The 288,358-nt window shown below is 40.5% G+C and overlaps 4 protein-coding genes across 5 annotated transcripts in view; 3 read left to right on the forward strand and 1 right to left on the reverse strand.

The window, feature by feature from the left end:
- TENM2 (teneurin transmembrane protein 2) overlaps positions 1-15,012 on the forward strand; it is a 1,399,253-nt gene extending 1,384,241 nt beyond the window's left edge. Inside the window, 4 exon segments of the mRNA XM_043982744.1 lie at positions 3,987-4,283; positions 6,305-7,919; positions 10,728-10,858; positions 13,021-15,012. Of these exon segments, the coding sequence (XP_043838679.1) occupies positions 3,987-4,283; positions 6,305-7,919; positions 10,728-10,858; positions 13,021-13,782 (2,805 nt within the window). The 3' untranslated portion in view covers positions 13,783-15,012.
- A 25,280-nt stretch (positions 15,013-40,292) lies between these two features.
- Positions 40,293-199,350, forward strand: WWC1 (WW and C2 domain containing 1). The gene is made up of 23 exons (XM_043988364.1): positions 40,293-40,565; positions 126,962-127,071; positions 134,219-134,422; positions 138,877-138,953; positions 139,430-139,509; positions 148,814-148,943; positions 150,467-150,613; positions 152,298-152,371; positions 156,508-156,750; positions 162,909-162,998; positions 163,166-163,701; positions 167,986-168,094; positions 169,591-169,671; positions 171,324-171,410; positions 174,785-174,977; positions 183,227-183,382; positions 187,205-187,305; positions 188,198-188,333; positions 190,214-190,378; positions 190,806-190,898; positions 193,646-193,879; positions 197,154-197,275; positions 197,918-199,350. Exons 1-23 carry the CDS (start codon positions 40,447-40,449, stop codon positions 197,982-197,984), a joined length of 3,354 nt encoding a protein of 1,117 aa, XP_043844299.1. The 5' UTR covers positions 40,293-40,446; the 3' UTR covers positions 197,985-199,350.
- Positions 199,351-206,148: 6,798 nt separating this feature from the next.
- On the forward strand, positions 206,149-237,807 carry RARS1 (arginyl-tRNA synthetase 1). Of its 2 annotated transcripts, none has more exons than XM_043989390.1 (15): positions 206,149-206,612; positions 208,121-208,255; positions 217,795-217,983; positions 219,297-219,408; positions 220,448-220,548; positions 221,525-221,646; positions 222,392-222,512; positions 224,287-224,416; positions 224,921-225,025; positions 229,020-229,198; positions 230,005-230,114; positions 230,993-231,098; positions 234,984-235,156; positions 236,604-236,851; positions 237,573-237,807. In XM_043989390.1, the coding sequence occupies exons 3-15, from the start codon at positions 217,831-217,833 to the stop codon at positions 237,680-237,682; spliced, it is 1,770 nt and encodes a 589-aa protein (XP_043845325.1). In that variant the 5' UTR covers positions 206,149-206,612; positions 208,121-208,255; positions 217,795-217,830; the 3' UTR covers positions 237,683-237,807. The 2 variants fall into 2 exon arrangements, with proteins under 2 accessions (XP_043845325.1, XP_043845324.1); XM_043989389.1 differs by lacking the exon at positions 206,149-206,612 and adding an exon at positions 206,750-206,844.
- A 44,485-nt stretch (positions 237,808-282,292) lies between these two features.
- LOC122738846 (myosin light polypeptide 6-like) lies at positions 282,293-285,823 on the reverse strand. The gene is made up of 3 exons (XM_043980739.1): positions 285,746-285,823; positions 283,129-283,276; positions 282,293-282,834 (listed from the first exon to the last, which is right to left on the reverse strand). The coding sequence occupies exons 1-3, from the start codon at positions 285,821-285,823 to the stop codon at positions 282,293-282,295; spliced, it is 768 nt and encodes a 255-aa protein (XP_043836674.1).
- Positions 285,824-288,358: the final 2,535 nt, after the last annotated feature.

The raw sequence follows: 288,358 nt of genomic DNA on the forward strand, positions 1-288,358 counted from the left end.
TCTGTGAATCATGAGGCTGATGTCCAAGCACTGTGGGCTTTCTAGTCAATGATGCTTGAGAAATACCAGTTGATTTGGTTTCAAAGACACATTGTCATGAAATATAATGTATAACCACTATGCTATGCACCTGTCCTGGGGGCCTGGGCAAGGATTTTTAGTCAGAGAGGCTTTTTTCAAATGTTTGGAAGTGGGAATTAATGCAGACCCTTTCTTCTGAGGTTTAAAACATCTGCCCTTTTTCTAAAAAAATAATAATAATGTGTTGTGAGAAGTCTGATTTTCTCTGAAAGAAAGCAGATAACCAGCCTCCTGGAGCTGTCTTCCTGATTGTAATTTACATAAAGACTGCAGAGGTAAGAAACAGATACATGTGTAGGTAGCAGAACAAAAGAAAAATTGCTTCCGAGATAATCTTCCATCATGATATTGGTATTAGTGTTATTAGTATTCCAAGGAGAAGTGGGAGTTAGTAATTTTGTTTTGGTTTCCATATAATTAATATGACACTGCAATTATACTCTGAAGTGTTACTTTTACTTACTTTGCAAATCACAGGAACATAGGAACCAGACAGGACATTCCCTAGTCTGAGTTTTGTATGTATATGCTACGTGTGCTCACATGTGTACAAACACATTTGATCTCCTGTGGAGTTGTCAGAGTAGACCAGCTTTTTGTCACACACAGAGAATGTGTAAAAATTCTATTTTCTCAGATGCTTAACTACCACATTGGCTCCAGGGTTTGCACAAGACAAAGTCCTTCTTGGATATAATAGTTTATAAATAGCAGGACAACTCAAAAAAATAGTATGGATACCCACCTGTCTGCTCCGGAATAGATGTCCTCTTGCCTAGTGACAAGGGGATAAACAAACTGACCTTTGGGGGGTCTATTCTAAGCTAGATATAGATTCTGTAGTGAGGTGTTTTGTTTGAACATATTGCTGGTCACAATGTAATTTTTAACCATGTTGGTTGGGTAGGCACTAGTGCGGTAGCTAGTTTTAAAAATAAAGGAATAAGGGAAGCTAGGTGGCGTAGTGGATAAAGCACTTGCCCTGGATTCAGGAGGACCTGAGTTCAAATCCGGCCTCAGACACTTGACACTTACTAGCTGTGTGACCTTGGGCAAGTCACTTAACCCCCATTGCCCCACAAAAAATAAAACAAAATGAAATGAAAAATTAAAAAATAAAGGAATCCCAGAGCCAGAAGGAAACAGAAAAGTCCATGTTGTCCATTTTATTTCTCATGAAAAGTCATCGTTTAGACTAAGAAGGAAACACAGATGATTTTCTTTCTTTGTGAGGATCATCGAGCCTAACCTCCACTGTTGTAAAATATTCCTGCTTTTAATCAGTGTGATAGCCAAGGATTTCTTTCTCAAATCTAACTGAATTCTCTCTTGCTGCTACTCCAATTCTTTTCTCTTACCCCATCCCTTATAAAAATCACATTGTTCGTTCCCAGTCATTAGCCCTCAGGACAGAATCAGAGCCACCAGTTATGAGCCCAAGAGGACCATTCCATGTACCCTGTTTCCTTTCCTTGAGTTCTTTATGAGCACTTCAGACACCAGCAGCAACCTCTACCAGAGCAAAACATTCTGGGGAAAATTCCACAGAGGGAACTGTTTCCCAAAGTTTGCCCACTACAGAAATAAAAGCAGTGCTAAACAGCTGAGTTTTATTAACTGGGGAAGCCAGGATGAGGAAAATACCCGATAATTAAAAATAATGACTTCCTTACAAACACAAAATTGTATTAATTTAAAAATTGGTTTCTCTACCACTGGATTCCTACCGAGCAAGATAGGGTGGAAATTGTGCTGATCATGGCAGTGAAAATAATTCAAAATAACTTTTATGTTCTCCAGGAAGCCTCAAGGTTAATTTAAATATTGTTTGATGGGCAATTTAAATTGGGATAAGAGAAAATGTTGCTAAATCAAAGCTCCTGCAAACTATAAGTTTGAAGAACACATTCCCAGGAACTGCTGAATGCTCCTTTTGGTCGTCACTGCCATCAAAGGCTATCTAAGTTAAAGACTTCCACTTTATTAATGGCACACTCACAATTAAATTACTTAAGAGGCTTTATTAGATTACAGCACTGGCCCAGACTCCTTGGCTCATCTACCACTGAATTTATCTTATTTCATTATTATCAGAAGCACTGGGCATTCTTCACTGAAAATTCACAATTAAAAACCAAACTAAAAAGTACCAGGGCTCAAAGGAAATGCCATTCCTGATGACCAGTTGGGGTTTTAGAAATAATAACTCAAAATTCATTAACTGTAACTGTTCATACTTGTTATTCTCTGGTGTGAGCACATGTGGGGTCAAGGGGTCTCTTCAGCCTTATGTGACCTCAGCAGGGTTATAAACACTTTCTGTAGATACCATTGGCAGGGCTAGGAGAGCATGAAAAGTAGAAGAGGGAGAAAGCAGAGGAGGAAGAAAAGAAGGAAGAGAATAGAATCATAGAATATTAACAGTGGAAGGGACTTTGTATATTATATAGCAATCCTCTAATTTTTCTGGAGAAGAAACAAGAGGGAGGGAGAATTGGGGAAAGAAACAAGAGGTGATAAGGCACTTTGGTGTTCAGTGGCTGCTAGGGGACAACACCAATTGTCATCTGCCTTTGGCAACATTCACAATGGTTTTTATGAAATCCTTGAGTGGTCATGCCCTGGAATGCAGAAACAAATGAGCCAACGTATTTAAGGGTCTTCCTTAGCTTTCCACACTCATTTAGAACAAAAGTAAAATAGTTTTCAGCAAGTTACACATTTAAGAAGAAATAGCCGGAAAAAAAAAAAAAAGAAGAAGAAATAGCCTTTCTAACCCTAACTTGTTATCAACTCTGGAAATCGTAGTCTCAATTTGGATACATGTATATAAGCAAATTACCTTATTAAGTTATTAGATTCTGGGGGCAGCTAGGTGGCACAGTGAAGAAAGCACCAGCCATTGATTCAGGAGGACCTGAATTCAAATCCAGCCTCAAACACTTGACACTTACTAGCTGTGTGACCCTGGGAAAGTCACTTAACCCTCGTTGCCACACACACACACACACACACACACACACAAAAAGTTATTGGATTCCAAAATCCTCAAGAAGTCCCAAAATTAACTATAGGACATGCCCCTAAAATTCCTTGGCTCACTCATTTTATGCCTGTTACTTTATCAGTTGGACAACTAGATGGTGCAGTGGTTAGAGTATCAGGTCTAGAGTTAGGAGTACCTGAGTTCGAATTTGTCCCCCAACACTTACTAGCCATGTGACCCTGAGCAAGTCACTTAACCCTGTTGGGGCCTCAGTTTCCTCATCCATAAAGTGAGCTGGAGAAGGAAATTACAAATCACTTCAGTACCTTTGCCAAGAAAATCCCAAAATGGGGGCAGCTAGGTGGCACATTGGATAAAGCACCAACCCTGAATTCAGGATGACCCGAGTTCAAATCCGGCCTCAGACATGTACTAGCTGTGTGACCCTGGGCAAGTCACTTAACCCTCATTGCCCCACAAAAAGAAAAAGGAAACCCCAAATGGACTCACAGAGTCAGACACCATTAAATGACTGACCAACAACTTCATCAGTCAGGACCTTCCTAATTGAATATTCTCTAATATGGATACTGAACTTCAGCCAAACTGAGAACATCCCAGGCTCATTCCTTTACACACACTTGGCCCAATATATCCTTGCCCTCCTGTCTATCCACAGTCTATTCATCGTTTAAGGCCTTGCCCAAGTCATACCTCCTCCAGGAAACCTTTCACCAATGCTTTATAAGCAACCTAGTATCACCTATGAATTGCAAAGTGCATTAGATTGAAAGTCAGCACACAGTTAGTCCATCTCCCATGGCCACAGTAGCCATATACTTGGAAGAACCACATGCTGACATAACTGGGTATCATTTTCTTTCCTGACATGCTAAATGGGCCCCTTGTGTTTTTATAGGTCCATGGGAGAAATCTCCTGTCCATTGACTATGACAGGAACATCCGAACAGAGAAAATCTATGATGATCATCGAAAGTTCACCCTGAGGATCATCTATGACCAAGTGGGACGCCCCTTCCTCTGGCTCCCCAGCAGTGGGCTAGCTGCAGTCAATGTCTCCTACTTCTTCAATGGCAGGCTAGCAGGCCTTCAACGCGGGGCCATGAGCGAAAGGACAGACATTGACAAACAGGGCCGGATCATCTCTCGAATGTTTTCTGATGGCAAAGTGTGGAGCTACTCTTACCTTGACAAAGTAAGTGAACTTTCTTTGCTTGTCTGTGAGGAGATGGGAGGCTTGGTGAAATGGTGTGGTTAGATATTCATTCAGGGCTTTCTGAAAAAAAAAAAAAAAAGGATCTAAAATCTTTTGCCCTCAGACACTCAAAATCTCTTTGCACCAAATGGATGAAGGTTCTCCGCCCTCCCCTTGGACAGCAAATTTGAAGGAATGTGTTATTCGTGGCTCAGACTATTTCCATAAAAAAGCATTAAGCTTCTCGGTAATGGCAGGAAGGACGGATTGTCTGATTTTATTCTACAAAATGTGCTGCAAAAATCGGGCCGAATCACCCCACTGGCAAGAGAGCTCTCATCTAATCATTACTTATGAATTGGAAATGCAGTGATTCATTTCTGCCTGATCCTAAATTAAGCTATCAGAATAGAAAAGTTTGTCTAAAACTCAAGCCCCAGCTGCTGCACATTTCCTCTTTGGTTGCTGTCTAGCTGCCTCTGGGCTCTCCCCATGCCAAGTTCCTTGGTTCTGGAAGCATCCAACTTTCCTGGGTTACATAGAGTCAGACACTTCTCTCACTAAGGAGAGGATTCCTCCTTAGGTCACATTTTGGGGCTGTCGAAGACTATCCTCATTGTTTCTGATTCCCATTGACCTATAGTTTGACATACATCATCACATTGATTCCCTCCCTTCATATCTTCAGCTCCTCTTCCCTTGATCCCTCTCTCCTACAAGTTGCAGAAGCTCCTACTCTACAGAGGAAGGAGCTGCCATCACTGACATAGTCCTAGAGCTATGGCCCTCCACGGATGGTGATGTAGAGAATGCTACAATGAAGGAAAGACTCAGGGAAGCTGGAGTCTTAGACCTTTCAAGGCCCCAGAAAATATCTTAAGGACAACAATATGGGCTTTATTGCCTGTTAAAGTCCTCTCCAGACCTGTGGGCCTGAAATACTCAGACTTAGTGCAGTGCTTGGCGCTAGACACTTAAGAAGACACTGTTTAGATAAGATAGGGTGTCTGCCCTCGTAGAGCTTACAGTCTAATAGAGGCATGGGATACATACACAAATAACCACATTACCGGTTAAGTGCTGAATAGCTCAATACTATTGAATATTGTTGAGTGCTGAATACTAAAGCAGCATCCTGTGAGGGATCAGAAGGGAAAGCTGAGGACCAAACAGGAAAATCCAGGAAGACAAGTTCCCAGAAACTACTGTTAATGCAGAGTAAAATGGAGACTATAGAGGCACCTAAGGCAGTAGTAGTGTGCTGGACTTGGAGACAGGTTGTTGTGAGGATTAAATAAGATCGCAGAAAATTCTTTGTAAACTTTGAAGTGCTATATAAATGCTAGCTAATAGTGTTACATTTATGCTTTGCTATTACTCAGTGGGGATTTGTTGGTGAAATATTTTTCAGAAGGGCTCCTTTCAACTAAAAATCTAACTGTGACATGGGGCTAATAGATTTAAAGCTGCAAGGGTCCTTAGAGGTCTAGTGGTGTCAAACTCAAATGGAAACACAGATCCCTATGAGCTGCATGTTGACTTAGAAAACTATAAATTAACATTATCTATGTTGCCTTTTTATTTATTTTGTTAAAACACTTCCCAATTACATTTCCATCCAATGTAGACTTCTCTCAGGAGTTTTGCAGCCCAGCTGGAGTTCAGCACCTCTGATCTAGTCCAATCCTTTCATTTTGTAAATGAGAAAATTGGAACCCAGGGAAATGAGTGACTTGTCTAAGGTTCCACACAAATAGTAACAGAGCTTGGATTTGAACCCAGGTCCTTTTACCCCAAATCTAGTGCTCTTTTCATTGTCCCAGTGATGTGAAATGTAAGTGGCTGAGGCTCTGACGGGGAAAAGGGAGAAGGAAATTGAAACACTCATTGGAGAGTGTCTGTATTTTCCATGAATTTTGCTAAAAATCCTCCATTGTTTGCTTTCACCTGTCAACAACACTTTCCTTGTTTGAATAAAGAAAATCTAACTCTACATATCCCCTTCTTTTCTTTTTATCCAGTCCATGGTCCTCCTGATGCAGAGCCAGAGGCAATACATTTTTGAATATGATGCCTCTGACCGTCTCCATGCTGTCACCATGCCCAGTGTTGCCCGGCACAGCATGTCCACTCACACCTCCATTGGCTACATCAGAAACATCTATAATCCTCCAGAAAGCAATGCTTCGGTCATCTTTGATTACAGTGACGATGGCCGCATTCTAAAGACATCCTTTTTGGGGACTGGGAGACAAGTGTTCTACAAATATGGGAAGCTCTCCAAGCTGTCCGAAATAGTCTATGACAGCACAGCAGTCACTTTTGGTTATGATGAGACAACTGGTGTTTTGAAGATGGTGAACCTCCAAAGTGGTGGGTTCTCCTGCACTATTCGATACCGGAAAATCGGCCCCTTGGTAGACAAACAGATATACAGATTCTCAGAGGAAGGCATGGTCAATGCAAGGTTTGACTACACCTACCATGACAACAGCTTTCGGATCGCAAGCATCAAGCCTGTCATAAGTGAGACCCCTCTTCCCGTGGATCTCTACCGCTATGATGAGATCTCTGGCAAAGTAGAGCACTTTGGCAAATTTGGAGTCATCTACTATGACATCAATCAAATCATCACTACCGCGGTCATGACTCTGAGCAAACATTTTGATACTCATGGGAGGATTAAGGAAGTCCAGTATGAAATGTTCAGGTCCCTCATGTACTGGATGACAGTCCAATATGACAGCATGGGAAGAGTTACCAAGAGGGAGCTGAAACTGGGTCCTTATGCCAATACTACCAAATATACCTATGACTATGATGGAGATGGGCAGCTCCAGAGTGTGGCAGTCAATGACAGACCGACCTGGCGCTACAGCTATGACCTTAATGGAAATCTTCACCTGTTGAATCCTGGGAACAGCGTCCGGATCATACCTTTACGCTTTGACCTCCGAGATAGGATCACACGTCTTGGGGATATACAGTACAAGATAGATGATGATGGCTTCCTCTGCCAGAGAGGTTCAGATATCTTTGAGTATAACTCTAAGGGTCTCCTGACAAGAGCCTACAACAAGGCCAGTGGGTGGAGTGTCCAGTACCGCTATGACGGAGTGGGGCGGCGAGCCTCCTGCAAGACCAACCTTGGGCACCATTTGCAATATTTCTATTCTGACCTCCACAACCCAACCCGCATGACTCATGTCTATAACCATTCCAATTCAGAGATCACTTCCCTCTACTATGACCTCCAGGGCCATCTCTTTGCCATGGAGAGCAGCAGTGGAGAGGAGTACTACGTAGCATCGGACAACACTGGAACCCCACTGGCAGTGTTCAGCATAAATGGCCTCATGATCAAACAGCTGCAGTACACAGCATATGGGGAGATTTACTACGACTCTAATCCTGACTTTCAGTTAGTTATTGGCTTCCATGGGGGACTCTACGATCCCCTCACCAAGTTGGTCCACTTCACTCAGAGAGACTATGATGTACTGGCAGGGCGTTGGACCTCCCCTGACTATACCATGTGGAGAAACATTGGCAAGGAGCCAGCGCCCTTCAACCTTTATATGTTCAAAAGCAACAACCCTCTCAGCAACGAGCTAGATTTGAAGAACTATGTGACAGGTGAGAACCCCTCTGCCTTCATCAGGGAAGCAGCCACCAGAGAGTTGTTGTCCTAGTAGAGTTTGAGGGAGGTTTCACATCATGAGGAGACCTTTCAAAATGATATACCTTTTCATAAATGCCAGCAAGAACACTGATAGCACTGTTGACATTAGTTTGGGTGTATTTCCCATTGACAAGTAAGACAATGGAGGAAAAGGCATTTCAGAGTGGAAGGGCTCCAAGTTTTCATAGAAAATGAAGTGGAAAACAGACAGTGCTTATCATTGACCACCAGTGGGTTCTCAAAGCCACAGAATCAGGTTTGGCTCTGGATACTTGGTAATGAATGAGCCAGAGCTAGACAAAGGGTATTTCCATAGTCTGTGCCGGATGAAAGTGAATAGACACCTGCTGATGCCAAGTCCCAAATAAATACATGCAGTCAGTGTACTCAAACTGACTGGGTCCTCTGTTTTCTTGTTGGCTCTTGAAAGATGTTATAAAAATGGACTTTTCTGAAAACAAAATGACAGCACCTCATTCCACTGCTCTTACAACAGCTCAGTTAAGGGGAAACAAGTCATACCGAAGTAAATTTAGCCACAATCCATAATCATCAGCTTCCTCAGAATATTATTCAGAAAGAAGCCTATCGTTTCTTGAGTTAGGGAAGAGGGACCCGATGCCTGAGCCAATAGCATAAAAAAAGTTCAGTGTCCAAAATCATATTAGAATTGGAAGAACACCTGCAGAAAAACATGGGAAAGAGCACTAAATCAATCTGTATGTATTGTGTTTTGGTAAAACTTTTACCCTCATATCAATTAGTGCTAATTTACCACTTAGGAGGATAGCAAAGTAGTTGAACTTGCTGCTAACAATTTACAAAGAAGAGGTAATTAAGATGCAGTCAGGAGAAACTCTAATAACAGAACCCACTATCTCCCATAATTAAAGAAACCCTTGCAATTTAAGAATAGAGCTATCTTCGTGAGTGGCAGCTCCTAACTGAGGAAAGGGCTTGTTTCTCCAAAGAAGGCACTGTCAGCTGGCTCTGCCCTCTCTTCTGGCCTTCAAGAGGCAGCTGCCAAGTGAGGGAACAGAAATGAAGGTGAATATGACTGGGGCTCCTGAGCCTTGGGGAAGCCACTGATTTTAGACCTGGTGGAAGAATTCAGGAGTGTCCCCAGACCCTGTTCCAAGGTTTCTCTTGCTTGCTGGGTAATAGCTCAGCCTAACAGATTTTATTATATCGGCTAAATGATGCTATTTTTGCAAACGCCAATTCACAAATGAAACCCTAGTTAAGGAAGCTCCTCGTGAGACCCACTTGAAAGCAGTTGAAAGCAGTAATGAGTCCCACTACCTGGGACTCATGGCATCTCCCTCTCAGTGGCCCCCTGGTGGTTCTTCAAGCTAACAAATCCCAAGAATGCTTTCACTTAAGGAAAAAAAAAAAGTTGGGTTTTGTAGAGTTTAATTTTCATAAGTGAGAAGAAAGGCATAACCTTCTTCTCACATTATCTCCTTCTCATATTTACACTTAACACCTGAGGATGCTTTGTTGACAGCATTTTCTGAGGGAAAGCTAACTTTTCTAGCTGTGTGATCACATGCTGTGAAGAACATTAGAAAAAGGGAATAATGAACTATTAGAATGAGCTGCATTCTCTTGCTTAGACCTAAATGACTCCCTCCTCAACAGATTGTTTAGGGAGACTGCTACAGTGTAACACCAATTACATTCAAAATGAGTAGAGGAAGCGTGTTGTCAGCACACCGCTGAAGAGGCACCTTCTGCAAAATGGAGGAGACTAGTGACTTCAATAAATATTTGTGATCTGGTCAGACTCCAAAACCAACCACATTGGCTGCTTTAGAAAAATAAGGTCAATGGCATGAGCTGTCACTGTCAACCTTAGGAGTCATTGAACATTCCTCTACTCAGAAGGAAGAGCACATTTAGCATTACTAGCAAGTGAATTTCAGGTGGGAGGAAGGAGAAGTGGAGGGAGATGGCTGTAACTAGGATGGAGTGATTAGGACTTTGCTCCAGGCATGAATTTAGAGGATATTGATGACACTTAAGGAGCAAAGGAACAACAGATTCTGGCACCTAGTTAGCATAATTAGTAAAAATGAGAAACTACTAGATAGCAAACAAGGTTCATTTACTGAACATTTACTGTCCACCATACTCTACCACCGTACTCTATCCTGGTGGCATAGTGCCAATATCTTGGATTCTGTAAACCCCTAAGGAGACAGTGTCACACTCTCCTCTGCATTCACTACCAATGACACTGCACTTTAGTCTCCACACCCAGTGATGGAATAGAAACCACTTGAGGGCAGGACTGTTTGAATTGGGGGGGGGGGGTGTCTTTGTATTGCCATTACCTAGCACAGTGCCCAGAACATGGTAGACACTTAATAAATGCTAGTTGATTGATTGATGATACTTTGCCCCAGATTCAAAACTTCCTAGTTATGGCTCTAAGTGAGGGAGAAATAGGAAGGAAGAGGACTCTTCAGATAGAAAGTTTTGAAGGCAACCTGATTTTTCTTAAGCTGTCAGGAAGATGAGCCCCTTCTAATAATCTATATACCTCCTGACATTTGTCAAAGATACAAATGTGTTACTTCTTAGCACCTGTGTAAAAATACATTGGGTTGATAGACTAAGAACTTGACATGTGCCTGCTTTGTTTCCCCTTTGGACATGTGGTATAGACTCCTGTTATATCATAAGTAGTGTCTCACCAACCTCCGCTGCTGTTGCCCAAGTGGCCTATTTTCTTAACTCTTCTTTATTTTTCATTGCAGATGTGAAAAGCTGGCTTGTGATGTTTGGGTTTCAACTCAGCAATATCATTCCTGGTTTCCCAAGAGCCAAAATGTACTTTGTGCCTCCACCTTATGAATTGTCAGAAAGTCAAGCTAGTGAAACTGGACAGGTAAGGTGACATCCCAGCTAAGCATCCAAATCATTATTGGCAGTCTGTATTGTAAACAGAATTACATGGGGATGAGTGCACATCCATGGAGAAGTATAACATCATAGTGGGATATAAATGGGCCGCTAAACAGCATTGGATTCCCAGGGAAACAAATGTCAACATCATCACCTGTTGGGTACAAACCATCTTTCTTCCCAACCTCAATTATTACCTTAATTGCAGTAACGTTACCTGTTCTGTCTGTACCCTTGAGTTGTTACTTGATTAACAGTGGCACAGGGAAATCTGGAGGTAACTTACCATCTGTTCCTCCTATAAGATCATAACCCTTTTGGCTTTTATGGGGAGTAATAAAACCACGGTTTGCAGTTTCTGTCCCATTAAAGGAACATTTTTATGCCCCACATAAAACCTCAGTGTTTTATGATTAAAATTTTATACATATTGAGTTTTTTAAGATCATTTGTGGTTGGTTCATGCAGTGAGGGCCAGAGAGTTGTCAGTTTTGATTTGGAAGTTGAGTGGCCCATAGTTCACTGAAGTGGGTGGGACTCTGTCACTATTCACAAGGTACACAGAGAATCTTAAAATTGGAAGGAACCTCAGAGACCAGCCGATTTAACTCGAATTAATTGTTTTAGGGGGAAATCTACTAACTGGAGTCAGATGACTTGAGTTCAAATCCTGGTTCTAATATTCACCTAAATGATCCTGGGAAGGTCACTACCTCTCTGAGCCTCAGTTTCCTCCTCTGTAAAATAAAAGGGTTGCACTAGATAGCTTCCAAGATCTCTTCCAGCCCTAGATCTGGGGTCCTATGACAAGTGGTCATCTACCTACTCTACCCAGAGACCCAATACCTCCGAAGGCAGCACATTTCACTTAAGGATAATTCTAATTGCTAGGAAACTTCTCCTTGCATCAAGTTCCCTCCTTTTTATTGATAGTCAGCACTCAGCATTATGGGGCAGCTAAGTAGCAAAATGGATAGAGTGCAGGGCCTAGAGTCAGGAACACTCATTTTCCTGAGTTCAAATCCAGCCTCAGACAGTTTACTAGATGTGTAACCCTGGGCAAGTCACCTAACCCTGTTTACCTCAGATTCCTCATCTGTAACATGAGCTAGAGAAGGAAATGGCAAACCACTCCAGTATCTTTGCCAAGAAAACCCCAAATGGGGTCAAAAAGAGTTGGAAAGAACTGAAACAATTCGACAACAACTCAGCATAATAAAAATATGAAATGTTACAGCTGTTTCAGTCTATCAACCAAATTAAGGTCACTGTAAAGAGTCAACCTAGAGTCTCCCAGTCATTGAGGACAGAACATCCCCATAATGATTCCCACCATGCGAGGAAGCATTCTTTGAACTAACAAGACTTTTTTGCATTTGTGTAAGAACTATATATTTCAAAATGCATTCATTTCCCATTATCCTAGTCCCTATTACAGCAACTTAGGTAGACTATATTTTGCAAATGGAGAAACTGAGATATGAAAGATAACATGCCATATAAAAGTCAGTGGTAAAGATGAGGATTAGAATTTATCTACTAACTTCTACCTAAGAGCTTTTTCTCCTTGGCCACATGGCCCAGGTGAACAAAGTAAGAACCAATTTCTTATTCATCACATCATAAGATATTAAAGAACGGGCAGTTTTGGACATTGTCCAGGGACCAGCCCTAGTTCACCTGCTTGGAAGTCAGCAAGACCCACAGCTGGAACCACTGAATCCAAACAAACCCATCCCTTCGGGTCAGGATGCCTTTTGTCTGAGCTGTACAAGACAACTGCCAAAGAAACCACTAATGAATAGCTATCCTTTCCCCAACCTCGAAGAAGAGTCTTAGGGTCATCTGTTGATGTGCAGATCTTTAGAAAGGTGGCACACCTTCCTTACTTTGCTTCTTAATTAGTTACATAGTAATCTGGACTATCTGCCCTGCCAGCATAGAGTCCATGACCTTGAATGCTCAGCAAGCCCCTCAGTGGCCCAGACTTACTTCTGGAGATGTTAGCCTTGCAGTGTTATGTTAGGTCTGTGTCAGCAGGGAAGGGGAGGGGGACCACTGAGCAGAGCAAATGCATACTTTTTGTTGTCTTTTAATGAGCTAAGGCCAACTTTCTCATCCTTCTGGGTTTTCTTTTGCCTACAGCTCATTACGGGAGTCCAGCAGACGACAGAAAGGCATAATCAGGCATTCATGGCCCTGGAGGGGCAGGTCATCTCCAAAAGGCTCCATGCCAGCATCCGAGAGAAAGCTGGACACTGGTTTGCTACCACCACACCCATCATTGGGAAAGGCATCATGTTTGCCATCAAGGAAGGGCGTGTGGTGACTGGAGTGTCTAGCATCGCCAGTGAAGACAGTCGGAAGGTGGCCTCTGTGCTGAACAATGCCTTTTACCTGGACAAGATGCACTACAGCATAGAGGGGAAGGACACACACTACTTTGTAAAAATCGGCTCCTCTGACAGCGACCTGGTTACCCTTGCCATGACAAGTGGGCGGAAGGTGCTGGACAGTGGGGTTAATGTGACCATGTCGCAGCCCACCTTGCTGGTCAATGGGAGGACTCGAAGGTTCACAAACATTGAATTCCAGTACCGAACACTGCTGCTCAACATCCGCTACGGCCTCACCCCAGACACACTTGATGAAGAGAAAGCCCGAGTCCTGGACCAGGCGAGGCAGAGGGCCCTGGGGGCCGCATGGGCCAAGGAACAGCAGAAAGCCCGGGAAGGGAGGGAGGGCAGCCGCTTGTGGACTGATGGAGAGAAGCAACAGCTCCTGAGCACAGGAAGGGTGCAAGGTTATGAGGGATACTATGTCCTTCCCGTGGAGCAATACCCAGAGCTTGCGGACAGTAGCAGCAACATCCAGTTTTTAAGACAGAATGAAATGGGAAAGAGGTAACAAAATGATCTGCTTGCTGCCATTCCTTGTCTGGATGGCTTAGTAGGCGTAACTGTTATCTCCTCTCCTAAGGAGATGAAGACCTAACCAGGGGCACTAGGCTGAGCTGCTTTGGGATAATAAGTGGCAAAAAGAAAAAGAAAAAAAAAAAGCTCATTTTTTGAGTTCAGATGCTACTGTCCAAGTGAGACGTTCCACATCCTCGAGTGGACTAAAAGCCTGACTGAAAACTCACCGGGAAAAAAAAAATGTTCCAAGTTCCCCTAAGATATTACCCACTTGTTCTGGGTCTAAAGAAAAGCAACACAAATTTCACAAGGAAAACAAAAACAAAAACAGACAAAAAAGAGAAGGCCTCATATTCTATTACCTCACTCCATTCACACGTGAGCAACTTTGAAACATCCATGAGGGCCAGCTTCACCAGACCAGCTGAGGAAAATAATTCAGACTGCTTGTTTGATAAAAAGCAAACAAACTCCAGAAGTTTTCGTTTAAGCAAAATACAGGTGCATTTAAAACATTGACTTTTGGGGTGATTTGTGTGTAGCAACTGGGGTGGGGGGGAAAGAGGTGAAAGAGTGAGCACTGAAATTACTCTTAAAGAAAAAAAACAAGAAAAAAAAAAGAAATTAACATCAAGAATCAAAGAGAGAAATAATAACGTCCTGCACTTGAACTCAGATCCTACCTAAGTCCGACCTGAGTCGATGTATTCGAGGAGGGCAGAGTGTAAAGTTCAGTTCAAAATGGTGGCTATAATCACTACAGATAAATTTCATACTCTGTTTGTCTTTGAAGATTCCATTGTGGACAGTAATACACAGTTACAGGGTGTAGTCTGTTTAGATTCTGTAGTTTGTTGGTATCAGTTCCAGTAGAGGTGTGGGCATTGTGTCACTCTTTTGCTAATGGGCACCACTTCAGATCACCCTGTACATACATGAGCCGAAAGGCACAATCACTGTTTCAGATTTAAAATTATTAGTGTGTTTGTTTGGTCCAGAAACTGAGACAATCACATGACAAGTCACCACGAGGAAAGAAAAAAAAATAAGTCTAATAAGAACTTTGGTACAAGAACTTTTTTTGTAATATACATGTATGAATTGTTCATTGAGTTTTTATATTAATTTTAATTTGCTGCTAAGCAAAGACTAGAGACAGGCAAAGATAATTTATGGCAAAGTGTTTAAATTGTTTATACATAAATAAAGTCTCTAAAACTCCTGTGGACACTGGTCTTCTGTGGAAGTATTTTGACAAGAGGACAGAACAGGAACAGAAGGACTCTCCCAAGAGAATGAACTGGTATTTCACAGAAATTCACAGTCAACCTACAGGCATTCATTAAGCACCTACTGTTTACTAGGCCCAATGCTGAGCACTAAGGATACATACAGAGAAAGGCAAAAATAGTCCCTGCTACCAAGGAGCCCACTGTCTAACAGGGGCTATTCCTGGGGTGCTTTTGGCAGAAGTGCTCTACTCTCTGCAGAGTTTCCTGGAAGATATAAGAAAGGAGAGAAGTAAAGGACAAGTTGTAGGGATGTGAGCTCCCTGGCCAATAGTGTAAATATCATTTGTACTCCTCCTTGGATGGGTCTTTTCATTTCCATCTGAAGTTCCATAAACACTGGTAGGTTTCAAGGGATGCGCTATCACGTGACAGTTACATGGGATCCTTTTTTATGCGTATATTTCTTCTGGAATGATTTAAGTCGCATAATAATAATCATTGACATTTCAATAGCTCTTTATAAACAAAGGATCATAGATTGAAAGCTGGAAGGGACCTTAGAGACCATCTATTTCAACCCCCTCTTTTCACAAATGAGGAAACAGAGGCTCAGGTAGGTGATGGGGACTTGCCCATGCTTACACAGTAAAATGGCGGAGCCAGGATATGAACACAGTTCCTCCTATTCGAAATCCAGCACACTTTCTACTGTAACACACTGCCTTTCATCTGAGTTTTGTAACAACTCTATGAGATAGGTACTACCATTAACCATCCCCATTTAACAGATGAGAAACCAGAGGCAAAGAGACAGGAACTGACTTGCCCATAGACATACATTTAGTAAAGGTCAGAGAAAGGTCTTCCTGACCCCAGGTCAATCACTCTATCCAAACTGCTAAACTGCCTCAAGATCACCAGGGTTAGTTATAAAGTAACAATTTTGGAGGAGAGGATTATGGTTTGCATAGGTTTTCAGGACCCCTCAGACTTTCCCATGCTCTGTACCAGAGTCAACCAATCCATCATCCGGCCCAACTGAGAGCTACCAGATCCAGAGGGCATGATTCTTCTCTGCCTTAACCTAACAGGTCCCCAGGTCCACCATGAAAGCTCCACCCAGGCCCTGGTCTTGCCTTGGTCTGTACAGCTAGGGTAACATGTATTAGTGAAATCAAACAGTAACAGTTAACTGTAGGACAATTAATTCTCTTTCAGTTCCTGTCTCTGTTTATACCAGGAGAGGAGAAGGAGATAAAAGAGAATGCGGGGTTAACACCACTTCTTTTACAATGAAGGTGGAGTTTTATTAGGGGGTGGGAAGAAGAAAGTGAAAGTTAACCATGATGAGGGGAAAGATAAGCACCAATAAAACTAGGTTATGTGGGTTGTTGTTGGGCTTTTTTGTTTTGTTTTTACTGTACAGGAAAAAGTAGTTGTTTCTACAATGGCCCAGTGACTCCCTCTAATTGGTCTATCTGCCCCAGATGACTAGAAGAACTAGATATTACTCAGCAATTGGAAAAAAAAGCCACCTGGACTGAGGGGGACCAAACTGGACGGTGAGTTGTTATAAAAAAGGAGGGACTTCACTCCACAAGTAACTCAAGTTGACTTTGGAACTATTTAGCCCTCATGTAGACTCAGCCTAACAGCTCAATGTTAGAGAAAGCCTCATCTTTTAGTTTCCTTCAAGACTCAGTTCATGTCTTACCTTCCATAGGAGGCTTTTCCTGGTCCCCTTCCCAGTCCCTCCCATTAGAGATTTCTTTCTGAAATTGTCTTCTGTCAAATGTGTCTATACCTTGTGTATACATATCTATCTACATGCTGTTGCCCCCATTTGAACATGAGTTCCTTGAGGAGAGGGACCGCATTCTGCCTTTTTCTATAACCCCAGAACTTAGCACAGTGCCTAGCACTGTGAACCACTTTGCACCAGGCACTGGGGATCCAAAGACAGAACTAAAACCAGGTAGCTCACATTCTCTTGGGAAACGAGCCCATGTTGCTTGACAGTGTACAATCTACCCCACAAGATGGATGGCTGCTCTTCTGGTCATGCCTCTCAAGGGATGGATGCAACATGCTCTCAGAAAGCCACAGATAAAGGCCACTGTAGGTAGAATGTCAGAAAGAAGGACTCACAGGAAGCCATCAACAGACTGTAATCTCTATAGAATCTGAAACCCATTTCCTTTTTTGTGTGCTGGGGTTGGGGAGGGAGGTAGAATGAAGGGAAGAGGGTCAGCCTGATATCTCTGTCATCAGCAAAGCAGAAGGATGATGCTGAAGGGAACTCTTCATTGCCTCCCCTTCTACATTCCAGAGATGCTTTTAGGGTCAATAGTTCCAAGAGTATCAAGGAAAGAGATAATCCTCACTTGGACTGGGAAGGTGAATTAAAGGTCTCCTCCTTCCTTTCAGGGTCAGCCCTAGACAAAGGTATGAAATCAAGCCACTGAGTTTGTCTAGAATGTAATCCATGGTTTTGAACCTGGACGTTTGCATAAGATTCCTCAGTGGCAGAGGGAATTATTACTCCACGCTTGGTGACTGCAGAAGGGGCAGAATTGAAGAGAACCTGCCTGTCTACAGCTCCCTTTACTTCCTGGCCTCCTCTACTTCCTTCCTCAGTTCATCTGCCTAGAAGAAAGCAATCCAGCAAAAAGTTATTCACATTAAGATGTTATTGGGGGCAGCTAGGTGGCACAGTGGAAGTACACCGGCCCTGGACTCAGGAGGACCCGAGTTCAAATCCGGCCTCAGACACTTGACACTTACTAGCTGTGTGACCCCGGGCAAGTCACTTAACCCCAAATGCCTCACCAAAAAAAAAAAAAAAAAAAAAAAAAGATGTTATTGGTAAGAGATCTGAAAGAGGAAAATCCTTATCTCCCCCCCCCAAAAAAAAAGTATGAAAGGGAGGGAGGAAATAAGTATTTATATTGCACCTGCCATATGCCAGGCACTATACTAAGTGCTTTTTACAAATAGCCCATTTGACAATCACAACAACCATTTGAAGTAGGTGCTATTATTATCCCATTTTTACAGTTGAGGAAACTGAGGTAAACAGGATAAGTGACTCATCCAGTATCACTCAGTATTGAGGCATATTTGAACTCAAGTCTTCCTGACTCCAGCCCAATGGTTCTATCCACCAGTTGCCCAAAGGAATATATATTTAGTGGTAAAATTCCTGCAATTAGGGACAAGCCACTGGGAAAGTCAGTGAAGACTTCTCATCATCCTTCAAATCTCAGATAACGGCAGCTGTGGATGGTAAGAGCATTTCTTTTAATTCTGCCAATTCTGCCTCTCTGTCCCCACCCCCACTCCCACCCCCACCCCCGGCCCACCCCCATGCCCTGGGAACAGTTAAGATTGTGGGTGGTCAAATCTCAGTTATGATTATAATGTTATGTTTAAAAGGGCTTCTCAGGTTGGGTATAATGCATAGGGAGGTGAGGGAGTGTCAGACATCATGGGGATGGCTAAAGGTGAGGAGAATTAAGGTCCCATTGAGTATACTCTATTGCTCTAGTTGCAAAGTACCCTTCTGGTAGGTATGACAAGTAATCTATCTGATTTGGGCTGGAAGACCCTAATGGTCAGATTCATGCCCAGTGTCTTATGGATGCCTCTACTCTGAGGAAGCCTGTGGATGGTAAGGCCTCCCTTTCCATCCTCTCTTCCCACTAACATCTCCTGTGCCACATACTTTCTTGAGAGGATCCAAAACCTCAAGAACTTCACTGATATAATCTAACCAACCTTTCCTACCAGAGACCTTCTACACCAGTGAATAGGGCTTCCACAGACATATGGAAAGACACCTGTCCCAAAACATCTTGAGGCCACTCCACCAGCTCTGAAACTTATCACCTGTCTGAGCTGCCATCTTCTCCTAGGGAAAACTTAGATTTGCTCTCCAGCCACACGGTGGCAGCCTTCACCATGAAATCTTCCCCGGCACTCAGTTCCCCAGCCCAGTTCATTGAGAAGGTATTTCCTATTTAGTCAATAAGCATTTATAAAACACCTCCTGAATTCATTCATTCAATACCACAAAAAGAAATGCCAACTAATGGGGTATTCTAGAACCTGGGACATTGCGAAAAGGAGACACCTAACACAAACAACTTTAAGCCACAGGGAAGGGGCTAGTCAACCTATGGATTTCCATGAAAAATAACAAGTTATTTCTGTGACACTTTAAGGTCACAAAGCACTTTCCTCACAAAAACCTTGTGAGGTCAGTAGTGAAAACATTATTAACTCCATTTTACATATAAGGGAACAAAAGTTTCTAAAAGTGACAATGATGAATCCAGGTCTTTTGATATGATGTTGATTTCCTGTTGACAGACTCTAATTTCTGCATTCTCTCCTCTTTCTCCTACACTACTGGGCATGGTTGGGCTCAGATGGAGCCACTCAAGAATTCTAACAGAACTGTCCTGCTCTGAATCATGGACTGAAATAGGAGAAAAGGGGGTTCTGAGAACTCGTTTTATTCTCTCTTCTGACAAAGAAGGGAGCAGGTACACTCCCAGAGGACACTGAGACCTATTTCCAAGGCCCTGGGAGATGGTGGGTGAGGGCACGAGCAGGGGAGTTGTAGATACAAACTCAATCTGATTATTGTTCAGTTTCTAAGGAGTCGGGAAGGGAAAATCAGTGGACCTGAAACACTATAACCAGAGGTCCGGTCTCCTAAGAAGGGGACAAACCTGCTATAGAACCTGCAGCTATATATTCATGGGGCAGAGGGAAGCAGATTCATGGGCTCCCCCAGAAAAAGGAGTCTTACAGCTTAGCAGCAAGCATCCTTACCTGCTTCAGAAGCCCAGATTAGAGAATAGAGATCATGGCTAAACTGGGGAGCTATGGGTCGTGGGTAGTATAAATGAGACTTTGTTATTAAGAAGTAGTGTGGGGGCGCCTAGGTGGTGCAGTGGATAAAGCACCAGCCCTGAATTCAGGAGTACCTGAGTTCAAATCCGGCCTCAGACACTTGATACTTACTAGCTGTGTGACCCTGGGCAAGTCACTTAACCCCCATTGCCCTGCAAAAAAAAAAAAAAAGAAGAAGAAGTAGTGTGATATAATAGTAAAGAGGGATGGGCCTGGAGGCAAGACCAGTATCCCAGTCTGTGACATTTATAAGCTGAGGACCATAGGTAAGGCATATCTTATCTGTGCTTCAATTTCCCTCGCTACAAAAGGAGAATAACATCTACCTTACAGGGTAGCTTTTTTTTTTTTTTTTGTGAGGCAATTGGGGTTAAGTGATTTGCTGAGGGTCACATTGCTAGAAAATGTCAAGTGTCTGAGGCTGGATTTGAACTCAGGTTCTCCTGAATCCAGGGCCAGTGCTCTATCCACTGTGCCACCTAGCTGCCCCCCACAGGGTAGCTTTGAGACCCAAATGAGAATGTCTGTGAAGCTCCATGTAAATCTTTTTTTTTTTTTTTTTTAGTGAGGCAATTGGTGTTAAGTGACTTGCCCAGGGTCACACAGCTAGTAAGTGTTAAGTGTCTGAGGCCGGATTTGAACTCAGGTACTCCTGAATCCAGGGCCAGTGCTTTATCCACTGCGCCACCTAGCTGCCCCACTCCATGTAAATCTTAAAGGGCTTTATAAATGGCAGCTATTGCTATTACTCTACCAGCATGAGAGGCAGGGTTCATGTATGTACATGAATGAGAAGACTATTATACCACCTCTGACTTTTGGAATTTTGAGGGGAGAGCGGAAGAGGGTGTGATTCCAGTAGCGTCAAGCTACCTTCCATAGAATTTCCACAAATCTACTGGCCTTCCTCATATTTCCCAGGGCTAGGTCTTCCAAGATTTATCCCACAATCCAATCCCATTCCTCTTTTTTTTTTTTTCTAGTGAGGCAATTGGGGTTAAGTGACTTGCCCAGGGTCACACAGCTAGTAAGTCTTAAGTGTCTGAGGCCAGACCCGAACTCAGGTACTCCTGACTCCAGGGCCGGTGCTCTATCCACTTCGCCACCTAGCTGCCCCATCCTGTTCCTCTTACTAAACAAAAACTCAGAAAAAAAGTAAATTCCTCCATGTTCTTTCTGGTCTAAATATAACCCATTTTCTCAAGCCTAAGCTTCCTTGTGCTACTTGAACCACCCAAATCCAGGAAATGAAGATGATTTGGGGAGTTAGTGTTGAGGGAGCATTTCTCATTTGCCCTGCTTCTTCCTCCAATTCAATATCATAACTTCTCCACCTGGGCCTTGGGTGTGCACACCTTTCCTCTTCTTCTTCTATCTTCCTTGTTGACAACATGCAGGTTTTATTTTAAGGCAACAACCATTATGGAAAACCAATGATCTAAATTATATTGAATTTGTTCTCTGGGACCAGCCATACCCTTTAGGGATCCAGAACAGAACCTGTCTCCCTGAAATCAGCCTTGTTATATGTAAAGAGTCCCTGCCCAGCTTATGGCAAACACATTTAAGGGGTTAAAATGGATTCCAGCCTACCTTGCAAAAGTCACAGACTTCTGTCAATAAAGATCCCAACACACTTCCCTCCCACCCCACACCCAGCCTCTATTTCCCTTTGCACACATTCCCCTTTATGCTATCTTGCACTTCTGGCTGATATTCTCAAGTCTGGGGCTACCTGTTGGGTGCTCCAATCAATCAACAAGCATTTGGGCAGCAACAAGCTTACTATATACCAAACAATGTTCTAGGCAATGGGGAAGAAAGTATAATGAATGAAATAATCCTTGCTTACAAACAGTATACCCTCTAATGGGGAGACAAGTACATAAAAGAACATGTACAACATAAATATGAAGATAATACAAATATGTACCAAGTAGTTAAACACAAGGTAGTGGGGCTTTGGGGGAGGGGGCGATAGAAGTTAGAGAGATAAGAAAAAGTATCATGAAGAAGATGGCACCTGAGCCCCATCTTTTTTTTTTTTTTTTAGTGAGGCAGTTGGGGTTAAGTGACTTCCCCAGGGTCACACAGCTAGTAAGTGTTAAGTGTCTGAGGTTGGATTTGAACTCAGGTACTCCTGACTCCAGGGCTGGTGTTCTATCCACTGTGCCACCTAGCTGCCCCCCCCTGAGCCACATCTTACAGGAAGAGAAATCCTTTGACACAGAGGTAAAGAGGGAGGGCATTCCAGCCATAGGAGATGGTCATTGGAAAAGCATGGGGGTGGGGGGAAGGAAGGAGCAGGGACACGAGGTGTAGAGAAAGAGAGAACATCAGTTTGGCTGGATCTCACTGGACAGGAAGGGGGAGATGTGTTCAATGATGCTAGAAAGATAGGTGCTAGGTTGGGAAGGATTCTAAAAGCTAAACAGAAGAGTTAGTATTTTATCCTTGAGACAATAGAAAACCACTGAGGTTGGTTGAATAGGGAAGTCACTTTTAAAAAATCCATCCGGGGCAGCTGGGTGGCACAGTGGATAAAGCACTGGCCTTGGATTCAGGAGGACCTGAGTTCAAATCTGACCTCAGACATTTGACACTTACTAGCTGTGTGACCCTGGGCAAGTCACTTAATCCCCATTGCCCTGCAAAAAAAAAAAAATCCATCCATCTTAGATCACCTTCTATTGCCTTCTGCTTTTCCCATTAGGGCCCTATCTAGGGCTGAGCCATTTAAAACTGGGAAGGAACCTCAGAGGTACTCTAGTCCAACCCCCACATTTTCCAAAAGAGGAAACTGAAACCCAAAGAGATGTTGTGGACATGGTGCCTTGTCTCCTGGTAGGGCAGGATGATGTAGGGCACCAGCTTGGCACAGTGGGTAAAGAACTGGACTAGAAGCCAGGAACACATAGATTCAAATCCTGCCTCTGCAGCATGTGTGATGAGGATGATGACCCTAAGCAAGTCACTTCACCTCTCGCTGACCCTGAGTCCCTTCTGTAACATGAACGGGTTGTAATAGATCTCTTTCAGATCTCAATCTATGGTTCCATTCATCCTTCTAAGTGGACAGAACCTCACCATCTCTCAGGCTAAGCCCTGATCCCTACTTCCCAGGACTCTCTCCTGCCTGTGGAAACTCTGGGGCCATAATTGATCAGCCTGATTTGCTAGGAAGACGCCTTTTCCCCCACCTGCCCACCACCATGCTCCTTTACCCCAGGCTGAGCCAGAGAAACTCCAAGAGAGGTGGTGCCACTGAGGAGTTCTCTGCAGAGAGGAACAGCTGTGGGCTCCATCTGAATCAGGGATCAGTCTCTTAAAGGAGCTAAGTGGATGAGTGTCAAAGCAATTTTCAAATCAAAAAGATGAGTGGTACAGTGGGATTCTCTCATATGCCATCCATAGGGTCAGTAGTCAGAGAGACTGGAAGGCTTAGGACAGAGCATACCCTATACTATCAATCAACCATTATTTCTAAAGTGCCAGTTATGTATGTGCCAGTCAATGGGATGCAAATACCATTGCACGTCCCTATCACGGGGCTCATTTTACTAGCTGCAAGAAAATATGCTGATTCCTTATGATATAAGATGTCTTCTAGGCCAGGTGGGCCCTGAGACCAAGACCTCTATCAGTGGAGTCCATGTCACCATACACTTTATAGAAGCGTAAACAGTTTCGTTAAGATGTACTGCCAGGTTGACCTTGGGAAAGTCACTTAACCCCAATTGCCTCACCAAAAAAAAAAAAAATTGTACTGCCAGGAGATTACATTTTTTTTTATGACAAGCATCTATTGAAAACTTTTTCCAAAAAGACAAACAAAAAAACCCCAAACAAATGGATACTTTTGAATCCTAAAGAAACTAAAGCTTAACTAATTTTTTAACCTCACTAAATTTTACTTTAAAATACAAACTTTGCTAAAGGCTCCTTGTAATCAAACTTTTCCCTTCAAACACAGAATAAACTTTTGAACCTTATCTTGACTAAAAAAGGCATCTTTCCAACTGGCCCCTGCCCCCCATTGTCGTGAAGGGTCAGAAGTGGAGTTCAAGGACTGACACATCTCTTTATTTTGGAAATTTGAAGCCATTTGCCTTTTCTGCCTGTCCTTCCTAGAGCCGCAGGGCCACATACAGCTGTTGGAGTCACAGAAAACAAAGTAGCCAGAGGAGTCAAGGGGGAGGAAATGCCCAGTTGATTTTTCCTTGACCCAGCTGCAATCAGCCAGTCCCCCGGCACAAGTGGGGAGGGGAAGAGGGGGAGACAGCCTGCCTGCCCCAAACAGGAGCTGCGCTCCTGCAAGCAGATGCACCACAAGACCGTGAGGCAGTGCTGTGGAGGAAGTGTAGAAGGTGATCATGAAGAGATTCCAGACTTGGCACTAGATGTGTCCCCTCCTTCTCAGAGCCTCAAAGAAATATTGGAGAAGTGAGTGATTGGGAGGCAGAAGAGAGAAGCCAGGTTAACGCAACAGCCGGGGGTCCTCAGGGCTCAAGAAAGTCACCTCTGCCCCAAAATGGGCTTCCTAACCCAAGGGAGGCAAACCACAGAGGCTGGGGGCACAATCACGTGTGGCTGGGCATACTTAGCAAGCCCAAAGGCATGCCTAGGTTGCACATTAATTAATTAATTAATTAATTAATTAATTAATTAATTAATTAATTAATTAATTAATTAATTTAGTGAGGCACTTGGGGTTAAGTGACTTGTCCAGGGTCCCACAGCTAGTGTCAAGTGTCTGAGGCCGAATTTGAACTCAGGTCCTCCTGACTCCAGAGACAGTGCTCTATCCACTGCGCCACCTAGCTGCCCCACACATTAATTTATTTAGACCTCCTGGTGAAGTTCCTGAGTCTTCTTGTGATGGAAAGGAGAGTCCTTCAATGGAATCCAATCTCATTATTTGCCCTTCACATTTCCCTATTCCCAAAGGAGCTATGACCTACTCATCATAGGAGTGCCTGGTCCCATCATTAGTTAGAACCCTAGGCATATGGCTGCCAATCAATTTCCATCTATCATGCAGACTACTCAACCCCAGAGGCCATTCTGGAGTACTTGCCAAGCTCTCCATGCCTCTCAGCGCAGCTGGTGCCACTCTCCCTTTGGCTGTGTCCTTTCCTGAGTAGTTTTGCCAATTCATCTATCACATCCATGCCAGGCCTCATCCAACTAGCATGTCCCTTCATCTCTTTCCAACACCCCCATTTTGTTAAGGTATTTAACGGATACATGTTACATTTATTAAGTACCCACTATGTGCCAGGCATAGTGCTAGGTGCTGGAGATACCAGGGCAAAAATTCAACACGTTTCTGCCCTCAAGGAGCTTATGTTGCATTGGGAAAGAGACCCATTTTAGGGGTAGGGATGGAGAAGTAAGGGATAAAATGAAATCAACATAAATGTACCTTTCCTGCACCCTTCCATTCAAACTCTGGGGGCAGGCAAACGTTCAACTGCCCATTGTTCAAAGTGCTGAGGCAGCAAAAAGGCTTGCTTGAGCTTCTCACTCAAGACAAAACCTGCGCCAGGACCTCAGGGTGGGGGCAAACTGCTTGGTTTTCACTGTCCACTAAAGCAACCCTGGGAAGAAGAGGTGCTGTCTCCCAAAAGCAGGTTACCATTTTTCTGACCTCACCTCCCCCACAAACTTCCAACCCACCTTTGGCTTCCTCGATCGGTCACACAGCTGTGTGTGCTTCTTGGCTCTACTCACCTTCCAAGCATTTGGTAAATAGGCCACAGGTGTTACACAGAATTTGGGACCAGGCACGGGAGACCTACTGGTCAAAGGGCTTCTTGTGTGTAAACGAGCAATTGAGAAGAGGAAAATGTGCTGGGTCCCCTCATGTAGTTGGCAAATCCACCATCAAATCAGGCTCTGGGGATGGATAACACTCTTTTGTGTATGTATGTGTGTGTGTGTTGGCAGGGAGGGTTATAATGGTAGAACTCAAAGAATATGGGAGGGTAGATATAACAATGTATAGAGGGGAAATGTACATATAGGGGAAGAGAATTCCCACAAGGTTTATGTGTATCAAATACACAAAGTGTGAGGAACACAGGGAGGGTTGGGAGAGAGTCAGGCATGATGCAGGCATTATGTATGACCACAGGGGGTTCGATACACAATGTGTCCCTGGAGACATAACATAGTGTATACTTGTGTACATGGAGGTGTACGCACTCTGAGTGCATTTGTGTCTATAAAATCGAAAGGGGAGAGGAGAATGAGAGGGAGGGGGAGAGAGAGAGAGAGAGAGAGAGAGAGAGAGATTATAAAATGCAGTGTGTTTGGGAGATTTAACACTTTGTGTGTGTCTGAGTGATAAATGTGGTTCATTGTGTGTGTTTATATGTGCATGTGTGACTATGTGGAAAGAGAGAAGCATAATGCATGGAATTTGTAGAGAGTTAATGCAGTATATTAGAGGAAAGTAAAAAAGTTAATGCAGTATATTAAAGGAAAGTAAAAAAGTTAATGCAGTATATTAGAGGAAAGTGTATCCAGGAGTCGGCGGAGACATGTGATGCAGTCTGTTGTGTGTGTATGTGTGTGTGTGTAGGGGAGAGAGTTATAACACACAGTGGATGTGTAGGGAAGTGTAATGAACAAACAGCTTGTGCATTTATTTTCCACATTGGTGCTCCCCTTGAAGGACATGGCAAGGAGAATGAGACAAAGGAACGTCACCTGCTTGTTGAATTTGGCAACACCAGGCACTCTGGGGCAGCAGCCACCTGCTCTGTTGATGTAGGCACACACACTCACACCCAACAGGCACAGAGCACTATCCCACATGTACACAGACCCAGAGTCCTAGCCTTTAGGCCTTGGTTCTTGCAGGGATGGATGACATCTGAGTCAGGCCTTCAAGGCTGACCTCATGGGAAGTAGTGATTTCTGATTCTTCCAGAAATATAAGGTTGGGATTGGAGAATAGGGAGGTCAAACTCAGGGAGCCTGAGTCCTCTTTTTGCCTTCATTCTGAGGAATAGAATTTGGTCCTTGGATCCTGTAGGATGCTAATGCCTTTTGACTTTTTAGTCTAGTCTCTCTAGTTCTGCTACTCTCCACATCCTACTTGAACATCATGATCAGGAGCCTTGGGAAGGAAATCAGATTGAAATCAATATAATCCAGAAGTAAGGAGTTCATTGCCTGGGCCCAGAGACAAATAGGCCAAGGCAAATAGAGTTTTGTCCCAGAACACCAACATGTAGAGAAAGAGAGAAGGTGGGATACTAACTCCCTACTGAGACTTCAGTCCCCCCACATTTCTTCTCAGTCCTCCATTAACTGAACAGCACAAACTGACTCCAAGCCACCATGGCACCCTACTCCTGGGGTCTGGTTTTCTCTGCAACTCTGGAGGGTCAGCATCTGTGGAATACTGGCCACTCATATAACTTCACCCATGGTTGGACTGTCCTTTGTGCTGCTGCTCTCCCCTCCAATAGGCAGAAGGAAATGACCTCAGGCATATTAATTCCTAGTAATGTTTGTGCCCTGCTGAACTCTGGGGGTTACAAAGACAAAACCAAAACAGTCCCTGCCTTCCAGGAGCTTACATTCTGTTAGGGGAAACACATGCGAATATGCAAATAGATATAAAATAGAGAGAGAGTGAAAATGTGGCCATTCACAGCGGGGCAAGGGTATAAGAAACTGCCTCGCTTAGGAGATGGTGTCTGAGCTAAGCCTTGAAGCAATCCAGGGACCCTAAGAGATGAAGATTCAGAGGCAGTGCATTCCAGGCATGCATGGAGACAAGGGGCAGCCTCCAGTCTGATCTCATTTTGTTTCTCTCCCAGAGAGCTCTGAAGCACAGATTGTTATCTTGGTCATGCTTCCCCTATTATTCACCAGAGGATGCAGCACAGATGGAGGAGCTTCCACACCACCTGGAGGGGGGACCGGTGGGAGTTCCCAGCTTGTGCTACCAGCAAGAGGGCTTTTTCAGTTCAAACTCCAGGGAATGGAATGAGTCCATGAAGGTTCATTCCAGGAGTAAGGAGAGTTTGCCCACCCCCATCTCACCCAAGGGTCCCTCAGCATTTATTGATAAGATTTTGTTGATATGAACCTTGGACCTCAGCGGCCGCCATGTTTACTTATTAGTTTGCTAATGACACTTCTAATGACAGTTCAGGTTCTCTTCTGTCTCCAGGGGGTGCTTGGATGGGGATACATGGGCCTGGAGTCCTTAGGGTGATGGAATCTTCTATGCTCACAGTCCTAGGGTCTCTTTGTCTTAGGAAATAGAATGACTCTGACCAAGTACTGAGGGACCCTGCTTTACCGTGAAAGTATTCAGAGCGACATGGGGAGACCCACTGGAGAAGTGACCTTTATGTAGGTGAGGATGGAGGGGGGAGAGAGATAAAGGAAAAAATAAAGAGTTACCTGATAACTTTATTATATATTCAAAAGTAATAGCAAGTTGTACATAAAAGATTTGCAGTTTTGTGTGCAATCATCTTTTTTCTATTCGACTGTTATAGAAATGCTTGTTTTATTTCTTAAGTTCAAAATAAAATAAATGAAATTAAAAAGAAAAAGAATGTAGTTTGTTTCTGTGGTGGCCCAAAGGAATGGATTTTGAAGTCACCCAGCCTTTGTATTCATGGGACATCACAGGAGGGAATAAAGAAAGGGGGAAAACCTCTGAAATGGGGTGTTGAGAGAAATAAAGTTTACTTTTCTGTCCAGGGTGACCAGTCAGACACAACCCTAGTTCTGCAAGGACTGTTGGCAAACCCCTTTGGCCATACTCGGTCAGGAATGTGCAAAGAGCAACCAAGCCAGAAGCCAGGAAGGTTCATATTGAGGAATTATAAGAGATAAGACTGGAATGGTTAAATGGGACCTGGGAAAGGTTAAAAGGCCTTATACGGCTGGCTAAAGGGTTCAGACTTGATTCTTTGATGGCACTGGAGAGCCATTCAAGACTTTTGAGCAGGCACCATAGGATCACAACTCTAGAACTGGAAGGGACCTCGGATACCCCCTACTCCAACCCCCTCATTTTACAGATAAGGAAACTGAAGCTCAGAGAAGTTAAGTGATTTGGCCAAGGTCATGGTAAGTGGCAGAGTCAGGATTTTGTGTTATTTCATTCTGGATTTTAGCTGAGCTACCTGACCCTGACAGAACTGAAAGATGGATCAGAGAATTAGGAAGAACCAAGAGAAGGGGGAAGGGAGTGAAAATAAAGGTAAGAGGTTCTTTACTAGTTCAGGGTGATGTTTAGTACTTACCATGCTGGAGAGTAGAGTCAATTCACTTAGTGCCTACTGCATGCCATGCACTGTACTTGGTGGTAGGGATACAAAGACCCAAATAAAACCACTCTTTACCCTCATGGAGCTTAATTAAAATTTCTTTGTATTGACCCAGGTTGGGATGATGGAAGGAAACAAGCATTTATTTATTTATCAATTATTCATTCATTCATTCATTTCCCCTGAGGGATGAGGGTTAAGTGACTTGGCCAAGGTCACACAGCTAGTGTCAAGTGTCTGAGACCAGATATGAACTCAGGTCCTCCTGAATCCAGGGCTGGTGCTTTATCCACTGTGACACCTAGCTGCCCCCTGAAACAAGCATTTATTAAGCACCTACAATGTGCCAGGTACTGTTCTAAGCACTTCACAACAACCTAGGGAAATAGGTGCTATCATGATCCCCATTTTACAAGAGAAGAAACTGTGGTAGACAGAGGTTAAGTGACTGCCCAGGGTCATACAGCTAATAAGCATCTAAGACCAGGTTTAAACTCAGGTCTTCCTGACTCTAAGCCCAGGGCTCTATCCATAATATAATGTGTAATATGTAATACTAGATAATACTGTAATACATTTCCTCTGCACTAACATGATGCCTCTAGGGTGGGCTCTGTTCAAGTGGCTGTGTATAGAAGAGTTCATGGTGAGTATACTTTAGACATGCTTCTGAGTCTCCCTCTTTGCTTAGCAATCTTTGCTAGGAACTACATTTGCCTAGTTTTTCAGCCTTATCTAGAGGGAAGAGGACAGGATTCAGGAAGCCTAAGTTCCCATCTCACCTTTGTATGGGGTAGCTGCATAGTCTTAAACCAATCACTTAATCTCTCAGTGCTTCCTCAGCTTCCCCAACTGTTAAATGAAGGGCCTTTAGCAGTGGTGAGGGACCAGGTGAGGAGTATGTATGCTGATGCATTTCTAAGCTGGAGTTTAATTTAAGCACTTGGGTACCATGGCAATGAGAACTCTATAAATACCAGAGAGATGGCTTCATTACAGCTGGTCTGCTGGTTACTTTGCTAACTACCCCCACCCCCTTCTTCCATCAAATCTTGGCTTATGCAGGATGGAGGAGATTAGAGCAGAGAGCTGTTTAGCAAAAGCTCCTTCCTTTTCTTTTTTCTTTCTCTTTCCAAATCTCCCTCCTTTCTTCCTCCCGCTCCCCCCCCCCCCCCACCCCCGACTACAAATTTAATTTCCACCTGCTAAATAAATATATTACCTAACCTCATAGTTGATGAAAAGTAAGGTTAAGTTACCAGTCCTGGTCATATGGGGCACCAAATATCCATAGGTCAGGACTAGAAAACAGCCTCAAATGCTACTCTATTTGATTGCAAAGCAGGATGAGTCTTACCCAGAAGAATATAGCATGACTTAATTACCCAGAAAATAGGACAGGCAAATGTGGGGAACCAAGCCTCTCAACCCTTCTCCCAGGGTTGCCCAGTCTACTACTTTAAGAAATGAGGCTGTCGAAGATCAAGGGCAACTAGGTGTTGCAGTGGATAAAGTATCAGGCCTGGAGTCAGGAAGACCTCTTCTTGAGTTGAAATCCAGCCTCAGAAACTAGCTGTGTGACCCTGAGCAAGCCACCTCATCTGTCAAATGAACTGGAGAAGGAAATAGCAAACAAGTATCTTTGCCAGGAAAACCCCAAATAGGGTTATGAAGAGTTGGACATGACTGAAAAACAACTGAACAACAGAGGGCAAAGGTCAAGTGTCTAACCCAGAATTCCACAACTAGTGAGTATCAGATGCAGAATTCAAACCCAGATCTCCTTGACTCTCAGTTCAGCACTCTAACCACTATATCATACTGCCCCGGGGGGGGGGGGGAGATAGCTTTCCTTCAGCTGGTCCAAAAAATGACTTTAGGGTAACGTTTTTTATCGTTTGGTGTTTTTTTCAGTTGGTTCTGACTTTGTGATCCTATTTGGAGTTTTTCTTGGCAAAGACACTGGAATGGTTTGCCATTTCCTTCCCCAGCTCATTTTACAAGTGAGGAAACAGGCCATCAGGGTTAAGTGACTTGCCCAGGGTCACACAGATAGTAAGTATCTGAGGTCAAATTCTAACTCAAGAAGATGTCTTCCTGATTCTAGGCTGGTTCTATCCACTGTACCACCTAGCTGCCCGAGGGTAACATAAATACAACTTGATTAGGAATTTAGGTGCCTATTATAGAAAAGCAAAGTGTGGAGGGCGGGGAGGTAAGTAGAGAGGAGAGGAGTAGGGGAGATTGGCTTCAGAGAGATGCAAGCATTGACTAGATGCTGTCACTTTGTTTACAGTCTAATAGGGAAAATAAGAAGACAAAGACTTTTTTACTTTCGACAAGACTGGATCTCCCATAAATAGCAAGCACCCCTAGTACATTTACAAGATCATTATATTTCCTCCCCAATTCTATTTACATGAAATTGCACAAAAACATATCTACTGCTTTATAAGCAAGAACACCTATAATCACATACAGAAGTTAATTATAGTTCTTTGGAGTGGTACAATGGAAAGAACACTGGATGTATAGTCAAAACATAGGATTCAAATGGCTCTGCCAATTAATGTCTGTGGGACCTTGGGAGAGTTATTTCACTTCTCTGGAGTATGGTTTTCTCCTCTGTAAAATGAAAGGATCAGAGTAGATTATCTGTGATCTTTTTTCAGAGGATCCTGATTCCTGGGGTTGGAATCGGAAAGGCCTGGTTTCAAATCCCACCTCAGACTTATTAACTGTGTGAACCTATGTAGGTCACTAACCAAACCAAGCCTCAGTTTTCTCACCTGCAAAATGCAGAGAAAAATAGCATTTACCTCAGAGGGCTGTTGGTCAAGTAGCCTCGGATCTCCTCCTAGCTCTGCCACGGACTAGTTACATCATCTTATAAAAGTAATTTATTGTCCCCCAAAGGGATTGGACTGGCTGGTCAGTAAGATTTCTCTTTATGACTTGCATATTTTCTCTTCGTGAAAGAATCAGGAAGCAACCCAGCCTCTAAGTTATGCATGATCAGTGGAAAGGAAAAAGTAACTTATTGGTTCAGACATGGGAAGCTAACTATATGGGTGTTATTGGAAATGCACGAGAGACATCATGAGCCAGGGAGGAACAGACACTGAGTAGGAGGGGAAAAGAGAAAACTCCCTAGCAGAGAGATTACTTCAGCTTCTGCTTTCTTGAGGAATGCAGATATTAACAGGAAATAGGCTACGGTTTGACAGAATATATTCCATTATTTAAGCTTTCTCTCTTCTCTCTTTCCACAAAATGTACTATCCTCTCCTGGGAACTTGATGAAATGTTTAAATGTGAAATGGCCTCTTCTCTACTAAAGCCGCAGAATATGGACCTGATCGGGAATTCCTTTTAAAGGAGACAGTAGAGAAAGAACCTTGGACCAGAGGGCAGCATAGTGGATGGAGTGCTGGACTGGGAGCCAGATTCAGATCTTACCTCTGATATTCCATATCTGTGTAACCCTGGGTAAATCTCTCTGAGTCTCTGTTTCCTCACCTGTAAAATGGGATTTCTGAGAGTACCCCCTTCACAAGGTTGTTGGTTATTTGAGCCTTTGCTCAAATGAGATAAATGCAAAGTGCTTTGCAAACCTTAAAGCACAATATGTCAGTTACTTTTTTTGGGGGGGGGTGGAGCAATGAGGGTTAAGTGACTTGCCCAGGGTCACACAGCTAGTAAGTGTCAAGTGTCTGAGGCCGGATTTGGACTCAGGTACTCCTGAATCCAGGGCCAGTGCTTTACCCACTGCGCCACCTAGCTGCCCCCATCAGTTACTTTTTTTTTTAATTTTTTTTTTTTTTTTAGTGAGGCAATTGGGATTAAGTGACTTGCCCAGGGTCACACAGCTAGTAAGTGTTCAGTGTCTGAGGCTGGATTTGAACTCAGGTACTCCTGACTCCAGGGCCGGTGCTCTATCCACTGCGCCACCTAGCTGCCCCCTGTCAGTTACTTTTAAGGATAGATCATAGTATTACAGATTTAGAGTTGCAAGGCACCTTAGAGTCTACTTAGTCCAACCTCCTTGTTTTACACATGAGGAAACTGAGGCCCAGAGAACTTATGTGAGTTGTCCATGGTCATATAGGTTTGTTTTGTTTTGTTTTTTAAGGCAGAGATGAGATTTGAGCTCAGAGCTTCTTGGTACAAATCCAATAATCTTTCCACTATACCTAGGCCTAAGTCCCATGTCAGTCTTATAATATTTGTGCAACAGGGGCAGCTAGGTGGCGCAGTGGATAGAGCACCGGCCCTGGAGTCAGGAGTACCTGAGTTCAAATCCGGCCTCAGACACTTAACACTTACTAGCTGTGTGACCTTGGGCAAGTCACTTAACCCCAATTGCCTCACTAAAAAACAAACAAACAAATAATATTTGTGCAACCCATGGATAAATGATTTCCCTTCTTGGATGCTTATTTTCCTCAATTGTGAAATGGACTCCTGAAAACTTATAGTACCTCAAGGGATTTTGCTGAAAGCAAATGAGCTAGTGTTATGTGAAATCCTTCATAATGATAAAATACTCCATCAGTGTCCATACCAGCCAATTGGTTCCACCTTTCTCTATTAAATACCCTGTGAACAACTGGAAAAAGGCAGGACTGTTGCTTATTTTAAATGCTGACTTGTTCAGTCTCTCCATCAGGAAGGCAGGTGGAACTACCAAGCAGAGGAGGAAGGAGAGGAGGGGCCACCAGCTCTCCCCTCCTGTCCAGATTCCTGCAGCTCAATCACCTGTGGAATGATGTCCAACACTGCATGTCATGTGGGCTGGCTAGTTTCACCTTTCACCTCTTTCACATATGCCTGCCACAACGGTGTGCAGGTTCACAGCATACCTAGCGATGATTCACATAACCATCTTGTGGGTTCACAGGGCAGCAGCCAGCCAGTCATCTGTTTCATTACCTCATGCTGTTCCTTGCTTTTGATAACACAGGACTGCTTTGTAGTGAGTGGGTGGGGAACTAAGGAATGGCACCAGGGGAAATAGGGAGAAGAGTGCTAATGAGTTAATTCTTGCCCCTCTGTCTCTCCCTCCCACCCCCATCCCATGATTTAGAAGGTAGACATCTTTGAAACAAATGGCATGGGCACCTAAAGGAAGGTTAAAATTTGGTGATGGCATTAGAAATACCGCCATATAACTGAACTTTCTGGGCACATTGTATATTACTCCATTTCATTCACTCTAATATCAAACCAAACTAAACTTCTTGCTGTCACTCATGGACAACAACACCCCATCTTCCATCTCTCTTTATATGAACAATCTATCCCCTCATGGCTAGAAAACACTATCCTCACCTCCACCTTGTAGCATCTCTGGTCAGATCAATTAGCATTTATTAAGCACCTAAGCTCCAGACACTGAGGATAACAGGCTCTCAAAGATTTCATGGTTTAATGGAAGAGAGACAACATACAATCAACTATGGTATTAGCATAATTTGTATATTTATAAATTTGTGTATAGGTATACACAAGTTGCCAAGGCAGCTGGCAGTAGGGCACTGGGCCTGGAAAACCTGAGTTCAAATATGGTCTCAAAGACCAGGCAAAGCTGTGTGACCTAGGGCAAGTCACTTAACCTCTGCCTGCCTCAGTTGTCTCCACTCTAAAATGGGGATAATAGGGTTCTTGTGAAGATCAGAGATAACGTGCTTAGTACAGTGTTTGGCATATAACAGATGCTTAATAACTGCTTGCTTCCTCCCCTCCTATGTACAAACAAAATATAGACAGGTTAAATTCTAGATAATCATAGAAGGAGGACACAATCATTAAGGGGGACTAGGAAATGCTACTTGCAGAAGGTAAGATCTTAGCTCATTCTGCAGTATATTTCCAATAATGGACTGGAAGGAAGCCTGAGGAGCCAGGAGATTGAAATAGAGGAGGGAGAGTTATCTTCAAAGTTCAAAATTCAGCTCCAACACTTCCTACAGGAGACCTTTCCTCATCTCTCCAGCTGCTGATGTCTCCTCCCCTAAATCACTTCGTATTTATCTCATACCAACCTCTCATATACATATTGTCTCTTCCTTCTCCCACCCCTCCTCCCAAAAGCTTTGAAGGCAGGAGGGCTCAATCAAAACTAACAAGAAAAACAATCTGTTGCCAAACAAAGCAAAGTAAAATCACTTGTGAATGAGATTATCCTATATAGCAATGCCAAGTGATGGGAATATCAAAATCTCTAAGGAATCCAAATGGCAATGGAATGACACATGGCAAGCACAAATAGATGCTAACATATTCCCAGTGGTGATCTACAGGCAAGAAACAGGATAAGGGATATCCCAGAGGAATCACATGTTGGGAAAAGGCAGTGGGCCAGTCATATACTAGATATGGCATCAGATGTAGAAAAGACCACAGATGGATTGACTGATGAAGAGCTGGACTGGTACCCATGTAATGGGAAAAGACCTAAAGGAAGACTTCTAGTATACTGAACTAATCCCCTGTGGAGAATTTATGGAAGGATTTAGTACATATTTGTTAAGCACCTCCCATGTGCCAGGAACTGTGATCTTATCTAGGGAGTATTCTCTCCAACATATTATCTAGGGAGTATTCTCTCCTGTATAACTTGCCTTTCTGGACCACAACCTGTACAAGTCTGCCCATCCTGTACTATTCTCATCCATGTCCTCCAATACATTCAATACACAGTATAATCCAACAATCTAGGAAAAAGAAAAACAACATAGTCCCTGCCCTCAGAAATCTTACTGGAAGAACATAAATGATAATCACATAGGATGAGACAAGATGTGCTGTAATGTCCTAGTCATAATCCTAAGGCATGGATGGATGGGTAGAGATATTGATGGGTAGAGAGAGTAGTCACATGGACAAGATCACAGTTCTATTGAAGTATATCTTACACAAGCATTCATAATTTTAACAAATGGGGTGGGGGGAAGGGTGGGTAGCACTCAGAAGAGAAAATTTGCTGTACTTAGTGGCACACAAAATCCTCTAGGTATGTAGGGGACCTGAAGCATAAGCTATGTCTATTAGAGTGGGACCTATCAATCATTATCTAGTGAATCCCTTAATTTTAGCCATTAACAAGCAAGTGGTGGTTGCAAAATGAACCCTCTCCCCCTTTGCAGAGATGAGGGACAAGGGATGTAGAATGTCAGACACGGGTGATGCATTAATTTGTTTTTCTGAAACACTTTTTTTTTTCTTTTTCTTGTTCAAACCTTATTAGCTGGGGTGAGGGGAGAAGGGGAGATATGTTCAGAAATGATGATGTAAAAGCAAAATAGCAATAATAATAAGGATAAAATATAAACAATTAATAAAACTGATCATGGTCGATTCAAATTAGTTACGATGATATTGCTCAATTATTTGAATAGATCTGTGATCTTATCCATATGGACAGTCCTTCCAATGATGCATATCACTCACCATTCATGCCTGACCATCTTATGCTACTCTCATCCACATTCATTCATGCATTCACCACTGGTTGTCCATTCAAAGTGCTGGGGAATTTTCTCTCTTTCTATTGACATATTAAGGAAACATAACAATGGAACACATGGGCTGTCCAACAAGATATTTTACTTTCTCTTTTTCCTGGTTTATTTTTTAAAATTTTATTTCACTTTGTTCACTTGTGGAATGAGGGTAACATCTGTAGTATCTATCTCAGAGGATGGTTGTGTGATTGTGAGTCTCAAATGAGATAGAGTGTTCCAAAACTCAACACAGTTTTAAGCTATTAAAGTGCATGTGACAGTATGTGTATATACTTTAATATTTTGCAAATCTTTAAAATACCATATTATTATTAATTCTTATTTTACCATGATTCTTCTTAATGTTCTTGTTCAATCTACCTAAGTAGTAATAATAATAATAACTAACATTTATTTGGCATTTAAAGTAAATCTCATTTTGTCATCATGGCAACCTTGGGAGGTAGTACTATTATTATTCCCATTTTGCAAATTCTGGAATAAGGCAGATAGAGGTTAAGTGACTTGCTCAGGATCACACAACTATTAACTATCTAAGACAGGATCTGATTGTTTTTGAAAAGAGAGATTTGGAAAGTGAATGGAGGACAACTGAGGAAGGATTGACAAGACAGGAATTCCTCCAGAGAAAAGTGATGCATGTCCATGGGGCCTTAGGAGAAATTTGATCTGTTTAGGATGTGAGGAGAAACATGTTTAAACCCTTGATATTCAGCCTTAGAGCCTGACATCCTTTGCCCTGCCACTTTTTTTTTTAAATAAACATTTTTATTTAAGGTTTTGAGTTCCAAATTCTACCCCTCCTTTCCTTCTTCCCCTCTGTCCTCTCTGAGTTGGTAAGCAATCAGATATAGGTTATATATGTGTAATTATGTAAAACATTTCTATATGACTCATTTTGTATAAGAAGACTCAAATAAAAGGAAAACAATGAAAGAAAGTGAAAGATAGCATGCTTCAGTCTGAGTTGAATCAATATCAATTCTTTCTTTGGAAGTAGACAGTATGTTTCATTGTGAGTCCTTTGGGATTGTCTTGGATCATTATAATCCTGAGAATAGTTAAGTCATTCACATTCTTTATCAAACAATATTGCTCTTACTGTGTACAATGGTTCTGCTCATTTCACTTTGCATCAGTTCATACAAGTCTAACCAGGTTTTTCTGAAATCATCCTGCTTGTCGTTTCTTTTCTTTTTCTTTTTCTTTTTTGTTGGGCAATGAGGGTTAAGTGACTTGCCCAGGGTCACACAGCTAGTAAGTGTCAAGTGTTGAAATCATCCTGCTTGTCATTTCTTATAGCACAATAATATTCCATTACAATCATATACTACAGCCTGTTTAGCCATTCCCCAATCAATCGGCATCCCTTTGATTTCCAGTTCTTAGACACCACAAAAAGAGCTGCTATAAATATTCTTGTGCAAATAGGTCCTTTTCTCTCTCTCTCTCTCTCTCTGATCTTTCCCTATCACCTATTTGGAAGGGCTTCAGACAAAACAATCAGGCTTTTGTGACATTAAAGTGACACTTTGAGAAGGGGAGAGAGAGAAAGAAAGAAAGAGAGGAGAAGAAAAACAACAACAACAACAAGGGAGAGAGTTAAGTGTCCCACAGTGGGAGAAGCTGAAGGACAAGGGTAGCTGTAGAGTTTATCAAACCTAGGTTAGAATCCCATCCCCACCATTTACTGTGGCTTCCTTTGGCAAGACGTTTTATGTCTCTGGGTTTCAGTTTCCTCCCTTCCATCTCTAAATGTATGATCCTGTTGCCTTGTGAGTCAAATATAGGGGATAGGTTTGGCATAGTAGGAACATGTAGACATGAGAGACATGGAAACCCTGAAAGGAATGTTAGATTCATTCCTTCCCTCAATTCACATTGACTGAGAGGCCACAGAGTTGGGTATTGTGTAACTGAAGAAATAAAGTAGAGAACAGGCCTCAGGCCCTTACAATCTAATATGTCCAGGATAAGCGATCTAGGAGTAAAATGGTTATTATGGTTAGCCAGCAATGAAAACACCATACATGATATGTGTGAGCACCAAGCCATTTATGAACTTTTTGTTTATTAAGGAAGGCTACCAGGAAGATGTGGAACATAAAGAGCTTTTTGAAAGGGGAAGAGAACATGGTGAGTTGGAAAAAAGTTGTTGGATTAGGGGAAATGAGTGAGAGGGCTGCAGAGTGATTAGAGGAACAGACTGATAAAGCAAGGGCAACAGCTGACAAACACTATAGGATTATAGATTGGAACTAGAAGAGAACTCATATAACTCCCCGTGCTTCACAGAAGAGAAAAGTAAGGCCCAGAAAGGTTAAGTGATTTGTCCTCTGTCCCATAGGGGAAGGATTTTAACCCAGGTTCTTGGAATCCGAAGCCAGTGTTCTTGCTCTTTCATTTTTCACGAATGTTATAATTTCTCCATTTGGAGACTGCTGACTACTTTTACATAATAAATATTAAAGATACGAGCGCGTTGGCCAAGTTTGCCACAAGGTAGGAGGAGTGAAACTGGTATGTGGGGGAAACTGGATTGCGCTGAAAGCAGATCACTAGTTGTCTCTACCTCTAGACCCCAGTCACCGGCTCAGACACCGAGCCAGGACAGCAGAACCCTCCCTTGCAGTTTCTCACTTGATCTATATGAAGAAAGTATAGAGCCAAGGATAATGAGGTCAGTTCCTAGTAGGAATCGATCCCCAAGGGTGGGCCCTCAGATTAGTCTCGGCTCTGGAGGTCTTGCCATGTGGCCGAAGTCCCAAAGAACTAGGCCAATGGCCCTGGGGCTAGAGCCCCACGAGTCCTGGCTCCCGGCTTTGCTTGGGAGCCTAGGGAACCCAGGCGTCCTGCGCCCCGCCTCCCGGGCTCGCCGTTTCCGGGGCAGCGCGGTTACCTGCATTACAGCGGCAGCACCTGGCGGAGGCGGGGGCAGCAGGAGATTCACTGCCGTGACCGCCGCAGAAACAAGAGGAGGGGACAGGGGCGGGAGAACCGCGCGGAGGACGGAGGCAGCCTCCAGCCGGGAGTGAGCCGGAGGAGCGCAGTGGCCAGGGGGAGGCCCGCGTTCGCGCTCCAGCTCCAGCGTTAGCGCCCGCTCGCGCTCAGTGCGGCCGGATCTGGGGAGCCCGCAGCTGGCGAGAGGCTCCCTCCTCCCCTCCGCACCCCCCTCCCCACTACACTTACACACGCGCGCACGCTCTGCACAGCTTCGCCTGCCGGGGAGCCGAGCGGCACATGGGAGAGGGAGGCAGAGGACTGCGGTGAGCTGAGACAGGAGGAGGCGGAGCGGAGCCCCGGTGCCCGGGCCGGGGCCGCAGGGCCGAATGGACAGCGCCGCAGTCCCGGCCGGCCCCCCCTGCTCCCGTTAGCGGTGGCCCCTTCTCCGTCGCCCTCCGCGCTAGCTTCCAGTGTGCCGGTGCCGGCTGCCCTCCAGCCATCCCGAACTCGGCCCCCACCCCACCCCCGCCGCCACCTCCGCCCCGGGCTGTGCCGCAGGAGCGGGCGCGCTGCCCTTGGGCCGGAGCCACCGCGGCCGCCGCTCCCCCCGCCGGGCCCGACCATGGTACCCCTGCTGCTGGATGGGCCCGAACAGCCTCGCCGGCGCCGCTGAGCCCCGGGCCCCCCCCAGCCGGGAGCTGCATGGGGGAGCGCGGACCGGCTCGGGAAGATGCCGAGGAAGGAGCTGCCCCTGCCCGAGGGCTGGGAGGAGGCCCGGGACTTCGATGGCAAGGTTTACTACATCGACCACACCAGTCGTACCACCAGCTGGATCGACCCGCGGGACAGGTAGGGCATGGGAGAGGAAAGGGAAGGAGGAGGGGGCGGGAGAATCGCCTTCACTCCGCCCTGGGTGCCCTACCCATGTCACCCCTCATACCCCACCTCCAGTCCTACTCTGCAGGGGAAGGGAGGGTGGGAGGGTGGCGGTTTGTTGGGTGAACAGATTGGAGTGTTAGAGGGAAAGGTGTCTGACTCCCTCTTCACAGAACATATTAGAGCTGGAGAAGACTTTAGGGATCGGCTACCCCAGCCCCTCCTTTTATTGATAAAATTGTGCCTTTAAAAACATTTGCTTTGATGTTTTGGTGTGTTGGGGGTGTGGGGGTAGGGCTTCCACCATCTTCATATTTAGCAAACCAGACCAACTCTTTAGCCAAGCACCTGCTCCCGAGAGCTTTCTCTGGGTTTCCCACGACTTAAGAGGATGCTCAGATGTCTGGGGTTGCCGGTGACAATTTACAGTGAAGAGTAAAACTCTGCTTCTCTCATACCGAGGACCTTTTCCACCTTAGGAATTGAAGGAGTTATTGTTAGGGGGCGCTTAAGTGTCCTAGACGTCTGGGAGGCCACTCACTTCACACCCGAGTACACGCACCCCTCCCATTCACCAGATTGTAGGACAGGAAGCCTTTCCCTCCAAGGAAACCTCAGTCTGTGCACCTGTTTGGACTACAGGGCCTTTTCTAGGAAAGTAGCTAGTTTGTTGTTCAAGAGTACCCCCACCTATCATGTCCCAGTGTTTTCCCCTGCCCCCAGAACCACCTGAGCAAATACAAAGGTATGGCTTGGAGGAAAGAAAGGAGGTACTGGGTAGACTAGATGTCCTTAGAAACACAACAGGGCCTTTTAGAGCTAGAGTTTCTAAAGAGTGTGGTTCCCCAACATCTGGGAAATATGAGTGGGTGGAGCAGGGGGGCCTAGGAAGAAGTCAGTATTCAGAAGAGGCAGATGGATAAAAAGTAGGTCTGGAAGGTGGGGAAGGACTAAGAGAACTGGAGGGAAGAACAGAATCAGTAAAGAAGCCTTAGGCCTTTGGGAGCTGAGGTCTGTGCAATTATCACACACTCAAGTGGTCATCAAAGGCTCCCATAAAGGAATTGATGGGGGTGGGGGGTAGGGGAAAGGGGAGGCAGCCAGTGAGCTGAAGGGAAGCAGAAATGACAGGAAGATGAGGGAGAGGGAAAGCAGTGAGGGAGGGTGGGGAAACCCAGATAGCCTGCAACCTGGGCTAAGCTGCTTGGCTCACCAAGAATGTCACAGCTACTTGGAAGCTGTTATAATGTTAATGGAGGTGAGAGGCCTCTCTTGTACCCATTGTGATCATTTCCTCCTCCTCCTCCTCTTTCTTCCCACTCTAGAACTTCTTACCCCAAGCTTCTGCACCAGAAGGAGCTGGGATATATATGTGTCCTGGCCCTGGTGGGCACAATTCCCTCCTTCTCTGGGCAGCACTCAGTGCTTATTTTTCAAAGGAGATAGTATTTTTAAAGTGCTTGGAACAATGTCTGACACATAATAAGCACTTAATAAAATGCCTATTCCCCTGCCTTACCCTTCTCTGCTAAAAGGCAGGGTCTGAGAAAGCCCAAGGGGCTTCCCCTTCAATGTTCTTCACTTCTGAGAAACCTGGCCGAATCGATGCTTTTTTTGTTCCAATTTCTCCAATCAGAGTGATCTTTGAAAATATTCAATCTGTAATCTCCCCCCAGCCCCCCTTTCCCACCCCGCCACCTTAGTCTACAAAGTACAAAGACCCATGGGGATGATATAAATTGGATCCCTCATAGCTGCTGTGAGTGCCCTTTGGCCTTCAGGTACCTATAAAATGAGGTCCCTAGAAAGCAGCTTGTAAGGGGGAAACACCAGGAATCCAGGATCAAAATGCAGAAAGATGTGAGTTGGAGACTTTTTCACTGATGGCAATCCTGATAGAACCTTGTTCCTTCCTTTTTCCTGGGCTTTCATGAGATAATAGGATCATAAATTTAGAGCTGGAAGGCCCAAAGAGGTTAGGTGACTTGTCCAGGGTCACACAGCTATTGTCTAAGAGAAGATCTGAACCCAGCTCTTCTGACTCCAGGCCCTATCCACTGTCCCATGCTATCTCTAGAAATTTGATACTATAAGATTCCAGCTATAGAGCTAGAAGGAACCTCAGAAACAATCCAGCTCAACCCCCTCATTTTACAGAAGAGACTGAGGCCTAAGGGAGGTTAGGTAACTTGTGCAAGGTCACACAGGCCTTTGGTTGCCAGAGTCAGTACCTAGTCCACTGTACCACACTGCATGGTCATGTATACCAGTGACCCTGTTCCGGAATCATCAGACAGAGCCACTGTGACCCCAAGCTTTTCTTTCCATGGCCTCTCAGAAAAAGCACAGGGTTCAACATCTTTTCCCCTGCCCACTTCCTCAAAAGATAGGGAGCCCTCCAAAGCCAACTAGGCATCTACAGGTATGTTCCTGTAGTTCCAGGGCATTAGGAATCCCTAAGGGATTCAAACCCTTGTTGCTTCCCCTCCTTCTATGAAAATACAAATATGCTCATTTGACCAGGGCTTGAACTAGATGATCTCAAGCTTTCTTCCAGTTATAACATCTTATTAGTTCTATAATCTTCACCCCTTGCAGGCCCTCATACAAAAACATTTCCTCAGGCAGACTAGGCTAAGAAGGGGATTCATGTGGGTTGCTCAGTATATGACATGGAGTTGGGTCTTTCTCATGGATTTTTGTGTAGGTCCTAAGGATGCTGGTTTTAAGGATTTGGGATTGTGTTGACTCTGAATGCTATCTGATTTAGGAATATGTGGGATTTAGGGAAGTGGTGTGGGGTGGGAGAGTCAGTTGTTGTTGAGCTACTTCAGTCCTGTTCGACTCTTCTTGACTTCATGTTGGAGTTTTCTTGGCAAAGATACTGGAGTGGTTTTCCATTTCCTTCTCCTGTTAGATTTATGGATGAGGAAACTGAGGCAAACAGGGTTAAGTGACTTGCCCAGGGTCACATAGCTGAAGCTAAATTTAAATTAAGGAAGATGAATCTTCCTGACTTCAGGTCTGGCACTCTATCTACTGTACCACCTAGTTGCCCCTGAAGTCAGAAGATCTGAGTTCTAATCCTACCTTTGGCATTTAGTGCCTGGGCTGACTTTGGGCAAGTCACCTAACCTCTTGAGTCTCAAATTTACATTTTTAAAATGATGGAAGTTGGACTACATGGCCATTGAGGACATGAAGGTGGTGGTGGTGGAGGGGAGAGTATGATATATGGGAAAGAGAGATGGCTCTAGGGTCAAGAGGATATGTATTTAAAACCTATCCTTAGCCCTGGCCCTGGAGTCAGGAGGACCTGAGTTCAAATGGGGCCTCAGACACTCATCACTTACTGGCTGTGTGACCCTGGGCAAGTCACTTAACCCCCCTTGCCTCACCCAAAACAAAACAAAACAAAACCTATCCCTGAGGCTTATTCTCTGTGTGACTGGGAAAATCAACTTATCCTCTTAGATTTCAGATTCCTTATATGTAAAATGGGGGGTTTGGAATAGATGAGATCTCTTCTACCTCCAGGGTCTATTATCCTTGGACCATTTCCTGCGGACCTGTTTGCCAGCAGCTGTGTTATAATCTATGATATAGGCAAGCTATTTCCCCTTTTTGATTCTCAGTTTTTTCACATGTAAAAAGAAAGGCTTGGAGAAGTGTGATGGATGGGAAAGAATGCTGGATTTGGAGTGAGAAGATCTAGATACAACCCTAGCACTGTCACTTAACGTCCTCATGAGCCAGGGCAAATCACCTCATCATTTCCTTGCCTCAATTTTCTCATCTGTAAAATGGGGTGGGGAGAAGCTGGACTAGATGCTTTCCAAGGTCCTTTTTCCAAAGATCATATCAGCTTTTAGTGAGGGGCAATTGCCCCTCTCCCATTTTTTTTTTTTTTTGTCTCTGCATTCTCTGTACCTAGCATACTGCCTTGCACACAGTAAGCATTTAATAAATGGTTGTCAAATTCCAGGTCCAGATCGAGGCTTCTGTGAAGTAATTCTGAGGGCTCTTCATGCTTTAAAATTCTATGCTCTTCTAAGAACTCTGCATCTCTCCAGACCTCCTGACATCAAGGCTGGATGGAGAGTGCAGGGCTGTGGGGAGGAGGAGGCGTGACTCCCAAGTTTAACAAAGCTAAATGCAGTACAGTTCCTTCTTAGAGGGGGTAAGATCCTGCCAAGGTAATTACATGTCTAAAACTAGTTAATGCTTTAAAACAAGATGATTTTCTTTTCTTCTCTGGCAATTGTGTGTGTGTGTGTTTTGTGTGTTGTGTTTTTTTGCCTTGGCTTTTTCCTTCCTCGATTAGAAGATGCCCACACATCCCTTCATCTAAGGAAGTTATGTCGAATGATCATTTATTTAGTCAGAAAAGTAATTTCTTAGCCATGGTGGGGAGAACAGACTCTCCAGTTACCAGCTCGAAAGAATGTCTTGGCACATTCCTCCCTCTGGGGGTAAAGCTGTTTTGTGTGCTGTCCTGCGGATGGAGGGAGGCTGCTGGGGGTAGGGAATCCGATTTAAGGCTTCCCTTTCACTAGGGGAGTTGAAGAGCAGCCAGGCAGCCGGGCCTGCCAGTTTTCCCCCTTCACTGAGAGGAAGACTGGGAGGTTGAAATTCCTGCAGATGGTTGTCCCAACAACCTCACAGAGCCAAATGTGCAGCTCGCATTCCCTGCCCACTGGGCTAAAGGCTCCGACACCACCACAAGTCACCATTGATGAAAGGGTCAGGCCCAGGAACCTGAGGGGTCATCTGGGACCAGGTTCTGCCAGCCTGGCATTCACAGGCCTAGGAGCAGTTCTCATCTTGCAGAATAACTCAGCCTTCTTCAAGGAGCAAATAGGGCCTGAGCCAAGGTTACCTGATACCATATTGTAATGGGGAAAAATGATGGCAAAGCATTTAGGAGATCTTGGTTCAAGGCTTGGGTACAAAATAGCAGTGTGACTTTGGGCAAGTCACTTAACCTTGATCTTCAGCTTTTTCATCTGTTAAAATAAAAGGGGTCAGGGAGAAGGTTGGGGGATGGGTGGGAGTCACGCTGAAATGAGGAACTTGGGAGCAAATGGCTTCTAAGGTCCTTTCTAGCTTGTATAGTTTGAGGTGGGAGTGGGGTTTCAGCAATAGATACAAGGTATCATTATCTAAGAAAAAGTGGATCATTGAAACATACTCTGCTAGGAAAGATTTCTTAAACTCCAGTCTTATTCTAACTAGATATTCCTATGCTTTTAATTTTTTTAAAGGGAAAAAAAAATGCCAGGCCCTCTATGCATCTTGTTTGCAGGAAAAGCAAATAGAGGTTCAGTTCTATAGTGTTGGATAATGTGCAGAATGAACATCTGTAAGTCCTCACAGTGGATGGAGCAGCAGGCCTGGAGTCAGGAAGACCTGAGTTCAAACCTGGCCTAAGACACTTACTAGCTGTGTGACCCTGGACGAAGCGCTTAACCTGTTTGCCTCGGTTTCCTCACTTGTAAAATGGGAATAATAATAGCACCTACCTCCCATGGTGGTTGTGAGGATCAAATGAGATAATTGTTGTAAACCTCTTAGCACAGTGCCTCATACCTATATAAATGTTAGCTATCATTATTATTGTTAGTATTACAAGGAAATAACTTCTGGCAATGCCTAGCCAATTCTGCCATGACATGGGCTAGACAATTCAAAAATCATTCCAACATCATCCACCAGGTACCAGCACTTCCATCCCAATGGACATTTCATGATAGGGCTCTAGACCTTCAATTCTTGATTATCCAATGCTGATTAAGCTGGAAGCTATATCGCCACACAGATCCTGTCCTGCCCAGTTGGATCCGAGCCTCAACTCAGCTCCACTATTTTTGCCATGGAAAACAGTGCTACTGACTCCTTCAACAGAATAAGCTTGATTTCAATTATTCTTCCCATTCTCACTGTCCCAGGCACTGGTATTCCAGAGTTGACCACAGAGTGGTGCTATTTCTAATTCAACTAAGTCAGCTATGGGGTACATATATACATATAGATGTATATATAATATGTATGTATATAATGTTCTACCTGCCTACCTTGTCCTGACAAACCGAGCGAGTATCTCTTGATTTCGTAGTCAGAGTTGGAGTGTTCTTTAACTCTTTCTGGTCATACAGACAAGAAGTCCGTCTAAGCAAACAATTTTAGGGCCTTTGGGGATTGGGTCTGCTTCGGATTAATAATTCAGTTGCATCAAAGCAACTTTGTCTTGAGCAGCAATCGTGTAGACTAGGAGAGTGGTTTGTTCAGACACCTCCTCTGTGGTCTAATGACTAGGGTTCTGCTAAAAAAAGAGAATACGTTGAATCTCACAGCCAGCAGTTTAGAGTTAGAAAAGCCCTCTTTGTAAAGTGCTGCATGGACATGGTGTGGGTGTTCAAACTCACTTCCAAGGCACTTGGATAAAAGCTGATGTCAGGCCCTGTTTAGACTAGCCTATCCTAGCTAAGTCTTGGAAGGAGCAGCATAGCTAACTGACACTGTCATTATCTTCATTCACCCCACCTCCCATTCCCCCCAAACACACCTAGCAAGAGGGCTGGTTTCCATTCCTCTGGGAGGCCAGGTAGCTGTGAGAGAAACACTGTCCTTCTGAAGAGGATCGAGTCAGGTTACTTCTCAGGAGTTCCTAGTTACAGGGAAGATTGGAATGCCCCTTGGGACTCTCCTCTCAGGTGCTTGTAAAAAGAGAAGGGGATATATTAAAGAGGGGTTAAGAGGTGACTGAATGTGTTGCAGGATCCCTTTGACTATGGGAAGTGTTTGTCTTATGTGAGTGGCTTTTTCAGGTATGACTTAGTGGTGCACCAGTGGCCAACCAGCTCTACTTGACAGCCTTTCATTTAGAACTTCCAGCGAAGCAGAGCACTCATTGGAAGTGCTTGCGAAATTAAATCCACTTCATTTGGAGAATTAGCTCAGAAAGTCTCATAGTTGCCGACCAAAAAGGGCCTGAAAGGAGAGACTTTAGCATGGACAGGCAGAGGTCTGAATCTTAATGTGAGCATCTTCATGTGAAAGAGAAGCTATTTTTTTTTTAGTGAGGCAATTGGGGTTAAGTGACTTGCCCAGGGTCACACAGCTAGCAAGTGTCAAGTATCTGAGGCCAGATTTGAACTCAGGTACTCCTGACTCCAGGGCCGGTGCTCTATCCACTGCGCCACCTAGCTGCCCCAAAAGAGAAGCTATTAATCAAGTGTCTGGTCTGGCTCCAGGCTTCATGTAGAAGGCCAGCTCACCAAACCCTGAGACTGACAAGTCATCCTATTTCCTAGGATGTATCTCGAATATAGCACGCAAAAAAGCTCCTGCTCCCACTGATAATTCTCAGTTCATAGGATAATTGGGTGACAGATTTGGAGCTGGAAAGAACTTTAGGAGTCCAACCTCCTGATTTTACAGATGAGGAAACTGAGAGCCCATGGGATTGACCAAGGGTCACATAACTATTAAGTGTCTGTGATGTGATTTGAACTCAGCTCTTTCTAACTCCAAGTCCAGAGCTCTATTCTCTACACCACACTGAATCCCTTTCTCTTTTAGAATAAGATAAAAGTATGGAAAACCAGGAAAATGGATACAGTGGCAATTTTGTTCTTTAACCTTTGACAGGGTTATTATGCCTCATACTATATGCAAGAAACATTCCTGAGGGAATAGCTCACTTCTGCAGTCTATAGGAGGAAGATACCAAACCTGAAAGTGGGGGCTGGGGAACCCTGGAGGGAATCACAAGGAGGAGGGGATGAAAAATGCAGGAGATTTCAGTTTTCCTCTGTTATCTCCTCAACCAGGGTTATCTCACTGTTTGGGAGAAAAGGAACATTCAAGTTTCAAATGTCTGCCAGAGAAAATGGACTCAAGCTTAAGTCAGCCTTCCATGGTCAGCCATAGAAAATGATAACAAAACTGCATCAAGATTAGGGACACCTTTTTGTGAGCCGCCCCCCCCCCCTCCACCTTTCCTATTCATCACTGGCAGAGGGAACAGCAGCCAAGCACAGCTGCAGACTTTCCCAAGTGGGTTGCCTTGCAGGTGCTCTGTCATGATTGGGCCTAAACAGCACATTGGGGGACATTGTGTTTCCCTGGTCCTGACTCACAGCCCAATGGGAGTTACTTGGTGGATTTGTCCTTGGGAACTACCCTGGAGATCCGTGTTCTGGCTTGGGAGGTGGAAGGAAATACATGGGCTAATGCAGAGACAAGATGAGCAGAAGCCGGAGAATAATTTACCTGATAATGACAATAATGTAAATGAAAACCACATTGAAAGATTTCAGAATTGAGCCATTGGTAAAATGTTAAAAACCCAGAGAGAAGAGAGCAGAAGAAGGGAATTTAGAAGGGAGCTAATGGGCAATTTTGTTACCATCATGTTAAGTTTAATACACACCTTTTAAAAAACTGTTGTATAACAAAAGCTCAGTTTCTTGTACAGTATTTTTTTTTGTTTATTAAGTTCATAATATATAATTATGCTATGAGTTCATAATAGATAACACGTTTGATATTTGATAATGGTTCATAATAGTTCATAATAGATTCATAAGCATTCATAATAGATACTATGTTTAATATTTCATAATAATATAAAAAAAAGGACTTTAGACCTCTGATCAAGGCAGTGACCAACTATGACTTCAAAGGACTGGTAGTGAAGCAGCCTGCCTCCTTTCAGCTGAATGGTGGTGGTCTGTGGATATAGAATGTTGTATACAGTGTCAGACATGGCCAATGTGTCTACTCGTTTCACTTAACTTTTTGGTTACAAGTGTTCTGTTGAGGGGAGAGAGGAAGAGACAGAGATGTTAAAAAAAATTAATTATCAACAAAACATTAGAAATGGTTTTTTAAAAATTCTTTTAAAGAAAGAAAAGCATAGGAATAGATATATATTTATATTTTGGCATTCTTTGGAGTGGATTGGCTTTTTAGCAATGAAGGGCAGTATTTTAACCTTGGAACTAAAGTAACATAGGAAATCCTAACATGATATGTTCTTTGTGCGTTATGAAGGAAAATATGTGTGGGTTAAGCCAAATTTGGGGTTGAAATTCAAGGAGGTAGGCCTCACTACAACATTCAAGGTCTTTGGTTGTTTTTACTTGCTTTGCCTTTGGATCATTGCTGGAATCCCAGGGCCTCCCCCAACCCCAGCAGACTGAAGTCATCTTCTAGGTGGACCAACTTTCACATGAGTTCATGTTTCAATTAGTGTTTGAAACCACCCTGGCGTCACTGGTTATATAAATAAATCAATAAACCTCTTTTTTCTGCTCTTATCTGGGTCTAAGAAGCCAAGCCCTTCTTTGGAATTTCTGAAGTGAGTGTTGCATGGAAGTTGACACCACGTCTGTCACAGTGAAATGGGGGTTATAAATTGTAGATGTCATTGTGGGGCATTGATTCATAGGGTTCTTTATAACAGGACAGTTCATTGCAGCTTCTCCCTTAGACTGGAGTTGTCATCATTCTGAGTTTCCTACAGTGGTAGTGAGTGCTGCCTTTTTCCTCTTGACTGGAAAGGGGCTCTTATTTTCAACATTTCTTATCACTTATCTTAAAATTGACATCCAGATGTGTTGGCCTGCATGGCAGGAGCTCTTTATGCCTGCCATATTTCTTACAAAGGTAGGAGGTGAGTTCTCCAATTCATTCCCATTTTCCTGTCCTGGAATCTTAGAAATGAAAACTGACTTAGCAGCATCGTGCTGGGTTTAGAGGCAAAGGACCTGGTTTGGAAGGAAGGAAAGATTTATTAGGCATCTACTATATATCAAATACTGTGTTAAATGCTTTACAAATATCTCATTTCATCCTCACAATAATCCTGGGAGGTAGGTGCTATTATTTTCCCCATTTTATAGATTGGAAAATGAAGGCAAATAGTAGTTAAATGATTTGCACAGTCACACAACTTTTAAGGACCTGAGACTGGATTTGAACCCAAGTCTTCCTGATTCCACATCCAGCACTCTGTCCACTACTCTACTATGTAGCCACCTCCTGGCTTAGTTTCTTGCTACCTTTGTGACTTTGGGAAAGTCTCTTAACATCTGTGGGCCTCAGTTACCTCATCTGTTAAAAGGAAGGATTGAACAAGATCAGGGCCATGTGTGACCCCTTTTCACCCAAAAAATTTTTTTGCAACCCTGGGTATATAGGTATATAAAATAGGTTTACAGAACCTTTTAATGTGGCCAAATTTTTCTCAACCCACAGTTTAAAAAGTTAGGAACTAGATGACCTCTGAGTTCCCTTTCAGCTCTAAATCCATTATGTAGGTTATCTAGTCCAACCTGTACCATGGCTGGATGCAGGGAGAATAGGATGTGAAGAAAGAATGTCTTTCTAGAGTTTCCTTGTTATCTGCACCCTGAGATGCTGACCCACAGACAAAATGAGTTCTGAGATTATTGCCTATGAGTCAGACAAAAAGCCAGTGACATAGGTGGTCAGGAGCTGGGGCCAAATACAGATAGGAGAGCGTATGGACAGCTGGTCCTCTTCCTTCACATCCTTGTAGTCCTGTCCCTTAAATTTATTACTTACCCATAAGCATTACACCCTGCGTATCCATTTCTACCAGGGGAGCAAAAAGAAACAATGTTGTTCTTATGCTTTTTTTGTTTGTTTTTGTTGGGGCAGTGGGGGTTAAGTGACTTGCCCAAGGTCACACAGCTAGTAAGTGTCAAGTGTCTGAGGCCGGATTTGAACTCAGGAACTCCTGAATCCAGGGCTGGTGCTTTATCCACTGCGCCACCTAGCCACCCCCTGTTCTTATGCTTTTAATAAAATTGTGTGATAAAGGGCAGCCCCCAAAGAAAGACTTGTTCTGTCCCCTCTTCCCATTTTTTCCTATTGGGTAACAAACATTCTGCTGTGGTCCTTTAAGACATTGAGGCTTTGTACTACTTCACCCCCATCTTCTTTATCCCTCCTTCACATAGGCTACTTCAATTTGGCATATTCCTAATCATCCAATCAGACATTGAGTGGAAAACTACTTTTCTGAGGTTTATGAAGATGTAGGGAGAGGTTAGCACAAATTGTGTACCCAAAGATTATCACAAACATGGTAGGCAGCATGGAGTTGTGGCTAGAAAGCTGGTCTCAGAGTCAGGAAGATCTCAGTTCAAGTCCATATTGTTAGTTCCCGTGGCAACTTCTTAAGACTATGTTGCAGAGCAGGTGCTCATCTATATTTGTTGTCCATTTGTATCAGTCATGTCTGACTGTGATCCCATTTGGAGTTTTCTTGGTAGAGATACTGGAGTGGTTTGCTGTTTTACAGCTGAGAGAACTGAGGCAAACAGGGTTAAGGGACTTGCCCAGGGTCACACAGCTAGCATCTGAGGCTGGATTTGAACTAAAGAGGAGTCTTCCTGACTTGGGCTGGCACTCTTATCTACTTTGCCACCTAGCTGCTCACTCATCTACATTATTAGAGGGAAATTCCTCACTGGAATGTCCCTATATTAATGAAACACAGGTCCAGTCACCCCCTCTCCCTCCCACACACTCAGAAAAAATAACAAGTATCTTTTGATTCCTTATTTATAAACTTGGCATAATTTATCACACAATAATCAGACTCTTAAAAGATTATTATTCTGTGCCTCCTTGCATTGTTAACTGACACAATCCTATAGCCTTGTTCACTGGGTCACTCTGGCCTTCTTGGCTAAGACATCATTTCTATTTCAAGTCCAGTGCCAGAGCTATTCCTTTGTTCGCTGAGGAAGTAAGGTGAGAGAATCATAGAATTTTAAATCCTAAAAGGAACCTTGAAAATAAGATTAAGAAATTAGGGCCATGGGGGCAGCTAGGTGGCACAGTGGATAGAGCACCGGCCCTGGAGTCAGGAGTACCTGAGTTCAAATCCGGCCTCAGACACTTAACACTTACTAGCTGTGTGACCCTGGGCAAGTCACTTAACCCCAATTGCCTCACTAAAAAAAAAAAAAAAAAGAAATTAGGGCCAGGCAGATGAGTCAACTTGCCCAACATCACACATTCAGTGGTAGTACTCAGGACTAAAACCCAGATCCAGTTACATCTCTTTTCTGTCCAATTCCAAGTCGGTTTCTTCATCCTAAAGCAGTCAGTCAGCAAACATTTATTAAGAGTCTACAGCATGTGGGGCAGTTAGGTGGTACAGTGGATAAAACACTGATCCTGGATTCAGGAGGACCTGAGTACAAATCTGGCCTCAGACACTTGACACTCACTAGCTGTGTGACCCTGGGCAAGTCATTTAACCCTCATTGCCCCGCAAAAAAAAAAATCCAAAAAACAAAAACAAAAAAACAATGAAAGAATCTACAGTGTGCCAAGCACTGTACTAAATACTGGGGAAACAAAGGCAAAGATAGCCCCTGTCTCAAGGCACTCAGTCAAATGGGAGACACAAATGGCTATGTACAAACAAGCTACAGACAGGATAAATCGAATATAATTAACAGAGGGAATACATTAGAATTAAGGGGAATCAGGAGAAAACTTCCTATAAGAAGGTGGGATTTTACATGGGACTTGAAGGAATCCAGGAGGCAGAGATGAGGAGGGAGAGAATTCCAGGGTGAGGCCCAGCCATTGAAAATGCCTTCAAGTCAAGATAGGGTTTCTTGTGTCCAAATGGTTCTTACAAACGGCTATCAACAAGACAATAAGATAAGTACTTAGGAGATACCTGTTTTTAGATGTATTTCTTTTTACCAAGACTTTACCTCTGGGTCTGTTTCCCCATACTGCAGGGAGTTGTTATGATGGTCAAATGAGATAACCTCTAGAAAGCACTCGAAAAATGTTTAGGCAGCTTTACTTTTATAACCATTCAAACCTTGCTGGATGTTTTCCCTGGACCTTCCATACATTTCTTTTTTTTTTTCTCTTTTTTTTTTTTAAGTGAGGCAATTGGGGTTAAGTGACTTGCCCAGGGTCACACAGCTAGTAAGTGTCAAGTGTCTGAGGCTGGATTTGAACTCAGGTCCACCTGAATCCAGTGCCAGTGCTCTATCCACTGCGCCACCTACCTGCCCCCCCCTCCATACATTTTTACATCTAGTTTCTCTTTTCCAAAGCCCTTCTCTTTGCCTAGACTGATTCAGCTAGCACCGCTCATCAGTTAATATGTTTTTTCCTGGCCATCCTGTATCATGGTGGTACTGGCCTCAATCACAATGCTCTAGTCTCCAATGTCTTACTGTGGCCCTTGTTTTCTCTTTGAATAGCCACGTGATTGTGTCAAGCCTCCTGGTTTCATCATCTAAGTCCCCTATTTTTAATAATAATAACTACTGACATTTATGCAGTTATTTTAAATTTCACAAAATACTTTACAAATGTCGTCTCACAGAGATGAAATTTGAATCCAGGTCTTCCACATCCCAGGGTCAGTAGTGCCTCCACTACTACATGCTGTCTCCTAATGTCTGGGGACTCTGCTTTGTTCAATCAAGACAACTCCAAATGGTGGCAGAATCTTCTCCCCTGACATCAATACTGTTCAATACTGACATCAGTGTGGTTTTTGAAAGAGCTGTTTTCATCTTAAACCTCCGTTCACATCAAAACTGATTACCGGGGCAGCTAGATGGCGCAGTGGATAGAGCACCAGCCCTGGATTCAGGAGTACCTGAGTTCAAATCCGGCCTCAGACACTTAATACTTACTAGCTGTGTGACCCTGGGCAAGTCACTTAACCCCAATTGCCTCACTAAAAAAAAACAAAAAACAAACTGATTACCAAAGAACAAATTCACCTCTATGAGAAGCAAGGAGTTAGAAGAGATTTCATCACAGGTAGCTAGCTTTTCCAATGACTCTCCAAACCCAAAGAAGTAGCTTTAAGCACATCACCTTCCCTTCGTGGTCCTGAATTTCCTCTTCTGGAAAATGGGACCGGCCTAGAAGGCCTGTAAGGTACCTTTCTGCTGTTTCTATGGTTCTAAGCATCTAACCCCTCATAGTGTCAAGTAAGGAGTGATTCTTAAATCTTGATCTTAAAAGAGAACAATATGGGGCAGCTAGGTGGCGCAGTGGATAGAGCACTGGCACTGGATTCAGGTGGACCTGAGTTCAAATCCAGCCTCAGACACTTGACACTTACTAGCTGTGTGACCCTGGGCAAGTCACTTAACCCCAATTGCCTCACCAGAAAAAAAAGAGAGAGAGAGAGAGAGAGAGAGAGAGAGAGAGAACAATATTATTTTCCTGGATGAATCTCAGTTTAACTGTAATGCTTTGCCTTAATATATGGGCCCTAGTTTCATCTTCTTTAACGAGAGGGTTAGACTACTAGACAATCTCCAGTGTCCTTCCAGTTGTGATATGCTTCCTCAGTAAATAAGGGAGCCAAGAGAGATAACTTTAGCATTAGACTTGGACTAGCACTCCATGGATTTAAGAAATCTTCTGGCCCTCAAGTGCCCTGGAATACAAATGAGAAACTTAAAGACCGTGCTAGGTCAGGGTGTATAATTCCCCCAATTCAGGACTCTAGGTCTGGAAAGCTGGACAGAGCTTTCCTTTGCTATCTGTCCCTTACAGTCTTACCAACCTCATCTGCTCCTCTAACTATAACTAGCTCAGTTTTCTTGTCTGTAAAATGAGCAAGTTGTACTAGATGATTTTAAAGTTCTCTTGATGGAAATTAAAAAATTAATTAATGAGTAGATTAATAAATGAATAAATATATTAACAAATAAATAAATGAATGGATGGATAAATAAATACATCAATGAATGAATGAATGAATGCCTCAGACTAGATGACTTTTAAGATTCCTTCTAACTCTAAAAGTCTGTATTATCTATTAAAGAATTTATGAAATGGTAGTTTTCATATTTGGGGGACTTAGTCATTGCTATGCTATGTGAGATCCAATATACCCAAGATAGGGACAACTGGGTGGCACAGTGGTTAGAGTGCTTGACTCGGAGTCAGGAAGACCTAAATTCAAATCTAGCCTCAGGCTAGTACTAGTCATGTGACCCTGGGCAAGTCACTTAACCCTGTTTACCTCAGTTTCCTCATCTGTAAAATGAGCTGGAGAAGGAAATGGCAAACGTCTCCAATACCTTTGCTGAGAAAACCAAAAATGGAGTCACAAAGAATGGGACATAACTGAAAAATAACTGAACAACAACAACAAAATACTCAAGGTATATTACCTTGTATTCAGCTTCTTTTAGATTTCTGCCATATTTTCAACCCAAAAAATTGACCCTTGGGATTGAGGTGTCAATACTTCCTATTGCTAACAGAAGCATAGATAGCTTTGGGGATTTGCCCAAACTGATCCATCTCTTCAGGAAATAGGAAAGAGGGAATCAGAGACTGACAGAGGGTTTGGATCTAGTGATATTTTATTTTAAAGAAACAAGAAACTAGTCAGGATTTTTCAGATGAAAAGGGTAAAGTGTGATGCATATTTGTGTGTGCAGAGCAAACCATTTTTTTAAAAAGCTGATTAATTCTTCTCAGATGCTAAGATTGTGCTGTCACCAGGTGAAAATTGGCTCCAGTTCATGGATATGCAGACTGAGTCATTATCAGATGTGGATAACTGAGGAAAGCAGGCACAGAAACACATAATCCACTTCTTAATGCATTTTATACAAATAAAAAAATACTTATTCAATACTTCAGGGGTCAATAAGTTCTCTCTTCACAAACACAGATTGTAACCTTTCTATGACATGAGAGTTTCTATGACAAAAAAATCACCACTCTGCTGCCATACTGGTGATGCATCTCTCAGACCACAGTCTCATCCTCAGGCAACAGTGCCTCACAGGGCCACTATCTGGAATCTTTCTAACTTATCAGGATCTTCTGGAGCTTGTGCTCTGCTGGAATCAACTTCTAGAACCCAGGATCTCCACTGCATGAATAGGAAGAGCACTTTAGTGAAGAATACAAAGCTATTATTATCTTTATTTTACAGATAAGGAAACTGAGGCAAACAGGTTAAGTGACTTACCCAGGGTCATACAACTAGTAAGTATTTGAAATAAAATTTGAACTCAGGTCTTTCTGACTCCAGCCCCAGCATTCTATCCACTGTGCCACCTAACTGCTTCTGATTGATTGAATATATTTATTAAACAAAATTTACAGTGGTTCCATTACAAGCTATTATAGACTTCTGGTTGAGGGGGGAAAAATGAACTACTTATTTTTCTCATCCTTGAACAGGGGGCAAAAAACCCCCAAAGGCCCTATCTAACTTTTCAATTTTCCCTAGTGTGCAGATCGCGATAAGGCATAGAATAAATTCCTAGGAACCTCATGATCCGGTATTATGACGCTCCAATCTAGCAGGCACCGATTTACCTGTGAACAGTTTTTTATTGTAGGTATGGACCTTACCCTAGACACATTCCTGAGATAACATAGTCTTACCATCATGCTCTGAGAAAGTCAACAACACTCCTGGAATGCTCAGAAGAGATATTGAGGGGTGGGGAAGATACTGGGAGGTGAAGGGCTCAAAATGATCTGTCTTCCTGATAAACTCCTAGCCTATCTGGTAAAACACACAATAACTCCAGTACCTAAATCATAAGCTTCTTGAGGGTAAAAACCACATTTTTAAAAATTCATATTCATCTTTATACCACCACACGTGCACCCTCTGACATGCAGCATAGTGCTATGTACATGGTAGGAATACCTTCTATGAATGAATATGCTGTTGTTTATAGAAAACTGAGCATACAAGTACTGAGAAGATACTCTACTTCTCCCATGATGCTTTTGCACATGCCTGGGATGATCCTCCCTTCTGCCTTTTGAAACACCTCACTCCTTTCAAGGCTCCAGATCCAGCATCAGCCAGCTTTGTCTGTTGACTTAATTCCCCCAGCTATTAGTGCTCCACTACCTGAAATAACATTTTATATATTTTATGTTTACTTATTTGTGCACATCTCTTCCCTCCCCTCCAAAGAATGTAAGATCCTTGAAGGCAGGGGCTATTTCCTTAGCACTATATTTGGCCTGTTTTTTAAATTGAACTGAGTTGAATATGATGCAGAGCAACCATCAGTCAGGTCAAGTGAATGAGGGAAGGTTTCCATTTCAGAAACTCCTCCTGGGCCTCTCTAAAGAGAGCAATCTGATTGCCCTCCTGGTCAGCATAAATGAAAGTACAGCATTGTTGAGTTTTGAGCCAGGCCTCAGGAAAACCAGCTGAGCCTGACAGAAACAATAGAAGCTAAGGTGTGTCCCAGCCAGTCTGATTGGAATGGGGCAGAAACCTCAAACATGCTGTCTGTGCAGAGCCAAGCCAGAAGTGAACTTTCTGGAGTGTGAGGAAAGGCTATAGATCCCAAGCATGAGGCCGGTGTGTTTTGATGGCATGGACCTACTGGTGTTTTCTTGGGGATTCAAGCCTTCCTTCCCTCCAGGTTCAGAGGCCCCAGATTCAGATTTCACCCCTGATGCTTCCTACCTGAGTGACCTTGGACAAGTCATTTAATTGACTTTGGCCTCAGTTTCCTCACCTGTAAAATGAAAGGGACTGGATTATAGTCTTAAGGTCCCTTTTTAGCTTTGGATCTATGATCCTAATGTGAAGAATTATGACTGGTAGCTCTATATTGCCCATCACTATCTAACAGACCTTTGCCGCCAAAATCAGAGCTTTCATATGTCAGGAAGGAAGCGGAACTCTGAAGTATCAATTTATCAGACCAAGAAACTCCCAGAAGTCTTTCTCTTCCCCCATCCCCCACCCCCACTGCCCACCGTCTTTCTAAAGATCAGCTTCAGCTTCCATGTTTCTCATGCTATTTGCTAAACTAGTAACTGTTGACCCAACAGAAGGCAAACAAAGATACCATTACTCCCATGACAGGTCTTTAGGATTGGGGAAGGAAGAAGACAGAGCCAGGTCCCTGTCTTCAGAGGAACACTGTCCATCACTTAGCTCTGAAAAACAAAACTTATTTCCTTATTCTTGTCAACTTAGTGCCATAAACCTGCTTTACCAGCTGAGTGATCTTATTTATTTATTCACTTGCCTATTTATCTTGAGGGGAGGGGAAGAGGTGTGCTAGAAGGGAGAGGCTTAACACAGCAGAAAGTGGGGACTTCTGGGTTTTCCATGTCTCTTAGTGTTTGAAACCATTAATAGCCTTTTTTGTGGATCCAATGCTTCTGAAGCATTGGGAGAATTTACAATTATTACTATAGCAGAGATGTAAGGCAAGTTTGGCTGTTGCCATGTGAGGTCAGGGTGAGGCCAGCCTGGGAGCACAGAAAGTGAGAGAGTTGGAGAAATTCCCTAGGTAATGGAGGAGAAACAAAGGATTGGCTTGAGCTATCTGAACAATTTGGGCCAAACCAAAATGCCATGGTAATTGTGGTTGAGTAGGCCAGGGTTTAGTTAAACTGGAAATTTGTGCTAGGGTGGATGAAGATTTTTCAGACTGTGTCCTGCAGAACCCTAGGGCAGTGTGGTATCTTGCTAGGGATGGGGGCAGGGGGCATTTCACAGATGTACGCTGTCAGTGTTCTTAGGAAATTACTGTCTTTTTTTTTTTTTTAATATTCTGAGCTTATGTGAGCACATTATTTCTGATTCAAGTTCCTGTCTTTTCTTTTATCTCCAATTTGTCATCCTCCTCATCCTATAACTCATTTATCCCCAAGTGGGATCAAGGACCACAGCAGAAAGTGAATAATCCAATGTTCTCACTTCATTAAAATTTCGATTTTTAAAAAAAATCAAGTTGCTCTGTCTCTGAGGTTTGAGAAAGATGTAAAATTCTCCATGGAGTCACAAGGTTAGATTTCAGGCACAGCAGATATTTCCTGCCTCCATTCTCTAGTCATCAGAGTCAAGCTCTTGGTGTAGGGAGTTTGCTTAATAGAGTACCTGTCACACAGGCTCACAGTTTTCTCAGCTGTAAAATAAAGTTGAACTAGTTGACCCCCAAAGTGCCTTTTGTTGTTGCTGTTCGGTCATGTCTCACTCTGTGACCCCATTTGGGGTTTTCTTGGCAGAGATACTGAAGTGGTTTGCTATGTCCTTCTCCAGCTCATTTTACAAACGAGGAAACTGAGGCAAACCGGGATAAGTGACTTGTCCAAGGTCACACAGCTAGTAAGTGTTTAAGGCCAAATTTCAACCCAGGAAGATGAATCTTCCTGACTTGGGACTGGCACTGTATCCACTGAGCCCCCTAGCCTTCCTCCCTGGACAAAAAAGTGCCTGCTAGCTCTAAATACATATGTGATCTGAATGAGAGGCAGCCTGGTATAGTGATGGAAGACTGGCCTTCTAGTGAGAAGAACTGGGTTCAGATTCTATTTCTGACTCATTCAAGGTATGGACTTATCATTTAACCTCCAAGTGCCTCAGGCAAGTCTGAAACTAAATTATGGCTGCTCTGTTTTTGTGGAGGGAGTTGAGATGCTATGAGTTCCCTAAACAAAAGAAATCAGGCCTGAACCCCGCCCTCCCCTCCTCCCCTACCCCACAATTCCTGTCATCAGTTAGCAGCAAGTGGCTGGTGGATTTTTAAATAAGGTCGTGGAGGTTTTGAATAAGATTTCATACTTGTTTGTGAAGTTGCCACCTAGGTCGAGCTCCTTCTGCCTAATAAAGACTCTTGGTCTCTTTCCCTTTTATTCTACTTTCCCATTATTATTCTGAGATCTTAGGAAATGTGAGCACCTTGGAGCTTTTCAAAGAGAGCACCAAATCCCCAAGGGGCTCTGCTCTGGTATCCCCAGGATCTAAGAGAGAAGGGCCATATGTGTCATACATGAGTGGGAAGTGGAGTGGGAAGGAGAGGAGAGGGAATGACTTGGATCTAATTGCTCTGTTTTATTCATGTATAAACAAAGAGGGAAATAAGCAGACGCTCCTGAAACATGTCTCTTGAAAGCTTTCTTCTTAATATAGAGAATCATTGTCAGGGACCAAACTGCATTGAATGATAGATTCTTGGTGCAATGTAATGTCTTCAGGATGTCATTAAAATGTTTAAATTCTGGACTTTGTACTTTAGGGTATCATTTCATAGCTATCCTGAAAGAGCAGCAAACTTTGGAGAGATTGAGGACATTGCACTAAACAGTAAATTGCCTAACTCCTGGGTTTGCTGGCCTTTTGTTCTTGCTCAGGTTGTCAAAAGATGATTTTTTTTTAAAGCATCTGATTAGAAAACAGCAGCTTAAACCCTTTGGCAGGCATGCAGACCCGAGAAAAGGCCACAGCACTCACTGTATTTACAAATGTTCAATCAGTTCCGGGGGGCAACTATCATGATCATTGAGACTAACTCTTTACTGTAACTATAAAAATAAAATCCCTGAAGGTTAATCTGATCTCCTTCATTATGATATTCCAAAGACCCAAGGAGTTGGAGCTAGTGCCTCTGGGTAGACTACAGAAAATGAAGACTTTACTTTCAGCATTGTTTAAATTGAATTTTTTATCAGGAGGCTGTAGAGACCCAAGACAGGAAAATTCTGTCCTAGACCTTGGTGAAACTAAGCCATGGGCATCCATGGGAGTCCAGTGGGGTTTCTTATAAACACTGAATGACATTTGAATGGGAGAAGAAAAGTGGTCACAATCTCCTGTATAGATTCTGAAAACTGGCAGCATCTTGTTTTTAGGGTGTTTTTAGCAAAGCTGGGATGTATCCCTAGAAGCTTTTAAATAGTTGCTAAAAGTCCGAGTCAAGGAGAAAGGCGCAGCTAATGGCTACTGGAAACTATAATCATTAGAGCACAGTAAGTAATTCACAGGGTGAGAAATACCTACTAATTTTCACAAGTTAAGGCAATTAACTAAGGGCTTACATTATTATAGAGCAATATATATGACATTCCAACCCAGGAACCTGTTGTCACTGATACTTAAGCATGCATCCCTTGGCTTACAGTAGCAACAGGGCAGAAGTAGAGAGGGCTTGATCTTTGGGATGTGCAATAGTCAACTGGGAATTAAGTGCTCCTTGTGGGGGAGAGGGGAGCAGGTCATTGACCTCTCCATAGGAGAGCTGTCTGGGCATGTTTCACAGGCCTTGGGGTCAAAACCTGTTTTCTTTTTGAGGAGGTTTTTGAGGTGTTGCCTTTGGGGTGTGTTTGACTCCTAGTTTCAAGGCTGTCTCCTAGTTTTTCTTTCTGGCCCTGGGAAGAGGATATGCATGAGAGAAAGTCAATGGCTCACCATCTGACCACTGTCTGAAAAAGCATTCACTGGAGAAAAAGAGGTTCCTGCTTTCCTCCCTTAGGCAGGCTGGAACCCAACAGCCCATCTGGTCTTGGATGAGACCACAGTGGCTTTCATTTTGCTCTTTTAAAAAAAGAAACCTGTTTCTGCCCATGGCCTTAGGCCTCTTTTTCCCCCTTCTGAGCTTACAGGTAACAAGCTTTGTTAGTCTCTAGGAACCCATGTATGGCAGCAACAGTGCCTAGGGTGGGGATTACAGGATCCTAGATCTCCACGAGGCCACCTAGTCTAGTCCCCTCATTTTCAAGATGACTAGAGGCCCAGGAAGCTTAAATGACCTGTGCAAAGTCACACAAGCAAAAAATATTAAAGATGGGATTTGAATCCAGGTCTCCTTCCTCTGGGCAGCTATGTGGTGCAGTGGATAGAGCCCCAGGCCTGAAGTCAGGAAGACCTGAGTTCAAATCTGGCCTCAGACACCAGCTGTGTGACCCTGGACAAGTCATTTCACCCTGTTTGCCTCAGTTTCCTCATCTGTTAAATGAATTGGAGAAGGAAATGGCAAACCACTCCAGTATCTTTGCCAAGAAAACCCCAAAAGGCGTCATGAAGAGTCGGACATGACTGAAACATGATTAAACTCCTTACTCCAGAGGTAGTACTCTTGCCATCCTACAACAGTGCCCATCTGTTCACTCACATTTATTGAATGCTCACCATGTCTCAGACTTTTATTGAACTAGTGACTGTAAATCATACAAGATACAGTCATCATGAAGTTTAGGGACAATGGAGGTGGTTCAATGGATAGAGTACTGGGCCTTATATCAGGAAGACTGGAGTTCAAACATTCAAAATTGAGACATTTACTGTGTGACCCTGGTAAAGTCACTTAACTGTTGTTTGTCTTAGTTTAATTGAAAAATGGCGATAAAAATAGCACCTACCTCTCAGTGTTGATGGAAGGATCAAATTAGATATTTATAAAGCACTTACCTCCATGCCTGCCACATAGGATAACACTGGTTATATAAATGCTAGTATTAGTAGTGGTAGTAGTTTATGAGCACAGCAGAGATGCTCTCCAAAGCTCATCTTCCCAAAAAGACTCTTCTTTCAGTGGGCAGATCTTTCTTCTGAGATGGAGAGAATGGGAGTCGTCGGGAAATGGATCCCATGGTTTAATTCTGTACTCACCATGGAAAATGAATAACAATTCTCAGTGGGGATTGTGAGTGGTCGAGGTGTGGAACATGGAGGGCATGCCAAGACAAAAACGGAATGTTTCTCTTTTCCCCAGTTCTTGTCATTTAAATACTATGACTGTTTAAGTGGGCACTCAATTTGGGGGGATTTCTAAAGCCCTGGTGAAAAATCCCCTTGTAGAAGAGGGCAATTTTAAAGACACCATGAAGGAGTATACCTTATGGGTAAAGTAATAATTTTTATTTTCTAATAAAGTAAATATTCTAAATGTCTCCTCTACATAAAAACCTATATTTTGGGGGCTGAGGATGGAAGGAGGGGGATGACTGTCATCTTGGTCCTCCGGAGATGATGCTCTGAAAAAGATGAGGTTCAATGTAGAGAATGTCACTCTTGATTTTCCGTACTTACAGAAAGGAACAGTTACATAAAGTCCTCAAAATCAGTGGGTAATCCTGAAATCATTTTTATTCTGCTTTGGATTTGGCCTGAAAATACTCAAATACAGGGGATTTCTTCTTTCCCTCTCTAATTCCACTCCCAATCCCCCAGCAGATTTTTAACTTCTCAACTGTTTTGTTAACATGAGAAGACATTTTCTGAATACCTCTCTCAAGATTAAAAGGCCTCCCCACCCCTAAACAATCCCTATTCAGATAAGTGAGTTAAATGTAGGCACATTCCAGTAGTCAATCAACAGGTTATTATTATTATAACTGTTTCTTAGACCTGGAATTCAGAAGGTCTGGGTTCCAGTCCCAACTCTACAACTTAATATCCATTGTCTTCCATCAAGTCAGAAGACTTTTCTGATCTTTCTAACTTCTAGTACCCTCCCTCTCTGACTTAAAAACTCTGCATTTATTATGTATTTACTGTACATAGGATAAATATTTACATAGATATATGCATATATGTATTGTGGCATTTATTTTTATACATTTATTCTGAATGTACATATGACTGTATATCCAGAATACATAGATGTGTGTATGTATATACACACACATACTAAACATATATACTTACATAACCTATGTATATGTGTATATAAAGTATACATGCGTGTATATACACATATATATGGGGAGACGTGTATATATATACATATATATATATATATGCACACATTCATACATACAGATTTCCCCCAGTTTAAGCTCTTTAAGAATAAGAATTGCTTCATTTTTTTATAACTATATCACCATCATGTAGTACAGTATCCAGCACCTAGTAGGCCCATAACAAATCAAGTACCTGTTAATTGATTAACTTCTCTAAGCTTTAGTTTTCGCATCTGCAAAACTGGACTAATAATATTTGCTCTACTTACCTCACAAATTGTTAAAGACTAAATAAAACAATAGATGAATTTCTATACAAGTGTAAATTATTCTGTACATCTATATTTGATAAAGAAAATGCTCAAGTTCATTACAGAAGAACATTGAAAAATGGCTTTGGCTGTACATTCATTTGGCTATACATTCATTCATTCAAGCATACCCAGGTGTTTAAAGGCCGACATACACATCTAAATGATTCCTAAGATGCTGTTTCTTTGCTTTAGCTGTTAACACTCTGTGGTACAGTGGAAAGAGTGCTGGATTTGGAGTTGGAGGACCTGAGTTCAAATGCTGACCCTGCCACTTGTTTTTGGATTTGGGAAAATCTCTTGGCCCATCTCTAGGCCTTTGCAGAAGTTTTCCCCCACTTACCTGGTATGCACTCTCCTCACTTTCACCTCTTAGAAATAAGTCCTTGTTTCTCTCAGCTCAACTCAGACGTCACCTCCTCCATGAGGCCTTTTTCTGCTCTCCCTAGCTTCTAGTGCCTGCACCTCCCTCGTATTTATTTTTATATACTTTGTATACACATATCTTGCGTGTACTTACATGCACATGCTGTCTCCCCCTACAGAACGTAAGAGACTATATACTTTTTTGTCGTTGTATCCTTGGTGCCTCTGATGGTGCCTGGCACTTTAGTAAGCACCTAATAAATACTTTTTTTTTTTTTTTGCAGGGTAATGAGGGTTAAATGACTTGCCCAGGGTCACACAGATAGTAAGTGTCAAGTGTCTGAGGTCATATTTAAACTCAGGTTCTCCTGAATCCAGGGCTGGTGCTTTATCCACTGTGCCACCTAGTTGCCCCCCTAATAAATACTTATTGATTGACTAGATGATTTTTCGTTCTCATCTGGCTTTTAACTCTGTTCTTTCAAAGAGCAGATGAGAGCCTATCTCTTCCATGAGTTAATTTTCAATCACCATATCCTATAGGGATCCATCCCTACTCTGATATGCCATAGTATTTAAGTTTATAGTATGCAATTTAAAGTTTATCTGTATAGGTATGTGTATACACACATACACAGAGGTAAACTCTTAAGGCAGCTAAGTGGCTCGGTGGATATAGCGCTGGACTTGGAGGTAGGAAGACCTATTTAAAACCTACCTTCAGACATAGACCAGCAGTGTGACTCTGTACAAATCACTTAACTGCTGTCTGCCTCAGCTTCTTCATCTATAAAATAGCATCCAACTCCCACAGTTGTGAGAATCAAATGAGATCTTATCTGAAAGTGCTACATGGGGTCAGCTAGGGGGCGCAGTGGATAGAGCACTAGCCCTGGAGTTCAAATCCAGCCTCAGACACTTAACTAGCTGTGTGACCCTGAGCAGGTCACTTAACCTCGATTGCTTCTGGGGGGGGGAAAAAAGAAAAGAAAATGCTTCATAAACCTTATATATAAATTCTAGCTATTAAAGCACTATATAAATGCTAGCTAATATTATCATCATTATGTGTATATATAAACACATATACACATATACATTCTGTGTCTTTGCGTATATGGTGATTTCATACATTCAGAGCATTTGGAACAGGAAGAAATCTTAGAGATCATTTAGCCTAATCTGCCCATTTTCAAGATTTTGAAGCAGTTGAGGTTTAGAGAGGTTTAATGACTTGCCTGTGGTCACTGCTGTAAATGGCAGAGCTGGGAAATGAAACCAAGGCTCTGACTCAAAACCTTGGGAATTTTCTGCTTGCCATGCTGCTGTCACATCTGTGCCTATAGGGAGAGCACATCCATCTTGGCTGATTGTATGAATCTGAGGGAGTCACAGCAGAGTGACCCACAAAGAAGGAAAGAGAGGAAGCAAGTACTGACTCTGTACCAGGCACTGTGCCAAGTGCTTTACAAGTATTATCTCATTTGATCCTCACAACAATGCTTTATGCCCATTTTAAAGTTAAGGAAACTGAGGCAGAGGTTGAGTGACTTGCCCAGGATTGCAGCGCTAGTGTCCAGGCTGGATTTGGATTCAGATCTTCCTGACTCCAGGCCCAGCATTCTATCCATTATGCCACTTAGAAACCCACAAGCAGGTAGTCCCCAAATAATTTTTATTTGGTTTTGGCATAAATGTCCTATTTTCTAATTGTTTCCTATGTGTTAGTCTTGTCTCCTTAACGTCACCGTCAGCCTCTAGAGTAGAGAGACTGTACCATGTTTGTTTAATGTACCCAGCAGCAAATAGCATATCTTTTTTTTTTTTTTTTTTCGGGGCAATGGGGGTTAAGTGACTTGCCCAGGGTCGCACAGCTAGTATGTGTCAAGTGTCTGAGGCCGGATTTGAACTCAGGTACTCCTGAATCCAGGGCCTGTGCTTTATCTACTGCGCCACCTAGCTGCCCCAATAGCATATCTTAATATCAATGGAAAGTACTTAATCAATTGATTATTAAAGATATTAAAGCCTGTCAGCAAGTGGAAACTTGTTCTTTCCTATGTTGGTCAAGTTATTGAACCTCCCTGGTCCTCAGTTTACTCATCTGTAAAACGAAGGGGTGAGATTAAATGGCAGAGGGAGTGAGGTGGCAGGGAGACCAAGTTCAAATCTGCCCTCAGGCCCTTACTGGTTGTGTCATCCTGGGCAAGTCCCTTAACCTCTGTTTTCCTTAATTCACTGGAGAAGGAAATGGCAAACCACTCCAGTGCCTTTGCCAAGAAAACCCCACGGACAGTATGGTATTTTGGCTCACAAAGTGGCAGACACAACTGAACAAGAAGATGACTATTAAATGGCATGTGAGGTCCCCTTCTAGTTCTAAATCTGTGATTCTGTGATCCTCTTCTGTTTGCAAGGAAGTGATCCTCTTTGAACTGTAGCAAGCACACATACTCTTTTTTTTTTTTTTTTGCAAGGCAATGAGGGTTAAGTGACTTGCCCAGGGTCACACAGCTAGAAAGTGTCAAGTGTCTGAGGCCGGATCTGAACCCAGGTACTCCTGAATCCAGGGCCAGTGCTTTAACCACTGCGCCATCTAGCTGCCCCCACACATACTCTTAGTAAATTTCTTTCTCTTCTACCCAGATGGGAACAATTCAGATGAGAGATGGACACTTCTCACTTCTCACAAGCCCCAAACAGTATTAAGATAATCAAAACAAAAATGATGCTTGTCTATAACCATACCATTGAGATACTCAAATAGATCTGGGATCTAATCAATCTGGGTGTCTCCTCCAAAGAAAGAGATTGCAACCTTCTTAGCTTGCCTATCCTGGGTTATTCTTGTCCATGTCTTCCCATAAGTTCACCCCTGGGTGTCTACCCAACATGTTGTATCCTTCCTTACTTTCTCCCAGCATTGTGAGGTTACCAGGAGAAAGCTATGAACCACATTATTTTGATTTTTTAATGAATTTCATGTGTACAACTAGAGGGGACAACACTAGATAAGTTTGTCTGAAAAAAGGCGAGGATTTTAATGGACAGCAAGCTCAACAGAAATCAGCAATATAGTATGTCAGTCAGTCAGTCAGTCAGAAATGCTAATATAATTATAGGCTGAATTTTAAAAGACAGTGCTTATAGCACAGACTAATGTATTCATTTTGATCTTCTTTGCCCCGATTGGACCACATCTCAAGTACTGCACTCAGTTCTGGACACTACATTTTACAAAGATCATTGACAGATTGGAGAATATCCCTAGGAAGGCCACCAGGCTGATGAGGGGACCTTGTGATCATGACGCATAAGGATAGACTGAAGGAACTGAAGATGTTTAGGATGAAATGTTTACAATAGCAGTCTCATTGAATTTTCAGGCTCAGAAAGGTCTTGAGATTAATCCATTTTAAGGTCTCCATTTTACCCAAGAGGAAACTGAGACATAGAGATAAAGTGACTTGCCCAAAGTCACACATCAAAAGTTGGGGCCTTAACCTCCACATGTTGGTCGCCAACTTTATGCTCTGTCTATTACACCATATCACTTCCCCCAAAGGAGCAGTGCCTGACCTCAACATCTGGTTAACATCCTTGGCACTTCCCTTGTCCCTTGTCCAATCCTTGGCACCAGGCTTTGTCCTTTTCAAGCTACCTCCATTTTCCCTTCCCGCTCATCCTCCTGCCTGGCCCAGCCCAACAAAATATCCATGCTTCCTTTCCAAAATAAGCACCATAGAAATCACCCAGGTGTCTCCTGGATCCACATCTGCCAATGGCTTTGGCCACAACCTAACCACTGTTCTGTTTTTTCCCTCCTTGGTGATATCACAGAAGGGAAGAAGTTGTGTTCATGGGTTGCCAGGCTGCCACGTGTGCTGCTGATAAACACCCAGCCCAGGGAGCTCCTAGCTCCCCCACCTCCAGGGACTGTGGCCTCATGAGTAACTTCATAAGGCAACAGTGACTGCCGCTATAGTGACACTGAGCAGTCTCATTCCAGAATGAGAGGCTGTACTCATCCTCCTCAGACTTGGGATTCGCTGTGTGTCTGCATCAGATCCACTGCAGGTGACCCAAGCAGGCCCTTGCTGAATAGTCCCTGGGTCTGCTTTGCTTTAGCAATCTCCAAACTCTCTTTAACTCCCTCCTAAATGGTTATTTTTAAAAAAAAAATATTGTTTTGCACAGTAAGTGGCCCATTCTAGGTTTGGAATTAGTGCTCTGAAGGAAGTACTCCTAGGCAGCTTTCCTCTTTGCTAAGTCTTAACTCAGTGAAATGTTTGCTGTTGTGTTATAAATCCTAGAAAACAGGGCTAGGGGGCTTTCAAGAGTAAGCTTTCCTTCCTTTTTTTAATGGGTGGCTGGCAGCTGAAGTTGCCATCCAATCCTCTCTTTTGTGGGTTAGTTTGTGCGGTTTGTTGTCTTTGGGGATTGTTGTTTGCCTCTGGAGCGGGAGGTTTGTAATTAACAAGGAGTGTTAATTAACCTGGAGTTAGTCAGTGTATTGGGCCTTTTTTCAGAGCTGCTAGTTTCCAAGACCTCACTGATAAAACTATGCTTACAAACACCAGCCTTCCTTTTTTAGTTGTTTTTTAAAAAAATTCCATTGTCAGGGAAACAAACGCAGAGAAAAATTTGAAGGAAAAAAAAAAACCCAGAGGGTTGAGACAAAAAATGGAGAAGAGAAAAAGGGAAACTGAATTAAATTTAACTATTTATGGTTCAGCAGAAAGGACTCTCAATTTAGAGTCTGAGGACATGGATTCAAATTCTACCTTTTCTACTACATCACCTGTGTGATGTGATCCTGGGCAAGTTATAGAATCTCTCTGGACCTCACTTTCCTCATTGATTAAATGAAAGGGTTTTACTAGGCTTCTCCAGTTCTTTCCAGCTCTTAGACCTAGGATCATAGTATCTAAGCACCAGAAGAGAACTTAGGAATCCTTTAGTTTAAAATTCATAATTCACAGTTTAGGAAATGGAGACCCTTGTTTTTTGGGGGTTTTTTTTGGGGGGGGTTGCGGGACAATGAGGGTTAAGTGACTTGCCCAGGGTCACAAGCTAGTAAGTGTCAAGTATCTGAGGCCGAATTTGAACTCAGATCCTCCTGAATCCAGGGCTGGCGCATTATCCACAGCGTCACCTAGCCACCCCCAAGACCCTTGTTTTAAACCAGTGACCTGATTCTACTGAGATGCACAAGGGCTACTTGAGAGGAGAGCAGTCTTTGATTCTCAGTTTAGAGATATAGTGGGTGGAAGTTTGAGAGCAAAGGATACACAGGAGCTGTGTTGCAATGGTGGTAAGGAATAGCCTCAGGAAACACTAGGTGACATTTACAAGGAACTGGTGTGACCACTCTAGAAGCACCAAAGACATCCAGGAGAGAGTTTGGCCTTCTCTCCAGGCTTGTTGCCAGAAGCAGGTGGCCCAACTAAAAGGGCAGATCCTGAAGCAACCTGCGCTTTGTTATCCAGATATGTATTTAAGAAGATGCCAGGTTACTGCCCCCTCTGTCTGTCTCCAGGGCTGTAAAGACAGATCTGTGCATATCTGGCCAAGTGGGGAGGAAGGAAGGGTCCCAGTCACTGAAACTCCCCTTTCTGAGATGAAGCAATTGCTATTGGCCCTCCCAGAAAACAGGTGACTGTCAGTTTTCCTCCACAGTAGAAGAAATGCATGTTGAGGGAGAAAGGGCTGACCATCTCAGAGTCTGAGGTCCATAAGCAGACAGAGGTTTATTGGTAGGATGGAATGTGACAGGTTACTCTGGTATCCAGGATACCGGGAGGGTGGGAATGTAAACAGGGCCCTAAGGCTGCATTCTTGGAATTTCACTTCAGTCCAGGAGGAGACAGGAGGAAAGTGAACATGACCTTGAAATACTTGCCTTTTTAAAAATCAAGATAAAAAGGTGCAATCATGCAACACATTCTTTCTGAAGAAGAAAAAGCATGCTTTTCCCTCATCCCCAAATAATGAAAAAAACAAAAACAAAATATAACCCAGTTTGGGGGTTTGGAGATCTTGTGTTCAAATGCTAACTCTGTCACGTGTGACCTTGGGCATATGACTATATGCTGGTTTTTGTTCTCATCAGGAAAATGGGAATGATGATGTTTGCCCTGACTGGTGTTTGTTCTGCTGAGAGAATGAAATAATGTGTAGAAAGTCCTTTGTCACCCCACAGTGCTACACAAATATACGTTGTTAATATTATTGCTGCTGCTGCTACTACTACTGCTAATAACCTATAAAGGAGCATACAAATGTGAGAAGTGCATTAGAACAAAGCCCCTCCTAAAGGTTGATGGATGTTCCTGATAGCTCCAAGGATCTGCTATTGTGGGGCTCCATCAGGAACCCCCAGGAACTTGAAAAGGAAATCCTTCTTTCCACAAAGAAGTGCCAGAAATGTTCCAAAGCAGTTATGGGAGAAAGATTCCTTTTTTTTTTTTTTTCAGGGCAATGAGGGTTAAGTGACTTGCCCAAGGTCACACAGCTAGTAAGTGTCAAGTGTCTGAGGTCAGATTTGAACTCAGGTCCTCCTGAATCCAGGGCTGGTGCTTTATCCACTATGCTATCTAGCTGCCCCAGAAAGATTCCATTTTTAAAGTCATGTCTTCACCTGAGGGCTTCAGACCCAGAGAACTAGCATCTAGAATGAACTCAAAACTGTTCTGTAGTGGATTATATCCCACTGAATTTTTCTGTGTCCTCAAGTTCAACAAACATTTGTTAAATGCCTAATGGCTTAATTATAATAGCTTATTAGACCTTTAGAACTTTGTGGCTTATTAACATTCACTTTATGCAAGGTACTCTGCTAGGAGCCAAGGATGCTGAAATGAAAAATGACACAGTACCTGCTCTTCAAGGGGATGAAAATTAAGTGGGGAAAAAATAACTCACATAGCATTTCACAACAACTCTGTGAGCTAGGTGATACAAGTGTGTTATTAATGAAAGTAATTATTATTCCCGTTTTACAGATAAGAAAACTGAGGCTTGGAAAAGTTAAGTGATTTGGTCATGGTATCAGAGCTAGTATAGCAAATCAAGTCACCAAGTATTTATTAAGTTCCTTCTATGTGCCAAGCACTGTGCTAAGCTAGGAACAGAGGTAAAAACATTCATTGCCTTTGAGGAGCTCACAATCTAATGGGGAAGATAACATGAAAACAATATACGAACAAGATATATGCTGAATGAATTGAAGATTATCTCAGGAGGAAGGCACTGGCATTGAGGGGGAATAGTAAAGTAAGGTCTTAAGATATTTAGAACTGGAGGTTTTGAAGGTCATCTAGTCCAGCTCCTCTTGTTTTACAGATGAGGAAACTGATTTGCCCAAGGTCATGCATACCAGATAGCAACCAGACCTGGGGTTCCAATCTAGGCTTTCTAACACTAAGTCAAATGGAATCCATTTATACCATGCTGCCCCTCAGTGTACTTAAATATTGATTAAAGGAAAGGAAAGAAGGGAACAAACATTTATTAAGTGACAACTATACACCAGGCATAGTTCTAAGCTCTTTACAGATTTCATTTCATTTGATCCTCATAAGAATCATGAGAGATAGATGCTATTATTATCCCTATTTTGCAATTGAGTAAACTGAGGTAAACAGAAAAAGTGACCTGCCCAAAGTCACACAGGTATTAGGTGTCTGAGGCAATATTTGAACTTGGGGTCTTCTTGACTCCAGATCCAGCTCTCTATCCATTGTACCCCCTAGCTTTCTGACAATTAAACACAATCTGGGGGGGAGGAGGGCAATGAGGGTTAAGTGACTTGCCCAGGGTCACACAGCTAGTAAGTGTCAAATGTCTGAGGCCGGATTTGAACTCAGGTCCTCCTGAATCCAGAGCCAGTGCTTTATCCACTGCACCTCCTAGTTGCCCCGCTAAACACATTTAAATTTGAAATGAATCACTGAGGTCCCTTCTAGCTCTAAATGTATGATCTTATGAATTGAGGCAGTGTTAAAAGTAGTTTTATTGGGTCGGCTAGGTGGCACAGTAGGTGAAGCACCGGCCCTGGATTCAGGAGTACCTGAGTTCAAATCGGGCCTCAGACACTTGATACTTACTAGCTGTGTGACCCTGTGTAAGTCACTTAACCGCCATTGCCCCGCCAAAAAAAAAAGTAGTTTTATTTCTGCCCATATGTATCATATATTTACAGTTGGGTATTGTGTTACACATAGATCTGTACTTTCTCCAGAATCTTGGTGGTATCCTGATTAGTCCTACTTTTCACTCTCTCTGCTCATACCACCCAATCATTTCCCTCGACTGGTATCTGGGCAATTATTCCAGAATGTGGTTCCCAGTTGGTCTAGTTAAAAAGTTCTGAGTTGCCCATGTATTTTAAGAATTTAATAGATATGTTATTCCATCAGCACCAGTATTAACTCCAATACTGCATCTTAGAACCCATCCTGACCTTCTCATGTTGTATAGTTCTTGTCTGTGTCCTTCCACAAGCCCTCCACAGAGGATGCATTCTATGTCCTGGGGGCCTTTCAGTTTCTTAATGTTTTTGAATTAACAGTACAGTACTCATGCGGTCCATGAGGATAGCACCATTCCCTGAGGCAAAGCTGAGACTTCCCTTCTCCTTCTACTTTCTTCCCCTTCACGTCTGCCCTTGATCATCATTATTATATTCTATTATTATAGCTGTATTATGTGATACTATATTATATATTATATTGGGGGTTTTATAATATACAACACATTTTGTTATATACTATATATGACATGTTACATATGTGTTATACGTGTGTATAGCATATCAAAAAGTTTACAGGGGCAGCTGGGTGGCGCAGTGGATGGAGCACCGGCCTTGGAGTCAGGAGTACCTGAGTTCAGATCCAGCCTCAGACACTTAACACTTGCTAGCTGTGTGACCCTGGGCAAGTCACTTCACCCCAATTGCCTCACTTAAAAAAAAAAAAGCTTACAGTGCTATATAAATGCTATTGTTATTTTTATTAGTATACAGGGTGTCCCAAAAACTTTAGACCTTAATAGCAGCTAGATGGACCTGAAGTAAGGAAGTTCTGAGTTGGAATCCTATCTTAAATACTTAACTAGCTGTGTAGCAAGTCTCTTAACCTGGGTAAGTCCCTTAAACGCTATATGATTCAGGTTCCTTATCTGTACAATGGGAATGATCATAGCACTTACTTTCCCAAGGTTGTTGGACAGTTAGATGGCAAGGTGGATAGAATGCCTGGCCTGGAGTCAGGAAGACATCTTCCTCATTTCAAATATGGCCTCAGATCCTTACTAGCTATGTGACCGGGGCAGCTAGATGGCACAGTGGATAGAGCACCAGCCCTGGAGTCAGGAGTACCTGATTTCAAATCCAGCCTCAGACACTTAACACTTACTAGCTGTGTGACCCTGGGCAAGTCACTTAACCCCAATTGCCTCACTCAAAAACAAACAAACAAACACCTTCTCATCAACTAGCTATGTGACCCTGGGCAAGTCACTTCCCCCTGTTTGCCTTGGTTTCCTCATCTGTTAAATGAGCTGGAGAAGGAAATGGCAAACCACTACAGTATCTTTACAATAAAACCCCAAATGGGGGTCACAAAGGATGGTACACAACTGAACAACAACAAAATTATCATTTCATGTTCATATAGAACCTTGCAATTTACAAAGTGATTTAATCAAAATTATCCTGTGAGGTAGGAAGTATAAGTATTACTATTACCTCCATTTTATAAATGAGAAACTGAGCCCCACAATGGTTAAGTAATTGCCCCAAATAAAACACCTAGTAACCTAAACAAAGTCAAACACCTAGGTTAGTACCTAAATGTCAGAGCCAAGATTGAAACCCAGTTCTCTTGACTGTAACCTATTACTCATTCCATTGTACTTCAGTTGATTCTTATGTGATATAGTCTTGGGACTCTTCAAATGTAGTGCCCAAAATGGAACACAGTCTTCCCAATGGGTTCTGACCAGAGCATCACCACCTGAGACTTGGACTTGGACTTAAACCTCTCTTTAGTTAGGCTAAGATTGTGCTTGATTTTCCCAGTGCCAATCCCATTAGTGCTATCATAAAATTTGCATATTGAGCTTAAAGTACATTAAGAACCTCTCACCTTTTTTTTTTTTTCCCAGTCCACTGAAATCCCCTGATAGAACACAGGTTCCTTGAGGGCAGGAACTACTTCATTGCTGTCATATCCCTGGCACCTAACAGTGCCTGGCACATGGTAGGAGCTGAGTGAATGCCCAGTTTTTTGAACGAAGAATTAAGAATGTACATTTATCCCTATTAAATTTCATCTTGTTAGTTTCAGCCTTTTCTGTCTATTTATATTTTGGATCCTCTCAAAGTGCAGGGTGAAAGATGAAATGACCGAGAAAAACAAAGGTTTGATCTTCTGAACATACTGATTTATTAAGTAACACATGCTAATTGCCTGACAAATTGGAACTACACCTCCTCAGCTTAGGTCTAGGCCCCAAATATAGGAGAGATAGACTTTTATGCATTCAAAACAATTCATCAAATAAGGCCAATTAATTAAAAAAACAAAACAAAACACTACAACATTAGGTAATCTGATTTCTAATTGGAGTAAACATTAGGGACTTCCCAGTTAGAGGGGAAGAGTAAATGGGTACGATTCCCTGAAATCAGAACAAGAGGTATGTATCTTGCCCGCTACCAAGTGTCTTTAAACAATCAAAGGAACATGGAAACAGTAACTGCTTGACCAGTATGAGGTCAGCTTTCAGATAAGACACAAGGGTCGCTTGAGATATACAATTGTGAGAAAACTCCTGGCATCAATTTTTGGATCCGACTGTTTCTGGTCAGCATAACCTAGGTCCTTGGGGAAGGGTCTCTAAGCAGCAGGTAGAGGAGGTCCAGCTTCCCAGCCACGCAGGGCTAGGTTCAAACAATACAATAAGGTTTTCTCCCAATTCCCACAACTGAACAAACTTTTCTCACAAGATAGAAGTTGGACTAGACCCATAATTGAATAGAAAGGGAACTCAGCTAGCTCCAGAATCGAGTTACAAGACGGAGTCAGTGTGTTTCACTTATTTCCCACAACTAACCACTTGCTGTCCTAATCCCTTCAATTCCCTCAGAGCCTTTGTCCAAGTCCTTGCTAAAAATGGGCTAAGTACAGATCCCTGGAACACTTCATTAGAAATCTCCTTTCTTGTGAACATTGAACTAACAACTACACGTTGTGCTCAGCCACTCACACAACTTCAAACACATCTTATTGCACCATCAGTTAGCATACTTTGCTCCATTTTGTCAACACGAATGGCATGAGAACTTTTGTCAAGTGTTTTGCTGAAATCGAGGTAAACTACATCAATGCATTTAACCAATTTGTCAGTCTAGTAATCCTGTAAAAAACGAAACGATGTTAGTCTGATGTGATCTATTCTTGATGAAAACATCTTGACACTTTGCTATCCTTGTTTCTTCCTCTCAAATGTTCACTAACCATTCCTTTAAAAATGTTTTCTAGAATTTTGCCAGAAATCAAAGACAAGCTCATAATTTATAGACTCTTACTTTTTTTTTTTTTTTTAGTTAGGCAATTGGGGTTAAATGTCTGAGGCTGGATTTAAACTCAGGTACTCCTGACTCCAGGGCCGGTGCTCTATCCACTGTGCTACCTAGCTGCCCCTAGACTCTTACTTTTAACCCCCTTTTTTTAATCAGGAAATTTGCCGCTCCTTAGTCTTTCCCATCCCTCTCTTATTCCCATGATCATTCAGACATCATTATCAATGGCTCAGCAATCACACCTGCCAGTTCATTCAGTAACTGGATATAATACTTCTGGGCCTGGTCATATGAACTCCTCAAGTATAACTGAGTATTCTCCTACTATCTCCATACTTTTCTGAGTCTTCATTTTCCCATCTGCCATTTTTGTTCTATTCTTTTGAATCTAAAAATTGTTTATGGAGACCTAGAAAACAGAAGCAAAATATGAGTCATCTTCATTTTTTACTATAACCGTCCCTCTACCTCAACCAGCTTTCCTATCTCTGATCCTCCTGTTTTCCACAGGGTAATTAAAAAATATTCTTCTTTATTGTCCTAGGTTTTCCTCCTCAATCATAGCTTATTTGAACTTTTGCATTCTTGACTGTATTCTTAGTGAAATATATTCACCTTCCATCACTTGTCCTTAGTTCCATCTTTTGTAGATGCTTTTAAAAATGTAAGTTGTTGGGGCGGCTAGGTGGCGCAGTGGATAAAGCACCAGCCCTGGATTCAGGAGTACCTGAGTTCAAATCCGGCCTCAGACACTTAACACTTACTAGCTGTGTGACCCTGGGCAAGTCACTTAACCCCAATTGCCTCACTAAAAAAAAAAAAAATTAAAAAAAAAATGTAAGTTGTTGGGGCAGCTAGGTGGCACAGTGGATGGAGCACTGGCCCTGGAGTCAGGAGTACCTGAGTTCAAATCTGGCCTCAGACACTTAACACTTACTAGCTGTGTGACCCTGGGCAAGTCACTTAACTCCAATTGCCTCACTAAAAAAAAAAAATGTAAGTTGTTCAATAAGTTCATATACAGACACGTCTTCTTTAGATAACCTCTCCTTTTTCACCCCTTTGTATCTTTAGATTTTAATTCTTGAAGGCTTCCCAACCTTATTGAAATCAACCTATTTCCCCTATAGAATTTTAGAATCTAATTGAGAATGACTGAACAAGTTATGACATATGAATGTAATAGAATACTATTGCACTGTCACGAATGATGAAAGAGATGGTTTCCAGAAACCTGGGAAGACTTGTATAAACTGATGTGGAGTAAAGGGAACAGAAACAGACAATCTATACAGCAACTATGACATTGGAAAGAAAAACAATATGGAAAGACTAGGATGCAGTGAGCAATCATGACTCCTGAGGATCTAACTCCTATAGAGGGTTGATAGACCCAAGGTCCACAAGGAGACATGTTTTTGGACATAGCAAATATATGGATGTACCTTTCTTGACTGTGCTAATTTGTTACAAAGATTGTGTTTTTCCCTTTTTGTTTGGGGTGGGGATTGGGATTAAGAGGTAGTATTACCGGAAAAAAAAAAGAAAAAAGAAAGAAAAGAGTGCCACTGAAGTTTCTTTAAAAACGCACAGAAGGGAACAAAAAATTTCAGGGGGTAATACAGACAAAAAAATACAGTTTTAAAAGTAAATATATCCTTCTTTAAAAAGCAAGTTATACATAATAGAGATGGATGGTTTCCCTTGTAATCTTCTTCTGGTGTTCTACTTTGTGTATGGAGATGTCTATCTCCTTCCTTTCTCTCTCTCTCTCTCTCTCTCTCTCTCTCTCTCTCTCTCTCTCTCTCTCTCTCTCTCTCTCTTTCTCTCTTTCTCTCTCTCCCCTCCCTCCCTCTCTCCCTCCCCCTCCCTATCTCTGTGTCTCTGTCTCATATATTCATTACATTCAGAATTTTTTTAAAAAATTCAATACGTTTTACACCTAGTGTGGAAAATATAAGATGATACATAGGAAAAATACTTTTGAAAAAGAAGGTTCATTTTATAGATAAAGAAACTGAGATCCAGAAAGCTAAGTTTGTCTTCTCCTAGGGAACACAGACAGTAAGTGGCAAAGGCTGAGCTTCTATCCGGTTTTTCTGATTCCAAATCTGTTGCTTTTCTTCACTGTGACACTGCTTTAAGGTTTATAGCCTCTTTTGTATCCCTGACAGGACTTTGATGTAATCACAATTCTGTAGGGCCATGGAAGAGATGAGAAATTGTACCCAGTGCTTATCGTGGTTACCCTGGCACATTGTTTTGTTTTGCAGGGCAATTGGGGTTGTGACTTGACCAGGGTCACACAGCTAGTAAGTGTTAAGTGTCTGAAGCCGGATTTGAACTCAGGTCCTCCTGAATCCAGGGCCGGTGCTCTATCCACTGCGCCACATAGCTGCCCCAAAATTGACTTTTTTTTTTTTTTGCGGGGCAGTGAGGGTTAAGTGACTTGTCCAGGGTCACACAGCTAGTAAGTGTCAAGTGTCTGAGGCCAGATTTGAACTCAGGTTCTCCTGAGTCCAGGGCCGGTGCTTTATCTACTGCACCACCTAGCAGCCCCTTAAATTCTTTTTTTTAAGTGAGGCAATTGGGGTTAAGTGACTTGTCCAGGGTCACACAGCTAGTAAGTGTTAAGTATCTGAGGCTGGATTTGAACTCAGGTACTCCTGACTCCAGGGCTGGTGCTCTATCTAGCTGGCACATTGTTGTTTAGTTTTGTTGTTGTTCAGTCGTTTTTAGTGATGTCTAACTCTTCATGATCCGTTTAGGATTTTCTTGGCAAGATACCAAAGTGGTTTCCCATTTCCTTTTCTGACTCATTTTACAGGTGAGGCAAATAGATTTAAGTGACTTGTCCAAGGTCACACAGTAAGTGTCTGAGGCTGGATTTAGATTCTCCTGACTCCAGGCCAGATAATCTATGCACTATGCCACCAAGCTGCCCCATGGCACATAGTAGTAGATGCTCAATAAATGCTTACTGATTGACTGATGGACTGACTTTTTCTGTAGGGAGGGGGTAGGGGTTAGTTGTGGGACAATGTAACATAAGCATGCCTGTCAGACTTAGTTGAATTGCTGGTTAGTTTTGCTGGATGTCCTCTACTCCCTTTTCTTTTTTAATATGAAGGATGGCTCTCTAAGGAGGAGGAGAGGGATCTAATTGAATGAAAAAAAGGTGAAATGAAAGCAAAATACAGAAATACAAGATTTAAAAAAATACTCTAGGGTCAGACATTCCCAGAGAGTCTTGGTTTTGTGCCTAATAAGTAAAGAAGAGTCTCTGCTTATTCTCCTCTTATTCCTGAACATGGGCAAGAAGAACTGGAAGCAGAGCCCCTGTTTCAGGCAGGGCTTCCAGGGCATGTGCCTGGTTGGCCCCTTTTTTTCTTGAACGATTTCATGGACATTTCAACCAGCTCCAGATCGGATCCTTCCACTGGATAAAGTTATAATATTATCCTGTCTTTGTTCAGTTCTTTTCCCAATTAGTCCAAAGGAAAGGAAGAAGCCTAATTAGAGTATAAGCTCAAGGATGGGGATTGGGCTTATTTAGAAAATAACCACATTCAAATGCTGCTTTTAATGAGGAATTATATCCGAAATTTTACTGGGAAGGGGAACTCCCAGTGAGTGTCTTCTTAATTTAGAGGACAATGAGATATCAATTACACCATTTTACCCAAAATAGAATATATATATATATATATATATGTATATATATATATATATATACCCACAGCTTTATGAGGTAAATTGTATAAATAGGATCTCTGTTTTATAAAGAAATTGTGGCTTGGGGAGTTTAAGCCCAAGGTTACACACGTAGTATCTGTCAGAGCCAAGAATTGAACCTATGTGGCTTTGAACTCCAAGGCTAGTATTCTTTCCACTTTATCTTCTCCGCTGCTTAATACAAGACTTTATATATAGAAGTCCCTATAATTGCTACTCGCTGACAACCTCACCATCCTGATTCCATGCTTGGATACTGGACAATTGTAATACCATCATTTTGGTTCTCTCCTCTTAAACTCAGACATCAAATGCCTTGTAGCTTTTTGATCTAAATTGGTGATGGCATCTTCACCTCTTCCCTACAGGTAACTGGCCTTTCAGATGGGGAAGAAAAATAGCTTTTCTTTGTGAAAGGGATGTATACATCATTTGCCAACAGGAAATGGCTTTGGGGAGAAGCAAGAACCCAGTCATCATCAGAGAGACTCCTGCCAGGTGTTGGAGCCGCCAAGTCCCCCCACTGCCTGCTTAACTGAGCTGTAAAGAGAATCTGGCCATTCATGCAATAGTCAAGGGGAGAGGAGCCTTTATTATCTCTTGCTTGCAGGCCTTGCATTTCCCATTTTCCCCTGTGTGTACGTAGTAGGCATTGTTAGCTAATTATACTTGCCCAGCTAATTTAGAGTCACTCGACTCCATGTTCAATGCCAGGATGCCTCAGTGCGTCTGAGGCTTGGGTGGCAGCCCCGTGTCATATCACAGAGACACGTGAAACAGATGAAGCAGCATCCTATTCCCTGGGAAGCATCTCCAAGTGTTTCATTAGACACCGCCTTTGGCTTCCAGAACACTGTGCTTGGGGAAGTCTCAGCTGAGGGGGTGGAGATCTGTACTGGGCTTGCCAGGGAAATGCCAGGGAGATGGGGGCTGCGGGTGGAATTAGACATAGTCTTAACATCAATGGTCTTGTTTTATTGTGTATGATAATGGGCAAGGAATGGAGCCCTTTAGCACATTAGGGGAACACGAGAAGTAATACTGCCCACCCTCCAAAGGACATTCAAAAAAGCAGCAGTGCAGACTAATCGTTTTGGAACAATAATCTACAAGTCATCCATTTATTAATTGCTCAACACATGCAAAGTACTGGGCCAGGTGCTCTGAGTAGTAAAAAATGAATGACTGGCCTCACAAAAATAGGAGAGAGAAGACATATATTATTGAAATAGAGGAGAGAGAAGGCTTGAGACCAAGAAACATTGTGAAAGTTTTTCATAGTGGATAACAAGTTAGCCTTTGGGTCAGGAAGACCCAAGTTCGAGTCCTGTCTCAGACACATTTTACTGACAGTGTGACTCTAAGTAAGATACTTCACCTCAGAAAACTCTCCAAGTCTAAGTTGCAGAATGGTTGCTGATCTCCTTTGGTAGGGGCTTCCTCACCAGGAGTTCCCAACACTCATAAAAACATAGGTCTGAACAAAATATGAATATATATGTACACATATATGCCATATATGTACATTTTATATGTTTATATACATATTAAATGTGTGTATGTACACATTAATACAATACTAGAAAAGCTCAGAGCAAGACTAAATAACTGGGGTAGTTCAGAAGTCTTAAAAGAGAAATTGGAACTTAATTAGGTCTTATAAGATTTATGAATTCAGATAATCAGGGTGAGAAAAACCTTTCACATACAGAAAATGCTCTGTGGCAGATGGCAATCAGCAAGGGCTAGTCTGGAGAGAGTGAGTAAAATATTCTGGCTTTAGTGGGAGATAGCATGGAAAGACAAGTTGTGGTCAGTTTGTGAAAGGCCTTGAATGCCAGGCTAAGGAGTTTAAACTTTATACTGTAAACAATAGCAAGCCACGGGAGGTTTTTGAGTAAGGGAATGACTGGATCAGAGCTATGCTTTTAGGGGGCTTAATCTATCAAAATGTGTGAGATTGTTTGGAGGGCTGGAAAGCAGGAGGCAGGAGACTACTGACATGATCTCCTAGACTATATGTGTTTCATTTCTTCTGAGCATCTTAAGCTTTCAAGGCAGATCTGTTCAGCCAGAAAATGTCCCCAAAGTATTTGTTCACACAGCAAGAAGCCAGAAAGCTTTCACATCAGACTCTGGATGATTTGTTCATGTTCAGAAAGGCACATGGAGGGTCCAGGTTTTTGAGAACCCTGCTCCATCCAAAAGGGAAGCCAGGATCCTTAGCAACTCAATGTACTCTACTGGTCAATGGCCTGCATGTCGACATTAGCGATGAATCATAGAGGGGAAGTTAGCTACATATGCATCCTCACTCCAAGCCTTCCAAATCTATTGCTTCTCCCTCTCCCTTTATGCTTTGTGGAATCTTGATGTTGAGGATGTTGAAATGCACTGAACTGAGATATTCTGCCATTGTGATTCCTTCTTCTGGGAGCAACAAATTAATGAGGTTTTGCTAAGGAACCTTACTTGTTGTGAGTTACAACCCCTTGACACTGAACTTATACGTCCTGTGACATTTCTGCCCAATCCTCAGTGATCTAGAGCCTCTCATCACCCCTCACCCTCCAATCTCCCACTGCTGACATTTCTTAATAATTCATGTGAGTTTCCATCTTGGCTCAATTAGGCATGAGGAGAAGGCTGCTGTGTTAGAAGCCATCCCAGCCCTGCAAAGAGGATGCCGAGCTGGAGAAGGGGGGTGGGGGGGGGGAGATGAATTGCAAGGCCCATAAATTTCTAGCAATAAAACCACAGCACCTCTGATTTTTATTTCCCCACTGCAGCACTCATGACAGCACAGCTGAAATGTATTAATTACCACGGGTTTTGCTTAAAGGGCATGAATTGTTTCAGCAAAGAGAAGCAGGGATTGCTTGCTATATTAAGGCAGTTTTGCAGACAGCTTAAGAAAATAAATCCACCTAAAAAATGTTTGCTATCCTGCACAGCTTCCATTAGTCAGTCCTCATCTGGGAGGGGAGGCAGCACACTCTTGGGGGAGAGCACGTCACCAAAAACTAGGAAGCCCAAATTATCCCTGGTCCCAGTTCCCACGAACTCATAATATGACTTTATTGTCCTCAGTTGTTTACTCTCCATAACCACTGGTGATCTCTGCCCCCCACCCCTCCCCATGTCCATTCAGCAGTCCAGTCATACCTCCCCAATATCTCCTGTATCTCATCAACATCTCTCCCCTCTTTCCTTCACTCCCAACTCCACCATCTGAATTCAGGCTCTCATCACCTCTTGCCTAGACTATTGCAGTAGCTGCCTAAGGTTCCAGTTTCTCTCCTCTCCAGTCCATAGTCCACCTAGCTGCCAGTGTCATCTCCCAAAATTACAAGGTCAGACCATGCCATTCACCTGCTCAACAGTCTGTGTTGGCTCACTATTGCCTCCAAGATAAAAACCAGACTCCCGAGCTCAACAATTGCCTTCACCATCTGGCTTCAGCCTCTGCTCAAACATATTATCCAGTCACTCTCCTCACACTCTTTTGTTCCAGTCTAACAGGTTTCCTTGTTCCCCAACCAAACCTGCTGCTCTCAGTCTCATCTCTGTCCCTTTGTACCTCCCCTTTGTCCCCTCACCCCCATCTCTTAGAATTTGAGCTTTCTTGAAGGCTCAGCTAAGGTGCCATCTTGGAACATGTTCCTTCTGCCCCTAGCCATTAGGGTTAACTCCCTCCTCATATTAGCTTATACTTATATGTTGTGTGTTCCAGTAAAATATAAACTTTTTTTGAGGGCAGAAACGGCTTCTTTTTTTTTTTTTAATCACTATCTCCATCCACTGTCTCCACTTCCTCCAATGGTTCACACATAGTAGGGGCTTTAAGAAAAGGTTATTTAAATGAGTTCTATCATTGTTCTATCTGCTCTTCAGTTTTCTCATGGGTTAAAAGAATACCTGAGCTGTCTCCTTCACAGGGTTTTGAGAATGATAAATGAGATAATGGATATAGAAGTACTCTGAGGAGCAACAACCCATGACACCAATGTCAGGCATTATTACTGTTTTTCTTTCAACAAAATTCTAAGTTTTGCAACCTCATCGGAGTAAAGGCATTGCTGAGGACCAGCTGAAGTACAGCCCCAAGAGCTGGAGCTGATAATAGGTTTTGTGTCTCCTCCATAACTGCACCTTGGTTTCTCTGCAGGCTTTGCCAACTGTAACTTCCATGAAGCTGGGGACAGCGTCTTAAGACGTAGAGCTAGAAGAAACGGTATAGGGTGTCTAGTCCAACCCCCTCATTTTTCCAGACAGGAAAACTGAAGCCAAAAGAGGTGAGGTGACTTGTTTAAGATCACACAGGTCCTAAGTGTTAGAGGCAGGATTTGAACCCAAATCATCTGGCTTTGAATCAATACTCTTTCCTCTGTCCCATGGCAGCTCTGGGTCTGTCATGCATGGCAAAAAGATCACTGGTCAGAGCCAGAGTTCTAGCCTTAGCTCTTGCACTTACTAGGTATATAAATGGAAATAAGTTATTTTATTTAACTGGACTACTGTTTTCTCACCTGTAAAATATGAAGGTTGGATTAAATTATGTCAGCTAGATGGCACAGTGGTTAGAACTCTGAACCTGTTATCAGAAAGATCTGGGTTCAAATCTGGCCTCAGATACTTTCTAGTGTGACGCTGGGCAAGTCATTTAACCTCTGTCTGTCTGTCTCAGTTTCGTGAACTATAAAATAAGGATAATAATAGCACCTACCTTCCAGGGTTGCTGTGAGGATCAAATGAAATAATATTCATATAGCATTTAGTGCAGTGCATAACACATAGTAGGTACTTAATAAATACTTATTTCCTTCCTTAACTCTAAGATCCCTTCATGTTCTAGTATTCTATGATTCTAAGCACAGAATTAAAATAAATGAGACTTCAGACCCTAGAAAAATATCAGAAATCCCTTCATTACACTACTGTGGGAAACAGAGTCAATAACAGTTGTACTGGTTTTCTTTGTCACGATGAAAAATCTACCATGCAAATCCATAAAGCCCCATATGATAACAGAATCTTTGTAAAGAGTGAGGTATGGTTCCAATGTGGTTTGACAGGACAGGCAATAGCTGTGCTGCTACCTACGTTGCTTCCAGGCCCAAGCTGCTGGTTGATGTGAGAAATAAGTAGGGTGACATTTGAAGTCAGTATGGAAGGTCAGGGAAAGTGAGAATTAGATGGCTTTTAGAGATAGCTGGGTATTCTCAGTCACCCTACAAAGTGTCATTACAAAGCAAAGAGGAGACAGTCTCTATCTTCAAGGAATGATAGTTGGCCATCAGAGTTGTATAAATGAAGAATATTATAATAGGATCCCCAAACCACTTAGCACGAGCATCACACATGTAGGTGCTCAATAAATATGGATGAATAGAGACCAAGAGCCCAGAAACTTTTATTTGAGAGGCAGGGGAATATAGTGTTGAGAACACTGGATGGGACTGGGAGCCAAGAGACCTGGGAAACAGAATCTTGACTCTCTCTACCATTTACAGTGTGAACTGGGGCAGCTAGGTGGCGCAGTGGATAGAGCACCGGCCCTGGAGTCAGGAATACCTGAGTTCAAGTCCGGCCTCAGACACTTAACACTTACTAGCTATGTGACCCTAGGCAAGTCACTTAACCCCACTTGCCTCACTAAAAAAAAAAAAAAATTAAAAAAAAATACAGTGTGAACTGAGTCATTTGCTTCCTCGATTTCCCTATTTGTCCAATTAGGAATTTGTCTATCTTTGTCATCTCCCGGGACTCTTCCAGTTCTTACATTCAATGATTTCATTTGCCAACTTTGGTGTCGGCCAAGTCCACTCAGCAAACAAAGGAACTTAGCCATATTAGCAGGGTGGAGAAACCTGTAGGTCAAGTTAATGCTAGTTAAATAGTAAAAGCGGGTGACCTCCTGGGGCCAATGGAGGAGCTCTGGTAGGAGAAGATGTCTTCCATAAAATGGCAAAAATGCTTTATTTGTGAATGGATGGCTGGGCTTTGGGTTTCCAAGTAAGCTTGCAGGTGTCCTTAGATAGTTCCAGTCGATTTAGTGGGTAAGTGTCAGGAAATGGGTTTGGTGGAGCAGTTGTTTATTTCAATTCAACAAGCATTTAATTAAGCACCTAATATGTGCAGGGATCTGTGCTAGGTAACAGAAGACAAAGATAAAGCAAAAACCAGCCCCTGCCAGCAGGGGTCAAGGAGCATATATTTTAAAATATTTGCCATTTTATGCAAATTAGTCCATTTGAACCTCACTACAACCCTGCCAGGCTGATGGGCCAGGTGTTGTTGTTATTGTTGTTGTTGTTATTATTATTATTACAGGTGAGGAAACCAGACATTGAGCAGTTGTATGATTTATCCATATCACATAGCTCAGTGTCAGAAGTGGGACTGGAACCCAATTCTTCCTGACTCTCCCAAATCTAAAAAGAGCCTTATTCTCTGACATCAAAGCACCAAAGAAGATATTCTCTGCTAATCTCTAGTGAACCTACCACAGGTTCTGGAATGGTACCTGCCTTCCTGGATTCACCTCCTTCTATTCAGGGCAGTGTGGAAATCATGGGGAAAAAAGAGAGCCCTGAACTTGGAGTCATGGCAGACATGGGTTTAAACTGAGCAGGTAAAACTTGCTAGCTACATGGCAATGGGCGAGATTCTTCATGTTTTTGTGCCTAAATTGCCTTCTCTGTTAACTTTCTAGGGGATCTGCAGTTTTCCTCTTTGTGGCTACTTCTTACCTTGACTATTTCAATAGATTCTTCACTGGCCTTCCTGTCATCATTCTCTCCCCTTTCTTATCCATCCCCCCATATCATTACCAAATCAACATTCCTGAAACATAGATCTAACCATGTCACTCTCTTACTCAAATCTCTTCAGTGGCTCCCTATTACCTCTAGGAAAAAATAGAAAACCCTCAACCTATCTTTTAAAGCCCTCTATAATAGGCCTCCTATTTATGTACTATTTCATCTATTACTCCTTTCCATACACTTTCTGTTCATTCAGGCTGGCCCACTAGATAATGTGGCATTCCACCTCCTATCTCTGGCTTTTGTACCTGTCTTCCCCCATGTTTGGAATCAACTGCCTCCTCACCTCTAGCTCACAGAATCCTTGGCTTCCTTCCTTGCACAGATGAAGTTGTCTCATTCTGCATGAGGCTTTTCCTTACCCTACCCCCAACCCTTCTGCTCAGTTATTAGTCTCACTCCCTTTTGAAATTACTTTATATTACTTTGTATGTTTATATTCCCCTAGTAGAGTATAAATTTCTTGAGAGTAAAGAGAGTTTTTTCCTTTTTTCTTTTTGTCATATATCTCTAGTCCCCATCAGAGTCTTACCTTGTATAGTGGATAGCATAATGGTTTGTAGAATTGAAATTGAATTGGATACTCAAAGAGGAAAGCACTGGTTGTGGAGTCAGAGAACCTGTGTTCAAATCCTTCCTCTGACAATTTCTTCCTGTGTGATGTTGGTCAAGTCACTTTATAATCTTGGCCCTCAGTTTCCTCAATTGTAAAATGAGGAAGCTGGATTAAATGTCCTCTAAGAGCCTTTCAGATCTAGAACTATGGTCTTATACGATCCACTGTGCTACATTTGTCAATGTCATTCCATAAATCTTCTAGGGACAGAGGTAAGAGGGGGTAGATAGCAAGTCCACTCTTCTAGGTGCAGCTGGATAATGCAGTCAATAGAAGTCTAGGCCTAGAGTCAGGAAGACCTAAGTTCAAATCCAGACTCAGACACTTAAAGGACTATGTGACTGGGGGCAGCTGGGTGGCACAGTAGAAAAAGCACCAGCCCTGGATTCAGAAGGACCTGAGTTCAAAGTTGGTCTCAGACACTTGACACTTACTAGCTGTGTGACCTTGGGCAATTCATTTAACCTTCATTGCCCTGCAAAACAAACAAACAAACAAACAAACAAAAAACCCCAAGAATTCATTCAAGCTGTAACCTGCTGGACAAATAACCTTTGTTTAAAAGACTTACAATGAGGGAAAACCTACTACTTCAAGGAACAAGTTATTGCACATTTGTATAGTCTTAATTGTTTAAAAAAAAAAAAGAACTATGTGACCCTGGGCAAGTCACTTAACCTCTGTCTGCCTGTAATATGGGGCTAGTGATAACACCTACCTCATAGGGTTGATATGAAGATCAAAAGAGAATATTTTTAAAGTACATAAATAAATACCTGGCACATGGTTGGTGCTTAATAAATGCTTGTTCCTCCTTCCTTCTGCCTTCACACCCAATGTGTTGAGGGCTTTCTTCTTGTGTGACTCAATAGAATGAGTAGACAGTTCCATATTTGCAAAGTAGAAATAATAACGTCTGTAGTATCTATCTCACAGGATGGTTGGGAAGGTATAAATTGGTGTATTGGCTGGAGCATTCCAACTTAAGTGAACATCCATGGTAACCCATATCAGTGGTACTGGTCGGGGGCAGGGTTTGACCCCAGATATTTTTCGCTCCAAGTCTAACCTTCTGTCCACTATGCGCTGCTGCTTTTGCTGCTGAATCATGGCCAGAGCAAAATTGGAATGTTCTTTGAATTGAGGAGTTCCCCCCCACCAGAGATGAGAATTTAGGTCTCTCATTTCAAGTTTTCTGACACTAATTGAAATGGGGGCTTTCAGTCACTAGTCATGGATAGTGTAAATGGCCAGGAAGTTATTGCTTGTTAAACCTCAGCCCCTCAAGGGCAGGATACTACATAGAGGCAACTCCCTTCTGGAGTCCTTTCCTAATCTTGAGTTAAATACATTCAAGATCTAACACCTTACTACCAGAACAAGCCCAGGCAGCCATTTCCATTAGGAGCAGGCTGAGCACACTTTCATTTCCCTCTAAAAGGTTGACTTACAGCCTCTCCTTCATCTTCCAGGATTCTCACATGCCTTCCCTGGAGAGAGTCTACAGAATTATACTAGGTGACACCATCCCAGGCCTGAGATTCCTTCTGGATTTCTTAGCACCTCTGCCTGTTGTTGTTTTTTTCTCCTTCTTTTGTGTTCTGAAATAATTGGTGTGAAATTCTCTGTTGATTCTAAAATCATGGAGTCTTAGAAAGATAGAAAGATATCAGAGTTATAGTTCAAGTCCTTCATTTTATAGATGAGGAAATTGGTCTCTGGGATCCAGTGAGTCTATGAAGCGACTGGTTTAAGGTCACACAGATAGATAGAGGCAGAGCTGGGAAGAAAGCATAGATCTCCTCAGCCTCCACTGGAGTCCTTCACACTATACCCTGCTGCTAGGAAGTTTGCTTTGGATGTATTTGTGGTCTCTACTGTGTGCCTGGGATTCAGTCTAGTATAAGAATGAATTGGACTTGGAGTTAGAAGACCCAAGAATCGTAGAGTTGATTTAGAGGTCATCAAATCCAACCCCATTTGGAGTCACTTACCTAGAGTTACCTAGGTAGAAAGTAGCAGAACCAAGATTTGAACTTTGGTTCTCTGGATCCAGATCCAGCATTCTTTCTATTATACCATGCTCTGGATTGGAGTTACAAGTCTGCTCCTTACATGTATGTGATCCCGAGCAAAGCACTTCATTTATTTGCAGCAAGGCTCTGCACTCCTTCTCCCAAAGTAAGACTAGCTACATATCCTTCTCAGAGTTTAGAATTATCTGAGGGGTCACGTATATCTCTCTAAAATGCTGTCAGCTCAAGCCCCCAGACTGGTATGTTCTCCCTAATGTTAATTCCCAGGAATTAGCACCTCAGTTTCATTGAACCAATTAACAACAATTTCTACTTAGAAATTGGTAAAGGTAAAGAAAGAACAGAATTAATAAAGCATTCCCCACTTCCCAGCACCTGGCAGCTCGTTCTCTCCTATACCACTTCAATCCCTGAGCAGAGTGGATTCAAACTTAGAGCAGTTTCTAGAAAGCATTTGGCCCCACTAAGTTCACTTCCAAATTTGAAATAGCCAATGGATGAATCACTGTAACTACCTCTTGGCCACCTGAAGGTGCTGAGTCAAATGGGTTGCAAAAGACTTCATTCTTCATTGTGTGGCTTCTGGCAAATCCCAACATGGATTCTCATGAACTTCTGGTGACTCCCTCTTGACCTTTTGAAGCTCACAAGGTCTTAGCTATCTGCAGTATGCCACTTAAGTGCAGGAAAGAATAGGCAGAAAAAAGCATAGAACAGAAGCCTATATTCATCAGATGCTTGTTGGCTCACTTTAAAGGGGATAGCCTGGGGCCTTTCCCCATTCAGAGGCTTATGGCTTCTCTTTCTTACTTGAACCTTGGCCAGGAAGGAAAGAGAAAGAACAAGAAACTCGATTTGTCCAGTTAGTGCCTTTTGAATGTACTTCAATTCTAGCTCAGCAGCCAATCCACAGTCCATCTCTTTGCCATATGGTTAGCAGAGTGGACCCAGGTTTAGAATGCCAGTATATACTCCAAACCAAGGAGCATCATCATTCTTTTTTTTGAAGCCTTCTCCCCTAACTTTCATATGGGCAGACAGTAGGCAGAGTATACTGCGTATGCTCTAGGAATGGAGCTCCCAGGGGGCCAGACACCCAGTACACATAAAAATAATGGCTGCTCCATCTACCTCACAGAATATCTAGGATCAAATGAGAAAGCCTGGGAAAGAGTTTTTGTAAGTGGTAAAGGGCTATACACATGCATTGTTATTATCAAAAGTTTTACTGATAATATTCTTCCTATCTCAACATCACTTATCTCATTAGAATGTCCCCTAGAGGCCTCACGCCCAGTACCTGGCACATAGTAGGTGCTCAAGGAGACACACAGTAAACACTTATTGAATTGAATCAAATTGAAGAGGCCTGAAGAAAGAGACTAGATGTAGAATGTGTTGGCATCTGTTGTAGGAGTGATGTGAATGACTCTATCTTGAATATGTAGTAACCATGTATATCTAAGTATTTTAAGAATATAAATAATATGTTTATGTAAGTTGTAATAACTAGTTGTTGGTCACATAATTCCTTTCAGTTCCTATACTCAGGAAGCCAATAAAAGAATCCTCAAAAGTATCCATTTCACTTTTTAGCACAAGTTAAGTTATTCCAATTTTTTTTAAAATGTCAGTGATGCTTTCTTAGCTCCTCCATATGTGAGGGAGAGATAGAGAGAGAGAAGAAAAGAGTGGAAGAAGTGAGGTGTGGGGATACCTAAGTCAATACCATCACTATTTGAGATTCTGTTTTTCTGCCAGTAAGGTGTACTTCCCCCAGGATGTTTGCATGATTTATCCCTCCTAATTGGGCAGCTGACTAAGGTTCCTCTAATCCACGGACCGGATGGAAAGAGTTGGCAGTGCTGACAGAGAAGGTCACACTGTCATTGTTCATGTCAATGAAACACGCCTTCTGAGAAGTTCTGGGGCACTGCACAGCCTTGAGCACAGAACTCCCTTTATCCCTTCTTTATGAAGACTTCATTCACTTCTCACCTGAGGGACTCCTGAGAAACAACTCCAGTAAATGCCATCACAAACATCTACTTTTCCAAGGAGGAAACACAGATGCGTAGTCCCGGAGTAAAAGGGGATCTGGGAACAGATATCTTGTCAGGGTCTGCTTGGGAAATAAAAATAAGGAATCTATGAACACAGGAAGGAGCCTTCAAAGAAGACTGCCCAAATCTGGCCAAAGATGCTCTTAGAAAAGATCTGGGGAAATTATTCACTCCATTCCCCTGTCTCTAGTCAGAATTATTCATAAAAACCACCCAAGACTTACAATGGAGTTTCCTTTGCCATAGAGGTAGTTTCAGATTGACAATTCTGTGACTTATTTTTCTGTTAATGGTAAAGGACTCAGCCTGGGAAGCAAAAAACGATCCTTATTTTTTAGACTTTAATTGCTCTATTTGTGGAGTATTGTTGTAAACTCAGTGGGAATTTAGCTTTCCTAAGATGTGGATATTCTTTCTCTGCCTAGATGAGGAGTTCTTAACCCGAGGTCCACAGACAGGGTCCATGGATAGATTCTATGGATAAATTTCAGAGGGCCAATGAACTCGGATGAGAAAAAAATGACATCTTTATTTTCACTAATCTTTAACTGAAATTTAGCATTCAGTTATAGATGTAAGTGCCAACCATTAAGCTGCAAAAAGAGGTCCCTGGGATTCACCAGACTGCCTGAGGGATCCATGACCAAGAGAATATTAAGAACCCCTGATTGAGACTAGAAGGTCTCCCAGGTATGGGGTGATGCCCTTGTTTTTGTTTGTATCTGCCATACTACTAGTGAAGGGCATTGCCCACAACGTTCAGGCAGCACGGTTGGTTGGCTGACAGACAAAATATCTTGACCAACTTTCTACAAGGAGAAAGATGAGGCCCCACTCCATTTGGAGATAACTGGGGTTGGATTCAGCCAAGCTTAGCTCAGCCTCTCTTTACCACCATGCAGTATTGCCGATATTTGAGGAGACTTTCAATTTTTAAAAAATCTTTTTATCCTCAGAGCTTAGCCTAGTGCCTTAGCACATGGTAGGCAATTGACAAATGCTTTGAATGAATGCTTGTGTTTTTCAGGAGGAGTTACATTAAGTGTCTCTGACCTAGGAATTCAGTCATGGGGATGCTGTTCCCAAACATCCAGGTTGAATGAATAATCAACAAGGGGAAGCTAGGTGGTACAGTGGATAAAGCACCAGCCCTGGAGTCAGCAGGACTTGAGTTCAAATCTATTCTCAGACACTTTACACTAGCTGTGTGACCCTGAGCAAGTCACTTAACCCTCATTGTCCTGCAAAACCAAATAAATAAATAAATGATCAACCAACAAGAATCTATTAACTACCTATTTTGTGCTAGGCACTGGAAAGGGTGGGTGGGTGGGAATAAAAGTACAAAGATTGAAATAATCCCTTTTTGTAAGGATCATACATTCTGTTTAGGCAGACAAGAAATACATGTAAAAACACATACAGCAAAGGTTAATAAAAACATACACAAAGTTAGATATAAGATACTATGGGAGGGAAGGAAGGCACTAACAGCTGGGGGGACAAGGAATGAAAGCCAAATAGGAAGAGAAATCTGCAGAAAATAAAATTATACCATTGCAACCAGTCCTATAAGGAATGCATCACAAAATGAGATTATTGGTAGATTACTTGAGGATTTTGAGGATTTAGATTATCTACACTGCTGATCTCTTCCATCAGAGTGGGCAATTTAGCAGTGATTATATTTGCTAAAGAATGTGATATCCCCCCCCCCACACACACACACACTGCCCAAGCTCTGGAATATTATTTTACAAAGTCCCAAGCAGGTGTTTCTCTCCATGTAGAAACCACCTTTCCACAGGGAGGTGGCTCAGTGGCTAGAATGCTAGGCCTGGAGTCAGGAAGACCTGAGTTCAAATCCAGCCTCAGACATTTACAAGCTGTGTGACCACAGAAAAATCACTTAACCTTGTTTGCCTTACTTTCCTCATCTGTAAAATGAGCTGTTAAAGGAAATCGCAAACCACTCCAGTATCTTTGCCAAGAAAACCCCAAATGGTGTCATAATGAGTCAGATTTGACTGAACAACAACAAAAAGAAACCACCTCTATGTAGATTTAAGGAGCTGACCTCTATCCTAAAACAGGCTCAGTGCATTTGGGCCCAGTGTGCAAAGACAACCTGCCATCCTAGCAAAGGAATCATAAGATCATAGACTCAGAAATGGAAAGGACCTGAAAAGTCATTTAATCTAGCCTAATCATTTTAGAGAAGGGGACACTGAGGTCATAACTGAGTGACACACCTGAGGTCATACAACTATTAAGTGGAAGAGCTAGAATTTGTGCTGGGGTCCCATGACTCCGAGGTCAAGGCTCTTTCCACTGTACCACTTGGAGATGAAGAACCCTTTCAGGTCACAAATCCCTTGTTTCCCAGTGACTTCATCCCTACTCCAAAACAATACTCCAGGATAATCAGAATGTGCATCATAACCTGGGTTCTGGGTGAGGGAAGAGGGGATTCAGATTACTATAGGGAATGTACAGTCAGCTGCATCCTTTAGGCGCTTAGCAGAAAACTGGGTAGTAAGTAGTTTAAGCTTTAGATCTGGCTATGTCACTACCGGCTCCTGCCAAGAGTGACTCCCTTCTCCCTATGGAGGATGGAGTTCTCCAGAGAGTGAAGCCTGAAGTCTATAGTCCCCGTTACCACGCTGGGGAGTTTTTCCTAGTCATTTCTAAGAATAGCAGTTCCACTGAGCCTATCCTGACAGGGGAAACCCAAAGGACTCATCAATCTGTAAGGGAGGTATTTAAGGACCCCAGGGATCTCGAGGAGTTCTGAAAGTGGGATCCTGTCGCCAAAATATCAGGGTGCTATCCTTCCACTGCAGAGAGAACTGGTCATCTTTGGGCAGATAGAATTGACCTAAAATGGAACAGGCTAGTCCAAGGAGGGGGTCACATCACAGGAGGGGTTCAGGCAGGTTCCACATGAGCATCTGCCAGGTGTCCTGGAAAAGGGATTCCTACCCTGGCTGGGACGTTGATTCTAAGGTCTCTTCCAACTCTGAATTTTATTTCAGGGGACGAGGAACAAGACAATAATCTATGGCAGAGTCAGAAGAATGTTCCAGAAACTCCCTCCATGATCTTGCTTTCCCATGGGAATAGTCTGCATGGGCTAATTAGACATGAATAATTCAGATGAAAGCCATGTGCCTCTTCTGAACTGTCTCACACTCTATTGGTACCGCTGCCCTTTAAGCTGAATCTTTATTTCTCTACCCAGTCACTCCAAAACAAAGGAAGGCTATCTGACCAGGGGACAGTCTTCTGCTATCTGCAGAGAAAATAGAGGAGAATTTAATGTTTTTAAGTTCATAGGATCAGTGATTTAGAAAACTATATGTCAGAAACTATCTTCTACATTCTACATTCAGTGATTTTATGCATAAAAGGTCCTGATGCTACATTTATCAAGGAGGATGGGCACCTCCTCTGAAATTTAGTCTTAGAAAGTTTGCCTGAGGGGCAGCTAGGTGGGGCAGTGGATAGAGCATCACCCTGAATTCAGGAGGACCTAAGTTCAAATCCGGCCTCAGACACTTAACAATTGCTAGCTGTGTGACCCTGGGCAAGTCACTTAACCCCAATTGCCTCACCAAAAAAAAAAAAAAAAAGTTTGCCTGAGTTCCTAAGTGGTTAAAGGGTTTGCTCAGGGCCACACAGGTAAAATTTGTCAGAGGCAGGCCTTGAACCCAGGTCCTCCTGACTCCTAGATCAGCTCTCTATATACTACCCCAGTCTGCCTCTCCATTTTACAAATCAAGAAGTTTTATTGGAGTCTTTTGTTTTAAAGCACAATAAAAAAAAGAGGGTGGGATTATAGAAAAAGCAAGAGATCTGCAGCCTGAGGACCTGAGTTCAAATATCAATTCTTTTGTTTACTGCCTATGTGACATCTGGCAAATTGCTTTCTCTCTCCAGGCTTCAGTTTCCCCATCTATAAAATGAAGGTGAGGGGAAGTGGGGAGGGGAGGGAGACTGATGGCTTCCTCAGTCCCTTTTAGCTCAAAATTTATGATGCTAAGAACAATTGATAATTGTCATTAGCACCAATTCATTTAAGACACCTTGTTCTACCTCTTCCCCACCTCCAGGTACATCCGTGCTATTTATTGTCTTTGTCCTAGGAATGAATCCGTGTCAAGCATTAGTGTCATTAAAGTGTCAGAGCATTAGTGAATGACAAGTTGCTGCACTTCATTCATATTAGGCAGCTATTAGGACTAAAAGTTGGTTTCAAGTGGAAATAATTCCTGGATCTAAAGCTTTTTCCCTTCTGCAAAGAAGAAGGGTCTGGACTAAATGCTTGTTCCCTGCTGTTTCAAGTTTCTACTGAGTGGTTATTTTTTTTAATGATTTTTTTTTAATTTTAGAAATTGTCAGTGGACAACACATTGTTATAAATGAAAGACACAGGAGTCTAGCTCCAGACCTGGAAGGGACCTTAGAGTCTTTCTAGTCTAATCCCCTCTTTTCATAAATGAGGAAAATGAGGCCCTACAGGTCCCCAAGTTCACCATCTTTCCTCTGAATAACGTTACCTTTCTTTGCCCTTGTGTTTGGTAGTTATAGTGACAAAGGATATAGGACTCATCAGGGTTCAAATTTATGTTATTCATTTTGTTTTTGAGTTGTTTCAGTGGTTTCCAACTCTCTGTGACCCCGTTTGGTGTTTTCTTGGCAAAGATACTGGAGTGGTTGGCCATTTCTTTCTCCAGCACGTTTTACAGATGAGGAACTAGGGCCAACGGGATTAAGTAAGTCACTTGCCCAGGGTCACACATAGCTAGTAAGTGTTGGAAGCCAGATTTGAATTGATGTCCTCCTGATTCCAGGGCCAGTGCTCTATCCACTGCACTGCCTACCTGCCTGAATTTATAATACATATTTATTTAATGAAGTAGATTTTTGTTGTTGTTCAGTCACATCTGACTCTTCATTATGCTATTTGGGGTTTTCTTGGCAGAGATACTGAAGTGATTTGCCATTTCCTTTTCAAGCTCATTTTACAGATGAGGAAACTGAGGCAAACAGGGGTGAGTGATTTGTCCAGGGTTATACAGCTACTAAACTGAGGAAGAGGAATCTTCTTGATTCCAAGCCCAGTGCTCTCTATTCACTGTACCATGTAGCTTCCCATCTGTCCTAGCTGTTATTCATTACACTTTAGTAAACGCTCTCCAACACTGCAGTTGTTCTATTCTTAGCAGTTAGTCCCAAATCAAAGCATTTTGTGTAAAACTCTGTGGACTTTAACATGATTTCAGAGAAGGATAGGGAAGGAAACTCTTCATGGAGGGAAATAATTCAGTGAATGTCTAGATCACCTGTACTGAGCCTGAGGAGCCAAGTCTGGGTGATACAGAAGGTCATGTGGTATGGTAAACGGAAAACCCATATTGTGTTCACTTCTGGGTGTTACTATTTAGGAGGAACATTGAAAAACGGGGTCACATGGATAAAAGTGACAAGCAGAGTGCTGGCAAGGCAATCCCAATTAGATCCATCCATAGGAGGATTTGTTGATAAAATTAAGGGTATTAGCCCCAAAGGAGAGAAGATCTGAGATAGAAAAGATAGTTATTTTCAAAAATTTCTTTCAGAGCATTAGACTTGTTCTACTTGGTCACTGAGTATAGAACTAGCAGAAATTAAGGAGTGGCAGATATTAGTAACATTCTAACAATAAGAATTATTTTAAAAATAATAATAATAAAGAGGGGGCAGCTAGGTGGCGCAGTGGACAAAGCACTGGCCCTGGATTCAGGAGGACCTGAGTTCAAATCTAGCCTCTGACACTTGACACTTACTAGCTGTGTGACCCTGGGCAAGTCACTTAACCCCCACTGCCCTGCAAAAAAAAAAAAAAAAGAAAGAAAAAGAAAGAAAGAAAAGAATAGACCGGCCTCCCTAATGTGGTAGGGAGTTCCCTCCTCTAGCAATATTCAGACAGAGGCTGAATTTTCACTTGTCCAAGATGATATACAAGGGAGTCATATCCAGTAAAGCACTAGAGTGGATGACGTCTAATTTTCCTCTATTCCAACTCAGAGAATCTAGGTTTGTTTGATGTTGTATTCCCCGCCGCCCCGGCCCCCCCCCCCCCCCCCCCGCCCCAGTCACTGAAGAGAATTTGAGTTGGAAAGAATTTCCTTTGGAAATCAAATGGATTAAAATACCTTCAAAAATGAATGCTAGGGGTGGGGGTGGGGGAAGCTAGGTAGAGCAGTGGATAAAGCACCGGCTCTGGATTCAGGAGGACCTGAGTTCAAATCTAGCCTCAGACACTTGATACTTACTAGCTGTGTGACCCTGGGCAAGTCATTTAACCCTCATTGCCCCACCAAAAAAAAAAAAATGAATGCCAGGAATGCTCAATTTATTGGTCTCCCCTGGCATTACAGGTAAAGGAAAGAGTCTCACTGAAAAGGCACTCTATCTAGAAATGGGTCTTTCCTATCTACCTTGAAATCTCCTCACAGGAAAATTTACTCATAGCTGACAAGGACTAAGAACATTCCTTTTTTGAATAGTAGTGGAAGACCATACTCATGAGAAGATCTGGGACTTAGAGACAAGGGGCCTGGGATGATTCCTAGACCAACCCCCAATTTTTGGATCTGAGACTGGTTGTGGGATTTTCTTTGGAAAATTCCCTCTCCTCTCCCCAAAGTCTTCTCTGATTATATGTGACAGTGGGAGCTAAGGATGGTACACAGATAAATGAAATCTATCAATATCTAAAAAGTTCCTTTTACTTGATACCTACACAGGTAAACATTTGTCCAAAGCTGTTCAGAAAAAAACAAAATGTACTGATGAACAGTCTTGCCACCTTCTCCTTAGCCTTTGTGCCCTCATTTGATAGAGGTGTTAATGAGCAAGGAAATGGAAATGAGGAAGTTTCATAGTATAGTGAAAAGAGCTCTGGAGGATGTTAATTGCGGGTTCAAGTCCTAGACATGGGCTCATTACATATGAGTTATGCAAGTTTACAGAAATTACTTTGACCTTCTAAGGTCTAGTTTCCTCCTTTTTAAAGTGGTGGAAAGGAGGTGAGACTAGATGATCTCTCAAATCTCTTCCAGATCTAATATTCTATAATTTTCTTGGAAGTTAGGGGAGAAATAAAGGGCTGGAAAAATCTGCCACATGGATGTTTAGCTCCAAATATATTTAATGTCTGTCTGTCTGTATCCATCCATCCATCCATCCATCCATCCATCCATCCATCCATCCATCCATCCATCCATCCATCCATCCATCTATCCATCTGTCCATCCATCCATCCATCCATCCATCCATCCATCCATCCATCCATCCATCCATCCATCTTTCCTTCCATCCATCCATCTATAGTGTGTATATCTGTATGAACTATCTGTTGTGATAGTTCTCTTAACACCAACTTCTTGGGGAGTATAGGAATGATGATGGGAGACCTAGTGCATCATGATAGCAGAATCAGGGACCAAGATTTGGAAGTTTGAGGGCATAGTAGGAGCACCTCTGTGGAGGGGTCTGAGTTACAATTGTATCTGAGGCTTCTAACTTGCACACTATCTGAGAGTTAGCCTCTTCTACTCATCTTTGAGACTCGCTGGCAGCACCCAAACAGGGCTTTATGTCTACTAGATTGGGCCTTGATACTTGCCCAATAGATGAACCTTTAGGACCTGGGGAGTCCTTCCATCTGCAGCTGAAGTCTCCTCTATGTGTTCTCTCCTCCCATTTAAATATGAGCTCCTTGAGATCTAGAACTGTCTTGATTTTCTATTTATGGTGTTCACTACAGTTCTTGGCAGATAGTAAGCAAATTAACAAAATGTTTTTCACTGAATTTCTAAAACAAAGTGATGGGGTGAGGAAGAGTGTTAGAGAGAGAGCCAGAGGGATGCCTGTAGGGAAAGGGATAAGGTGATGTGGTGGGTGAAGGGGAAAATGAAGGTTCAATCTTCCAAGCTTATCGATTTATGAAGCAATGAATGCCAATTGTCTAACAAACCAGGACCAGACCTCATCAGCTTAGGGTTAAACACTGAATACAGGGGGAGACACAACTTTTATATAATAACAATTAATCAAATAAAACCAATCCATTAAAAGGCAACAATGCAACATTAGGTAATCTGATTTCTAATTGGAAGAAAGATTAGGGACCTGCCAAGTTGAGAGGGGGTGAGTAAGCAGGTGCAATTCCCTGAATTCAGAAAAAGAGCTGTCCTACTCCCCCCCCCAAGTATCTTTGTAAAGAATTAAAGGAACATGGAAATAATAACTGATTAATCGGCATGGGGCCAGTTTTCATGTAAGACTTATGGGTTGCTTGAGATGTACAATTGTGAGAAAATTCTCTTTGCATCAGTCTTTGGATCTGAGTTTCTGGTCAGCATAACCTAGGTTATTGGTTGAGTCTCTAAGCAACAGGGAGAGATGGTCCAGTTTCCCAGCTATACAGGTCTAGGTTCAAACAATACACACAATAAGGTTTTCTCCCAATTCCTACAATTAAATAAAGTTTTCTCACAAGACAGAAGATAGACTAGACCCATAATTGAGTAGAAAGGGAACTGAGCTAGCTCCAGTCACAAGATGTGGATCACTCAATTCCCAGCACCACTTGCTATCTTAATCCCCTCAATTCCCTCAGTTTCCTCAGTGGAATGCCATCATACCTTCCTGATACTGACTGCACTTCTACATTTATTTTGTGGCCCAAGAGTTGGGAGAGAAGACTGATATGTATCAACTTTTTTTTGACATACAAAATATTCTACCCTGCCCCTTGCTTATCATCTACCCACATTCCTGAGTGAAACACAGTGTCCTTGGTTACAATTTGGAGTGATTGATGGTGGTTTGTTATTATTATTTTTAAAATGTTTTTTTGTGCCCAGGAGCCTGTGGGAAATTGTCAAGGAATAATTTAAAAGTATCCTCAGTGCCTCCCACATGAATCCTGAAGCAGCATCTTTTGAGGGCAGCCTTGCCCCTTCTCTTAGAGGCAAAGGAAGGGGGCGTTACTTGAGTGTGAGAATATAGTCTACTACCGAACAGCTGGATCATGTGCATACTGGGTGATGTCATGGGTTCTCTCTTTGCTCCATCTGTTCAAAGCCTAAGTGAATACTGGATATAAGAATTCATAGTCCAGCTAAGCTTCCCTAGATCTAGAACTAAAAGGAACCTCAGAGGCTGTTTAGTCTAACGCCTTCCTTTTATACATAAGGAAATTGAGGGCCAGGGAGATAAAGTGACAACATTCCTGTTTCCCATTACTGTTGTTCTAGAAGATTTGGACTTCAGTTGGAGCAGACGATCTAATGAATTCCTTTCTAGATCAATTATTTCACCATTTAGATTCTGTGAGATCTCAAGGACTTAAGCTAGATTTAAAGATGACAATCTTGGAGAATGAAATGGCAAACCACTCCAGTGCTTTTGCCAAGAGAACCCCAAATGGGGTCACGAAGAGTTAGATATGACTGAAATGACTTGAGAAGGAAAGGGGTAGCATTCTGAGATTAGGTGGAGGAATGTCCTCCACTTTGAGTTTTTAAAACCAAGACAGAGTCTTTCCTGCTTGGGCCCATAATAAAGTGCTCCTCAAAGGCAGTTGGGTGAGTAGAATGAACTTCTCAATGTCTCTTCCTTATGCAGGATTAGATAGTTCTGTGATCTTTGCTCTTTGTTATCTGTGGCTTCCCTCCTGTGGTAGTAGCATTAGACATCATTATCCATTCCATCTAATTTGAGATTCTTTCTTCCTCCCCACCTCCCACTTGTTGTCCCACATCTTTTCTGGAGGATATACTGAGAGAATTCTTTATTGTTTAAAAAAGCAAAATTATCAAGGAACCAGCCAAGATGGCAGAGTGAGAGGAAGCTGTACAGCCCAGTTCTCCCTACTATTCTAAAAATGATTTAAGAAGAATGGACAAAGTAATTAATGGGAAATTGAAGGAAAAAATAAAATGGGTCATTTTTCTATCCAAAGATCACAAATTAGATCTACAGGCCAGTGGCCAGGGCAGGAACTCTGAAATAGGGGTGGGCCAGGATTGAGGATTCAGTTCCCAGAGCTCTGAGATAAGGTAACAGCCCAGAGATGTCCAGAACTCATCACAGACTCAACACTAGGCCGAAGGCTATAGCAAGGGGTCACCCAGAGGGCTCTGGAGCTTGTATTCAATCCAAATTCAGATCCTGAAACTCTAAGCTAGGTCAGCAGGGCAAGGACACCCAAAGCTGGTCTTGGACTCAGCTTCAGCCTAGACCAAAAGCTCAGGTCTTAGAGCACAGTGGATAGTGCCCAGAGTCCCTGGCATGGGGTAACAAAGTAGAGATCTTGGACTCAGTCTTCAACCCAAGAAAGCAGCACAAGGTGTTTCCCAGATGAACTAGTATCACAGACTCAGCTAGGCCAAAATGTCAGGTCACCCAGAACAGATTGCTGGAAAAATGACTAAACAGTAACAACAAAAAAAGGAAAGATCTATTATAAGGCCAGAGATGCCCAAGATGGTGACCAAGAACCCAGAATAAGAGAATAACTCTAAAATACCTAGAAGTAGGGGCAGCTAGGTGGTGTAGTGGATAAAGCACTGGCCCTGGATTCAGGAGGACCTGAGTTCAAATCCAACCTCATATACTTGACACTTACTAGCTATGTGACCCTGGGCAAGTCACTTGACCCTCATTGCCCTGCCCCCAAACCCCCCCCCCCCCCCCGCAAAACAGCTAGAAGTAAAACCTCAAAGAAAAACACAGTTTTCCCATAAGATCATTGACAATTCCTAAAAGAAATTATGCAAGAGCTAAAAAAATGAGTTTTAAAATGATATTATAAATGAAATGAGAGTGATAGAAGAAAGAAATGAGAATTATGGAGGAGAGACTTAGTAGGTTGGTAAAAAACATACTTATCCAAGTAACAGACTCCATGAAAATCAGAATGGACCAAACAGAAGTTAATGGCTCCATAAAACAATAAGAAATATTAAAACAGACTCCTTTTTTTCAAAATAGAAGAAAATATAAAATGTCTCATATCAAAAACAGCCGACATGGAAAACAGCTCAAGGAGAGAAAATTTAAGAACTAGTAAGTCACCTAAAAGCCAGGACAAAAAAAAAAAGAGTATAAATATATTTCAAGAACTCATATAAGAAAACTGGTCATTTCTCTTAGAACCATAGATTAAAGGGAAAAGAAAAAGAATCCACTGGTTATTGCCTGAAAGAAACCACAAAATGAAAGCACCTAGGTACATAAAAATCCAGAGTTTCCAAGTCAAAATAAAAAAAACTACAAGCTGAGTCAGCTAGGTGGCACAGTGGATAGAGCACTGGCCCTGGATTCAGAAGGACCTGAGTTCAAATCTGCCCTCAGACACTTAACACTTATTAGCTGTGTGACCCTGGGCAAGTCACTTAACCCTCATTGCCCTGCAAAAAACAAAAACAAAACCAAAAAAAACAAACAAAAAAATGAAACATGTGACTACAGAACAGGAGTTTCCAAATTTTTGAGTTTACAAGGTTACCTCCCCCTTTCTCCCCCAAAAAACTCCCACTAACCTCAGGATCACTCTTCAATCACCTGTGCTCAGAAAAAGGGCAGAAGAGGCAGCTGGAGCTCCCCCCACACCCCCCAGGAGTAGGGGAATGACACAAACATCCCCTATGAACCATGATGTCAGCAAGGGGCAGTGAGGGAATCAATAAAATGAAGGGCTTGAGAGTGATTTTTATTATGTTTTGATAATCTTAAAAGAAGAAAAGAAAGGGAGAGGAAAAAAGAATACACCAGTAGAAAAAAAGAGTGGGATGGAAGAGGGACTTAGCTCAAATAATTGGGGTTTGCAAGTAGAAGTCTATAAAAATGAAGGAGGGAGAAAAAGAGGCAATGGGGAGTCATTAAAGTTTTAGGGGGCAGCTAGGTGGCACAGTGTATAAAGCACTGGTTCTGGATTCAGGAAGACCTGAGTTCAAATCCAGCCTCAGACACTTACTATCTGTGTGACCCTGGACAAGTCACTTAACCCTCATTGCCCTGCCCCCCCCTAAAATGAAGAAGGAGCATGGGAGTGGGCATCATTTTAACCTCACTTTGTACTGATTCAAAATAAAGTGAACAGAAACAAGAACAATTTAGATTACAATAACAATATTGTAAAAATGAATGATTTTGAAAGACTTAAGAATTCTGATTGACCATAAATCCAGAGAATGAATAATTTAGAATTCCGCCCACTTCCTGATGGAGAAGTGATGAACTTGATATTCAGTGTGAGATATACATTTCTAAAAATAGTTAATGTGGACATGTTTGGCTTGACTTTTATATTTGTTTGGGGAGGTTTCTTTTTTCCCCCTCCCCTGTCTCCTATAAAAGTGAAGGGAGGGAAAAAGAACAAATACTTGTTAATTGAAAAAAAAAATTCTAAAAAAGCAAAACTATTTCTCACCCCCCCAAAAAACCCCTACTTTTCCCAGTAGTATTCATTCCTTTTTCAGACTCCTCTAACGGGGTTCTTTCATCAGATAATCCCTGATATAATGATTTGAAATGAATATTAATATTTTAAAAGAATTTTAATACAATATTGACAGACACTAAGAAGTTTCAATTTTCTTCATTAGCTTTCTGACCAAGAGGTTTGTAGCCAAAGAACCAAAGAATACTGCTGTTTGTAGAGCCTAAGATCATGTAGTACAATCTTCTCTTTCCTCTTATTCCTCCTCTCCCTTTTGCAGATGAGAAAAGTAAGGCCCAGATGTTGACACTATTTCCCATTACTAAAGATTAGAACAGATGACTTTTCCTTCCTCAAGCGTCTGTCATTACTAAAAATCATAGAATTTTGATGTTAGAAGGGAACTTAGAGGTCATCTTGTCCAACCTATTCATTTTATAGAGGAGGAAACTGAAGTCCAGAGAAGTTGTGACTAGCCCCAACATAACAGAGTTTGTTATGTGATGTAATGTCACAGAGATGACCAAACCTAGCTCCATCAGAGAGGAGGAAGAGGGATTTGGGGGTAAACTGACCAAGATCCAGGATGATTCAGTCTCTCCCAAGCAGGCTAGACAATGGCACTGGGACCATAGATGTCCAGTTCAGGGTCTCAGGCCTCTCCTGTTTCTTCTACTCCTTATCCATCTCCTAGAATGTAAATTGATCTGGTGGCAACCCCCAAACTCTTCAACTCCACTGAACTGCAACAGCACATCAATCACGTGGCCAAGCTCTGAGCAAGTCATCCTGTAAAGCAACTGGGAAGCTTGTGATTTATGAAAAACGAATATTCTTTTTTCCCTCCCCCTCACCGTCTAGCTCCCACGCATGGGGACATATGCATGCACACATACATTCATTTTCTTACACACACATACATGCACACGCACACACACACACAAAAGACCTTGAATCCATTGGAAATTCAAACTTTCCCTTATTGGTATGGAAGCTAAAAACCTTTGCCAAATGTGTAAGTTTATTTATGTGCAGTGCCCATCTGGAGAAACAACCTGGCTCCTTGAGAAGGAGTGAGGGAGGGAGAAAAGCAGCTTTCCTCCCGATGAGCATGGCTAGGGGCTGGGTGTTGTGCACAGCTTCCAAGGCTGAATGAACAAAAGAAAGGGGGTAGAGACTGAGCAGAGGAAAAAAATACACAAAAGTAACCCTAGCAGTATGAATGAATAATTCATATTGTGACTGCCTCAATGCTGAGCTTCCCAAAATAGTCATTTTAATTGCCTATTTGTTTCCCGTTGACTTTAATTCAGCTGCCTTCAGCTTGAAGAACCTTAATGTTTAAAGTTGACTTGTCAGGTATTGCTTCCTTAGGGGAATTATATTCCATTTTCTTTATAAAAAAGAAAGAAAAGTAATGAAAGAAAGCCCACTATTTAAAGATACGGAAACTCTTTCCTTTTAAATCCCACTGCAGAACTCCTTGTTGACACTGTTGGTTATTATGGGCTTTTTAGACAGACATACCAGCAGACAGACAGAGCTAGCAAGCTTTGGTACTTACGGAGGCCTACTAGCTGTGATGCAATCTGGGATCTCTTACAAGTCTGAAGCTTTTCAGATATCCAGACATCAAGGTGCTGACTAACAGGGCCAGATGAAGTGTCTTGGAAAGAAGAGTTAGAGAGAGGCATCTGAGGGACAACCACACAAACCACAGCTAGAGGGAGAGTTTCCTCAGGGAAGTGGAGTTTAGTGTTCTAGACTTGACACCACCTGCCTTGCTGTTGTACAAGGGTGATGAAGCAGACAATTTTCATCTCCCTAGGAAAGACCAATGCTTCAGGGACTATTTAGTTGCCTCATTTCTGGACCTCCTGATGCATCATTTTCAATTCATATTTAACAGAAATGGAATCATGAGATGTCAGAGCAGGCCTTAGAGATCAGAGAGTCACAGAATATTGAAACTGGAAGGGATATTAGCGGTCATCAATTCCCAGAATGACAGAATCTTGGAATTTAAGAGATCAAAGATACCATTTAATCCAACCCATACAGGATCAAGAATCTTGTCTGGGTTCTCCAGCCTCTGCTTAATGACTTGTTTTGAGGGGGAAGCCGCCACCACCTTCCAAGGCAGCCTGTGCTACTTTTAGCTAGCTCTAATTTGGGACTCTCTCCTTCTATCAGTCCTAAATCTGCTTTTCTGCAACTTCCTCCCATTGCTCCTATTTCCAACCTTTGCATTTTATAGATGAGCAAATTGTGAATTATAGAGGTAACTTGCCCAAGATCACATAGCTAGTTAATGACAGGTCTAGGATAAGAACCCAGGTCTTCTGACTCAACAACTATTTGAGTACCTATCATGTGCAAAGCTGCTATGGTTACCACTGTGTGGGACACAAAAGATGAATAAGACACAGTCCTTGCCCTCTGGGAGCCCAATGAGACCAGAGTGTGGAGGAGTAAAACTGTGAATGAGAATGGGAAGTTGTTCCCAGGAAGCTAGATCCACCTTCTTCCAAGGTATGAACAGTACAGCTCTCAGCTGGGTCAAGTTGAGCTAAGCAAGGGAGCATTTTGTGAGCTTGTAAAGTGTTTTGCTTTCATAATGGCCCTTTTCCCAGAAATCTCTCTTTTCGATGCATGAATGCCCACAGTAACTGCCCTTCTTGGCAGGTGGGAGTTAGCAATCAGTCTATTCTGGTAAAGGCCCATCCATAGTCACAAGCAACTAGTGATGAGCAAAGCATTGCAGCAAGTCTAACCCAACTAAGTTTAGGCAGGAGCCTCATGAATGTGTGAAGAAATGAGAACCTTCCCATAATTCCACTGTGAAGAATAACTATTCATGTATGTCTCTTACCCTTTACTAGAATCTAAGTTCTTTGAAGGAGGTGATACCATATATCTTCATTTTTTTTTTTTAAATTTCTCTAGGACCAAATATAATGCCTTGTGCAAGTGATAGGAGTTAAGGAACCATATGAATGAATGAATGAATGAATGAATGAATGAATGAATGAATGAATGAATGAATGAATGAATTCCCTTTCCCACATTCCTATTAGAAACCATACACATATAGACAAAGCAAGCAATATACAGGATAAATAAGAAATAATTAACAGAGGAAAGGTACTAACATTAAGAATTTAATGCGGGGCAGCTAGATGGCGCAGTGGATAGAGCACCAGCCCTGGAGTCAGGAGGACCTGAGTTCAAATCCGGCCTCAGACACTTAACACTTACTAGCTGTGTGACCCTGGGCAAGTCACTTAACCCCCATTGCCTTAAAAAAAAAAAAGACTAGAGTAGGACTCTGCTCCTAAGAGCCATACTTGCCACCTTCTCAATGGGAGGAATCATGGGAATGTTAGTACTGTAGTGGATCTCAGAGACAGTCTCATCCAGGGTTTCTTAACCTACCTGTGTCATGGACCCTCATGGCAGTCTGGTGAAGTCTTTGGACACCTTCTCAGATAATTCTGCCATTAGGCAACTAGAGTTGATTATCCGCAATAAATCATATTAGTACTGAAAGCATTCTAGACAGAGATGGCACATCAGAGTAAGATGAAGCAAAGATTGTACTGTTATCTGGCCTGGGATCCTTAAGCTTAAAAGTGAAAAGGATGATGCAAATGGGCTTCACAAACTTAGGGAGGGAAGTTGGAGAAGTTCTGAGGAATGAATGATGTCTTAGGGAATTTGGAAGGAGAGAAGGGAAGGTAACATGACTGAGACTTGGGTATGAGCAGAAGGACAAAAGGAAGGTAAAATGAACATAATTGATTTGTAAGAGGGAGATGGGAAGCTTGGAATATTCCTTCCTGCAAAAGGAGTGGGAATTAGGTGGTTCAAACAATGAAAAAGCCCCGAATAAATTAGTGCTACCAAAGCTGGAAAGCAGGAGACCTAGGAGCTGGAATCTTTAAGTCATCAAAGTGGTAGAAAAGCTTGTTCACCTACTGTTTCATTTGAATATGGCCTGTCCCCCCACCCCAACAGTAATCTCCTTGAGGGCAGGGGACCCGTTAGCATACCTCTTCTACAAGGGCTCAACATGACACATGTTGTAGGAGCTCCACAAATTCTGTTGGCTTGTTGACTAAAATTAGGGTGTGAAGATGATTCCAGAATCACTGTTAGAAAGCGGGAAGGGACCTCAAAGCCCCTCTAATCCAACCTCCCTCATTTTACAGATAAGGAAACTGATTCCCAGGAAGTTTAAAATGACTTGCCCAGGGCAGCTAGGTGGCACAGTGGATAAAGCACCAGCCCTGGATTCAGGAGGACCTGAGTTCAAATCCAGCCTCAGACACTTGACACTTACTAGCTGTGTGACCCTGGGCAAGTCACTTAACCCTCATTGCCCCTCCAAAGAAAAAAGACTTGCCCAAGGTCACACAGGTAGTAATATTTGAAGAGGATTTGAACCCAGGACCTCTGGCTCCAGAGTTTGTCATCTTTTCCACGTACCATGAAGATAGGCAGCAGTGAGGGAGAATAGAATAACAAATAGGTTCCGAAGGCTGGCATTTCTGCCTGCCCACCCTAGCCTTCATTTTCAGAAAGTGAGCCATGTCTACTTAGTAACCATGTTTTATGGCTTCCAACAGCCTGGAGGTGAAGGAGTGTAACTGAGGAGTGTTGTGAAATCCAAGTTATGGGAAATATGTATGTGAATTACCCCTGGGCAGTGAGGGAAAGCTTGCTTGTTTATGCCTGAACTTATGAGGCATCATTAACCTAGAAGTTTGGAAGGGCTAAGAATGTGAGGCTAGGGTCAGGTTAGAAATTGATGATACTTTACCCTCCACCCCCACCCCCTTTCCCTGCCAGGTGCTCCCTCCCTCACTGTGAGTGCTTACAGTGACAGCAGAGACAGGCTGGGAGGAATGTGTCACTTTGCCTTGTATGTGCCCACGTGTGCACATAAAGGGGCAGGTGTGCTGGGCTTCCTCTTTCAGGGAGCTCATGGGAGGCATCTGGCTGCTCTGGGCTGAGCCGCAACACAGCATGGGAGGACAAGGGGGAGGGAAAGGAAGGTGAGCCTAGTGAATGGGGGAGCCTTTCAAACCTTGCGGGAAAGAGAGGCTTGGGAATCGGGGTTTTGTCTGGTGGGTTAGTTAGTTATTAAGTGCTTCTGAGTCTTTGGCCAGGCCATCTGTACCCCAAGTAGAATCTAGAATGGTTGATCTAATTAGGAAGTCCTACAGGGCTCATGAAAAGAACCCAAATGCTTTGAAGGAAACAATGAAATGCACATTGTAGCAGTTTTATTGTTACACTGTGGAAAAAACCTTGGGCTTTTAAAAAAAATCTCTGATTGTCAATTACAGATCATATTGTTTTCAACATTAATATTCCCAACATCCAGCTGGGAGAACCCTTCTCAGAGGGCGGTTACCCTCTACTCCCTTCCCCCCTTCCCCCGGCCCCATCTGTGGGGCTAAGGGCTTCTCCAAGGGTGGAGTGCAACTGCATTTCTATGTATGCAACATCCAATGATCTCCTCTATGTCCTCTAGGTTACATGTCCTGGGATGTTTTTCCAGGAGCACCCATTATGAAACATTCAGGAATGTTTGTGTTCAATATGAGATTTGTAATTAAGAGGCAGAACCGGATCTTGCTTGTCTTTCTTTCCCATTCTCGCCTCTCATAGTTTTGGCATTTGGTTAATTTCACATTGTGATTAGGTTTTTCCTGCAGGTCAGAACATGGGCTCTAGAGGCCCATGTTCAATTTTGGTGAATCACTGTACTCTGGCCATAGAAAGAAAGCCAGCATGTCTTCCTATCACAAAATTTTGGGGGGTTTTGTTTGTTTTGTTGGGTTGTTTTTTTTGCCAAAGAAGAAAGATCTTGGGCTGCAGAAGCACCAAGAATTTCCTAGGGGGAGAGGCAGGAGGGGTCAGACAGGTCTATAAGGGCATTTGCTCTCTCTCTCTCTCTCTTTCTCTCTCTATCTCTCTCTCTCTGGAATTTTTTTTCTAAAAATTCTTTGTTCAGCTTTAAATTTTGCTTTCCATCCTAGTTTTCTTAATGATATGTTTGCCACACTGAATAATTCATCCTCCTCTTGGCATTTGTGCCGTTTGAGATTCTTATTGTCTGGATTTCTTATAAGCAGTACAATTTACTTTTTTAATCTTTCCCCATAAAAGAGCTTTTCATCCTTCTCTGGGTTTATCTTCAACTTAACGGCAGAAAGTACCTCAAGTCCCTGGTGTCCTCATTCATGTCACATAGTAAAAGCCTCTTAGCTTGAAGACCTGGTACTTACTTTATTTTTCTTGTCCATTCCTTCCAAAAAGTGTTGTCATTCATTCATTCATTCATCCATTCATTCATTCATTCATTCAACAAACCATCAATGAGTGTCTGCTACTGAGCTAGACTTTTGGAAATGCAGACAAAAAATGGAAAAGCCATCCCTTCCCTGAAGGTGCTTTCATTCTCCTGGAAGGATGCAAAATGTACACAATAATTGGAGGAAGGAGAGAGCTCTAACAACTAAGAGGAGAAAACAATGACTTTCCATGGGAGATGATGCCAGAGTTGAGGGGGTCTTTTGGGGGATTTTTTTGGTGAGGCAGTTGGAGTTAAGTGACTTGCCCAGGGTCACACAGCGAGTAAGTATCAAGTGTCTGAGGCCATATTTGAACTCAGGTTCTCCTGAATCCAGGGCCAGTGCTTTATCCACTGTACCAACTAGCTGCCCCTAGAGTTGAGGTTTAAAGGAATTTCTGACCCTCAGTCCAAATTCTTCTCCCTTACAGTCTTAAATGCCATGTCCCAATTTATCCTACTTCTGTGTGGTTACATTGCATATAGATGATTAAGGAGAAAGTCACAGGACCATAGATTCAAGACCAGCAAGTCCAACCCCCTCATTTTTCAGATGAGGAAACTGAAATCCAGAGAGATTAAGTGACTTGCCTAGGGTCACACAGCTAATAACTTCTAAGGTGGGAATTAGGACCCCAGACTTCCAATTTCATCATCCTATCTGGAGGCAACTAGGTGGCCAGTGTATGAAGCACCAGGCCTGTAGTCAGGAAGACCTGAATTCAAATCCAGCCTCAGACACTTATTAGCTATGTGACCCTGGGCAAGTCACATAACCTCTGTTTGTCTCAGTTGCTTCAACTGTAAAATGGGGGTAATATACAGCACAATATTTGTAAAACACCTAGCACAGCACCTGGAATGTAATAGGCATTATATAAATGTTATTCTTTTCCCACTAAAGTATGACGTCTCTTATCCAGTGTGATAGTAAGTGTAATAATATTTATGCCTTCACACACCAGAATTTCATCTGGGATAAGAGCATGTTTGAATCAACTTCTCAGAATTGGTAGAGTGTCTGCTGTTATTTTTTTTTTAAAGCAACAAAGTTTTCCTGAATTTTGGATTATCAGAATCTTTCCTTCAGATGTTTAACTTCTTATCTAACCAGCAGTGGGAGTTTGGCACTGTATGGATCCCAGAATCCAATTTGTGTTGAAGAGTAGTTCTGTCTTCTTCTTCTTCTTCTTTTTTTAAAGTTTTGTCTTCTTTTATGGCTTCTATGGCTTTCCAAAAGGGAGGAAGAACAATCCATGTCCCAATGCTTCATTGCACAGATACCTTTCTTGCTTCCTGCATTCCGAGGAGAGGGGAATAACCACAGCCAAGAGACCAGTGTTGTTGCATCTGTATGTAGTCTACATGGCTCTGGGATCTTGAGTCTAACCTTTACTAACTATTAGGAAAGAAGCAATGAGGAATATATTTGCTTGTTTGTTTTAATAAGTTGTTTATTTTATCTTATTCTCATACCATATCAGTAGTTTGGTATCTTGCCTGTGTGACAGAGCAAAACCAGAAAAAAACAAACCCACCAATTTCTAGTTGGTGTACTGGAGTCATGGAATGTCCATCAGTTTGGCAGTTAGATTGCCTGATTCACTGTTGATTAGGACTGCCTACTGCTCTTGCCTCAAACACCCTGCCCTAATTTGTTTCATTACAAGGTTTGAGAGAAAGTGAAATTCTGACCAGGTGGTTTATAGACAGTGCTAACAGTTTTCTCCATCACCATATCATTATTATAATCTTTTTCACCCAGTTACACCCGGTACCCTCCAAGCAACCTTGTCATGTGTCTTCCAGGGAACAAATGAGCGTACCTAGAAGCTGATCATGTAAAATGAACAGAATAGCTTAGGAATGTCGGGGACAGTTATGGGTTAAAAAAGTATAAGGGAGGTCATGATCAAATTTACACACATATATTTATATACATATTGTGAGAATCAGAGCGCCACCACCCTGCTGAGAAAGGCATTGTGAGAACCAGGGCAGCTCTGCCCTGAGGAGAAAGCATGAGGTGACCTTTTTGAAATTTCTAAGGTCAGAATGGCATCCAGAAGTTATGTCTACTGCCTGTAAGTCATGTCAATCAATGGACCAGCCAATTAGCTTGGAGCTGTGTGTGTGTGTGTGTGTGTGTGTGTGTGTGTGTGTGTGTGTGTGTATGTGGACTGCCTTCTTCCGGTTCGACAGGGGGTTTCCAGTGGAACTGGGGGGGGGGGGGTTCACTCTCTTGTATAGCTAGGTGAAGGCGGCTTTTCCTCTCTCTCTTTGCTAACCCATAATATACTTTAATAAAAGCTTAATGCCCAAAGACTGGTGCTTAAAGCTTCTAATTTAAGGCAACCACACATTAGATTTTTAGACATCACAGTTAGATTTTTTAAGCTTCACAATAAACATATGTCTATGAAAACTCACCAGACTCAATGCTAAGAACATCAGTCTTTATCCCAGGAGGGTAGATGTGAAGTCAAATCCAGGTGATATAAGCTAAGAGTTAGAAGAAAGAAGTCTGATCATAGAATCTCAGAGTCAGAAGGAATCACAGAGGTCATCTAGCCCAACCTACAGCTGAATACTATATAATAATAATCTACAACATCCCTAGCAAGTAGTCATCCAGACTTCACTGGCAGTGGAACACACCACAGGCTCTTCCCCTCCAAGACAGCCCTAATTTTTTTTTTTAGTGAGGTAATTGGGGTTAAGTGACTTGCCCAAGGTCACACAGCTAGTAAGTGTTAAATGTCTGAGGCTGGATTTGAACTCAGGTACTCCTGATTCCAGGGCCAGTGCTCTATCCGACAGCCCTAATTTTTAATACATTTTTTCCAACCTAGATCTGGTTCTCTGCAGTTTCTACCCATCATTCCTAGTTCTGCTGTCTGGGGCAGAGCAAGATAAATTTAGTCCCATTGCCATGTGGTAACTCTTTATATACTTGAAGCCATTACTCCTCCCCAGTCTTCTCTTCTCCAGACAAAACATCCTTAGTTCCTTCCAACTGTTCTTCAGACATAGCATTGTCTCCAGTCCTTTTTCCATCCCAATGCCCTCTTCTTGTCAATATCCTTCTAGCAAGGTAGCACCCAGGGTTTAACACAGCCCTGTAGATGTGGTTTGATCACAGGTCAACAGGACTATCATTTCCCTCATACTGGATGCTATGCCTCCCTAAGATCGCATTATCTGCATTTGACCACTGAGTCACAATACTGACTCATTGGGCTTGCAGTCTACCAAAACCCCAGGAAATGTTGTATAGCCCAATGGGTTCTTCATTATGTACTTTTGCAGTTAATTTTTTGAACTTGAGTGCTTTATTTTGCTGTTAGTCCTATTAAATTTCATTTCCTTTGAGCATTTGAGATTTGGCACATTCTCCTATGCTCTCAAGATCTTTTTTGGTCTATAGGATTATCCAAGGGGTTGGTTATCTCTCCCACAAAATAAGCATGCCATCAATGTAACTGAGAAAAGTGTTAACCGGCATATACCCAAGGACATTGACCCATTAATGACTACTTTTGGGGTCTAAGTATTGCTAGAACAAAGCCATCTAACGATATAATCCTCTATCCCATGTCTCCCCATCTCTTCCATGAAAAATAACATAAAAGACTTTGTCAATTTTTTTAAAAATGAAATCCTGGAGTTTTATGCCTATTTCATTCCCTGATCTACCTATAAAAATAGAAATGAGATTGGTTTGGCAGAGGTTATGCTAGATCTTAGTGATCACTCTTTCCTCTTCTAAATGCTGACAAATTATCCCTTTTATAATATATTTGTTCTAAAATTTGGCTGGGAACCCAAGTCAAGCTTACTAGTCAATCGTTTGAAAATTTCACCCTTTACCCATTATTTTAAAATCAAAATAATATCATTCCCCATCTTCTGTCCTGAGGTACTTCAGTTTTTCCCAAAGATCACAGACATATCAGTTCTCTCAATGCCCCAGGATGTAGTTCATAGTATCATAAATCTAGAGCTAGGAAAATAAATCTATAGCTAGACCAAAGAGGCAGATGAGAAAATTGAGGCCAAGAGAGATTTACCGACTTAGAAGTATTGAGTTAGGGCAGCAAGGTAGTGCAAAAGATAGAGTATAGGGCCTAGAATCAGGAAGACTCATCTTTCTGAATTCAAATCTGGCCTCAGACACTTACTAGCTGTGTGACCCTGGGCAAGTCACTTAACCCTATTTGCCTCAATTTCCTCATTTGTAAAATGACCTGGAAAAGGAAAGGGCAAATCACTCTAATATCTTTGCCAAGAAAACCAACAACCCCAAACAGGATCATGAAGAGACTGAAACGACTGAACAACAACAAATAGAAGGGACCCAAAAAGCTATCAAGTTCAACCCACTCATTTTACAGGCAAGGAAACTGAGGCCCAGGGAGAATTAAGTGATTTGGCCAAAGTCACACAGGTAGTAAGTGTCAGGCATGAGATTTAAATCCAGGTCCTCTGACTCTAGAGTAAGTATTTTTTCCATTCTAATATGCTACCTCTCAGAGTTGGTGTCTTGAACTCAATGGGGAATAGCTTTCATTTCAGTTATCCCAGGGACTAGCTCCCTTGTGATCATCTTTTGTTCTGTCCTTTTCATCCTGAAGATCATTTTCTTCGGCTGAAAAAACCAAAACAAAAATTAAGTAGTTCTCCCTTCTCTGTCATTAACATCATTCCATTAACCCAGAACAGTGGTCTTAGCCCTTCTTTGTTTGATCTTCACCCTGTCCCTAAAAAAAATTTTTTTTAATTTGGAGAGGGGAAGGGGAGGCTTCTTAGTATTCTTTGCTAACCTCAGTTGATTCTGAATTCTTCTGACCATATTCTTTCATAACCATGCCCCTTTTGTTTATTCCTCCTCCATTAACTACCCTTTATTCCATCATATATCCATATCTATATCTTCATATAATTCAATTTCTTAAATAAGCATATTCTCATAAAACTCTTTAGACAACTCCACCTTTTCTTCCTCATCAGAACTGTTCATATTTATGTTATCAGAATTTCATTCTTCATTGGAATTCATCCTTTTCCAACCCTATAGAATTTTAAGCCATGTCATCCTTCTCATCCACTCTGAATCCTTTGAAACTTGTTGTCCCATTATATAGAGGGCATTTCAGACTATGTCTGGTTTTCTGCCCCTTTTCTGAAATAGACTGGTCAAATCATCTTCAAGATTCCCATCATATCTGTTTATCAGCAAGTTTCTTTTTATCACTAGAATCAGGCCAGATTAGCAGTTCCTTTCTTAACCTTTTCTACCTTTTGAAAACTGAAGTTTTAATTAAGGGAGATTAAATCGCCCACCCCATATATCACTGTGCTATAAGAGATATTGCATACTATGAATATAGAGAAGCAAAGGAAGGTTTATATGAACTGATGCAAAATTAAATAACCAGAACCAGGAAAACAAATATACACTTTGACTACAACACACAAAAAAGAACAACAACAAAGTTAAAAGGGAGGCTGTGAAAGCTTAATGACCAAACTTGACCCCAAAGAAATGATATGAAAAGGTAACTTTCTTCCTTCTTTGCAGAGGTAGGTGACGAGGGCTGTGGAACACTACATATAATGATGGACTTGGTTGGTGTGCTGGGAAGTTTTGCATAACTTTTTAAAAAAATTCTGATTATAAGAAATGATTTTCTGGGAGAGCAAGGGAGGAGGGATAACTTAGGAGATACAGGTTATGTAAAAATAAAGGATATTAATTATAAAAATTTTAATTTCCAGAAGAGAGAATAAAGATGCTCTGAACAGGACACAGAAAAGCAGAACAATTTTATTACTATTCTGTTAAATTTAATATGCATTTAAAAAATCTCAAACCAAATTCATAATTTCACATATAATTCTCTTTTCTGCTCTTTGTACATTGTAATGTTTGTGTTTTTAAAATTTTCTTCTAATTATAAATTTAAAATTTATATAGTCACGTATGTGTGGGTTTATATATCTTCTATCTTATATATTTGGCATTTAAAATCTTTCACAACATGGACCCTTTCTATCTTTCTAGTCTTCTTACATTTTGTTGTTTCTGCTGTTTAGTTGCTTTTCTGTCATGTCTGATTCTTCGTGACTGGAGTCGTTTGCCATTTCCTTCTCCAGCTCATTTTATAGATGAGGAAACTGAGGCCACCAGGGTTAAGTGACTTGCCCAGGGTCATACAGCTAGCAAGCATCTTGAGGACTGATTTGAACTTCCTGACTCCCGGCCTGGCGCTCTATGCACTATAGTGCCACCTAGCTGCCCTCTTAACACTTTCCTTCCCTCCATGTACTTTACAATCAATCCAACTACACTGGCCTATTTGCTATTCCTTGTACACCATACTCCATCTTCTAGCTCCTTTCCTTTGCACTGGCTGTCCTCCCCTGCCTGGGATGCTTCCACTCCCAACCTTCGCCCCTTAGACTCCCCATCTTATTTTAGGACTAAGTTCCAGCCCCATTTTCTGCAGAAAGCCTTTCCTGGTCCCTGCTTCTCCCCCCAATTTCCAAGGTTACCTTTCTTCTACTCTGTATATGTTTTATGTGTGACTAGTTATTTTCATATTGTTTTCCCTCACTAGAATATGAACTCCTTGAAGGCAAGGACTGTTTTTATCTTCCTTTCTACCCCCAGTGCTTAGAATAATACCCAGAACATATTTAAGCACTTGATAAATATTTTTGATTAATGTTTATTAAATTCACAATAAGCATCAAATGTATATAAAAATAAATTTCACCCTCTGAATAAGAAAAGATGAAAGGCAAATCACCTTTACAACTCAAGTTGCTGAGCATTCGGGTCCTGGGAGAAATTAGTCCCTAGGGTGCTTCCTTGGCAGCTGGGTGACGCAGTAGATAGAGTGCTAGGCTTGGAGTCAGGAAGAACAGAGTTCAAATCCAGCCTCAAACACTTTCTAGTTGTGTGACCTTGGGTTGGTCACTGAATCTTTGTTTGCCTCAGTTTCCTCAACTATAAAATGGGGGTTATAATAGTGCCAACCTCCCAGGATTGTCGTGAGGATCAAATGAGGTAACATTTGTAAATTGCTTAGCACAGTGCTTGGCACATAATAGGCACTCAGTATATGGTCCTTTCCTTCCTTTCCCTCATTCCATGAGTGTTGCCCATATAATAAAAGCAAGAACATAGGTCAGATTCCATGAGCCTTGTCAGTCGCTGCATTGGAGGAATTAAAGGTACTGCCTTTGGTAATATGTTTACTGTACTAAGTGGGGTATTTGTTAAAAGAAAGCGATAGCAATATTCCCTGACTTCAGGGGAATACATGCAAAGCAACAGACTATCTTGGCTTTTCTGACTTAGCCTTTGTCCTAGATGCACCCACAGAGATGGCAAGTTTATCCTCTATTCCTTATTCTTCCTTTGGTTGGCAGAGTCCCCCTGGAGAAGTCTTACTCTTACCATTGGCATTGCTGTTGATGTCACTTTCAGGGAAATTTCAATCTCTTCTTCACTCATAGACACAGGTAGGGGAGAGAACAGGTCTCATCATCTACCAGCACCCCAAAGTCTACTGAGCAAGTACCCAAATAGGCCAGACCTTTACAATAAATGTTGGGGGACTAAGCTTCCATCTCCCTGTGGAAAAGTGTGGACTTTAAATCCTTTCCATCCTCCACTCCTCATTTCCCATGCCCTCTCCACATGCCCCATGCCCTCTAGAATACTTCCACCCTAGGGCAGTTTGGTGGCACAGTGGATAGAGCACTGGCCCTGGAGTCAGGAGGACCTGAGTTTAAATCTCTCCTCATATACTTACTAGCTATGTGACCCTGGGTAAGTCACTTAACCCCAATTGCCTTAAACATCCAGGGACTTCTCCAGTCATCTTGATGTATATCTTGCCACTGGGCCCAGGTGGCTCTGGAGGAGAGAATGAGGCTGGTTACCTGGCACAGCCCTCCCTCACTTCAATCCAGCGCAAGTTCATGACATCACCTCCCCATGTCAGGGTCCTCTTTGAGAAAGGACAAACAGCAACCACTACAGTCCCACCCTAGCTTCAAGACTGTCTCCTTGCCACCTATTTTCCTATCATTTGTTTTTCTCATCTCGCCCCTGCTCTATCATCTTTAGGACTTAGACATCCATTGATGAGTAATTTTTGTATTTGGAAACTGTGAAACATTCACTTCTCAGAGCATCAGTGCCACACACCCTGTAGGGACTCAATGACTGATTCTCCATGATTGTATGTAAATGAAAGTCAAGACTTCAGGAATTGCGATCTCATCATGGTTTTCTGTGTTGCACACTGTGTATAATAAGATTTCTAGTCTAGCTGACAAGCTGAAAGGCCCAGCTTTTGAGAGCACAGTGTAATGAAAGCTGGATAGGGAGAAAAAGAAGGAGCCTCAGTCTGATGGCCAGGGCTTATACTTTCCCACACCGCGTTATGAATTGTCAGTAGATACAGTAACCCAGTGTGGTATGTGTGGCTTTTTCTTTAAAAGCCATTTTACGGGATCATTGAACAAAAAGGTGGAGCCACAGCCTTGGCTCAGAATCCTGGTCCTCACTCCCTGCGGTGGGAGAGCGGGAGCGAGAGTCACTCTTAGACAAGTCTAAGGAAGGGAAGGAATTGATGTAAAGTAGCCGTTTGTTTCTGGAGGGCGGGGGGTCGAGCGGGGAAGGCAGGCCATCAGAGAAGCTCTGAAACCTCCTTGGAGGAGCGACCTTGGAACCTTGCCCAGCCTGCATAACAGCCCCTTGGTTACAACTGTTCCAGGCGGCTTTGCGAGAATTGCCCGATCTTTTTCTCCCTCATTTTCTTCCTGTTCTCCAGGGTGATACTTAATTCCACAAAGGTGGTCAGATCGTGTACTGGGTTAAACCAATCCAAATAGTATGAGTTTCTAGCCCTGAGGGAATACTTCTCTGGAGGGGGCGTCAAGGAATATGGAATGAGTTGTGTTTTGCTCATTGGGGGCTTCCTCAGTGATGAGCGTACTAGGTGCCATACACCAACATACCTATCCCTTGCCCACTGTGCTTAGGGAACCCTTGAATTCTCTTAATAGAACACATAAAGAACACAAATTCTGTGGTTACACAGGCGGATGGCATTTTTCAGTATAGATTTTTAATTTGACTTTTTAGATTCCTCCCCCCCTCCTTTTTAATGTTGCTTTGAATGGATTCTAGTAAGCCATCTCTAGCATGTGGAGAAGGGGGGGAGGGAAAGGGGGAAAAAGAAATTTACATGATAATTTTATTATATATTTAAAAGGAATAGCAAGTTGTACATAATAGATTTTCAGTTTCATGGGCAATCATCTTTATTATACCACATTATGGAAATGCTTATTTTATTCCATAAATTAAAAACAAAATAAAGAAAAAGAAAAGGCAAGCCTTTATTAAGTACCTACTATATATCAAATACATAGCATAGCAAGGTGTGACACTCAGCTCATGGGCCATGTGTTTGATATCTCAGATATAGTAGACAGACTTGATAGCAGGAAAAACTGGTTTGAATCCCACCTCAATCACTTAGCACTCATATAACCCTAGGAAGATCACCTAACCTTTCTTGATCTCAGTTGCCACTTCTGTGATAGAGGATAATAATAACTATAGAATTTATCAAATGGGGTGATGGTGAAGAATAAATGAAATTATGTATGTAAAGTGCCTGAAAACATTGGAGTGCTGTATATAGCTCTATATATAGTTATTATTATCCACTCCCATCATGGTCTAGAGCAGGGAGTTTTAACCTGGGGTTCATGGACCCTCAAGGGGTCCCTGAATAAATCGCAGGAGGTCTGTGAACTTGGTTCAGAAAAACATTACATCTTGATTTTCATTAACATCTAATTAACGTTTAGCATTTCTTTCAGTTATTTTAGAACATTATTCTGAGAAGAGGGTCCATGGGTCTCACCAGACCTCAAAAAGGGTATATCAGTTTGGTAAAGCTTATGGAGAAGCCTCTTCTGAGAATAATGTTTTAAATGCATAAGACAAAATACACAGAATTGCAAAGGGAATGAATTGAAATGCTATTAGGAAAATTTTTTTTCAAAAAAAGTTCACAGACTCCATGTTAAGACCCCCTGGTTTAGAGGGAAGCTTTTGAGACTGGAACCAGGAAATCTGGGTCCTATTTCAAGTATTTTCTCCTCCTTCTTGCCCATTTTTGTGCTTCAGTTTGTCCCTCTGCAAAAGTGTAATAAATGCCCTTCAGACTCCCAGAGAAGAATAGCAAAATACTGTTGCATAGTGGGAGGCATTAAGAGGCTCAAGGTGCCTCCTCAAACGGAATTTCACAAATACCTCCTATCCCTGTACTCCTGGCTTCTCCCTCCAGTCTTCAATGCCTTGGTGCATCATTTTTTGTTGTATTGTTTTGTTCCTTGTCAACAATTCAGAGGGGCAGCATAGTTTAGTGGATAAAGAGCTTGCCTCAGAATTCTGATAAAGCCTGGCTGTGTGACCCTAGGCAAGTCACATAAGCTCTTAGAGCCTTAGACAATCTCAGAATAAAATTTAAAAAAATTTTTCCCCCAGACTTTTATTTTTACCCAAGTACATGTAAAGATAGTTTTCAACATTCACTTTTGTAAGATTTTTAGTTCCAAATATTTCTCCCACTCCTCCTGAAGCCAGCAAGCATTCCGATATAGGTTATACATTACAATCATTTTAAACATATGTCCACATTACTCATGTTGTGAGAGAAGAATCAGAACAAAGAAAAAATACAAGAAAAAAGAAACAACCAAAAAAAAAGGACCCCAACAACAAAAAAGTGAAAATAGTATGCTTCAAACTACATTCAGAATCCATAGTTCTTTTTCTGGATGTGGAGAACATTTTCCATCATGAGTCTTTTGGCATTGTCTTGGATCATTGTAATGCTGAGAAGAGCTAAGTCTATCACAGTTGATCATCACACAATGTTGTTGATACTGTGTACAATGTTTTCTTGGCTCTGCTCATTTTACTCAGCATCAATTCATGTAAGTCTTTCCAAGTTTTTCCGAAATCCACCTGCTCATCATTTCTTATAGCACAATAGTATTCCATTACATTCATATACCACAACTTGTTTAGCCATTCCCCAATTGTTGGGCATCCCCACAATTTCCAGTTCTTTGCCTGCACAAAAATAGCAGCTATGCTTTTGTACATGTGAGTTCTTTTTCCCTTTTTTTATGATCTTTGGGATATAGACCTAGTAGTGGTATTGCTGGGTCAAAGGGTATGCACAGTTTTATTGCCTTTTGGGCATGGTTCCAAATTGCTCTCCAGAATGGTTGGATCAGTTCACAATTCCACCAACAGTACATTAGTGTTCCAATTTCCCCATATCTCCTCCAACATTTATCATTTTCCTTTTTTGTCATATTAGCCAATTGGATAGATGCGAGATGGTACCTCAAAGCAGTTTTAATTCGCATTTCTCTAATCAGTAGCAATTGAGAACATTTTTTTTTCATATAGCTATAGATAGCTTTAATCTCTTCATCTGAAAACTGCCTGTTCATATCCTTTGAACATTTCTCAATTGGGGAATGACTTGTATATTTGATTCAGTTTTCTATATATTTTAGATACGTGGCCTGTTTCCCAGCTTTCTGCTTTCCTTCTAATCTTGTTTGTATTGATTTTGTTTTTGCAAAACCTTTTTAATTTAATGTAATCAAATGATCCATTTTGCATTTCATAATGTTCTCTATCTCACCTTTGGTCATAAATTCTTCCCCTCTTCATAGATCTGAGAGGCAAACTATTCCTTCTTTTCCTAATTTGTCTATGGTATTACCCTTTATGTCTAGATCATGTACCTATTTTGACTTTCCTTTACAAGATGTTGGTCAGAATATAAATTGCAGATTAGTTGTAGCACTACATTGACAGGAGTTTCCTCATCTGGGAGTTCTCCACTGTGAAATCTCAGGGTTAGTCCCTATTCCTCTTAACCAGTTATGCTGTTCTTGCCCCCATTTTGGCCACCTGAGTCTGCCTAAATAACAATAGTATGGGGTGGTGGAAAGAGTGCTGGATTTGGCATCAGAAGACCTGAGATCAAATATTGTCTCTGCTACTTTTTACCTCCATGACCTTGGGAAAATCACTTACCCTCTCTGGGACTGTTTCCTCACCTGGAAAATGAAAGGGTTAAACTAGATAGATTCAGAGGGCCTTCTAGCTCTGAATCTGCAATCCTGTGGTCCTATGAGATCCCTGCCAAAATGTCAAACTGAAGGATGGGGATTGTTCCATTAGTCTAATTTGTCTTCCTGGCTCTGCTCTCTCCCTTCTTCGATCCATCATTTGTATCTCAGCTAAAATCATCTTTCTGGTCATATCATTCCCCTATTTACAACTCTGCTTTGGCTCCCTATTGCCTCCTGAGTAAAATTCAGACTTCTTTGTCTGGCATTCAAGGCCCTCCACAATAATTTCCACCCTTACCATATATTGTTACCCCTCTACACAATTCCCTGACACACTAATCTATTCTCTGTCTCCTAAACCTGTCGTGTTTCCTCCTAGCTCTGTGCTTTCCACATGCTATTCCCTATGCCTTAAATGTTTTCCTTCCTCCTCTGTGCTTATTAAATTTCTACGCACCCAGCTTGTGAGGGGCTCCTTCTGTGGAGGGTGGGACACACATTTATTAAGCACCTACTATGTGCCAGGCCCTGTGCTAAGCACTTTACAGGTAATATCTAATTTGATCCTCACAACAACCTTGTAGGTGCTTTTATTATCCCCATTTTACAATTGAGGAAACTGAAGCAGACAGATTTACTGATTTGTCTAGGATCACACAGCTAGGAAGTGTCCAAGGCCAGACCTGAATCCAGGCCCAGCACTCTCACCTAGCTGCCTCTGTGAACTGTACAAGGTACTAAAGACCTTAGATTAAAAGGCCAAGGTCTCCCACTGCATTCGGGGCCATCTCCAGTCATCCTGATATCTATATCTTGCCACTGGACCCAGATGGTTCTGGAGGAGAGAATGAGGTTGGTGACCTTGCACAGCCCTCCCTCGCTTAAATCTAATTCACTGCAAGTCAGGACATTACCCCGATGTCATGGTCCTTTTTGAGAATGAAGGACAAACAACAACAAAAAGGTATTAGATGCTAAAGCAGCACAAAGATGAAAAACTCTCACTACAATCAAAGAATTTACATTTAACTGGGGGATGTAATTGTTAATGGAAAGTAAGCAAATCATTTAAGGGAGAAAAAATAACCAAAAACTAGAAGGAATCATTAAAACTTCTTGCAGGAGGTAACACCTGAGTTGACCCCAGAACACTCAAGGGCAGAGAACTGATAAATAGAAGTATGTATAGAATAAATTTATACACACACACACACACACACACACACACACACACCCTTATTTATGTCTAATGGTAGCTATCTGTCAGGGGAGGGAAGAAAAAAAAGAAATTGACATAATAATTTTGTTATGTATTTTAAAGTAATAGCAAGTCAAATATAATAGATTTGCAGTTTCATGTGCAATCATCTTTTTTATTATACTATGTTATGGAAATTCTTGCTTTATACCATAAGTTAAAATGAAATTTAGTAATGAAAAAAGGTAAAAAGGGAATGTATTCCGGACAAAGAGACAGACTGTGCACAGGTACAAAGATGAGAGACAGAATATCAGCTTCCAGAAGCAAGGGGGGGGGGGGGCTCATTTGTCTGACAGATAGAACATGTGAAGGAGAATAATAGGGGGAAAAAGGAGGCTGGAACCAGATCTCTAGAAGTTGTTTTGTTTTGTTTCTTTTTTGGGTTTGTTTGGTTTTTTTTGGTGAGGCAATGAGGGTTAAGTGACTTTCCCAGGGTCACACAGCTAGTAAGTCTCAAGTGTCTGAAGCTGGATTTGAACTCAGGTCCTCCTGAATCCAAGGCCAGTGCTTTATCCACTGCGCCACCTAGCTGCCCCCTCCCTAGAGGTTTTAAATGCCACACTGAGGGGTTTGTATATTTTGTTTTCATACCCACTGAAGTTTTTGTTTTGGGTTGGGTTTTTTTGGTAAAAATTTTTTAATTGTTTTAAACAAATGCAAATTGAGAAAAGAAAAAAATTAGAACATTGCCATGTACACAGCAGAACATGAGAGGATTCAATATAAAACAATAAATTTCCAATTCAAGAAAACCATAAAGAGTCTTGAGTAGGAGAGATGACATGAAGGTTGCTTTGGTAGCTCTATGAAGGATGTGTTAGAGAGGGGAGTGGCTAGGATCAGGGAAACCATTTAGGAAATAGTCTGATAAGAAGCAAGGAGGGTCTGAAAGAGGGTGGCAGCTGTGTAATTGGGGAAAGAGGTGGATGCCAGAGATATTGTAGACACAGAACTCATGGGACCTGGTCACTGACTGAGTATGCAGGGCAAGATTCCAGGTTTGCAAACCTGGAAACCTGGGGAACTTGGAGCATAGTGGTTTCCTTAAGAGAAATATGGCAGTTTTGAGAAATAATGGATTAAATATATACAAAGTACATTGTAACCTTAAAGTGATATGTAAATCTCAATTGTTATTATCATCATTATCATACATACTTTAAAGTGAACTCAAATCCCACTTTCTCCATAAAGTCTTCCTTATCCCCTTTGGTCAGTAAAGAGTTTCCCTGGGAACCTCAAAGCATTTTGCTCCCTTTTCAATTCACTTTTTCATGTAATATTCTACATTGTACTTATCTGTATCTGTGTCTTATTCTCCTACTAGACTGGAATCTATGGGGGTAGGGATTGCAACTAATCGTGTCTAGAGCTATACAGATAAAAATGAAAAATAGTCCCTTCCCTCAAAGAGTTTACTTTCTACTGGGGAATGCACTATGTAAATGGAAAGTAAGTAAAAGATAATTTAAGAAGGGAGAGATGACTATTAACTGACTAGGCATCATCAGGAAAAAGGATCAGTACTATGCCTTATCAGACACTTCCTAGTTGTGTGACCCTAGGCTGGTCATTTAACTTCTGCCTTAGTTTCATCAACTGTAAAATGGGGATAGTAGCAACACCTACTTCCCCAGGGGTTGTTTTGAGGATCTAATGAGATAATATTTGCAAAAAACAAACAAAGAAAGAAACACTTAGCACAGTGCCTGGAACAAAGTAGGCACAATATAAATGCTAGTTCCTGTTCTTTATCCAAACTTTATAACTTCCCCAGCACCTAGTACAGTATTCTATACAGGGTCAGTGCTTAATTACATTTTTGTTAAATCAATAATAAAGTACACATGGCAGGAGGCTTTAGGATAGGAATTAGAAGGGACAAGGGAGAACTAGGAAGATGTAATCATAGAATTTTATGTCTAGAAGGGGCCTTTTATCATGAGGCAATGTAGTACAGTAGAAAAAGCACTGGTATCAGAGGACCTGGGTTCAAATCCTGCCTCCAATGCTTACTGTCTTTATGACCTTGAACAAGTTAGCCTTTCTTGGCCTCAGTCTCCTCATCTGTAAAAGGAGGACCCGATGGGGCAGCTAGGTGGCACAGTGGATAGAGCACCGGCCCTGGAGTCAGGAGGACCTGAGTTCAAATCTGGCCTCAGACACTTAACACTTACTAGCTGTGTGACCCTGGGCAAGTCACTTATCCCCAATGGCCTCACTAAAAAAAAAAAAAAAAAAGGAGGACCCGATGACCTCTGAGGTCCCTTCTAGCTCTATATCTATGATCTAGTCCCAGTTTTCCATTTTTCAAATGAGAAATTAAATGATTTGCCCCTAAGTTGCACTGCTTGGCAGACCCCCATGCTTGAACCCAGATCACCTGATTTCCAGGTCTGTATTCTTCCCACAGCCTGCCTCCCTGAGAGAGCTAGTCTTGCTGCTGTGATTTGTGGTGTAGAACAAAAGCCCTTTCTCCCTAAAACCATAGCTCTGTCCTTTGAATGATGACCATGGCATCTCTGGGTCATTGGGTATCTTTTCTGACTAGAAGACATAGAACTGTGGTGAGGAGTGTGAGAGTCTCAGATGGCCCCCCCCAAAAAAGTAATGATGGTAGAATTTTAGGGCTGAAAAAGACCATAGAGATCATCCAGTCCTGACCTCGCATTTTACAGATGAGGAAACTGAGGTCACAAGAGTTGAAGTGACCTGCTCAAGTTCAGATGGATAGTAAGCATCAAAGACAGGTTGTCAGAAAGTGGAGTCAGTGACCTTTCCACTGTGCCTCACTACCTCTAGTTCATCTCCTAAAGGCCTCCACCACATGGCCTTTCTTATATCATTCAAGAGTCATTCCATAAGCACCTATTATGTGCAGAAGTAAATAGGCAGGAACAAGATGGGAATGCAGGTCTTCTGAGTGCCAATTTAGAGCACTTTTTATTGCAATGTTCTGTGTCCAGAAGGTCATGGGCTGATGGAATCTGTCTGTCTTCTCCCCTCCCAGGTACACTAAACCCCTCACCTTTGCCGACTGCATCAGTGATGAGCTGCCACTGGGTTGGGAAGAAGCCTACGACCCTCAGGTTGGCGGCTACTACATAGATCACAACACCAGTAAGTGCCTGCAGGAGAAATAAGAGCAAAGCATCCAGAAGATTGATTTTAGGTCCCTGGTATTAATTCATTAAGAAACAAAGTCCTCTGAATCTCTAATTATATATCTGTTTCCCATAGGCAGCAGCCCACCCTTACCATTTAGCTGGTTGAGAGTTCCCATTCACTAAATGCAGCATCCAGACTTGGGACAAATAGTTTGTGGGTCTTTGTCCATCAGTAGAATCACCTTCGGCACTGGGAAGAAAGGAGTCAGTTGAGACAAGTGGAAATCCTACACCAAGGATTCTTGCAGATTGAACCTCATCAATATCTCTCCCATCTGTTCCTTTCTCTCTACTCACCTGGACCTAGTTCAGGCCCTTGTTGTCTCTTGCCTAGACTATTACAATTGCCTTCTAATTGGACTCCATGCCTTCAATCTATCCCCCCACACAGCTGCCCGATTGGCATCCCTAAAGCACATGTTTAGTCTTGTCATTATCCTGCTCAAGAAACCTCAGTGGCTCACTATTTCCTATATAGTGAAATATAAACTCCATTGTTAGGCATTTAAAGCCCTTGACTATCTGACTCCACCTGATCTATCCAGGCTGATTTCACATTACCCCACTTTACACACTATGCAGCTAAACTAATCAACTCATTGTTCCCCATATGTGACATTCTTTGCCTTTCCATGCCTAGAGTCTTCTCCCTCCTCCCCTATGGCTCTTATAAACTGCTGCTCCCTTCAAGGTTAAGCCCAAGTGTCACCTCCTTCAAAAACCCTGTCCTAATTCACCTAGTTTTAGTGTCCCCTTTATATTTTTCTTCCACTGAAATGTCGTTGTCTTTATTTTGACATGTATTTTATATTTAAGCTACATACATGTTGTTTTTCCTAGTAGAATGTAAACTCTTTGAGGGCTTGGACTATTTAATTTTTTTTTTGTCCTCGTATCCTTAGTGTTTTATACATAGTAAGTATTTAATTAAAAAAAAACCAAAACAACAAAACTTGTTGCAGTGAGCTGAAGTGACTAGATCCAGGTTCAGGGCTATGCTCTGTCTATACAGAAGACTGCTGATAGGCCCCCAGTTTGGTATGTGGGAGGAAATAATCTGCATACTGTTTTCCAAGATTCCCGTCTCCCCTGGACCCCACAAGGACAGGCTTCTCTCCTCCTCCCCCCCCCCCCCCCCCCGCCCCAAATTGGCTGGGTTTGTCCATCCTACCTAGAACTGTCTGCCCTACAACCTACTTGTTCTTCCTGCAAGTTCTCTGCATTTATTTCTACTGGTCTAGGAAAGAAGCAGCATAGTCTAGTACACGGCTTCTTAAACTTTTCCCATTCATGACCCTTTTCACCTGAGAAATTTTTACATGACCCTAGGTATATGGGTATATAAAATAGTTGTACAAATCACACATTTACTGTCAAATTTTTCATGACCCCACATAGGGTCAAGGCCCACAGTTTAAGATCCATTGGTCTAGTATATGGAGTGCCCAAATTAGAGTCTGGAAGATCTGGGTTCAGACCTTAATTAGCTGTGTGACCCTATGCAAATTACTTAATTTCTCTAGGCCTCAGATTTCTGTAAAAGGAGGGTATTAGACTTGATGCTCTCCAAGTTTTCTTTAAGATCCAGGATCTATGATCCTGTGATGGGGTATAAGAGCAGAGAAGCTGAAAGCTAGAGGGTTGGAGGCCTAGAGATAAGGAATGGTTTGATGGGTAGCAGAAACATAGGTGGCCTCAGAGTTCAGATAGAGGCTGCTAATGGTATTAATTGCATTGTAGTGGTGGTTGTGATTGTTTATATTGGATAATGAGAAGTAAATATTCCCTTAATTGAGTATATTTGGGGAATGAGATTAATGCTTTGGTGACTAGATGTGATGCTGAGTTAAATAGGGATATAGAGGAATCTTAATCATCCCTTTCCTGTCTCTAATTGCTGAGGGTATATCACTGTCATTAAAATCAGAGCACAAGAGGGGGATCCTGAGGTGCAGTAGGGAATATCAGGATATGGTAGGACTAGCAAAGAGTGGCCTAAGCTTGTTGCTAGGGCTCCCAAGGTGGGAAGAATGTTGAACCCAGAAATGTGTTATATGGGCAGAGAGGAGGGGTGGGATACAGAAAGTCTTTGCAAACTGTCAGCAGATAGAAATATGACAGTGGCTATTCTGTCCCAAAGTGACTAGCACTTCTACTCAGGGGTGAGCAATTGGCTGAAGGGATGCTAGATTTAGAACTAGAAGGGACCTTAGAGGCCAAGAAGTTCCTACACACACACACACACACACACACACACACACACACACACACACACACACACACACCCTATTTTATGGATGAGGGAACTGAGGCAAGGAGAGGTGATATGAGTTGCCTGGGGTCACAGAGCAAGCAAGTGTCTGAACCAGGTTATCAACCAAGGTTTTCCTGACACCCCTAAGTCCAGTGCCCTATCTGCTATGCCACACTGCCTCAAGGAAGGGCTCTATCCTACAGAAGATGACAGTGAAATTAGGAAAATCATAGTCCCAAGCTGTGTGGAGACATCATGCTTGACATGGACAAGGCCACTTGACTTTAGGATTTCATGATTATAGACACAGTCAGTTCTACACGTGAGGGCTTCTTTTTAAAAAAAAAAAAAACAGTTTGAAAAATGAAGGCTGATTGTTTGATGGCACACTATTGTTAACTCATAGTGATCTGTACCATTGTCAGGGGAGCAATGACAGGGCTGATGGAAAAACATGGAGTTATATCTCACTGGAGTTAGGGACCAAGTTCTTTTTCACAAATTAATTGTGCCTGCGATGGGTTTGAAGGACCCAGACTTGGCCTATCAAAGGTTGCCAAGAATCCCCTCATGGAGATCAAAGGCAGCTCCCAAACCAGTCCCAAACCACCACATAGATAAGCCACATGTGTATAATCCAAGCTGGACCCCTACTGATGAGTGGAGCAATGTTGAGCTTTTCCCTTGAGGTCAGGATTGGAATTTGCACTTGAACCCTCTCCCCCACCCCACAAGTTATCTTGCCCATTGAATTCATTGACTTCTCTGTGTTGTGATTTCAGTGTAATTTTTTTTTTTTTGCCAAGCCAAGATCTTTAAAATTGGTAGCAGGGCTCAACACAAGGAAAGTCTGTCACTGAGACTTTAACTCTCTGATGGCTTTATTCTTTTAAAATATATTTTATTTATTTCATTAAATATTTCCCTATTACATGTAAAAAAACCTTAACATTCGTTCAAAAAAATTTGTAGTTTCAAATTCTCTCTCTCCTTTCCACCCTTCTCCACCCCTTGAGAAAGCAAGCAACATATTAATTATACATGTGAAGCCATTCAAAGCATATTTTCATATTAGCCATGTTACAAAAGAAAACACTCCCACAAACAAGAAAAATAAAGAAAGGGGTTTTTTTGTTTGTTTTTTGTTTGTTTGTTTGTTTTTGATGGGGCAACGAGGGTTAAGTGACTTTCCCAGGGTCACACAGCTAATAAGTGTCAAGTATCTGAAGCCGGGTTTGAATTCAGGTCCTCCTGAATCCAGGGCTGGTGCTTTATCTACTGTGCCACCTAGCTGCCCCCCAAAACAAAAAAGATTTTTTTAAAAAGTATGCTCCAAATCCTCTACCCCTAATCCTCCACACCCCAAAACAATAAGAAAGGAAATGCATATAATAGAAGCAATGGAACAGAAGGAAGAACAGCTTTGGAAGTGTTATTTTGAATTCATTATTACTCAAAAAGAAAGTCAATCCATGCACATTTGCTTCATATACAGTCCTCTTTTCCTGCTTTGTGGTGCATATAAAATGTTCATTTTATGAATTTCAAAAATAAAAATATCAATTTTAAAAAAGTATGCTACACTCTACACTCAGAGTTTATCAGTTCTCTCACTGGAGGTGGATGGCATTTTTCACCATGGGTCCTTTGGAATTTCTTGATCAGAGTAGCTCTCCTTCACAGTTGATTATCATTACAATATTGCTGTTACTGTGTATGATGATCTCCTGGTTCTGCTCACTGCATTTTGCATAAGTTCATACAAATCTTCCCAGGTTTTTCTGAAACCATCCTGCTTGTCATTTCTTTTAGCACAATAGTATTCTGTCACAATCACATACCATAGCTTATTTAGCCATTCCCCAACTGATGAGCCAAATGGATCATTCTTTATTCTTTATTTCATATTGACTTATAGAATAACTCTGGTCTGTGGAAGACTAGATGTATGACAGATGTTTGCTGACAAAGCTTAAAGTCCTTGGGCTAGGACAGAGGTGAACATTCCTGACCTTGTGCATTTACCAAGTCTAAGGCCTAGAGTCTGAAACCACTGTCTTGGCCATGGCACAATTGCCCTGACACATTCAACTTTCAGCTTTACCATTCTATAAGCTCCTTCTTTATTTTTTTTAACACACCCAACATTACTACTTGTTTGTTTTTGTTTTGTTTGTTTTTCATTTTTGAACAGACACAGGTTTGAGGACACTGAAGCTGTAGCTCACATGTATATATCCCACAACTATTTTCAAACAAGACCCTGGGTTTAAGAAAATTAAAGACTTCTCTGCCATACCCAAAGCAATTGTCTTGCTCCTACCAACATCTTTCATTCTTTTCATTTTCTTCTCTTTCCCCAAATTTCTCTAGGATGGTGATGCAATGGAAACTTTGGTGCCAGGGGACCTCAGTTGAAATCCTAGTTCTTACCCTTATTACATATTTGTGGGACACTGAGACAGTCACTTAAGGCCCTTAGGCCTCAGGGGCTTTTTTTTTCTTAATGTGTAAAGTAACAGAATTAGACTGCATTGGTCCCTTGTAGCTCTAAATCTATGATTCTGTGTTTTCCCATGCTTCAGAGAGACAAAGAGAAATCTGCATAATTAAAATAACTCCAATTTACTTGTGATCTCATCAACATGCACCTGCTTCCACAGGTATAAGTTACAACCAACCCATCCATACCATGGAATAGTAAATCTACAGCTGAAAAGGACCTCAAAAGTCATCTAGTCCATCCCCCCTCCCTTATTTTGCAGATGAGGGAACTAAAAACAAGAGAGGTTAAGTGATTGCCCAAGGTAACATAGGTAATAAGTGGCAGAACTAATATTTGAACTCAGGTCCCATGACTCCAAGTTCATCACTTCTTCCTTGGCACAATGCTGCATCTTTATCATCCTGAGCAATTCCTATTCATGCCTTTCCATAAGTTCTCCCTAGAGGATTTGACACTCTTTTGTAGGGAACAGTCGAGTACAGATCATCTAGTTTCCTTCACTTATGCATGACCAACCCACCTATTCTCCCAATCATAAGTTACCTAGATGACTTATTTCTTGCCATTTTTTTGTTTGTGAATCATGGTTGGTAATCATCTGCACAATAATACAACCACAGAGATAATTAAAACCCACAGATATTTTAAAATCTTAACTATCACCAATTGTTTTCAATCTCCCCACCAAGTCTTTTGGGCAGATCTGCTCACACAAAGCAAAATGGACTCAAGTACATTTCTAAATGTGAGTAATAGAAAGAAAGTAGTGAAAGACTTAGATAAAAACAGACTTGTTTATCACTCTCCCATCCCATCTAGTAGAGTGTAGAAATGAAATTTTCTCTATTTTTGTCCACCTCTTTGGCTAGCTCATTTTTTGCTTTGCACTGCCCTTTGCAGTGCCTGCTTGGGCCATTGTCATTGTAAATTGCATACCGTTCTAGGCCCTCACAGCATCCAGGATGTCCTTGGGCCTGTGCCCAGATTCCAAGCCCAGGCTTGGAGCTTTCTCCTGACAGTCTTTCCTTGGTCAAACTTTGGCTGTGGCTCAGGAGGCATTGCCCAGGGACTTTGTTGGGAAGCTGGTATGGTATTTTCCCTCCAGGATCCATCTATCAGTCAGTCCACAAATATTTACTGAGTGGGATGGATGCTGTAGAGGCTACAAAGAGGTGTAAAACATAGCTCCATATGGCAGCTAGGTGGTGCAGTGGATAAAGCACCAATCCTGGATTCAGGAGGACCTGAGTTCAAATCCAGCCTCAGACACTTGACACTTACTAGCTGTGTGACCCTGGGCAAGTCACTTAACCCTCATTGCCCCACAAAAAAAAAACACAAATAAACAAACAAACAAACAAACAAACCCATAGCACTATGCATAAGGATTTTGCAGCAAGTCATTCTTAGAAACAGAGAATTAAAAAAAAAAACATATCAAGTCAGTCTGATAGTTTATGCAATCAGCCACATCCATAGGTCACCACCTCTGCACCTCTGCAAAGAAGGGAATTAGGTGCATTTTCTTAAGTCTTCTCAAGGGCTAAGTTGGTGGGAGGGTTGTCATTATTGTTTCTCAATTTACCCTGTTGTGGTCATTATGTATATTGTTTTCCTGGTTCTTCACTCTGTACTAGTTCATAAAAGTCTTTCCATGGTTTTCTTTATTCATGTTCATTGTTTCTAACAGCACATTCTTTTACATTCATCATGTTCCACAATTTTTTTTAGCATTTCCTGAATTGATGGGCATTGACTTTGTTTCCAGTTCTTGGCTACCACAAAAAGTGCTGCTATGAATATTTTGGTGTATATGGGGAAACTTTCTCTCTGTCTCTAACCCTCTTGGGTTCCTCATAGTGGGATCTTTGAGTCAGGGGTATGAACATTTTTATTGCATCCTTAACATAACTCCAAACTCTTTTCCAGAATGGTTGGACCAATTCACAGCTCAACCAACAGTGCATTATTGTCCTTGGCAAAGTATAAACAGAGAACATTCTCTTCCAGTCTCCTAGACTCGAGTCCTGCTGCCCTTTGAGGGGCTATGAATTTCCTCTCAGCATCTTTGCTGCTTTGATCTGACGGAAAAAATGTTTTTCCTTTTTGCCCAGGAACCCCTGCCTAGTCCTCTCCATCAAGAAAGGGCTTTCTGGGATAGATGGACTAGTTTCTTTGATTGAGAAACTGTGTCCAGTGGCTTGAAATCCCTTTATCACACCAATCCCATACCCGACACCCAAACCAGCTCCTGTGGTAGATGGGACAGTGGGGAGGGGTAACCTTCCCTTCTGTGGCCAGCAGGAGATCCCCAAACAGGGTCTCTTGGGTCTGTTTCAGAAACCACCCAGATCGAAGATCCCCGGGTGCAATGGCGACGGGAGCAGGAGCACATGCTGAAGGATTACCTGGTGGTGGCTCAGGAGGCTCTGAGTGCGCAGAAGGAAATCTACCAGGTGAAGCAGCAGAGGCTGGTGCTGGCCCAGCAGGAATACCGCCAGCTCCATGATGTCTGGGAACACAAGCTGGGCTCCCAGATCAGTTGTAAGTATCCCTCTCAGTGCTCCCAGGCTCTGTGCAGTTGTTCCATTTAGGGCTGGGAACCAGATAGGAATTTACTAAGGATGCCTTCCTTAGTAAATACTAAAGCTATCAGGTGAATAGGGGGAATGGATAGGAGGGAGCTCAGTGTGAAAGGGAAACAGTTTATGATGTCAGAAGGGACTGGGTTAGAAGACTTGGATAATTCCAACTTTGGCACCTCTCACCTGTGTGGCCTTGAACCAGTCATTTCCTACTTTTGGACCTTAACTATAAAATAAAGATAAGCGGTGGAGTAAAAAAGAGGTAGGAGAAAGTGCCAGCCTTGGAGTAAGAAAAACCTAGGTTCGGGACTTGCCTTTGATATATATTGGGCTGTGTGATCATGGGCAATTCAACTAACTTCTCTATGCCAGAGGCAGTTGATCCTCTAAACCTATGTTATGGGCAAGATGCTGATGAGCCTCAGAAAGTGTGCCTTACATACACACCAAGAGTTCCCTACTTAGTTGGAATTACAGGTACAAACAAACAAAAAAATGGAGGTGGATGGGAGGGGAAAACTAATACTTTACAAGGTTATGAGGATTCAGGGAGATGATAGATATGAAAATGTTTTGATAAGTATAAAAACATATATAAATATAAGGGATTACTTTCATCATTATTCAGGATAACAGGGGTTTTTTTCTATTTCTGACTGGGAATTGGAATCTAAAGAGGACCCTAATCACTATATCAAATGAGCACCCACCATGTGCAAGGACTGTAGGGAGAATACAAACACTGGCCCCTTGCAGATAAAATATTGATAAAGGAAAGAATTGAAGGATCTGTTTATGAATTTAAAAGTTTGATTTGATATCGCCTAAATCAATATTGCCCAGAGGCTACCTGTTTAGACCACAGAGCAGAAGAACAACCAAAGTGGAGTGTAGTTAATCAAGAAAGATTTCCTAGAAGTGATAACTTTTTTAAAAAAAATAAACATTTTTATTTAAAGTTTGAGCTCCAAACTGTATCCCTCCTTCCTTCTCTCTCCCCACTCCCCCCTGCCATAGGAATTAAGCAATCAGATATAGGTTATACATGCACAATCATGTACAGCATTACCATATTAGTCATTTGGTATAAGAAGACTTGAAGAAAAGAAAAAAAATGAAAGCAAGTGAAAAATAGCCTGCTTCAGTCTGTGTTCCATCAATATCAGTTCTTTGCTTGGAGGTGGATAGTATGCTTCATCATTACTCCTTTGGGATTGTCTTGGATCACTGTATTGCTGAGAATAGTTAAGTCATGAAGTGATAATTTTTAAACCAAGGTTTGAAGAAGAGGAGACCCAGGTACCTAATGGAAAAGGGGAGATCCAAGTCCAGGAGACTTTTAGGGCATTATTCAGGGCAGATACTTCTCACTTAGAAAATAAGTAAAAGATCAGGAGGGGAAATAATAAAACAAAGTGCTAAGGTTTTTCATTGATCCAGAAGAAAATTTAGTTGATGTTTGGTAAAGCAGCTTGGCCCAAGACAGACTAAATTCAGGCTGGGAATAAGGGCCTCAGAGTTCTGTCACTTGCACTGACCCTCATTCCTAGTGAGATGTGTGGCTTTAAAAAGAAAAAAAAGTTATGTTCCCACTCAGCCCATTTCCCTTCCTTGCCTTCATTTCATTTTAAACCTTAGGAAAGTCTCCATTTTCAGAATGCATCATGAGAAGCACACTGGACCCAAGTCCTTGGTTGCCTGAATTGAGTGTCACATGCAGGCCATTGGAATGTTCAGAAAGCAACTGATCTCCTCCAGAGCTAAACATGTTACTTTGAAGTCGGGTCTTTGTTTAGGTTTCCTTATCCCCTTCCTAACAACTCCCTGGTCTTTGTCTTATATAGCAGGTGCTCAGGCTACTGCAAGAAGGAAATTGAAACATACCTCCTTGTGTACTTCACACCTCGGCTCCTCCCCCTGTGCCCCAAGTTAGGAGTGGCAGGGAGGCCTTTTTGGTGAAAGAAGGATAACCCTTTAATTCCCAGCCATCTCAGAGATTAAAGAATGTGCACCACAACAAAACTAACAAGCCCATAAATACAAAATGTTTCTATTGGCAAATAATGTACACACAAACTTTAAAAAGCAATAAATAGCAACAAACTACATACAGTGGTCTCCAATTTATAACTAGGTTTTCCATGAGACCATTAACACAGAAAACAGTAGTTGTCCTTTACATGGCTGCATCTCAGAGGAGATTGGTTCAAATTATGCCTCTGTCATTTATTAACTGTGCAATAACCTTAGTCATCATCTCACCTTGCTGGGCCTCAGTTTCCTTATCTGTAAAATGAGGTTATAAGATTAGATGGCCTCTGTGGCCCCTTATAGATCTAAATCTATGATTCTATAATCATTCTGTAGAACCTTCAGCAACTCTGTTCAGCCTTTCTTGTAGATTGTAGGAGCTTGAAGGTGAGAAACTCTGTGTATCTGAGTGCCAGGTTCATATTAGAAGCGTAGTTAGGCTTAGCCCTCTCCAAGGAGCCACAGTATGAACTTCCAGCTCTCTTGGGCTTAGAGAATATAGAGGGAATGAAGGAAAAGACGAAATTCTACCCAAGCACACTCAAGTACTATTCAGTCAGCCCAGTTAAAAGGACGCACCAGAATGACCTTTCAGGAGGTTGAGGTCTCCTTTCCTAATGTTTTACAAGCATTGTTTGCCATCCAAGTAAACCGCTCTGGTCCAACCGGTAAGGCCACATACCTCTTCTCTAACTCAGATGACCCGTTGTGGCTTGCAAGGCCTTAACAGACTGTTCTCGGTCTGCCTGAGGCCTGGACCACACCTGTGGCTCAGCCCAGGGGAGAAAGACGGTGTTGTCAGCATTGCCTATATACCATACAGTAAGACTGCCTGCCCAATACCCTCCCTCCCTTCTATGACCAAGGATGGTGTTTTGAAAGTAGCCATTTTTTTTTATGGCAAAATATTGCCTGGCGTAATCCAGTGATAAATCACATGAAAGATCTTAGACATTGTCCCATGCTTCTCATTTTACAGAGAAGGAAACTAATACCCAGAAAGGGGAAGTAACTTACCCAAGGTTACACAGTTAGAGGAGGACCCATATCTTTAGTCAAATCAAGATGTTGCAGGTAAGATATCCTTTTCAAAGGCCACCAAGCAATTATTAAGAGGCTTGATATTGTAAAGGCTATATCCCAAGTTACTCCCTCTTAGAAAGGATTTATTTAGTTAGGCTTAGAGTTAGGAAGACCTGGGTTCAAATTCTGCCTCAGAGACTTCCCTGGGCAGGTCACTTTACATCTCTATGCCCCAGTTTCCTCATCTGTAAAATGAGGAGCTTGCACTTAATAGCCTATAAGGTCCTTCCAGCCTTAAATTTGTGATCCATGATCTACAGTCAGAGAGCAGTGGCAAGATGTAGGCTGTGGCTGTCTGGGCCAATCTGAAATGACTGACCTGAACCCAGAACTACCAGAAATAGTATAACTTAAACCAATTACACAAGTGCATACATACACACACATATACTCTTTCTCACACACATACACATGCACGCATGCACATACACATATACACACTCACAACCCAGATCTGTCACTTCATTCATTTGTTCACCACATAGTAAATGTTCACCTGTCATGTGCCTAGTCACAGTGAGGAATGCAGAAGATGTTGGAGAAGTAGTGTTTGCCCCCAAGAAAATGATAGCCCGTTTGGGAAGGCAAACATTTAAATAACCCCTATATTACCTCAACATTTGTTATTAGAGACGCTAGACAATCAAGATTGAGCCATTGAGCTTGACTGGTCACCAGGAAACTGACTCATGACTAAAGAATGATAGAGGCTTTGGTTCTGTGTTTCACTCTGAAGTGTTGAGGGTCTCTTAATATGTCATTGGATTATGAATCCAACAGATGGTTAGAAAAACACACTTCAAAGGACTACCAAAGAAGCATGCCACCCACCCCTTAGCAAGGAGGTGGTAGACTATAGAAACAAAATAAGGCATACGTTGTCAGATGTGATCAATATATTCATCTGTTTGGCTTAATTATACTTCTTTGTTACAAAGGAGAATTCACTGGGATCAGTGGGAGAAAGGGAGTCATGAGGTATTGGCTGCTATGTTTAAGAAAAAGAGCATCAACAATCCATTTTTTTAGATATAATTTGAGGGGGTTGTTTTGGGATTTTGGGGTGGGGCAATTAGGGTTAAGTGACTTGCCCAGGGTCACACAGCTAGTAAGTATCAAGTGTCTGAGGTCAGATTTGAAATCAGGTCCTTCTGAATCCAGGGCCAGTGCTTTATCCACTGCACCACCTAGCTGCCCCCAACAATACATTTTTTTAAAAAATAAGTAAAATGTTTTTAAAGACAACTCTGCCTAAACTTTATTCTTGAACTAAAAGGCCTTTCTTTTTCCTCATTCTAGTGGTCTCTGGCTCATCATCCAGTTCTAAGTATGACCCAGAGATTCTGAAAGCTGAGATTGCTACTGCTAAGTCCCGGGTAAGATGTCTTCTGTCAGTTGTTCTTTTGAACAATTCTTTTGAAGTCACTGAAAGGGCCCCAGTAACCTAGGAACTCTAAGGCCACAGTCTACCTAAAAATATATGTCAAAGTAGAAGGGTTTGCTTTAGATGGAAAGATACATTCCATATACCTTTGGATTGACTTAGACTTATATAGGTGTGACCTTATAAAAACCAGGAGGCAGAATGCTTAGCAGCATCCCACTGAATCCAAAAAGTCAGAAGAGGTAAGAAGACTCAAGTGTGGACTCCAGAAAGAGAATTGTTTTGGGGATCTGGACTGGCCTGAAGTGAGATACATTCAGTCTCTTCCTTGGGTATAGGGAGTGATGGGGGCTCCAATGTGGACCTGACACCTGGGATGCATTCCTAGAAATCGAGGGAGCATGGGAGTGGAAATCGCCATCTCACTGACATTTATAACCCGTAACGGGTCTTTGTTCTTCACTGTAGGTCAATAAGCTGAAGAGGGAGATGGTTCACCTCCAGCAAGAGCTACAGTTCAAGGAACATGGCTTCCAAACCCTGAAGAAGTAAGTGTATCTGTCCCACCCCTTGTATTCTCTTCTTTCTGTCCAGTCTCCTTTGCCTCTTTTACTCCCTATTCCTCATTCTTCTCCCTTCTTGTCCTAATGCTTCTTTTGCCAATAAGATTCCCCTTTATGATTAGAGCCAGTGTGGATCATAAAACCCAAATTGGGTTCTAGCTTAGCTCTTTCTTTAGAGTCTAGATTTAGAGCTAGAAAAAACTTTAAATCTAGAGGAAGGTTCAGCAAACTACAGTACCTGTTTTTGTATGGCCAATGAGTTAAGAATGCCTTTTTCATTTTAAAATAAGATGCTATTTACAATCTTAGCTCACTGGCCATACAAAAAATAGATGAGCAGCCAAATTTGGCCCACAGGCCATGGGTTTGCCAACCCCTGATCTAGAGCTTAGATTTTTCTAAGGAGCCATGGGACAATTTCTCCTAGTAGTCTCAGTTTTTTCATTTGTCCAGTAATAACTCTATAATCTATTTATTTGTTAGAAAAAATGATTTTATATGATAAACTTAAAACTATCCACAAAAATCAGCACTCAAACAAATATGATAAATAATGAAAACATACCTGTAACACAGTTCTGGGATTAGAGAAAGGATCCTGAGTTCAGATCCTACCTCAGAGACTTATTAGTTGGGTGACCCTGGGTATGTCAGTTAACCTCTCTGGGCCTCGGTTTCCTTATCTATAGTTTGGACTCAGTGACCTCTAAGGTGTCTTCCAGTTCTAAATCTATAATCCTATGATCCACCAACTTCAAGCTATTTACAGTTTGTTGGGAAAGAACAGTAGTGTTCTTTAAGTTGTAGCCACGTAGTTAGGTTCTTGCTTTGATCTGCTTCCTTCAGGCCTCATCACTTTGTTCAGGTCCATATATTTTTTTTTTTTGCTGCTAATCAATTTGGGGGGAAAATAATTAGCAGAAAAGGGGCATGGGGGTAGGAGATGTAAAAACTGAGCTGGGCTGCATTCCAGGTCAACGGTGGGCCCACATTCCAGGTACCTTACCTTCAAGAAAATGAATGCAATAGGTCAGTCAAGCTAAGCCATGGTCAAGAGGAAATTTAGACCATGTCTTGCAAAAGAGGGCCCCCCCCCAAAAAAAAACCAAGGGATTTACAGCAGAAAGGTGAATGATGGCCACCCTTCTTCTCAACTCAAGCCAGACCTTATGCAGATTTCATTCCTCTCTCATTGATGATTCTGCACATTAAAGATCGCTATATGATGGTATTTACATTTTTAAGAGGCAACAACCTTGGTATTCAAAGTAGATTGTAAACAGTAGCACATACAAAACTGTGAATGTTCCAAAGAACCTTTAAAAAATCATTTACAGACTCCATCTGGTAAATTATAGTTTGTTTTTAACTTCAAACCCTTTAATCAAATAAAATAGTGTACTTAAAGCACTCTAGATAAATATGAACTTTTTTTGTATGTTTGTTTCAGTCTTGTGATTTCCTAAGTGAGGGGAAACACCCAGTGTAGAAACTCCTTCTGCCAATGCATATATGTAACTCATATGTAACTTTTAGTCTTAGAAAGTTGTCCAGAGTACCGAGAGATTACTTCACTTGCCTACAGTCACATAGATATTTAGAGGCAGGACTTGAACCTAGGTCTTCCTGACTCCAAAGTAAACCCTTAATCCCCATGCCATGCTTCTTTTTCATCATCTTCTCCTCTTTCTCCTTCATAGAAGTAGTAGCAGTGGTGGTAGTAATAGTATTAGTAGTACTAGTACTAGGAGGAAGAGGAAGAGTATGAGTAACAACAGCCATAGCAATAATAATGGTCGTGGTGGTGGTGGTGATGATGATTATGGTAGAGTGCTGGTGGTGGTATCTCTTTGGGAAATGTAAAAGCTCTATTTTCTTAGGGGTATTGTGTGAGGAGTACATTGTTATAAATATGTGACAAACTTCTTTCAACCTTCACCCCACCAAACGTGGTCTGGCCTTAGGTTGGGAAGGTCCTTACCATGCAAAGATGGTAAGATTCAGGTTGCCGTTTCCTATTGTAAAGACAGTAGTTGATTTGAAAGAAAGAGGCAAAAAGTCAAAAACATAGAGACATTTTATGAGGTAAATAGTATGACTTACGTAGGTTTTGAAAGCTCCTTGCAGGTCAAAAGGAAGCCCAAAATAGGCCACAGTCGTCTCTTGGACAAGGTCAGTCATACATATGGATATCCACTTATTTGGTATGACTTGAGAAGACTGAAATGCTCATTACTTCCAAAGTTTCCATCTAAAGACCTAACCCCTCTTTCTTCTTCAGATGTCCTTTTCTGATGCTTAATCTTTGTGTGGAGTTTAACAATAGATTTTTTTTTACATTCTTTTTTTTTTTTTGCAGGGCAATTGGGGTCAAGTGACTTGCCCAGGGTCACACAGCTAATAAGTGTTAAGTGTCTGAGGCCAGATTTGAACTCAGGTCCTCCTGAATCCAGGGCCAGTATTCTATCCACTATGCCACGTAGCGTCCCCAACAATAGATTTTCAAAGGCTATACCAAGAGATTGGAAGCTCTTTCTGGTCCAGCTGGAAAGGCTTTGAGTAAAAGCTTAGTGTCTGTCAGATGGGGACTAGATTAGCTAAGTGAGGGGGCATTGTAGAGAAAGTCCAGAAGGAGAGTCAGGAGGACAGAAGAGAAATGAAAACATGGGTGTCTTGGGTAGCCTCCTTAAAATGGAGGTTCTGGGAGAAATAAGCCAATCAGGAGAAGCTCATGGGGGCAGAGAATATTTCTATTGTGTGAAGTCCAGGGCTAGAGTAAATTTCCCGGGTGAAGGGGTTGCTGGGGCATTGTAAAGAAAGTTCAAGAGGATAATCAGAGCTACAGCCTGAAGAAGAATCCAATATTTCAATTTTGTGTAAAGCCAGCCTTGAGTTATACTTCTTTAGGCTAGGTATTATTTTGGTTTCTATTCCTGACTAGAATCACAGAATGTTAGACTCAGTAGATACACGAGAATTGTCTAACCCAATTCCATTCCAATTCTTGAATCCCCTATGCTGATATTTCATCCTATACTGATCCATCAGAAGTCAATAGCTTCAGCTATGATTCCAAGAAGTCTTGAAGAGATTCTTAGAAATCTGGAAATTTCTTGGTAATCTCAAAGTTTTAAGTGTGTTTTCTCTTTTCTCTGTAAACTTTCCCCTAAGTTCCTTCGCTGCCATCCAGTATTTTTTCTTTTCTGTGCCTCCCCAGAGAGCATGCCTTTGAGCTCAGATACTTTGGCTCACGATTCTCTTTTCATTATGCTTCTATTAAAGTCTTTAAGAGTCTTAGTTATCATTGTCTGAGACCAGAACGGTGTTTCCAGGTGAGTCAGGTATTAATTATAGAGAGTAGAGTGGCCATTATCATCAGTGTCACCCTTAGTCATGTGCAGTGATTTCTCCATGCCCTGAACTCCAATAGCATTATTGTGTGTACAACTCACTTGACACTTAGCCATATGTTTTGTTAGCTATCTCTTTTATATCCATTCATTCATTCACTCACCAAATATTTATTCAATGCTAATGTTGTGCAAGAGACTGCCTTAGGTACTGTATGTACCTGTCTTATCTCAACTGTATTTCACATTGCATCTAGTACAGTGCCTGGCACAAAGTGGGTACTTAATGAATTTGGCTAATTGATTGAAAATTGTGGGTTAATTATAAATGTCCTTCTCTTAAACCACTTTAAAGAACTGGGGGCTCCTAGTTTTAGAGAAATTTCAAGTTATTTCTGCATCTTCAGAGATATCTGCTTCCAGAGCTACTTTTTTTTCCTTTCTCTTTGGTACCACTTCCTTTTTCCTTGTACCCCTAACAAAAAAACAAAACAAAACAAAAAACCCTCCAGAACCACTTGAAGGATGGGTCACGAACTGCATCTTTGAGATGGCCATTAGGGAGTTCTTTACAACTGAAGGAGGTCATAACTATCTTTTTTTTTTTAATTATAAAAATGGGACAGCTAGGTGGCACAGTGCATAAAGCACCAGCCCTGGATTCAGGAGGACCTGAGTTCAAATCTGGCCTCAGACACTTGACACTAGCTGTGTGACCCTGGGCAAGTCACTTAACCCTCATTTCCCTGCAAATATATATATATGTGTGTGTGTGTGTGTGTGTGTGTGTGTGTGTGTGTGTGTGTGTGTGTGTGTATATGTGTGTGTTTTTTATTTTCCAGTTATATGTAAAGATAGTTTTCAACATTTGTTTTTATAAGGTTTTTAGTTCCAGATTTTTGTCACTCCTTCCCTTCTCTCTCCCTTCTCCAAGACAGAAAGCAATCTGATATAGGTTATATATGCACAATCACATTAAACATATTTCTGCATTATTCATGTTGTGAGAGAAGGGTCAGAACAAAAGAGAAAAACCTAAAAAAAAAAAAAAAAGCAAAAACCAAAGAAAAGTAGAAACAGTATGGTTCATTCTACATCCAGATTCCACAGTTCTTTTTTCTGAATGTGGAGAGCATTTTCCATCATGAGTGCTTTGGAATTGTTTTGGATCATTGTGTTGCTGAAAAGAGTTAAGTCTATCACAGTTGATCATTGCACAATGTTACTGTTACTGTGTACAAAGTTCTCCTGGTTCTGCTCACTTCACTCAGCATCAGTCCACTTAAGTCTTTCCAGGTTTTTCTGAAATCTGCCTGCTCATCATTTCTAGGTCATAACTATCTTAACCAACTTAGCTTTCTCCACTTAGATTTGAGTAGCCATGGCGCATAGCTCATGGTACTTGATATAGACAATCCTGTGTCTACTGCTCATGGTAAGGTATCATTGGTTAAAACAGGAGTGTACCAGTGTAGTCATAATCAGCAGTCTCAAGAGGCAGTAGAGTATAGTACTCAGGGGCCTAGCCTCAAAGTTAGGATGCACCAATAGCTTAAGGCTGCTATCTGGGTTCACTTCCCACCTCCCACATATACTATCTCTGTGGCCCTGGGAAAGTCACTTAACTTCCCAGGGCCTGAGGCAACTACGGAATACTGTAAGTCATGTAACAATAGCAGGTTTGCCTCAGTGTAGGGAGCTTCCTTACCAGGAGCTCTACTCAGTGATCAAACCACAGGTCTGAACCAATGCACTCTAATAAGAAGAAGAAGGAGGAGGAGGAGGAAGTCACATTTATACAGTCCATTAAAGTCAAAGTTGCATTTTTACACATTACCTCCTCTGAGCTTCATAACAACCTTGTAAGGAAGGTGCTATTATTATCACCATCTTATACATGAGGAAACTGAGGCTTAGTGACTTGCCCAGGGCCACACAACTAGTAAATATCTGAGGCAGAACTGGAACCTAGGCCTTCCTGATACCAAGTACAGCACTCTCTCTACTATGACATGATGCCTCTCTAATGCTGTGTCATCTTGTATTGTTTTCTCATTATCCCCTAAGGGTTTGTCTTGTCCATCCACTTAGACTGGAAACTTCTTAAGGACAGAGTCTTAGACCTATGATCATAGATGTAGAGCCAGAAGCAACTTCAGAGGCCGCCTAGCTCAACTCTTCATCTTATAGATGAGGAAATTGAGGCACTGGGAGGTTGAATGTCTTGCCCAAGGTCCCATAGGTAATAATCAGCAGAAGTGGGATTTCAACCCAAGTCCTTTGAACCCACAGCCAGTGTTGATTCCACTGTACCACACTGCCTTCCTAGCACCAGTGTGGAGTCACACGATGCGTACTAATTGATTGATTCTTCTGAGCCTCAAATCTTCTACTCTTCATTGAAGTAGCTCCTATGTAAATAGGTTGAGGGTTACTCATTCACAACTTAAATGTTGCCCTCCCCCAGCTCATCTTTCCAAGAGCTCCTGGTTAGATTAGAAGGTTCCCTATTCTTTTCCCAGCTACCCAAAAACCTGTTTTACCACTCTTCCACTGTAGCAGCCCTGAAAAAAAGGCCTAGTTTTTTCACAAGCTGACACCCAAACCCCAAAGACAGCTCCCTCTCCTCCCCCTCAGGCACAGAGATAAGTCTTGATTGGCAGCTCTGATCAACACCAACCAATAAAGCTGCTAGAAGTTAGACTTCATGGACGGCTGGGCAGGAATGTGAATGGCAAATGTTGCACCATGAGCCTTCACTCCTATAGCACTATTATCACATGGCTTCTTAAGACAAATAAGTAAGAGTGACAGTTTCAGCCACTATATCAAGCTGGTTATTAAGCACCTACTGTGTGTAAGACACTGTTAGGTTCTGGAGGGATAGAGGTAAGATGAAAACCAGCTCCTCCTTTCTAGCACCTTGCATTCTACTGTAGATACAAGATTTACCCAGATAAGGAAATCCAGTGTAATTTGAGGAGAGAGAGTACTCTCTCTTAATTCTTTAGGGCTTGTTGTACAGACCCTGGGATATCCAGGCCCCTCTTCTTCTCCTCAAGCTGAGAGGGAAGGGAGAATGCAGATCCACTCATTCTGTTCTTTCTCAATAGTTCCAGCATGAATGTTTCTTCTATAAGTCTATAAAGGTTGAAAGATGGACCTAGAAGGAAATGGAAACTAATGATTAGAAATAAGTTTGGGGGGATTATCTGGAAACTTCCATAAATTAAAATCTCCCTGTCCCCTGTGACTAGGAACAGTAGAAACTTCATCAGTTGGGGGTGGAGGGTGGCGTGTTCCCTCTCATTTTTCCCCTTTTCTTATTAGTAATCAGGTAAGAGCTGTCTGGACAGGAAAAGAAGGAGGACCCTTGTCCTTTTGGTCCATTTTTATCCTTGACCCTTTATGGTTCCTTGGACCTGTGAAGGTTCATGAGAAAGGACAGCTGTGCCACTTGGAAATCTTCAAAAAAAAAAAAAACACAACAAAAACAAACCACCACCACTTTCCTTAAAAAAAAAAAAAAGATTCATTCACCGACACTTATAATGGTGATCCTTTGTTCTTTTTTTTCCCCTTGCATTCCCAGAGTGTTCCCTTTCGGAGTCTGTTCTTTGGAGCCAAATTCCACAGACTGGGTTGCTAAGGCCTCAGAGAGAAGTCAGGTAGAGGCTGCTTAAGGAGCAGGCAGCATAGAAGACAAGCCTCTTTTGTCCCATCCCGACTGGGGATTCAAAGCTATTCAGGCTGCCTTGGCAGAAGGTTGCTGGGCACAGTCCCCACCCTAAAGCCTCCAGCCCCCTGGACGTGCTCTGTCGGCTGGTGTCTCCCCCTCTGCCATTGGGCGCCTGGTTCCAATCAGAGAGGGTGTCCCCTCCTGCAAGTGCACTTACCCTGGGGGAGCCTGGCTTCCGCTGAGCATCTTAGGCAGGATTCCGATGGGAAAGGCCCTGATTAGACTAATTTTTCTGATTAAACCAGAGAGCAAGAGGAGACATTCTGGCAGGCCTGCCAGGACCCAAGTGCTTGGAGGGAATAGACATTCTATTTTTAGTGGGAACTGATAAATGGAAGCTTTGTTTTCCAGGGGCTGGGCTCTCCCTGTGGAGCCTGAAATAACCGAAGGGGGCTGTGTTTAGGCCGAACTCCCTTTTTCTTGGTCTTCTGTTCAAAGGCTTATAGATGATGAAACCATGTTGAAAATCATGTTCCTTCAAGTGATTCCCTTTTCAGGTTATTTTTAGACAAGGACAGCTTGGCCTGCACATGGAATCAGAAAAGATTGTGTTAGCATTTTATCATCCTGAAATAATGGGCTTGTGGTGTTCGCTCAGAATATGTGGCTTCCTTTGACTTTACAGAGTGAGGACCTCAGGGCCAGCCCTGGGCAGGGTTGTGAAGTGGACCAAAATTGTTCTGTCTGTCTTTCTGTCCTCCTTCTTCTACAGTGCCCCCTCCCTGACTGGCTTTACCCTACCTGGTTCTACCCTCCAGAGCCCTAATTCATCCGGGCCCTCACACTTTCCTAGATTCCTTCCCCCACGAGAGCATAGCTCACAGGCCAAACGATCAAAAGATTTATAAATGACTGTAGAGGTCATTTAGTCTAGTCCCTTCATTTTACAGATAAGGAAACTGAGGCCCGGAGAAACAAAAGTATTTACCCTGTGTCACACAGATAGTCAGTGGAAGAGCCAGGATTTTGACCTCGATTCTCTGATCCTAAACCTAATGTTTTTGTTCTTCCTATTGTACCACGTTATCCTTCATCAACATGTCCTTTCCCTGTAGTCTAGGCACTTGGATCCTGGTTAAGCAACCTGACAAACTAATTGGGACAAGTGTTAATAGTTATCTCGGTTTATTATGTATTGACTCCCTAATGCTCAAGTAATCTATTAGGGGCAGCTGGCTAGGTGTGCCAGTGGATAGAGAGAGCTGAGTCTGAATTCAAGAAGACCTGAGTTCAAACTGGGCCTCAGACACTTACCAGTTGTGCAACCCTGGGCAAGTTACTTAACCTCTATCTACTTCATCTGTAAAATAAGGATAATAATTACACCTGCTTCCCGCTGTTTTTGTGAGGATAAAATGAAATGACATAATATCTGAAAAGCACTTTGCAAATCTTAAAGCCCTATAAAATTATATATATATATATATACATATATATATATACACACACACATACATATATGTGTATATGTATATATCTCTATCTCAGTTTTGGTCTTAGGACATATAACATACAATCTGAAATATATAGTCTGGGGGCAGCTAGGTGGCGCAGTGGATAAAGCACTGGCCCTGGATTCAGGAGGACCTGAGTTCAAATCCAGCCTCAGACACTTGACACTAGCAATGTGACGCTGGGCAAGTCACTTAACCCCCATTGCTACCCCCCCCAAAAAAAACCCAACTAACTAAAGTAATCAGCATTCTTTGATTCGTTATAAAGAAATATATAGTCTACCTGGGATTTTTAGGCACTGTCCCCTCCAAAATAAATGATCCAGTTGCTTAGCTAACACCTGAACTATTGGATCGATGGAGCCTAACCACCTGCCTATCCAGTTGTGTGACTGTCTGGTGCAAGGTGCCTTGGTAGAAGGCTTGAATCAATTAGTAATTGTATTTGAAGCTGAATGCAGTTAATTATATAACTAAATTCAAGCAGCTTGAATGCATATGGTTTTCTAATTTTGTAACCCAGTATTGAAAAAAAAAGACCCAACAACTTTGATATCCATGTCTAAACCCAAAGGTGTCACCACTGGCAAACAAGCAGGGAAGTTACTGTTAGGGGTATGGATCACTTTACCAGCCCTCAAAATCCACCATAAAGGTGGCTGTCTAGCCTACCTATGGGTAAGCCTGCTCAGAGCCCCCATAATTTATAATCACATCTTTATTGCTTTGTTTTAACTCTCTCCTAGAATTGACATGAAAATGTCTGATGCTCAGGGTGGCTACAAACTGGATGAAGCGCAGGCTGTTTTGAGAGAAATGAAAGCCATCAAAAAGGCCATCACCTGCGGGGAGAAGGAAAAGCAGGACCTCATTAAGGTATGGGGGAGAGGGGGAAGCAGGGAAGGAACAATAGACAAGGAACCTTGCCCTACTTTCTTTAGGAAGTCTGGTACATAAGATCAGCTATTTGGGACTGCCTGACCACATCAGAATGCAAATAGTTAAAATATTAATATATCCACTGGCATGATGAAAAAGCATTTTTGAAGCATTTGTTTCTGTACAAAACAGTCCCATTCCTTGGAGGAAAACCTTCAGTCTATGACAAATAGACTTACCGATCCAGACAAGAAACATACAGACACACGAGGTATTGAATAAAAGCAACAGTAATAATAGTGCCCATAACATGGACCTCTGTGTTTATAAAAGTCTCACATAGAATGTAAGCTTCTTGATAAGAAGGGCTATTTCATCATTGTCTTTATATTCCTAATGGCAAGCATGGTGCCTAGAACATAGTAGGTATTTAATAAAATCATATGGAATTCAGTTCAGTCAAAGAGGCAAGCATTTTTTCCTTTTTAAAAAAATGGTGAACTCAGTAAACATTAGTATTTCCATATACAGAGAACAGAAAAAAGGGTTATAGCTGAAGCTACAAGTCTTTATTATGTACCACTTAGTTTAAAAATATATATATAAAGCTTACTATGATTATAAACATTGCTTTGCTTGTCTTTGTCTGCTAAACTTCATTCTGCCCTCTTCTCCATATTTTGAAAAAATGTTTTGGGGCACTCTTTTCATTGTTTTCTTCTGTTTTTGTGTCCCTATCAATATCCTCCTATTCTCCTCTATAATTCCCCCCTCCCCCTGTCTCATCCCCTTCCTCCTGACAAATAAGTATGATCAAACAAAAGAAATTTACACATTGTTCATGTCTGAAAATGTATGTCTCATCATTCACCTGTGGGAGTCCAACATCTCACTGCCAAAAGGTGAGAATCATGCTTTATAAGCAGTCTTCTGGGTCATGATTAGGCACTGTGTTTGATCAGAGTTCTGAAGTTTTACTTGACATTATTGTAGTCATTGTATAAATTATTTTCCTGATTGTGCTTTCTTCACTCTGCATCAGTTCATAATAAGTATTCCTGGGTTTCTTTGTATCCACCTCTTTCTTCATTTCCTTTCAATCAAACATGTTTTAAGGGCCCACTATGCTCTAGGCCCTAATAAGATATTAGTAAAAATAGTTCCTGCCTTCAAGAAGTTTACATTCTTTGGGGGAAATATGTTAATGTAAATATCTAATATAAGGTAATATCGTAGGTATATAGATATACAAGGTAAATTCAAGTATAAGGGGATGTATTAGCATCTGGGGGAATTAGGAAAGGTCTCTTGTAGGAATTCTAAGAATAAAAAGTAAAGAGGGAGTACATTCCAGCCGTGGTGGCCATGACCATTTGTAGACTGTCATGGAGCTAAGGGAGAGATTGTTGTGTGTGAGAAACACCAGGAGGACTGGTTTAGTTAGACTGAAGGAAATCTTTGTGTTTTTTACCTGGGAAGGAAAAGGAGCAGTTACTAATTCTGATTTTTTATCTGACTAGAGCCTGGCTATGCTGAAGGATGGCTTCCTCACTGACCGAGGGTCCCATTCGGATCTGTGGGCCAGCAACACTTCATTAGAAAGCTCCAACTTCTCCCTGCCCAAGCAGTATATGGATGGGAGCTCGCAGACTGAAGTCTCTGGAAATGTAAGTAGGATACAAAAAATTGTGTTTTCCTCTGTCTTCTAGGGCCAGAAACTCACAATAAGAAGCTCAGGTTGTGGAATACTATCCTAATTCCCTTAAGCCACATTTGACAAGAAGCCCTCACAATGCATTGACCCCTTGAAGATATTTTGCTAGGGAGAAGGAGCACAAGTGATTTGGCATTCTGATTTTCTCTCTGGCATGAGTAACACTGGGTGAGCGGCTGTTTAAACTATTAGTCCATTAAGTGCAAGACTAAGTACAATTTCTCTAAGAGCTTATGGTCCCGGCCATTTGAGTTGGTGGTTAAAAAATAAAATAAAAGCCCTTATCATTTACTCTGGGTATTGGAATATTGCCTGGTTCAACTGCTGGACCTCTCTAGACACTTTAGGGATAGTATTCATGAAGGTTCTTTATTTGATGGATCTTCATTTTTATCCATCATGTTTAGTACAATTCATTGGAATTGTATTGAAATTGAGTTCTGCTTTTTCTTTTACCTGATGGAAGATGCAACATGGTGAGGGAGAAAAAATGCTGCATTTGGAGTCAGAGAGCTTGACCAACTTACTGTGTGTTCTTGAGAAAGTCATTAACTTCTCTGAACCTTACTTTCCATACCTGTAAATCAAAGGATAAAACTAGAGGGTCTCTTAAGATCCCTCCCTGCCCTAAATCCCATGATGCAATGTGTGTTCTCTAGTTCTATTAGAACCAAAATAATGCAATTCTACTTTAATACTGGTGTCATTCTAATGAGCTTAAAGCTCAACACTGGTTCCAATGATGAATATGGAAGAATGAATTGTTAAGCTTGATAATGTCCTCTTCTAGCTCTAAAATTTAGTGATTCTGAAATCCCTGTTTCTTTCCAAAAGGAGTAGCCTTTCTGGAATAAGACTGACCAGTGGAGATCAGAAACTCTCAGAAGACTTTTTTGTTGGTTAGCCAGAGAAGCCCGACATTAGCCAGTTGTCCCCCTCTCATCCCCCAAGTCCCTGTGGTTAAACTATATTCCTATCTGATTTCTGTAGCTGCGTTCACACTTGTGAAGAGAAGTCATGTCCGTACGTGACCTGGTGAGCTGTGTAGCTTCTTGCCACACTTTACAATTAGCACCGCGAATGGGGCTGCCTCTCCTGCCACCACCCCCATTTCCCTGAGTCTGGCCATGAGCTGTGTGCCGGAGGTGTAGCTGAAGATGCCTCTTGCCTCCTTCCAGTTTCCCATCCCCTTTCCCATCCCTGCTCCCCTAGTGTTTCACTACTGACTCCAGCCCTATCAAGTTTTCTTTTGATTCTTCTCCCCAGAATGGCTTTCGTGTTTCTTGGCTGTCCCTGCTTCCTTCTCACCAACTATCCCCCACGCTTCTGCAGCTAGGATTTGGGGGAACATCTGATGTCCAGAGCTGATTTTTCAGGCAGTGGGCAGGGAGGGGAAATTGTATGTCTCTTATACTATACATATCTGTCTTGAGTCTGTGGCTGAACCCCACAATCTGGGGCAGGCAACCGTTGTGCTTTCAGATCTTTTCTGGGATCCCTAAAATCAGGTTATGAATTGAAGGGAGTCATTAGCTGTGCCCCAGTCTGACTGTCCAGCCTCACATGGGATCTCCAAGCTGAAATCTGCACAGGCAACAGCAACCATATAACGTATTGACTTTATACTTTCCTCCCAGTTCAGTACAAGTGGCAACAATCAATTGGCTGAGAAGGTCAGATTACGCCTTCGATATGAAGAAGCTAAAAGAAGGTAATTGGTGGCTTGGGGGTGTCTGATATTATAATGTGTATGGTAATGGCTGTTCAGCTTACAGAGTAAAGGGATATGTTTGAAGAGAGATCCATTAACAGGTACAGCCAGGGTTTTAGGAGTGGGGTTGTAGAAAACCTCAGCCCTGGTGTCTGGTGCCGTAATCCATAGCAAAGTGTGCTTTTAAAGGGCACAGCTTTAGTGACTGAAGGAATTTCACATATTTACTGGACCCTAACAACGAGTCTCCATTGTCACTGATAACATGCAACCTAGATAGACGTACATGCCTTGGAAGCCCACTGAGTTCTTCACCAGTGTGGACTGCATTCACACTTGGAATGAGACTCAATTAGATAAGGTTGCAGGGTTGCTGTTGTAGAGGTTTTTTTCCCCTCGTGAATGAGAGGGTTTGTAATATCCTAACAAAACTTTAAATGCACAAATTGGAATGGGCTGAATGGGAGTGTTGGCACGCTGCTAATTCAGGAAGCAGCCATTTTATCTTCCTGGGAGTAAGCATCACATGCCTACTCAGTTCTGTCCTCTGTCCCTCGTTCCCTGCAGCAGTTGATTCAAATCAAGTCCAGACTCAGTTCAGACTTCCTCTTGTCCTGGGGGGCTTGTTTAGAATAGTGACTCTGAGCTGAGTGCAGTCCAGATCATCTCTGCCACCTGGCTTCCTTCAAATCCCAACTAAAAATCTCATCTTCTACAGGAAGCCTTTCCCAATCCCTCTTAACTCTAGTACTTCCTCTGTTGATTGTTTACTCTTTATCCTTTATATTGATTGTTAGATTTTAAGCTCCTCTAGAGAAAGGATAGTCTGTTACCTTTCTTTATACTCCAATGCTTAGCACAGTGCCTGGCATATAGTAGGTACTTAATAAATGCTTATTGGTCAACTGACTAACCCAGGGGCCAATTCTATTTCATGAGAAATGCCTGCATGCTTCTGAGATTCCATCTGTATGGTTAGTTCTGGGGATGGAGGCTGAAGGACTGAAATCATGGCATGGGTACTGAGTCCTTCTCACACTATCATTCCCATCAAGGATGCTGATTGTTTTGCTCTCTCCATTTACCCTGATACCATTTTAGTTGAAAAAGGCAAGAAAGTCTACCTAGGTAAAGAGGGGGAGAGGGGAGCCAAAGAAGCATTTAGAATGGCTTGTCTTGATGCCTTAGGGAAACAGAGTTCCATTCTGAAACCTAATCCATATATATGATGCCTGGAGGGAGCAAGCCACTATCAAAACCCACAATCCTCTTAGGAAGTGAATGTCTTTAAGGGCAAACAGGAATTCAACAGATTGTGCCTCCCCTTTCTTTCCTTCCTATGGCACTTTTTCTTCATTGGGGTACAAAGCTGAGCTTCATCAGACTGCCGGAACACAAACCAGCTTCCCTAAAAATAACTAGTATGAATTTCTAACAGTTGTGGAATTTACATTAATTAACAGTAAGCATCCCTGCTATGGTGAACTCATGAAAGAACATGAACAAGAATAAATGAGCCTAGGGGGGAAAATATGTGTTTTTCTCAGTAGGAAACTTTGAAGGCAAGTCATGTAGAACTTCACACCAAAATCATTAGAATAAATCAGGATCTGTATAAAGGCATTTGTCCATGTGACTTAATAGGAAGAGCTTAAGCCTGGCAGTCAGAAGACCTGAGAGTCAGGGTTTTAGCCTCAGGTCTGGTCTGCCATGTGACCTAAGTCAAGTCATGTAAGTTCTACTAACTTCAGTCTTATCATCTACCTATAGGTGTAACCATGCTAGCCCTACCCAGCCCAAGAGAAGGAATAAAGATAAAAAGAGTTAATACACAAAAGTGCCTGGAAAAGTAAAAACTACACTCCATAGTTAAGTAGTGAGGGACTAGTGTAACTCAGCTCTAGATTCAGCAGAAGACTGGCAACCAGAGAATGAAGTCTTTTGATCAGAGCAATTCATGAAACTACCTGCTAAGACATGGAGGGGGTGTGATCCATGTCAGCATTTCAGTAGTGGAGGGAAGGGGTGGGACACAGGACAGGAAGAAGGGAGCCAACTTAGGGAATCATGGATTTTGTTGTTGGTGGTGGTGTAATATGCATTGTAGTCATCCCCATAGGGAAGAGGGGACTGAAGAAAGCTTTGTGTTGGGAAAGGACATGCTTCTGGTTTGCCGTTATCTAGTACCTCATAAAATGATACCTGAAAAGTTACATGTGAATCAATTTAATGGGAAATTACATCATATCTTCACATTTTTAGAGATGTTTCCTCTTAATATCTGATTCATCTTCAGCTAGCAGTAGATATCCCTGTGAAAACATTTACAAAAATTCACTTTCCACAGGATGTTTCAAGAATGCCTTTCTAGGGGCAGCTAGGTGGTGCTGTGGATAAAGTACTGACCCTGGATTCAGGAGGACCTGAGTTCAAATTTGGCCTCAGACACTTGACACTTACTAGCTGTGTGACCCTGGGCAAGTCACTTAACCCCCATTGCCCTACCAAAAGAAAAATAAATATAAATGTCTAATAATCAGTGGAGAACCCTGTTATATTTAGTATAGACTGCTTTATTATTCATTTGCTTTGTTCTTTGTTTCTTCCTTGTTTACATACTTGGTCTCTCCAAATAGAGCATGAGCTGCTTGACAGCTCAGCTTGTCTTTTATATTCTCTGTGATCTCTGTGGCATCTAGTATAGTACCACGTGCCATAATATTCACAGTCCCTGCTCTAGTAATATGAGTATGTATCCTCAGTGAACCTAGAAACTCTTATAATAATAGTAATAACTATTGTCTATATAACATCTTAAGATTTACAATGAGCTTCATCAACTTTAGAGAAGTAGGTACAACAAAGTTTACACAGGAAGTTAGATTACATGCCTGAATACCTGTCCTGGGGAAGTGATGGCTTCCTGTTCAATGCTGCAAGTGAAAGATGAAATGACTGGGGCAACAAAGGTTTACTCTTCCAATCATACTGATTTATTAAACAATGAATAGCAATTGTCTAACAAACCAGGACTGGGCCCCTTCTTCAGCTTAGGGATCAACCCCAAATACTGGGGGAGACAGACTGTTATATGTTAAAAACGATTCATCAAATAAGGCCAATTAGTTAAAAGGAAACAATATAATATTAAGCAATTTGATTTCTAATTGTATGAAAGATTAGGGACTTTCCAAGTTGAGAGGCAGAGAGTGAATTCCCTGAATTCAGAAAAGAAGGTATCCCACTACCCCCTAAGTGTCTGTGACCAATCAAAGGAACATGTAAACAATAACGAATTGATCAGTATGGGGCTAGTTTTCAGATAAGACATAGGTTGCTTGAGATGTACAGTTGTGAGAAAACTCCTTGCATCAATCTTTGGATCTGAGTTTCTGGTCAGCATAACCTCAGTTATTGGTTAAGCAGCAGGGAGATGTGGTCCAGCTTCCCAGCCATGCAGAGCTAGATTCAAACAATACAATAAGGTCTTCTCCCAATACCTGTAATTGAAAAAACTTCTCACAAGACAGAATTTGGACTAGACCCATAATTGAATAGAAACTAAGCTGGCTAGCTCCAGAATTGAATCACAGGATGGAGTTACTGTGGTTCACTCAATTCCCACAATTGATCACTTGCTTTCCTAATTCCTCAACAATGTACCTCAGAAGGAAAATGAAGTTCAGGAAAATGTAACCTCAAAGCTCTGTTGGATATAAAATTTGTTCCTCTCCTTTCTCCACCAGAGAGGCATGTGTTCATATATAAGGGGAAGACATTCATGTAGAAGTCAGGAAACTTGAATTCTAATACCAGACTTGCGGTTAACTAATTCTTTAACCTTAGGCAAGTCTCTTCCCCTCTCTGTGTCTTAGTTTCCCCACATGTATAATGAGGGAATTGGACGAGATCAGTCTTTCCCAGTGGTTTTTGTCCCATGAACACCTTTTAACAACAACAGCAGCGAAGTGTTGTAAACCCCCAAGGTAATTTAACATAAAACTCTTAATATTCTTTGTATTTACCACTTAAAGTAACATTAAAGAATTTTTTTTCATAACCCATTAAATGGGAACCACTGGACTAGATGGTCCCCAAAGTCTCCTCCAGTTCTAATGTTCTGTAATTCTCCTTAGGATCGCCAACCTGAAAATCCAGCTGGCCAAGCTGGACAGTGAGGCCTGGCCCGGAGTACTAGACTCTGAGAGGGATCGATTGATTCTCATCAATGAGAAGGAGGAGCTGCTGAAGGAGATGCGGTTCATCAGCCCTCGGAAGTGGACTCAGAGTGAGGTCGAGCAGCTGGAGATGGCAAGGAAGCGGCTGGAGGAAGACCTTCAGGCAGCCAGAGATACTCAGAGCAAAGCTCTAACTGAGAGGTAGTCCTAGAGCTGGGGCCAGAAGGGCTGGACAGGGAAGAAGCTGGAGTCCTTTTCCTATGATCTATGCTCCAACCCTCAGTTTCTTTTGCCAATAGGTACACCCTCACTTTAAGAAAAACCATTATGGAAAAATCTGAATTTGTGGGCTGGTTCTTTACTTAAAAAGAATTCATGTTAGCCACCAACCCCAATGATTTAAATAGGATTCAGTTGACAAAAACTCAAGTTTCTGGGAGATGTTTCAAGAATGCCTCTCTGTTGTAAAGTAGGGAACCCTATTGTATTTCTATGGACTGCATTATTATGCATTTGCTTTTTTTCTTTGCTTCTTCCTTTAGATGCTGGGTCTCTCCAATTAGAGCATAAACTCTTTGAGGGCTCAGATTGTCTTTTATATTTGCTCTGTTCTCTGTGGCATCTAGTATGGTGCTCTGCCCACAATACTCTGCACACAGTACTCTCAGTAAGAACTTTGAATGGATGAATGGCTGGCTGGCTGGATAGATGGATGGTTGGATGGATGGATGAATACAATCCACAGCTCAACAACCACAGATGATATATCTTGCTTGACACAGTGATAAATACTTATGTAGGGAACAATACAGACATCTTACCTAACTAGATAGGGAACAGATAGATGTTCACAGTGCTTTCCTCACAACAGTTCTTTGAGTTAGATATATAACACTTCATAGTCACAAAGCATTTTCCCGTTCAGTATTTTCTGTGGTCATTACAAAAGCTGTAGAAACTAGGTTTGGGGAATATTATTTTCCTTATTTTACATGTGCAACAACTGGAGGTTAAGTAACCTTTCCAGGGTCACATGCAATCTCAAACTCAGACCATTTAACCAAATCTAGAGCTCCTTGCATGATATTATGCAACCTTTCGTAGATCTTGACTGGTAGGAGTTCACATTCTTTTAATCCAAAATTCCTTTCCACCACTGATTTCAGCCTATCCAACTAAGCTTTTTATCAAAACTCTTCACAGGAAGTCAAGTTGGTTATGGTGGCTTGGATTTCCTCAGTCCATTGCCAAATGGAGAGCGAGCTGATAAGTAGTGAAAAATGATCTAAAGACAAAATGAGAAGGAAAAGAAGCAAAGAGCCTGAGTAATTAAGAGTTGAGGGTACTTCAAAGAATCTACTGGGAATCTCATTTAGCGCTAACGATTCCTTATGCCCCATTTTGAGCTCTTTGTCTTGGACTTAGGAAAACCTTTGCTTTCCGTTGGCCCCTTTCCCAGGGTCCTCAGTTCCACACCTGCAACCAAACCCTGAAACTGCTTTTGGGAGAAAGCCAAGTGACTTCATGGGGGATGGAGTCCATCACTATTCCTGGCCTGCATGCCTAGAGGGCTCATAAAGACCTACCCTGCTGAAATGTACCTTGGTCATTTTGCAGGCAGCTTGGAGACAATGTGATGTAGCGGAAGGATCACCAGAATAGTAAACAGGAGACCAAGATTCTCATCCTCCCACCTCTTAGCATCTGTGTGATTTGGAACAATCTTTTAATTTCTCTTGGCCTTGGTTTGCTCATTTCTAAAATGAGGGAAATTGAGCTAGATGACCCTCTGATATCCTTTTCAGCTTCAGAACTATGGTTAAGGGTGTGCTGGAGCCAGCTCAAACCAGCTCAAGACCAATTGTTAAATTTTTAGTATGAGCATTTACACCCCAGAAATCTGCAAACATTACAAATCAGGGCTTGATTTATTATCTTGTTGATTGCCTAGACTTAAGAAAGTGATAGAAAAAATACTAATGATTCAAATTAAACTTAAAAGTATGTCTCAACACATTTGTTTCCTTTCAGAGGGCTGGTTACTAAACATTCACCAGCACACCCCCTGCCTATGGTCTTATTATTTTGGACAAATCATTTAACTTCTATGGGCTTCAATTGCTTCTACTATAAAAATGAAGGCAATAACATAAAAAAATTAACTTCATAAGTTAAGATGGAAGAGGTATGGTTAGAAGGTACTTGTTCTGAAAAAATTTTGAATTTTAATGGACTGTAAGCTGCATATTAGTCAGACGTGTGATCTGGTAGCAAAAAACACTGAGATCTCTGGCTGCATTAAGAGAGGCATGGCTTCCAGGAGTAGGTAGCTTGACAGTCCCACCATACAGGTCCCTCATCAGACTTCATCTGCAATACTGTGTTGAGTTTGGGGTGCCAGTGATTAAGAAAGACATTGTACAGAAAGAGAGTGTCCAGAGGAGAATGATTAGGGAAGTGAAAGGTCTCAAGGCCATAGTCAAGTGAAAGAGCTGTTTAACCTGGAGAAGAGAAGACTCAGGGAAACATGACAGATAAAGTTCGAGTATTTGAAGGACTGTCATATGGATTATCTTGTTCTGCTTGGCTCCAGAGGACAGAACCAGGAGCAAAGAGGCAAATTTAGGTTTGATGTCAGGAAAAATTCTTAACAATTAGAAATGTCCAAAGTAGAGTGAGCTAAGCTGCCTCAAAAAGAGGTGGGTTCTCCCTCCTGAGGTCTTAAACAGAGGCTCAATGGCCATTTGTCAGGTATGTTTTTGAGGGAATTCCTTTTGTGGAAGGGTTGGACTAGATGGACAACTGTCAAATTCCCGTGAAGCCATAATATTTACTATTTGGAAGTATAATAGGTAGTCTCCTCTAGATGTGAAGACTATGCTTCTAAGAGATTTTGTATTTGGGAAGTTTCTTTGGTTCCCCTATGCTGATGATGTCTAGGCTATAGAGGGCCTGGTCTCAGAGTCTCTTGCTGACTCTTTGCCATTTCCCAATCCCATCTGGTGCAGTGTGCCCTGGGCCAGAGAAGTAAGAGTTTTGCCTTCTGAAGCAGCTGCTGAGAATGCAATTTAGTGCTTTGGAGAGATTGGATCCTTAGGAGGAATTAACAACAGAGAAGCCAGACAGCTTGTGGGCAGGGAGCTGGATGCTGCTATGAGAAACCTCAAGACAGTTCCCTGAAGGCGGTTTGCTCTCTGGGCAGCATAGTTGCTTACAGAAGCAATCATCCTCCTGGATGGAACAATTAATATAATAACCCTCCCCTGCCTTCATCATTCCCTGTCCTTTCCTTCCTTCTTCTCTCCCAATCTTCCTTCCCCTCCCAATTCTTTTTCTCTCCTCCTCCCCCCTTTCCTCTCTCCTTCCTTTGCTCTTTCTGTTCTTTCCCTCTGTTCTTCTCTACTCCATTTCTTCCCTCCCCCCTTCCTCCTCCTCCTCCTCCTCCATCTTCTTCTTCTTCTTCTTCTTCTTCTTCTTCTTCTTCTTCTTCTTCTTCTATATCCATCTCCCCCTCCCTCTCCCTCTCCCTCTCCCTCTCCCTCTCCCTCTCCCTTTCCCTCTCCCTTTTCCTCTCCCTCTCCCTCTCCTTCTCTTATCTAATGGCTATCCTCCCACTTAAGGAAGGATATGAATCAAAATGAGCCCTGAGGATTCTAATAGCACTTATATAGTACTTAAAGGTTTGCAAAATGCTTTGCAAATGTTATTATCTCATTGTATCCTTACAACAACCCTAGGAGGTAGGTGCTATCATTATCCTCATTTTATAGATGAGGAAACTGAGTCAGGGTTTAAGTGAAAAATCAGAAAGACACAGAAACAGGCAGAGACACAAAGATGGGGTGGGGTGTGGGGGTGGGGCAAGATCCCAAGCCATTTCTGGCAGATTGGTAGACTTTACCCAGTCTCCACTTCACAGGTCAAGGCTCTCCAGCCAGAATAATGAAAGATAATCCCTCCATCTTCAGTTCCATAAGAACCACTAAGTTACAGAATAGCAATGATTGATTCTGACTTCTATTCCCACACTCTGACCGTGCTCCTTATCTTGCCTTCAATGCCCCAAATAGATGGATGTTTGGGGATTTTGTGTGTTCCTGGCCCACCTGTGATGCATGAGGCATTGAAGAGAAAAACTATATGGCTTAGATAAGAACCCCTGAGGGGTGATAGTCCACCTACATATTTTTGTGGGTACAAAGGGGCATGTACCATGAATGTAAATTCTAGGGGTTCTCTAAAAGCTTCATTGACTATAGAGTTCTAATTCTGTAAGGAGCCCACTGAGGCCTCTAATTTGGACTATATTTCTCATTTGGAATCCGATGCAATTAACCCTGCCTTGTCTCTCATGGATGAGAGGATGCTCAGGAGTGTCTCAAAGAGGAGACATTGAGAATACAGTTCCTTGTTGACCTCAGCAATCACCCCCTTTCTAAACATCTCTCTAGTGGATCGTTGAGGGATCTCTCAAGGTCTTCTGTTCTGTTGATATTAAAGAATTTCATTCATAAGAGTTTCCACTGCCTCAAATGCTGCTAGTTCACTTAAAGCCCCAGGCATGCATTTTACTGGGCTCCAGCCAGCCTCCTTTAGCAGAAAATAGTCAGAGAGGTCATTGAATATAGCAATCCTTGGAGATCCTCATTTGCTAGGAGGAAACCTGCCACTGGCCCTGCTCACTGGCTCTGGTTGGCCCTTGTTTTAATTGCCCTGGATTAGAATGTTCCACTGTATTGTTTTTCCAACAACCTCCACCTCTCTATGGGGTTTTCTATATAGCAAGCCTTGTTCTTTTTTTTGGTTTGGTTTGGTTTTGTGGGCTGCTCTTTGAGGCTTGGTTTTGCTGGGATTTGTTGGTTTTGTTTTCCCTGACACTGAGAAGCTGAACAGGTTCATCAATGTTAGTCCCCTCTCAGTGGCTGAGCCCCAGTCCAGGTTCCCCAGCTTATCTCCAGTCCCTGACAGGGGCCTGGTGATCAGGCCACCAGGGGCATCAAGGGGAGGGAGGCCCTCACTAGCACAGATGGCAACAGATGACAGCAGTACTTCCAGACCCAGTGGCAGGCTGTACTCTTGACAAGAAGCAGTGGAACACGTTCCCTCAGTATTTTTTTTAATTACCGGGGTTTTCCTCAGAGCAGATGCAGCTTTGCATGCACTAGAGAACAATAGACTGTCACAGACTAAGAAGAGTCCCAGGCCCATTCAAGACAATGAGACTGTTCTTGCTTGATTTTGTAGTGGCCCGTCCTAACCAAACCTCTAGGATCTGGTAGTTGGCATAATTGGAGAAGGGCTGAAGAACTCCAAACCCTGGAGAGAGACTGGAAAGCCTGTCTGAGTTGGCTTTAAGAGAGGGGTGGGTGGAAATTGGGGGGGGGGGTTCCACAGAATTGGAGAGAGTGCCTCTTTATTGGAATTTAGGTAGGAAGCTAGAAAATACTTCTGTTTTAGAAATGATTTTTCAAGAAAAGTGAGATTTAGCCTATTGTTTACTTGCTATTCTATGGATTCAGAATCCTTACTCTGTGTGTGTGCGTGTGTGTGTATGAGAGAGACATAGACAGAGAGATGGAGATGAGAGGGGTAGATCAAGGGAGGGGGAAGAGCCCTACTCTTGGAGTGAAGAGAGTTGGGTTAGACTCCTAGCTCTGATACTTTCTAACTGTGTGACTGGATTCTGGTGCCTAGGTAAAGCCAATTTACCTATCTGTACCTCAGCTTCCTCATCTGTAAAATGGAGAGTAGTTCTCACTATTGAGAGGCAGTGTGGTATAGTGGGTAAAAGGCTGGCCTTCATAGTGAGGAAAGTTGAAGTCTTGCCCCTAACATATATTATGCCTCTTGGTGTAATCAGGAAACTAACTGCATATGTTGCAACCCAATCACTTATCTGTCTGAGCAGAGGAAATTGCCATACAGGGAGTTTTCCCCTCATCAGTAAATTATCAGGTCTACTTTTGTCATTGTTCAGTCATTTCAGTTGTGTCTGATTCATCATGACCCCATTGGGGTTTTCTTGGTAAAGAGACTGGAATGGTTTTGGCATTTCCTTCTCCAACGCATTTTACAGATGAGGAAACTGAGGCCAACAGGGTTAAGTGACTTGTCTAGGGTCACACAGCTAGTAAGTGCCTGAGGCTGGATTTGAACTCGGGTCTTTCTGACTACAGGGCCCCAAAATTCCATACACTGTGCCACCTCAGGTCCAGACAGTGTTTTGTAAGAAAGCTCTCTGTAAATCTCTAAACTCTCTGGAAACAGAAATTTTTCATGTGAGTTATTTTGTGAGGAGGGTGGAAAGATAGGTTAGCACCTCACTTTACTTCCTTCTCATCTGTGCCCTCCAATAATAGGCTGAAGTTAAACAGTAAGAGAAATCAACTGGTGCGAGAACTAGAAGAGATGACAAGGCTAGTCGCAAGTCTCCATGTGCAGCTGAAAAGGTGAGTATTTGGTGATGGCCTGGTTGGCCTTCCACAATTTTAACCCAGGCATCAGAAAACTCTCACGCCCTAAGCCTGCTCCCAGACCCTGTAGCTTTGCAGGAAGGGCCTAGAGCTGCAGAGTCTCTCAATGCGATTCATAGACTTTTCTGATATCTTTTTTGCAGCCTCTCCAGCAGCATGCAGTCCCTGTCCTCTGGCAGTAGCCCTGGCTCACTCACCTCCAGCCGGGGTTCCCTGGCAGCTTCTAGCGTGGACTCTTCCACTTCGGCCAGCTTGACTGATCTTTACTATGATCCGCTGGACCAGCTGGATTCTGAGCTCCAGAGCAAAGTGGAATTCCTGCTAATGGAGGGGGCTACTGGCTTCCGGCCCTCGGGCTACATCACCACCATCCATGAGAATGAAGTGGTCAAGACTCAGAAAGCTGAGGCAGCCAGCCGCCTTCAGGCACTCCGTTCTCTGTCTGGCACTCCCAAGTCCATGACTTCACTCTCCCCTCGATCCTCTCTTTCCTCCCCATCCCCACCCTGTTCCCCTCTGGTCATCGATCCGCTCTTAGCGGGAGATGCTTTCCTGAGCCCCTTGGACTTTGAAGATCCAGAGCTGAATGTAAACTTTTCTGAGCTCACCCTTGGTAGCAGCACTGGAAATGGTTACCGGCTAGAGGAAACTGGAGTGGAAGACAAGCAGCTTTGTCAAGGTAGAGCTTTCCTTATAGGCTTCCGCATCTAGACCCTGGTCATTCTGAAGAGGGACAGGAAAGGGAACCTCACTGCTCCAGGACTTGGCTGAAGTGCATATGTTCCAAAATGTCCTTGGTCCCCTGGTCTTCTCAGACCTCCTTATGATCTTTTCTGCAAACTCAGCTAGAGTCACTGGGAAACTGGGCAAAGTACTGCCTCTCAAAGATGGAAGATGTTCTTCCTCCTCCTTCTCTTCTGCCATGAGCTAAAGTAGAGTTGCATCTAAGCATGCCATCCTAATGAGGCCTATCTGGGCTGTGGGAACCTGGGGATGTGGAGAAACTCTTAGCCTGATAGGCTTTACACCACTTTGTCCCTAGTTACTTAGACACCTGTAGCGTCCATAAGTGGCCCATATACACTGCCACACATAGAGCCTCTAAGATAGGAGCCGAGAGTCTGGCTGCCCCAAGCCTTCCTTTTGGCTGAGCATGGCAGTCTGTAGTCACTGCATAGGCACTGAAATAAGTGGGCTGATCTCAGCCTCTTTTGTGTCATGGACTCCTTGGGCAGTCTGATGGAATCTATGGTTTCCTTCTCAGAACCTGTTTTTAAATGCATAAAATAGAATATAGAGGCTTACAAAAGAAACAAGTAATATAAAAATAAAGATGTGGATTTTTTTCCTATCCAAGTTCCTAAACACCCTAAAATCTATCCAAAAACCCTATGAGCATCTGTGACCCCCGGGTTAAGAATTCCTGATTGGCATATTCTCAAGGAATGTGTTTCTCAGGCCTTTGGAACCTGTCCAGCTAACCCCAGCCACTGAGCTTAGACATCAGAAACGAAGAAAGGATGTCTGTCAGTCCATAAACACTTACTGAACTCCTTCAAGGTGCCTCTAGTCCTGTGCGAGGGGCTTAGGATCTAGGTAAAGAGTAGACAGTGGTCTCTGCCCTGAGGGAATTTATCTCCCCAGAAATTATCTACAGAAGAATCTGGCTGCTCATAGGATAGGACCTGAAGCAACCAGAGCTTATCCAAAAAGCAAATACAACCCCAGGGACATCTGGCAAATGTAAATCCAATTAGCACTGGGCCCAAATGAATCTACTTCACATGGCAGCATTATATGGTGTGAGGAGAAGCAGGAGAGGGAGGAAAGGCTACACCAGTAATAGGGAGCCCTGGTGGGTGAATTCCTGGCATTTAATCAGAGCAATAGGCAGGAACATCATGGCTACCCACCAGCCCTGTGTCTGAAGCAGCTAGATGGATGTGAGCAGAATATACCCCTTACTGCTTAAAGCAAAGAATCTTAAGATAAATAAAAAGCAAGTACTTCTTTAATACAGCGGGTGGTAAACTGAAGGAAATGTTTTTACCCTGTGAGGTGGTCCAGACTGCAGATACAAAGAGGTTAAAGCAGGATCTAAACAAATCTCTGGATATAAATTCTGTAATGCAAAGATTCTTAACTTGGGGTTTGTGAACTCGGTTGTCTTTTTTTTTTTTTTTAATATACATATTTTGAAAGCTGTGCTCCAATAGAATTGCTTTGTAATCTTGTGCATTTTATTTCATGCATTTAAGAACATTATTCTGAGGAGTACATGGGCTTCTATAAAAGGGACTCCTGCTATGATGGAATTACTCAGTTAAGTTAGAAATGTCCAGGACACGTTCGATGAAGTCAGCATCGTGAGAGGCAGCTCTGTTGTTGATCCACAAACTTCTTTGGCGTCACTGTCAGTCAGAATGCAGGGCTTAACGAACCATTGGTCTGAGTGCAGCTTTTCTTGTGTTCTTGTGAATGTTCTTATGGGAGGTCCCCTGTCAGTGGCATTGGGGCTGGTGGCAGGATCTAGGCACTCAACTGCTAAGCAGGTTAAATGATTAGTACCGCTGTTCAGTCAGCAGACAGAGTAATCTCCCTAAGTGGTTTAGAGGAGAAGGGGAAGATCTGTCTGGCTTTATAATGCCTGCTCTGATCCCTCTAGTATGACTGGTTGTGGGAGACTTAGGCCTCAGAATTATACTCACCATACATAGGGTGAGAGGGAGTAAAAATAAGCGAAACCTATACAATGTCCTCAGGGCAGCTAGAGGGTACAGTGAATGGAGCACGGGCCTGGAGTCAGGAAGACCTCTTCCCGAGTTCAAATCTTGTCTCAGTCACTTACTAGCTGCGTGACCCTGGGCAAAGCACTTGACCCTGTTTGCCTTACTTTCCTTATCTTTAAAATGAGCTGGAGAAGGAAATGGCGAACCATTCCAGTATCTTTGCCAAGAAAACCTCAAATGGGGTCACAGAGTCAGACACTATTGAAATAACTGAACAACAAAAATACACTGTCTTCATGGACAATAGCTTTGGAAAGATGTCTCTTAGTACCATCCAACAGGCCTTCCCCTTCTCCCACTTGCCTTCCTAGCAGGCATAGTGATTGATGACAATATTGTTCTTCCTCCCCTCTCTGCCAGACACACGTTGTCATCCTGGACTAGTGGTAAGACTGCTAGATAGATGCAGCTGGTGTTCAGCATTCATTCTAATTACTAGGCCTAGGTCAAGAAGTCTAGAGACTGTGTCCCAAGTGACCTGGTGGGTGGGAACCTTAAAGAATCAGGGAAGAGGGGCAGCTAGGTGGCACAGTGGATAGAGCACTGGCCCTGGAGTCAGGAGTACCTGAGTTCAAATCCGGCCTCAGACACTTAACACTTACTAGCTGTGTGACCCTGGGCAAGTCACTTAACCCCGACTGCCTCACTATTTAAAAAAAAAAAAGAATCAGGGAAGAAAAGGGGCTAGATTAGTCAATAGAATAGGCCCAATGGATCAGTTAGGGAGATTAAACCCATGCCTTTCCACTTTTTGCTATCCCCAAGAATCTGATTGCTGCTGCTCTACTGTAAGGTGTTAGGACATGTATAAAGAAGTAATTCTTTAACCTTAATTCTTTATATTCTTTAACCAATAGGATCTTAGGGATGGGTGAGCTAGGGAAATTCAATTAAGGTTCTATTCTGTGCAAAGCATTATTCTAGTTACCAGCATACAAAGACAAAAATGAGAAATAGGCCATGCCTTTTTTGTTTTTAAGGGAAAGGAAAATGGGAAAGGGTGGTAGGGGTGGGGTGGGGGGAGAATAGGAATCCCCTCCCATACCACCTCTACCTCGGCACTGCTGTAATAAGTACCAAAGTTTTTGCCTCAATGTTTCACATTTATTTAGTACTTTAAAATACAGAAAGCACTTTATTCACATCGATCATGTGAGGTAGGCAGTACAAATGTTACCTCCATTTTACAGATAAAGAAGCATGAGGAAGAATGGGGTGGTGGATAGTTTCCCTCAAAATGTGGAACACCTAGGTTCAAATCTTCAGTCATATAATAAAGATGTGACGTTTGGCAAATCAGTTAACCTTTCAGTACCCATGGCAACTTTCTCTGACCTTTAAATTGCCCAGGAGGTATTGGCTTACATTGATAGAGGGAGCTGCCTCTTTGGAGAATTCCTGCCAGGACCAGCCCCTAACTGTATAGGTAAGGAAATGCAGGCTCAGCCCTGTGCAGGATCTTGAAGCTAGACTTGGTCAAAGCCGGGATTCAAATACAAATCTCTGTTAACCCTAAACCCAAATCTCTTGCTCTTATATCACTTCTGTCTCTCAGAGGTCACATAGGGATTATTTTTAATTTATTTGACTCTCTTGAGGAAAAGTGGGGGAAGGGCAGGTCACTTGGGGATACATGTTGCCTATATATGATATTTCCTTAACCTAAGCTGCTTGAGGGCAGGGACTATAACTTTTTTTGTTTTGTTTTGTTTTTTTTTTAATGAGGCAATTGGGGTTAAGTGACTTGCCCAGGGTCACACAGCTAGTAAGTGTTAAGTGTCTGAGGCCAGATTTGAACTCAGGTACTCCTGACTCCAGGGCCGGTGCTCTATCCACTGCGCCACCTAGCTGCCCCAAATAGTAATTTATTTTTTAATTTTTAAAAAAATTTTTTTGTGGGACAATGAGGGTTAAGTGACTTGCCCAAGGTCACACAGCTAATAACTGTCAAGTGTCTGAGGCTGGATTTGAACTCAGGTCCTCCTGAATTCAGGGCCAGTGCTTTATCCACTGCACCACCTAGCTGCCCCCAGGGACTATAACTTTTTTGTCTTTTTACATTCAGTGCCCAGCACAGTGTCTGACATATACTAGCCATTTAATGACTGCTGATTGATTGATTGATTGATTGATTGATTGACTGACTGACTCCTTTCCTCTTCCTCCTTAATCAGGTTCGAATGTGGCCAGAGGACCAGTCCTGAAAGTAGCCTGTGTATCAGCAGCTGTGTCAGATGAGTCGGTGGCAGGAGACAGTGGTGTGTACGAGGCTTCTGGACAGAGGTAACATTCTGTGTCCTTGCTGTCCTTCTGCCTCAGGTTGTTAAGCAGGAGGGTAGGGACCATGAGCTTGCAATCATCAGGGGATGATGACATGCATTGTTAGGGTTTTTAACAATGGCGATGATGATGGTGCAGAGATTCAGCCCTTCTCCTGGTCTACAGCTCAGAAGCTCTAGGTCAAGAGCTATGTTTGGAAGTGGGCTAAAGGCTTTGAAAATGAGGGGAAATGTTAGCTCTTTGAGGCAACTCAAACATCTGGGAGCAGTTTTTTGTTTTGTTTTGTTTTGTTTTGTTTTGGTGAGGCAATTGGGGTTAAGTGACTTGCCCAGGGTCACACAGCTAGTAAGTGTGTAAAGGTCTGAGGCCAGATTTGAACTCAGGTCCTCCTGAATCCAGGGCCGGTACTCTATCCACTGCACCACCTAGCTGCCCCTGGGAGCAGTTTTAAATGTCCCAGGGCAAAAAATTCAAGGGAAGAAGAAGCCTCTGTTCTGTGAATTTCTTTCACAGATGAGCACTTCATTAAAGCCTAATGTTTGGCTTCCCTAGGAATAGGGGCTCCAGGTGATATTATGGGCAAACCTTAAAGAAGAAGGCACAGGGAAAGTGGATTCCCTTTGATAGGTGAACACAAAATTTCCTTGTTACATTAATTTATTAACTATTTAATTGAGATCTTTTGGCTCTACATAATCTTTATTTCCACATATATTCAGGGAGAGAGAGAGAGAGAGAGAGAGAGAGAGAGAGAAGGCCATCCCTGCAATAAATAATAAGAGAGAGGGTAGAAAGAAAGGGAAAGCAAGGTAATTCAGCAAAACATAACAACTCATCAAATGTAACTGATAGTATGAGCAATATTCCACACCAATGGTTCGCCACCTCTAGAATGAAGGGAGGAAGGTTGATTTTCTCATCTCTTCTTCAGGACTAAGCTTGGTCATTATAATTACAGTGTTCATTTTTTAAAAAAATTTACAAGTTACATTTGATTTTATATACATATTTTTGATGCTTTTTATTGTTATATCACAGCCATTTCTAGAATGACCTTCCCATCCCTCTCAAACTTGAGCCCTTTCTTGTAACAAAGACATCACCTTTTGTTAAGCAAAGAACATGGAATGTTGTAAGCAGGTCTGACAGTGAGGTCAATATTCTGCCTTAGTATGTTCCCACCTCTCTGAAGAGGAGGGGTGTTGTGTTTCATTCCACATCCTCTCAGATCATGGTTGGTTTCAGCCATTGTGCCAGATGCTCTACTTCTACTTATGTCACTCCCCATCAGTTCATGCATTGCTTTCCCTGTTTCTCTGAATTCCTTATATTCATCATTTCTTGCTGTACCATAGTATTCCATTATATTCAAATACCACAAATGTTTTTCAACCATTCCCTATTTTGGGTTCATTTAGAAATGCATGGAGCTGTTCTCATATTTCCTGATGGGAGCTGCTTTAAACCTCAATTTTTTTTTCTACTTTGTTGCTTTTCAGACTGGGCACTTCAGAAGCTACTGTGTTTGACAGCGATGAGTTGGAAGCCATAGGAGCTGCCAGAGTTCAGATTGCTCTGAAGTAAGGACTGGGAAATGGTGTAAAAGAATAGGGAAACTGGGTTTTGAGACACCTATTAATTGCCCATACCCTCCATACCTTACATTTGTACTTTTCACATTCATTTCATGGGATTCTCACAACCCCCTTATGAGGGAGGTAGGACAGATATGATTATCTCCTTTTGACAGAGGAAGCAGACACAGAGAGACTGAGTGACTTGCCCAAGGTTGCATAGGAAGTAAAGGCCAGAGCCAAAACTCAAACTCAGATCTCAAACTTCCAATCTTGTATTCTTTCCATCGTGCTAGCTGTATTCCCTTTATGTTACCCATGTAAAAGTTTGACATATCCTCAAATCTTTGGAGCTTTTATCATAGCCTTACTGATGGTTTTAGGAACCCAGTTGACACCTATATTATTGGAGAACTTTTCTTTATAGTTGATTCCAGAATGCTCTTACCCTCATGGGGCCCAAATCTCTCTGCTTTCAAAGGCATGTAAGCTCAGCTTTGCAGAATTGCCTTGTCAAAGCTACTGAAGACACACGTAGGTAACTCCCTGAGTATGCTTTCTGAAATCTTCCACCTTATTCTTCAACTTGCATACCTCTCAACCATAAGAGAATTAGTTTGTAATGAACACCTTGACCTGGGAACATACCCATAGTTCAAGGATGGGCTTATCTACTAAGCTGTTGCTGCAGATGGAATCTTGCCAGCAGAGGGAGCTCTCAGATTATTCTCACTGCCTTTCCCTGAGGATTCCCATGGTAGAGAAGAAGCAGATTAACCCAACTCAATCTAGCAGCATCTCCCACCAAGTAGAAGTGTGTACATTTATACTTATATATATACATGTAGGTGTGCATACCTACCTACTTTGTGCCTACCTCCAAAAACAATTTGTGGTAACGAAATGAAAGAGCTACAATGGTTTAATTTAAATTGATTTTTCTGGCAGCTAAGGCAAAAAGGATATATTTCATTTTATTGTTCTTATTGTTTGATAAGAGGAAGCAAACTAATTCTTCTCAGGGTAAAAAGCTTCTTTCTTACCTTGAAGTTACAGAATCATTGAACTTTAAAAGGTCTGAAAGGTAGTGCCTTTGAGCAAGATTCTTCCCTGCTCTTCCGCCCCAAGGAAACCCTGCGCTCCCACTTTGGAGACCTGGTCTAACCCCTTAAGACTAAGTCTCACAGAGTTTAAATGACATTTTCCAAAGCAAGTCAATTGCAGAGGCAGCAGGAGAACTGAGTTTCCTGATTCTGGACTATTGCTCCGTCTGCTACACTAGGTTGAATGGATTCATTGATTGGGGACCATATAATGGACTTTGGGTACCATAATGGAAAATGTCCTTCAGCTACAGGTTTGGCAAAAAGATACAGAAACATTCTTCAAAGAAGACATTTCTTATAGAAGGATATATCAACTACTCTATAAAAACCGAAGCATGACATAAATCTTAGCTTAGCAAAGACATGTCTGCAAGGAGCTAAGATAATGTGGTCCAGGTCTGTTGCTTTCTGATAATCTAACAATACAGCAAAGTGCAAGTTCAGTGAAAATTCTCCAAAATCAGTTCCTAAGCCATTAGCAACTGCATCTTCTTGCTACTAAAGAAGCATTTTGTTATTAACAGGTGCTACATGTTCCCCATTTCATTTCAGGTATGATGAGAAGAATAAGCAATTTGCGATATTAATCATCCAGCTGAGTAACTTTGCTGCTCTATTGTTGCAACAAGACCAGAAGGTGTAAGTATATTAGCTGAGGAGCCCAAGTGTCATCTTCCACCAGTATTGAAATGCTTGGTTCCCAAACACACATTTCCTTCAGTGTCAAAAGCTCCATTTGTGTCACAAGCACTTCTTACATATTTATGGCATTATACATTATTGTGCTTCAGGATTGCCATCTGATTTGATTCCCTAATATTAACTGTACATTTGCGAAAGGTCTGCCTTTGCTTTCCCCCAATAGATGTGATCCTGAAAAAATGTGTAATATTTAATCATTTAAAAATATTGTAAGTTTTGGCAAATGGAATAATTTGGGGGGGGGGGTGAGGCAATTGGGGTTAAGTGACTTGCCCAGGGTCACACAGCTAGTAAGTGTTAAGTGTCTGAGGCTGGATTTGAACTCAGGTACTCCTGACTCCAGGGCCAGTGCTCTATCCACTGCGCCATCTAGCTGCCCCCCACAGTTATAATTTTTAAAAGCACAGTTAGAATAGGGACAAGTAAAGAGAAAAGGTGCTGGCTATCTCATTCAGCCAGAGGCTAAAATTCTTTCTGTAATCACCCCCTAATTTATTTTTTGTGTAAGTTCAATTTTTTTGTATAAGAGGCTTTCTTTGAAAAATAGGACAGCCCCAATCATTCTATGTAGGCACTGTTAATTGCTGTACTTTTCTGGGAGATCTTTAGGGCTTGGGTGGGACAATTGTTTTTATTTTTAATGTAGGACTGGTTCTTCACCACCACCCCTCCACACATATTATGTCAAGTGTTTATATGGCTTAGGTTTCTAAGGAAGGAGTCTGTATTTCCTCTTTTTAAGATCTCATGGCTTAATAGTGACAATAAGATTCGTCTAAAGGACACCTGAATTCTCTTAGCCTACTCATCTTCTCCACAGTCTGATAGGCTTCAAAGAACGAGACCCATTGAATTGGGCTCTCTGTAGACCTGGACATCAGGTGCTGTCTCTTACTAGTCAAGGGCAGGAGTCCTAGGCCTTTCTGTAGAAGGGCACTTCCCTTATATTCATTTGTTCTTCCACTTTCCTCTCTCTAAACCATGTAGCAATCAGCCATTTTGGAGAGGCTGCTGTGTGCAGACACATGTATACACCCTTCCCTTAGTATGTATATATATATATTTTTTTTTAGTGAGGCAATTGGGGTTAAGTGACTTGCCCAGGGTCACACAGCTAATAAGTGTCAAGCGTCTGAGGCCGGATTTGAGCTCAGGTACGCCTGATTCCAGGGCCGGTGCTCTATCCACTGCACCACCTAGCTGCCCAATTTATTTTATATATATATATTTGCAGGGCAATGAGGGTTGAGTGACTTGCCCAAGGTCACACAGCTAGTGTCAAGTGTCTGGGGCTGGATTTGAACTCGGGTCCTCCTGAATTCAGGGCTGGTACTTTATCTACTATGCCACCTAGCTGCCCCTTTTTAAAATTTAACTTAATTTAATTTAATTTTTTGGGTATATATTGCCTCTCCTATTGGAATGTAAGCTCCTTGAAGGCAGAAAAAGTTAAACCCTTTCTTTATATTGCCAGCACTTAGCACAGTGCCTGGCACAAAACAGACAATTAATAAATGTGTATTGATTGATCAATTATAATGACATCCCATGAGTGGATCATGTGGGAGTTCCTTGATAAATAGGCCCATTTCCCAACCTTTTTACCACCTTCCTTTTTGGAAGGATTGTTTTTAAGCCCAGAGAGACTTTGCCAAGAGCCCATTCTGTTTTACACTATACACCAGATGTCCATAACTTTTCCTCCCTACTTCCTGTGAAGCAGAATAGAGAGGACCAAATGTTCTAAGTATCACTGAGAAACAGACAATTCTGTCCTTAGAATCTGATATGGGCAGCTAGGTGGCACAGTGGATAAAGCACCGGCCTTGGATTCAGGAGGACCTGAGTTCAAATCTGGCCTCAGACACTTGACACTTACTAGCTGTGTGACCCTGGGAAAGTCACTTAACCCTCATTGCCCTGCCAAAAAAAAAAAAAAAGAATCTGATGATGGGATTTCCTGGAGACTTTATGTATCCTTTTCAGTTGTTGTTCTTGTTGTTTAGTTGTGCCCAACTCTTCATGGCCCCATTTGGGGTTTTCTTGGCAAAGTTATTGGAATGATTTGCCATTTCCTTCTCCAGCTCATTTTACAGATGAGGAAACTGAGGCAAACGGGGTTAAGTGACTTACCCAGAGTCACACAGCTAGTAAGTGTCTGAGGCTGGATTTGAACTCAGGAATATGAATCTTCCTGACTCCAGGCCTGGGTGTTCTATTCACTGCACCACCTAGCTGCCTCCAACCAATACAAAAATAGAGTAAGGGGTCATATCTTCTTCCTTCTCCATTCTGTCCTTGTTAACTAGTTTTTGGGTTTTGTTTTTTTTTTTAGTGAGGCAATTGGGGTTAAGTGACTTGCCCACGGTCACACAGCTAGTAAGTGTTAAGTGTCTGAGGCCGGATTTGAACTCAGGTATTCCTGACTCCAGGGCAGGTGCTCTATCCACTGCGCCACCTAGCTGCCCTGTTAACTAGTTTTAAAAGTCTACTGACTTTTTTTTCTTCTTTTACGCTTATTTTTTTGTTTGTTTTATTGATATATTTTGTTTTCACATTCCAAACATTTACAGATTTCCCTGATTCCTGTAAGTTCTCCTGTAACAAAGTAAAGCTAATAGTACTGTCACAGCAACTATTTAGTAAAGCCTTTATGTAAAAGTCAGCCTGCCCCGGGTGCAGCCGGCACCTGATCGCTGGCAGGTGGGCGGAGCTCTGTGTCCTTGCATTTCAGCAGAGCAGTGGAGCTCAGTGATCATGGCTACCCGCCTGTGGCCCCTGTTAGGGTTCTGCATTAAGGCCGGCTTGGCTGATGGGTCCCTATACTTCCTTTATGATCAGGGGCTGCTGGGGTCGAGTTCCCAGGGTCAGGCTGCACTATGAAGGGCACAGGAGACTATCCCAGTCGCCTTCAACCATTACTCAGACTTACTTTTGAAGCACATGGGCGTCTGGCTGGAGCTCCTATCCACTCCACATTTCAACATTAACCTCCAAGAGAGCTGGAACTCAGGCATCAACAGCTTGATGTCTTCATTGTCTATTGCTCCCTCAACCATCCAGGTGTACAGTTGGTGAAGGCTGGAACTACCTGAAGGGCCAGAAGAGAAGCTCCAACTCCTCAGGCACATTGGCGGGGATGGTGGGGGTGAAAAGGGCTTGGGTTTCAGGACCTCAAAGCTGTGGGATGACACTTGTCCCCTGAGGGCAGCTTGTGACCAGGCCCTGCTCAAATAAAGGACTTTAGAACAAAAAAAACAAACAAACAAAAAAATAATATAAAATTTAACTTGTCTGTTGTTTCCCTTTAGAAATGTCCGTGTTGCTATCCTTCCTTGCTCTGAGAGCGCACCTTGCTTGTTCAGGACGAGGCGCCTGGAAGCTTCTGACAATCTTGTGTTCAATGAAATGTTCTGGGTATCCATCTCCTATCCTTCTCTACACCAGAAGACCTTAAGAGTGGATGTCTGCACTACAGATCAGAACCACATGGAAGAGTGCCTGGTGAGGCTCATTTCTCTGTCTCCAGAACTTTATCTACAAACTATTCCTTACTTGAGTTCTTAGCTATCATTTGAGAATCTCAATCTGAGAAAATAACACCTATGTATCTGGGGTAGAATGTGCTCGTTTTTTTGAGTTATTTTTATTGGCAATAATAATAATAAACATAATGCTTTAAGGTTTTCAACATATTATAGATACATAATCTTACTATCCATATCATTATAATTATATATTTATTATCTTATTCCATGCTAGGACTGTAGCCATGTGTGGCAAATAGGCTGATAGTGATTAAGTGACTTGACAAGGATGACCTTGTTAGTGAATATCTGAGCAAGGATTCAAACCAGGGTTTTCTGACCTCACCATCTATTCATCTATTAAGGCACACTGCCTCCCTCCCAGATGTATTGCATTTTATGAAAGGAACAGATAGTGGTTATCTTAAAACACTCACCCATGGTATAATTGAAGGCATGACGGTGAAAGGAGATATTTTTGCTCAGGGGTAGAGGGATGTCTTTCTAGAGTCCCTCAAATTACACAGTAAAATAAACTTGATTGTGCTGTTTTTCAATAAAGATAGCCATGGGAAGCAAGACTAATTCTCAGGATTCCAGGTCCCAGGACATAATTTCTATCTAACAGGTCACTGCTATTAGTCTTTCATACTCTAAGAAAAAGAGTACAGCCTACATTTTACTCCACAGGTAGATGGCCAGTGCAGTACCATTGTATACAGAAACAGAGGCTGATCCAGTTTTCCTTCCATGTATCCCCAGTTTTCCCATTTGACCAATCACCATCATTGAAAGACATCTGGGTCCTACTTTGATGAAAAGAGATGCAGAGTTGTACAGGACTAGCCTTGATAGAACCTGAGACCTAAACAAGCAATGACAAAGAACTCTAGAACTGAGAATCTGTGATAGGCGCATAGCCAGGCTACAAAGGTGTAAACTCACTCTTCTAACTTTTTCTAATAAAGCCCACAGACATATACCTACTATGCTCCAGAAGTGTCAGTTCATTATCTTTTTAATCAACATGTATTTGTTTAATTCCTACTGTGCTTCTGGCATTTGTGCTAAGTACCAGAGAACAGGCAAAGTCAACAATAAAATAATTTCTCTCTTCAGTATCAAATTATTGAATGAGATAATATTTGTACAGATTAGCACAGTGTCTGGCACTCGGTAGATACTGAAAAAATGTCCATTCCCTTATCTTCACCTCAAGTTTCTTCCATTTGATTAGAGGGAAACAGCTTGTACACAGAAAAAAAAAATACAAATAAGATATACACAAATAGAAAGTAATCTAGGCCATCATGAGGAAGGGAGCCCCTGGAAACTGGGCGGCCAGGATAGACCTGGTAGAAAGTTGTACCTGAGCTGAACCTTGATCTTTTACTTGAGGCTGACATGATTTGGGGATGCATTAAGTGATAGAGTCCAGAAGTAGCAAGATTAACTGCCACTGTTCAGATGCAGAGTATTGTTTTCAGCTAGGGATTCTAAGACTTACAGTTGAGTGTCCTTCCCACTTGACATTCTCTTGTTCTTGGATTCCCTCAACTCATTGTTTTTTATCTAGGAAACTGAGAGAAATGGGTGCTTTCTCTCTTCCAGGATGTCTTGGGGCTCACAGTGTACCCTTTTTCTTCTGATCAGTATAGAAATTACAATTGCTACTCTTTCTCTCCTTCTTTAGTTTGTTTCTTCTTTACCTCTGAAACAGTAACAGACATTTCCAAAGGGAAAAGAATGTATCCAGAGGAAGTAAAAGTTAGATAATTCTCCCCTGGCCCCCATTTCCCAAGATCTAAAATTCAAAGGAGGATAAAGGGAAATGTTTAAGGGAGACAAATAGAAGTAATTTTCTGTCTGCTCTCCAGAACAGCTGTGGTTTTGTTCTGAGCGGAACTCTCCAACTTTAGTGAGCAAATGAAGCTCCAAAGTCATGTGGGTAATCTTTTGCTTTCTAGATGTCCATAAATGTCCAAGATAACCATTGTATCCTGCTTTTAGATGTCCAAAGGAAGCTGATTTTCAGAGACTCCTTTGGTGTTTTCTTCCAGTGTCATAATCTTCAGGAAGCTAGTTCTTTTATCTACCTTAAATCTCTTCTTGTTTAAGCCCATTTCTTGCGATTCTGTGCTAAAGAGCCTTTTGTAAGAAAGTTTCGCTGGGCTCACTTTAGGAACCCATTGGTTGTGCCTAGTGAGGAAGGAGGTTGGCACTTTCTATTGTGGAATTGGAGTAAGGAGGAGAGACATTTAAGGGAAAGGAACAGGATTATACTCTTAACTGCCATGACTGGGTCCAAGTCCTAGGGTTGACTGACATCACTATTCCAAAACTTCCCTTACCTCCCCCAATCATAACTTCCAGGGAACAAGGGTGTATCCTGACTCAAAGGAAATGTGCATGTTACAAAGAGATTCATTCATCAGCATGGTAGAATGGGGAATGTGCTGTCCTTGAACAAAGGAAAGACCTAGGTGTTGACACTTAATAACTGTATTGCTGTGGCTAAGTGACTTAACCTCTTTTTGCCTTATTCTCTTCATCCACAAAATGGGAATATATATATGCTCTATACTCACTGCCTCTACAGGGTCATTGCCAGGAAAGCACTCATCAAACCTAAAGCACTATAAATACGCAGGCTTCTCTTATCATTCATAAGATCACAAGTCTAGAGTTGAAAGTGATTTCAGAGGCCTTTTTCTAACCTTTTCATTTTACAGATCAGGAAACTGAGGCTCTGGGGAGGTTAAATGACCAGTCCAAGATCTGTCACAAGCACAAGCACTGTCCAGAGGTGCTCTTTCCACTATACCACACTGCCTCATTTTCCATGCATACAAACCTATACATGTATGATATATACTACATAACATATGTATATAAGTGTGCATATGTGACTGCATCCATGTGTGTACTTAGTGTGTTCCTCAGCAAAGTGACAAGTCTGGGCCTTTATTGGCTTATTTCTCCTTAGCAAGAGACACAACAGAGGCAAAGCTGAGGTTTAGCTCTGACATTCTGCATCTTGTGTTCTCAGGGCCTCTTCAACCGTGGCATTCTTTAGTTCTGAGATTCTCCAGCATTCCTTCCCCATCTCAGGAAACTGAAAGAAATTGCCCCTGCTCCCTGCATCATGTTCCTCAGGGACTCTGTAACAAATAGAAATGGATGATGATGAGGCAATAAATTGATCTGGCTTTAGTAGATTCATGAATAACAACCCAGAAAGGTTTTCTGGCTTCCTAGTGAAGTGTTTCCCCAGCCCTGGGGTATTTCTCAATTAGAAGAGAATCGGTCCTGTTTCCTCTTCCTAATTGGTTGCCTTTTATTCCTCCTTCTTAATTGAAATCTGGCCATTGTAGGTTGCCATGGAGGCAGCCAAATCTCTCCATCTCACTTTGGCACTTATCTATATTCAGCTGCTTGATGAGAAGCTCACCTCACTGAGTTACTTGAAAATGTTGAGTTGCTTATTCAAATAATGGAGTGTCAAATTTTGAGGGGAAAGGAGTAAAAATGTGAGGAATCAGGGAGGTTGTTAGATAAGTGATTCTGGGGGTGGAGATGAACATTAGTGGCCACCTTAGGGATGTGGTTCCTTTACTTTGGATGGGCCTGGGAAATGTGCTATCTTCGTCTAATTTAATTTCATTCAGTAATTAATTATTAACGTCCTACTTAGTACTATGCACTAAGAAAAATTTATTGAGAAATAAGTCTTCATCCCTGATTAAGGAGTTTATATCAGTAGCTGAGTAATAATAATAATAATAATAACTAGCATTTATGGTATACAAAGTGCTTTATATATGTATCTGTTTTGATCCTCACAGCAACCCCATAAGGTTGCAGATGAGGAAACAAACAGTGGCTAAGAGTTTAAGTGTCTTGGCTGGGGCACACAGCTAGTAATTATCTGAGGCTGGGCTTGCCTCAGACAATTAGGTCTTATAGAGCCCCTCCTATAAAATGGGTCAAGCACTAGACAAATGCTAGTTATTATATATTTATTCACTAGTATTATTGTTTTCCTCTCCAAGACTTCTGTATACCAATGAAATTAGATTCCAGTTCAAAATCTAAGAACTGTAGAGTTTGAAGAAGATGGAGATTAGTAAAGATAGCAGTCTTGAGGGAAGACTTCCTGGTAGATATTTAAACTGGGACTTGGAAGAATGAGTAGTATTTGGGGCACCTAGGTGGAGCATTAGATAAAACACTGGACCTGAATTCAAATCCAGCCTCAGACACTTGACATTTACTAGCTGTGTGACCCTGGGTAAGTCACTTTACCCTCATTGCCCCGCCCCCCCCAAAAGAATGAGTAGGATTGCATAGACTGAAAAGAAAGGGCTAGGTATTCTTTCCAGTCCCATTATAGGACCCTTGTGGTACCTGAACTTGACTAACAACTTGTGGCTCCCATTCCCTCTGACTTCTATCTTCATCTCTTGCCTTTCCTTCCCACCCTACTCCCTACCTCTTGATTTATTTCCTAGACATGTTTTTCTTTAGCTCCACCCTCCCCACCCCCACCAATTTTTTTTTTTACCACTGTGCCATGCTATTCATACTCTGCCAATTAAAATAGAATGAAGACATAGAAAGTATAAGAAACATGGGGTTGTTGTGAGGTTAAAATGAGATAATGCATGTAAAGTACTTTGCAAAACTTAAAGCAATATATAAATGCCAATCATCATCAATATTAGCCTACAGTCGTAAGGCTTCCAGTCTGGTGATAACTTCATTTCCTGGCCTTCTACTGCACTTGTGCTGAGTTCAAGTAATACCAGTAGAGCAAAACAAAAGTGTCCTAGTAAATGCTTAATGCATCTGGGAGTAGAAATAAATACATACATACTTTGAAGTTTAATCTACATTAACATTTTCTTAAGTTGAGACAAGCAACTAAACAATAAATCAAGTCCTGATTTATAGATTGCCAACTTCTGAGGTGTAAGTGTTCACACTGAAATTTTAACAATCAGCTAGCTTTTAGAACAGGAGGCTGGAGTCTGACTACACTCACTGTTAAGTCACCCAACCTCTGTCTTTCACTTGATTGAATCATTGCTATATATTTACTCTACTAATCTCTCTAACAATCTAGGGGTATTTTGGAAATTTTATTTCTCATTAATGAATTTACAATCTCTTCTCATTGATTAAATTATTAGCTCAAGCTCCCATTCAAATTCATTAAATATTATATAATGAATGAGAAACCTTTACTACTAGTAATTATTTTTATTATCTATATGTCAATATTAAAATGACTAACATATAGCTTTTAAACAAATGAACAGATATATACATACATCTTTGTATGTGTATATATACATATATGATATGTGTGTTATATATAAATAAATAACTACTTTCAACATTTAGCAATAACCAGTGTCACAACAAAATCAACTCAAACTATCAATAGTTAACTTCTTTTCATTTGTCTGGAAAGTCTCAACCCATTCAACTTACTCCAGTTCATTATTTGTCTCCTTAACATCTTCTTGATGTTTCTCCTCAAGATGATTCCCTTTAAAAAAATTATTCCCATTACTCTTCATGCTCTCTTCAGCAATGACAGGAAACCATCTTTCAGCTTCTCTGAAGCACCTTATAGACTTGTCTTTATAAATATTTCTTCATAGGATTTCCTCCTACTATAACACCTAATATAGTTTTCATAAGAAAGTTCATCCTCACCTTCTCTCTCACACACACAAAGATTAATCATATATCCTCATGAACCCCAGAAGCACTTCAGGTCAAGGCATTTCTCAACTGTTACTTCCAACTATGAGTCTATCTTTCCCTTCACCCAGTCATTCCATGTAAGGTTGTGAAGCTACATTAACAATATCTGCACTCATCAAAATAAGGAGCAGTCTCTAAGAGATATGCATCTAGAAAGAGGGATTATAGAAGTTTTCCTCATTGACTTGAGAATCTGCCTCATAGAAATTGATGATGATCATGAAACCATGGATTGACCAGGTTTTGACAGATATAGGATCATCAATGGCAATTCAGAAAGTTTTTCTTGTTTCCTACTAAAATCCTTGGGTATTTCTCTGTTAGAACAGAATCAGTCCTATTTCTCCACAGTCAATCTTGACTGTGATAGAGTAGTTCTAACATCTAGTTATCCAGGGGCAAACTTGACTGGCAAGTGAATTGTCCACAACAACCTTGCTTCTTCTGCTTCCCTGTTTTTTTGGCATTTCTATCACATTTGGGAACTACTATTGCTGGGTGGATATGCAAAAATAAACTAGGTTTACCTAGTTTACCAAACTGATCCAGTGTTCTCCTTGGGGAAAAGAATTTGAAGTTTGAAGATTCCAAGAAGTCTAATAAATCTTAGACTATACATTAAGAAAGGCATAGTGGGGGGCAGCTAAGTGGTGCAGCGAATAGAGCACTGGCCCTGGATTCAGGAGGACCTGAGTTCAAATCTGGCCTCAGACACTTAACACTAGCTGTGTGACCCTGGGCAAGTCACTTAACTCTCATTCCCCTGCCAAAACAAACAAAAAAAAGAAGAAAAGAAAGAAAGAAAGAAAGAAAGGCATAGTGTCCAGATGCAGCGAGCTTCCCTGGTACTGGTCAGAAGTAAAGTATATTAGGAAAGACTTTCACAAACTGGAGCTTGTCCAGGAGAGGATAATTAGGATGTTAAGTGACCTGGAAGCTGATATAGGAGCTTGGAGTTGGAAGAACTAAGGGGTGGGTTTAGCCCAGCACTTCTTAAACTTTTTCTACTCATTAGCCCTTTTCACCCAAGATATTTTTATGTGACCCCAGATATATAGGTATATAAAATAGGTATATATAACCTTTTACTGTTGCCAAATTTCTCTTTTTGTCTTTTTTTTCTCAGTAAACAGTCCTTTATTTGAAGTTTTGAGTTCCAAATTTTATTCCTCCTTCCCTCCCTCCCCCTCTCTGAGGCAATAAGCAATAAGATATAGGTTATACATGTGAAATTATGTAAAACATTTCCACAGTAGTCATTTTGTATAAGAAAACTTGAATAAAAGAAAAAAAATGAAAGAAAGTGAAAAATAGCCTGCTTCAGTCTATGTTCCATCAATATCAGTTCTTTCTTTGGAGGTGGATAGATAGTATGCTTCATCATTAGTCCTTTGAGATTGTCTTGGATCATTGTATTGCTGAGAATAGTTAAGTCATGAGTAGTTCTTCATCAACAATATTTCCATCACTGTACACAATATTCTCTTGGTTCTGTTCACTTCACTATATATCAGTTCATACAAGTCTTTCTAGGCCTTTCTGAAATCATCCTACCTGTCATTTCTTGTAGCACAATAATATTTCATCACCATCATATACCACAGCTTGTTTGGCCATTCCCCAATTGATGGGCATTCCTTTGATTTCCAATTCTTAGCCACCACAAAAAGAGCTGCTACAAATATTTTTTGTACAAATAGGTCTTTTACTCTTTTTTGGGATGTCTTCAATGGCCAAATTTCTCGCAACCCCCACGTTCAGTTACGTGACCTCCAGTTTAAGAAGCATTGGTTTAGCCAAGAGAGTACTTGGAAACAAAAAAATATCTGCAAATATTTTCTTAAACTGTCATAGACAAGCTAGTATAAATTTACTCTGTTTGACCCCATTAGGAAGAGCTAGGAGAAGTAGCTAGAATTTGTAGAGAGGCAAACTTAGACTCAATGTAAGGAAAGACTTCTAAACAATTACAGCTATTTGAAAGTAGGATGAAGACTTCACCATGATTATAAATCTTAAAACAAAGTCCAAGGTCTAGAGAAGAATTTTGTTCCAGTATTCATGGATTTTGACCTTTCCAGCAGAGATTCTTTTGATTCCAAGGACAGGGACTGTGTCTTAATTATATGCGACTCCCCTAGTACTTAGCCCAGTGCTGTGTATACACTAAATGCTTAATAAATGTTAGTTAACTGGAAGTGGAATGAATAAAAGGAGAATGCCTTGCTTTGTATAATTATCCAGGCTCTGATTCCATCATGGATAACCAGGAATGGACTATGCTTTCAGAACTAAAAGCATCTAATTTTTAACTTTCCTTTATTTACCCTCTGTGAATTCTTCCCTTAGATTGTAAACTCTGTCCCTGGTGCTTTCCAAATAACTCTTGAGAGCTGAGAATATCCTAGTATAGTACCACTGGTTCAGATGTCTCTTCTCATCCTCCCATAGGGTGGAGCCCAGATCAGCCTTGCTGAGGTCTGCCGGTCAGGGGAGAAGACAGTACGCTGGTACAATCTCTTGAGCTACAAATACTTGAAGAAGCAAAGCCGACAAAACAAGCAAGAAGCACATAGCTGCTCTGTGATGGTGGGCACTGAGAACTCGGTGAGGGGGCATGAATGGTTACCTAACTCAGAAGCAAAGGGGCATCCAGAAATGGAAATAGGAAGGAGGATGAGAACAGTGGAGATGTGAAATATACCATAAATTAAACAGAACATTGATAAACCAGAAAATATTCAAAAGGAGGTAAACCAAGATGATAAAGGGTCTTGAGTCCATGTTATATAAGGAGTAGTTGAAGGAATTGGAGGTATTTAGCCTAGAAGAGGCTCCAAATGGGACATGATAGCCATATTTAAGTGTTTGCCCCCAGAGGATAGAACCAGGAACAGTAGGTGAAAGTTCCCAAAAGGCAACTTTAGACTGGAGGTTAGAGAACAATTAGAGCTACCCAAAGATGGAATGAGCTGCCTCAGAATTAGGGCTGGCTCCCACTGGACATCTTCAAGCAGTAGTATATTAGAATGGGCCTTCCTTTTTTTTTTTTTTCTCCCCAGGGCAGTGAGGGTTAAGTGACTTGCCCAGGGTCACACAGCTAGTAAGTGTCAAGTGTCTGAGGCCTGGATTTGAATCTAGAGCCGGTGCTTTATCCACTGCGCCACCTAGCTGCCCCCCCCCCCCCCCCCCGCCGCCAACCAGGGCCTTCCTTTTTTGAGGATGAACTGAACTTGGTGACTGCTGGGCTCCCTTCCAGTTCTATGATTCTGTGAGTTGTGGAGGGAAAAGGAATAAGAAAAGGGTGAGCTGTACATGTGAATAACATGGACATATGCCTCTATCCAAATATATGGACATGCGTACACATATAGGTATCAATATATCCTTTAGTACTTTAAAGAATTGTGATTTTGTCAGTGTGAATACTTCCCCACACAGAGATTGAAGCCCCTGTATCACTTAGGATATGGCTTTTGGAGAACTGCTATGTATGAAAAGTTCATCGCACTAACTACTATCCTGGTGGTGCACCTTCCCCATACTTAACTAGGCTGATAGACCCTTGGACAATAGACGCATAGTCCATCACCAGGCCTTTACCACAAGCCTCTTCAACTTGCAAATGTCCTGCCAAAGCTTGTGCTTTGTTAGTATAGCTTATGAGAACCCAGGGTCAGCTGCTCCACTGACGAGATAGATAGTAGAGATAAAGACAGACAAAGATGGGGCAGGTAGGGAGGGAGAGAGAGATAAGGAGAGAGAGAGACAGAGAGAGAGACAGAGAGAGAAAGAGGTAAGTAGATGATAGACAAATGTCTATACATTTATACGTTTGTATATATGTGTATGCATGAATGTATGAATGTCTGAATACAGCTATTTGCCACAGTACAACTTGGCTAACCTCTCTGTATTTTCCAGCTGGAAATCTGCTTTTTTTTTAGCATTTAAAAAAATAATACTAAAACTTACCTAAAGGGGAAAAAATTGAGTTAATAATTTTTAAAGTGACCACTGATATTTTTTAAAATAAAATTATGCATTGTATTCATTTTTAATACAGTAAAACATTTAAAAATTAATATATGTTTTAAACCCCCTTCAAATGTTCCTGAGTGGCAGAGCAGTATAGCTATGAATTCAAGTCCTGTCTATGCCATGGACTGCCTTTTGTGATGACTATTCAGTCATTTAACTTCTCAGTGGTCCTGGGCAACTCTATAAGGCCATAGGTTACAAAGGAGTTATTGATCTATATTGATAGAGATAGTTTTCACACTGAAAGGTCCCTATACTGATTCTGCCCACCCTGGGCAGTATTTCCTGCACTAAAATAGAACAATCATTTTTTAAGTAATCATTAAAACTGAGAGAGGCCTATAGATGCACACATGCTATACATGTGTGTTGTGTATAAGACCACAAAATATATAGTATATAGATACATATACAATATACATAGAAAATCCATATAGCTTAATGATAGACATGTAAATAGCCCTTACTTTTTCATTTGGCCAAGAGATTTAATTTTATTTATTTATTTATTTGTGCAATCCAAAATAAAAAATGATTTATTTTTTAAATCCATAATCAAATGGAGGTAGAATTTCAGTCATCAGAAGAGGGAGGGGAAAGTATGTTTCTCTGAGTTGGGAAAGAGGATCCTTAATTAAAAATCAAATATTGGACATATGGTAGGATTGTTATTTTCTGAACAGGCGTAAGAAACAGTGTAGCACAATGAATAGAAAGCTGGAAGACCTAGATTCAAGTGCCACCTGATGCATATTGGCTGTGTGACCCTGGGCAAGTCACTGAATCTTTCACTGTTCTAGCCAGTTCTCTAAGACCCCTAACTACAGTGATATATAGATAGATACAGATATATAGATATATCACTGTATAATTCTGACTGTATTGCAAAACCAACAGAAATCGTTTGGGAGGAATATATTGTTGAATTCCACAGATCTTTTCCCTACCCGCCATTAGGACATCAGTGAAGGAATAGCTGTCTCTGTAGCTCTAGTTGTTTTGAATTGTTTTTCTCCTAAATTGTGTTAAAGTAGCCAAATAATCAGGATTTCATAGGACTGATGAGTTGTTTTTAGGTTCTGTCGCAACATTCTGTGTATTTTTTGGTATTTTATCCCAAACTCTTTTAATTAGACCAATCCATTTACAATACCTTGAGATAACATAAATCATAAAGACTACAGAAGGATCCTATTTCTTTTTTTTTTAACAAAATTTTAAATTTTATTATTTTTTTAATGATCAAAATCTTTCTAAGCAGATGTGTGACTTGGAAAAGTCATTCAAACGGGTTTCAATTTTTTCATTTTGCTCTAAAATGCAAGAGAAGAACTTTTTGGATTAAAGAAAAAAATATTGGACATATATTGAGATTGTTAAGTGTCTGAAGGTGAGAGAGATAACATGACATAGTGACACAAGATGCAGCCTGAAAGAACTGGGTTCAAGTCCAACTTCTGCTATGCTGTGACATATCAGAAGTGACCCGGGGGCAGCTAGGTGGCGCAGTGGATAGAGCACTGGCCCTGGAGTCAGGAGTACCTGAGCTCAAATCTGGCCTCAGACACTTAACACTTACTAGCTGTGTGACCCTGGGCAAGTCACTTAACCCCAATTGCCTCACTTAAAAAAAAAAAAAGAAGAAGTGACCCGGCCACGGTTTGGGGCAGGGGGGTCACTGGTCCCTATTCCTAATATAAATAATTCACAGTTCTTTGTCACTTCACGATTCACAAGGTACTTTCCCCTCCCAATTGTCCTGTACTGCAGGTAATATAATTCTTATTCTTTACCATTAACAAAACTAAGGCCCAGAAAGGTAAAGTAATTTACCTGTAGCCGTAAGCAAAAGGTAATATGGGTTTAGAGCCAAAGGACTGAGCCTGACCTTTAGCAAATCACTTAAACTCTCTAAGCCTCAGGGTCCTCCTTTCTAATGGGATAGGATTGACTTACATGATCTCTGTTTTTTCCATGTCCAAGGCCTGTGGACCATGAGTGATGGAACTGCCATAAGTCATTGTTAATAAAATAGAGAAGTTGGACTAGACAAAGAGTTCTTAAACCAGAAGTCCATCAACTTGTTGTTGTTTTTTTTAATATGGTGGTAACTTTATTTTGAGAAAATTAATTTTCTTTGTAATTAATTCTATGTGTTTTATTTCATGCATTTAAAAACATTCTTCTGAGGAGGGGTCCATTGGTTTGTTTGACCAGACTACCAAAGAAGCCCATGAACATTTAAGTACCCATGGACTAGATTTCTTAAATGGGGTTCTAGACAATCTCCAAGGTCTCTTCTAGCTTTAATTTGGGATTCTATGATCAATCATGAGCAGTGGAGCTGGAAGGCATGGTGAGTGAGCCTCATGGGCCTTGTCTCTACAGGACAGTGTTTCTGCACTTCTGGAACAGACAGCTGTGGAACTGAAGGCAGTGGAGAAGAGGCTAGAGGGGGAAAGTAATTCTCTGACTATGGAAGAGAGCTGGTGAGTGAGGATGGGCTTTTACCCCACCCAGCCCCCCACCCCTTACCACCCCCCTGCCCCAAACTTAGTAGGCCCAGCTGCAAGAGGATATGAGCTCAGATCCTTATCCCAGTGTACCCTCAATATTTGAGTTAAGAGTTCCCTGGGGAAATCTGAGAACGATTCTGTTTTTCTGTCTCCCCAGCTCCAAATTCTAAATGTTTTGACACTAAGAAATGTCCTTCGGCCCAGCTTCTCCTTTCATTGAGCTTTTTCCTTCAGCTTTTCCTCCTGTTGTGATTGAGAGTAAAAGAATTGCAGGGTTGGGGTTGCCTTTTTTTTCCCCAAGTTTGCTTTGTCTCTGGCAAACTGCTGTGCTGGTTCAAACAGGAGAAGGTCTGAAGCCGGAAATAGACCATAGGACATGTCTTCCAAAGCTCTGGCAGAGGATCAGTGGTTTAGGCCAAATTCTCAAGCTCGTATGAGGACTTTTCACATTGTTACTTAGCAACCATGCTTCTGTTCTTTCTCTCATCCTATTCCCTTCATCCCCACACACATACTCCTCTCCCCACCTCTCCTGGCCATTCAGACTCTCTAAGACACTGACTTATAAATATGGCTTGGGCATATTGGAGTCAGAGTCATGTTGAGACAAATCCCACAGAAATCTGTGTTTTGTTTTATTTGGGGAAAAATCAGCCCCATTAGTTGCTAGGATCTGTGCATAAATTGAGGTCCTCCACTTTGGTTTTCACCTTTCTCTTCCCAATGATCATGTCCCCTTGGCTCTTCATCTTAATGGTTAGAGATTCCAGACGAGAGGAATACTGGGGCAAAGATCAGCAGTTAGGGGTCATTGGGGGTTAGTCTGTCTCTGGGTTGGTGACTAAAGCCCTCTATACTATAACAGGCCATATGATGAGGACCCTAATGGTGGCAGTGAGAACGAAGTAGCAGCTGAGGAGGAAGAAGAGGATGAGGAAGGAGAGGAGGATGTTTTCGCTGAGAAAGATTCACTAGGTGTTGAAGATAGCCCAGCAGTCAAGGTAAGGAGGGTAAGAGTGAATGACATCTAGCGGTCTGAACCAGCCTGCCTAAGATATGCAGCATCACTGCCCCTCAGTGTTCCTTTCAGAGAACAGACATATTAGGTGGCTTTTGACATCCCCCTGAGAAGTAGCTGCTGAGACAATGGGTTCCAAATTGTTGCCGCTCCTAACAGTTAAAGCAGAGGAAGGTGGGAGTGGAGAGAGTTGACATTTCAAGGCTCCCTGTCCCCAATTCTGGTCATAGCACCAGTAATCAAAGAGGTTTAAGTGTTGTCCAAGCAAAAGTATGGAATGAGAAGGGGATTTTATCCATTGGGCAAGAAGTTGGGTTATATAATCTTGGTTATATATGTTGGTTCTGGGAGTCTATGAATCTCTTTCCCTGATATCATATTCAAGGGCCTCTCTGTTCTCTATTGAGGAACTGGTTCTATAAGGCTTAAAATTCTTCCTCATCCTCTGGTTCATCCTGGTCTGTGAGATATAGAAGGCACTACAGTCCTTTGGTATCCCTGTGCCCAAGGTTTTCTCAGAACTAGTTAATCATTCCTCTATTTCCCCCTAGCTGCTTCCCCAGTCCTACCCCTTTTTTGTCCTTTTACCACATGTAGTTCTGCCCAAAACTTTATAGGAAAGAAAGAATGTAGCTCCTTTATCCCCTCCACTGTCTCTAGTTGCCTTTAATATTTGTGTGTCCCCACTGTTAAAAATATTTAACTAGGGAATTATTAGTCACATTATAAGTCTTTACTTTAGAAGCTTAGTCTTTCTGTCCATATTTATGGCAAATTTCTATAAATGCCAAGTTTCCCTAGTTCATTTGAGTCAGGAAGACCCGAGTTCAAATCCAGATTCAGACACTTACTAGTTGGGTGACCCTAGGCAAGTCACTTAACTTCTGTTTGCCTCAGTTTTGCCATGTGTAAAATGCAGATAATAATGGTTTCTACCTCCCAGGGTTGTTGTAAGGAGCAAATAAGACAAGAATTGCAAAGCACTTAGCACAATACCTGGTACATAGTAAGCATGCTATAAATGTTATTACAGTTATCCCTTCCATGCTATAGAGGTTAGGGGTACAGTGCCCTGTGATCTGGAAAATGCATATAAAAAATGTTGGCCCTTCATACCAAAGAAGTCTGAATTTTTTCTTTTTCTTTTATGGGGTGTTTACCTTATTTTAAGATTTGGGTTCATATTATACAACACTATACATATATTTTATGCATTTTTGAGTTTCTAAACTTTTTCATTGTTACCTGCTTACCTTCACGTGTCATCTGCAGCTTCCACAAAACTCCCCCAAATTTGCCATTTAATTTCTTATGCTTACTCATGTTATATCAAAACCTCGATGGGAAAAGTTTCAATGTGAAAGGGATGACTGTATCATCATCACCACCATCATCATTGTTGTCATTATTTGACAGAGAATGTTGGACAGACCTTTAAAATATTTTTAAGCCCTGCTATGTTCTTCAGAAATTAACATAAAACACAAGAAATTGAATGTAAGTAAGTAAGTATAAGGGAAATCAAACTGCAATTTACAAAACTGTTCAGAATCATTCTTTTATGTAAAAACAAGGTACACCTCTGCTGGCTACTTGGATTTTTTCTGCTAGAGGTTGAAACTACCCTACTGCTGTTTAGGAGGGGTCCCAGGGGGATGTAGAAGGTGGTTGCTCTAAAGATGTTAGAGTACAGCAGAGCCAGTGGTGAGCTTCAGGGGGGAAGAGGGAAATTTCAGGCTATGCTGACAGCAAAGAAAACCTGAGCCTAGAAGAATCAATCAATCAGATGCCTGTTTCCTAAAAGTGAGTAGTCAGATCCTCATGAGTGATGGATGGCTTTAGGATGAGTGACTCTTTCTTCAGGTGGACAAAGAAACCAACACAGAGAGTCTGGCACCATCACCTACAGTTGTGCGGCCCAAAGATCGAAGGATGGGCAACCCGCCCCCTACACCATTTGTCCGTGGGAGCACCATCATTCGCTCTAAGACCTTCTCTCCTGGGCCTCAGAGTCAGTATGTGTGTCGGGTAAGTAACAATAAGGGAGAATTATTCTTTGATTTCTAATATCTTTTATATCAGTATTCTCATTGCCATCACTGCCTATACCATTCCATACTATTATACCATACCATACCATACCATACCATACCATACTATACTATACTATACTATGAGGTACCTCATGCCTACCTATACTATTGTAATAGTGTCCCAACTTATGTCCCTGCCTGAACCTCTCTCCCCTCTATAGATGATTATTCTTCTTGAAACATTGCTTTCGTCATGTCAAAAAAAAAAATTAGAGGTTCCTTGTTGTCTGTTGGTTGAAATCCAAACTTCATAGCCTGGCCTTCGAGGCTCTTCTCAATCTCCAGCCCTTGTCTTGAAGAATAGATTTTAGGACTAATGAAAACAGCTCCACATTTACTTTGTGTTGACATTTCTCTTTCAGTTGAATCGAAGTGATAGTGATAGCTCAACCCTATCCAAAAAGCCACCTTTTGTTCGAAATTCCCTGGAGAGAAGAAGCGTCCGGATGAAGAGGGTAAGAAATCACTTTGAAGCTATTCCTTGGTCCATGGCTTTCTTGCCCTCACTCCCATCCTTGGGCACAGATGAAAATGCCCTTCACAAGCAGCCAATAAAGACCCAGTGGACTTAATCTTCACAAGTTTTGATATAAAGGATCTAGCTCTTTGAAACAGTAAGCCTGAACAGGGGAAAGGATGCTAGGTATGCATTATGAGTTGGCATACTTAGCTTTGCTTGACAAAAGCATCAACCTCTAATTAGATAGGAAATTCCTCAAGGGCTTATTTATTGGGTAAACTCTCCCCCCAGCCCTCACCTATTTAGCCCCTTTCATCAGTTCTGTACTGAGTAAATGCTATCCAACTGGCTGACCAATTAAGGCTTCTGACTGCCTTCTGCTGCAGTAAGGAACTTGAGCTTCCAAGAGCCTCTCAAAAGCAGTGACGTGCAAAAAGGTTTTTTGCAAACTGGCTAGAAATTGACATTGAAAGCTGATAAGCTGTCCCTGAAAGACATGGAGATTGTTTCTGGAAAAATGCCTATTTGGAACTAAGAAGCATTCCAGTTCCTTACAAGTCTAGTTTGGACTAGATTAGAGAATGGTTTGCAAATGCAAATTCAAGAAACCCCAGGTGAATGTCCCATAGTGAAGAAAGAGAAGATCTGCAGCACCCAGGGCCAGGTTTGAACAAAGAAGGGGCTGCTAAGCTTTAGATTTACAACTAGAGCTGAGGAATCCATCAGTCAACAAGTATTTATTAAACATCCACTATTGGTCCAGGTAGGCCAGGCCCTGTGCAAGCTATGGCGATGTGCATATATAATTACAGGTATTGGCACATGTACAGAGTACCTCTAACCATGGGCACATGCATGGAATACCTCTGACAACATCTCATTGCTTCTGGGAGAGTTGTGAGGATGTGTAAGCAAAATGTTTTTGAGAAACTATGGAGCATGTATTGACTGTAACTGATTCTGGTTTGCTAATGGGCTCTCCAGGCACTCTGTGTATATATATAAATACACCCACACACAAATTTATAGGTGTATAGATCTATAGATGTAGATAAAAATAAAGATATAGAGAGAGAGAGCTAAAAATATAGACTTAAATATAAATATATGGAGTGACATAGATTTAGATAAAGATAAATAAAAGAAAGGTATGTACAGATATAGATACAAAGATAGAGGTGATATAGATAGAGATATAGTTAAAAGATCTGGCTATAAAGAGATACAGATATAGATACACACAAATACAAAGTAACTTCAAGGTAACGGAATCCATAAATGAGTTCAAGTGGCCAACAATATCATAAGTCTAAGGAAGTTCTTGCCTGGTCTCAAACAAGATATTACATCCCCAGAGCAGCTACCGATTCTTCATTCCTTCCTCCCCTAAATTATTTCTTTTGCTCATGGAGCATGAAGAGGTAACATGTTGAAGGGGATCAGGGGGGAGGAGGGCATGAATTCATTGTACTTATCCAGAAAAGTTCAAGAGCCCATGACATTTATGCAGCCCTTGGGGGTAGGTGTCCAACCAAGATTTTCCAAGGACAATAACTAAGTTACTGAGAAAAAGATCTTGCAGAAGCACAGCATGAGCTCCCCAATCCCTGAGCTGGCAGAAGAAATGCAGGTGCTTGGGCTTTAGCACCTGCGACATCAGCACTGTCCTTAACTATAACTTAGCCAAAGCCAGTTTCTAATATTTAACTCTGTTCTAAAGACTAAGGCACTGGGTTTTCTTCCTCTGAGAACTTTACTCATAACATAGAGTGTTTGACCCTGGACAAGTCACATTAGCTCTTGAGTCTCAGATTCCTCATCTATAAAAAGAAAATGTTGGACTAGATGGCCTCTGAGGTTTCTTCCAGCTCTAAATTTTGGATTCTATGATCTCTATCATCAAGGAGTTTAAAATCTAGTTGGAAGCACCAGCCCTGGATTCAGGAGTACCTGAGTTCAAATCCGGACTCAGACACTTAACACTTGCTAGCTGTGTGACCCTGGGCAAGTCACTTAACCCCAATTGCCTCAGCAAAAAAAAAAAAATCTAGTTGGCAAGAAAAGAAACATAAAACTCCTTAAGAGATCATAAAGCTGTTTATTCATAAATTAATCTTATGGGAAACAAGCATGCAGATTCGGAGGGGGTTTAAGATACAGAAGCAATCAGCGGGGGCGCCTAGGTGGTGCAGTGGATAGAGCACCGGCCCTGGATTCAGGACAACCTGAGTTCAAATCTGGCCTCAGACACTTGACACTTACTAGCTGTGTGACCCTGGGCAAGTCACTTAACCCCCATTGCCCCACCAAAAAAACCAAAACAAACAAACAAACAAAAAAAAACAGAAGCAGTCAGCACTGGTTGAAATTAATCAGGGAAGACTTCCTGGAGAATGTGGATTTTATCCTGGTTTTGAAGGCGAGGCATGTAGATTAATGAATGGAAAAGAAGCAGCTTTTGTAATGGGTTTTGTGTGTGTGTGTGTGTGTGTGTGTGTGTGTGTGTGTGTGGCAATTGGGGTTAAGTGACTTGCCCAGAGTCACACAGCTAGTAAGTATTAAGTATCTGAGGCCAGATTTGAACTCAGATCCTCCTGAATCAAGAGCCAGTGCTCTATCCATTGCGCCACCTAGCTGCCCCAAGAAGAAGCTTTTGAAATCAAGGGAATGGTATAAGCAAAGTGAATTGTTCAAATAACTTGTTCATATGATAAGTGGTAGTAACCATCTTCTCTATTTCAGCCATCATCTGTCAAATCCCTCAGAGCTGAGCGACTAATCCGCACCTCATTAGACCTAGAGTTAGACTTGCAGGCTTCAAGGACCTGGCATAATCAGCTGACACAAGAAATCTCGGTGCTGAAGGAACTGAAGGAACAGCTAGAGCGAGCCAAGAGCCATGGGGAAAAGGAGCTGCCTCAGTGGGTCCGAGATGATGAACGCTACCGGCTCTTGCTGAGGATGGTAGAAAAGAGGGTAAGTGACAAGGAACGGAGAAGTTGTGGTCTAAATGTTCTCAGATTAAATACTTGAGTAGGATTAAGTCTACAATGGGGGTGCTCACCATGAAACAACTGTATTCTGTAAAAGAAACTTTTGGTGGAAGGTAACAGGATAGGAGGGATTCTCTCTGTGGTCAGTTAGAATATCACTTACAAAAAAGGTAAGCAAACTTGGTGCTTTTTGCCTAGTCAAGGGAAATCATTTGCAAACGAATGTGGAGAGGCTGAAATTTTTATTGGTAATGCACCTGGCTGGTCAGGAAGTCCTATAGTCAACAATGATTATTCCAAATGTACCTAATTTTGAGCAGATATAAACATGCTGTGGGAATCTAAGCAGCTATGATAGCAATAGTCCACATATAACTGTCTCCATAGCATTTCCCGTAACTGGCCCATCCAGCATCATATTTACAAGTAATGTTCATAAACAATATTTGAAGGAGAGAATGATTGATGTAGCCACCTCAGGAAATCAGGTCTTTCTAAGGCTGGCCCAGAGATGAGACATTATTAATGTTTCTGGCAATCAAGATTGGAGCACATGTAACCAATTCCCCTACTTCTGACCAGAAATTTTAGATCCAGTGTCTAGTTATCTTAAGGGACAAGAAATCAGTGTGGAACTTTTTATATTGATAAAGCTATTATTTTCATGGAAGGTTCCTCTTGCTTTGTAATTCAACCTATTTATTGGTCAAGGAAAGGGCTTAAGGTTCACAATGACAAGTTGGAGGTTTTTAGAAATAAAAGTATAAGTGTGCTCTGCCTTAAGATAACGTAACATATAAAAATTTAGCCTTATAAAATAGAAAAACAACACAGTTTTTATATCACTTTAGATGACTAGATATATAACAATCTTGTTTCCATAGTATTCTATGAATATATCAGCTGGGTAAATTATGGTTCATTTGTAAGTAAGGGGCAGTTGGTTGGCATAGTGCATAGAACACTGGGCCCAAAGTCAGGAAGAGCTGATTTCAAATTTGGCCTTTAGACACTTACTAGCAGTGTGACCTTGGACAAGTCAATTAACCTCTATTTATCTTAGTTTCCTCAAAAGTAAAATGAAGGTAGTGATAGCACCTACCTCACAGGGTTGTTTTAAAGATCAAATGAGTTAATATTTATAAAATTGTTTAGCATAGTGCCTGGCACATTGCTGTTCAGTTGTTTTTCAGTTGTGTCTGACTCTTTGTAATCCCATTTAGGATTTTCTTGTCAAAGATACTAGAGTGGTTTGTCTTTTCCTTCTCCAGCTTATTTTACAGATGAGGAAATTGAGGCAAACACGGTTAAGTGATTTGCCCATGGTTACATACTTAGTAAGTGTCTGAGGACAGATTTGAACTCAGGAAGATGAGTCTTCCTGACTCCAGGTCTGGCATTCCATTCACCCTGCCACCTAGTAGCCCTGCCTGGTATATAGTAAATACTATATAAATGGTAGCTATTGTTAATGTTGTTGTTAAGATACGGAGTATAATAAAAGAAGTGTGTTGTTGTTCCGTTGTTTCTGACACATCGTGACCCTATTTAGTGTTTTCTTGGCAAAGACCCTGCAGTGGTTTGCCATGTCCTTCTCCAGTTTATTTTACCTATGAGGAAACTGAGGCCAATAGGGTTGAGTGGCTTGCCCAGGGTCACAGCAAGCTACCTAAAAGAAGTTTGCTATGGTGGAAAGAAAACAATTCCCATCTAAAAATTTGGGCTTTTTAATACTAGTTTATATCTATATAGTACCTTCCTTCAAAATGGCTCCTATGGAAAGTTAATGGGGCTGTTAATACTTGGCAGCTTGTTACCCCATAGTAGATAAAGAAATAGACCTAGAGTCAGGAAGACCTGAATTCAAATTTAGCCTCATACCCTTACTAGCTGGGTGATCTTGGGCAAGTCACTTAACCTTTGCCTGCCTTCATTTCCTCATCTGTAAAATGGGGATAATAATAGCATCGATGTCACTAGGCTGTTGTGAGGATTAAATGAGATAATATTTATGAAATACTTTGAAAAACTTAAAACCTTATATAGCTATGATAATAGCTATAGATGCTAGCTATTATTATCATTGTACTAACAGGAGCTGACACTCCCAGTCTCACCGAGTCTCCATAGCAACAGTTGAAGGAATTATGTTCACATGGGGCTTTTTGATTTATAAAGTATTTTATATATATATATCCTCTTATTTTATCCTCTCAACAACCCCCTAGCACAAGAATTGCTCTCTCCATTTTATAGATAAACTGGATGTCTCAGAAAGGTTCCTTGCCTGAAATCAGTCACATTGCTAGTAAGGAGAAAAGTGAGGACCAGAACCCAGATCTAACTAACTTAGTTAGATTAGATTAACTAACTTAGATTCCTAACTCCATTGCTCTTTCCACTTATACCACAGCTACAGGCTTAAGTCCCATACTAAAATACCACTCCTTCCCCAAATCTCAACTTCTTTATCTATAAAATGGGGATTCAATTTAATTTAGCAAGCATTTATTAAGTGCTTATGGGTAAGCACTGTATTAAGCACTATGAATTCAAAGATGAAATGAAAAGTACAATATTAATAATGCTCACACTGTCTATACCACAGGGTGGTTGTATGGAACCTGTTTTGTTAACAGTAAAGTGTGATATAAACATGAGGTGATGGTGGTGGTGGTGGTAGTGGGAATAGTAGTAGTTGGGACAAAGAAAATGTGCCTTTGTTTCATGGACATGCACGTGACCATTTCTATGAATCTCCTCCCCACCTTCCCAAATGTTTGGCTCAATCTCTCTTAGTTATTTCTGTGACAGCACAGGTCAGTTCATTGACCTAGATAAATCTTGCTAATCTAACATGTACTGTGTACAATGTTATGATAACTTACTCATTTTTATTTTGAATAAAATTCATCACAAAATGGATTTTTGTGGAGTGTGAGAAGTTCTCAAAATAACTTGTTCCATCACACTTGGCCCCTCTGACCACAGAAGTCTCTTCACTTTGTATTAAAATGAACTCTTGGGGGCAGCTAGGTGGCACAGTGGATAAAGCACTGGCCCTGGATTCAGGAGTACCTGAGTTCAAATCCGGCCTCAGACACTTGACACTTAACAGCTGTGTGACCCTGGGAAAGTCACTTAACCCCCATTGCCCCGCAAAAAAAAAAAATGAACTCTTCTTTCACTGACCAATCTCTAGAGACATTCTGGATGCCCTGAGTTAACTGAACTATTGGAATTGTTTTGCCCTGCAGGCGGAGAGGGCTGAGCACAAGGGTGAGTTACAGGCTGACAAGATGATGAGAGCTGCAGCTAAGGATGTTCACCGGCTCAGGGGGCAGAGTTGTAAAGAGCCCCCAGAAGTACAGTCGTTCAGGTACGAACAAAGATACCCTACTTCAGCACTCAGTTTCTCCATTTCCCTATGCTTTTCTCTCCTTTTGTTCCTATCCTCCTTTCTCTGTGTTTCTCTGATTTTCCCTCTCCTCCATTCCCCTCTTTCTCCTTTAATCTCACTCTGCCTTCTTGTCCCACTTTCCCCATCTCCCTCTTTTCTCATTGGCCTCCTGTATAGGGCTGGCTCTCAGTAACAGATGATTATCCATTGCCAAGTCTTCCCTGGTGATGTATGAGCCCTTGCATGCTCTTCCCCTGGCTGGCTTTATCAGGTCTCAGCACAATGCTGCTAATTTGTCAGATGCTCTTGTTTAATGAATGAACCACCTGCTCCAGCTTTTATTATTACATTTCTATCACTGGTAATTGTGGGGGATTGGCTGAAGAGGCTGAGAGTGATAAATACAGTTTGGGGTGATTTATTCTCACTGATCCCTTCTGGCTTCACAAACTCACAGCGCTTGTCTCAGGGTAGCCAGAGCACTACTTTGAGAACACAGAGACATTGCCTTGGTAACTTTTTCCTGAGCTGTCTGACCTTCACTATGTACTCTGGAGCTGAAATGGGTACTTAGTCTAGTGGTACCTCTTTACTGACCAACAATGATGACTTCCTCTATAGGGAGAAGATGGCGTTTTTCACCAGACCCAGGATTAACATCCCGACCCTTTCTGCGGATGATGTGTGATCGCCAGAAAAGTATTTCCTTTGTCCCATTGGCCACATACCCATAATGTGAACAGTTGGGTGTGGCTAGAGTTATTTATGTGGTGTTATATGAAGGTACCCAGTCCCATGCACAGTAGAGCTCTTGTCAGTTCGAAGATGTTTGTTTTTGTTTTTAGTTTTTGGTTCTATTGTTATTATAAAAACCAGCATTAAAATGACAAGATTGTATAGTTTGTATATTTAGGAATGTATTTTTGGGAAAGAAAATTTAAATGAACTAAAGCAGTATTGACTTGCTGCTCTTAAAATCGTGTAGGTTGTGTTTTTGTTTGTTTTTTGTACAGCTCTACCTTTTAGAGATCTTACTGCAATAAATACATTTGGAGGATATGGAATCCTGAAAGGATCTCCTGCAGATATCAGCACAGCTGACTTTTCCTAGTCATGTATTTTGTACAATGTGTAAAAAAAAAATGGGGGTGGGGGAGAGAAATAATAATGCACGGGAGCCATTTTGGGGATTCAGAGTGCCGTCAATGAATCTTCGTGAGCTGTGACGTGTTTGCATTTGGCTGCATGATGAGGAGAAAATAGAAGGATGGGCCAGACCTGACCTGGGCACCTTGGCCCAAACTTGAGATCAGCAGGCCTGCCCATGCCAGTCTCATGCCCAGTGAAGCCACTAAGGTGAGGGGAGGGCTGTGGGGGACTACATTAATTTTTATCTTCATCAATAAAGTGGCCTTTCTGAATGAATCTTTTTTTTTTTTGGCTCTCTCCCTTTCTCTCCCTCAGCCCCACTTCATTCAGGTTATTATTTCTTGACCCCAGTTCCCATCCATTTCTTTCTCCCATACTGGTGGGACTTTTTATTTCCTCCTCTTTATTCTCATCCTCTCCATAAATATACTCATATAGAGGTAAGGATGTTGCTGTCATACATACTTGAAATACTCGGTCCCTACCCCAGTGAGAAAAAAAAAATCTTTCCCCCTCAAAGGACCATGCACTTTGGTTATGACTTTGTTTTTCCAACGAAAGAAAAGAGAAACCAAACCCAAATTCAGGAAATGAGATGACTGCCATCCCTGGTAATTTCAGCGAGCCACTGAGCATTTATTGTTCACTGCACATATTACCTTGTGGTAAGTACCATGTAGTACTAAAGGGAAGAAAGCTACATTCCCTAGACTTAGTCTTAGTTTAACTTCTGAAGCTTTAGTCCCATCATCTCCACTCTACTCCCATCCAACCTTCATTCCACTTTCAGATTGGATCTTCCTGATCCAAAGTCATAAAACTGGTTCGTAATAGGGTTATGGGGAGTGCTAGCTAAGCGGCTTGCCGCAATATTGGGGCAAGGAAGGAGAGCAGCAGCCTCCCTCAAAACAGAACAGGATTTATTTTAACAAGAACAAACTTAAAAAAAAAAAACCAAACACAAACAGGATCAATAGGATCAAGGGAAAGGAAATAAAATGGGGAAAGGGAAATTATACAACCTGAAAAGATACCACCGCCCAGGAATCAGCTGAGAATACGAAGCAGACCTCCTGTCATGCCAGCATCCAGCTAGAATGCCCAATTCTCCTCCCCCAATCCCAGAAAAACCTCACACAGCCCCAGCCAATGGGATGGCTGCTCTAACAGTCACATGACTGCCCTCATTAGGCTTCCAATCATTATAATCTTGCCAGGCCCATGTAGGCGTTGGCAAGGGGTGATGATGTGAGGTGCCAGCACCATGGCAACAACTACAACCAGTGGGTGTTGCACAGTGCAGTTTGCGGAGCCCCAGGCCAGTGCAAGCTGAGGCATAAAAACCTCAAATAACAATTCTTTACATTTAGAAGGAGAGCCTCAGCTCTCAACCTTATATTCCTTCCTTTATAACATGCTGTCCTCAACTAAGACTTCATGGAGTCCTTGCCTGGATTCCTACATCAATTATATACAGCGACCCAGTTTAGCAATGAATTATTTCATTTGTGTCTGTTGAAACTAGATTGTGAACTCCTTGAGGAAAGGGACAATGACATATTTCTTTCCTGTCCTCCAAAATATTCAACTACATATCTGGGAACATAGTAGGCATTCAATAAAAACTTAATAGATTGGTTGATTGTCACCATTTGTCACAGTCCTGCTAAATACCTCATCTCATGTTCAGTTTTTCAGCATGAATCAACCTTCTTGGAATATATCACCATTCCAATTTTAATCTGTATAAATTAGTTTTAAATGCCCCTATGCTGGCATTTTAGAAATCAGAACTGGAGCATGCTTTCAGCCCCAGCTAACACGGCATCTTTAGGGATAAGAAGGCCAGAGCTACAGGGGGTGAAAGGGGAAAGCTGTTGGTCAGTCTTCTGGTGAACTTCAATTATGTTGTGTTGCTTGCATGATGACACTTTTTAAAGCAAAAGAGATTCTCTTCTCTTGTATGTTTACCCCTCTAGAATCCTCTGTGCCAAGAATGAAATTGCTCTCCTAAGAGGGGTAGCAGTTTCTGCCTCAGATCCTTAGATACTAGGCAAAGCAGGGCTTTTGAACTTTTGGTACTCAAGAACATTGCTGTATTAGTACCAACTCATCTCAGAAACCTCATATTTTGACACTCAAGCCTGATTAGAAACATCAACTTGATTTTTAAATTTCAGCAGAGATTTTTAGATTTCAGTTTGAAGAAGAAATAAAATCTGTTTGAATTTGCCTCATTCCCCTAAGCTGACAGTTGCCTTTTCAATTACACATCTTCTGGGGGATGTGTTCGTTTACTTTACTATGCTTCAAAAAGAGACATGGGTTACTTGGCAAGTATCATGTTGTCCAAATCTAGATGTAAATGACATTTGGAAAAAAACTATTTAAATTATGAATTATTATTAAAAGCCTAGCTCAGAAATGTTTGTTTTATTTAAATTGTTCTCTTTTGTAAGTTATTAAAACAGCAAGCAAGGTCTTTACCTAGGCTTCATATGAATGAAATGGATCTTCACACCAGCTCTTCTGACAGCCTACCTCAGTCTGGTTCCAGATTAATATCCTCCACAATGTCCCCCCTCCACTGTGAAGTCTTACCAATGGCTCCTTTGGCATGGAGATGACACAATTCTTTTTTTTTTTTCAATCTTAATAGTATTTTTTTTTCTAGTTCCATGTAAAGATAGTTTTCAACATTAGGGTGTTTTTTGTTTGTTTTTTGCAAGGCAATTGGAGTTAAGTGATTAGCCCAGGGTCACACAGCTAGTAAGTCTCAAGTGTCTGACGCTGGATTTTAACTCAGGTGCTCCTGAATTCAGGGCCAGTGCTCTATCCACTGCACCACCTAGCTGCCCCCTCAACATTAGTTTTTAATGAGATTTTGAGTTCCAAATTTTTTCACTCCTTTCCTTTCCTCCCCCACCCCCTCCACAAGACAGCAACCCATCTGATATAGGTTATATATGTACAATCATGTTAAACATATTTGCACATTAAGATGACACAATTTTCAAAGGCTATATCAGTAGAGAGCAGGTACAGATGAAAAAGGCCTAAGAATATAGTCAGTCATTTTTCAGTCTTGTCTGACTTTTCATGACCCCATTTGGAGTTTACTTGGCACAGATACTTGAGTGGTTTGCTATTTCCTTCTCCAGCTCATTTTACAGATGAGGAAACTGAGACAAACAGGGTTAAGTGACTTGACCAGGATCCCACAGGTAGTAAGTGTCTGAGGCCGGATTTGAACCCAGGAAGATAGTCTTCTGGCTCCAGGCACTCTATCCACTGTATTACCTAGCTGCCTAAGAATGAAGACCCAATGAGAATAATAATAATATAATAATAATACTACAAATAATATTTATATAGTACTTACTATGTACCAAACACTGTGCTAAGCACTTTATAATTATCTCATTTGATGTATTTTGTTGTCAAAGAACCAACCTAGCTAAATTTGAAGATATTTATCATGAGTTTGGCTACAAGACATTGAATATTTCTGCTGCATCAAGTCCTGAAGACCATTTACTAAGTTCTAGAAAAGATGTGATCTGTTGCTGGAAGAAGTATGCACATGAAGAGTAATCACAAATCTTTGTAGATTTGAATGAGTATAAGGAGTAGTTACAATCCCATGGTTTTCTGACCAATAAATGCTTGTTATTTCTCTTCAGACCCCCCAAAAAAAATGGGGGTAATTTTTTACTTTCACCACCACTTAAAACAATTCAACAGCAAAGATGCTGCTAAGGTATTTCCTCTCAGTGTGTTTTGCTGGCTTTCACTGAGTTATCATAAAAAAGGCATTGGGAAAGAAGGGAGTTAATTTCAATCCTCTAGTTTTATGACTCATCGAAGCACAAATATGTTTTCCTTCCTTTATAGGTACACTTGTATATAAACACAAATAGATATAAGAATAATACTACTAATCACTCACATTAAAAAATTTTTTTACATCATGGTTATTTCCAATTATACCCACCTGCCATTCTCTCTCTCTCTCTCTCTCTCTCTCTCTCTCTCTCTCACTCTCTCTCTCACTCTCACTCTCTCTCATACACACACACACACACACACAGAATACCTTCTTTTATATGGCAGTATCTGACAGCACATGTGACATTTCACAACCATTGTCCCACTTCTCCAAGAAAAGGAAGGAGACGCATCATTTTTTTTTTTCATTTCTTCTCTAGAGCCAAGAATGGTCATCACATTCACAGATTTCATTTTAGTATTCTTTACTCTAATCACTGTATATTATTTTCTTGGTTCTCCTTATTTAGCTCTGCATCACTTCATGCAAGTCTTTCCATGTTTCTCTGAATCTTTCATTTTTAATAATAGTCTATTATGTTAATATGCCCTCATTTGTTTAACTTCTTACCAATTGATTAACTCTTTGTTTCTAGTTTCTAGCTACCACAAAATGCTTCTGTGAATATTTTGGCATATACATGTGTGGACACACACATATACACATATACACACACACATACATACATACACACATACATCAAGTGTGCTCTGGCATACTTGTACCAGTACTAATCAGTCTGACTACATCAACCCCTCAAGGTTCTAGGGGTAATTGAAGGGTATTAGGGAGTTTCTTCTCTTATTCCTTCATCTTGGGCCTATACCAGTTCTCTCACTTATAGGCACCAGTGACTAGCACTCTGGTTCTGTTTACCAATTTTACATCAAATCATTTTTACAAAGGGATATTTATTCAAAGTTAAGGCACAAACAAAAATACAAGTATTTCCCCACAAAACCTTGGGGACACACTCTCCCCTACCCCACCTCAATCTCTGGGGAGTGAGTTTAGATTTAGCAGTTTTTATATAGCATTGGATCTGTCAAGTTCAAGTCCAAATGCAACATCTGTCAGATGAGTACTTGTCTCAGCTACCCTTGCACTGGTCATTCCTAATAGTAATAGCTAGTGTTGACATAGAGCCTTAAGATTTGCATAGCATTTTACAAATATTATTTTATCCTCACAACAACCCTGTGAGGTAGGTGCTATTATTCCATTTTATAGATGAGGAAACTTAAGGCAAGGCAGAGGTTAAAAGACTTGCCTAGGGTCACACAGCTAGTAAGAGTCTGAGGCCAGATTTGAGCTCAGGTTTTTCTGACTCCAGGTCCAGGATTCTACTCACTGTGTCATCTACCTGTGTGATACAGTGAGCAGAGTACTGGACCTGGACTCCAACTTCAGAAGTGATTCCTGAAGGTCACTCCTTGCTTCTCAGGGCATCAATGCTGGGATGGTGATACAATCCAGACCCTGGGATGCTGTTCTCCTGATTTTTCAAAATTCACAAGATCAGAGTCCCAAATCCCTTCATCTAAAATAGAAAACAACACAATGCAGTGGCAAATGGACTGACCATCAATTAACCTCATCAGGGAGAAGGTCCAAGGCCACTCTCACAATGGTCAAACTTGAATAGAAAAGAGGCCACTAAATCATACATAAGGATCCCAAAATGCTGCATATTGAATTAGAAAACTGCATATTAATATTATTTGTTTCTTAAATATTCTGGTACACTCAGCCAACTGTCAGCATGTTTGACACCTCTGCCTTTCGGCATTGTCTCACCAAATTCCCTTAGTCAAAAGTCAAACCAAGATCAGCAAGGAATAAATAGTGGAGGCTCTGGTCACTAGAACCATTTGTAAGGCATCCCCATTTCTGACTGCACAACCAATCAGAAAGGCTTCATCTAAATATATTGTTAGCAACTGGAACTAGTTACAGAATGCCTAATCAAGTCTCTGCTAGAGGTTTTCATTACATATCATTGCAACTCTTCTGGAATCAAGTTCTCCAAGTCCTACATATGAGGAGACAATGCAAGTTTTCTGCATATATGCCACTTCCTGTTGCATATGACATAGCACTTTAAGGTTTACAAAGCACTTTATCCATAAGAAGTGTCCAGTAGTAAATACTGGACTTAGAGTTAGGACCTGGGCTTAGATTTGCCTCTGAAATAGCCAAGTAGCACTGGAGAATCGCTTCTCTCTGAGCCTCTTTTGTGTAAAAGAAAAGCAGTACCTAAGCTGCTTACCTGACAGGGTTGGGAAGATCACAACATAATATTCCATAAAGCAGATGTTACCCATCTCTGATTCCCAGTATTCAAGGTTAAAATAGGTACATGTGAAAACCTGGGAACTACAGAGAAAATAAGTCTGCCTTTAGCCTCTGGCTTTCATTGATTGGCCAACAATAGGTCCCAGCCCTGGGCCTCATTTGGCCATTGTTTGGCCTCTTGCTGGCTCAGAATGGGCATGAATAGCAGTTGTTTCTATTTTGACCAGAAACCCTGAGGTTCCCCGCCTTTATCTTTTTTTTTTTTGACTAGGTAAAAGAGGCCATTGCCTCATTTCTTACCTAGCCTTAATCACTGAATGGATGTTGCATCAGGCAAACCTGTGAAAGTCCTTAGCTTAAAAGGTCATGGTCTCCTATTGCATTGGGCTATCTCTAGTTGTCCTGATGTAGATCTTGCCACTGGATCCAGATGGCTCCAGAGGAGAGAGTGATGTTGGTGACTTTGCACAACCCTGCCTCACCTATATCCAATTCACTTAAAGTCATTACATTACCCATTACCCCCTCCTATCCCCCCCCCCACACACACACCATGTCATGGTCCTTTTTGAGAACAAAGGACAAACAACTTAAGAGGTCAATCATTCGGTCCCTCCTCAACCCAACAAGGAGGCTGTGGGGCCAGGAAAATGAATTCAGTTAAAGTCTCCCGCCCTAGAATCCTCCCCAGTACTTTTCAAGTTCCTAGACTATACTAATATAGTACTCAAATCCCTCACTAATTATTAATATGCTGTACTTAGACTTCAGGGCAAAGATTAGCTCCTCCCAAGGTGAAACAAAAAGTTGCCACTCCCTAAAATCCATAGATATATTTCCATCTCTCTTGAACCTTTCTTACTCCTTGTGGAGAGAAGATTCAAGTTGGCTTAATCCCACAGCCCCTCGGGTAGGTATCAGGGGGCAGTGGGATAAAGGGAGGCACTGGAAGTGGATTACTCCAGCCAGTGACTTAATGAGTTGAGGGAGAGGGGGACTTGAAGGAAGTTATCTTCACCACCAAAAGAAAAGAAGGGGAAAGGAAAGGAAAGAGAAGTGGGAGCAGGGAAGTAGATTGCCCATCAAAGACCCGGACTCAGTCCCAACTCTTGCTGGTCTGGGAGTTTCCCTGGGAGGCTGTGTGGTGGAGTAGAAAGAGTCCACAGATGTCATGCAAGAAAAAACTTCCCAATCAGAAGAGGGATCCAAAAGTTGAATGGGTTGGCGGGGGGGGGGGGGGGGGGGGGGGGGACGGGGGGGTGTGTGTGTGCTGGGAAAGAAGGTAGGCAATACCAGGGATGGGGAGTGAGGCGAAGGACAGCCGAGTAGGGAGTGATTCGGGGGAGGGGATTGAAGCAAGGGAAGGGACAGGGAGTGATGCAGGGGGCCGGGACTGAAGCTGGGGGCCGGGGAGTGAGGCAGGGAGAAGGGGTGATGCAGGAAGACAGGGATTGATTCGGAGGAGCTGAAGTGTGGCAGGGGTGGGGGGCTGAGGGACCAGGGGCGATGGGTAGAGGTGAGGAAAGGGGCGGGGATCTCCCTGGGCAATCCTCCGTCCTGAACTCAACCCGAAGCCGCTCGTAGGGGATGTTGGCGAGGGGCGTCGGTTTGACTAGCGGGCCCGGGGCTTCCTCTCCCTCGGTGCCGGACGCCTTGGCGGTCGGTCCGCGCTGGTTTTGTTCCCTACTCTACACTCGAGAGGGTTGGGCTGGTCAGGTTACTGAAAGGAAGGAGAGTGCGGGGGCGGGAGAGGTCAGGTCCGGGGTCCGAAGTTCGGGGACAAACCACCGCCACCGCTCGGGCCTCGGTTTCCATGTCTAGGAAGCCCCAAGAGCCCTCCACCGAGTGATCTGGGACTCCTTTCCGCTCAATCTCGGTTTAAAGCGCTTTGAAATGAGATGAGAGGGAACTTTGCGGGCACTTTATAGATAGGCAAACAAACGGATACGCGGGGAAGAGCCTTAGGCCTGAGATAAGCCACACTACGGAGCTCTTGAACTCCTTCAGCCCAAACCCTAACCCGACGCGGTCCCGCGACCCCAGGTAAGTGGCCCCTCAGACCTGCAGCACTCCGCCAGGGCTCCGCTAGGGGGCAGCAAAGTCCCGGGACACCCGGCCTGGACCCATTCCCGAGGCCGATTCCGGGAGAAGGCGGGATTTCCGGTTCCTGACAGAGCCGGCGACCCACTTCCGTTTCCGGCTATAAGGCGAGTGTGGTGCTGACGAGAGGATGGAGGTTCTGATAGCTCAGTGCTCGGCGCGGCTCTTGCAGCAGGTCAGGCCCGGGCTTAGGCGGGGCGAAGGTGGGGGAAGACGACATGGCCAAGGAAATTAGTCCGGCCCCGGAGTTGAATGCGACCGGCCCAAGGCTGCCCCGCAGGAGTCGGACCGAGACTGGGCCGCGGGACGGGCGGAGGGGGAGGGTCTCCGACTGCCCGGGCTACTAACATGGAGGAAACGGGACCCTTCCTCCGCCGGGGGTAGGGTGGTCGTCCAGGAAAGCCCCTGGCCTTGGGTACTTTACTTTCTTTCCGAAATGCCCCATTCACGGTCAGGTTCAGGCGGCCTGGGCTTGTGTCCGGCCCAGGAGAGAGGACGCCGTTTTGGGGGTGAGGGGGTCTCCCTCGACATCTGAAGAAAGGTTCCCGGGAATTTCTCACATCCTCCCGGAATCATGTCCTCGTGTCTTGGAGAATCGGCCCGTCTCCAGTTTTAGGTGTTAGAGTTTGGGAGAAAAAAAAAAGGAAATTGGTGCTGGGGGCTGGAGAGCAGGGGTGTGGAAATGGAGGTGATCCTGGGGGTGGGAACGGTGCTCTCAGGTCTCTAGGGTAAAGCCTTCGGTGTAGGGTAGTGTACCTTGAACCTCAGTCAGAGCCCAGTCCATATGATAAGGAAACTGGAGGGGACAACCTTAGGACCAGTCCCAACGTTGTGGAAAACCTTGAAATTGAACTTAATGGATAACACTGATCTGAAAAATGGAACAACTGTAGTGTGAGCTCTGCCACACCTGTATTTTATTGATGCTTTAATAGATATGGAGCTGTTGGTATGGACACTCCTTTGTGCAAATGAAAACAAATCTTTGTAATAAATGACAGCAAAAGTACCTTTGTTATCTCTTTATCTGAGTCAGTCTAGTAGCTTGGACTGGGTATGGCCATATGTAATGCAAATGGAGCCAAACACTCATCAAAGCTCACAGTTCATTTTAACTATAGTTAATTGTAGTTCAGAGGAATAATCCAAAGAAGAAAAATTACCAGAAGGCATTGGGGGAGACAGGATGGTCCTATCCTTTTATCTTGGCTAGGTAATTTGAGGGGCTGACATTATGCATGTAAATCTAAATTATTAGCTTTCACCAGCAGCTTTCTCCCATTTGTCTAATTTATTGCCCAGCCACTTTGAAGTAGTGTGTCCCCCCCCCAAAAAAAAGTACTTTGACCCAGCATATCATCTGAATATAATAAAGAATACAATTATTAGACCAAGGTAAAGTAGCTGGTAAAGTACAGTGGAAGATCTTACTCTTTTTTTTTCCTTCATAGGAGAAAGAGATTAAGTTTCTGACTGCTGAAATTGATAGATTGAAAAACTTTGGATGTATAGGAGTTTCTCCTGGTTTGGAGCAGTTGCGAGAAGAAAATTCAAAACTTAAGTATCGTCTGAACGTGCTTCAAAAGGTGGGTAAGCCTCAGCTGTGTCAATAGATTCAGAGGCTTATTCTCAGTTCTAGACTTCAAGATTCATAAAAGATTTTGTAAGCACAACATGGCATTTGGAAAAGAGAAGAGTAAAATATCTCCTTTCTTCTAGGGATCAAACAGGTTACTCCTGGTCTCCTAGTTTTGTGCAAACTGAGCAAAAGCTGACTAGTCTTATGCTTAGTGTCTTTTTGTGGTTCTTTGAAGTGTGTCATTAAAATGTTTTGTCAGCTCAGCATGCCCTTAGTATAGTAATGGTATAATTACTGAAATTAATACATTTTAAATGCACATTTTAGATTAAATTAAGATAAAACAGTAGGCTTCAGCCTTCAAGTCAAGTACAGGGTAGTTTATTGGACCTGAATTAGAGATACCAGTGAGAGAGCATACTTCCTCCAAACTCAGTACAGACCCTGATTCCATTTCCAGTGCGCTAGCCAGTTCTGAAATGAAGTTATAAACTTACATGTAGTCATAAGTTATATACAGTTCTAAAAATGAAGTTATTAAATATTACTGGGAATCAGGAAATCTGCTCTTTGGTCCCAGGTCTGCCACTTAACTATACCTGTGTGGCATTAGGCAGCTCATTTGAACCTCTTATATTTCTTCATCTGGAGGAGAGGCAGCTTTATACACTGCCAGGTTGCTTCTCATACACTAGGTGCTGTGAAGGTTACAAAAGACAGTCCTGTATCCTTAATAAATATTTGGTTGCTTGGCATTGGGGGGGGGGGGGGCCGGAACGGGGCAGTGAGGGTTAAGTGACTTGCCCAGAGTCACACAGCTAGTAAGTGTCAGGTGTCTGAGGCTGGATTTGACCTCAGGGCCTTCTGAATCCAGGGCCAGTGCTTTATCCATTCTGCCACCTAGCTGCCCCCAACTATGCAATTTTGTTGGAAAAAAAGTTTTAAATATATGAAACAATTAGAAACATTATCAATGTTTTATAATATGTGTAACGATAGCTTACATTTTAATAGTATTTTAAAGTTTACCAAATGCTTTAGGATGTAATACAGGGCAAAGTTCTATGGCATATTTACCCAATTTATAGTAGTTTCAATATCCTATGTCATGTCTTAATCAGCTTTATTTCCTATTGAATTCTCCATTAAACTGTAAACAGGAATTATAACTTATTTAGTAGACCACTAACTATTGTTCAATAAATGTTGTTTAAATATAAAACTATGCCCAAGGGGTTATAAAACTGCATAATCTTTGACCCAGCAATACCACCACTAGGTTTATACCCCAAGGAAATCAGAGAAAAAGGGAAAGTAACTATATGTACAAAAATATTTCTAGAAGCTCTTTTTATGGTAGTAAAGAATTGTAAACTGGAGGGATACCCATCAACTAGAAATGGCAGAACAAGTTGTGGTATATGAATGTGATGGGATGCTATTATATTGTAAGAAATCATGAAGAGGATGGTTTCAGAAAAACCTAGGAAGACTTATATGAACTGATGCAAAGTGAAGTAAGCAAAATTAGAACAGTCTGCACAGTTAACAGCAATATTGTAAGAATAATCAACTGTGAAAGACTTGGTAATTATGATGAATACAGTGAACCACCACAACATTGAAGAACTCATGATATAAAATGCTCTCCACTTTTTGGATTAACAACTAATGGTCTCAGTACAGATTGAAGCATTTTTTCCCTTTTCATTATTTTTCTTGTGTGTCTCCCCCACCCCCAACATGGCTAATGCAGAAATGTTTGGCATTTCTATATTTGTATAATGGGTATCGTATTTCTTGCCTTCTCAGGGGTTGGGGAAGAGGGAGGTAGAGCATATAAATAAAAATAATATTTAAATTTTTAAAATACTGTTTATTAAAGAACAAAAAGTCCTCTAAGACATCCTATTCTGCCTTCTCATCCCATTCACAGACAAGTTTTAAGAATATAATTCCCTATATCAATATTTTCTCACAGGCTTTAAGTGGTCAACAAAGTAAAGTGGCTAAAAAAAGTTAAACAAGAATCTAATTCAGATGGCTTTGTATTCTGTTTATGTTCATCTGACAGTCTAGCTCAAATAGGGAAATTGGGAGTTAAAGTAGTAGTATTAATTAATGGGAATGAGTCCAAACTATATGCAATATGGAGATCGTGAAGTTTCCTACCCCAATTTGTTATTTTGGCAAAGAGTTCATCCTTCCTCTGTCTTAACAATTCAGTAATATTTTTGCATGCTAATTTTTCTCTATTCTAACATTTGATAAGTTATTTATGAGTGATTGTACAGTACAATTTTCCCTCTAGGAATTAGGGGAAATTAAAATTTGAGAAATTATTTTATTTCATTAAGGCTTAATCAAGCTCACTCTAGTTGCTATTCTCCTTTTCATTATGTGAGTTTAAATTCCTTAAGCCTGCAACTTAGTTCCCTATTTCTCTGTTTGTAAGTCACCCATCACCCACTTTTAGGAGAAATTTATGTTAAGATAAAAGTCAAGGGTATTTCATAAAGCACTAATGTTAAATATTGAAGGAAATCTAAGTTGTTGCTATGCAAATTCCCCATACCCTGATTCCCATTCTCTGATTCCAGCCAGTCCTGATTGGATAACACCTACATTGCTAATGATAGATTGTGTCACTTTACTATTAAAAAAAAATGCCTTGACTGTCAAGTGGGGTCCTTGGGCACCTCAGACCCCATTTATTGGCAGTTGCTAGCTTTACTAATAAATTGTGCTAAGAAGTTTGTTGCCTCCATTTCTCTTATTCATAGATTTCAATCATGACAGTTGGTGAGCCAGCCAGGAGGCTGAGTGGTAGCATCCTTTCCCTAGGACCTCATCACTGAGGAACTCCCTAGAGGGCTCCAGTACATACTTTTAACCAAGGGTGCCCAGGAGCTCTGACTCTCAGCCTCAATCCTAATTCATTCGAGCTAAAATAAGCCCTAAATGGGAGAATCCTAACAGCAGTACTTGAGGTATTTGTCATGGGTAAAATTAATGTTCCCTGCCCCAACACTCAATCCAATCTTTAGGAATAAACTATCTGTGTCAACACTATAACTTGTAGCAAATTCCCCACCCCCAGCTGTCTTGATCATGTCCCCACACTCCCTCCATCAGCTCCCTACCCCCAACTGTCTTGCTCTTGTCGCTGTGATAGCAATCTCAATAGCAAAGGCTACCCTTTAGGACTGCCAGGAGGGACTCCCTGTTAGGGGCCCCCAGGGCTTCATTTAGACAATTTAGTCTCCCTGATCTGGTCCAAAGAAGAGACTTTGAGTTATTAAAGGCTTGGAGATTACAGGCAATAAATTTGTGCACACTGACTTTTTTAGCTTAAATTAAAGGAAGGAAAAACATTTGTAATTCTGCCTTACCATATTTTCTGTGTTTTGTGGTAAATACTGCAAGCTTCTTCCTGTGACCTCTTCAGCCAAAGGTGAGATAGAGATATTTTTTGAGGGAATTTTCAAAGCCTTCAAAATAGGAAGTCTCTCTCTCTCTCTCTCTCTCTCTCTCACACACACACACACACACACACACACACACACACCTCCTTCCCCCTCCCTAAATGGCCAAGCTGGAAGGGCAAAGAAGGAAGGAAATTTTTGTTCCCAGCTTGTAGAAATATATTAACATTATAAACTAGAAATTAAAATTAGTTGACTAAACTGTAATGTCTTTGCTGCAAATTTCCAAATTATGGTAACTGCTAGAACATCTTAGTAGATTCTGGAAGTTTGAAGAATCAGGTTAAACACCTATAATCTCTACTTCCTTTACTGGAGGGCAATAGAGGAGCTAGATTATCAGTAGATCTGAAGGTAGTTTGAAATGATTCAACAAGATTTAATTGTCTAGGCAAAGTAGTATGGTATTGTAATCTTATTAGAAACTAAAATTGTAACAAATCTAATTTTTCTACTATGAACTTCCAAATCATGGTTTGAATGTGTTTCTAAATATTGAAATATTTTGGTGAGTTTTTTTTTTAAAGGAAAAAGAATAAATCATTTATAAAAAATGCATTTATACCTCTTATCACTCTTTCCCTGGACAGGAACAGATGTATTGTTTCTCTACTCTTTTTTTTTTTTTAAGTGAGGCAATTGGGGTTAAGTGACTTGCCCAGGGTCACACAGCTAGTAAGTGTTAAGTGTCTGAGGCTGGATTTGAACTCAGGTACTCCTGAATCCAGGTGCTCTATCCACTGCGCCACCTAGCCGCCCCAGGAACAGATGTATTGTTAAAATGCAGGGAAAGAAGGTGATTTCACCGATTAGAGTCCACAGCTCAAAGTTTAAATTTCTCTGATACTTAAGAATTGCCTACTATTAACTTTATTGACCATGAAAAAAAAGAAACTTATCTAAATCAGGAAGCAATTTAAAAGTAAAATATAATTTAGAAAGGTGTTTGTTTTATCATGGTATTTGCTTCTGGTCAGCCTAAGCTGTTAAGTACTGTGAATGATATAACTTTAAAGAAATTGGAATAAACTATACATTTCTAAGCTTTCAAAAACCCAGAAGGGTGACAGTCTTTCAGTTAATTGTGGAGTTTTTTGTAATAAAACTTGCAAAAGTCCAGTGGAACAAATATTAATTCCATAAATAGTCTGGGATATGATTGGGACAAAAATTTAAAGATTTTTCAAAGTAAAATTTGCAGTATAAAATTAATTGGGTGTACATACTAATACTCTATTCTTGAAAGAGTGGATCCCTGGAATCTAAATGCAAATTGAGCCATACTATTTTTTACTTTTTTGTGGTTTTTTTATAATCTATATCAGAGTGCCATATTGGGGAGGGGAAAGGGAAGAGAAGGAGAAAAATTTGGAACTCAAAATCTTATATAAATGAATATTGAGGGGCAGCTAGGTGGCACAGTGGATAAAGCACTGACCCTGGATTCAGGAGGACCTGAGTTCAAATATGGCCCCAGACACTTGACACTTACTAGCTGTGTGACCCTGGGCAAGTTACTTAACCCTCATTGCCTGCAAAAAAAAAAAAAGTATATTGAAAACTATCCTTACATGTAACTGGAAAAAAAATACTATTAAGATTGGGGGGGGGGAACAAAGGGTAGATCCCAACCTTTAGGGTCTCCTGAGAAAGAAGATGTGTACTTTACCCACCCTATTAGAGCATTTAGAGGGACTAGATTAAGAAAACAAAAGTGAATGCTTTAGTTCGTTGGCTGATTTTGAGCTATGTAAAGTGGGCCCTGAAATTTGAAATGTAACAATAAATGACCTTTGGGAAATTCAAGGTTCTAAATACAACCATTTGAGATTGTAAACCTGAACTTGATTTTTTAAAATTTATTTTTTGCAGGGCAGTGAGGGTTAAGTGACTTGTCCAGGGTCACACAGCTAGTAAGTGTCAAGTATCCGAGGCTGGATTTGAACTCAGATCCTCCTGAATCCAGGGCCCGTGCTTTATCCACTGTACCACCTAGTTGCCCCCTATTTTTTGTTTTATTTTATTTTATTTTTTGTGGCCTGAACTTGATTTGATTGAAATTTTGTCCTGAAACTAAAATTTGTGGTCTCATTTACAGTGAGATGTGTTCTCCTATTGGAATATTGTCTCCTTTACAGATTAGGAAACTGAGGTGTGGAAAATCTGTTTACCTCAGTTTCCATAATCTGTAAAGGGGATAATAATAATAGCACCCACCTCCCAGAGTTAAGAGGATCATATAATTTTGAAATGCTTGTCTTAGTACCTGATTTGTGCCGTGTTGTGAACAGTGCAGTATTCAAATCTTATAAGAATTCAGTTGGATAAAATGTTTCTTTGGTAATGCTCTGATGCTTTAAGATTGCTTTTCTATTGGCATTGATTCCGTTATTATTTAACTTTTTAAAGATTTCATTCTTTTCCTTATTAAAAAAACTTTTACTACTTAACTGCCATATAATGTTAACTAGCATATTGTTATGTTGACATGTTTAAAAAATTCAGAATAACTGAAAAATAAAAAACTAAACATTTTAAAGTACTACAGAAGACCTGGACTTTGTACCTCTTTAATTCAAGCTTTAAGAACTGAAAAAAGCCTCAGAAAAAGTCTACCATGTTGTAAGTACTGTATTAAAATGTTAAGAAAGTACTCTATATTGTGCTTAATTACAATTACTATGGAATCCCCAAAGTGATTTTCTATGTGTAATATTTTGGAAGTACATTTGACTGAATTAATAACTGATAATAAGTTCTGTTTCATGTTTTAAATATATGACATATGTGAAATTTTTCTTATATTATGAATTTTGGGGAAACATTGTATCAGACACTTTAGATTGTAAATTGAACTGTTAAGATAGTGAGAATGTTTGAAACTGTTAAATATTTAATGAGATCTATTTTGCTTTAAATTGGAAAACAACAATCATAATGACTTACTGTTGGGAGAAAGAGTAGTGAAATCCTCTTAAAACAATCCTTGTCTATGAGAGGCTTTTTACTTGGGTGAAGTCTTAAGATGTGATCAGCCCCATTGGCAACATGGTTTGAAACTCTGAAGTGCTACAGTTTGAGGAACTAGGACCTCTACCAGCCAAAGTGGGGAAATTGACAAATTTACCAAATAGTAGAAAGATAATTTCAAAGAGAATTATTTGGCTACTACTTCTGAAAATTTTAAAGATTGTATCTGCTAATAAATAAGATGTAACTTAAATTTATATTCTTAGGACAGGAAATTTAAAATAGCCAGGAATTTTCTAAGGGTTTTGAACCAAGATTTACTATATGTATAAACTCTAGAATGTGCTTAATCTTATTTTATAAATGAAGGTAAATGAAATATCCTTACTTGTGCAGCATGAGAAAATAATAACCTAGCCCTAAGCTATGATTAGTGAACCTTTGCATTTGAGGTAAAATTTTGTAGGACTATAATTTGATATTGTTCTGAGTTTTGATTTCAGGTACAAGTGTCTGAATTGTCATGAAACCATGAGTTCATTATTCAAGGGGATTGTCATGTGCTGCCCAAAGAGACTGCAGTCTGAGAACTGCTGCAGGTGGAAATCCGTGCCCAGGATAAGTTGAGGAGACAGTCTGATGTAGGATCCTCCCGACTTAGCTTCCCTATTGTGTGATTTCCTTTATGAAGGAAATTTTCCCACCTGGTTAATTCTGAGCCTGGCTTTTGATACCCTGCGAATAATGTGGGACTTTATTTTATGGCTGACTGTTATTCTTGCCTGTAATCAGCACTAAAGGGAATTTTTCCCCACTGTGGCTTGTGTCAGGTCACTGCCTTTGAGGGGATAGTATTGGTATTATCATAATGTCTCTTTTTTTATTCCCCCTTTCATAGCAAATTTTTGTAAACAGGGCAGATTGTTGTTGCAACACAAAATCTCTTAGTAGATTAGTACTGAAACATCTGAGTTACTATAATAGGATATAATTAAGATTGCCTCAGTAAGATCTTTTATACTTGCATCCTGTTATGTGTAGGGAATCTTGCTGTTTTCAGTCTAAATTAGTTACCACAATATCCTGAGCAACTAATGAGTTCTTTGCTTTGCCCACCCCCTTGCTAATAGTTGTGTATTCGTGTATAGGAATGAGTCCTTAAGTATCGAATTCTCTCAATATGTACACAAATCTATAATGTTATATATGATGATGTGGGGATTATATCACTTATCTCTCAAAAGGAAGGAATTAGATCAGAATGTAAAAATTGTCTAATTAAATGGAGTAGTAAATTTTGAAAAAGCAACAGAATCAGACAGATTTCTCTAAAAATTAGGAATGTGATTGGCTTTCAAATGTTTCTAATGGGATATACAGGCCCTGAGTATGTTTTAGTAACAAGTTCTCAAAATTGGATCAAGAATTTTGTATATAGGGCAGCTAGGTGGTGCAGTGGATAGAGCACCGGTCCTGGATTCAGGAGGACTTGAGTTCAAATCCAATTACTTGACACTCATTAGATGTGGGACCCTGGGCAAGTCACTTAACTCTCATTGCCCTATCAAATAAATAAACGAATGAATAAATAAATAAATAAATGAGAATTTTATGTGTGAAATTTCAGCAATAATTGAAATTATTTTCCTGTTTTGAAGTCTGATAATTTTAAGAGATGGAAGGGCTCAAAGTCGGACTCTCTAAGAGTGTACTAAATTGTATTCAGCCTTGTTACTGGATGATTCAAGCAAACTACATTGAATGAACTTCATAAAGCAGGAACTACTACAGGACAGACTGGGATTTTGGACTTTTTGCTACATGACTTCCGCCTTGGAGATAACATTACATCAAGAATTTCCAGTGGACCAGTGGAATTCAACCTGCTTGGGAAGGCTCATTTCAAGTACTTTGATCACCCTGGGACATGAGGGACTCAATGAAAATACTCCCCCATAATCCCGATAGGTTATAGCAGAAATCCAATTGCTTAATGAAGATTCCCCCTGGTGGGACCCTTCTTCCTTGTTTTCTTGGTTATCCTCCTAGAAGAAGCATAGTAGCCACTCTAGTTAAATATGTTTTCTTTACTTTAGACCTTGTAATTGTTTTCTAGCTTATATTAACTGTTCTACTTTGCAGTGCCAAGAATTTCTCAAAATTAATTAATCAGGAGTATTGCTAAGTGGTTTTGTAAATATAAATTTAACTCAACCCTTTTTTAATCTGTAATTATTACTTTACCTTTAAAGATTTTGTAGGAATGATACATGGAATGAAATAGAGTTCATTAGATATTGATGGTTTTTACTATGCTTCTATTTATACCTTTGATGATTGTTTTATTTAAGTGTTCCATAGAAGAGGCTTATTGGTTCAAAGGGGGAAATTGTGGAATATTAAATTTGAGATACTACTGCATTAAGGCTCAATCTAGTTACTATTCTCCCTCTTGTTTTTAAACTCCTTGAAACTGCAACTTTAGTTCCCTGTTTCCCTATTGTAAGTAACCCACCACCCATTTTTTAGTAGAAACTTGCTTAAGGTAAAAGTCATATATTCCATGAAACATTGATGTCACATATTCCAGGAAATCTAAGTTGTGGTTGTGCATATTCCCCATATCTTGTGCAAAATCCTCATTCTCTGATTCTAACCAATCATAACTGGATAATACCCACATTGCTAATAATAGAGTGTCATTTTACTATTAAAAAAAGTGCCTTGACCAAGGTAGACTCCTTGATTACTAGGGAGCCTTGGACCCTATTTATTGGTAATTTCTAACTTTGCTAATAAATTTATTGTGCTCAGAAGTTTGTTGCCTCGGTTTCTCTATTCACAGATTTCAACATGACAGAGTAAAATCCTAATTCCATAATTCTTAGAGCCTGTGATTAAGTGGCTTGTATATATAAAATACTGCATGTCTTGTCAAGATACCAGATGTGCCAACACTAGACCTTCAATTTATGTTGTCTTTTTAATTTTTTCCCTAACATTAATTCCTTAAAACTCTATGGATGTTGTATGAGACTATATTAGAGTCCATATTGTACTTCAGTGGCAATTTATATTCCTCTTTCCACAGAGTCTTCAAGCAGAAAGGAATAGACCAACTAAAAGCATGATTAACATCAATAGCCGCCTACAAGAAGTCTTTGCTTATGCTGTTAAGGATGCTTATCCAGATTTGGAAAATGCTCCCCTGGTAGTCACACCAAGTCAGCAACCAAAATTTGGGGATTATCAATGTAACAGTGCTATGGGCCTTACAAAGGTACTATATTAAAATTAATTATTCTAAGATATTTAAATCTTTGGACAAGATCATGTACATTCTATGAACAGAAGATTGCAGTGTTTATAATAACATAACTATCCTTGGGTTCTAAGTTTACCCTATTCCTCAGGTGTATATCTTTTCCCAACACCTAGTACAATGCCTGGCCTATAGTAGGCACTTACTAAATAAATGCTTATTGATTGAATAGGATTTCCGCCCCACCCATCCCCAAAATATTGAAGGACTTAATTTCTTAAAGATTTAGACCTATGGCTTGTTTACTCCAACAGCCAATGTATTTGCCACAATAAATTTGTGTTTCCCTATTTCTATTGATTTTCCATTGTAATCTTATTTTCAAGTAGAACTGGACCTTGGGGGGGGGTGGAGAGAAAGGACTAAGAAAGAAGGGGAGAAGACTGAACTTCTCCCTCCAAATATAGGTTATTAATAATTATTTCTCACACCACACTCACTAGATAAGAACTTGATTATTTAGAACGGAAGATAAGTGGGGAGGGTGGCAGGAGAAGAGCTGGTGGCAATTACCAAAAATGAGGAAAAATTCATTTAACAATAAATTCTGCTAAATCTCTGGAGGGAAAAAACCCCCAAAAACACAAATATGAAGAATCATCTCTGGCCAATATTATAATCACCACAGGATAACCCAGACCACCCATTAATTTTATTTAAGTAGAAATAATGGGTTAAGTATTTAAAGCTACTAGTACCTGGCAGATGGGTGATTTAAAATTTTTATGTTTGGATATTCATGTGTACATTGCTCCTAGATAGAACTGGGGGGGGAGGGGAGGAACAATATCAGACACAATATACTAAATAAGGCATGGATGGATGTTCAAATAAAAAAAGACAGATTCTTATTTTCCACAATTTCTCAATTAATTGTGAGGTTAAAGTTTAATATTACAAAATATTAAATTCTAATTAATGCCCAAATGTATTCCATGACGACTTGTAAATTAGAGGTTTACAGAAAGGATCTTTAGTACCTTAAGGATGTTGTATTAATAAAGTAACAACAGCAAATAAAATGTGCTCTCCACATATTTTCACTATCTCATTTAAGATAGAGAAATTGCATGGTTTTGACACTTTAATTGTCCTCATAGTATTTCTTATATGAGCTGACCTCATAAAAAGAGGCTAGGCTTTACTATCTCTGCTTTTTTTGGTGACACTTATACAAAAAGAACTTTGTTCTTTATGTCAGGGTGCATCCATGGATTTGCAAATTTGTTCAGGTTTGTAGCATATTGAGTTGTCTTGTGCTTTGTTAACAGATGCTGCTCAAAACCAAGGAAGAGAAAGTTAATCCAAGAGATGTTGCAGAAAATATTGTCAAACACCTTCCAGACAATGAATACATTGAAAAAGTTGAAATTGCTGGTCCTGGTATGATCATAATGTCATCCTTTTAAAGTAGAAGTACTGACACTGGTTCCTCATTGAAACCAGCAAGACAAATTCAAATCCAGTTTTAGGGTAAAACACTGAGTAGTGAATTAAATAAAATGTGGTTAGTAAGAGGGGCATTCAGGAGATAGGAATCATTTGACTATCAACTGGCCATATGATTATAAGTTGGTTGTTTCAGTTTTCTGTGCTTCTTTTCCTTACCAGTAAAATGAGGGATAAATAATATTCATTTAACTTCAGGTATGATAGATATAAAATAGTGGATATGACGGTATTTTTCAAAACATAAAGTAGCATAAATATAGGCCCTTTAAAAATATTGAGTCATCATAGGTTATCATAATGATATTGCCTGTACTATAAATATGTTTTATTACACCCAGCATCATAGTTTGGTCATGGGAGAGAAACCTTGTTTTTATCAGAGGCAGATAATTGATAGATCATAGTTAACAAGAAATATCATCAAGTTACATTCAGGAGACTTGAGTCCTTTAGAACTATGCTTTTTTTTTTTCTGTCATCAGTGATTGTCTGTGTGAACTGTGACAAGGTATTTTGGGCCTCTATGAACCTTGGTTTCTTCATTTGTGAAATGGTAAAACTGGACCAAGTGATCTTTAGTGCCCTTTACATCTCTAAAATTATTTAGTTCGGGAGACCCCCAAGTAGTTGCCATATTCATGGTTTGAAACACCTTGACAAAAACAATTGGGATGAAACTTTGCTTTTGCTGCTTATGTAGTAAGCCATTCCAGGGAGAGTGGATGGCTTATTAATGATTGAAAACGGGTCTTCATTTATTAAAGGGTATTGATTTTTAATTTATATTAAAAAACAATATTTTTATTAAATTAAAATATGATTTGTATTAATGGAATTAAATGAATAATTTTTGTTAGAAATATGAATTTTTCTCAACTGTAGATATTTTTGTTTATTTGAAAAGAAAAATATTTGTAGACTAAAACTAAGGGTCTGCAATTTTGGTTTGTTTTTCCTTTCTCACTATTAGGTTTTATTAATGTTCACCTAAGAAAAGATTTTGTATCCAAACAACTGACTCATCTTTTGGTGAATGGAGTACAGCCACCTGTTCTTGGAGAGAGAAAAAAGGTACCTATGTGGACAATATTGTTATATTGAAGTATTATTTATTGTACACAGTAATGAAGAGCTGCAATCATGACTTGTTATGCCTTTCATTTTTCTGCATTGATATTTAATTATTTAAATTATTGTGATATGATTATGAATGGAATATAAAATCACTGTAGCCTTTCCTTTGGAATCCTGATAATCACAAACATGAAATGACAGATTTTATTTGAAATAATTTGATCTTTTATTAATTTCACATTTATCAGTACTCTTAAAGCTTTTTATTTAAGGTCTAAACTAAGAGGTGACATTTTAGTTATTTAAAAAAAATTAACAGTGATGGTCCTGTGGAAAGAATAAGTCTGTATATCATATCTTGACATAGATTCCTTTCTAAGCTCTACCACTGACTAATTGTGAATGATAACACTTGCCAAATCCATCTCCCAAGTTTCTTTTAACTATAAAGTAAGAAAATACAAAGGAGAGTGAAGGAAAAAGTTAATGGTTAGCTGATTTCAGGCTCTACCTTTTACAAGAGTCCCTTCCTCTCTAGCTGCTTATGCTTACCTTCCACTCCCTTCCCCATCACATCCTTTTTCTTTTTTATACACTTATTTATGTATATATTATCTACTTCAAGAGAATGTACGCTCCTTGGGGGCAGACATTTTTAGCTTTGTATCTTCCCAGTATCTATTTTTTTTTTTTTTTGGTGAGGCAGTTGGGGTTAAGTGACTTGCCCAAGGTCACACAGCTAGTAAGTGTTAAGTGTCTGAGGCTGGCTTTGAACTCAGGTCCTCCTGACTCCAGGGCCAGTGCTCTATCCACTGTGCCACCTAGCTGCCCTTTCCCAGTATCTATTAAAGTACCCAGCACATGGTAAGTATTAATAAATGTTGGTAATGATGTAAATTTTATGAAGACATTTATAATTATATTTATGAATTAAGCTTTTCTGCACAGTATTTTCTTTGGTTTTCTGTTGCAGGTTGTAGTTGATTTTTCTTCTCCAAACATAGCTAAAGAGATGCATGTAGGCCATCTTCGGTCAACAATTATAGGAGAGAGCATGTGCCGACTCTTTGAATTTGTGGGTCATGATGTACTCAGGTAGGTACTACTTTCCTTTATTTTGACATTTCTGTTGAAAATTAGAGTTTTCATTTGAAAATGGCTTTGTTCTAGACAGCGTCATTAAAAGTGTGGTTTCCATTCTTACTGGTCTAGAGCACCTTGAATCTCTTTATCTCATGCCTTGTATTTTATCATACTTATTTGTGTACAGGTTGTCTGTCCTTCTAGTAGAATGTAAGCTTCTTAGTGGCAGAGGCTCTGATTCTTCTGTTCATATTCCTAGCACATATCATAGATTCTTTACATGATAGCCATTTAATTTTTTTTTTCCTAAATTGAGTTAAATTGAATTGAATGAATGAATTTTTCACTTAAACTCAGTTATTTGGGCCTACTTGGATTTCCTGAGTTATCGTTATCCAGGTTAGCTACATTGTAGAGATAATGCAGTCTTTTGATAAGTTTTCCTATTAACATTTCAGTATGATTTGCTAATCTAGTGATTAGTTTAGGTGTTGTAAAAACTTCAGAGTTCTATAACTTGAAATGATCATCTAATTAAAATGTCCATAACATGAGGAGTTAGCATGAGGTGGAAAGAATCTGGGAATTCGGCTTTGAGTGCTTGGCTTTGCCACAGGCCAGTTGCGGAATCTTGAGCAAGTTGTCTTCCTTCCCTGAGTCTCAGTTCTCTCGATAAAATTTAAGGGGTTGTATTTCTTAAGATCCACCTGGCTCTGATTCTGTTTCTGAAAGTGGTTTTGTTTTGATTCCTTACCAGATTAAATCATGTGGGAGACTGGGGGACGCAGTTTGGCATGCTCATCGCTCACCTACAAGATAAATTTCCAGACTATGTAACGGTTTCACCTTCTATAGGTGATCTTCAGGCCTTTTATAAGGTATATACTACTAGTTATTTGTTCTTTGTCTCCCTCCTTCTGGTATGACATTAAAGCTCTTCAGAGTCTGATTCCAGATTACTTTTGCATTGCTTATAGAACATTGCTCAGCTCACTCCCATCAAACTAGCCTTCTTATTGTTCCCTGTGTATGACTTTGTATAGGTGGCTGGGTGAGAACAGGTAGATAAAACCCTGGATTTGGAGAAAGGAAGGCCTGAGTTCAAATCTGCCTCAGACACCTTATTTATTAGGTGTTTGAATCTGGGCAAGTCACTTTACCTCTCCCTCAATTTCTTCAGCTGTAAAGTGGGGATAATAGCTTCTATGGCCCAGGGTTGTTATGAAGATCATACAAGATAATATTTATTGAAAAGGTCTTTGCTAAGTGGATGCTAGTTATTATGCTAGCTCTGGCCTGCATTTGTGCCTTTGCAGAGGCCATATATGGAATGCTTTTTCTCCTCATCTCAACCTCTTAGAACCCTTAACTTCCTTCAAGGCACAGCTTAGACACCACCAATGGCAAGAAGCCATTTCTGAATTCTCAAATTGTTAGTATCTCTTCATGCCCCCAAATTACTATTTATTTTGGACATATCCCCTATTTTCTTTTTCTTTTTCTTTTTTTTTTTGGTGGGGCAGTGAGGGTTAAGTGACTTGCCCAGGGTCACACAGCGAGTAAGTGTAAAGTGTCTGAGGACAGATTTGAACTCAGGTCCTCCTGAATCCAGGGCCAGTGCTTTATCCACTGTGACACCTAGCTGCCCCTCTATTTTCTTAATCTGTATATAAGTTGTGTTCCTCCAGTAGAATATAAACTTCCTTAGGTTATAAAGAGTCTCACTTTTTTATTTGTATCTAAATTGAATGATATATAACATATAATATCTTGTTTACTCATCTTATAAATCTGACTATTGAAATGAATTTTTTACAATGCTGCTAATTATTGTCATAATGAAACTAAAATATGTTTTGAATCAATTTGCTAAAAATTATTGCATTTATGTATATGTAGGGACATCCAAAACATCTTCTACCTTACTTCTTTTGGTGTGTATCTGGGGTAGAGAAGTACTATATTTAGTTTTGTAAACAGAGCAGCAAAGCTAAAGTGGTATAATCATGTCACCTTATTGACGGTTTTTAGTGTTGGAATGATATTGTCACCCAAATCAACAAATGTTCCAATGCTTTTTTTTGAGTGTGTGTGTGAGGCAATTGGGGTTAAGTGACTTGGCCAGGTCACACAGCTAGTAAGTGTTAAGTGTCTGAGGCCAGATTTGAACTCAGGTCCTCTGGAATCCAGGGCCGGTGTTCTATCCACTGTGCCACCTAGCTGCCCCCCAACGCTTTTTTAAAGAACAGAAGAATAAGCATTCCTATTTCAAAAGAAAAGCAAAGTTAATTTTTCAGAAACCACTTGTGGAACAGGGAATGATATATAATTTCAGTTTCCTAATTACATCTTATACAGTCCCCTTTTTTTTGAACCAAGTAAAAATTATTTGAGGTAGAATTGTGTAAATTGGGAAAGAAAGATAAAAAGCAGAAAATGTAAGGTTTTGTTATGTACAGAAAAAAGCAATAAACATGGTTCTTTAGCAAATGCACTTGTAATATTTTTGAATATTAAGTATAGTATAAGTCCTCAATTCCCAAATCTTTTTATTTTTGTTTCTTTAGTGGCATAGGTTATAGATTTAGGAATTCTTGATCTCTTCTCCAGAATTGTATAAATAGGCTTATAGATTTTTTTTTTTAAACTCAGGAATCTAAGAAAAGGTTTGACACTGAGGAAGAATTCAAGAAGCGAGCATACCAGTGTGTGGTTCAACTACAGAGCAAAATGCCTGACATCACAAAAGCTTGGAGTCTTATTTGTGATGTTTCTCGCCAAGGTGAACTTTGGGAATTTATTATATCCAATGTACAATATTTTAAGTAAGATCTTAACTTTATAGCCTTCACACAATTTTATTTTGCTGTGATGTGATACTTTGTTCCATTTACTGTCTGGAGTCTCATGAGGAGCGAATGTCAGCCCATTGTCTTGTGTCACTTGAGAAATCAATAGTGGTTTATCATTTTACATTTTGCTTTTTATAGCTTACTTATGCAAAAAAAATTCATAGCCTTTTATCATACATTTTCAGCGGTTTTTTGGAATTTTTGCTTTTTGTGGGGAATAGGGGTGGTAGATGTAGAATTCAAAGTAAAAGTTTCTATTTTAGAAATGATATTTTATTATCATTCTCTAATTGTCACTCAAGTGTATTTTGTACATTTTAAAATTTCATTGTAATTGTACTTTTTTTTTAGATTACACATGTTTTTTCTGTGTTTTAAATTAGCACAGATAGACCCGTTTTCTTTCTGTTGAGCTAATTTTCTTTTTCTTTTAGAGTTTAAAAAAATCTATGATGCTTTAGATATTTCCCTAATTGAAAGAGGGGAATCATTCTATCAAGATAGGATGACTGATGTTGTCAGAGAATTTGAGGAGAAAGGTAAGTTGTGTCCTTTGGAGGAGGGTGGGGGTGGGGGGGTTGGCAATGAGGGTTAAGTAATTTGCCCAGGGTCACACAGCTAATAAATGACAAGTGTCTGAGGCCAGATTTGAGCTCAGGTACTCCTGAATCCAGGGCTGGTGCTTTAACCACTGCGCCACCTAGCTGCCCAAGTTGTATACTTTTGAACTTAATGAAGCTACCAAGAATTTGAAACTGTATTTTAATTCAGATTATTATTTTCAGAACAGTGAAAAAACTTATTTTTGTTATCCTCATTTCCTCTCATAGTCCATCTGGAGGTGATAACATATAAACAAACTACATAGTAATTATGTCAGTCAACATGTATCTATTAAATATTTATATATTCTACAATGGGGAGAGAAAAGTCAAGTAATGATACAATCCTTTCTCTCTGGGAGCTTACATTTTACTGAGGTAGACAACGTGAATGTATTTAAGTATACACAAAATAAATACAAGGTAGTTGCAGATAGAGGGTACAAGCAGCTGGAGAGACCGGGAAGGGCTTCATAGAGAAGTAGAAGGTGGTATTTGAACTCAATATTAAGGAAAATGAGGGATCTTATGCAGAAGAGATGAGGCAAGAGTACATTTCAGGCATGGAAGACAGCCACTGTAAATCCATCTAGACAAAAGATTGGTCTGCTGTTTTTGAGGCTCAGAAACAAGTTGGTTGCCTGAACCATCCTGGGTTATTAATATTAAATAGTATTGAGTCACAGGGCTGGGAGTTGCAGAATGATATTTCCCCCCTAGAACTGAAAGTGGATGGAAATTCAAAAAATGATGAAAATGAAAGGAATTAGAATACTTAACTATCTAAACTCTCCTTTTAATAACATTGTATGTCCTGTGAAGGAAGCTGATGATACCTGGAGACTTAGAGTAGGTGAATAAAAGTATACTAATTACTGCAGCCATTGTGACCTGATAAAAGTAGTAGAACTCTAGATCCAAGTGGTCTGGCAAGTGGTATAGAATTGATCTCACCAATAGTATCTTTTTCTCTATTCCCAAGGCTAGTGAGGAACAGTTTACTTTTTTTTTTTTTTAGTGAGGCAGTTGGGGTTAAGTGACTTTCCCAGGGTCACACAGCTAGTAAGTGTTAAGTGTCTGAGGCCGGATTTGAACTCAGGTACTCCTGACTCCAGGGCCAGTGCTCTATCCACTGCGCCACCTAGCTGCCCCAACAGTTAACTTTTTTTTTTTTTTTTTTTGGCGGGACAGTGGGGGTTAAGTGACTTGCCCAGGGTCACACAGCTAGTAAGTGTCAAATGTCTGAGGCCGGATTTGAACTCAGGTACTCCTGAATCCAGGGCCGGTGCTTTATCCACTGCACCACCTAGCCGCCCCCCAACAGTTTACTTTTACCTGGGAAGGAATGGAGTTCAGTATACCTCAACAAGTCTGTCTGTCTTTCTTTTTTTTTTTAAATAATAAACATTTTTATTTATAGTTTTGAATTCCAAATTTTCTCCCTCCCTCCCCTCCACCTTTCCTGAAGCAGTAAGCAATCAGATGTAGGTTATATATGTGCAATTAAGTAAAACATTACCACATTAGTCATTTTACATAAGAAAATTTGAAAGAAGAAAAAAATGAAAGAAAGCAAAAAAATAGCATGCTTCATTCTGTGTTCAATCAGTATCAGTTCTTTCTTTGGAGGTGGACAGTATGCTTCATCATTAGTCCTTTGGGATTGTCTTGTATTAATGTATTGCTGAGAATAGTTGTCATTCACAGTTCTTCATCAAACAATATTGCTCTCTCTGTGCACAACATTCTCTTGGTTCTGCTGACTTCATTATTCATCACTTCATTCAAGTCTTTCCAGACCTTTCTGAAATCATCCTGCTTATTATTATTAAAAAAAGAAAGAAAGACAGACAGACTTGTTGAGGTATACTGAATTCCATTCCTTCCCAGGTAAAAGTAAACTGTTCCTCACTAGCCTTGGGAATAGAGGAAAAGATACTACTGGTGAGATCAGTTCTCTACCACTTGCCAGACCACTTGGATCTAGAGTTCCACTTCTTTCATCAGGTCACAATGGGTGCAGTAATTAGTATAACTAATAAGCAGCATGGCTAGCATATGAGTTAGCCCTGAGGGATGGAGGCTTTTATTTATACTTTTTCCTTTGTAGTGGCCAGGGTTCTGACTAAGTGCTCTATTACCTAGTGTGAAGGCCAAAATTTGATATACAGAGCATTATTTGGGTGACTCACCTTAATATTGGGGTCCCGGAAATAATGAGGGACCTTTTAGGTTCACCCTCCCCTCTAAACTGCCCTTTTTAGATATTTCTCCCAGGCCAATAAGAAAGGAGCCTCTAAGCTTTAATTCACAAAAGGATCAGATTTTATTACTTGGGAATTAATTAAACAACAAAGGTAAAACTAATAAAAATCAAAGACAAGGAAATAGGAAAAAAAAATACAGATAAATACTGTTAACTCTAAACTTAACCCATGCAATCCCCAGATCGTTTCCAATTAAACTAGTTCAAAGGAATTTAGGATTTTCCGTAATTAACTCACCAAAACCTGGACAGTCTATGGTTGCTCGCGCCACTGGAACAGCAGATGCCAGACCAGGGAGAATAGAAGTGGACAACTAAAAGCTCTCCACTTTAGACTCAGTACCAGTGGAGGAATTTTGATACCTCTCACTGCATACAGTTGTTCATAAGGCATTTTAATGGTGATCAGACTTCATACCTTTTCAACATTCATCTCCAGATGGAAAACCCAGCAATTGTGATAGCAATGGGCCCAATCTAGAACCATCTTTTTGAAAAAATGGGTGCCCTGATCAGGGCAGTGGTAGAGGGAAAAGGCTTTGAGGAGGATGTGTTCCATAAGAGCTTTGATGAGATCTGATAAAGGCAATGAATTTAACTGACACTGAGGTAAAGAGCCAATATAGTCAATTTTCTAGTCAGAGGTATCATACTATCTGATCTTTCAAAGGTGGATTCTCTAATTGGCATAAAGAATAATGTTAAACAGAAGTAATTTCATTGCCTTTAGATAAAGAGATCTTATATCTTGTACCCACTGCAACAGAATATCACAGCCCCCATGTTGGGATTGATGGAGCCAAGTCACTACTGTCTGCTAGATCCAATTCCCAGTTTGTTCTTTTTATCATTTTTGAGAAAAGTGCATGAATAGAAATTGGGACTTTTTTTCTTCCATTTCTACACAATTCTGGACCAATCCACTTCTGATATCACTTAACTTTTTTTTGTTGATGCATTTTGTTTTTATATCACCTTCTTCAAATATAAAGTAGGAAAAAGCCATTAAGCAAAATCAACCAACATACCGACTATGTCCGAGAGTGTATGCAATATTCTACATCCATAGTTCTCTGTCCCCCAACCCCCTGCTTCTACAAAGGAGGGAGGGTCATTTTCTCAGCTCTCAGCATTCAGTTTCATTTTTTGTCCTTTTTATATTGTCACTGTGTTAACCTCTTGATTTTTTCCCTAGATCTTGAAATATTATTCTGATTCCCTATCACAGCCCTTTTGGGTTATGTTGTAACTTGGCTTCTTGAGGGTGTTCTCAAAGATAATTATGGCTTTAGCTTGGATAACAAAGTCACAGAGGGCCTATGCTGGTGGAACTGGTGGGGCTTTCAAAGGGGCCTATCAGGAGCTTAGGAACAACTGCCATGAAGAGATCTGAGTTGTGCATTAGAGCTAGAGGGCAGGCAAAAGTACTCTTGGTTTTATGATGTGTCTCTAAAGTGTTCTTAGCAATAGCTACTCCTGAGGGCAAATAATTTTTGTCCAATGAATAGAAAACCCTTGATGGGCTGAGATTTAAAATATCATGAGTTAGTAAACTTTACCCAGTTTAAGAATACATGCACAGGCATACATACACACATACACATACATACATACATACAAAAGTAAGACATTTTTGAGAAATCCTTTTACTGCCTATTCTTACAGGATTTGTACAAGTGGATGATGGGAGGAAGATTGTGTTTGTCCCAGAATGCTCAGTTCCATTAACAATAGTAAAATCAGATGGAGGTTATACTTATGATACATCTGACTTGGCTGCTGTAAAGCAAAGATTAATTGAAGAAAAGGCAGATATAATTGTCTATGTTGTAGACAGTGGACAGGTGAGTTCATAGATCTCTTTTTGTTCATTTCTTCTGTGCAGTTATAATATTTTACTTTGTCATTTGGTAGCTAAGGTTCCCCAAACCATAAAATTCAGAATAGTGTTATTCATGTTCCACAAAGGTATTTAGATGTAAGACTAAAATAAAAAGAAATGGAAGAATTTTTTAGCAGCCTTTTTGTTGCCATTTTTTAAAGATTGGGGACCTTAAGCTTTTTTGCATCATGGACCCCTTTGGCAATGTGGTAAAACTAAAACCACTTCTCAATTTTTTTTGTGAGGCAGTTGGGGTTAAGTGACTTGCCTAGGGTCACACAGCTAGTAATTGTTAAGTGTCTGAGGCCGCATTTGAACTCAGGTCCTCCTGAATCCAGAGCCGGTGCTCTATCCATTGTGCCACCTAGCTGCCCCTCAAATTTTTTTAATGCATAAAATAAATACAGAGGAAACCAGTTGTATTGAAATAAAGATAAAATTTTTTCCCAGCCAAGTTTATGGAGCCTTGGAGATTAGTGGACCCCAGGTTAAGAACCCCTATTTTAGAGAACCCCTTCTGTAATTTTACCGATAAAACTTTTTTCCCCTTTCAGCAAAAATATTTGGGTAGATCTTCCGTGAAGGTTTTATGAAAGGACAGTGCACAAGATGAAGTTATTTAAGGAAGTTTTTTCATTGTCAGTGAAAGAAGTATCCATAATGAGAAAATCACAAATCATGTCTAGTGTTTGAAACATAAGCATATCCTTAACTTCTTTAATCACAATACAGAATAGAACAAATAAATGTTTTCATGTTATCTTGTAGGCTTTACACTTCCAGGCAATATTTGGAGCAGCTCAGATGATTGGATGGTATGACCCTAAAGTGACCCGAGTAACCCATGCTGGATTTGGTGTAGTGCTAGGAGAAGACAAGTAAGTCTGTGAAACCTGGAAAGAGAAATAGACTGCCCCCCCCTTCTAGATATCTACAAAACAAATCATATTTTATTTGGTAGCATGATCATAATTAAATAATTAAGTCATTTCCAAGCATGTTACCCTATTTCTAGCCCTGCCCATAACTAATATCATTATTGATTATTTGTTACATTGAGGTTTATTTATAGTCAGAAGAACCCTGCATCCTTGTATAACTAAATAATTAAAGAATTGCTCAGAATTTTAAGAAAAGCAAGTATGAATTGTCTGGTTTGTTTAAATTTTAATTTGTATTGAGTAGGGGTCTCTAGAATTTATAGGCAGTTGTGTTTAAAATAGTGTGAAGTTAGCATATTTAACGTTTACTTGATATTTGTCCCTGACCCAGTTCTTTATTTTGGCACCTCACTAGTCAGGTACAATCATTTAAAATCATAATTACTTAAGGATTCAATATTTTTTACATTTCTGTGCTGCTCATGTATTATAATATTTTCTTCCATTATAAAACATTTAAATAAGAGAAAATATTTTGATCAGCCAGCAACTCTGTGTGTGTGTGTGTGTGTGTGTATGAGAGTGAGATGGTTGTAGATGCTTAAATTTCACAGATTCTGTCATCCAATTTCTAACTGCATTTGTCCTAGCTTTGATTTGTTTGTTGTTAAGGAAGCACCTTTCATTTTGTCTTTTTTCCACTGTCCTTAATTCAGCACTTTGCCCTTCCCCTCTCTACCACCCACCACTCAATTTCTCTTTTCTCATAGCCTCCTTTTTATTTTGTATTCACTCCAGTGTTAATTTTGTTTTTATTTTAGGTACCGTTGATGCTTGAATCCATTAACCCAGAACTTTTTAATCTTTACTTTTAGGAAGAAGTTTAAAACTCGCTCAGGTGATACAGTGCGCCTCATAGATCTGTTAGAGGAAGGACTGAAAAGGTCTATGGATAAATTGAAGGAAAAAGAAAGAGATAAGGTAATTTTATTCCATATTGGAGTTAAGTAAGCATGTGTTTTTATTATTTTTTTCTTTGCTTCTTACTGTATTCATTGTTTTGACATTGTACTTTCTCATTTAGCTGTCCTTAGTTCACTCAGATTTGCTGCATCATCTAAAGCTTCCTTAAACTCTTTTGATCCTGTATAGTTGAGATTATCATGAATAGAGATAGAGCAGGGTAACGATAGCCCCTAAGAATAGCTCACATTTACCTAGCACTTATTTCTTTACAACTGCCAAGTAAGGTAGGTCATGTGAATTTTATTATCCTCATATTACAAATGAAGTGAAATGACTTTCCCAAGGTCAGATAGTTTATAAATAGAATTGCCAGTGCCCTTCCCAGATTATAGAACATAATGAGAAACTGGCTAAAAAGAACAAAACTAAAGAAGTTTTCCTTTGAGGGAAACCACTCTTGTTTATTTAGATTCTATCACTGGCAATTCAATAATAAAACACAAATGATATCTTGACAAAAGAGGTCACTTGGGGCAGCTAGATGGTGTAGTGGATAGAGCACTGGCCCTGGAGTCAGGAGTACCTAAGTTCAAATCCATCCTCAGACACTTAACACTTACTAGCTGTGTGACCCTGGGCAAGTCACTTAACCCCAATTGCCTCACTTAAAAAAAAAAAAAAGGTCACTTCCCCAACAGTTAATTTCAGCGTCTTTTCCTATTGCCTCTATCACTGATGCCTTCATCTGCTTTTCTGGATGCAGTTGAGATAACTGAATAGTGTTTGGCAAAAAAAGAAAAGAGAAACCCATTCTCTCTAGTGTGTGTTACTCATATGTCCATATTCTTCGTGTGGCATTTAGCTTTTGATCCTGGGTTCCCCACATAGAGCCAACACAATCAGATGAAAAGTAAAAGTTAGTTCCTTTGTTGTATTCTGTCAGATTCAAGTGGACCGATTATTTTTGCTGATTTGAATAATTAATGTATTAATGTCATTTGTACTTTTCCTGGTTGAAAACAAATGATAAGATTACATTTTTCCAAAACCAAATGCATAATTTTCTATTTATTGTTAAAAGTACTATTTGCAGTTCATTTGACATGATTTTGCCTTAACATCACTTTGTACTTATGGTCTGTTACCTCAGTTTGTAGCTGCGTAAATGGTTGATAAATATGCATTCAAAAATCCTCCAAGTCAAAAAAGCAAGTAATGGTGTCATTGTGTAAACAAAAGATACCAATTGACTGAGCCAGCCTTAATATTTGTGAATGGTGAATTTTATTGCCCTCTTTATGGTTTTATACACTGAGAAGTTTTTATATTGCTATGCATTATTTAGTCTTGGCTAGCTAACCTTGATTAAAACATTCTGTCACTTTCTTTCTTTCCTTCCTTTCTTCCTTCCTTCCTTCCTTCTTTCCTTTCTTTCCTTTCTTTCTTTCTTTCTTTCTTTCTTTCTTTCTTTCTTTCTTTCTTTCTTTCTTTCTTTCTTTTCTTTTCTTTTCTTTTCTTTTCTTTTCTTTTCTTTTCTTTTCTTTTCTTTTCTTTTCTTTCTTTCTGAGGCAATGAGGATTACGTGACTTGCCCAGGGTCACACAGCTAGTGTCAAGTGTTTGAGGCCAGATTTGAACTCAGGTCCTCCTGAGGGAGGTGCTTTATCCACTGTGCCACCTAGCTGCCCCCAAAACATTCTGTCAGTTTCTTACCCTCAAATATCAGAATATTACTTGCTCCCTGTTGTTATAGACTCTCCTTTTACCTTCTTCACTCAGTAACCTTTCCTCCCTTGAAGTATACTCAATCAAAATTTCTATCCAATCAAAATTATAATAGTTGTTCCCACCCCCACCCCCACCCCATGTCATTCTCTCTCCTTTAAGGGGTTTAGTATCTGACTCACCAACCATATCTCCTTGTTCTTATACTATGGGATTTTAATATCCTTGTAGATGTTCCCTCTGTCTCAAATTTTTAAACTTCCTTGTGTCTTGTGATCTCCTTCAAACGGTACCTCAGCTAAACATAGCAATGGTTGCACACTTGATTTCACCATTACCCACAGACATCACACTTCCCTACATCTTCTATCTGACCATAACTTGTCATTCCACTTTTCCCTATGCTTAGTCCCTCCTGCACCTCTTCTTGGCTCTCATTAAGACTTCCTTTACTCCTCAGTGTTTTCTTGGACCATTTCCTTTGCTCTGACCTCATTTTTTCCTCTCTCCGATCTCAACCCAATAGTTAGCTATTTCAGCTCTTCACTGTCTTCTGTTCTTGAACCCTTTGCCCCTTTGTTCTATGGTTGCTCTTCACTTGCGAAACTTCAACCCTGAATTATTCCCACCAGCCTCCACTCCTTCTCACAAACAGCTGAAAGAAGCTAATGGAAATCTCACACCCATTCTGACTGATTACTTTGCAAATTCATGTTATCCAACCTCAACTTGGGTCCTCTCTGTAGTAAAGCAGTCCTTTGGCTATCTCATTCCACACAGAATCTGTTCCAAACCTCTTCCCTCCTTAAGCCCCCATGTATCTTCCCTCTTCTTTTTTAGCTGAGGACCTTCCCCTGACTTATTGTTAGAATTAAAGGAATGAGGTCTTTTCCCATTTTCATCTTAAATCCCCTAGATCAGTGGTGCCACCAAACTGTACATAAGGATCCTTGCAGGCTGCTCATTGACTTAGAAAACCATATTAACATCTATGTTGTATTTTTTATTTATTTATTTTGTTAGATATTTCCTAATTACATTTTAATCTGGTGCATGCAGCTTATGCTCATTTGAAACTTTTGCCCTGGGGGGCAGCTAGGTGGTACAGTGGATAAAGCACCAGCCCTGGATTCAGGAGGACCTGAGTTCAAATCCAGCCTTATTAGCTGTGTGACCCTGGGCAAGTCACTTAACCCTTGTTGCCCCACCCCACCCCCAAAAAAAAACTGTAATTGGGGAAACCCTTGCCCTAGATGGCATCTACCGTTCTTCTTTATTAAAGTTTGACTGGCCCTTCTCCTGCCTAAGTCAGCCCCGCTACATGTGCACCTGATCCCATTTTTCCTATCTTATCCAGGAAATTGCATCCCCAATCATCTCCTTGAACCTACTTCCCCTTGAATCTTTAGCTATCTGTAGTTATTGCCTATATTTCTCTCCTCTCTACTCAACCCTTTGTAATCTGGCTTCCAACTGCATCACTCAGCTGAAACTTCTGTCTCCAGAGTTACCAAATTCTGATGGTCTAATCTTACTTAGTCCTGATCTTTCTCAACCTATCACATTAGAAATTGTTAGCCACCTTCTACCTTTCTGACTATTCATTCTCCTTTGCTGACTCATTTATATCATAAATACATAATTGTGCATATTTCCTTAAAGTTCTGACCTAGACCGTGTTATTTTCTTCCTCTGTACTCCCTGTCATCAGCTTGCATGGGCTTAACTACAATCTCTGTGGATATGACTTTAAGATCAGACCCATTCACTGAGTTTTAGTCCCACAGCACTTGTTTCTTAAGTGCAAATCTGACCATGTCACTTTAACTCTAGTGACTCCTTACTCTCTCTAGGATAAAATTAAAAACCCTCTTGACTTTCAAAGCCTCTTACAACCTGGACCAACCAACCTTTATCTCTCAAATGTCTTTTTGGTTAGGGTATTTTGTAGGTATTTGTACCTACTAACTATATACTTATACTACATGCAGACATGTACATGCACATATACATGTGTGTGTGTGTGTGTATACACATACTTATACATATCTCATATTTATTTCTTGTCATTTTCAGAATGTAAATTCATTGTGAAAATATGGATTGTTTCATTTTTTTTTTTTTATCCCAAGTGCCTGGCCTTACTCAATAGTGAATGATCCTTTTTTCCTTAAAGGTTTTAACTCCGGAGGAATTGAAGGCTGCTCAGACTTCAGTGGCTTTTGGCTGCATCAGATATGCTGATCTTTCCCACAACAGGATGAATGACTACATCTTCTCCTTTGACAAAATGCTAGATGACCGAGGAAATACAGCTGCTTACTTGCTATATGCCTTCACTAGGATAAGGTAAAGTGGAAAGTAAGGCATATGATGTAATTTTAGGTAGAAAATCATCTTATAGACAAGTCCATTGTTAGAAATGGAAGACACCATAGAGGTTAGTTCTCATTTTGTAAATGAGAAAACTGAGGCCTAGAGCAGTTAAGGAGGGCACCCATGCCAGTCATAGCTTCATTTCTCACCAGGCTGTACTCCAGACTTCTTCATTTCCCTTCATTGAGTACCCAAATTGCCCCCTCCCAGTATATCTTTGCTGCTTTTGGTTTCCTTTTATATATGATCTTTTCTTCCACCATGGTAAGTTCCTTGAGGACAGGCGATGATCTCTTTGCTTGTATTTGTATTCCCATCATGTAGCATAGTGCTTAATACAATTGGTGTTAGAGCTGGGACTCAAACCCAGATCTTCTGACTCTTAGTTCTAGTGCTCTCATAACTGCATTGTGCAACCTCTTGATCTAAATTGTGTTTTACAACGTCCCCAGAAATGTACAAATTATTTTTGTTTCATTTTTTTAAATACTGTTTTCATCTTGTAAGAATTATTCTGATTTGGGGGACCCCATCTTGGCTAAGATCAGAAAGCCTCAGGTGCATGCCCCAGGCTCCAGCCAGGATATGCACGGAAAACCTGAGCACCATGCCCCAGCCGGCTTTGGACACCACCCCTAGGGGTACCAGCAAATTAGCTTAGGGTATGTGGGTGGTTGGCCCAGGTTTCCTGTGAGAGAAGGGTTTTTTATTCTGGGGGGTGGAGAGTAGAGGGTGGAGACATGGAGAGTAGAGAGGAGGAGACAAGAAGAGAGAGGAGAGTGGCAGGCGAGAAAGCTAAATGTGGACACGCGTGAGATAGAGAATTAAACTAAGGAGCAGCTGAGTCCGGTGGGCAAGTTCACAGGTCCTATTTCCTGCTTGTCTTTGTTCTTATTTCTAAATTTATTCCCACATCAATAAACCCTATATTTTTTGTTTATCTGAAAAGAGGCTTTTTAATCTCGTTTCTTATTAGTCTGGGAGAAACGACTGGGGAAGGGGCAGTGTGGAAGAGATCCCATATTAAATTTGCCCCTTACAGATTGGTGGCCCCAGTACGGGGCTTAACGAACCTGGGGGATCATTTAAAAACACCCCTTACAATCTGAATCCTTGGGCTTTGCCTTTATTTTCTGGGCTGCCTTCTCTAAAAGTTACTGTTTAAATATCTCAGAATTAACCTATTTAGATTTTCTGTTTGATTTTAGCAAGTGTTTCAGATCAGATTATTGCTATTATGAATTGCATCGTAAAGTTGGTACAGCTGCTATAATGCTCTAAGAAGAAGCACTTTTTCTCTTTAAATGGCAATAATGTGAATCACTAATGCACTTTTCTTTATGTTTAATTTTGTAATAAAAAGAATGGTTATACATACCATAAAAGAGCAGCAGTGTTCACACAGCAATTTCCTTTCTAGATCTATTGCCCGATTGGCTAACATTGATGAAGGGATGTTGCAGAAAGCAGCTAAAGAAACTAAGATCATTTTGGACCATGAGAAGGAATGGAAGCTAGGCCGGTGCATTTTACGTTTTCCTGAGATTTTGCAAAAGATTTTGGATGATTTGTTTCTCCACACACTCTGTGATTATCTCTATGAATTAGCAACCACCTTCACAGAATTCTATGATAGTTGTTACTGTGTGGAGAAAGATCGACAAACTGGTAAGTGTCTTAATCCTACTTATAGTAGGATTTGGTGTGGAACATTCAATATGACATAAGGCATTCTCAACAAGAGGTAGTCATACTGATTAAGCATCCTAGACTGTATCTAGAATGAATTCTTGGCTTTCTGTTTATTAATAACAATCCTCTGATGACTTCTCATCAGTTTTTCTTCTACTACATTCTTTTCTTCCTCTATAATAAAGTACATTAAATTCAAGTAGTTATGAAATTGAACTATGTAGAAATTCTGGCCATTAAATGATTAATTAATATTGGAAAGAAATGCAGGCTACCCTTTATGCCCTTGGGTTCCTTAATTCCTCAATATCCTGAACTAGAATGTGCAAACCAAAAATCATTTTTCCATAATCCTGGCCAAAGTACCATAATATTTTAATATTACTTTTTCTTCATAAGGAAAAAGAAAAATTTGTTTCCATCTAGAGCACAAAGACACTTAGAGGACATTCCAGAAAGAAAGACGAGAATATAAGAATACCTCAAAGAACCAAGCTGTTTCAATTGACAATGCATTTTTTTAATCAATTAAAATATTGGTATAGAGAGAGTAATCTGGACTTTTTTTTTTTTTAGTTTAAAAAAATCCATCTCAGTTGACATGCTTGTCCTTTCTAAGGTTAAAAGTCAGGTAGCATTGTTTATCTTAACAAGATGTGCATGATAACAAAGTATGCCTTGTGTTTCTCTTCCATAGGTGAAATATTGAAGGTGAATATGTGGAGGATGTTGTTGTGTGAAGCAACTGCCGCTGTCATGGCTAAAGGATTTGATATCCTGGGTATAAAACCTGTCCAGAAGATGTGATTAAGCCTGTGTTTGAGACATTTTGTATTTTTACCAAAATGGCCCTTAGCACTCTTTGCTTTTTTATAATCATGTGGAGAAGATATTTTAAAAAATAAAGGAAAAATGCAACTTTCTCTATAAAAGGGGCATTCTTATTTTGAATTAATGTATTTATAAAGGGAAAATCATGGTCTTCCAGTCCCAGAGTCCATTACTACTAACCTGCTTGGCAATCAGTCACCCCCAACTTTAACCAAAGGCACCAGGCATAGCCATACCCTGACATGGTGACGATGGCAAGTCCAAATCTCATTGGTAAAATTGGAGAAAGGGACTTGTACATTATCTCTTCACTTCTCTGGCCTTTCAGCTGTCTACCCTTTGCAGATGCCCATTCATTTCCTCCTTCCCTAGAAGGAGATGACTATAGACTACTAATAAGAATCAAAGTAAAATGATCCTTAGCACTTACTTCATCAGTTTCACTATCATTGTTATCCTCTAGGCCTAGGGGGGAAATAACAGTGCAAATATACGGGGCAATGTGTGGATATTAGTTAAAGTATATTATCAGCTTTCAAATACTGTTTACAAAAACTTGTCCTCATTGCAGATACTCTTGATATGTGTGTATATTGTCAGGAAAACTTTATATAGGTGGAAAATTAGGCATTATGGGTTATTTTTAATATTTGTACCCTTGCCTTTTCTCAAATAAGTTCTGAGGTTTTCCACAACTTTAGATACTTTGTGATTTGTGAATTGATTCCCCTCAATGTTGGCTCCTGCTCAAATCTGTTTGTACACTTGTTCTAATCAAACTTCTTTTTCTGTTGGTTGTCTTCCTAGTTTCATCCATAAATACCTCACGACTTCCCTTGAACTCTTGCCTAGCTTTCTTTAAAATGATTTCCCCCTCCAGTTCTGTTTTATTAGGTGATACTCTTCATAGTCTTTCATTCTTCCCAAGATTTTTGAAATGAGTTTATGTTCTAAACAGTGTTACCTTCAAGTACCATATCTATCCTGGTAAGGTGTTTGCTGAGTAAGGGGCTTTTTAGTTTCTTGTCTTCTTGGCGTGGCAATTTATATCTTGGTTACACTTCTGTATGAGATTACTTAAATCTACCCAGCATTTAAAGAACAAAAACTATTCTCAATAATTATGAAAGATTGCTTTCTGCCAAGCTCCTTGATGAGACAAAAAAACCCAAACCAGGGAGGAATCAAGCAGAGTATGAAAAAGAAATCTCACTAATGAATATTGAAGCAAAAATTTCACATAAAATCTTGATATGCCCCTTCCCTTTCACCCTTACCCCGCCCCCCCCCCAAAAAAGGACTATGGGCTAAGCTTTTTTTTTTTTTAGTGAGGCAATTGGGGTTAAGTGACTTGCCCAGGGTCACACAGCTAGTAAGTGTTAAGTGTCTGAGGCCGGATTTGAACCCAGGTACTCCTGACTCCAGGGCTGGTGCTCTATCCACTGCGCCACCTAGCTGCCCCGGCTAAGCTGATTTTATACCAGACATGTAAGAATGATTGAAAATTAGTAAATCATTCAGCATGATTAATAATATGTGAAAGAAAAAGAAATTTGATTATTACATCAGGTACAGAGGCGGGAAAAAGCCTTAGATAAAAGCAATCATTTATATTTAAATACAAAAGTATAGGTATGGAAAAGTGTTGGTATTACAATAATGGACCTTTGTTTCAGAGAGAAGCTTAGAATCATTCAATAAATTCAGCCCAATCCTGTTCAATTCTGGACCCAACCTCTATTTGTAGGTTCTTAAGGTACATACATCGTTGATGAGCTCAGGTAGAAATGGATTCCTGCACAAATGAACACACGTCTTGTATTTTTGTTTCATTAAACATTTTCCAATTATTTTTTCTTTTTTTTTTTTTTTAGTGAGGCAATTGGGGTTAAGTGACTTGCCCAGGATCACACAGCTAGTAAGTGTTAAGTGTCTGAGGCCAGATTTGAACTCAGGTACTCCTGACTGCAGGGCTGGTGCTCCATCCACTTCACCACCTAGCTGCCCCTCTAATTATATTTTAATATGATTTGCAGCTCTTGCAAGTTGGACACCTCTGCTGTACAGCACATCCTTTGGCCGTCCATTCAGCAGCATTCCAGTGCAAGCCAGGACAAAATTATGACAAAATTACACAGAATTTTTTGAAAGATGCTCTAAAACAGCAGAGAAGATCGTAAGATCTTAAGATAAGATCTTAAATTGGAAGGCCCCTCAAAAGACATTTAATGGACCCCTCCTTATTTTACAGATGAGGAAACTAAGACATTCTCAATCCATTTGGTTTTTCCTTTGTGAATAGTTGGGTCAAATTTTGGAATAATGTTCCAGAACTTGATATAATCAGCACTGTAACATTTATAAATAAGAGCATCTAGATGACTTCACCATCTATATGGAATTGTGATGTTTAAAATTTAATGTGTTGTCTAAAAAATCTAATGTGTGGTCGCCTTAAATTAGAAGCTTTAGCGCCAGTCATTGGGCATTAAGCATTTATTAAAGCATACTAGGTATTAGAGGAAAAAAGAACACATGTGGAGTTAAGAAAAGGTCTATTGGGATGGCTAGGTGGCACAGTGGATAAAGCACCAGCCTTGGATTCAGGAGTACCTGAGTTCAAATCCGGCCTCAGACACTTGACTTACTAGCTGTGTGACCCTGGGCAAGTCACTTAACCCCCATTGCCCAGAAAAAGAAAAAATATATATATAAAAAAAAAGAAAAGGCCTATTTAGCCTAGAGTTCCAGCCTGGTCTGGTTCTTCCTCAAGTCCTCTGCCATGAGCCTGCTTCAACCATGAACTCCTCTCAGACTGAGTGTGGAAGCTTTTTATGGGTCTGGAGCAGAAGCGGTCCTTACACACTGCTTCAAGCTGATTGGTAGGTGTCATCCAAATCCATTGGTTCACTGAACTTGAAGGTGGTCTCAAGTTGAGTTCAAAGTCCTTAGCTTCTGAGAACAATACCTCCTTAAGGGCCTGCCAGGTGTGGTTACAATCTAATTAACTTGAAGTAGACTAATCAGCAAAGTCAATCACTCTCACTTAATTCAATCAGTTTAGATTAATCTCCAGGTGGGCCTTTGAGTATCTGCCAAATCCCATTATTTTCTCACAGAATCCTTCTTCAACTTGTTTTCTATGCTGGATCTCCTTTAAGATGGCAAATAATCATCTTGTATGGCTCAACAATCAGAATTATTGAAGGCAGTTTGGTATAGTGGGAGAAAACACCATCTCCAGTTAGAGGAACAAAGCCTGAATCCAGATCCAAAGGCAACTCTGTGGCCTAGTGAATAGAATGCTGAGCCTGGAGTCAAGAAAGATCTGAGTACAAATCCGGCCTCAGCTACTTAGGTGCTGTGAGAACCTGTCCAAGTCACTTAACTTCTACCTCAGTTTCCTTAACTACAAAATGGGGGTACTATTAGCACATACCTCACAAATAAGATAATATGAGAAGAAATGAGATAATATTTTTGCAAATATAAAAATTTATAAATGCCCAGAGCCTAGCACATAGTAGAGGCATTTAATAAATGCTTGTTTCCTTCCCCCAACCCCACCCCACCCCCAAAGTTAAACATCACCTTGGATAAAGTACATCCTTATTCATGAAATGGAGGGATTAGACTAGATGGCCTCTCTTCTACCAGCCCCAAATCTGTAATGGTCTTATCATTTTTAGTCCATAATTTTAACAAAAAGTACATTTAAAAATCAACTTTACTATTATTAGTACAAGATAGGAGAGATATGGTTAGCATTTTAGAAAAATATCTCGGGGGTTTATAGGATTGATATTTCAATATTAAGTGAACAGTGTCATGTGGCACCAAAAAGTCAGTGCAATTTTGGGATGCCTTGAGGAAGCAATAGCTTCCAGGAACAGACTCCCCTGCACTTGGCTCTTGTCAGATTTCCCTTGGAATATTGTGGTCAGTCCTGGGTGCCACAGTTTAAGCAGGACATTGGTAAGCTGGAGAATGCAGAGGAGAGCAACTAGTCTGGTGAAGGGCCTTGGAGCCCAGGTCGTGTGAGGATCAGATGAAGGAACTAGAGATAACTTAGCCTAGAGGAGAGCACCCAGGAGGACATGACAGCTGTCTTTTTAAGAGTTTGAAATGGTGGCATGTGGAGAAGGATTAGATGTGTCTTGTTTAGCCATAAGAGGGCAAAACCAGCAGGTGTGGGTGGAAGTTGTAAAGAAACAAATTTAGGATTGATGTCAGGAAAAAACCCAATAACTCAAAGTTGAATGGCTTTTCTGGTGGGGTAGTGGGTGTCTAATCCACCCCTACCTCCACTGGACCCCACTAGAGGCCTTCAGGGAGAAGTTGCATGACCACCTGCAGGGCATGGATTGAACCAATTAGCCAATGAGGTTTTTATCAACTTCAAAGTCTTCATAGAAGACACTTCATTAGCAGCATTTTGCTCCCATCAAATCAAATGCTTCCCCCACACACACACTTCCGGGAAAGGAGGGTTAAGTACTTGCCCAGGGTCACACAGCTAGTAAGTGTCAAGTATCTGAGGCTGGATTTGAAATCAGGTCCTCCTGAATCCAGGGCCAGTGCTTTATCCACTGCACCACCTAGCTGCCCCTTTCAAATTCTTTGTTGATAGTCAACAAATGATAAACCCTTCAGAATCTTGTGTTCCCTACATCTTCAGTAAACAGATGATAAAGCTGATCTACTATGGAAAATTTCTTATAAGCCTTCCTATACCTTTCTAATACATTGAGAATGTTCTTCATAGACATTTACATTATTCTCATAAAATATTATACAAATTCAAAAGACATACCTCCGTAATTATTGACTTGATCTTGGTCATCACTTTTTGGTAATTTTGCAGCATTTATAGAGCAATGTTATATGGTAATTCAGGTTTTTTTCTATGCATGCCTTAGGTATACCTACTCTCTCCACCCCATTCTCCCATATCTAGAGAAGTAATTCCTCAATATCCTCAAAATGTCTATCACAGAGAGCTGGGCCTAAAATCAGAAAGACCTGAACTCAGATCTGCCCTCAAACAGTTTCCAGCTATGACCCTAGGCAAGTTATTTCACCTCCATTGCCTCAGTTTCCTCAATTGTAAAATGGGGTTAACAGGTCTTACCTCAGGGTTATTTTATCAAATGAAATAATATTTGTAAAGCATTTAGCATAGTGCATAGCACATAGTAAGCCCTATATAAATGTTAGCTGCTATTTATCATCATTTTCTATGTATAATTGATATAATCCAGATGATTTTCCCATCTTTTTAAAAAACTTGTTGTTTTCACTTCTCACCATAAGCATAGCTGGGACCATGATGTTAAAGTCCCAAAGTGGTGGATCCACTATCCGTGAGGGAAAAAAGAGTTTGTTTTAAAAATCTTTTTCATCCTTCATCTGTTGGTTTTTCTCCTTCCAGTTTCATCCTTAAATGCTGTCAGGATGACTTGCTTAGGTGGGTTACTTAATAAACTTTCTTTTGCTTTTCTCCCTCCCACCACCTCTTCCCCTGTCTCACATCTCCTCTATAAGATTATGTTAGATTGTATATGTTCTAAGTCAATAGTGCTTTTGTCTACCCTATCTCATTTTTGCAAGTAATTCACAGATTTGCTGAATAAGGTGCTTTTTAGACTCTTTTGCTTACTTTGTTATGATGATTTACACCAGTTAAACCAATATGTGACATTGTCACAAATCAGTGTTGATGTCTTCCTTCCATTTCTCTTTTCAACATCAATCCCATGTTTAAGTAAGTCAGGTTGGATGTCAGGTTATAATTACAAGTCATATATCTTTTTTTCATTTTCATTTTCTTGTAGATTTATATTAATGTTTATCTTTGTTTTAACACATTGGTTGTCTGGTTTATTCTGCCCAATTGATTTTCTAACAGTACCTGTTACATAGTAGACACTTAAAGTGTTTCTGATTAATTGGTATAAAGTTGCCAGTTTCATTTTTTGGTGAATCCAAAAATATCCAGGACCTCCTGTTTCTTTTCTCAGAGTAGAGTAGAAGAACTTCACCTACTGGCTTTACTGCTTATTACCTATTTGACCCAAGCAAGTAACTACAATTCACTATCCTTATCTATAAATGAGGGGGGTTGGACAAAATGACCTTTTTTTAATAAGGTTGTTTCCAACTCTAAAAACTATGATGTAAAGTATTACTGACACCAGTATAAGGCATATGTTATGTTAGTTAGTTGGGCAGCAAGGTGGTATAGTGGATAGAGTTTTGGAATAGCAGGAAGATCTAAGTTCAGATCCTGACTTGAGATGTTTATTGTGTCACTCTGGGCAGGTCCCTTAACCCCTCTGAAGTTTAGTTTCCTCATTAATAAAATAGGAATAGTAATAGCACATACTTTACAGGGCTATTGTGAGGATCAAATGAGAGAGCATATTTAAAGCTCTTTGCATATTTTAAAATGCTATAGAAATGCTAAAAACTATAATCATTCTGTAATTCCAGAGAATTCTGAAATTCTTAAAATAAAAAAGGGCAAAAGTAAACAACAATGAAAGAAAAATTGATTTCATAAATAAAATGCACCTATTATATGCCAGACATTGTGCTAAGCACCAAAGATACAAAGACGAAAGTGAAAGAGTTCCACAGGGACTTAAGGAGCCCATATTGAATTGGAGAGAACCAATATATTCACAGATAAGTAAACACTTTTTTTTTTTTAATGCTGGTCTTTAGCCTCTTGAATTCCTTATTTTTTAACCATACTTTCCAACATTTTTAACCATCTTCACTATACAGACTTCTGTAGTGAAATGACCAAGTATCAAATTATATAACCTGTTCAATTTAGTAATATAAATTCTAAAATCAGAACATTGCCCATGCATGAGAAAGACATGCAGATTCATGAAAGGTGGTTTTTTTTCCTATTGTATTTACTGACTTTAGTATTTGAAAAAATTACAGATTAAGATAAATTGTATTCTCTCCAATACTAAGATCAACTGAAAGAGAATAACAAAAAACAAATCAACTGTATTACTTTTTGGGGGGTGTATGTGAGCCAATTGGGGTTAAGTGACTTGCCAAGGGTCACACAGCTAGTAATTGTCAAGTATCTGAGGCTGGATTTGAACTCAGGTCCTCCTGACTCCAGGGCCAGTGCTCTATCCGCTCCACCACCCAGCTGCTCCTAGCTGTATTACTTATAATGATATACATGGATTATCTGAATTCTTATCAAAACGAGTTACCTAATGAATCAAGGGGAAAAAATCAGTATGTTGTTTAAAGGATAACAAGCTTATGGGAAAAAGTATAACTAGATTAAAATTAAGAGGTTGGTTGAAATCATGCAACTACAAATTTAAGAAACGGGGTTGGGTCATTAATGGTCATTAATAAAGTACAAGACAAAAACATGATGATAAAAATGAAAAAGAAAACTACACAATAATTCTCAACTTTTATGTGCCCCCAAATACAAGACATTTTTTTAAAAAGATTACTTGTGATACACTGTTAAAGGAGACCACTTTATTCATCATTAAAATGTAACAAAGCAAATAAAAAGATTAACAATAAAGAAAGTAAAACTCTGAGCTGCTTACTTACTACATTGTAGTTAATAGTTATGTGGAGATAATTGAATTATATCAACCATGGCAGTCTTGATTTTTTTTTTCATTCTTTTGACTTCATTTTATTTTTCTTGATGTCTCATGGAGTTATTAGCTTCCACTTTACCAATTTTAATTTTTAAACAATTGTATAGTGAAGTGAGCAGAACCAAGAGAACACTGTGCACAGATTCAGCAATATTGTTTGATAAAGAACTGTGAATGACTTGACTTTTCTCAACAACACAATGATCCAAGACAATCCCAAAGGACTATTGATGAAATATACTATCTACCTCCAAAGAAAGAACTGATATTGATGGAACAGACTGAAGCATGCTATTTTTCACTTTCTTTCATTTTTTTTCTTTTAATCAAGTTTTCTTGTACAAAATAACAAATATGGCAATGTTTTACATAATCAATACATGTATAACCCATATCTGCCTCAGGGAGGTGGGAGGGAAGGAGGGATAAAAATTGGAAACTAAAATTATAAATAAAAATGTTTATTACATTAAAAATAAAATAAAATTTTTAAAAAATTAATAAAGTATTTTAATTTTTTCCCGTTACATGTAAAGATAGTTCTCAACTTTTGTTTATACAAGCTTTCCAATTTCAGATTTTTCTCCCTCCCTCCCCTCCCTCCCCCCTCCCCTAGACAGCAGGTAATCTGATATAGGTTATATATATATATGTGTGTGTGTGTGTATATGTATATATGTATATATATGTATATGTACATATATATATATACACACACACATAATAACATTAAACATATTTCTGCATCAGTCATGTTATAAGAGAAAAATCAGAGCAATGACAACAAACCTCAAAATAGAAAAACATCAGCACCAAAAACAAAAGAAATAGTATGGTTCATTCAGCATCTACTCCACAGTTCTTTTTTTTTTTTCCATGGATTTGGAGATCCTCTTCTATCATGAGTTCCCTGAAACTCTTCTGTACCATTGCATTGGTGAGAAGAATATAGTCCATCAAAGTAGATCAATACTCAATGTTGATGATACTGTGTACAGTGTTCTGGTTCTGCTCATCTCACTCATCAGCCCACGCAAGACCCTCCAGGTTTCTCTGAACTCCTCCTTCTCATCCTTTCTTACAGCACAATAGTATTCCATTGTATTCATATACCACAACTTGTCCAGCCATTCCCCAATTGATGGGCATCCCCTCAACTTCCAATTCCTTGCCACCACATTAAGAGCAGTTATAAATATTTTTGTACATATGGGTCCCTTTCCCCTTTCCATGATTTCTTTGGGCAAAAAATAAAACAAAATTTTTAAAAGGAAAAAAACCTGGAAAAAAAAAAGGATTATTTTCTTCAGTTAAGTTTTGTACCTCTTTTACTATTTGGCCAATTCTGTTTTCTAAGGAGTTATTTTCATCAGCATTTTTGTGCTTCTTTTACCAAGCTATCAATTCTCATTTCATAATTTTCTTGCTGATTTCATTTCTTTCCCCAACTTTTCCTCTACCATTCTTAATTATTTTAAAAATCATTTTTGGCTCTTTCTAAAAAATCTCTTTCTTTAGCTTTTCTAGGAATTCTTGTTGGGTTTGTATCTAATCTTCCTTTTTTCTTTGAGGTCTCCTTGTAGATGTTTTCGAGTCATTGTCTTATGAATTTGTGTCTTGAGCTTCCTTATCACCATAGTAACGTTTTATGGTAATTTTGTTGTTGTTGTTTGTTTATTTTTCCAATCTATTTCTTAATTTTGAATTTTATGTTAGAAATGGGCTATGCTTACCTCTAGGGTGGGATGGAGTGTGACTGTCCCAAACTTCAGGCTTTTATTTCCTGCTGTATTGACAGTTTAGGTCTGGGGTCCTCTAAATTTTCAATGTTCCCAGAGTGGTGTGATTAAAGGAGAGATGTGGCCACTGCCCTCCTGGTCTGTGCTATCATCCTGACCCAGGTAGGTCCCCTGTTCCCTTGTAACCACAAGCATTCCTCTATACCCTGGAACTATGACCCAGAAGTGGATGATGGAATAGTCAAATGATGCTCAATCCTGGACTCGGTACTCAGTACCTATAATCTCTTTCTTACCAGGTATTCAATCCCTTTAGCCTCTCTAGACACTGAGTGCTCCCAGTACCACTGTTGCCACTGCCATTGCTGTCACTGACTCCAAGGACCATAACTGGTGATTTTCCTTTTGCACTATACTCTCAGTCAGTCCCTACCCCAGTACCCTAGACCTCTCTTTCTGTTCTTCTAAGCTGTCTTGGGCTGGAAAAATGACTCACTCTGACTTTTGTTGATTATGCCACCTAGAATGCTATTTGATACTTTTTAAAATTTGATACTTTTAAAAAGTTGTTTGGAGGGGCAGCTAGATAGCACAGTGGATAAAGCACCGGCCCTGGATTCAGAAGAACCTGAGTTCAAATCCAGCCTCAAACACTTGACACTAGCTGTGTGACCCTAGGCAAGTCACTTAACTTTCATTGTCCTGCAAAAAAAGAAAAAAAGAAACGTTGTTTGGAGAGGATTGTAGGGAGAGCTTGACAAAAATGCTCCACTTTACCATTTTGGCTCTTCCCTGCCTCCCTCCCCTTTTTGACATTCTTGCTATAAACAGAACCAGAAGAAAGAAAGAAGTTGCAGCTAAATGGAAAAAATGACTTCCATGTGTTCCTTAAAGTATCAAAGAAGGAGTTAGGAAATTTGATTTGAACAAATGCCCAAATGGAACAAGATATATTTCATATAAGACTTGACCACCATATATCTTTGTACCAATGATAAATATTTGCACCCATGAAAATAATTGCAATTTATATGCCAACATTGATCACTGAGGTTAAAGTGGTAGGAAATTTCTATAGAGAGCTAGATAAAGGCCTCCAAATTAAATTGACATATACCATGATAAATGGAGTTCAATGTAAAGGCATAAAAGGTTAGGACAGAAATCAATATATGGGAAAGCATGGTTCAGGAAAGGAACAAGAGGACAGAGACAGGGTTATACAGAAGCCTCACACTTCAATATACAAAGTGTGATATTCAGGTTATAGTTAAGAAAAGAATTGGTAAAAAAGGACATGCTGAGCATCAAGTAGTACCACAAAGCAAAATCTAACAGTCTGGAATAAAACCAATTCATTAGAGCTAAGATTAGAATTAATATAAAATTAAAAAGAACAATAATGAGGAAGATGTGACATAAATTTGAAACAATCCTGGTCTATTTAAACAACTGAAAATAAATAATTGACACCAATCATTTTATCTACAACTTCAAATATTATTTTTAAATGTATTTTATTGATATCTTTTGTTTGTACACTGCCTATATTTCCCAGTGTATTCTCAACTCCTCTCAGACAAGCATCTGTTATAATGAAAAATAAAACAAAAGGAGGAAAAACAATTTAACAAGACTAGCCAACACATCAAGAAAGTTTAACACATCTGCAGTGTTCTACATCAATAGTTCCCCACCTCTGCATAGAAGGGAGGGAGATCCTTTCTCATATTTCTTCCTTGGGGTCAAGCTTAAGTGATACAAATTAAGGGACCAAAAGAATCTAGAAAGTACTTCATTCAGCAGACATACAGCTTACTTGCTAAATGGAAAGAGATGACTACCAAGGGCAACACTGAGTTGGAATATAAACTTGTTTAGAAAGTAGTATAAAAAAAGATGATGGATGATTATGAGCAGTATTATCTCATCAAGCAGAGAGAATCAGTAGAGGTTAATACAAGTTTTAAAGAAAGTTTGGCAAGCTATCCAACTAAGCAAAATCAATCTTTGAAGTTGTTTTTGGATCACTGCACCATGGAGAGGAGCCAAGTCTATCATCATTGTTCATCACACAATGTTACTATTACTGTATACAATGTTCTCTTGGTTCTGCTCCTCTCAGTCAGCATCAGTTCATGTAAGTCCTTCCAGGTTTCTCGGAACTCCTCCTCCTCAATGTTTCTTACAGCACAATAGTATTGCTTGAGCCAATTCTGATGAGATTAAGGTATTTGAGCCAATTGAGATGAGTGTTAGGCTCATTTGCTGACCAGATTAAATAGATTACTCCACTCAATTGGGTGGTGTGTTAATTCCTCCTTGAGTCAACTCTGATGAGATTAAGGTCTTTGAGCCTATTCTGATTAGTGTAAAATTCATTTACTTCCCTGATCCTCCCCCATCTCTTCCCCTACTCCATAAGCCCTTTCCTGTCTCTTTCATGTGAGATTTCACTCCATGCTACCTCTACCCTTTTCCCTCCCCCAGTGCATTCTTCTTACCCCTAAATTTTACCCTAAAGATGTCATCATGGGGCAGCTATGTGACACAGTGGACAAAGCATCCACCCTGGACCCAGGGGGACCCCAGCCAAAACCCAGCCTCAGAAACAAGACAGTCACCCACTTCACGACCCCAGGTATGTCCTCCATCTCCAATTTTTTATGGTTCTCTAGGGTCTTGTATTTAAAAGTCAAATTTTCTATTCAGTTCAGGTCTTTTCATCACAAATACCTGAAAGTCCTCTTTTTCATTGAAGTCCCATTTTTTCCTCTGAAAGATTGTATTCATCTTTGCTGGATATGTGATTCTTGGTTGTAATCCCAATTCCTTTTGCCCTCTGGAATATCATATTCCATGCCCTCTGATCCTTTAATGTAGAAACTGCTAGATTTTGTGCTATCTTGACTGGGGCTCCACAGTACTTGAATTCTTTCTTTTTGGAAGCTTGCAATATTTCCTCCTTGACCTGGAAGCTCTGGAATTTGGCTATAATATTCCTGAGAGTTTTTCTTTTAGGATCTCTTTCTGGAGGTGATCAGTGGATTCTTTCAATTTCTATTTTATCTTCTGCTTCTAGAATATCAGGGAAATTTCCTCTGACAATTTCTTTGAAGATGATGTCTAAGCTCTTTTTTTGATCATGGTTTTCAGGTAGACCATTAATTTTCAAATTATCTCTTCTGGCTGTATTTTCTAGGTCAGCAGTTTTTCCAAGAAGATATTTCACATTGCCCTCTATTTTTTTATTCATTTGGATCTTCTTTATTGTGTCTTGGTTTCTCATAAAGTCACTAGCTTCCATTTGTTCAATCCTAATTCTTAGGCAATTATTTTCATCAGAGAGCTTTTCCATTTGGCTCTTTAAACTGTTGACTTTTTTCTCATGTCTTTCCTGCATCACCCTCATTTCTCTTTCATTTTTTCCTCTACCTCTCTAACTTTATCTTCAAATTCCTTTTTGAGCACCTCTAGGGCCTGAGACCAATTCATATTTTTCTTGGAAGCTTTAGATATAGGGCCCCTGATGTTGACATCCTCCTCTGAGGGTGCACCTCGATCTTCCTTGTCACTAAAGAAACTTTTTATGGTCCTCACCTTTCTCTGTCTGCTCATCTTGCCTTTATTTTGCTTGACTTTTATCTCCTTAAAGTGGGGCACTGTTTCCAGGCTGAACTATCCCAAGCTTCAGGAGGTCCCAGGTATGATTTAAGGTGGAGCAGGTTCTTCACTTGCCTGGCCTGTTCCCTGGTCCGTAGATGGCCCCAGACCAACCAGCTTTGTGTGCTGTGGTTGTCAGCTCTGATGAGCCTGTGCCCCTTCCCCACCTGGGCCATGGCTACTCAAGCCTACCTCCTGGTTCCCAGCAGGGGTGAAAAACCCAAGTTCTGCCTCAGCACCAGCAGAGACCCCTGTAATCTCCCTCCTGCCTCAGCTCTCTCACCAGATTGTGAGCTTAGTTCCAGACGACACTGGCACTACAGCTGATTCAGAGGCTCTGGGGGTCTCTTTCTCTGGTGAGGCCTTCCTGGGACTTGATCTGTGTCAGTGTGACTGTGGGGTTGGGTCCTACTCCTGTATCAGCATAGCAGTTCCCTCCTTCTGACCTTCCAAGCCGTCCTTGGTTGGAAAATTATCTCAGCACATTCTTCTGTGGATTTTGCTATTTCAGGAATTGTCCTATGGCATTATTTGGATGTTTTTTGGAGCGATCATGTAGTAAGTTTGAGAGCTCACTGCCTTTCCTCTGCCATCTTGGCTCCAAGCAAAGTCAATCCAAAGACACTGAAATATGAAAATAGGACTATAAACAGGAAAAAAATTGAAAATATTTACAAAAATTATTATAACAAAGTTTTGTCCATCAAGGACAGTAGAATCATCACATTTAATCCCAAACTCCCAGATATACTCATAGAGGTATAAATGTCACTAAAGAATACAGAAAAAGCAGTAAGATTAGAACAAGTATATATAGAGAAATTAAAATTCTATTTTGTAATTGATTCTATATTGTGTTGATTTTGTTACAATTGATTCTGTATCTGTTTAAGTGCCCTTTCTAAGTCCTTGAGTTGAGCTTAGAAATTTAGCTTTCTATCAATTAGTTTAAAGTTATAATTAAAAGTTGTTATCTCATGCCAGTAGCCCTTAGGATACTTCCAGGATATCTGTTATCTTTAAGCCCCGCAAGTTAATTTGGAACCATCCCCCCAAAGATAATCCATCTGGTCTTGACTATCCTTGTACAATTAAGGTAGTTTTACTCTCTGCCAAGGAGACAGCAAGTCTGGTAGTTTTTATTTCCTAACAAAGATTACAAGATGCAGATAGGTCTCATAAAGCAATTAACATTTCTTAATTGTCAAAAAGGGGCATGATTAGCCTTATCTGAATGCCAGCCCACCTTTGGAGAGAACTTCTGAATCAATGAAACCATACATTCATTTCAGAACATTTTAAAAAGTATTCATGATCAAACAGGGTTTCTACCAGATATGAAAAGCTGATTCAACATAAGAAAAACTATCATCTTAAAAAGATATTTTAAAAGATATGATCATAACAAAAGATGCCCCAAAATTCACTTTTGCTAACATTCATTCATAATAAAAACACTCAAAATGATAGGTTATCGAAGGATTTTTTTCTCTCAGTGCAATAAGCAGTATCTACCTTAACCCAAGAACAAACATAAAAGACAATGGAGAATCATTAGAAACTTTCCCACTAAAAACAGATAGGAAAAAAAGGTGTGTATTCTTACTGCTTTTTCTTGACGGTATTAGAAATTCCAACAGTCCCAGAGAGACAGGAGAAAAATATTAAAGGGAAAGGAAGAGTTTGAAATATCATTATTTGCAGATGACACAACCATATAACTAGAAATTTCACCTATCAACCAAAAAATAATGCAAAAATGAATTCAGCGTAGCTGTAAGATACAAGATTAGCCTTAAAAAATCATCTGCATTCAAATTTACCAGTAATAGAGATCAAGAAAATAATTTTTTTTCACTTTCTTTTGAAATAATAGGAATTACCAAATATTAGGGAATCAATCTGTCTAGGAATATACCAAATATGTATGAATGCTACCATAAATCTAAAATGACCAAAGTAAAGCAGGATCTTAATAACTAGAAGGAAATTTAATATTCACTGATGGGTCAGATTGAGTGGGATGGGAAGTACACCCACTCACCCCTGTAATAGAGACTCGAGGAGAAAGGAGGCCAAAGCACTGATTTTATTTCTGTACCATGGTGTGTACCACACTCACTGGGACAACCAGGAGGTGTGACACACTGAGATTAGGAAACCAAGCAGTTTTTATACTCTTTACAGACATCTAATTTGAACAAAATGCGGTAATTGGGTTAATACTATATGTTCAGCAATAAATCTTTCTCCTGGGATGTTCAGCGATAAGACTCTCCTGGGTTGTTCAGTGATAAGTCTCTCTCCTGCGTCAGAGTTCCCCCACCTCAGGGGTTCAGTCGTAGGTTTTTTTGCAAAATTTCCTGTTTCAGCAACAATTTATCATATCTACATAATATCTCGGTGCAGACCCTATGAAGCAATTTTTAAGTTGATATGCCTATATTTAGAAAGGGGGATAGCAGCTTCCCATTATTGCCTCTCTCTAGAGAAAAAAAAAACAGAGAGAGAGAGAAATAGGGGGCTCTAAGGGGCTTTAAGACTCTGAGATCAGATCACTAGGCTGAAGGGGAGGCACTTTCCATCTCAGTGGAGGGTCATATCCCTATGTCCCTCTCAAGATTAATGCAGTAAAATTAATGAAGCTTCCAAATTAAATGTATATATTTAAAGCAATAGCAATTGGGATATTCTTTATAGAACTAGACAAAGGGGCAGCTAGGTGGCGCAGTGGATAGAGCACCGGCCCTGGATTCAGGAGGATCTGAGTTCAAATTTGGCTTTAAACACTTAACACTTACTAGCTGTGTGACCCTGGGCAAGCCACTTAACCCCAATTGCCTCACCAAAACAAAACAAAACAAAACAAAACTATAGAACTAGACAAAATCACAGTAAAACTTATATAGAAAAATAAGTAGATAAGAATGTAAAAGGTCACATGGAAGAAAAAAGATGATAAAGATGGTCTTGCACTCTCACACTTTAAAATTTATTAGGAAATGATTTGTCAAAAACTAACTGGTACTTTGGAGAAAAAAAGAGAACTCTATCAATGGGCCAGATATCCAAACAAATGCATATAAAAGTTTAGTGATTAATCAACCCTATAGGTTTTTATCAGAATAAAATCTGATAAAAAGATTCATTATTTAATAAATGTACTTGGGAAAAGTTGTGGGCCATATGGAAACACATTTAGATGATGCCCCATTCCCTCACCCCCATGTTATACCTGATATTCCAGTGAATTGTAGCTGGATAAGAAATAAACTTTTTAAATACTATATATGAAAAAGATAGGAGATAATGATATAATTTATCTCATTAGTGTAGAGATTTTTTTTCAGTTCAACAAAAAGCATTATTAAGGGGGAAAAAAACCATGTGCTTTGTTACAGGGAAATTTTTTAAAATTCTGTACAACAAAAACAATTTAATTAAAAAGAAAACTATTAGGTTGCATAAGTCTCCAGTAATTATGACAGCTAAAACATCACCTCTAAAATATATAAGGAAGTGTTAATTCACAGTGGTATTTCCCCGTTCTCAATGAATAAATGGACAAAGAACATAAAGAGTTTTCCAACAAAAACCCCAAATAGCATAACAGAAGCAAATAACTCACTGAAGGATCATTAAGTTATTTCTGCTGTTTCTTCAAACCAGGGATGTTTTTATATTCAGGAAAGAATTAATTGGAGGAGAACTTGGCAGGTGGAATTTTTCTCTACTGAATGAAATGTCTTTTCATAGTCAACAAGCAATAAGCACAGGGGACTCTTCTAATCACTGAACCTTTAAGTCAGTTGTCTGACTGTAATGATGTTGTCTGCTGTAGCATATCACTTCTGAAACATTGGCTTCTCCTTCCTCTTGTTTTCATAAAGCATGTCCTCAATACTTGACTAAATTATTCTCTTCAAGATTTTGCCAAGTTAAGTTTGTCATCAACTACATGCCCAGGTATTTTTCACATGAATTGCTGTTAAGCCTATTATATCTCAATTTGTACCCATGTAGTTTATTTTATTTAAATGCCTCTTTACATAGTAATACAAATACAAATATCTCTGGGTTCTCTAGAACCATGAAACCTGTGTTCCAGTTCCAGTTCTGATGCTTATCAGCTGTGCAAACTTGCTTCTTCCTTTGAGGTCAAATTGGCACATTTCTGATTTTTCCTGACCACCTAGACAATTCCCAGGCAGCACAAGGGTCAAAGGAGTACATAAAAAGCATTACAGAGAGGTCATTTGGTGCTAACTGGGGTCATAAAAAGTCAAAGTCACATTTCTTTCCCCCCCCCCCATGTAGCCAATAAGTTTCTAGACAGCATAAAAGTTAAATAGAATCATTGGTACATCACTAAGTTCACTGAAAGTTGAAGTTACTTGAGGTCAGATAATTCAATAAAGGTCAAACTTTCATATATCATATTTTTCCTAGAGAGACAGAAAATTCCAAGAAAGCATAAAAGTAAAGTAAGAACATGAATGGAATCTGGAAAAGTTGGAGGTTGGGGCTGGGGGAGAAGATGGAGAGGTTATCTTGGGTTAATTGTTTTTATTTGAGGCCAAATGGCACATTTCTTATTTTTCCCAACTAGCTAGCTAATTCCTAATCAGAACAAAGGTTAAATGAAAACATAAAATGGATCAAAGAGAGATCAGAGGAATTATTCAGACTTAATTAGGAACATTAAAAGTAGGAGTTTATTTGACTTTTTAAAGCAGTTCATTAATTAATTTTACCAAATATACTCCCAGACAGTTTAGTTGAGAAAAGCAAGAACTATTCCAGTTTGATCTTCATTGAACTCTCTGAGTTCAAGTGACTCTCAACTCTTAATGACATCTTGATGATCCCAATGACCCCATTTGGTTTCTACTAGTCACTAATAAGTAATGTGATAATAATGAATATTGTAACAATAAAAACTAATCATGGTGATAGGATGTAATATATTAAGATTTGCAAAGCACTTTATATAATATTGTCTCATACAATTTGATGAATAAGAAATTATAATTTTGACTTTAAGTTTTTATCTTAAATAATTCTATTTTACTTTGAATACCCACCCCCTCTCTATTACTTATTAATCTCGTCATTTGAACTTTTTTGTTGTGTAGTAATTGCTGGATATCTGGGAATTTAGGTGAAAAATAAATAATGCCAAATAGACCTGCAATGAGGTAAGTGACATTATGAACTGCCAACAAACTCATTGACCCCCTGTGGCCATTTATATTCTTTTCTGGCTTTTATGTTTCTTAGTAATTATTTTTGTATTTTCTTAAGGCTGTAGCCTAGTGCTTTGCATATAGTAGGTATTTAAAAGTGGTTTCTGAATGAATGGATTTGATTATTCTTAATTTATTCCCAAATTGAACTTTCTCAGACCCTGTTTTTAGAGGAGTGGGAAGGGGAATTTTGTAGGCTAGGATTCTTTTCTTGGAGCAATGGAAAGAGTGTTGAATTTGGAGCCATCAGATCTACTTTTGAAAACCAGTTCTGCTACTACTCAAGGGACTTTGGACCAATTGCTTAATCTCTCTAAGCTTCAATTTTCTTATCTGGAAATTAAGAAGGTTAGACTTAATAATAATAATTACTAGTATTTATATAGCACTTTAAAGTTTGCAAAGCACTTTACAAATATTATCTCATTTGATCCTTAAAACAACCAGGAGGTAGGGGCTATTATTTTTCCCCATTTTACAGATGAGAAAATTGAAGGATGAGTTGTCAAGGGTCTTTGAACTCACATCTTTCTGATTCCTGATCCAGTAGTCCAGCATTCTATCCATCGTGTCTAAGGTCCCTTCCAGGTCCATACCTATGACCCTATGACCTGTATGTGGTTTCAGTGACCTATGAACTCAATGAATTTTATTTGATCTTATTGAATTTTATCTGAACTTCTTTATATAAATTTTGAAGTTCAAGACTGAACTTTCACTATACTATTTATTTTGCAGAGAAAAAGAGTTTTAAGGACCTCAGTTTTAACTAAGTCTTGTCTCTGATCTTAATGACCTGTTTTAGCCACAATAAATTTTACATGAACTCAGTAACCTTCAGTTTAAATAGGCATTTATTTCAGAGATCTGTACAACTCTCAGTTTGGGAATATGGAAGGAAATACTGCAATGTGAAAAAAAGAAACCCACTCCTATTTGACTTCAGTGACTTCTTTGTGACCCAAATATGCTCGGAATGAATGCATTGACATTTAATTGGCCCCTATTTAAAACATACTGAACTACCATATCTCAGAATGGGAGTTGGAAACAAATATTTCACCTTAGAAAAAATACCCAATTTGGTCTCCAGGGCTTCTAATTTCCCCAAATAAACTCAGGTCTCTGAGAAAAAAGAAAATTTGAAACACAAACCCCAATTTCTTCAAATACTCTAGTTTGAAATAAATGTCTTGTGACATTTTCCCTCTATACCTTGCTAACTTCTCTAACTTCTGTTTCTAAATTATTCAGATTACAAACCATCTTCAAATGAAAATACCTTTTAGCTCCCTTAGACCGCATAGTTCAAGTCACCACACCCTGCCCTGCAGACCAAACAGCTTTCTAAGTGGAAATAAAAGATCCTTAACGCTGGAGTAGCCTTCTAGTATATCCTTTCTGTGTTATTGTTAACAATTGAATGACCTTCAAGCACTGAACAAATAGTGCCATCCTGAGTCAAGCCCACCCTTAGAATTATTCCTTTTTTTGGATAGCTCTAATTGTTAGAAAGTTTTTCTTTTTATAAAGCTGAAGCTTACCTCTTGAATTTCCACCCATTAAGAGTTTGCCCTCACTGAAGATATGCTGATAAATGTTTAACAACTGCCTTGGGGAGGGGCAGGTCAGGATTCATGCATGCCACACTTTTACATTTAATCTGTATCATTAATATTTTCTCCATCACTTTAAGTCTAGACAATCAGCAAAGCAATAAGTCAAGTTCTGATTTATAGCATTTGCCAATTTCAGAGGTGTGAATCCTAACACTGAAAATTTTACATCTGGCTCCAGCAATATAAATCTAATCCTGCTTTAATATGGCAGCTTGTCAAATAATTGAAGCTAGCTATCAAATTTTCCCATAAATCTTCCCCCCCCCCCCCAATGATAAAAATCTTCAGTTTCCTTAAATGAATCCTCATATTGCTAGATCTCCAGGGCCCTCCACCACCCTGATCTCTCTCCTCTGGATGAGCTTCCAGAGATTAAAAGGTAAAAGGACAAATTCATTAGTGTAGAAAAGAGAAAGAAGGGGTGGAACTTGTGGTTTCTCATAAATGGGGTACACAAGAGGATGAATATGCAAACATAAAGGAAGGGGTGGGGAAGTAGGCAACAAATACCAAAAAGGTGGGGAAGCAAATATTAGATGAACCTCATTCTTATTTGAAATGGATAAAGGAAGTTTGAACACACACATGCCTTTATACTCAAGAGCAGAAACAACTTCCTGATCTTGAATTAAGAAAGAAAGAAAGAGAGAGAGAGAGAGAGAGGAGGGAGGGAGAGAGGAAGGAAGGGAGGAAGGAAGGAAGGAAGGAAGGAAGGAAGGAAGGAAGGAAGGAAGGAAGGAAGGAAGGAAGGAAGGAAGGAAGGAAGGAAGGAAGGAAGGAAGGAAGGAAGGAAGGAACTAGAATCTAAGTAGATGCCTTACATTGCCTCTTAGATAACTGAGGAATGACTGAACGAATTATGGTATGTGAATATAATGGAATTTTATTTCACTATAAGAAATAATGAAAGATAAAATTTTAGAGAATCCTGGGTAGTATTAAAAAACTCAAAGCAAAGTGAGAACTAGGAGAACAATTTATATAAGAACAACATTGTAAAGAAAAACAACTTTGAAAGACTTAAGAACAATACTTCCAGAGAACCTTTGTTGAAGCATGTTCTTCACCTCCTGACAGAGAATTTATGAACACAAGGTACAAGTATATTTTTAGATATGGCCATTATGTGATTTAATTTTGCTTAACTATGCTTATTTGTTATAGGTTTTTCCCCCTTTCTTTCTCTTGATTAGTTGTCAGAAAAGTGAATTGGAGGAAGAAGAAATGAATAATAGTGATAATAAAAAAAAAGGACACTGAAATATTTTTTCATGTTCAGATTAACAGGAAGAAGTTTAGAAGGTAGCATAGGGAGGAAAAGCAGTTATGAAAGTAATTTGTAGAATTTATTATACACTTGGAAAAATAAATGGTAAGAAATGAAGATTCATGATTTCATAGAGAATTTTCTTTTTGTGTTCTGCTATGTGCATGGAAAGTTTCATTTTGGGAGGTACTTTAATTCAGAATAAAAAAAACTAAAAGAAAAAATTTAGGGATTAAAAACCTCCACTAAAATACACTTTTGATATTTTATTTTACCATAAAGGTGATATTGGATTCTTTTTTGTTTGTTTGGGTTTTTTTTTGTTTTGGTTTTTTTTTTGGTGAGGCAATTGGGGTTAAGTGACTTGCCCAGGGTCACACAGCTAGTAAGTGTCACGTGTCTGAGGCCAGATTTGAACTCAGGTCCTCCTGAATCCAAGGCCGGTGGTCTATTCACTACATCACCTAACTGCTCCTGATATTGGATTCTTAAAGGCTATGCCAGTGGAGCATAAACTCTGGTAATTTTATCAAGGCTTTGAATACAGGATAATGGATGGTCTGTCTGTGGTCCAGGTGCAGTCTAATTAAATTCTGTGGTGATGAATAGTGATGATGTGTTGAATTTTCTTAAAAATCATAATAGTTGGGGCAGCTAGGTGGCGCAGTGGATAGAGCACCAGCCCTGGAGTCAGGAGTACCTGAGTTCAAATCCAACCTCAGACACTTAACACTTACTAGCTGTGGACCCTAGGCAAGTCACTTAACCCCAATTGCCTCACTAAAAAAAAAAAATCATAATAGTTCTCATAGATTATCTATTAAATTACAAAGGATTGTGTACTGCATCAGGAGAGGGAATGCTCATGACAATAAAACTATTCAACTTTGAAGTATTACTTTTTAAAAATATAATAACATGTTTTGTTTTTACATCATTTTAATTTCCCAATTTTCATCTCCCTATTCCTCCTTTTAGAGAATCATCCTTTTTAGAAGAGGAAGAAAGAGGAGAAAGACAGAGTAGATGGAGCCAGAGTGGGAGACAAAGAGAGACAGAGAGAACAAGTTTTAAAAAATTAAAACCTCATCAGTGAATTCCAACATTACATATAATATCCCCCATCCATGGTCTTCCCCCCCCTGCAAAAAAGAAGCAACCATCTTCATATCTTTCTTTGGAACTGAGCTTGGTTATTATAATTTCACATCCTTCAGTTTTTATTTTCTGTTGTTATTCCATTGATAGTTTGGTGATCACTGGAAATATTGTTTTCCTGGTTTTGCATCATTCATTTTGCATCTGTTCATGTAAGTCTTTCCATACTTCTTGGAGTTGGACTTGGTATATGGTGTGAGATACTGGTATAAACCCAATATGTGTCAAAATGCTTTTCAGTTTTCCCAACAGGTTTTTTGTTTGTTTGTTTGTTTTTGTTTTTTTGGCCATATAGTAAATCCTTACCTTTGTAGGTGGGACTTTTGGATTTACGGAATACTATGCTACTGATAGATCTCTCTCTGAAAAAACAAAACAAAAAAACTAATACTAAATAATTTTGATAATTATTGGATTTTAGTTTAGTTTGAGATCTGGTACTGCTATGTCTCTTCTTTTACAATCTTTTTTATTATTTTGCCTGAAATTATTGAACATTTGTCCTGCCAAATGAATTTCATCATTTTTCTTTAGCTCTTAAAAAAAAATCTTTTAGTAGTTTGTTTGATGTAGCACTAAATAAGTAAACCAATTTAGACAGGGTTAGTATTTGTTTTATACTTGCACAGCCTACCCATGAGCAATGAATATTTCTCCATTTATTTAGATCTAAATTTTTAAAATAGAATTTTATAGTTGGATTCATATAGTTCCCATGTATACCTTGATAGATTGACTTCCAAGTATTTTATACATTATGTAGTTATATCTTCTTGCTATTGCTTTTCTTTGATCAATGCAATTACAACTATGATTCCAAAAAACTGATAATAAAAGATATTATATCTTTGGTAAGATACAGAAATTTTGATGAGTTATGTGCACTTATATTATGTCCTGCAACTTTGATGAATTTATTGAAGTTTTAGTTGACTTTTGAGATCTGGAGATATATCATCTTGTCATGGGGCCCAGAGTACCCCAGAAGTTCTCTGGGGTACATCAAGGAATCTCCACCCTTCATTCTGATCTCCCTTACCCCTGGGGAGATAAATTTGGGTGTGGCTGCGGCCTTTGTGTCCTGAAGAGAGAGGTGGCTTGAGAGATCTGTAGCCACCCCTTACCCAACTCCTCTAGCCACCACCAGTGGGGGATGGTCCTCCCTCACTAAAGGAACTTTCCACAGTCAAATGGTCACCCCTCCCCCCCATCAGTCTGATATAAAAGTACCTACCAGACTCCTGCTCGAGGAGATTGGTATCTCAGAGCCACGTGCTTTGTTCCATACCTATCTCCCCATGAGAAGTCCAAGGATTTCTTTTATGGTTTCCCTTCCCCTACCCTTCCCTTCCCTTGCCCCTAAATAAACTACCATCTTATTCTAACTGCTTTTGTGTGCAAGAGGGTATAATTCTTTAAAGAGGAATTCCTAAGAACTCCAACCCCTAACCCAAACCCTTACACTATTTTCCCCCATAACAATCATCAAAAAGTGACAGGGTTTTTTTTAACCTCTTTGGTTTATATTTATTCCCTCAACTTATTTTTCTTATTTAATTGCTATAACAAGAATTCCTAGCACTATATTAAATTTCACTGATGATAAGTGGCATCCAATTTGGTTTTACTCTTTTTTAGAACAGACTAGCCTAGTTGATTTTTTAAAAAGAAATTCTTCTTAGGTATATTTTTAGTTTTTTCCCCCTCAAACAACAACAAACAACAAAAAACCAGTTCTTAGTTTAATCAATTCAATGGAGTTTTTTTGCTTTCACATTTTGTGATTAAATTGATTCTGTATCAATTTTTATTGATTTTATTTACATTTAATTGATTTTGTACTATAACTGCCTGTCTCTTATGGTTCTTTGCCTCTGAACTTAGTGCAGAAATTCAACTAACCTTTAGAAATACAATTCTCTTGCTAATCACTGTTCTATTCTTGCCTCAAGACAATCTGCTATCCTTTGAAGATGTGGGTGGATCTGGTATAGTATTTTTAAACCACCAAGTTATACCTAAAGGATGTCTGGATTGCTGCCCAAAGAATTCTGACCCACTATCTTTAAACTTGTAGGTAGACTCAAAAACAATGAACATTTCTCAGTTATGGGAAGAAAGGAGGAGGTTGTTGCTAACCCTCTTTTCCAATTTCCAATCAATCATATTGTCCACCATGCCTCAGCTTTGTAACCAATTATATTGATTTTGCCATTCATGATGTTAAGCTCTTGTAACCAATCAGAACATATTATTTACCTATAAAGTCCTATTCTTTGTTTTGTATTCCCTAAAAACTATAAAAGAGAACTGTCGGGGCAGCTAGGTAGGGCGGTGGATAGAGCACCAGCCCTGGAGTCAGGAGGACCTGAGTTCAAATCTAGCCTCAGACGCTTTAACACTTACTGGCTGTGTGACCCTGGGCAAGTCACTTAATCCCAGTTACCTCACAAAAAGAGAGAGAGGGAGAGAGAGAGAGAGAGAGAGAACTGAGATCCTATGTATTGGTAAATTCATGCTTTACTAATGTATTGACCCTGTTCAGAACTTTGTACATCAGTTTACCTTCTTCAAGCTTGGCAACCATGAAGGGTTTGGGAGAGGGAAATTGATTAAGCAGCCTATTAGGGAAAATTCTTTAAGAGCACTCAGGTGAGATTTTCTACTGAAGGGGCTTTGTCTGGTGAGACCTGCACTAGGATTGGATTACCCTACCTCCCAGTGCAAGGCTTTTAAAGCTAAGGTAAGCCCCCACATTGTTGGGGAAACTGCAGCTGTATTTATTTGTCTTCATATCCATGTTTAAGTGTGACTGATTGACAATAAGTGGTGATAGAAAACCCAGAGAATCCCCCTAAAGGGTCAATGCTTTTTTAGGCAATAATGAACTTTTCTTCTTCAAGAAGGGCTCCTGGATTAAGTCAAACTATACGGAAATTCTCTCTAACCATCACCCAGGAACACCCTGGGTCCATTCTGGGAGTGTTACTAAATCCCTGATGGTATATCTCCTCTTTAACAGGGGGCTCCTGGTTCATGCCATGAGGGGAGGAACCATTTTTGTAAGAGGTTGAGGAAGCCTGTAAATAGGGGACTTTCCAAATTGTTAATTGGGGGAAATTAAAGTACTAAAGCAAAATTACCTAATCTGACCCAAAAATGAGACTTTCATTTATACCCTCAAAATTATTTTTAAGAAGGTTTTTCAGTAGTGTTTATTGTCTTTGTTTTATGGTGATAATCTTTCATTTTATTGAGAGCTTAGAAGGAAAAACCTTGCTGGCAAATCTCTCTGTGCATCTTATGAACTAACTTTTTTGAGTTCTCTAAATCTTAAGAAAGATTCTCCTTTAATAGTACAGAAAGGTAGATAAGAAGAAAGGGAATCTTTCCCCTCAGATCATATAATTTTATGACATTGTAAACTAATTAGAAACTGAGTGTGTAACTAAAACATAAGTTCTCTACTGTGAATCTCCAAATTGTGGTTTGAATGGTTTTATAAATGCTGAAGTATTCTAGTTAGTTTTGGGTTAACATTCTTTGGAATTTGTTTTAAGGAAATTAAGAACATAATTGTGAATATTGTAGACTGATTTATTGTTTTACACATAAGAGAGGAAGGTAATTTTACTGACCAGAAGAAGCTACTTTCTAAGTGGTATCAGTGAAATTTTAAAATGAAAAAGGAGAATCTATTTTTTCTTCCCCAAGTGGCATGAGGTTACAGACAAACTTAGAAGCATCACCATAGATGTATATGAAATAGGGCAAAGGAAGAGAAAATATGAACTAACATCTGAACCAACAGTTCTATCCTTGAAAGCTACTTAGCATCACAAAACTTCAGGTTAAAGAAGGGGAAGCCAGTTGGGGCTAAATTTCGAAGGAAGTTTACAATTTGAATTCTTAAGAATTGTCTTGCTTCTTGCCCACAAAAAGAGAAGTTTATTTAAAGAAACGATTTTAATTAAAGTGATATTTCTTTTAGAAAAATGTTTTTTATTACTTCTGTGAATAATATAACAGAACTTACTTGTTTAAATAAATTAGAAATAAGTCACCAAAAGATACTTGACCAAAAGGATATGAGATACAAGACTGCCACTTTAAATTTTGGCAGTAGACTACCTGGGAATAGTGGGCCCTATAATGTGAAGGACTGGGATTATGTGGCCCTTGGGAAATTAGAGATTTTGATTTTGTCAATGTAAATCTAGATTGTCCTGAAACTAAATCATAATTCAAATTGGTATTAAGGCAAAATGCTGGAAGATCATGGTTCTAAAACATATGAATCAAAAATCTGGTCTCAGGAAATTTGTTAGCTATATGATCTTGAAAAAAGTTAGTTTACCTCAGTTTCCTGATTTTTGAAGAGAAAATTAATATCACTTCACCTCCCAGGGTTGTTCTGAGGATAAGAATTTATATAATAATTGTCAATCACTAAACATGAGATCTGGCATATGGTGAGCAACTAGTTAATTATTGTTATTTCTTTGATTGAATGCAGCTATTGCATACTGGATAAATCTATATTGTGTCTTACATGTGATTGATACAAAATGCTAAAGGCAATAAAATGAGTGATTTTATGTGTAAGATAATTTAGAAACACATTTGACTGATTTGATGTCATGTGACTAGTTATTGGTTTTGTTTCATGTTTTAAATTCTAGATATTATGAATATTATTATTATTTCTAAATTTTCTTATATTTTAGATTTTGAGAAATCATTATGTAAGAAATGCTGTTGAGAGTGATATTGTGTCATTGAAGATTTAACCCCTTTTGATTTGGAAACTGTGAAAGTATTATTAGAAGCTATTGCCATGATGTTAAAACCTATCATGTATTTAATTGAATATATTTTGAAAAATAAGGATAATAATTGCTTACTAGAGAAATAGAGAAAAACCTTTTCAATAAGGGATGATGGAAACACAGATTAAAAACTAGGTGGAGACTAAACAATCTAATCTTAAGGAATAGGTGAGTTAAAGAACAAATCATAGATACAATCAATAATTTCATTAAAGAGAATGACAATAATGAGAAAATATATCAAAACCTATGAGATGTAGCGAAAGCAGTAATCAGAGAAAAATGTATAACTCTATAGAGAAAAAGCAGACTAATGGATTGGATATGCAATTAACAAAACTAGAAAAGGAACAAATTTAAAATCCCCAATTAAACACCAAATTGGAAATCTTAAAAATTAAAAGTGAGATTAATGAAATTGAGTGTAAGAAAACTATTGAATTAATAAATAAAACTAGGAATTGTTTTATTAAAAAACTAATAAAATAGATAAACCATTAGTTAATATTGTTTTTCAAAAAAGAGAAAAAAATAAAATAATTTGTATTAAAAGTGAAAAAGGTGAATATACCACTAATGAAGATGAAATCAAAGCAATTATAAGGAGTTATTTTACTAGATTTTGTGCCAATAAATTTGACAGCTTGAGTGAAATGGAAGACTATTTACAAAAACAAACTGTCTAGATTAACAGAAGAGGAAATAGAAAATCTAAATAAACCTATTTTATATTAAAAAATTAATTGAACAGACCACAAATGAGCTTCCTAAGAAAAAAGCATCAGGACCCGATGGATTTACAAGTGAATTCTATGAAACATTTAAAGATCAACCAAACTCCTATTATGAAACTAATATGATACTGATATCTAAACAACAAGAGCAAAAGCAAAGAAAATTATAAACCAATTTCATTAATGAATATGGATACAAAAATCCTAAATAAAATACTAGTTAGGAGGCTACAACAACATATCACAAAGATTATACATTGTGACCAAGTGAGATTTATACCCAGGAATGCAGGGATGATTTAATATAAGGAAAACTATTAACATAATTTATTATTTGAGTGACAAAAGTAACAAAAGTCATATGATAATATCAATAGATGTAGAAGATATTTTTATAAAATATAACACATTCCTATTAAAACACTTTAAAGCATAGGTATAAATGGATTTTTCCTTAAAATGATAAGAACAACTACCTAAATCCATCAGCAAGTATTACTTGTAATGGAGACAAGTTAGAAGCCTTCCCAATAAGATCAGGAGTGAAACAAGGATGCCCATTGTCATCAATATTATTTAATATTGTATTATAAATTCTAGCAATAGCAATAAGAGAAGAAAAATAAATCGAAAGAATCAGGATGGGCAATGAGGTTATAAAATTATCTCTTTTTACAGACAATATGATAATATTCTTAGAAAATGCTAAAGATTCAACTAAAAAGTTAATGGAAATTATTAATAATACCACTATTAGGTCTTTCCAAGTTGATTCAGGAAAAAGGAGAAGAACTTATATGTTCTAAAATATTTATAGCAGCTTTCTTTGTTATGGCAAAGACCTGGAAACTGAGGGGATGTTCATCAACTTGTGGTATATTATTGTGATGGAATACTACTGTGCTATAAGAAGTGATGAGCTGGTTGAGTTTAGAAAAAAACATGGAAAGATAATGAAGTGAAATGAGCAAAACCAAGAGAACATTATACACAGTAACAGCACTATTGTTCTAAGAACAACTTTGTACAACTAAGTCATCTTGAGTATTATAAATACTCAACAACTACAAAGAATCTATGAAGAAAGATGTTATCTATATCCAGAGAAAGAACTGATAAATAGAAATATGTATAGTATGGTTTTACATATATACACACACTCACATATTTATGTCTCATGGTTGCCTCTTCTAGGGCAGGGTGGAGAGGGAGGGGGAAAAAATAAAGAGTGCACAGCAGAGAACAAAGAAAAACTTAGAAGGAAGCACAGAAAAGCAGGATAGCTTTGAAAACAATATCTAGTATTTATTACATAGCTTTTAAAAAAGTAAACCATGTGAAATGGAAATTCATGATTTTATATAGAATCCTCTTTATATTGTGCTGTGTACATGGAAATATCCTCTTGTTTGCCTTTTTTGTATTTAAGTTAAAAATGACTTAAAAACCCTGTAGATTGTCCTTATTGTTAAACTTGCCTTGCAAGTTTCTTGGGACAATCTGCTTGAGTATGGTCATAAGATCTTATCAGCCCTGTGAAAGAACATGCTGAATGTTGTAAGGTTCCTAGACAATGAATTGCCTCATTGAGAATAAGGGATCCCCTCCTCCATTACAAACACCACAAAAGGGTGGAGGATGGATTTAAAAGTCTGTTTATAATATAGAAGTGATTTCTATGATGAATTGTGATTATAAAAATTATGTAATTATATCTCTAATAACATATTTCAACTTTCTTAAAGATTTAATTTTGCTTTGTTTTAGGGATTAATGTACAAAACCTTATGAGCTGAATATCTGTTAGTCTGGAGGTTTGCAACAACTGGCCACTGTTTTTTGCTGGATTTTTGAGTAAACTATCACAAATCTACTGTTTATGTGGAATTCCAGAATATAATTATTTTCTGGATTTCTAATCATTGATTTTTATACCAGGATGAATTTGAACTGCAGAAGAAGTAGAATGAGAAGAAGAAAAAGAAATTGATTGATTTTTGGAAGGTCTTGTAACCTTTTATGGCTAATTTATTGCAACAATGTGAGAGTGATAACAATTTGTCCAGCTGTAAACTATGATTAATGAGACTTTGCTGCTGTGGACATTTATTTTGATTAGGGGACCCTACCTTTGGGCTGAGATTAGAAAGCCTTAGGCCCTCAGTGTCTCTTCTGTGTGGGAGGTGCTGGTGCCCCTCCCCCCCCTGCTTCAGCTGAGCCAAAAAGCCCTGTGGGCTGTACAAGACGCCAGGTCAGACAGTTAGGGGAAAAAAAGCCCCCAGCTCCCTCTGACCTGAGTGGAGCTATCCGGGAAATCCTGGGCTTGTCCAGGCCAGGCTCTGGTGTAGCCTGAGGCATGTGAGGCTCGAGAGCACCGCCCCCCCACCAGTCACAGCCCTGGCTGGAGGATTAGCTTGGTCTATGGGGGCGCAGGAAGCCCCGAGATTTCAGTGGAGAAAAGAAAAGGTATAGATAGACCTGGGAGTTAGATTAGAAGGGGGTGACGAGACGAACAGTAATGTAGGACTAGGAGCAAGGAGGAAAAGCCGGTGGACAAGATTAGAGGGGTGGCAAAGGCAGCAGAGGGCAGACTGACAGAGCAGACAGACAGACAGACAGACCAGGAGGAAGCAGAGAGCACAGAAGCGGTCAGCACAGGGTACAGGTTGGAGAAAGTGAAGATTAAGAGGAGTTAGAAGAAAGTAGTTGAGCAGGGAAAGTGTAACATACCCTGAGGCCAGAGTCAGCTAAGGCCCTTATTGTATTAAAAAGGTTCCAGGCTCAGCAGGTGAAAGGAAGCATGGAAAGCAGTCAGGTTGTACATTTTATTTCCCTGTATTCTTCATTTTAAATAGTATCTCATAAATAAACTCTGCTTTGATTATTTAATTAAGAGGCTTCTTAATCTTTAGCTTATCAATTTGTTAGCAGTGTGGTGGAACTTTATAAACGGCCCATACTAAGTTAATAGCAGTCAGATAGCCAAATAGTCAAAAGTCCCAAGATTAGTCCTCCACTCAGAAAGATTAGTCCTCCAGTCAGATTAGCCCCCAAATTAGCCCTAGTCTTTCAAAATATTTTCACATTTGAATGGCGACTGCGGCAAGATTTACAGCCCAATTATAATTTTCCAAAACCTATAATTTTTCATATAATCATAATTTTTAATAAATCCAATTATATAAAATTTCCAGGTTAGATTAGCTAGTGATTAAGTAATTTTTGTACACTGCTTAAGGCAAAACATTTTGGGACTATGAATTTTATTTTTGAGATTTATTTTCAAGTTTGTTGTGTAGTAAAGCCAACATTTCACTGCTTCAAGAAGAATGCCAGCAGCTCAATAGGAATAACATCTATGAACAGCTACCAGTTGACATCTGTCCTTGGGAAATAGGTGGGGAGTGGTTGACCTGGGGAGACTAAGGTAGGAACCTTTTGATTCAGTTTCCCACACAAGAAATTTTCCTACCTGGTTATTTCTGAGCCTGATTATGACATACTGTCATACAATTAGATGCCTTTACAATTCTTTCCTGAAATCAAACATAACTAAGGATGCTTTATTCTATTATAGATGTGTTGAGTCAATCCATGTCCTTAAGTTTAGGCCTGGAGGACCACCATTGATGCTGTTATGATCATGTTGCTGCTTCTTCCTTTCATAGCAAATCTCTCTAACCATAGCAAGTACAACTGTCATTTTTTAATGTAATGAATTTCATTGTTGTAATACTTCTACACTGTAATACCTCTACACTGTCATAGGATACAAGTATCTAAAATCTTACTGTTTTCAATCTGAAATTTTAGTCACTTCCATATCCTAAACAACTAAGTAGATGAGTACTTAGGCTTGTCATCTGCCTGTTAATGGTTATATATTCATGTTCAAGATAAGGTCAATATAATAAGGCAATGATGCAGAAGTTTGTGGGACCAAGATACAAATTTAAGGTTAAAATCAGAAACATTTTCTGTTTTAAGGAAAATAATTTCAGTGCAGTTTTCTTAGGGGAGAATAGGTTTATTATTTGGTTTGGGATTAATTTCCTGTGTATAGAACATTTATGTATACACACTGCTCTCTTGAGATACATTGTTCTCTATGTACAAACTTAGAATACTTAGTGTGTTTACACATTGCTACCCTGAATTTTTGTTACAATTGAAGTGAAATTAGCAACTTTGGAGTAAATTCACTTGTGGAATTGAGGTTATCTTCCTATAATGAGTGTTGCTATCTATGGTTTTAAAATTTTATTTTATTTTATTTTTTGTGGGGCAATGAGGGTTAAGTGACTTGCCCAAGGCCACACAACTAGTAAGTGTCAGGTGTCAGGTGTCTGGGGCTAGATTTGAACTCAGGTCCTCCTGAATCCAGGGCTGGTGCTTTATCCACTTCACCACCTAGCTGCCCGCTATCTATGTTTTAATGTAAGGATTAGATCCTTATAAGCCTCTATTCCTTCTAAGGTGGGGGAGGGGGTTCAAATTAATTGGAGTGCTAAATAATTTGGGAATTAAAGTAGAAAATTAATTGGAATGGACAATTTTGAGAAAACAAGATAAAATGAATATATATGTCAAATTAAAATTATTCTAATGGGCTCTACAGGCCATTAGCATGTTCTAATAACAAGTTCTAAAAATTGAGTTCTGGATTTTATATATAAAATTATAATGTTCACCTCCAAAAAAGGCAACTATTTTCTAGGGTTTTTTAACACCTAATTTTGGAGGTTTTAAAATACTTAATTTTTGATTTCTCAGTTGCTATTTGAATTTTTAAAATATATCAACATAACAATTTGCTAAATTATATCATGGGAAGTTAAATGATAATGGAGCCAATGCCAATTTAGAAAAGTACTCCTAACTCTTATCTTATGTGTCTACTCAGTAAGTATTAAATTTTTAACCAGAAGTGGTGAAACAGGAGTTTGTGTAATGCTTGTGATCCATAAATGATACAATCTATTTCTACTCCATTGCTCCTTTTCTCTTCCTCTTGCTCTGACTTTATTATAGATTTTTACTCTTTTTTAATTCCCACTTCTTATTGCCTGCTTCTGAGGTTAGAGTTTGTTTTGTTTGTAACTACTCCCTTATCTATTCTGCTCTTCCTCTTAACTCTCTCTTCTCCTTGTCTCCACCTATTTCCCTGTTAAGTTTAATGTATTTCTACACTGTGCTCTCTGAGTGTGTATATGTGAATAAATATTCAACCTTTGTTTGCCTGGTTCAGATGAAAATTACGTTCATGAGATTCCTGTCCCCACACCCTTGCCTCAATATTTATATACTCTTCATCTTAAGCACCCCTTGGTAAATTCTTTCTCCTTCTTTCTTTCATTCCCATTATACTATGGTCCCATATCCCTCTTATTTCTTTATCCTAAGACCATTAAGATAGGACAAAACCTCAACCAGGCCCCCTGCTTGATTTATTTAACTTTCTCTATGATGCTTGAAGACATTAGGGTTCTGTGAGATTACACAGTTCCCCCCACCCCCATTACCATGAAAGCAATTCATCTTCACATAATCCCTCTTAGGTAATTAAATATTTTCACATATTTTTAATTTCTGCTGTGTTTCCATTTCAAAGCATCACTTCAGTTCTGGTTTTTTCATCAAGAATGCTTGGAAATCCTCTATTTCGTATAAGGTCAATTTTCTCCTGTAGAATTAAATGCAGCATTGCCAGACAGATTATTTTGCATTTTCTAATATTGTATTCCAAGACCATCTCTTCTCCATAGTATCAGCTGTGAAATCTTGTGTGATACTGGCTATGGCTCCTTGGTACTTGGACTCTTTTTGCTGCTTATAGTATTTTTTTTACTTTGATGTGGGAGCTCTGGATTTTGGCTCTGACATTCCTGGGAATTTTAATTTTAATTTCTGTTGTTGTTGAGGAATTAACTTCCTATTTTCACTTTGACTTCTGGGCAGTTTTTATTTGATTTCTTAAAATATGGTATCCGAACTTTATTATAATGATGATGATGATTTTGGGGTAGCCTGATAACTCCTAAATTTTTTTCTTCTTGACCTATTTTCCAGGTTAGTTTTTTTTTTGTTGTTGTTTATTTTTGCGGGGCAATGGGGGTCAAGTGACTTGCCAAGGGTCACACAGCTAGTAAGTGTCAAGTGTCTGAGGCCAGATTTGAACTCAGGTACTCCTGAATCCAGGGCCAGTGCTTTATCCACTGCGCCACCTAGCCACCCCTCCAGGTTAGTTTTTTAAAATAATATATACCTTATATTCTCTTTTGTTTTGTTTTAACTTTTTGTTGCCTATTTTTGCTTTGGCCCATCATAACTTTCATTTCTTTAATAACATTTACCATTACCTCTTCTAAGATATTAATTCTTCTTGTCATTTACCCCCTTCTTTATCTATTTCATTTTGTGTCCCTTGTTTCATTTTTGCAGATACACTGATAGTCCTTCTTTCCAGAATTTAAGAATTATTTTTTTCTAAGCATCTACCTGGATTTATTAAGAAGTTACTATCTTCTTCTAGATTTCCCAACAAGGCTTCTTTCAGTTCAAGGTATTAAACATGGTAATGATTTTCTTCAGTTCACTCATATATCAAGACTCAGTTTTTAGACTGTGAGCTTTTGGTTTGGTCTGCTGTCATATTGCCTGGATATTGTGGATTGGTCTGGCTTTAACCTGAAGGCCTTGGCTTGCCTTCTGCAGGAAGAGTTTGATCTTGTTTCTTGCTTGGGACTCTACTGTTAGAGATTTGCTTTCCATCTACTCTAGCTTGTCTCCATTCCTTGCTTCCACAAGATTCTGACAACCTATTTTTTTTCCAGTAATGGATTGGGAAAAATTGTTAATTGCTGAATTTCTTTGGCTTTCTTAATCATTATTCCTTCTGGTTATTTTTAAAAGTTTAACTGGGGTGTTTCTGTAGACCTGGGTTTCTGTAGGTCCTAACACTCCCTGTCTTCCTTCAATATTTATTGTTTCAAAGAGCACAGTAATATATAATTACATTAATGGACCATACTTTGTTTAGTCTACAATCAATGGGCATATGCCTTATTTGAAATACTATTTAAAAACAGAATCCTGTTATCTTAAAGAAAATTTTGAAAAGGTCTCTGACAGGCTCTATTAACTGACTATTAAAGAGTGTGTCCATCCTTCCTTGTATGAATAGGCAGGCCTGTTTCAGAATGCATACATACCTGTTCTTTATCTCTCTTCTTGGATGTGTCTGCCATATTTGTGCCTACTTCTGTTGGGTCCTCATCTTCTGGGGCCAGATCAAATTGTGAACTCCATTCAACATCTGTGTGGCATCAACAGATAGCTGTCACCTTATTCAAAAGACAACAGAGGACAAAGGAGCTTTCTTCAGGGAATGTAAACTTGTAGGCAATGTTTTGTTTTTGTCTCTGTATTTCTGCCACATATCACAGTGTTTGGCATATACTTTTGCTTGACAAATACTTGTTGAATTGAATGAACTGAATACCCCACCAGCATATGGGGCCTATATGTTACTCTTTGATTTTCACTCTTTTCCCCAACCAGAATGAAATTGTATTGGGGGCAGCTAGATGGCAGTGGATAAAGGACCGACCCCGGATTCAGGAGTATCTGAGTCCAAATCCAGCTTCAGACACTTGACACTTACTAGCTGTGTAACCCTAGGCAAGTCACTTAACCCTCATTGCCACGCAAAAAAAAAAAAAGTGTATTGAGCAGGACCTGCCTCTTATTCTTTCTTCTCTGTGTACCCTACAAAGCCTGCTCAATGAACACCTAATTAATTGGCTTGCACTCTCTTTTTTTGAATGAGCTATAGCCTAGAACAGGGTGCAATATATAGCAGGTATCTAATAAGTGCTTGCGAATGAATGAATCAATTAATGAATCTTCAAAAATTCAGAGCCACTATCTCCCATATGGTGCTTATGGGCGAAGGGAATGGCCAGACTGAGTCATGGATCCTCTCTTCCCTTCTCCTTCTAGGTCCAGGTAATTTCCCCACGGACACTCGGGGAATGAGGAAGAGACTCCACTAGGGGACAGCAGAGACCGGTCGCCCAACCCGAACCATTCCCAAACTTGGTTCAGTAGGAAGGCGGGACTTCAGGTTCCGGGCATGGGCGGCGAGCCGTTTCCGCTTCCGGCTGCCTAGCGTTCGCAGGCGCTGGCGGGAGTTCGGAGCTTTATGCACCTGGGTGCTTGGCACGGTTGCTAATGCAGATGGGGCCCGGTCTGAGGAAGGCGAGGTGGCGGTGATGACTTGGCCGAGGGTTCTTCTGGCTCCGAGAGGAGCGTGACTGCTCCAGGCTTCCCGGCAGGAGCGGACTCCCTACGGGGACGAGACTTTTCCTCCTTACGCCTTGCTCCCCGAAGCCCCTGGGGTCTTCGGGCTCAGCGGTGGCCTGGGTCTAGGCATTCTTAGAAGTTACCTGCGAGCTGAGTCGTGGGGAAGGGGAGTGGAGCTGTTAGACCTCTTTGCTTCCAACAGCACTATAGGGGCTGGCTTAATGCTGCAACCTGAGCTGTGGTTTTGTTTTGCTTCCCACCACTGAGCTGTTACCTCCCCCTCTCTTGCAGAATAGGGGAAGCTCTGTCACAGCAAAGAGCTGACTTTTTTGACCAAGAACGAAGTGATGCCATGAAAGTGGTACTACAGGAAAAAAAAATCGTTGTTCTCCCTTATAAAAGAGCGCGTTTCTGGCTGCCCACATGTAAAGACAGAAGAATTTTGGGTGCTTTTTGGAATTTCTTCCAAGTTCTGAGCATTTGGGAGAACACAGACGTGAATATCCTCTTGTCTTTTAAGAGGAGGGTACTCCTGTGAAATCCTATAAAAGTTTTAATGCTGTTTTAATTGAGCATTTAGAATCATAGACAGTGAAGGTACATCAGGAGAAATTTAGAAAGCTAAAGAGGAAAATTTACTCTTTCCAAGATTAAGTTCCTTATTTGTCTAAACAAGATAGAAACCAGCATTTCTTGGCCTTTTGGAATGTCTGCGTTTTTACAATGATAGCTTTAGTTGATTCTGCATGTCTTTGCCTTGTCAGGTGGGCTGAATACATTCCTTAAGTAATAGGCCTTAAAAATGATTGACAGCCTCATGTTTCAAAGGTGACTTTCAGGGACCTGCCCAACCTAATCCTCAGATCACGAGCTCCTTCCTATGTAAAGAATCATCTTCATCACCCAAGAAAAAAGCTCAAACCTAGGCTAAATTCAGAGTTTTTAGGATGAAATGCTTAGAAGCAAGACTGGGAGTTAGAGCTCCATTTACTTATTCCCCAGCTCTTCAAGTAATTCTGTGACCTTGGACAAATCATTTTAACCTAGGTTTCAGTTTGGTTTCCTTATCTATAAAATGAAAACTTGTAGCTGCAGTACAAGGAGCTACATAAGGTCTCTAGGGTCTTAAAGTTTGCAAAATCCTTAACATACAGTATCTTTGAAGCCTCACAACTAACTCCCCCCCACCAATATTGCAAATATTACCATCTCTTTTACAGAAGAGGAAATTGAGATTCAAAGGTTGAGTAAAATCAGGCCACCCCACTAGTAAGAAGCAGAAGCAGAAGCAGAAGCAGAAATTTAACCCAGTTCTTATGATTCCAAATCTACTATCACATTACCTTCCTCTAAAGGTTGCCTTAGGGAGCATAGTCTGGGGAAACACATTTCAGTGGGACAATGAGCAAAAACCTTAAAATGCTAAATTTTGACATGAGCTATGTGTTTTTTGTCAAACTTAATTTGCAATATTTCCATTTTCTTAATCTTTTGGCCATCTTTAAAGTCCTCAGGGAAGAGCACCCTTTCAGAGTGTGATCTCACTTAAGTAATTATTTTCCTGTTGAGTATAAGTGCTTTAAGGCAAGTTGTATCATCATCACCTTGGCTTCAGGCTTATCATTGTTTTCACCTGTAACAAAGGAGACTCAGAATTACTGTGCTCCTTATAATAAACCTAATCAAACTGCAAAGAGCTCTGAAGAGAAGAGGCCTGGGCACCAGCATCCTGACTAAAGTTGTGAAGTAGGTAAAATTTGGCTTTACTAGCCTCCCATCTTCCCCGTCCACTAAACCTTCTGATGCTTTTCCTCTCCCTCTCCAAGGTTCTTTTCTTTCTAATCTCTGTTAAATGTTAAGTGATGTTTGTCATGTAATTCTCACAGGTATACTTAGATTTTAAAAGGGAACCCAGTGTTGACATCCATCCTCCTCAAACATAAATCTGGAATTATGACGAGGCTAGTCAAACCTACTGGAAAGGATTATTTATATGTACTCAGTACTATATAATCGCAATTCCCCAGAGAGTGAACAAAATTTTTTTTTATTAAATAAACTTTGTTAGGTCAATTCAAAAACAATCCTCACCTGGATTAGAATGCAGGGCCAAAATAATTAGGAATTTAAGAAAGCCTGAATATGCTGTGTCTCATAAACACTATAAATAAAAGTAAGATTTTTAAAATGTAACAAATATTTTTATTTATAATTTTGGGTTACTATATTTATCCCTCCTTCCCTTCCTCCCCTCATCCCCCCCTCCCTGAGGCAGCAAGCAATCAGACATGGGTTATACATGTATGATTATGTAAAACATTACCATATTTGTCATTTTGTACAAGAAAACTTGATTAAAAGAAAAAAATGAAAGAGTAGAAAAATAGCATGCTTCAGTCTGTTCCATCAATATCAATTCCTTCTTTGGAGGTGGATAGCATGTTTCATCAATAGTCCATTGGGATTGTCTTGGATCATCGTATTGCTGAGAATAGTTAAGTCATTCACAGTTCTTCATTAAACAGTATTGCTGTCTCTCTGCACAATGTTCTCTTGGTTCTGCTCACTTTACTATACATCATTTCATACAAGTCTTTCCAGGCCTTTCTGAAGTCATCCTGCTTGTCATTTCTTATAGCACAATAACATTCCATCCCCATCATATACCACAGCTTGTTCAGTCATTTCCCAATTGATGGGAAGTCCTATGATTTCCAATTAAAAGTAGGATCTAAAGGAAAATTAATAAAAATTTCAGCTGTAAAATATGATACACCCTCTGCATAAAAACAAGTTCTGCACAGGATCCAAATAAACAAGACCAACTAGTGGCATTCCTGGAGCTAAAATTCCTAGAACTGTAGCATTATTGTATAGTATAGTAAAGATATGTAGTTTACCAATTCAGCTGGGTAAGAGAAGTTAAGTGGCTCTAGAATCTAGCTTTAAATCATTAAATAGTACTCTTTTTTGTGATTGATTTAGTCATTTCATGTGACCTCTTCTAGCTAGAAGAGGCCTAAGGATTCATCTAGGATCATAGATTTAGAGTTAGATAGAATTTTAGAGATTATTAGTCCAACTTCTTTATATACAAGTGAGGTAACTGACCTAGAGAGAAGTAATTTACCCGAAATCATACATTTAAGAGCAGAGTCAGGATTAGAATTCTGATTCCAAATACAATGCTGTTTCCACTATCCCGTACTAAGACAAGATCAAGAGACAAGATCACTACGTGTTTACTGATGCAGACACACAGTCAGACCTCCCTGCCCCCTACTGCCCAATCGGCATCCTGTTTGAGGGACAAAACTTGGAGCCTGACATCACCATCTCAAAACCAACACTTCTCAATGGTCTTAGTACCCTGGAGGAGATATATCAACCCCCTATTCTCTGGCTGGCAAAACTTCCACTTCTGTACTTTTTATCCATTTCACAGTCAGTTGCTGCTTGCTGAATCAAAAATTCTTTCCCCCTGCTGATATTGCATTCTGAATTCTCATCTATCCAGTTCAGTCCTTTGCCTCTACAACTTATATCTTCTTGCTCAATTATTGCCTAAGTACAAACTTTCCTTCTTCCTAGAACTTTTACCATCTTCTGGCACTCCACTTGTGGAAATATAGCCTCTCTGGCTTCCCATTTATGTGAGTTACTTTTTTGTCTTATGCCACCCAGACACATCGGAACGAGAAGAATCATACTGCTCGTTGCTACCCTATTGCCTCTTTTATGCTGTATTTTTTTTTTTAACTTTTGAAATTCATTCCATCCAAGTAACCTTGTCTGGAAACTTGCTGCCATGATACACTGGTCTCCAGGTCCCCCTTCTTTCCTCCTTTTTTATTCAAATAATTGCTTCTAAACTTAATAATTAATGTCATATATTCTAACCACATTTTACAAAGGAGGAAATAGTCTTAGAGAAGTGAAGTGAGTTGTTCAAGGCTGCACAGAAAACTGCAGTTTACTTAATTTGAATCTAGATTCTCTGGCTCAAAAGTTAGGGTTCTTTTCATGACATTCTGTCTCTCATCAATCTGTCTCAGATTTCTTTTTTTATCTCAGATTTCTGTCCCCCAAAAGTATAATTATCTTTATAGCATTTTAATAAGCTTAGTGCCTTGAGGGAAGTTTGCATTTCAATCACTACTGAATTTTCAGCCTATGAAAAGTCCGTGATTTAGTAGCTAAATATGACATTATCTAAGGAACATAGAGATTAAGTGATTTGCTAAAGTCAATAAATAGCTTAGTATCTGTGAGGGAAAAATTCATCCTCTTCTCAATAATTCTCAGGAACTCAGCAGCGAGGTGACAAAGGCTTTATTTTCTTCTCATGAGAAGGAGGCACCCTAGTGTGCAGCTAGTGGGTGCCCAGAAAGGGGGCTCGAAGGCCCTGTTTTATACCCTAGTCCCTAACACGAATGGACCTTCCCCTTTTTCATCACTGGTCGGGGTTACAATCTACGCGCAAAAACTAGCTAATCGGAATGCAGTATTCCCACCCCTCTTCCTTGTATGGGCATAACTCAGGAGTGGACCTTATGCTTCCTTATATGGACAGAACTCTGGAGAGGACATAATTGAGACCAGGGCTCCTTGAACCATGTGACCTTGCTAACCTGAGGGGGGGAGGAGGGGATCTGAGACCTTTGTCCTACAAACAGGTCAGGGGAGTATGACTGACTTGTTATATCCACATTGAGAGGAGACAATTACCCATTTCTCACAGTATCAGTGATATATTTGAACCCAGGACTTTTAGACAAGTCCAGCATTCCACTATGCCACATTGTCTCTTCAATCATTAAAAAGTCACAGAATCACTTAGTACATGAAGCTTTCCCAAATCTATTGTACCTAAATTAAAAATTATTTTCTATTTGCACTTATTTGGGTTTGTCAAGTATATTTTGAAATTACTATGTATGATAATGATGGGTTCTGCTAACTCTGGGAGGGGAAAAGAAGAGAATGAGGAAGAATCCCTGATGATAATACCCTAAGAAATTAATCAGGGGACAGCTAGGTGGTACAGTGGATAAAGTACTGGCCCTGGATTCAGGAGGACCTGAGTTCAAATCCGACCTCAGACACTTAACACTTACTAGCTGTGTGACCTTGGGCAAGTCACTTAACCCCAATTGCCTCACTAAAAAAAAAATAAGAATTTAATCAGGAGAACATCAGTAGCTGTTGAGTCATAAGTCCTTGCCTTGAAAGAGCTGGAACTCTTTAAAAAGTATTATTTATTTTTAACATTTAAAAAAAAATTTGAGTTCCAAGTTTTTTCCCTCTCTCCCTTCCACTCCTCCCCTATGTGCTGAGAAGACAAAATTATGTTATACATGTAAAATCATGGAAAATATTTCAATATTAGCCATGTAACAATAAAGCAAGAAAAAATACGGGATAGAAATTATACAGTTCTCTCTTTGGGAGTGAATAGCATTTTTTCACCATGATTTCTTTGGAATTATCTTGAATCATTGTATTGATAGCCAGATCTTTCACAACTAATTTTTCATTACAACATTGCTGTTACCCTATGCCCAAAGGGTTATAGAACTGTGCATACCCTTTGATCCAGCAATATCACTGGTAGATTTATATCCCAAAGATATCCCTCAAAAGAGGAAAAAGACCTATTTATACAAAAATATTGATAGCAGCTCTTTTTGTGGTGGCTTAAGATTTGGGAATCAAAGGAATGCCCATCAATTGGGGAATGGCTAAACAAGCTGTGACATATGATGGTGATGGAATATTATTGTGCAATAAGAAATGACAAACAGGATGATGTCAGAAAGGCCTGGAAAGACTTATATGAACTGATGTATAGTGAAGTGAGCAGAACCAAGAAAACATTGTGCACAGAGACAGCAATATTGTTTGATGAAGAACTGTGAAAGACTTAACTATTCTCAACAACACGGTGATCCAAGACAATCCCAAAGGACTATTGATGAAACATACTATCCACCTCCAAAGAAAGAACTGATATTGATGGAAGACAGACTGAAGCATGCTATTTTTCACTTCCTTTCATCTTTTTCTTCTAGGTTATTTTTAATAAAAAATGAAAAATATTGTGATGTTTTACATAATCATACCTGTATAACCCATTTCTGATTGTTTACCACCTTAGCAGGGGGGAAGGGAGGGAGGGAAGGAGGGATAAAAATTGGAACCCCAAACTATAAATAAAAATGTTTATTACTTTAAAAAACAAAAGAAAAAAGGGCTAAACAAAACAAAACAAACAAAAAACATTGCTGTTACCATGCACAATGATCTCCCATTTCCTTTCACTTCTCTTTGTGTCAGTTCATATAGGTGTTGCCATCTTTTTTCTGAAGCCAATACCTTCATCATTTCTTATAGCACAATAGTACTCCATCACAATCATATACCACAACTTGTTCAGTCATTCCCTAATTGATGAGCATCCCTTCAATTTTCAGTTCTTTGCCAGCACAAAAAGAGCTGCTATAAATATTTTTGTGCATATAAATCCTTTTCCCTTGATCTCTTTGGGAAACAGACCAAGTAATGGTATTTCTGGGTCAAAGGATATGTACAATTTTATAGCTCTTTGGGTGTAGTTCCAAATTGTTTTTCAGAATGACTGGATCAGTTCACAACTTCACCAACAGTGCATTAGTTTACCTATTTTCCTTCAACTCCTCTAGCATTTGACCTTTCTGATAAGTATGAGGTGTTACCTTAGAGTTGCTTTAGTTTGCATTTCTCTAATCAATAGTTATTTAGAGCATTCTTCATGTGACTATTGATAGCTTTGATTTCTTCTGAAAACTTCCTATTCATATCATTTGACTATTTATCAATTGTGGAATGACCCTTATTTTTATAAAGTTGACTCAGTTCCCTACATATTTGACGTAAACATTTTTTGATATTCATTGTCTATGGTACCTTTTAGCAAAATGTAGTTTTCCTGCTTAGCCCTTTTAATTGTATCTTTTTGTTTTTGCTTTGTCTGATATCATGATTGCTACCCCTACATTTTTTACTTAAACTGAAGCATAATAGATTCTGCTCCAGCCCTGCATTTTAATTCTGTGTACGCCTTTATGTTTCAAGGCTGTGTCTTGAAAACAACATATTGTTGGATTCTGGTTTCTAATCCTTTCTACCATGTACTTCAGTTGTAGGGGTGAATTCATCCCATTCACATTCAGTTGTGATAACTAATTTTGTATTTTCTCCATCCTATTTTCTTTTGTTTATCCTTTACTCTTTTAACCCTGTCTGCCCTCTTCAAAAGTCAATTTTACTTCTGACCACTGGCTCCCTTAATCTGTCCTCCTTTTTGAAATCCTCCTTTCTCTTATTCTCTTCCCCTCCTGTTTCCCTATTGGGTAAGTTACATTTCAATACACAACTGAGTGTGCATAAATATTCTTCCCTCTTTGATCCAATTCTGATGAGAGTGAGGGGCAAGTATTGCCCACCACTCCCCTCCCTATTTTATGTGACATATTTCCCCTTTTCTGTCTCTCCCTTTTTACTTCTCCCTGTACAACCCTCTTTCTCACTCTCATTTTTTAAAAAGGAGAGCACCCCAACATAATTTGACTCGCCTGTGCCCTCTCTCTATGTAGATTCCTCCTACCTACTCTACTGATGATAAATGTCTTAGGAGTGACATGTATCATCTTCCCATATAGGAATGTAAACAGTTTGACTTTATTGAATTCCTTATGATTGATTACTCTTTCGTGTTTACCTTTTTATGCTTCTCTTGAATCTTGTGTTTGAATGTCAGATTTTGTATTCAACTCCAGTCTTTTCATCAGGAATGCTTGAAAGTCCTCTGTTTCATTAAATATAAATTTTTCCTCCTGTAGTGTTGATTATACTCCATTTTGCTGGATAGGTTATTCTTGCTTGTAATCCCAGCTCCTTTGACCTTCAGAATATCATATTTCAAGCCCCTCCCCCACTCCTTTAACATGGAACCTACTAAATTTTGTGTGATCCTGACTGTGGTTCAATGATAATTGAATCGTTTCTTTCTAGCTGCTTGCAATATTTTATCTTCAAACTGGGAACTTTGGAATTTGGCTATAATATTCCTGGGAATTTTCATTTGGGGATCCCTTTCAGGAGGTAATTGGTAGATTCTTTCTTTCTTTCCTTCCTTCCCTTCTTCCTTCTTAGGAGCAAGTTTAATTTGGTTAAAGCAGAGAGCAGGTAGGCCAAAGAGGACATGTGGTGGCGGTTGGAAGCAAGGATGTTGGAAACCCTGACAATGTGGTTAGTTGCTTTGGGGGTGAGAGGATCATTTTCACACTGAGAAAGTTAGGGGATTCTTTGTGGAAAGGGGACTTTTGTTCTCACCCATTCAGCACCATCCGGACTAGCTCTTCATAGTTGGTATAACTGTTGCTTTCCTCATGCCCTGCCAGCAACACTTCCACTTCTTCCTCGGTCATCTTCTCACCCAGAGTGATGAGGACGTGCAGTATTTCAGCCTCCATAACTCTGCCGTTCCCTTCCTTATCAAACACCTGAAACCCCTCTACATCGTCTTCATATGTGCCCTGGTCCTTATTCTTTGCTACAGTCTGCAGCATTGGCAGAAAGTGTTCAAAGTCCAGCACCTTCACATTCATCTTATCACTCTTGGAATTCCCTAAGACCTTGAGCACCTCAGCATTGGTGGGATTCTGGCCCAAGGTCCACATCATGTCCCCACACTGGCTGAATAAGATCTTTCCATCCTCTGTGTGGTCAAACAGCTGGAAGGCCTCCTTGAACTCAGCAGTCTGATCCTCTGTGAAGTCACACATCTTGGCCGTGCAGCTCGGTCTCTGCTGCCGCCTCTGATGCTGCCTCTGCTGTATGCAATGGCTCCTGGTAGATTCTTTCAATTTCTCTTTTACCCTCTGGATCCAAGATTTCAGGGCATTTTTCCTTGATAATTTCTTGAAATATTGTATCTCTTGGTTCTGTGGTCCCTACTCTCCTACAGCCACAAAGCTAGTGCTGCCTCGAAACTGAGACTAGGGCCCCTGCTCCATTCTGACCAAACATTCTTCTGCACACTGGAACTGTGCCCCAGAATGGTGTATGGGCAAAAGAGTTGAGAATCAGTGCCAGTCATAATCAGTGCCAGTAAAGGGTCCTCTGTAAAGGGTCTGACCAGTGTCATATGCCCCCCACCCCTTACCAGCTATGGGTTGAGAGCTCTCAAAATTGCTGCTGCTGCCACCAGCACCATCATCTTTGCTGTTGAAGCTACTTCCAAGGTCTGAGACCTTCACTGGGATTGTGTCCACCCTGTTAAACAGACTGCTCCTGTCAACCTCCTGAGTTGTCTTAAGCAAGAAAAATGTCTCACTCTGACCTTTTGTTGGCTCTGTCACTCTAAAATTTGATTTAAGAAGTTATTTTAGTTTCTTGGAGAGAAACATTGAGGGGCTTGCACTCTTGTTGGGTGATGACACACACATGAAACAATTATTATGCAAATTTATTTTAAGGGGTATGATAAAATGTCAAAACATGGTCAAAGCAATAAGCATATTCTTCCAGTGGATTTATGATCTTATGGGCTCCTAATTGTAATACTTTCTACAGCTATAGAGTTCACAATACATCTATGCTTGCCCATGTAAAAAAATTAATTATTCACTCGCTAATATAATCTGGAAAATATAATTTTGGATTTATGAAAAATTATGATTATATGAAAAATTACAGGTTTAGAGAAATTATAATTGGGCCATAAGTCCCTTCGTGGTCACCATTCAAATGTGAAAATATTTTGTTAACTAGGCCTAATTTGGGGGCTAATCTGATTGGAGGACTAATCTGGGGACTTTTGACTATTTGGCTGACTGCTGTTAATTTAATGTGGGCCGTTTATAAAGTTCCACCACACTGCTCCACTCCCAAATTGATAAGCAAAATATTAAGAAGTCTCTTAACTAAATAATCAAAGCAGAGTTTATTTATGAGATACTATTTAAAATGAAGAATACAGGGAAATAAAATGTACAACCTGACTGCTTTCCATGCTTCCTTTCACCTGCTGAGCCTGGAACCTTTTTAATACAATAAGGGCCTTAGCCGCCTCTGGCCTCAGGGTATGTTACACTTTCCCTGCTCAGCTACTTTCTTCTAACTCCTCTTAATCTTTACTTTCTCCAACCTGTACCCTGTGCTGACGCTTCTGTGCTCTCTGCTGCCTCCTGGTCAGTCTATCTGTCTGCTCTGTCTGCTCTGTCAGACTGCCCTCTGCTGCCTTGTCCGCCCCTCTAATCTTGTCCACCTATCTTTATCTTGTCCGCCGGCTTTTCCTCCTTGCTCCTAGTCCTGCATCACTGTTTGTCTTGTCCCCCCTCTAATCTAACTCCCAGGTCTATCTATACCTTTTCTTCTCTCCACTGAAATCTCGGGGCTTCCTGTGCCCCCACAGACCAAGCTAATCCTCCAGCCAGGGCTGCTCTCAGCTCCGCTCAGGTCGGAGGGAGCTGGGGGCTTTTTTCCCCCAGCTGTGTGACCTGGCATCTTGTACAGCCCACAGGGCTTTTTGGCTCAGCTGAAGCAGAGGGGGAGGGGCACCAGTACCTCCCACACAGAAGAGACCCTGAGGGCCTAAAGCTTTCTAATCTCAGCCCAAAGGTAGGGTCCCCAAATCATAATAAATTTCCACACCCATCCTATATGACTCTTGCCTGTGTCTTTTGACATATCCACAACTGAGGGTCTTCTTTATGTTTTCTCTTTAAAATAAAAATTGCTGATATGATTTGTTTTTACATTACAAATATTTATGGATTGCCCCCGCTTTGTGTGAGATTCCTTTGTGAAATGTCACCTGTTATAAACTAAAATAGTTAAATAAAACTAATAATGTAAGTAAAGTAAACCAATAAAGTGACTTTGTCTGAAAATACTTGTAACATTTCACATCTGTAGCAACCTAACAAATCTATTTTTCTCCTTCCTACCACCTAACCCATTGTGTGTGTGTGTGTGTGGGGGCCCAAAACCTCTGTGTGAGTCTTTGTTTCAAGTGTATTTTTTGTAAACATTGTTGGATTTTGCTTTCTAATCCATGTTGCTAACCTCATCTGTTTTATGGCTTAGCTCATCCCATTCACATTTACAATTATGATAGTAAATTGATTTCCCTCCATTCTATTCCCTTCTATTTTATACTCCTCTGTTTATTTCAAATGTTTACCCCTTTTCTTTCCTTTTAACCTTCATTCTATAAGTTTTGTTTTGTTTATGAAATTCTTGAATCTACCTTCCTTCTTCTGTTTCCCTTTCCTCTCTTCTTTGTCCTATCTGTATTCCTGTAAAGTTGAATGTATTTTTGCACCAAACTCTTTGTATATGAGTGTGCTGCTTCCAAATTAAATAAAAGTGACACCTGTTCTCCCCATTCTTTCCATGTTTGCATATAGTTCAATTTAACTTGATTATGCATCTTAGAAGATGGAGCATGCTAGCACATTCTTACAATGTGACTGGTCCCTCTTTTAAGCCAGTCATACTTTTTTTGATGATATCCTTTTGTACTGTATCTGCTATGTAATTCTGCATTCATAATGTATCACAAACTGTTATTATTTGCTGAATTCACCTCTTCATTGCTCTTTGAGAGATCCTCAATTTCAGTTTTTTAGAAACTATAGTATTATATGATCCACAGTTATACCATATCACTAGAGTAATATTAGTGTTAAGAAGATGAACCTTTGCAGAAGAAAATTGGGCATTAAAATAACTGCAATTTTCTAAAGGCAATCTAGGACATTATTCCTCCTATTTACTTCTGGTTTCGGCTCATTTTCATTTGCAGGCCCATCTAAGATATAAGTACTGATGGTTGATCTTAATTCATTGTCCATCCATCTGTATATCACCATCTATAGAATAAGGATACACTCTGTGTTTATGTAGCGATCCAGAGATTTATTTTAGACTTGAAGTTCCCAACACAGCTTTAGTATTTCCCACTGGAAATCTCTATTAGATTTGGAATAGGATTGTAGCTTCTAATTCTTCAACATTTCTTTCAGGATGTTTTGTTGACTGACAGTTTATTAAACAAAAACAAACAACTCTTTCCTAACTTTACAGTTTCTAAACATCTCAGTAAATTTCTGGGACATGATTCGTCAGTAATCCCCCAAATCACTCGTTGATTAATTTTTTTAAGGTAAAGATTCTGATTTATGAAGACAAGTTTCATGTATGCTTATTGTCAGCATACAAATCCTTTAACACAGTTCTGACAGTCTAATTAAAATAGGAATTAAGAGTATTATAGTAGAATCTGGGAATGGTCAAGTCAGGCAGAAAGAAGGACCTAAATGTAGTGCTGAAGTTTACTCTTTTTAAGTACTTTTGTTCCCTTTCCAGTTTGGGGATCCTGCCTTAGATATTTATTGAGAAGATGGTATTTTGGTGAATAGTGTTGATCCTTCCTCTCCCCTGTGAGTGTATCCCCTCATTATTTACGTTGTAGCATTTGGTAAGCTATTTAAGAATGTAACAATGCAATTTCTCTCTCTTGCAAATGGAAACAATATGGTATAGATCTCATAGTGATGTGGAGGTGACAAGGGGTTCTTAAAGACAATGCCAGTAAGATACAACATTTGGCAACTTCTACAAATTTGGTGTGGTAAAATATGAAAGTTTTTAACAGTCGGTTAGGATAAGTGAAAGACGCCAGTTTTTCAAGGACCACCCTTTTGGGGAGGAGATGAACAGTCTGCCTGCTGCGCATGTCAGACTGCCTGCCGGGTACAGTCCGCCTGCTGCGCATGTCAGACTGCCTGCCAGGTACAGTGCGCCTGCTGCGCATGTCAGACTGCCTGCCGGGTTTTTTTTGACTTCCGGGGTGGAGAGAACGGGAGTAGCCTTTTTTTTTGCCGGCTTGGCGGGACTCCGGGCGGCGCGGCACAGACGGTCTGACTCACTCCAAAGGTGGCCTAAATCGGTTTGGTGAGTTTTTATAAGGAATATAGACAGCCTAGATTTAAGACGATTTGTACTGTATTTCTGTTTTCCTATCCTTCTAATCAACAACACCTTATATACAATAAAGGCTCTATCTAGAAAACCAGAAGCTTCTTCCATTTACTAGTCTGGGAGATGAATTAAGGGAAGGGTTAAGTAGGGGAGATTTATGATCTAATATCCAATTTTAAATCTCACAGTTTGGCGACCCCGAAGGGACCTTAAGGACCCTCCCACCCTCCCTAGTTTGGCCATAAGCCGGCTAATTCGGTGGATTTTCCAAATACCCCCCCCCCCCCCCCCCCCCCCCCGCGGACTTTCCCTTTGTCTAATCTCCCTTAAAGACTTTAAGCCTCTAAAAGTCTTGCTTTAAACAGAAAAGCCAGCCCAGTTTAAAGGGCAAGATGCTCGAATATTCTACCATCCCTTTGATTTTTCTCATCGGAATGTATTGGGACAGCATAACATCCCGACTTAGAGGAATAGTTTATTCAATGGTCCTTCATAACATTATTGGTTTTTTCCTCATTCAGGCAGCAAAAAGTTTTTTGTATAATAGTATACGTGAGAATCTTTGGGAAAATACGTTTAATATAAGTAGAAATTTTATGCCTGCAATTGAAATACCTTTTAATACCACATCCATAGTTCATACGACTAAGGATTTTATTTTTTTTTGTTGTTTTTTTTTTGTTTTTGTTATTATCATTGTTTTTGTTATTATCATTGTTATGATGTGGGGGAAACTCTCACATATGGAGAGAGACCTCAAAATGGCTGTTTCTACTAGAGATGATCCAAGTTCAGAATCAGATCAGCAGAAACTACTCCCTCTGCAGGAAGCTATAGAACATAGTAAGAAGGGAGTGCCAATTCAAGTCAGAAAATATAGCCCCTTTAGACCAAGTGACTTGAGCGCATGGAAATCAATCATCCCTAGTTTTGAGAAAAATCCAAACACTGTAATTTCACAGTTAAGGACTATATTTAATGCATATCAACCCAGTTGGGCTGATGTTACTTGCCTTTTGGAAACTTTACTGTCCCCAACTGAGATTACAGATATTATCTCAGCAGGAAATGCCCTTGTTGCGAAAGGTAAGGCCGATGTGGAATGGCCTCTAAAGGATCCAGAGTGGAATTATAATGATGATAGGGATTTCCAAAGATTAAAAGATGCTAGAGAAACACTTCTGAAGGGAATGGAATCTTGCTCTAGAAAACCGGAAAACTGGCAGAAATTTTTAAGCCTACCTCAGGAGGCTAATGAAAGACCAAACAGATTTTATGATAGACTTTGTGAGGCCGCTAGACAGTACACCAGATTGGATCCAGTAGATTTAAGAGATTCCTGTATCATTCTCAACACATTTGTTTATAATTCACTGCCAGAAATACGCAGATACTTTCTGAAACAA

The sequence above is a fragment of the Dromiciops gliroides genome, chromosome 2 (genome assembly GCF_019393635.1).
Source record: "Dromiciops gliroides isolate mDroGli1 chromosome 2, mDroGli1.pri, whole genome shotgun sequence".
Classification (NCBI taxonomy): domain Eukaryota; kingdom Metazoa; phylum Chordata; class Mammalia; order Microbiotheria; family Microbiotheriidae; genus Dromiciops; species Dromiciops gliroides.

Excerpts from the sequence above, each read along its gene's own strand:
- WWC1 (XM_043988364.1), top strand. The coding sequence starts at position 40,447 with ATGCCGAGGAAGGAGCTGCCCCTGCCCGAGGGCTGGGAGGAGGCCCGG. Across the intron at positions 150,614-152,297 it reads AGACTGAAGTCTCTGGAAAT|TTCAGTACAAGTGGCAACAA; the intron begins GTAAGTAGGATA and ends CTTTCCTCCCAG. Across the intron at positions 156,751-162,908 it reads AGCAAAGCTCTAACTGAGAG|GCTGAAGTTAAACAGTAAGA; the intron begins GTAGTCCTAGAG and ends CTCCAATAATAG.
- LOC122738846 (XM_043980739.1), bottom strand. The coding sequence starts at position 285,823 with ATGGACAATGAATTAAGATCAACCATCAGTACTTATATCTTAGATGGG. Across the intron at positions 283,277-285,745 it reads AAAATGAGCCGAAACCAGAA|ACAACTCAGGAGGTTGACAG; the intron begins GTAAATAGGAGG and ends TTCTTGCTTAAG. Across the intron at positions 282,835-283,128 it reads GAGCTCTCAACCCATAGCTG|AGAAATTGAAAGAATCTACC; the intron begins GTAAGGGGTGGG and ends AGAGGGTAAAAG.
- RARS1 (XM_043989389.1), top strand. The coding sequence starts at position 206,800 with ATGGAGGTTCTGATAGCTCAGTGCTCGGCGCGGCTCTTGCAGCAG. Across the intron at positions 208,256-217,794 it reads GTCTGAACGTGCTTCAAAAG|AGTCTTCAAGCAGAAAGGAA; the intron begins GTGGGTAAGCCT and ends CTCTTTCCACAG. Across the intron at positions 219,409-220,447 it reads AGTTGAAATTGCTGGTCCTG|GTTTTATTAATGTTCACCTA; the intron begins GTATGATCATAA and ends TCTCACTATTAG.